General features: G+C 38.0%; 7 protein-coding genes and 2 long non-coding RNA genes across 12 annotated transcripts; 3 read left to right on the forward strand and 6 right to left on the reverse strand.

The window, feature by feature from the left end:
• The first annotated feature begins 306 nt into the window (after positions 1 to 306).
• Positions 307 to 27,970, forward strand: prlhr2a (prolactin releasing hormone receptor 2a). The gene is made up of 3 exons (XM_082187772.1): positions 307 to 435; positions 16,221 to 16,713; positions 26,437 to 27,970. The coding sequence occupies exons 2-3, from the start codon at positions 16,244 to 16,246 to the stop codon at positions 27,077 to 27,079; spliced, it is 1,113 nt and encodes a 370-aa protein (XP_082043898.1). The 5' UTR covers positions 307 to 435; positions 16,221 to 16,243; the 3' UTR covers positions 27,080 to 27,970.
• Positions 27,971 to 33,060: 5,090 nt separating this feature from the next.
• rab11fip1a (RAB11 family interacting protein 1 (class I) a) lies at positions 33,061 to 60,334 on the reverse strand. 2 transcript variants are annotated; one of them, XM_082187725.1, is made up of 6 exons: positions 59,871 to 60,334; positions 44,494 to 44,912; positions 42,918 to 43,791; positions 38,150 to 39,856; positions 36,751 to 36,862; positions 33,061 to 34,990 (listed from the first exon to the last, which is right to left on the reverse strand). In XM_082187725.1, the coding sequence occupies exons 1-6, from the start codon at positions 60,212 to 60,214 to the stop codon at positions 34,802 to 34,804; spliced, it is 3,645 nt and encodes a 1,214-aa protein (XP_082043851.1). In that variant the 5' UTR covers positions 60,215 to 60,334; the 3' UTR covers positions 33,061 to 34,801. The 2 variants fall into 2 exon arrangements, with proteins under 2 accessions (XP_082043851.1, XP_082043852.1); XM_082187726.1 differs by lacking the exon at positions 38,150 to 39,856 and having other exon boundaries at positions 59,871 to 60,333.
• Positions 60,335 to 61,435: 1,101 nt separating this feature from the next.
• On the reverse strand, positions 61,436 to 153,713 carry adgra2 (adhesion G protein-coupled receptor A2). Its single transcript, XM_082187722.1, has 19 exons — positions 152,865 to 153,713; positions 116,045 to 116,116; positions 84,931 to 85,002; positions 83,683 to 83,754; positions 83,409 to 83,480; positions 82,653 to 82,816; positions 80,227 to 80,440; positions 78,508 to 78,672; positions 78,227 to 78,425; positions 76,930 to 77,079; positions 76,685 to 76,846; positions 75,506 to 75,706; positions 74,466 to 74,655; positions 74,052 to 74,260; positions 72,041 to 72,168; positions 71,742 to 71,865; positions 70,417 to 70,565; positions 66,648 to 66,737; positions 61,436 to 65,977 (listed from the first exon to the last, which is right to left on the reverse strand). The coding sequence occupies exons 1-19, from the start codon at positions 153,092 to 153,094 to the stop codon at positions 64,540 to 64,542; spliced, it is 4,101 nt and encodes a 1,366-aa protein (XP_082043848.1). The 5' UTR covers positions 153,095 to 153,713; the 3' UTR covers positions 61,436 to 64,539.
• A 24,328-nt stretch (positions 153,714 to 178,041) lies between these two features.
• LOC309512921 (uncharacterized protein) lies at positions 178,042 to 180,462 on the forward strand. The gene is made up of 4 exons (XM_082188650.1): positions 178,042 to 178,336; positions 178,925 to 178,992; positions 179,133 to 179,176; positions 180,253 to 180,462. Exons 1-4 carry the CDS (start codon positions 178,210 to 178,212, stop codon positions 180,341 to 180,343), a joined length of 330 nt encoding a protein of 109 aa, XP_082044776.1. The 5' UTR covers positions 178,042 to 178,209; the 3' UTR covers positions 180,344 to 180,462.
• A 3,148-nt stretch (positions 180,463 to 183,610) lies between these two features.
• LOC309512182 (uncharacterized protein) lies at positions 183,611 to 184,238 on the reverse strand. Its single transcript, XM_082187645.1, has 2 exons — positions 184,075 to 184,238; positions 183,611 to 183,926 (listed from the first exon to the last, which is right to left on the reverse strand). The coding sequence occupies exons 1-2, from the start codon at positions 184,205 to 184,207 to the stop codon at positions 183,721 to 183,723; spliced, it is 339 nt and encodes a 112-aa protein (XP_082043771.1). The 5' UTR covers positions 184,208 to 184,238; the 3' UTR covers positions 183,611 to 183,720.
• A 202-nt stretch (positions 184,239 to 184,440) lies between these two features.
• On the reverse strand, positions 184,441 to 185,449 carry LOC309512281 (uncharacterized protein). Of its 2 annotated transcripts, XM_082187802.1 has the most exons (5): positions 185,370 to 185,449; positions 185,067 to 185,266; positions 184,857 to 184,974; positions 184,679 to 184,770; positions 184,441 to 184,566 (listed from the first exon to the last, which is right to left on the reverse strand). In XM_082187802.1, exons 2-5 carry the CDS (start codon positions 185,118 to 185,120, stop codon positions 184,480 to 184,482), a joined length of 351 nt encoding a protein of 116 aa, XP_082043928.1. In that variant the 5' UTR covers positions 185,121 to 185,266; positions 185,370 to 185,449; the 3' UTR covers positions 184,441 to 184,479. The 2 variants fall into 2 exon arrangements, with proteins under 2 accessions (XP_082043928.1, XP_082043927.1); XM_082187801.1 differs by having other exon boundaries at positions 185,067 to 185,442.
• Positions 185,450 to 185,968: 519 nt separating this feature from the next.
• Positions 185,969 to 189,726, reverse strand: LOC309512299. The gene is made up of 4 exons (XR_014210948.1): positions 189,098 to 189,726; positions 187,277 to 187,646; positions 186,254 to 186,355; positions 185,969 to 186,056 (listed from the first exon to the last, which is right to left on the reverse strand). It is a non-coding gene; the product is annotated as an uncharacterized lncRNA (long non-coding RNA).
• Positions 189,727 to 193,069: 3,343 nt separating this feature from the next.
• pdlim2 (PDZ and LIM domain 2 (mystique)) lies at positions 193,070 to 267,424 on the reverse strand. 2 transcript variants are annotated; one of them, XM_082187774.1, is made up of 10 exons: positions 267,122 to 267,424; positions 246,464 to 246,597; positions 239,382 to 239,533; positions 228,207 to 228,270; positions 226,670 to 226,818; positions 223,282 to 223,354; positions 198,934 to 199,052; positions 195,557 to 195,696; positions 195,093 to 195,204; positions 193,070 to 194,258 (listed from the first exon to the last, which is right to left on the reverse strand). In XM_082187774.1, the coding sequence occupies exons 2-10, from the start codon at positions 246,557 to 246,559 to the stop codon at positions 194,066 to 194,068; spliced, it is 1,098 nt and encodes a 365-aa protein (XP_082043900.1). In that variant the 5' UTR covers positions 246,560 to 246,597; positions 267,122 to 267,424; the 3' UTR covers positions 193,070 to 194,065. The 2 variants fall into 2 exon arrangements, with proteins under 2 accessions (XP_082043900.1, XP_082043901.1); XM_082187775.1 differs by lacking the exon at positions 267,122 to 267,424 and adding an exon at positions 263,015 to 263,343.
• LOC309512073 lies at positions 255,749 to 256,672 on the forward strand. The gene is made up of 2 exons (XR_014210881.1): positions 255,749 to 255,876; positions 256,014 to 256,672. It is a non-coding gene; the product is annotated as an uncharacterized lncRNA (long non-coding RNA).
• Positions 267,425 to 272,843: the final 5,419 nt, after the last annotated feature.

A 272,843-nucleotide genomic window follows, 5' to 3' on the forward strand; every position in this document is an offset into this window, starting at 1 on the left:
TGGAGTACTGCAAACCATGCAGAGTTTTAAATATTTTTTCTCTTCACTTATCCTTTTCTGTGTTGAAAAACATTTTCATCTGTTGTTCAGGTTTCTGTCATTTAGAAAGTCTGACTGGCCAGAGCGAGTTAAAGCTGGAGAATAAATGTTAGCCAGCCCCTAACTGACTGATATAAATGAGAAGTGAGACACGTGCAGAATTGAAAAGTGGAAGAATAAAATCTCTCTAGAATGAACCATATTCTAATTGGACTCAAAGGGCGCTTGAAACACACACACACACACACGACCCCGCCTCTCCAGCGGAAACATAACTCTCACGCTCTCACTCGGGTCTAGGTAGCGTATCTGAGGATAAACGAGCGCGCGCGAGTCCGCACTTTGAGAATCTGCGTCCACGAGGAAAACAACTAAACCGCATCTCTGTTGCAAAAGGTGAGGCGTCTTTTTATTTATCGTCTTTCAGTTTCTTCATGCATTTGTCAAGAGCCTGTACCCTGGATATACTGAGTTAAATTAAGGCTAAGTGGTAAAAAGGTTAAAATAGTCAACATTTGAGGACGCACAAAACCAAAGCATAAAAAAGTAATAGTTTAACTAGACGTAGCCTACAGTTTAAAATATAAAACATTAATTTATAAATATAATAGGCTATCAGTAGGCTATAGCCTATTAATAATAATTAGCCTATGTCATGTATTTCAGAAGTCAAGTAGCCTATTGCAGTCTCATCACATGACATCGTATTAAGTAATGACAAGATTTTAATAGAATGAATTAACGGATAGTTCAAGTTAGAAATTAAATTGATTCATTGCTTTTTCTGACGAGTAAGTAGCTATGGCTCACGCACATTTTTGGTCATTTAGTCTGCAATCTACAGTTATTCTGCTATTAATGGAATAGAACATGCATTTATTGTTGGTCTGTTAACTCCTCCGTTCATGAATCTCTCCTCGTTGTTTTGATTAACCTTTTGTGAATGTGAACCAGCAAGATGAGGGGAAGTCCGACTCATTTCTGCAAATCGGTTCTTTTGAAGAGCTAATTTCAAAGAACCGGTTAAAATAATCGATTCGGTGGTTATTTTTTTTCACGTGGCACTGGCATATGATTAAATATCCTAAACGTTCCAATAAAGCAATATGTCACATTATTACTGTTTATTACTTTTAACATATTACCAGCTTTACTAACGTTTTGGGATGTATTTTGAGTATAAATCTATAAGTAGGCTACTAATAGAAAAATATGTACTGAAACAAATATGAGAAAGATGGCTCTCTGTTCAGTCGAATGATTCAGTACGCATAACACATTTAGTTTAGACTGCATTTGCGAACTGGTTCAACAACAACAATAAAAAAAATAAAAAAATGAAGAAAAAAAAATCAATGAAAAAGAACAATTCATTCAGTAGTTTACATCACTGTAACTCAAGTGTGTGTGGGTGTGTGGAGAGAGGGCAGGGATGCTTGAGTGAGATAATAAACTGCTAAATGAAATTCCTTCACAACCAAAGTTGTGAGCTTCACACCTGGCGAGGCAGATATTGCGGATTTACGACTTGGATGAAAGCTTTTTGAGGGCAGCTGGATCGAAGGGAAGTTGAAGTGATCAAGCAAAATGCTAGAAAATCGACAGCTGAATTAAGGTACTTGTAGAGAGATCAATCTTTTCTGTTTTATTCCTTCTTCTCTAGGATATAAGCAATCTGTTTTAAGGCATGCCTGCTTGTAGATATCACCATGTTGATGAGCTTGATTAGTCTAAATCATTACTCGTTACTTTTTTTCAAAAGTAATAACTTATTACGCCCTGCCAACAGTAACTTGTTATAATACTTTTCTGTTACACCCCACAAAATCAGTAATTGCGTCCTTTCTGTTTTCTCCTCTTTGTGAATGTCAGGGTATAATTACATGTTTACTTCGTAGTTCGTATATTTCTTTAGACAGTAATTATCATTTCTATTCTTTTTCCACTAAATTATGTGATTCTGATGAACATTAGTGGCTCCTCAGTGTTCTGACTCAGTGAACAATGATTTGCTGCAGATACATTACTCAGATGCATACTTACTCAAATGCACTTGATTATTGACATTGTCTTCCCTGGATGACAAAAAAATCCCATGTAAGAATAAGTTGGGTATAATATATCTGTTACGAACCGCTCTGAGACACGAGGGTAGAGGATCCAAATGCAGCTTTATTTGAGGGCAATCCAGAGGCGTAATCCAATGTACAGGCAAGGGTCATACACAGATTGGCAGTCCAAACAAAGAAACAAACAAACAAAACAGGCAGGGACCAGAGGCAAGAGAGTAATCCAGGGAACAGGGAAATATCCAAAAACCAAGAGACAAGGAAACCAAGAGAATGCTCAGAAATGCACTGTAAGGCCTGGTTCACACCGGACGCATAAGCGACGCGGACGCGGACGCGGAAGCGGCGCGGAACGGAGGCCGCTTCCTTTCGGCGCCCATGTTAACCTATGGTGTCGTTCACACCCATAGAGTTCACACCAGACGCGGAGCGCCGCGGCCGGCCCGCGCCGTGAAGCGCCAGTTTCGGCGTCTGGTCTATTTTTTTGCGCGAGCCGCGAGTGATCCGCGTCAATTCCGGCAGGAAGTCACACCAAGAAACACGAGACAATCCGGTCAATTGTCAAAATATAAGCAATTTTCAAATTAAAATACCGCGAGTGACAAATGCGAACACACAAACAAACAGGGAAACAGCGAGAGAGAGAGGCAGGCAGGAGTTGATAAGTGAAAATGGATGATGATCTGTGGAAATAAAGAAAACGTAACTAAATTTTAAATGATATCTGTGGGATAAAAGCAGGAAAAAAATGTGAGCCTGACGCCAGGAGGAAAAGTGTGTAATTTAGCCTATGTAAAAGTATATGATTCAAGAACAACAGTAAACAGTAGGCCTACTTAGTATTTAAAAAGAAATATCATAATAGAAATATAAATAAGGTTACTTACCCATGATGTAAAAAATAGCTCTGAATAAACACAACTGAGCAGAAGCGCTTGTCGACCTCGCGTGACAGGCGTGGCGCGTGATTTTCCGTTCCGCGCCGCTTCCGCGTCCGGTGTGAACCAGGCGTAACCCCTCATTTACACAGCACACGTCTGCGGCGCATTACGGCTGCGACACGGCTACCGGAGCTGATCGCGCCCATTCTAGTCAATGCTTGTGTTTACACCGGCCGCGACGCGGCGCGTTTCAGAAGCGGCTCTCCGCGCCGCTTCGATAAATATAGGCGCCTAGTCTATTTTTGACGGACGCGCGTCCAAGTCGCACCGGGAATACAAAATAAAAGTAAAAAAAAAACATTGTCAAATTCAAAATAAACACCCTGTGCAAACTCCCAAACGTATTACACACCAATATCCTTGGTAGAAACCATAGACTGTATGGTAGAAACTCAAAAATCAAGAAAAACCACGTCGGACAGGCAAATCACGTGGTCTCGCGCATCCAGTCGCTCCGCTTCTGAAATGCTCCTGGTGTGAGTTGGCACCGCGTGGAGGACGGCATAAAACCTTGCCGCAGATGTGTGCAGTGTAAATGAGGGGTAACACTAAAACAAGACGTCGCAGTGAGTGAATGAATGAACATGGTATAAATAGACTGAGACTAACAGGGTGATATGGGACACAGGTGAATGCAATCAGTGATAATGAGGTACAGGTGACTGTGATGAGTGATCAGAGATGATGAGTCCGGGCAGTGAGTATGGGAAATGTAGTCTGAGAGTGAACGTGAGTGTCTGATGTGGAGTGCCCTCTGGTGGCTCTCAAGGGCACTCCAGCTGGTGACCGTTACAATATCAGGATCAAACGGATGTATACAGGCAAGCCATGTAATGTCAGAATAAAGAATATGCTACAATTTACATTTGACAATAATGTTCATGTGCATGAGTCATAAAGATTACACAAATTAATCTAGGGATGATTGGATTGGTGGTCTTCAAATCAGTAGGGGTTAAGACGACAAAAATAAGGTTGTAACGAGCCATGGATGGCAACTGTAATATTTGTTGATTTGTTATATTACACGTTACTGGGGAATGTAAATTATTACTGTAATGCGTTACTAGTAATGCAAATACTGTCCAGCACTGGACATCACAGACTGCATAATCTTAAGCACATGATTTACACTTTTTTGTGTCAGTAAATAATGGCATTAAATTGTATTTTGATTTTGTAAATCTGATAAATATCTGTCTACCAAACATGTATTCTTGTTCAGAAAAGTGAACATATTGTAAAATCTATGATTTACTTCACTGCTTTGGTTAACAAAATAACTGATTGATTTTAATCTCCCTCCTTCTCAGGCAATTCTGTGAGACTGATTCACAACGAATAGGTATACTGTTGAAATGGAACTGAATGTGTTAAGCTAGACAAAAGATGTCAGAGGCTTTGAGAAGGTCTTTTCTGACACTAGATCAATTGATCAATTTAATTTGCATTTAAAAAGAACAGAATGTTGTTTTGAGGAGGGGAATTGTTGCATGAACAATGCATGCTGTCATATATTTGATCATTGCTCACTCATGCCTTTCATTTGCTATGTCGGTAGGACAAGGTGTCACTTATGAAAGACTTCATCAGGGCTGTGTCTATGGAGCTTAAAGGGTTAGTTCACCCAAAAATGAAAATTCTGTCTGTAATTACTCACCCTCATGTTGTTCCAACCCCATAAGACTTTTGTTCATCTTCGGAACACAAATTAAGATATTTTTGAGGATGAATGAAAGTCTTACGGGGTTGGAACAACATGAGGGTGAGTAATTACTGACATCATTTTCATTTTGGGGTGAACAACCCTTTAAAGGGATGGTTCACATAAAAATGGAAAATCTGTCAAAATCCTTTACTCTCACATAATTTCAAAACATATCAGCTTCTATTTATTTATTTTTTACTGTATAGCTTATTTTACATACACTGAACAAAATTATAAACGCAACACTTTTGTTTTTGCCCCCATTTTTCATGAGCTGAACTCAAAGATCGAAGACTTTTTCTATGTACACAATAGGCCTATTTCTCTCAAATATTGTTCACAAATCTGTCTAAATCTGTGTTAGTGAGCACTTCTCCTTTGCCGAGATAATCCATCCACCTCACAGGTGTGGGATATCAAGATGCTGATTAGGCTGCATGGTTATTGCACAGGTGTGAGCCGCCATCGTGATGCCACGCCCCCACCCTGTCAGACCAGGCAGTTTGTGAAATGGTCACGTAATTTAATCTATTGATTCGGACACGTTTATCTGTTGTTGTTTTTTTTCGTGATGGTCAGCACGGTCATTAACTATGCAACCGTCTACTACAGAATTGCATCAGGCAGCGCATTGTAGTCTCCTTGAGGAAAGATTTAATTCATTCATTGCTATAGACCTTATGCGCCAGAGAAACGAGGGCGGCGCCATCATTAGAATATTGTCTTTTAACTTCCGTTTTGCGGTCGCTCTGTATATTTCTATGGCATTGCTGTCCAGGAGTAATTCGCTTTTGAAGTGGATTTACTTAAAGGTCCAATATGTCATATTTTTTTTACCACAAGAGGGCGCAGTTTCCAACAATAACAAAGGCGAAGCTTGATGACGCTATGAAGGAGGTGACGATGGGAGATGTCGTTTTAATGCATTTTCACCATCTAGCGATGTATCTAAATGGAATTAATGAATCATGAACACGGATGAGGTAATTTATTCGTTTTTGTATTACCTGTAGGCTATGTCTGATCGTATTATTTTATGTCATCATAAATAATGAACTGCATGGAACGTGAAATGTTATGCTATATTATCCCGTTACAACTTACAGCTATTTGTCAAATTATTTGTTGGGTTGTACAGGCATGTGGTGTAATTCATATCTATTAAAATCATCTTTACTGTAACTATTATGTTACTTGTACAATAAAAAAAATTATTGATTTGCTTACCTGTCTATCAATACACTCGCGAGAGCAGAGTCTCTGTCAAGTCCAAGATTGTCGTGCAGCTCTCTCCATCTCGAAAACGCCTGGCCGATATTTATCCTGGTTTTATTCCGCCGTTTGTCACACAGTCTGCATGTATCCGAATATGGACGCTTTCTTTTTGTTGGCACTTCAATACTCGCCAAAGAGTAATCGTGATCCATAACAACGATAACCATACAGTCTATGGCTATAACGCTATAACCACCACTTCCGCATTTGATCATGTGATATTCCGGTGTGGTGGAATATCACATGGTCCACACCGGAAAAAAAGGATAGTGCGGAAATTGCGTCACTGAGAGGCGACATTTCTTTTCCGGGACGGACAGTTATTTAAAATCGGAATTTCTCTGAAATAAAAAAAACTTTGGAGACTTTTGAGATATTGTAAGTACACAACTGGAGGAAATATATCACACTATGCAAGTTATTTTCGGAAATTTTATTACAAAATTGTTACATATTGGACCTTTAATGTAAAGTTAACGAAAGTTATCATGAGGACTGTAATGTTTAAAGCAGATGACTAAACAAATGTCAGTCGACCGGGAAGATTTTAAAACACGCTCATTAATAAACACGCCAAATCGCTGTGAAAATACAGACCGGAAGTCAAAAGACAACGAGCGCAGCGCTGAAAAGGGGCGGGGCTACATAAGGTCTATAGGAGAGGAAGAATTTACTAAACTCGTTAAATCATCTAAATCGACAACATGTTAGACCCTGTACCGACTAAGCTATTGAAAGAGATGCTTTGAGATCATAGATCCTCTTCTTATTATCAAAAACTTTTAAGCTGGCTATGATTAAACCGCTTGCAAAAAAAATTAGAATTAGAGTTACAAATGATTTGCTCTTATCATCCGATAGTGGTTCTATCTCTCTATTAGTGTTACTCGATCTTAGTGCTGCATTTGATACTATTGACCACAATATTCTTTTAAATAGACTTGGAAATGATGTTGGCATTAGTGGAATTGCATTAGCATGGTTTAAATCATACTTATCGGACCGTTGTCAGTTTGTAGCAGTAAATAAAGAGATGTCTTATCGATCACAAGTTCAGTATGGTGTACCACAAGGATCAGTACTAGGACTGTTGTTGTTCACTCTGTACATGCTACCCTTAGGAGTAGTGTTGCTTTCGTCAACGAAAATTATGACGAAATATTGTCGTCAACGAACCTTTATCACCTGACGAAAACGAGACGAGACGCAACGTAAATGCTGGTCATGTGACGATGACTAAAATAAATGTATAATGCAATATCGTTGACGAATAAAAACGAGACTAAATGTGGTTTAACAAAATAAAAACTATGCTAAAATGTCTCTTCATTTTCGTTGACCAAAACGAGACTAGACGAAATGTTATAACGTCACGACGAATGAGAGAGTTGTGCGTGAACCCGTTTATATAGCTACTGTCTATGGCGTGAACCCATAGCTTTGTCGGCTTTAAATTCTGGTTTGCGATCTGGTCACCCGATTATCAGCAAATTTAACAATATTATTCCATTAGTTATTCCATTAAAATGTCTCATTGATATATTTGACACATTCATAATCGTCACCCTCTGGTTACATGAACGCGTCACCACCGCATCAGCACAGAAAACATGGAGTTTATTTTAAAGAATAATCGCACAACCTATTCGATATTCTATAATTAAATAAACTAATCGAATATTCAAAAAACGTGACTCATCCCTGCATGGAATCTCTTTCTTTTCCCAAATCTTCACTCACGTCTCACCCATTTTCTAAGGGGATTATAAATGTTTCTTCATTGGTTCGCTTTTAATAAGGCCTATTATATTCGTATTCTTTACTGTGGTAAAGTAGAAAATGCTGTAGGACAGATAGCCTACATTTGTACTTGCATGTCAAATTCTACAGTTTGTGCTTGTTATAGACATGGTGGCGCGTCAAGTTTAGTTGTAAAGCGCGTTTCACACGCGCGGGTGATTTTTTGTTTCACTTTCTCTGGCAGCGCAATCTCAAACATAGCTTAAATATCTCGCCCTTGTGGAGGATAAAATTCGCTCTTCAGACCATTTTACATCAAGTTGAAAACATGAAGATATCAGAAAAGAGATCGATGGACTCTTTCCTGCTCGTGTCCCACATCCCTCTCAAAGCGCATTGTGGTAGGCTATATCACGCGTCTTTGTGTGGAAATATAAAACGAGTTTTTATTTTTTATTTTTTTAAACAACCCCCCCAACCACCGCTGGTAGTTGGTCCATTACCAACAAACTGCCACCGACACAGCCCTAAATATAATAAGATAACCTTGTTTGAAATACTATATTGACTGGGTTAAATAGAATTGCATTACTAAATAAAATACAATTTTCATTGACTAAAACTAGACTAAAATGTCATCAGTTTTCGTCGACTAAAACTAGACTAAAATGTCATCAGTTTTCGTCGACTAAAACTAGACTAAAATGTCATCAGTTTTCGTCAACTAAAACTAGACTAGACTAAAAAGAGTATGAACGTGACTAAAACTAATAAAAACTAAAACGACAGCTTGACACAAAGACTAGACTAAAACTAAAAGTAAAACAGGCCGCCAAAAACAACACTACTTAGGAGATATCATTAGGAAGCATGGGATTAGTTTTCACTGTTATGCAGATGATACTAAGCTCTATATTTCTTCACGCCCTGACGAAACTTACCAATTCATAAAATTTACGGAATGTATAGCTGATATAAAAAAAACTGGATGACTAGTAATTTACTACTACTTAATTCTGAAAAAACAGAGATTCTAATTATTGGACAAAAAACGTCCTCACGTAATAACCTAGAATACTGTCTAACACTTGATGGCTGCTCTGTCAAGTCTTCACCTGGGTGTGCTCTTTGATACCAATCTTTCATTTGAAAGTCACGTGTCTAGTATCTGTAAAACCGCATTTTTCCATCTTAAAAATATATCTAAATTACGTCATATGCTCTCAATGACAAATGCGGAACAATTAGTTAATGCGCTCATGACATCAAGGCTAGATTATTGTAATGCTATTATGGGTGGTTGCCCTGCACGGTTAATAATTAAACTACAGCTGGTCCAAAATGCAGCAGTTCTTAAAAGAACCAGGAAGTATGACCATATTAGCCCGGTTCTGTCAACACTGCATTGGCTCCTTATTAAACATCGTATACATTTTAAAACATTGCTGATTACTTACAAAGCACTAAATGTTTAGCTCCTCAGTACTTGAGCGAGCTCTTAAAGGAGAAGTTCACTTTTGAAAAAACTTTTGCTGATAATTTACTCACCCCCATGTCATCCAAGATGTCCATGTCTTTCTTTCTTCAGTCGAAAAGAAATTAAGGTTTTTGATGAAAACATTCCAGGATTTTTCCACATATTATGGATTCCATTGGGACCCAAACGGTTCAAGGTCCAAATGACAGTTTCATTGCCGCTTCAAAGGGCTTTAAACGATACCAGACGATGAATAAGGGTCTTATCTAGCGAAACGATCGGTCATTTCAAAAATAAAATAAAAAGTTGACGTTTTATAAGCACAAATGTTCGCCTTGCTCTGTTCTGTGATGCGCGTTCGTGACGTCACGTAATACGCAATTACGTTGAAAAGGTCAAGTTTGATGTGTTTACAAATGTGCGGAAGGAGGACCATATAAACATTTTCAAATGTATTTGTGTCAGTTTATCGTTTAAAATGCCCATTTCGTGTGCGCATCCTGAGTGTTTTAATATTAAAAAGCCAAAAAGAACATTTTCTTCAATTTTTCAAGCGTGACCTTTTCAACGTAATTGCGTATTACGTGACGTCACGAACGCGCATCACAGAACAGAGCAAGCCGAACATTTGTGCTTATAAAACGTCAACTTTTTATTTTATTTTTGAAATGACCGATCGTTTCGCTAGATAAGACCCTTGTTCATCGTCTGGTATCGTTTAAAGCCCTTTGAAGCGGCAATGAAACTGTCATTTGGACCTTGAACCGTTTGGGTCCCAATGGAATCCATAATATGTGAAAAAATCCTGGAATGTTTTCATCAAAAACCTTAATTTCTTTTCGACTGAAGAAAGAAAGACATGGACATCTTGGATGACATGGGGGTGAGTAAATTATCAGCAAAAGTTTTTTTAAAAGTGAACTTCTCCTTTAACGCATTATAGTCCTTCACGTCTATTGCAATCTCAAAATTCCAGCCAGTTGATAATCAAAATCGACTTTAGCACCAAAACTTTGGAACAGTCTTCCTAACATTGTCCAGGAAGCAGACACACTCTGTCAGTTCAAATCTAGACTCAAAACACATATCTTTGGCCTAGTATACACATAACACAGCCGGAACTGGGAACACTTCCCATAAATCCTGATGTACTTGTTACATCATAAGACGGGTCGCGTCTATGTTAATATTAGTCTCTCTGTTTATCCTGAGGTTTACCGCAGTCCGCCGGATTCATGACGACAACGCGTCCTGAAGTGTCAACTAGGCTCTCCCCTGTGAAGGCCTCCTTCCCTTCCCTTCCCTTTTCCTCTGTACAGATTAAACGTTGTCGTTTTATCTGTAAAGAGTCACCACGTGGCTACGCGGATGCAATAAATAATTCTGTATAATACATTTTTAAGGCCAGACAAGTAGTTTGTTGAGAGTTGATTTGTAAAAAAGGACTACACGCCTGCGCACATATATATTTAAACGCGCATACCTATGGACTGAACACATGATGCGCATGTGCGCAACATCTGTGTTTGCGCAGAGGTTGGTAGGTTTGCGCAAAGATAATTGAATTTAAATTTAAATTCTTAAATTTAAAGTTGGTAGAGGCTATTCTAGATGTGCTAGATGCTATTTAGTGCAAATAGATGATCATATTGTAGGTCTATTAAGTACCTGTTATACACTTTATTTACATTTTTAAACATTTTCTTCATTTTTATTTAAAATTAAATGCCTCTCCGAACTGATAAGAGATGGGTATAGGGAGGAAAAAAGGGATTGGGAAAGTGCTCCCTTTCACTTTCCTGCTCTTATTTGTGTTTTATGTGTTGTTATGCAGGTCTTACTATATTTGAATCTGGTTGGTCTGTAAAGCACTTTGGTCAGCCTAGTGGCTGTTGTAAATGTGCTATACAAATATAGTGAACTTGAACATGAAAAGGGAGACTCGAACTCAGGTCGTTTGCGTCAAAAGCTAAATCTGCTGTTCTTACTCTGCATGCCACTCTCTCCCTTTACCAGACCATTTTTTTTATTTTGTCTGCCCAAACCAGATAGCCTATGGTAGGAAGATTTTGATATATACTGTATATATATATATATATATATATATATATATATATATATATATATATATATATATATAAAATCTCCATAATAATCACACTAAGCCGGTTAAATAGACAGCTCTAATAGTTACACATGCACACGCAAATCGACTTTCTCCTGCCGCAGTCTGCTGTACTTTCTACAAGTCCTGATTTACCGATATCTCGTCCAATCAGCGTTCAGTATTCCATTCGCCTCATATACCTACCTTTTCCGTTTTGTCTGACTTGTCGTTGTGTTTTCTGACTTGCTATTTTGTTTTTAGTCTTTCCATTGCATTTATAATTTGTTGTTTTGTTTTTTGGATTTGTTATTTTGTTTTCGGAATTGTGATTTGAAATAAAAAAGGCACTCACATGAGGTGTAATATTTAAATGGGTCCTTTTATGATTTTCCACTTTTTTAACTTTAGTTGGTCTGTAATGTTGCTGGCTGAGCATAAAAAAAGATCTGCAAGGTTACAAAGCTCAAAGTACATTCTAAAGGGAGATATTTTATTTAACAGAATCTACAATGCAAACCCTTTTCAAGAACTACATTGAACGACTCATTTTGGACTACAATGCGTCTTTTCCGGGCTTTATGAAGTCATAATGTTACTCATTTAAATAATCCCCGCCCCCGGAATACACAAAAAAAGAGGACGAGGCCTGGTTGAGGTGCATTAGAGAAGACCGTGGTGTCGCTAAGTCAAAGAGATGCTGTTTTTTCCACAATGTTTTCAAAACGTATTTGTTTGACCTTCCTAAGGCTGACGAATTTAGAGACAATTTATTACCATTGTCAGGGTCTGAATCGGGCTTGAATTGGTTTGAAATTGACAACATTCTTAATATTTACACTAGAGAAGAACTTGCATTATGGAGGGGCAGGACATTTCCCGAACACGTGCTGCTAATCACAACACACTGGACCAGCTAACCAATCACAGCACATTTCATATATACTGAAGGAGGGGCTTCAGAGAAATCATATAATAGGATCTATATTCTATAATAGGATGGGGCTATAACAATAAAAGTCACAATGACCCACTGCCACTAAAACATGAAGGCATCACACCCTGATGGGAAGCTCTCAGTAGTGAGATTTTATAACATTTTAATGTTATATCCCTATTTTAATAAAGATTTTAATAGGACCTTGGATTTCTAGTTTCATAGCCTCCCTCAAACGAGCACCTAACAACCTTGAAGAGAACAGCTTCTTGGACAGAATTTTTTATTGGAGTTTTGATATTTTCTGTCTGCATAATTAGGAACATAATAATGATAGTAATGTTTTAGAGGAAATGTTTTGTGCTGCATTGCTCGCCACAGTTATGTTGTAATGTTTTTTGTTGTTGTTGTTGTTGTTGTTTTTTGGGGTATGCTGGAGGCTGAGAATAACACACACCTCACATGCCTGCCTATTTAATCATAATATAGATATCAAGAGCTGTTTTAGGTTGGGTGCAATTCAAGCAAACATTATTGCAAGTTTCAATGTATTATAATTAGACCTGGGATATATAGCTTAAAAAATGGGGGGGGGGGAATTCACAAATATTTTAACAAGAATCAATACGTCTTGATAGGTCTAAAATAGCTTTCTTGGAGGGCCACAGCTCTGCACAGTTTAGCTCCAACCAGCTCCAACTCACACCTGTTTGGAAGTTTCTAGTAATCCTGAAGACCTGAAGAAGCTTGATCAGGTGTGCTTGATTATGGTTGGAGGGGTGGTGGTGGCGCAATGGATAAGACACATGCCTTTGGTGTGAGAGACCTGGGTTCGAATCCACTGTGAGACACCAATGTGTCCCTGAGCAAGACACTTAACCCCTAGTTGCTCCAGAGGCGTGCGACCTCTGACATATAGCAATTGTAAGTCGCTTTGGATAAAAGCGTCAGCTAAATGAATAAATGTAAATGTAAATGTAAATGTAAATGGAGCAAAACTGTGTCCCTCCAGGATTTGAGTTTGAGACCACTACTTTAGAGTGTGTGTGTGTGTGTGTGTGTGTGTGTGTGTGTGTGTGTGTGTGTGTGTGTGTGTGTGTGTGTGTGTGTGTGTGTGTGTGTGTGTGTGTTGTGTGTTTGTGTGTTTGTGTTTTTCATTCAGAGAAACAATTTGGACAAAATAGTATATGGAAGCTTGTTTTCACTTATAAAAAAAATGTCAAGTCAAATGTATTTGGTGTTTTTCACAATACAAGTTTAAAGCAGCTTTACAGAGAATCATGATGTTAATGTTTATAATCATAATATCTTTATGCCATAGAGTCACATTTAGCAGATTAGAGCAATAATATAGTTTATAGCAGGGGTTCTCAACTCTAGCCCTTGAGCTCCACTTTTCTTCTGAGTCCAACCCTAATCAAACACACCTGAACAAATTAATCAAGGTCTTCAGGATTAGAAAGGGCTAAGGGCCTTTTTACACCTGGGACCTGATAAAAATGTTCGTACGCAAATTTCCATGCACATATTGGGGTTTATTAAAAAGAAACTAGGCGTAAGTATGTGCGCACCATACGGACACTCCATGCGAATGCACTCTTTTATTTTATTCAAATAATTTAAGTAAACAGAATGATTTTAAACTCTGTTTTCATTTTTGATATACACATTTAGATTAAATATGGCACTCTTATTAATTGAGTTATGTCATAACAAATCTCTGTAGATTGGTATGGTAATGAATATGCAGCTACGCTGCTGCTGCAGAGCAAGTACAGAGACTTGCTACTGCCAATACAATCACAGACATTGGCTACGTTTACATGCACATCTTTTGTTTCAATTGGACTGAATTCATTCTGATTGATGAATCCGAACGTTGTGTTTACATGTGATGTGCTTCACAAGCCTCATCGGAATAGATTTTTTTACATGCGCACACTGCACGAATATACAGAGTTTCCTGCTGTTTGAGAATAATAACTATTCTCCTACATTGGTTCTTTATTTGTTTTAATCAGGAGACTTAAAGGCACACTATGCAAGATTTGTACCTTAATATAACAGCTTTGAAGTCATTTAGATGGTAAACGAACTAGTAGTAGGGCGAATCATCCCAATAGCAAAGCAGAGGGGGACGCCGCTGGCAAAACCAGCAATGCAGGTTTGAGAGGTGGCGCCCCGCCAAATCTCGCGAGAATCACGACTTGCTTTACGGCACGACGTCACATACATCAACATATGAAGCAGCCTCTATGGAAGAAACTAGCTCACATTTCAGACGTGAATCATGGCAGAGTCGACGAAGAAAACGCGGTCAGAAGAGTCAAGGAAAAGAAAATGAGAAACTGAAAAAAAATAAAACTTATTATTATACTATTACCATCATCAGTAGTTCATCTTCGATAGCACAACATATACAATTATGCAGTAGCCTAATATTTGTATGAAATCGTGAAACGTTACCTGGTCAGTAGACATCTTCGGAGTCTATCTGTGCCTGTTCAATGGCCGACGCTTCCATCCTACTGAACATACAGGGGGGAGGGGATCAGGCCGTGAGTGCAGAGACGGCTCTGCGTGAGTGGTATTTACGACAGTACCGTTAAATACATGTACTCCACAGCGACTCTACAGCGAAATGCAAAAGGAAAAAAGAAAAGAATCATGAGGAAAAGAATGCAGTGACTGAAAAGAGCTCTTGCCATTGTTATAACGTCACGTTAAAATACCAAGTGTTACGTTAGTCTCATGTCATTCTTAAATAAAACATGAAAGAAAACTGATAGCTCATTGAGTCAAACTAATGGATAAGCTTTATTTGTCGGGCAACCTTATGATGTGAAATGATTCGTTTCAGTCTTTTTGAATGGAAGTTCCCCAAACTGGAAGTGCCACCCATAATTCAAAACGCAGTAAGCTCGTCAGGAATAAGGTGGATAAAAGCTATATCCTAAATATTCAATATATCATCCAGTGAGGGCTTGTTAATTTATTCCTCATCTAACTCTACCAGTCGACACCCTTATCATTGAATGTGAAGTTTAAATAAGTTGTCTCAGACATTTAGCTCCTCATTCTGTTTAAAATTACTTGCTGAAATTGATCACATGGGTATTTCTGAATACGTGTCAAATTAAAAAATTCCTTCTGCAAAAAGCCCTGATTGAAGACAACAATGACAAGATACGCATTTAAGCCAGTAATGAATTAGGCAGTATCTACTGCTCTTGTAACAATTTAATGATTGGTAAAGAGAGTGAGAAAAAAAGAAAAGAAAAGAAAACACAGTCATTGCTTTGCAGTAGCTTGTTACAGGAAATACCAATGAGCATTTATGCTTAATCAGTGAACCATTTACTCACTTAATTAGAGGGTGTTAGTGAATGAGGTTTATTTGCATTTCAATGGCAAGCACCCACTGAAATGGCAAGGCTCACGTGTGTTTGCAGCCGAGACACATTTGAGTCAAATCATGCTGGCTTTCATTAGTGCCTTTAGGAGTTTCTATTTACTGCTGTATGAGTAACCTGTATGAGTTTATTTAATTTGTATGAGTAACCTGACTTCCGAAGAAAGTCAAGGTTGTGTTGAAGGGACACATTCTATTTCACATTCGATCTTTCTATTCGGAAAATGGTTCTGTATTGAGAACAGGAACTTTCAGTGCTCATTAAAGTTTGAAAAACTTTATAACACTTCGTTATTTGAGCCAACTAAACTTTCATGACAAACTAGCACCTATATGTTTGGCACCACACGCCCCCACAGGACATAGGCCTACTCAAGTGGCTCACTTCCTCTTCACGGCCATTTCAGCCCATCTGTTACTGGTTTGAATTTTAGCTCAAGAGTTGATTTATGAAGAAAGCTAACCAAAATGTACAGTATCTCTTTCCTTATTAATATTCCAAAACCCCCACCTTTCAGGTCTCTGAAAGCAGTATTCCAGGATGGATGGCAGTGGTGGTGAATGGCTCAGCACTCCCGTGCCCTCGTCTTGCTTGGAAAACGTCACAATGGAAAATTCCAGCACGGGGCAAATCTACGAAGTCGTGCTGCAGTCGACGAACACGACCAAGCGCAATCCGCAGTTTGTTGGCGTGGAGCTCCTTCAGTCTTTTAAACCTCTCATCATCCCATGCTATGCTCTTGTGGTCCTGGTGGGAGTTTTCGGGAACTATCTGCTGCTTTACGTCATCTGCCACACCAAAAAAATGCACAACGTGACCAACTTCTTCATCGGTAACCTGGCATTTTCCGACATGCTGATGTGTGCCACCTGTGTGCCCTTTACCCTGGCATATGCTTTTAATCCTCGCGGGTGGGTTTTTGGAAGATTCATGTGCTACCTGGTGTTTCTCATTCAGCCTGTGACGGTGTATGTGTCAGTATTCACATTGACAGCCATTGGAGTGGATAGGTGAGCATTGCATCTGAGTGTTGTGTCTCTTGACAGTGTGACTAATGCATTATTGCATCAATGTCAACTAGCATTCTGGGGATTTTTTTAGTGCATGTTTATGTAACTGACTGATTTGACTGATTAATTGCATAAGCTATACTGTTCAAAGCTCAAAACATTTTTAATGTTTTAAAAAAATTATCTTATAATACCGCATTTACTTAAGCAAAATACAGTGCACGAATGTTGTGAAATATTACAATTTAAAAAATAACTTTTCTATTTTATAATATTTTAAAATGCAATTTTTCCTGTGATGGAAGCTGAATTTCTAACAGCCATTACTATTCTGTGATAATAAGCCTCATCAAGTGTTTATTTAATTTTTTTTACAGTATATAAAATCCAAAAGTGTTTGTAGTACATAAACTAATCATAAAATTGTCATTAGGAAAATATAGGAAATATTATAATTAATTATTAATTATAATTATAGAACACAAATTATTGGTTATTATTCAGCAGTGTATTTGATTTCTCAGCCAGTTAAAAGCAAGAGACAAGAAAAAAATAAACCTGTCAATTAATCAAAAGTCAGAAAAAAATCATTACACTCACTTCTGAAATAATGGCTATGCCCTTGTTATCATTATCATGATATGCCATGTTGTCATTATCATGTAACCTATCATCATCAGTTGCGTTGCTTTCACTAGCATTCACAAATCCTCTCCCGTGACTTTATGGGATCGTAGTGTCCATCGTATGCACACTTCAGAATCTCACCAGAAATAGTAGGTCATCTGAGTACTTTTTGAATACTCTTTAATGGGTACTGTGAATTCAAACATACTTCTTTTGTCACATATTGTTTTTCGCCTACTATATAGTAGGGAAGTTTGCTTGGCTATTTGAGACCCTGGACCACAAAACCAGTCACATGGGTACATTTTCTGAAATTGAGATGTGTACATCATCTGGAAGCTGAATAAATAAGCTTTCCATTGATGTATGGTTTGTTAGGATTGGACAATATTTGGTCGAGATTCAACTATTTGAAAATCTGGAAGGTGCAAAAAAATCTAAACATTGAGAAAATCACCTTTAAAGTTGTCCATTTATGTTCGCGATTGAGCTTTACTTAATATCCTAATGATTTGTGGCATAAAAGAAAAATCGATAATTTTGACCCGTACAATGTATTGTTGGCTATTGCCACAAATATACCCGTGCTACTTGTGACTGGTTTTGTGATCCAGGGTCACATTTATACTAACTCCACTAACTATTGTCTGATTGAGTTAGACAAAGTTACAAAGGAAATTGTAACTATTGTCTGATTGAGTTCAAACTATTGTCTGATTGAGTTAGACAAAGTTACAAAAGAAATCTCACTCATAACAGAATCAGTGTTGTGGAGAGTAAGGCAGGTGCCACAAACGGATGCCAGTTTTGAAAAGAAAATTAAACTAATTTAGTTGAACTTAACAATAAACGTCAAATCTTTTTATTTGGACACGATACCCTTCTATGTATGTCATCTTTTATTTTAATGTGTAACATTGTCTGAGAGACGCGATTGTCAGCTGTTGCCAGTCATGATTAAAGAGTAGCACGCAGCTTAAGTTACTGCCTGTTGATCACGCTAAGGCAGCGTTTGTGGATGAGTCATGTTCTCACTGTGGGAACATGACCATCGCAACATTGCGGTCAAGACTCAGTGATCTCTCTCGATGGAGAGTCCCCTCATCCACACCCCGATCTACTGTCTCCTCTGGAGGTCGTACTTCGGCTGGTGGCCAGGGTGACCTGAGGGTGACGGTGTGGACTGATATGCCAACGCATTCTCATCCTAGGGCGTCATATACTGACGCTTTTGACATTTCGTCTACATCCAACGCACATGGCACCCTTTAGCGTCAATATGACACGCACAGAGCTATGTTCGGTTATGGTTAGGTTTAGGTCTGGGGTAGGGTTAGGGTTAGACCGCTAGGAGGCGCCTTCTGGCCCATATCTATCTGCGTCTCATATTGACGCTAAAGGGTGCCATGTGCGTTGGATGTAGACGAAATGTCAAAAGCGTCAGTATATGACGCCTTGGGATGAGATCGGGCTGGATATGCCGACGATACGTCCTCGGCCCACATGCCCCTCTCAAGAGTTGCAACCCGTGAGCGCTCAGACTGAGTGCGGTGGTCCCTCGTCTCTTTCGAACGCGTTCCAGATGATGATGCCATGTCCATCGCAGCATCACAAGGTGGGCAGGAGTCCTCGGGAAGTGATGATTCAGCTGTGCTGCCGCCTTCGGGCACGCCAGCATTGCCAGAGTCAGACCCCGAGCTGACGGCCATGCTTTCCCGGGCCGCCGTGAGCATTGGGTTAGAGTGGAACCCTCCACCCTGTCCTCAGCGCTCTCCAGCCCCGGGCCCCGCTAAACGCCAGGCTAAGTGGGGCTCCTGAGATGGGCCGCTCAGGGATTACTGTCAGTTCTTTACAGGAGGTGGTAGCAGGACCACTCCTTCCCCCATTGGAGGGCCGGGGGAGAATCTTTTGTTCTCCACTCCCCGCTGCTCACACCCAAGTGAGCAGCACCCTAATGTGGTTAAAGAAAGAACTGACACCCCCATCCCTGAGCACACAGAGTTCTCGGACGATAGTGTGCGCCACCCACGGGCCTCGCCACTCTCGTCCCCCTCTGTCACCAGACCCCTGGCAGAGCAGACCCCCGCGGAATGCTGGTCCTTCCCTGGTCTCCTCTGTCAGTAAGATGCTAATGACTGTGCCCCCACACCGTGACGATATGCCACCCACATCCGGGCCGGTCATTCCGCTTCGCTGCACCACCGAGGGGACGTCTGTGGTTCGCATGACCCCGCTGGCACAGTTCTTGGGAGCCTGGCTAGAGCTTCCCAACCTGTCCCGCTGGGTCGCCCGAACCATCAGGCTCAGCTATGCGATTCAGTTTGCACGGTCTCCTCCCTGCTTCAGGGGAGTCTGCTTCACTATGGTCGGTGGCAATGCCCCTATCATGAGAGTGGAGGTTGCCACCCTACTGGCGAAGGGTGCAATTGAGACTGTCCCTCCAGCCGAAATGAGGTCCGGGTTCTACAGCCCCTACTTCATTGTCCCGAAGAAATCCGGTGGGTTACAGCCAATCCTGAACCTGCGCGTCTTGATCCGCTCCCTTCACAGGCTGCCGTTCAAGATGCTCACGGCCAAACGCATTTTTGAATGTGTGCGGCCAAAGGATTGGTTTGCAGCGATCGACCTGAAGGACGCCTATTTCCATGTCTCCATTCTACCTCGACACAGACTGTTCCTACGGTTTGCTTTCGAGGGGTGGGCATACCAGTATGCGCTTCTCCCATTCGGTCTAGCCCTGTCTCCTCGCGTCTTCACGAAGGTCGTCGAGGCAGCCCTTGTTCCTCTACAGGAACACGGGGTTCGCATCCTGAACTATCTTGACGACTGCCTGATTCTAGCTCACTCTCGAGACCAGGTTTGCGAACACAGGGACCTAGTGGTCCAGCACCTAGCTCGTCTGGGCCTTCGGGTCAACTGGGAGAAGAGCAAACTTTTCCCCGTGCAGAGGATCCCTTTTCTCGGTATGGAAATCGACTCGGTCGCCATGTGCGCACAGCTTATGAGCGAGAGCGCGCAGTCACTGCTGACTTGCCTCCGTCAATTCGAGGGCAAGAGTGCGGTTCCACTGAAACTATTTTAGAGGCTCCTGAGGCATATGGCATCCGCAGCCACAGCAACGCCGCTCGGATTGCTTCATATAAGACCACTTTAGCACTGGCTTCGCGATCGAGTCCAGAGGTGGGCATGGCAACACGGCACGCTCCGAGTACCAGTGACTCCGGCCTGCCATCAGACCTTCACCCCATGGACGAACCTCAGCTTTCTACGGGCCGGAATGCCCTTAGATCGAGTTTCCAGGCATGTTGTTGTATCGACAGATGCCTCCACCACGGGCTGGGGCGCCATGTGCAATGGACATGCTGCCGCGGGCTCCTGGACAGGAACCCAGCGCCTTTGGCATGTCAATTGCCTCGAGTTGTTGGCTGTACGTCTTGCCCTGCACCGCTTCCATGCATTGCTCAAGGGTCAGCACATACTAGTCCGATCAGACAATACCGTGACAGTAGCGTACATCAACCGACAAGGTGGTCTACGCTCCCGCCGTATGTCACAACTCGCCCGTCACCTCCTCCTATGGAGTCAGAAGCATCTGAGGTCTCTTCGAGCCATTTATATTCCGGGAGACCTGAACTGTGCAGCCTACGAGCTCTCACGGGTTCGGCCTCTTCCCGGAGAATGGAGACTCCATCCCCGCTCGGTTCAGCTGATTTGGGATCAGTTCGGGGACGCGCAGGTAGACCTGTTTGCCTCCCACGACTCGTCCCACTGCAACCTGTTCTATTCCCTGACCGAGGGCACGCAGATGCACTGGCGCACAGCTGGCTGCGGGGCACACGCAAGTATGCGTTTCCCCCAGTGAGCCTTCTAGCACAGACCCTGTGCAAGATCAGGGAGGATGAGGAGCAGGGCATTTTGGTTGCGCCACACTGGCCCACCCCAACCTGGTTCTCCGAACTTGTACTCCTTGTGACAGCACCTCCCTGGCCAAGGGAAAGACCTTCTTTATCAGGGATGGGGCAACCTATGGCACCCTCGTCCCGATCTCTGGAACCTCCACATGTGGCTCCTGGACGGGGCGAGGAAGGTTTGAGTACCCTACCACCAGCGGTGGTGGCTACCATCACTTCCGCTAGAGCATCGTCCACGAGACATGCCTATGCATTGAAGTGGAACCTCTTCATCAACTGATGTTCTTCTCACCGAGAAGACCCCTGGAGATGCCCAATCAGTGTCGTGCTTTCCTTCCTGCAAGATGGGTTGGAGCGAAGGCTGTCTCCCTCTACCCTGAAAGTGTATGTTGCTGCTATCTCCGCACATCATGACGCAGTCGATGGTAAGTCCGTTGGAAAGCACGACCTGATCATCAGGTTCCTGAGAGGAGCGAGGAGACTAAATCCTCCTCGCCCTCCTCTCGTTCCCTCTTGGGACCTCTCAGTGGTGCTAACTGCCCTGCAGAGTGCTCCGTTTGAGCCTCTGCAATCAGTGGAGCTTAAGTTCCTGTCAATTTGCGAGATTCTACAATCTCCGAGTGGAGCCAGTTTCTACTCATGTACTCGCTTCAACCATCCGGTACTAGATTCTACTCAGGTGTCCTTGCTTGCTCGCCATTCCTCTCCATGGAGGGGATACGTGCGATATTCTCCTCAGGTGACCCTGATAAGCCCTGAGTTCCTCCAGCACTGTTGACGTCAGCGCCAAAGTTATGTCACTGGCAGCTTTCGCGCTTGGCTAGGTGCCTCCATGTGCATGGTTCTCCCTCTGGGCGACCCCCACATGTGTATTTCCACTGTAAGCCTCTCTGAGCATGTGTCTTTCCCTCGGCAAGCCACCTTGCCACCCCTGGGGTTGAATTATTCCACCTGCGGCTGGACACCCCAGTGATTTTCCATATGCAGCCCCCTCTGGGTCATTTGTGTATTCCCTAAGTCCCCCCCCCCCCTTCGAGCAGGCAATAATTGCATATTTCCACTGAGAAATGCTTCCCAGTGTACCTTGGTATTCCTGTGATAAGTAGGAGTCCTTCGTCCGTGCCAGTCTCACGACAGGGAGCTCAGACTTACGCATGGCACTGGAAGACAGCCGAGAGGTGGCGTGATTAGACTGGGAACCCCATTTCGTCGTCGCTGACGTAACTCGTAGTGACCACGAAAGGGAACGTCTCCCTGCCACTTCCGCTGTACTGCTGGAAACGACTGAGTTCAGTCTCGGCTCCTCAGCGAGAAAACATACTGCGCTATGCCAGCATACTTCCTTATATACCCACGAGGTGGGGCGGAGTTACGCATGCAAAATCCGCAGACCCAAGGCATTTCCATTGCCATTGGCTCATTTTCTAAATCTCGTAGGTGATAGGCTTTCTATGCGAAACCCCATTTCGTCGTCACTGACGTAACTTTTCCGTTCCCTACTCACGGCACGAGGGTTACATACGTAACAGAGACGTTTTGTTTCACCCAAACCTTTAATTTAATCCCCCCAAAAATAGACTTTAGTTGTAATTAAGATTTTAAGGTTTTTCTAATTCTAATGCTCTTTAATGTGATTTGTTTGGATTGTATTCTTGCAGATCTGCAATAAAATAAGGTGATCAGACTCTGAAGTACTGCGCATACACATACAGTATGGCTTGCACGCTCCCCTTTAAATCATGAAATATTATGACACCATTTTTCTTTGTTTCACAATACCCAATTAACCCAATTTTAAACTGAGTTTGGTGTCTTTAGAAGTAACTATGCTGAATTTCACAAAAATAAATCGCAACAATCCTGTGCTATGGGCACATACATTGATACAGGGTGCAGCAGAAGTTTTTATGCTATTTGAAGTGTGATAAAGGCCTATAGTGACATATTATGCAAATACATAGAAAGCTAGAAGGCTAAAGTAATATCAAAGTATTGCCAAATGTGAAATACCAAGGACACCTAAGATAAACCAGGACTTATTTTCCCCATTTCTGAAAATATATAGAGGATCTTCTCTTTTTAACTGTGTGACTTCGTAAAGCCCTTAACCTTCCTGCTTAGTCAGTGATGGGTGATGGTACTGCACATTAACCACAGAACATGAAAAATTGGTGGATTGTAGTATAATAGGTGCATTAAGAATCCATTTACCTTACAGTGAAGGCTTTTTGCGCAGACAAGGCTGTCACCTCCTGTACGTGGTCTGGTGGTTCATCTTCTGTGCATTTACACGTAGTGAAACCCACATGAATACTGTCTTTGAAAGCCCTTGATTGCAGACCCATTAAACCAGGTTGGATTGGCCGGGGGAAAGGAAATGTCTGTCCATTGAAGAGCTAACACATTGCAACATGTCTTCTTAAGCAAGACATGGAACAGGTCCATGCTCACCTTGAAGCAAATAAAGAGTTCATTTTAGAGGTCTTGTTTTTATCCAGTTTCTAACAGCCCACTGAATTTAGAGGTCTTGTTTTGATCAAGTTCCTTACAGCCCACTGAATGTCTCTACAAAATCAACATGCTAAATCTCACATTTGGTTCAGCTTGTTACGTTGTCTTTATATCTTAACACAAACCTCTAAAACGCAAATATCATTAAAAATTATTCTAAGAATTTATATTTCTGATACTTACAGCAAAAACTGTGTTTTTACCAGTGTTGCGGAGTAGTGTCACAACTAATAGGCTACTAAAGCTTGAATTGACATTAAATAGTTGAATTGTGGAAAATACAAAAGTAAAGTATAATTCATTTTCATTTTCAGCAAGGCAATATATGATATAATCCTAACTAATCAAATACTCAATACTAAACTGACTTGCCATGTAAAGGGCTGGTTCACACACAGTAGGCTAGCGTCTTTCTATGGCACTTGTGTTTGATGTAAACATGCACCAGTAGACAGACGTCTTGTTTGAATGTCTTTTCAGCGCTCGCGCATGATCGTCACATTTTTAAAATGCCATGTCAAGTTAAACAAAATGTAACTTTTAAAAGATCCATACAATGCTGCGTTTTTAGTCATTCCGCTGCGTTGGGTGATAGATATCATCATTGGCATTTTTGGAGATCGACTCTTAATTTTCGCACCACTGTTGAATTGAATAAGAGTCCGACCCTTTTTAGGACTCGATTCCCAATGCGCCCGGTTAAAGGAATAGATTATTTATGGAATTGAATCTCAGCTCTAATGTGCTCTATGAGTCATACCATATTGCCTGAAATAAACATGCCTTTTCATAAAAAGTTAAAATGATCTGATATTGTAAAAGGTATTGCAATATCAGATAACCTTGAATTTTGACACACAGTCAAGGTCTGCAATGAAACAGTTCTGATAGCAGACAGGCCTATAAAAAATTCAAATTTATTCCTTTACGGTGAATGTCCAAGCAAAGAAAGAGGCAAGCTTTGTTTCTGAAAGCCCTTATTAAAATGCTGTCAATTTTATAATCTTATGTAAATCCAGCAGCTATAATCACAATGAAAGCATCCAAACTGCATATTTAACAAATATAAAGCAACTGCAAGGCTTCAAATGGGTAAACTATGGCCCTGTCCCAAATGGCGCACTTCATGCGGACTTTCGGTCTCGTGGACTTGAATTGCGCGTGCTCGCTGAGTCTACGAGTCCGTAGGGCGTCCCATTCAGCATTTTACCGCTCTGAAGTGTGCTCAGCAGCGCCCCCTTTGTACCCTTGAAGCGGTCTTCCACGAAGCCCGCATAGAAGCAGGCTCCACGCACTTTAACTACCCAGGAATCCTTGCGAAAGGCCAATCAGACAACAGATGGGAGGAGATTTCACTCACGGATAATTGTTGACATGGCTGAGAAGAAAATATTATGTTTTTTATGACCTAAATGTAAATTTTATCAGTTGCTACCTACAGTTTATACAAACATTATGGTCATCGAGCAGTGGTTGATGTCTCTAACATAATAATAGCGCGTTTAATAATACGATCGCATTATGATTCATTAAATAAATAGAACGAATGGCAGGGCTTTACTGAGTCATATGTAAACATAGTATGAATATTGAAACCTGTAAATTGAAAAAAATTATGTTTAAATTATGTTTTAAAATTGTAATCTTAGTTCAAATGGAACATTATGTATTATTATGTACAACTGTATACATCATTTAAATAAGCATGATATATCTATTGTCTAATGCCCAGGTGATATGCACAATATCAAAATATAGAACTGTAAAATTAGGCTGTGTAGTTGACATGGACATAAGACGTCGGAGCGCAAAAATGTGATTTCTCCTTTCCAACAACAACCAGGCCGTTATTTCCGGCGTGCCGATCGAGTCTGTCCCAAAAATACCTCTCAATGCGCCCTCGTGGACTCGCGCCAAGGGCCCTATAGGTCTGCACTACATGACGTCACCAAAGTGTGGACTCTGAGGAAGTCCACAAGTCCGGAGTGTGCCATTTGGGACAGGGCCTATATGATTTACAAACTAAATCTAGCATAAGCTCTTGTGTTACGAGATTTTCGGTTTCCGTGAATTTTGGTTTGGGATTAATACGATTATTTATGTTTATGTACAATAAGGCTGCATTTATTGGGCCTAGTTCATGCAGGTTTAATTTAGTTGTTACAGGCAGTGACACATTCAGTAAATAATAACTAATAAAAGATCCAGTTTAAAAGCATCGCAAGCTAAGAAGAAGAATGAACTGTATTCAACGTAGATGGATCATGGATGACTACACACTGCACATGCATACTAATGAAAACATTAAAAACTGCTATGAAAAGTTAAACAGTCTGTGTTTAGGCATAATTCAGTAACCTGTGCTTGCTTTTCTGTTAAAATTAACAGTGGTTTGTGAATGTAGATGCTTTAATAACAAATACTTTATCCAAAGCATTTATGCTGGGATGACATTATGCTAGGTGACACGCAACTGAAAGATCTGTCAGATCTGCGCAGGTCTGTAGTTTATCCACATCTCGGACGGCATGAGGGTGAGTGATGAGAGAATTCGGGTGGAATCCCAAATTAAAAAATGTGCTCATGATAGAAGAGGTGTTGAACTATTGCATGAGATACAGATACGAGAACACTGCCATAACTCATTGCCTTAAACTGTCAATTTAACTTCCAGATACTACGCTACAGTTCATCCACTGAAGAAGCGCATATCAGTTCTGGCCTGCACATACCTTCTCTCTGGGATCTGGATTCTGTCATGTGGTCTGGTAGCTCCTGCTGTGGCCCACACATACCACGTGGAGTTCAAGGATGAAGGTTTCACCATCTGCGAGGAGTTCTGGATGGGTCAGGAGAGAGAGCGACTAGCCTACGCTTACAGCACGCTCTTCATCACCTACGTTCTTCCACTGTCCGCTCTTTGCATCTCCTACTTGTGCATTTCGGTGAAGCTTCGCAATTGTGTGGTGCCGGGTCATCGTACCCAGAGCCAGGCGGAGGCCCAGCAGGCTCGGAAGCGCAAGACGTTTCGTCTGGTGTCCTTGGTCGTCGCTGCTTTTGGGATCTGCTGGCTGCCAATAAGCGTCTTCAATGTTCTTCGGGATATTGATATAGATTTGATCGACAAGCGATACTTCCTGTTGATCCAGCTGTTGTGTCACTTGTGTGGAATGAGTTCATCTTGCTGTAACCCGTTTTTATACGCATGGCTGCATGACCGTTTCAGGGCGGAATTGCGGAAGATGTTTACCTGTCATAGACGGATAGGCATCGGGATTCCTGCTAACAACTGTGCCATCGCCAGCGTGGTTCTCTGACAGAAAATTAGCAGGTTGAGTTAGTTCAAAGACCAGCAAGGCTAGCAAAACATTGGGTTGCAAGCTTCTGGAATGGAGAAAGTGTTCACATCGTCCCCTGCCAAGTTCCTCCATGTGCATCATGTTCAAGATGGACACAGATGGTCATTCTTGGAAGTGCATACCATGTCTGCTGGTAAGAAAGCTGTTGGATTAAGCCACAAGATTTCACCATACTGTCTGTGATTTGGATATGGATAACCTAAAAGGAAACAGGCTTTGGATGTTGGTCTCATCACAGAGAATGGTTTCTAAAAATCTGCAACAGAAACATTGAACTTCTGACACCCAATTTAAAAAAAAAGTGAATGAAGTACAGATTATGAAGTAACGCCTTTCAGATGGTTGGAATAATGTCACTGCATATGTTTATAGGAGTTGTTATTGAAAGTATATTTACATCAAAACGGTTTTTTTTGGTTTGTTTTTTTCAGCCACAGATAAAATATTTAAAAAGGACACATGGACTAGAGAGCTATTCAATATTTAAACTCTTTACTAATTAATTGTTTTCCTAACTTTTGAGCCTTTTATGTTTTGTTTTTTTGTGCTTATAAAGTATGCAAAAATACACTTGTTGTCTTTGTATGCAAAGCAAACTTGGTCTGGGCAAAGAAAAAGTTATTTTAATTTTGCAGGAAAATAATATGACTCTATTGATGTTGTAATGTAATTAAAATAATCCAATATCTTCACTGTCCAGAAGCAAACAAGGAACAAAACTAACAGTTCAGAGAGGAATGTGCCAAAATGTATCAGGCCAGTCTCACTTGTGATTTTAACTGTACAATTTTGAATAAATTCATGTTATGTGCAATGTTGCATCAATAAACAATGTCTGGACTGGAGGTTTGTTTTATACTGAGACTTCTCAGCATGATCACTCAAATTGATGGAGATAGGAAAATTTATATTTTCAAGAAAAAACAAATCATCACCAAGTATTACTATAGCTCACACTTATACATTTAATGATTTGAATAAACCTCCAAACATTACAGTTTGTGCTAAAGACATGAGCGATGCCTCAAAGCATGCAGTTGGTCGATGAGAGGTTTTCAAATGGTAAATGAGTAACATGATAAAAAAAAATCCCATAGAATTACATTGTAGGAGCCTAGCCAAATCTATAGGTCATTGAGACAATTTTTTTTTATAGATCCAACACAATACAACATAGCAAAACCCTTACAACAACCCAGAACACCCTTGTGAAAAAGGGTTTTAAAAAGTACTACTTATTACATAAATAATACACTTTAAAACAATAAGTGCAAGCTGAATGTAAATTACAATGAAATAAAAAATATAGTTAAAATTTATATTAAATGCAATTAGTAGTGATTTTGATTCACTTTTATATGTACAGTTAAAATGATAATAAAGTGCTTTACATGTGCTTTAATCAACACATTTTTTTTTTTTTACTTCTTTAAAGAATGACAAAAGATTATTAATGGTTTAAAATGGTATAGCATTTAATTTGACATTATTACAGTTCACTTATTAAAAGTGTGTTAAGAAACACAGTCATTTAAGTATACTCTCTCTTCAAGTAACCCTAAGTGGCTTTTTCCAGTAATATTATATTAACTGCAAGTAGAGTATGTACATTCAATAGAATTAAGTGCACTTTTTTTCACAAGGGCACCTTATAGTCACCGTTAAGCATTTTCCTAAAATCACTCAAGACACCTTAGCATACCCCTAGCAAACACATTAGCAGTGAATTTTAGTAATACTAATAAAACATTATGTTAATCGTTAGTTCTAACTTTAATTCAAAGAGCTAAAGGATCCTTCAGTACAAAAACTGTTGCGTACAGTGCAGAGATAAACTGATGAAAAGAAAGAGACTGCAGCCAGTAAGCTTTGAAACAATCTGGGCATGATAATATCCTCACCAAAACAGCCGAAAATGAAAATGATGTGTAGCAATAAAAGACAAACCAATAAAAAAGGAAAGCAGTTTGAGTTTTTCTATTGTTCCCCCCTTTTCAATGGTCTGCCATCCCAGTACATCAAAGACTAAGCAAGACTTTGATAATAAGACCAGTGATTCACAAGGAGGATGCCAGAAAATGTGAAAGACAAATAAGCTGCACACTGCAAATGAGTAACTAAGACACTTTCAGCCCTTCATCTCTCAGGCTGCTGGTTTCCAGACCAAATTAAGCTCCCAGGTTTCAGATCTATTGTACAAACACAAAAGAATATGCTGCTCATTGCTCAGACACACTGCAGTGGCGGCCTTACATCTATTGGAAATGAATCGCACAGGTCTTTTGTTTCTAATGCTAAGGTACCCCAGGCCACCTCCCAACAAGGTTTAGAAAATGGAGAAATGGAGAAACAATATTGGGTCATCTTACTATTTGTATCACTTCACTTGTCTTTGCATTAGTGCTGGGGATTTTTCTACAGGTTACATCATTATGTCAATAGGAAGCAAAAAGTGAGTCGCTGAATCATTCATTCAACTGATTCCTTCAAACACACTGTTTTATTCAACCCAATCTCACTCGAAAAGCAAACTATTTTACAACACCACCCTTAAATCTAGCTGTCAAAATGTGAATGCATGAATGCGATGAATTAGCCACCAATTCACCAAAATGTAAAATAGTTGTGAATTGCCATGAGAGTGTATGTTGGTTTTATTCAGGAATAAAACAAAAGACTCTCTTTATGAGTCATTAATTGAATCATTCACTCAACCGTTTTATTCAGGAATTAAATTATGTGTTATTAATATCTGCGCCAATGCTGGTTCTGCTTTGTTTGAAAAAGAAAAAAGAAAAAAAGAGCAAAAATAGACGTGCATAAAATGTAAGTTACTCAATATTATTTTTATTTTTTTTATTAAACTATAAAACAAAAACATCAAAATGATGCAGCACTCTTGCTGAACTTTCAATGTCTAGAATAATTTCACATTCACTTTTAATGAGGGAGGGACTACAAAGTACAAACTTTTAACTAAAACATTTCACTTCTTAAACTTGAGCGTTGTCTGGTGTTTTTTCAACACATTTGTATCTGCATTTGATAAACAATAATTATTTGACTCCCTGCAGTTCCACTGTGGACCTCCTGTTGAAGACTTTTTCATCTTATGCAAAATAAAATAAAATAAAATAATAATAAAAAAATATCAATAGATCTATGAAGGAATTCAGCTGAAGGGAAAATAGTTTTAAGCAATTGTTGACTGAAAACCTGTGAATGGCGGTAGACAATACAGGATTTTGCAGACAGAATATTCCTGATTTTTGAAAAAACAGCACAGACAGAAAGCAGTTATTTTCTCTTTGTTGCCGCTCTCATATTCCTTCATAATATCGTCACCTTCCTAAAATAATTGCCTAAGTCATTTTTTCAGGTTTCTCAGAAAACACAAAAACGGAACCAATAATTGAATATCGTCACCTTCCTAAAATAATTGTCTAAGTCATTTTTCAGGTTTCTCAGAAAACACACAAAAAAATGAAAAATAACTTCAGAGGTTCGTTCTTCTTGATGCAGCTCCCATCTTGAAAAGCTTGTAAAATTGCCTTTAAAATTTTTTAAATTGCTTGTAAAATCTTTTGACTTAGGCCAAATAAAACGGCCTAAGTCACACTCTTGACATAGGCCATTACACTACAGGGGTAGAACTGCATGATCTGTTCAACTGAGGATGTGGGGATTTTACCAGAGGTGGCCAGCATCATGAGGAGATGACTTATGCAAAAAAATCATTTTTGTCAAAAAATTACTTAGGCAATTATTTGAGGAAGGTGACGATATGTTATTATCCTCGGAGCCGTTTCCTACTGTGCTTGAAAGCTGAAAGCTACAGCACAGGAAGTTATTTCATGAAGAAATGTTTGCATATTAAAGCCAAATCACAGCAATGGATCATAAATAAGGACAAATGTAAAATATTCAGCTTCTTAAACATTCCATGTTTTGGTCTAAATGATTCTACAAGAATGATTTTGTGAACAATATACACAGACATTTATTTTGAATGAAGCCCTGTTACGAAAAAAAAAAAGTAAGATTCCTTACAATTAAGATACCCAAGAGATAATATAGATGTTTTTTTATACAAAGTATTTTTTTATTTAACAAGTCTGCAAAGACCTGTTTCTGAGAGATTTTATTTTTGTCCACTTTTTTACCTAAAATTTGCTAAATTGTTTGCCAATCTTGAAAGCCTTTTATAAACCCTCTTCATAATGGAAAACAAAACTTCCCGCATCATATGTATTTTGACCTCATTAATGCTGACAATCAGCATTTTCTGAAGTCAGATAAAACTATTTTGAGCAAAAAGAACTAATCACATATTTCAGCCTAAAGGTTCTGTTTTTTGTTTTTCTATCCCTTGATATTACACACTCTCACCGTATTACACCCAGAACGTAATGGCACTGCACACATAAATTGCACATCAATATATCTGCACATAATAAATGTGCACATTAATGCAAGCTATATGCATGCATGCATTTTACACTCCACTTTGACTGAATTTTGTTAATACAAATCAGACAATATCAGCCTTTCTGACAATTATCTCGTTTCTAGCTAATTAGCCAACTGTAGATACTGTCAACTGTATAACCTTTAAGCATTGAGTAAGGCAATGCAATTAGTTTCAGATATTTGGATAGTTGTGTGGTGAGTGGCACCAGGCCCCCACTCTTTGCATGTAAAAGTCAATTATAATAGCTGCCAAGAATCATTTTAAGACACTGCACATAATGATGAAGGCGTGCCATCCTCTTGAGGAGCCCGGCAAGTAATAGACAATACAGTGTGCTGCATTCTACTGCCATCTGGTGAACAAAACTGTACTCAACAGTCTGCTGCTCTAAGCTTAATTGTTTAATACTAGCATGTTATTTATGAGTATTCAATCGTATAGCTATTAAAGCTTCTGACGTCTAATTAATAGTTTATACTTTTAGTATGAATGTCCTCCTTCAAGTCGTGGTACACGTCTTTTTGCGGTGAATCTCTAAAAAATGTTATGAAGCAAACACAAATTACTTTTATATTGTTAGTAATATTTCAAGACTTACTGTATTAAAGCAACTTATGTTTACTTGATTATCCATGCATTACAGATTACATCATTATGATACATCAGGGATTTTTTTGTACATCTCTTAATCATGATTGTATTGCATTGCATTGTACAATAAAAACTACAGAGCTTTGATCATAAAACATTGATTTTTTTTCTTATTTTATTGGGATATATACAGTAGAGTAACATCTGATATTTATATGCATTTTATGCAAGTAGTTTTTTAAACTGTTACACAGATCTCTTTGATTTACATTAATGCTATCAGAATTTCATCTTACTTTTTGGTCTTTTTTTATTTTTATTTTAAAATAACGGTTTAACTAAATTGTTCCATATTCTGACTATTGTACGTCATATTCCAGGCAAAATTTTCATTACTAACATTAACAAAAACAGTCATTGCACACTGGCTGCAGGGATGGTTCAGCAAAAATAAAAATAAAATAAAAAAATCATAATTTACTCACCCACGTCATTCCTAACCGGAACTTTATCCGGAAGGGGTTTTCATAAAGATTTAAAAAAGGATAAAGATAAAAATGTCTTTCTTTGTCCAAACAATGATGGCCCGATGTTGTTTTTTACTTTCATTAAATGGACAAAGACTGTCAAAAATTTTTTCTAAATATCTTGTATATTTAATATCATGTTTCACAGATGAAAGAAACTCATACGTTTGGAACGACATGAGGGCGAGTAAATGACAGATTTTTTGTTGGGCAAATCCTCACTTCAACAGTTCATTAATGCACATTAAAATATATAGACTCATATACCTTTGCATTTGAATGCTTACAAACTACTGTTAATCATATCAATGAACAAAATCCATAAATTATATATAAAAACACAGGCTATGTGAGTTCAGCTAAGTTTTATTCAATGAATTGAAGCATAATCAAAATGACAGTTCCGCAGTTATTGAAGATAAGAAACAAACCAATATATGAATGTCTTAATGACATGGAATCTTGAATAAAAAGAGAAGGCACAGGTCTACAAAATATATGCATAGCATCTGGAATAATTAATAAGGCTTCTCATTCAAATTCAGATATAAAATCATTTTTTGGAGTGTGCAGAACCAGTGGAAATGCTGTGAATACTTTAGTGAACTCACTCAAAGTGATTGACAACACTTGAATGAACTCAGCAGAAGCTCTTGATTATGAATATTCTCATAACTGAATTTATATAACTGCAACACAGAAAACATCTAATTCTGCCCTAACGGCAAACAAATAAATAACATATGGTTATTTCCTCCATCCTCGTTAAGAGAGATAATTGTCTCCTTACACAAGTGGACAAGGTAGGTTAAAAACAAGTAAATGTTTACTCACTGGTTAAAAACATTAATATTAATAATAAGAATATAACGTAATGGGGAGCAGATTTGCGACCGGTACCGTATGGTAAGACTTCAGTTTCAAAACAAAGATCTTTGGTTTCACAACAGACAATCTTTCAACACTTTTGTGATGTCAACAGGCTACATGACAACGCAAAAGATCCCGGTTTGAGGAAAGTATCACATTACCTGAAATTCAGGAAACAAAATTCTCCAAACAGTTATTGCTTGTTCATTATTATCAATCGCAGGATGTCACAAGTATGTACATGTGCTCAAAAGGTTGACATCAAGCTTTTTTTAAAGAATGCCTGGTCAACATCTGGTCGACTATAATATAAAAACAAACATGTAGCATAAAACAATCCGATTTTGATTCATTTAACAGCCAATTCAGATAAAATGAAATACAAAAAAATCAAATAAAATCAAACAAAAAGAACAAATATGTAGTCAATATTGACCAGGGCACTGAAAATGAACTATATATCCAGTGTTAGAACAAAGGCCTTTCATAAGCAGAAGTATACATACAGAAAAATATATGTCTTCATTAAGGCATTTCTACAGAGGTAATTATATAGGGTATTTCAGATAACTACTTAATATAAAAACACTATCCTTCATAAATGAAACACCCCGTTCAGGTAAAAAGTGCGTATAGTGTAAATGTCCGCCCTTGATTTGAGCCCCAACAGACATAAGGCCGCATCAACAGCAATGAAGCGTTGAAGTAAGGAAGTGATTAACGCAGTAGTCAAGATCGAAACAAAGCACTTCAGAGAGAAGGAAAATCTTCAAATACTAAATTAAGACTTCAATAAATAATGCATTAAGAAGCCCTTTCTTTGCCTAAATGGAAAGGTGCACAGAAAGACAATGAGATGCTCAATAAATAGGATGCGTTTGTTGTTGGGTAGCTTTTTTGGAAGGAGATCGTACCATGATCCAAACAGGAAAAAAACCACCAAATAACAACAATACCCCAGCATTCAAACTGCAGAATTCTGGAATAGTTGGACCTGATATACTATCAAACATCCACATAGTAAAAAGAAGTTATTTGTAAGATATTGGTGGTGAAATCAGAATGTGAAGTCGTGCATCAAATATTAAAGCAAATAAACTGATTATGAGATGTGATATTACATTCTGCCTGAAATCCAAAATCCTTCTGTGCATACCAGGCAAATCCCACAATATTAAAGTGTCTGAGTGTTATGATCAGGGCAAACGTTCTGATCAAACCCTAACACTTGGAATTAAGTGAAAGCAGGATGGCCGGTTGTTCCTCCATGACGCGAACTAGCAGGTTATCGATGTATTCCTCTAACTCCACGATCCTGGCATCTTTTTTGGATAGTTCAGTCTGTTGCTTTACCACCAGTGTGATCAGTTCCTCCTGTGTGAGCTGGGTGAACGGACCGCTCTCTCCAATCTGGATGCGCAGTGAAATGAAGGAACACAGGGAAAAAAGAAAGTATAAGTTATAAGGTACCAATCAAAAGTTTGGATACATGTGATTGATGTTTTTCATTATCCTAAAAACTATGGATGGACTGATATTGAAATTGTGTTTGATACCGTATCATTTTGTCTAAATTAAATAAATAAAAAATGTTTTTTTTAAATGCTAAAATCAATTGTTATAAATGCTACAAGTAAAAGTAGGATCAAAACATTAGTGTACAGTATATTAAATTTAATCTAAACTAATTTCCACTTTTCAGTGTTAATAATAGATTGACATTTTTATAAATAAACTGTAGGCGAGTGAACAAAAAATACCAGAAATGACCATGCACACTTAAATACCCCAAATCAGCCGATACTTGTGTTTAAAAACTAGAATCAAATTCAAAATGAAAGTAGACTTAAACAAATTGTGCCTGCATAGGTTTCCTTTACACATTTCTTTATTCCCATATGTGACCCTGGACCACAAAACCAGTCACATGGGTAATTTTTTTTAAAACTGAGATTTATACATCATATCAAAGCTGAATAAATAAGATGCCCATTGATGTATGGTTTGTTAGGAAAGGACAATATTTGGCCGAGATACAACTATTTGAAAATCTGGAATCTGAGGGTGCAACAAAACAAAAAAAAACGTGATGCATGGAACGTGATCTTTACTTATTATCCTAATGATTTTTGGCATAAAAGAAAAATCTATATTTTTGACCCATACAATGTATTGTTGGCTATTGCCACAACTATACCCATGCTACTTGTGACTGGTTTTGTGATCCAGGGTCACATGTGTTAATTTGTGTTATTTAACAACTTATTCTTCAATGTGCTAAATCAGAGGTCGGCAACCTGGCACGTGAACAAAAGCGAGAGAGGTGTACTATATGTAGGTGAACGTGATTTCACCAAGTACAACGTGCTCCTGGTTCAACATCTTTGTTGATCCTGGAACAACATTCCAATCAACTAATCAGATATGAGGGACAAGTTTACAGTTTGTGTCAAGTTTAGGCTTACAGCCAGGGTTAGGTGCTTCTGATCATTTACCTCTGATTTTAGGGATAAGTTATTGATAGGGTTAGTTCTAAATTTTCAGAGAGGAATGGTTAATTATGTTGATCCAGGAACATGTCAGACTTTGCAAAATCACAGTGACAGGTGTATGGATTTCACTTCAATAAAGTACCTCACACCTGCATACAGATCTACATTTTGAGGTAATCATTCCTCACAGTAAGACAACTTGTTTTATTAAGTTAGGAGCTATAAATACTATTAAACGAGCCGCTGAAAGCACAACACAGATTAAGACAGCAGATGTATCACTCAAGTTAAGTCTGTTTAACTGACAGCTTACAGTTTGTTCTGCTGCATTTGTTGTGCTTAGCTTTGAGAAAGAAAAAAGTAAATGCTATAAATATCGGAGATAGGAGATAAGTACACAGAGTGCTTTTAAATATTTCACACACATCACAATGATGGCGATGTGCAAACTCTGTATACGCAGTGGGGTTCAGTAGGGTCACTTTGGAAATCAAGTTATTCAAAGTCTAATTTAAACATGAAAACAGTAACTTGACAAATAATAAAAATAAAAAACTGGAAAATTGCTTCAGAAATGGCACAGTGATTAACTAGGAAACTTAATGGCACTTCATGACAAAAGGTTGCCGACCCCTGTGCTAAAGAGCAAGGAGGCAGAAACTAGGTCAATTACCGTACCTTTGACTTCTCAGCCATTTCCTTGATGGTGAAAGTCTTTGGGTCTTTCCCCACAGCGAGAACACTGGAAGACTGGCTCTCTGTGGTGTTCATGGGTTTCACTGGGTGAGGTCTAAGAAAGGAGAGATATAGACATTATCGAAATGAACATGAAAACTTTACTGCAAACAATGGCAAATAACTAGAGAATTTTCATTCATCCAAGAGGAGGATGTACACTTTTAAGAATAAAACAAACCCTTAGAAAAATGTAAATAAAAGAAAACAAGGGCCCTTGAAGATGTACCCACTTCATTTTAGCATTCGATTAAGGAGCCATGGATATGTTTGGAAGGGCGTCCCTTATCGCTTATCTCATGCTAATAATTTAGTACTTTGGTGTTGCAAATTTTCTTTATGCACAGATTCCCTTAGATTTGTGAAAATGTGCATACCAAAGCACACTACATAGGATACTGCATACCGCAATTCGTCTTTGACCATTTCAGGAGAAATGAATGACTGGCAAAAATTCAAATAAAAAATCTCAAATAACCTTTCTCAGATGATAACTAGACACCTCTTGCTGACATAAACATGCAATGTAGTGAATACATGTGTCATGTTGCAATGTTGCATATTACATTTGTAAATTTTTGTTGCACACTATGTTTTTCACACACTAACTGCGGTATAAAGTACATACTGTCTCATAAGCAGAAAGCAGTTCTTGGCATGTGTTAGTAAACCATTCCAAACTCACCCAATGTATAATTCCCAACAAAATCAAAAGATCAATAAAAGTACAGCAGAGAAATGTAAAACTCAAGTGTAAGCACCTTTGTGGTAATTAAGTAATTAAGAATCATGCAAAACATCACAATCTTCAGAACAAATTGTGCCCCAACACTCATGCTCACCAGTTAATTTCAGTATATGAACATGCGACCTCAGTCTTGTATGCATTACTTTTTTCAATGTGGCTTCAATGTGTATATTATGTAAAGCTCACATCTACAGCCTTTCATACGGATCCAGTTTCATAAAACGTACACATTGTCAAGATAATCAATCTAATATGGCCTTCAATAACAAAACAGAACGGAGAAACCCCTGTATTATTTGACACTGCCTCAGTTCTATTTACACAAGTCTAAAAAGACCATGACATTTTGAACCACAAATAGCAACAATCAATAGCAAAGTCCCAAGCCCACAATCCCAACCCCTCAAGATCCCAGGAAGTAGTAACCAACCACTAAGCCACCAATTGAACAAATGCCGAAGGCCAGAGATTGATTGAGGTCAAATAAAAGCTGCTGATTTGAAAGCTGATGGGTTTAGCACAAAGGGGGGTGACAGACTGTTAGAGGAGTTCAGTGAGTTGTTAGTAGGGGTCGGTCGGGAGAACTTTTCTCACCTTCTTGAATTAGAAACAGCACTTCCACTACTAACTGGCTGAGCCTCTGATGGCGAGACCCAAGCACGAAGTGTAGTCCTGCCCCCAATAGGCGATTCAGATGTTACTAGGGTGGGTTCAGTTCTGCTTGCTGGAGCAACACTAGTTACAGTCAGCTCAACGTCTTCAGCATCTTGTGAAGACTGAGAAACGGATCTATCCAGACTACTATTCTCTGTATCAGCTTTCCCAGTAGCTGTTATCGGGCGAGATGAATGTTTCTTTCTAAGTGAAAAATTTCTATGAAATGACGCTCTGGCTTGTTCAGTAAAGCTGGGTGATTGTTTTCCGCGTTCTAATTTTGGTGCTGTGCCGTTTTCAGAAAAATCTGTGAATAGATCACTTGTTCTTTTGTTTGCAAATTTGTTCTCTTTTTTATCAATAGTTGATGCCTGATCTTCAGGATTTCCCCTTTTCTTTGCGCCCCTTGTGAACAGGCCGTCTTCATTTGTGGTCTGCTGTGGTAAAGCCCAGGGATCTTTAGATATTAAGTTATCACTTGGGAATGGGTCAAAATCAATCATTCCCTTCCCATCAGGTTCATCAGTCAGTTTCCCCAAATTAAGTTCTTCTGGAATTTCAGCAGTTTTAAGGTGATTTGCTTCAACAAACACATCTGTAGAAATGTTTTCCTTCTGGCCCTTGTGTGGATTCTCAACTTTGTTGTTTTCTAACATCATGGGTTGAGCTGTTACTCGCCTGTCTGGTTGGACTTGTCTGACTGGGTTCTTAACTAATGACTGTTGTCTGGGTTTGACTGAAGGCACCTCTTTAGCCACATCATCAGTCTTTGAATTAACATTTTGAATGGCTCTGGCAGCTGGCGTAGGCTTCTCTTTTGGCTGGGAGAGTTGATGGTTAATGGCATCAGGAGTTGGAGTCTTCTTTTCCATCTCCTGAGGTATATGTCGACTTTGGACAGCGGGAGGTGACTTATTGTCCATGTTATTGGAGTTTTTAGGCTTATTGACCGTAGCATATAAAGGCTCTCTGATAGGACCATGTTGGACATTAGGCTCAACTGATGGTTCTGGTGTTGCAGGAGCTTTGGGTGGAATGAGTGCTTCTTTGTGCCTAGCAGGGGCAGGGGGAGGTACATCATTATTCCTTTGGTGCTGGTTAAGGTTTGCTGAGGTTCTGTCCTTTAAGACCGCATTCTTATTTGTCATCGGCTTCGCTGGTCCATCTACATTCATCTCTTCAGAGAAATCCCAGTTCCTCTGGTTTACCTCTGCGATAATATGGTCCCAACGTGTCTGACTCATCACCCCATGCCTCTTCTTGGGAAAGAGGGTTTCATAGTCTGGAAGAGGGAGAGACGGTCTATCTTTGGCATTCTGGGTATGCACTTTTTCCACATTATCAGGATGGCTTTCAGTCTTGGACGAGCCCCCATGATTACCAGGGGGTAGAGGAGCCTTTCGCTTCTTGTCAGATTTGGGAGCTGAGAGGTTTTCCATGGATTCACTTGATTCAATGAAACTCCTCTGAGGTTTAGGAGGTGCCAAAGATGAATGTAGATCGGAAAACATGCCAAAAGACTCAAATGAATCAGTAGAGAGGGATGGGGAATATGGAGAAGCGTGGATAGTGCTCTGGGTGTCTACAGAGTCTGAAGGGGATTGGGAATGGCTATTATCGGTTTCAGGCAGTACACTCAGAGCCAATCTGCCAAAGAGTAAAAACATAAAATGGTCAACTTACAGCTATACCAGTGCTTACAATCCAATATGTTTCTGCTGAGCATTACTACTGCAACTGAAAACACTAAGTTCAATCCATTTACTATGTACAGCACAGGACCCTCCTGTCTAAAATCTATTATCACAACTCAATACCTGACATCTACACTTTACATGAACAATTGAACATTCCAAACAATAGAAACAAATGTCTTCTAACTATTAAATGACTTAAACGCACATCTTTTTTAATAAAAAATAAAAAACGAATTTTACTACGTAAAAATACATTTACTATTATTAAATGTAAATATTAATATTTTACTTCTATTCTAGTTTTTAAACATAAACCCCAGATAGACACGAGGAAATGTACCCTGCACTTCCAAATCTAAAAGGTCCACAGAAACAAAGACAACAAAACATATTCCTGTCTCTTTCTATTCTCAGCTTTTGGAAAATGAGTTACTCACCATAACAGTTAATCACCACAAAACAGAAGTTCATACAATCCCTAAAACTCCCAGTACAAATGCAGTTTTCCCTAAGACAATGTCTCTTAGTCACTGTCTGTAAGAGTACAAGATCATCATCTTTCACAACTTGTTTCACTCCATACCAGAAGATTACCACATGACGATCCAGTACACATTCCTTCCTCCACTAACCAATCAAATGCCTTCGGCAAAACAGGTTAAGTTAGTTACAAAGGGCCAAAATGCAAATCATTTAATACAATATAACCTATTCTGAGTACACTTTGTGTTTGTGGTCATAATTAACAAACACTAAATGCCATAAATAATTTATTAGGCTATATTTAGTATGGCCTAAAGTATTACAGGTACAGCACTCAACAGAAGATTGAATGAAGAGCTTTTTATTTGACTAAATCACTGTGATACAACATATTCCACTTTCACCCAAGGGTATGAAACTCAGTCATACCTGAACCCCCCACACCTAGTTGAGAAACAATGATTTCATCCCATCCTTACAGAAAACCCACACCCATACACAAACACTTCCACAATGGGATACAGCTGTGCTGAGAGACAAAAACAAAAAAGCTAAAAGCTAATGGAGGTCTTTGAACGAGAAACACTTTCAGTAACAACCTCAGTGTGTAGCAATTTGAGCCGTTTCACTAAAACTACTTGTGCACTTACTCTCTTGACCTGTTAGGGTGCGCAACTTCAGATCTTCTGTTATTAATAATGTGTTAAAGCAATTTTCGAATGTCTAAATGAAGGAGTTCTTCTTTAAGAGCAGTAGAGTAGACAGAGGTGAGAGGAGTCGAGTTTCAGCCTGGGTTTCCCTCAGCTCTCAGATGGAAAGATACTAACTGCATTACAAGACAGCCTGACGCATCATTCAGCATGCAGACTCAGCATGAGGTCGGCTGAATATAATACAGACCTTATATATTATGTATATAATACATTTTAGTTTCTTTTTAGATCTTATAAGAATGCTAAAAAATGTGGGTGTTTAAAAGAAAAGCAACTAACTGGAGTTCAAGGGTAGAACAATGCTGAGATAGTTCCCTGGGGTTGCTTTAGAGCTGGCTGATATTAATGATAGTTAATTTACATGCACATGGAAAGTCTCATCTATATAATAATAATAATAATAATAATAATAATAATAAGTTTCCACCACAAACCCTTTGTTTTAAAAGATAGAGTCCAAATGTAAGTGTTTTGCTTAAAACAATTTCTTTATTATATGTGCTATAAAAAAATATTAATAATAATAATAATAATAAATATATGTTCTTTATATATATAAGATTCGTAATGTACATGACAGTTACAAATTTTGGCGTCAGTAATATTTTTAATGTTTTATTTGATCAAATAGGCAGTAAAAACAGTAATATTATGAAAAATTACAATTTAAAACAACTGTTTTGTATTTTAATATATCTTAAAATGTAATGCATTTCATTGATGGCAAAGCAGAATTTTCAGCATCATTACGCCAGTCTTCAGTGTCAAATGATCCTTCAGAAATCATTCTAATATGCTGAAACATTTCTTATTCTTATTAATGTTGGTAACAGTTGTTCAATATTTTTTTTGTGGAAACAAAATATTTCTTCTTTGAGGAATAGAAAGTTCAAAAGAACAGCAATTATTTAAAATGGAGATCTTTTGTAACATTATACATTTCTTTACTGTCACTTTTAATCAAATTAAATGGATTGCTAAATAAAAGTATTATTTTTTTATTTTTTATTTTATCTCAATAACCCAAGACTTTTGAATAGTAGCATATAATGTAAGAACTAAAGCAGTAAAAATGTAGTTAAATATAATTAAGGCGTTGTTTTTCAATAATTTAATACAAGGAAGCATTAATAATACAATATTAAGCAACAATACAACAATGTACATAAATTAACAAATATGTATCTAGTTATATTTTTGCTAAAACATTTTAATGAGATTAAACTTACTAAAGCCTTTTTTTTTTTTGCTTTTGAACTTACTATTAAAACACCTGTCTGAATCAACAGACACGGATATACTGCGGGTTAAATAACAAAAGCATTTTTAAAATGTCAAATATGTTAACAATGTTAATTGTTCAAATTATTATATGTAGGCCTACACCTCTTATGAATTTCACATTAATTAAGTCACCTCTGTCTGTAATTATGATGCACATAATATCCACGCTGCACAGAAACCCTCCAAAACTCCCTCCCTGATATGATATGAATGTTTATGCAGAAATGGTTTGGATCACAGTCTTTGTGTTAAACCGGTTGGGTACGGAGTTAAATGAATGTTGCGGTTGTTGATTAACGTGTCGGGTGTTCTGGTACGTAAAGCAGGTGCTGGGCGGTCACCAAACAGGACCCATGCAAGACTCTGGCTAACTAGTGTAACACGCACTACAGGAAACTTAATGGTCAATCAATTGTGCATTAAAATTATCACAACATTGCTTAATATTACATCACTATTAAATGCATTGCTAATTAGTGAATATTCACCCAGCCATAAATCAAGAGGAGGTTCATCAATATGCGCACTCACCTCGGCTTGACGGCAGACACTTTCGCTGTGCGACTGGGTAAAGCAATAGCTGTTGGGGTGAGGGTGGTCCTAGCGCCCCTCCGTGGGTCCGTGGATCTCTCTTCTGGGAAAGAGGCTGGGTTATCCAGGGTGAGGGGAATTTCTTCAAATGGGTTTATGGAAGAGGGCGCATCCAGACGTTTGGGTTCATTTATTGCTTCCTCTCTCTTCTCCTCCTTCTTCCTTCCGATGCCAAAGAGAGAGGAAAGGCGTTCGGTTACTCTGGACTCCTCATGGTGCCGCTGCTCCTCGGCCCGCTGCGTCTCCTCCTCGCTGCCCTTCTTCTGCAACTCTTCCTCTTCCTTGCGCTTCTTCTCCTGCTCTTCAAGTCTGCTTTTCCTCTCTTCCTCTTGTTTTTTCTCTAGTTCTTGCTGCTTCCTCGACTCTTTTTCTTCCTGTCGGTCCAGCATCTCTTGAAGGCTTCTTCCTCCAGGTTTCTTACCCTTCTCCTTCTCCACCGCCTCTACTTGACTGAGGCTCCTGTCCTCTAGAGGGCTCTGTGAGGCAAGAGGAGTTTTGTCTAGCACTTCAGGCTTGTATGAGGGGATGCTCAGGCCTTTCAATGAGTCGATGGACATGTCGGAAGTATTTCTTTGATGGTGCTTACGAACATCCTCTACTGAACCCTTTCCTGAGCTGTTCAGACTGAGCGTGGAGCCAAAAGCAGCTTTCGGTTCTTGCTCCTCAGCATAAACATGGTTGCCGTTGATACACAGGTTATTCTGCTCCGGGATGTTTTGTTTAGAGCGGCTCAGAAGAGAAAAGGGGCCAAGAGACGCTTTGCTATCTGAGCTGTCAGTGCGCTTGTGGCCCAGAATTTTAAACCTCTTTTTCACTGCAAGAGAAAATAGAAGAAAATATGTATTAAAACAGCAATGTCCATGAGGTACAAAATGTGTTTGGATAATGTCAGAAACTTAAGCCAAACCTAAAAATGTCAAACTTTTTGATTTGTAACTTGTGTCAAGGTGAATTTTAGTAGATGTATGCGCTACATATCAGATTATATTTATATAAAAAGACTGAACAAGAACAAGAAGTGATTTTAATGCACTTAAGATGAAGCGTTTTATCTCACTGTTTTTCTATTTTAATACAAGGAAAAATATATTTAATCATTTTCATTTTTGTAACGATACACAGTAATAAACAGAAATATTTACCTACTTACACTAGGAATAAATTACATTTAAAAATATATGATAAAATAAAAGTTATTTTAAATTGTGATAAGATTTGACATTGTTACTGTTTTACAGTGTTTTTCATTCAATAAATGTAGGCTTGAGCACAAGAGACTTCTTTCCAAAACATAAAAATAAAAAATAAATCTCAATTACTCAAATTTTGGACTGTGTACAAATTAGTGCACATTTAAAAAAAAAAAAAAACCTTTTAATGATTAAATTGTGATCCATGTCTGAATACTTTTAATATGATAATTATAATTATGCTTTTAAAAGCTTATTCTAAAGGAGGGAAAAAGAAAAAGGGTGCATACATATATTTGGACTAGATGCATAACCTTTGACCTTACCATCAGGAGAGTCCACATTAAGTCCGGACGATCTGCTGCTGCTGAGTGAACTGTTCTTCTCAGGCAGGGTGCCCAGGGTTGACATGGACTGGGACACATTCCTTTGGAGGTTTGTCTTTGGTCCAAAAAAGGATTTCAGTTTTGATTTCTTCTTAGGAGCGTCTGAACCAGCCTCTCCTTCTCCTTCACTGTCGGTTCCCACTGAGGAGGGCACGATCGCAGAGGCAGAATCCGACAGGCCGTCTTTCTTCTTCCCACGAATTTTATCCTTGAGCTTGGAGATGCCAGAGCGAGGCTTGTCTGTCATGGAGAGGTCAAACATGCTGGCTGACATGTTATTCCTCATGAACTGAATGTCCAAATGAACTTCCCCTCGGTCCTTCTCTTGTTTCCCATTCTTATCCACCAGCTTGTACCAACTGCAAAGAGAATCAAACAAGGTCTTCATTAGATTGCATGGCAGTTGTGCTCTTTATTTAAATTTTTTCTTGTTAAAGGGGTCCTATTATGCTTTTTGACATTTTCAACTTTCTTAAGTGTATAATGTTGCTGTTTGAGCATGAAAAAAGGTCTGCAAAGTTACAAAGTCAATCCAAAGGGAGTGAAATGCCTAGTGTTGAGTTTTCTTCCGGTAATGTACACATCACAATATTCCTCATTTAAATAATTCCCGCCTAAGGCATATGCGGAAAAAAATAATAAAACAAATAAATAAAAAGAGTGAGGCTTGGTTGAGTTGCATTAGTGCCTCGCGGTACAGTCGACCAATCACAGCACATTGCAGTTTTCAGAAGGAGGGGCTTCATAGAGACAGGAACTAAACAGAGCGTTACTGACAGACTGGGAAAATAGGTGTTGCAATCATGTAAAATATGTGAAAAATAATAATATTTTGAACATTCAAATATGAAACCCTATCCTAGTAGACTCCAAAAACAAAATCAAGACTTTAAAAAAGGGCATAATAGATCCCTTTTAAGGATTGTCATTTATTTGAATTATTTCAGCTTATTTAAAGTCTTATTTTTAAAATCACATTAAAGTAAATAAAACTATTAGAAATAATGTGCTAATTAAAATAAAGCTAAAATAAAAAATCAAATATAAATATTAGAAAAAGAAAACTTTAAAAAACAAAATGGTCTTGGTAAATAATTAAAATAAAAGTTGAAATTGAAGCACTAAAATATCCAAAAATTAAATACGTTAAAAAAGTAAAATAGTAATAAAAAGGCACATACAATTACTAAATATGAACAAATACTAAATAATGCTAAAATAACACAGCATGTTACGCAAGTAATTTATGATTTAAGTGTCATTCTGGAAACATTTTATGTATGTATTGTTGCAAATTTTCTTGACTTTTGTAAAATATATTTTTTAAAGATAATTTTTTTTTATTTGTTTGTGTGGGGAAAGAACTGTAGAAGAACCCTGTAATCTCCGGCTGGTTGTTCATTATTATTATTTTTATTATGTTATTATGTGAGAATAACAAGGCCACAGAGTGATCATTAGCATTCATTATACAAAAAAAGAATAAAATAAAAATGCTGCACTTGACCAATCAGAATAATTTAGAATAATGAATAAATTATCTCTAAAATTATTTAGAGAGTCAAACATGATTTTATCATAACCCTATGAGCACACATGATTAAGTGGTTAAGATCCGGGCAATGATACCCTTTTTTTATTATACAAGCTAAATTCATTGATTTAAATGGTGGTGGGATCAAAACTAAATTACTGTATACAAATAGAGGCGCCAGATTTTCACATGGGAGTTGAGCCCTGTGCCAGTAAATGATGCAGGTCAGAGAAGCCCTCCTACTGATCAAATAAAGGGAAAAATGTCTTTGTTTAGCCCACGCTTGTCCACTCATTTCTGCTCGGCAATTTTTTCAGCAGAGCTGCAGGTAGGAGAGTTCTGGAGTTCAGTATCTGTAATCATGAACAAGCCATTCTCCGCCCACGCTGTTGTCATAATAGACTCCTGAACACTGGGATCATGGGTAGTCTACAGTCACACTGACACCAAACAGCGGCTCCCACGGATGAATCGGATTAAACGTGGCATGTGTTCAGAGGAAGCAGCTGCAGCAGAATTCCAAGCATTTAGGTTTGGACCCCCACAGGACAAGAGTTTTGGACAGACTGCTGAACAAAAAGCATGAACATTTTTCCCTTTTAGAATAACACGTAAAAGCGATTTCAGGGCTCAACAATAAGAATGACCCACTGTGAGAGAGATTCAGCAAGACATCAGTTATGTCGTGAATCACATGCAATCATTGTTTTGTTGTTGAAATTTTATATTTGTAAAAAGGAAAAGAAAAGGACATTAATGAAATAATAATATACATTTATATAATTTGGGTTTGAAAACGGTTTCACTCAACTCTATAGTAAGTACATATAGTTCATTATTATTCAGTACTTTAACGTATAATTAATTACCAGTGTTTGGTAAGTTACTCTAGTAATTAATCTCTAGCTACTAATTACATATGCAATAGCGTGATTAAATTACTGTACTAATTAAAAAGTATTGCATTACTTATTACTTTTCTAAAAAGTATTGCATTACTTGTTACTTTCCACATCCCATATCAACATCAATCAGTTGAACAATACAATACAATACATGAAACTGCAGTTTTAATTCCTTAAAATAAACAAAAATTTTATAAATTATGCTTGATGTTAAATCCACTATTGTGTTAGATAGAATTGTTCTATAGTCTATACTAATTAATGCAATTACATCAGACGTAACTAATTAAATTACCCAAAAATTAAGAGTAATCCCTTACTTTACTTTTTCAATGGAAAAGTAATTAAATTACAGTAATTACATACTTAGTAATGCATTAATTACACTGTAACACTGTCACCTTAAAATAATGTGTAACCATTCATTCTTATTAAAAATGATTCAGAATCACTTCTGTTTCATAACAATCAATCACTGTTTGCGGATACCATACAAATAAAATATAACAGAAATAAAAATTTAATTATCTTTGCTTTCTCTTATATAAAAGCATTTATTTTGTTTAATTTCCTAATACTCACTCAAAAAATTATGTTTAATTGTAAAAGCATTGAAGATTGCAGACAGGCTTTCAAATCATAAAATATGAAAAATAATAACCTTATCAGTTTATGCAACCGGCCCATGAACTCAGCATATTAAAGCCTATTTTCTATTGACATACACCAAAAAACCCAAACCGTTCTCACTTCAAAGGTGTCCAATAATGATAATGAAAAATCATGCATTATAAATTCAAACCCTTTATATAACAAATATATTTCCTTTTCATTAAGCCCTGAATGTGTGTACATGTTTCAGTGTTTTGTTGTGCAGAACACTTCACCTTTATGTTTTTTTCAAAGATTAATTCTGTAGTTCAAAATACTCTAATTTACATCCATAATACTATAATCACATCCATAATACTATAATCACACCCAATGGGAAAAACTAAAGTAGCCCAAGACCAGGAAACACAGACTATCAGTCCATTAGTGGACCGTATACACTCGGACCACAGCAGGAAACTCAAATCTGGAGTTTCGGGGTGGGGAAAGACTTAAGGGAAATCATGCCTATCAGCAATCGAAGCTCAAGGAATGTTCTTCATGAGGTCACTGTTTAGAATTTGATAAGGAAAGTTCTTTCAAGATAATCCAGGCCTATTTACATTATCTTCTTCTCTAAAGTTTGTTTGGACCAAAGGGGAGGCGAACAACAGATGCTTGACAAACACAGCACAGAACATCACATCAGACCTTTTCCCTTTTAATAGATCACCTTGCAGTCAAACCCATTTTTAGTCTCTTTCATAAGCATTAATCTTCAACACATTCTCTCGCAGCTCTCAGGAATCGATCCAGATGGTCATGCCTGAAAGATCTTTGTTATCTGAGACAACATTCGAAAAATTTGACGAATGGACTTCATGTGAACATCAACACATCCCTTGCAGCTAATCTAACACACGCACACAGGTTTATCTCTTTATACAGGGAAAAAGTAACTCAAACAAACATTTGCAGTTCCTAATCAAACTTCAGCTGCAATCATTAACTCTGTCTGAGAAGGGCACAGTGAACTACGCTGTGCTCTTACCAGGAAAAGCCTTCTATCATTTTCAGAGATAAACAAGTCACATTTACAAAAATCAAGGAAGTAGATCTACTGCACGATTTCATCCAGATTCACATTATGACAATGAAACAAGTCTGGTTTAAGTGATCAGTTCATGCACGTAAAGGACGAGCTTTCATCTATTAGTTACACTCTTTTTGAGGGACTAAAAGATGCTGTCAGCAAGGTTTCGTAAGATACTCCGGTGTTGGATGTAAAAGTGAATATTACAGTCTTCACATACTCCCGACATCAGAGCCACTGAAGACTAAGTGTATTAGTTGTATATTTATTTTCGAAGGGACTGTGCCCCCTACCTAAATTAGTTTATGTCTGCGCGAATCATTTTACACCAGACTGCTTTGTGAACGAGGGTCAATACAAAACACAGGTTTTGCTAAAAAGTTCTCCTCAAGAATGGGTCAGTACCAACTGTTCGTGATCCAGCTAATAGTCTCCGGAGCGATACTGGTCACGGCAGTAATAAAAAGGGAGAGCAGACAATTTATTACAGTTGTATAAGATTGATATAAAGATTGCAGTTTATTAAGCACCCCCCGAAAAGGCATAAGGTTTGCATATATTTTTTTTACTGTTAATTGTTGTGACAAATGTGTTTGTGTAATTTGCTGTGTATGTTGATGATAATGCAAGAGAGAGAGAGAGAGAGTTTATGGATAAGACTTTAATGCACACTTCTTATAGGGTGTTTATTCATCTCTTACGGTGATTTTCTGTCCAGAGTAAAACTGACATTTCATCTTTTGTGTGATGTACAATAAACTTCATAAAACTCATCAGTTAAGTTTTAGCCATCATTTAGACAACGTCCGCTACAGCAGGCTTGTACTAATAGTGGATAAAATCAAGATGACAACATAACTTATAACCGTAATTAAACTAAACTATACCTGTTCTATCTCCATACAGCATTTATTCTCTGGCTCTGTGGGCATTATTGTCTGACTCCGCTTCAAACTGAACACCGCTACTGACAGTTTCTGACATTTTCAGTGCGTGGGATTGTCCCGTTTTGTTTCTGATATGAGCTCTTGAAGCTCCGCCCTCTTCTTGAAATGTGGCCGGGAGCAGCAGCTCATTTGCATTTAAAGGGACACGCATAAAAACTGCCCGTTTTTGCTCACCCCCAAAAAGTCGCAATTTTAACATGTTATAAAAATGATCTGTGGGGTATTTTGAGCTAAACCTTCAAATACACACTCTGGGGACATCAGAGACTTAATTTACATCTTGTAAAAAGGGGCATCCGATGTCACCTTTAAAATGAAGATCGATTAAAATCGATTACTCAACATTGTCACGCCAGCCCAAAAATCCCCACACAGTTGAGCAAGACGGCAGTCTAGTATGAAGCATTCAGAAGTCAAAAATAGCAAATGTCAAAAATAAAACTATTAAATGCTCTAAGAGGACTTCCTCTTAATAAAAATAGCACTGCTGTTAAAAAACACTGGACTATGCAGAGTATTTAATCCTCACTGAAATAAATTAAAACTAAAACAAACTATTCCTCTAAAAAAAGAAACCAAATGAAATTGATAAACAATACTAATTTAAAGTAATAATTTAATTTAAATTTGAATTAAACTCATCTAACCTTGCTGTGAATGGGGCACATAAGGGTTAACAGGAACCATGAGTTCACACCGATTCCCTTTATTTGTTTCAGGTACACAAAACCATGTTTGCAGAGAAACTTTAAACCAAGGGCACAGCCACTGCGAGACTGCAAAACAAACGGGTGCAGCAAGTTTCATCTGCTCTTTTATTTATGGGATAACAAATGATTTCATAAAGAGTTTGAGAGGTCATATGACATGGGAATAGTTGGCCTGGATAAAGGTATAGCAAAATCATTTGAAAAATGATCCACTGAGTTTAAGAATGAACCACACCTTAGTCTAAATAAGCCTGGACTGAAGACTACGTACAGATACTTACACTGGACTCGAGAATCAAAAGATGGAAAGGTGCTAAAACGTGACAGGCCTGGGACATTAAAATGCCTTGGAAGGGGGAAAATTGGCATATTAAATTTAGATAAGAACTGTCTAACTACTAATATTATTACTATATCATTAATACAGCAATAATATAGCATTTTTGTCTCGTATTGGATATTCTTATAAGAGACAATGATCAGCTGACCCGCACCTCAATGTCAAAGCTGCCATATCAACATTACCCTGAAGTAGGACAGTAATACGACACCAGCAAGCTCTAAGAAAAAGAGAAGGCAAAATTCAATCCCTTGTGTGTTCGTAATGAGAGGGAGAAAGAACGAGAAAGAAAGAGAGATTGCTTCTTGTGTTTTATGAGCAAAAAAAAAGACAAAGGGCTTGCAGTGCACAATACTATAATGAAGTGCCAGTGCCAACGTTTACGGCTTTCTCAGACTGTCAATATTATCTGATAATAAATTAATATGGAGGACTTTTTGATTACAAAATAAATTAGACTAGAAACCTTGATGGTTCTGGACTTGATGATGATGCTGAGAGGAAGATCACATAAGAAGCTGGATCCAGCTTTGTTTCTATATCTGGAAAACCGGTCACTATGAAATTATTGAACCCTCCAGTTGATCGGTCATATATACTCCGATCTCTATCGGTTGGTTAGATCTGATGCTTCTATATGTGAGCTCTCAACCAATGATGATCCTCCCTAATTTACATGTTGCACACTGAAAAGTAAAATAAATAAATAAATAAATGCATGAAGTAATAAATAAATAAATAAATGAAAGAATAAATAAGTTTAATTTAATAAAAAAAGTTATACAAAAAACATATATTTGTTATTTATTTTTATAACTTTATTATTTTTATAAAAACAATTATATTTGTTTTATCAAATCAGTTATTCCTTTACTTATTTTCTTATTACACCCATCCATCCATCCATCCATCCATCAATACTGAACAAAACTATAAACGCAGCACTTTTGTTTTTGCCCCCATTTTTCATGAGCTGAACTCAAAGATCAAAGACTTTTTCTATGTACACAATAGGCCTATTTCTCTCAAATATTGTTCACAAATCGGTCTAAATCTGTGTTAGTGAGCCCTTCTCCTTTGCCGAGATAATCCACCCACCTCACAGGTGTGGCATATCAAGATGCTGATTAGACAGCATGATTATTGCACAGGTGTGCCTTAGGCTAGCCAAAATAAAAGGCCACTCTAAAGTGTGCCGTTTAAATAAAAAAAATAAAAAATATTTGCAAAAACAAACATGTTGCGTTTATAATTTTGTTCAGTGCATCCATCCATCCATCCATAATTTCTGCAGGTTTGGTCCTCTATACTAAGGCATTTTATTAAGCCTCTACAACAACAAAATTTCCCCTCATAAAACAGAATTAGAACATGGTTGTTTATAACGGTTTCCACATACTGCCATGGAAGTTATGGACTTTAATGAAAATAAGAGAGCAAACAGTTACTATGTTTCATTCTTAGTACTCATATTCAATAAATAAATCTATTTTGGATCAAAGTCAAAGACAGACAACATGAAGAGAATAAACAAAGCCTCTGACCTTCAGTGCTAATAGATTACAGAAAGTATGACATGCACAATACTTATCAGAGCTGAGTTTATTATGGGAGACACAATAAAGTGATTCAGTGACACTTAAGCCAAGACCTCCTTCAAAACACACCTGCTTGAAATAAATCACACATTTTAAGTGTTTCTCTCATTACGTCATAAGGAGTTTTGCATTCCTATTTTACATCGGAAGCCTACATGGATACACCCAAACATTCACGTCACAACTATTAGCATACTTCACCATTACATATAGTCTCAGGTACAGTACACACCTGCTTTAAATGGCAACCATGTGAACTGGGGCAAACCCAAGGCAAATAGACAGATCTCACACGTCCCTTTAATTCTCTGTTTTAGAAAGTCAAACCAATAGGCAAATAAAAGGTCCTCTGTATTTGAATAAAGAGCAGCCCTCATTAAAAAAGAACTATCTATCTATCTATCTATCTATCTATCTGTATTGGTAAGTTGTTATATTTAGTTTTTTCTATTCTATCAATTGTTCTGAGAAAGTGAATAATAATAATAATAATAGTATAAAAAAACAATACAAAAACATGTATTATTATTATTAAAAAACTACTACTACTGTTATCATTATTATTATTATTATTATTATTCTTAAAAACAACTATAATATAAAAGTTACACATTGTTCTATTGAACATTGGATTTTTCATGCAATCATAATATATTTCTAGTATATTTCTAGTAGTCACTTACGGATTGCAAGCAGACCTTTTAAAACCTAATTTTCTAAACAGAAGGCCATAATATACCTAAAGTAAAGTCATACTAAACTGCATGAACCAGATCTATGAAAGGAAAAGGACACCGTGTTCACACGCACACCTGCACGCACGCACGCACGCACACACACACTATTCTAAAAGGCGGTGGAAAGTACACACCAATGTATGTTAATATACACCATTATCCCAACCTAGGGTGTCACTCATGTCTGTCAGTTAATGACTAGTGAAGTTATGTTGCAATGGGCTGGGAAGGGTGGAGAGGAATGTAAAAACGACATTATTTGTAAGACAGTTAGACTGGTTGTGTAAGATTATGATGGACTGTTTTACTCTATTAGTCATATTTACTTGCTTGGAATAATAAACTATGACTTTTCAAAAGCATAGCCTACATCAGAAAAAAAAAAAAAAAAAAAAAAAAAAACCTGACCCAAGAAAATTAACAGATCCGCTAATGAAGTTGCCACCAGTTACTCCTGATATTAATAATTGTTCTACAGCTGTTATAAGTAACATTACAAAGACTTAAAAAGGGTTTATGGAACACATATTTTTATCTTAGCCTAATTAGTAGGAATCATCTTGACAAAAAAAAAAAAAAGACAAAAAAAAGTCAGAGTGAAAAAGCTTTCCTGTTAAAATTGAACCAAGTAATTCTACATGGAGCTGAGCTCACCCTCATAAATGCTGATATTTTGAGATTGCATGACAATGGATTCAATGGGCCAAGTGTCACTAGTAGTAACAACAACATCAATAATAATAATAATGTTCATTTTATATTGCACTTTTTCTGTGCTCAAAAGGTATACTAAACTTTTATCTAAACACAGTATCCAATACTTTTCCATCAGTATCCAAGATGGCCGCACATGTGTAGCTGTGTTTGTTTGTCTAATGTTTGTCTAATGTTTGCTGAGCCCAACGTTTTTAGACGAAATATATTATAACTTGAATCTACCAAGAAGTGGAATTTTTTATATTTTTTATATTTTAATGCCTCAACTTCCTGGCTAATTGCTGCCCGTTGCCTGCACCATCTCAGCTGCTAAGTTTTGCTGGATTTGTCTGCTGCTGCTGCCTGCCTGCACTGATCTGGCTAATCAATTAACCCTCACTGCATGCTGCTCTTGCTGTTTGGCTTGCATCTCCTTGCTGTTGCTGCTGCCCATGTCTCCTCGCCGCATGGTCCTCTACAGGCTTCCTGCTTGGCCTTACTGCTGCTAAGTTTTGCTGGATTTGTCTGCTGCTGCTGCCTGCCTGCGCTGACCTGGCTAATCAATTAACCCTTACTATATGCTACTCTTGCTGTTTGGCTTGCATCTCCTTGCTGTTGCTGCTGCCCATGTCTCCTCGCCGCATGGTCCTCTACCTTCCTGCTTGGCCTTACTGGTAATCTATGGTACGCTTATTGCTGCTTCAACTGGCTTCGACTGGTAAGACTTCGCTTTTGTCTGCACCTGTGCCTGTTTGTTGAGCCATCAAACTTTCCAGCCTTCTCTCTGCCTGTACACGCAGTCATCTGCCAAGCAAATTGCACTCCAATTTAAGCAGCAACTCTACAGTGCCGAAAATGACTCTTTTTTTGTTGAGTTTTGTCTTGCTCTGGGGACACGGGCATATGAATGTCTTTGATGAAACCTCTTTAGTGAAGGCTTGGTTTCCCTCATTTGTTCCCAGTATGACTTGCTCCAGGCCAGAGCTACCTGTGCAAAAACTACAGCCCCTCTATAGTGTTCCTTCTGAATCCCTTCTCCGCTCTTTGTGCCTTGCTGTTCTGAAAAGCTTCACTGTTTTATCTGACAATGATCTCATGTTGTTTTTTAACTCATTACACACTAAAAATTCTGTGAGCCGTGGTGCAACTATGAAACAGAGATGTTTGATTATTATGTTGTTAATTATTTGTGGTGATGTGCATCCAAATCCTGGCCCAGTTGATATTGACTCTAAGATCTGCAATACTCCGGCTAATTTCAAAAACAGGTCTGGGTTGGGTATTATTCATTTGAATATGCGAAGTATGCTCCCTAAGATTGATTCTTTACGTATTTGGGCAAAATCCACCGATGCAGATATTATAATTCTTTCAGAAACATGGCTCTCTAAATTAGTCACAGACAAAGACATTGCTGTCAGTGGATACAATGTCTTTAGAACTGACCGGCCTCGTAAGGCTGGGGGCGTGGCTATATATGTAAAGAGCAAGTTCATTGCCAATGTAGTTTTGTCCATATCTGTGAGTAAACAACTTGAATTTCTGGCCCTAAATGTTGAGGTGAACAAAGGCATGACTGTCACTGTTGTTGGAAGCTACAGACCACCCTCTGCTGTAGCTGACACCCTTCAGACGCTGTCACAGCTTTTATCACAGCTGCAGTACAGTGAGATTGTCCTGGCAGGCGATATGAACTGGGACTGGTTTAAACCTGCTTCAGACGGATTGAAGGTTCTTTGCAGTGAATTAAATCTTACACAATTAATTGAGTCTCCTACTCGCCCAAATCCAAAACACCCAGAGAAATCTACTCTAATTGATTTGCTATTGACAAATGCTCCCCATAAATTTTCTGAAATTGGTGTGTTTGCTAATGACATCAGTGATCATTGTACGATTGCTGCAATTAGAAATGCCAAAATTCCAAAATCCAGGCCTCGATGCATTGAAAAACGTGATATGAAACATTTCTCCTTACAAGGTTTTACACATGATTTATTTTATTTTAATTGGGACAGCATTAGGCTTATTGATGATGTTGAAATAGCCTGGAAATACTTTCATGATGGATTTTTGCAACTTATAAATAAACATGCTCCTTTGTGTAAGTTTAGAGTCAAGGGACGAGACAACCCTTGGTTTTCGACGGAGCTTAGCAAACTTCTTCATGAGAGGGATGTGGCTTGGGCAAAGGCTAGGAAATCAGAGGTGGAGGCCGATAGGATTAATTTCAGACGACTACGAAACCAGTTCACAGCAGCTGTTCGACATGCCAAATCTGAATACTATCTAGCTGCTACTACAGACAATCTAAATAATCCTAGGACTTTTTGGAAGTCTATCAAGTCAATTTCTTTAACTAAATCTCGTAATGAACTGCCTCCCCATATCATCAGGGACAATATTACTATCTCGGAAAGATCGGCGATGCTAGAATGTTTTAATGAGCACTTTGTTGCATCTGGTTTTTTGTTTGACCAATCTCCACCTCCAAAAACCTCCCCTTCTGATGGTAATGCTGCTGGAAGATTTTGTGTTGGCCAGCCTTTTTCTTTTACCTTTACTCCGTTTTCACTCAATGATGTACATAAAGCCCTAATGTCACTGGACATCAAAAAGCCTGCTGGCCCAGATTGCTTAGAGCCATATTTTTTAAAAATCGCTGCAGATTTTGTTGCTAAACCGCTCATGTATATTTTTAATTTGTCCTTGGCTCAGAATGTTATGCCATCAATCTGGAAATCTGCCCATGTCCTCCCCTTGTTAAAGGGAGGAGATCCTACCTTGCTAAACAACTATAGGCCTATCTCCAACTTGTCTGTGCTGTCAAAGGTCTTAGAACGACTAGTAAGTGAACAACTGAAAGAATTCCTGAGTGTTAATAATATTCTCTCAGAGTTTCAGTCGGGTTTCCGAAAGGAACATAGTACCATCTCTGCTTCACTGAAGGTTGTGAATGACATCATTGAGGCACTGGACAGCAAAAAGATGTGTGCAGCTCTTTTCATCGATCTTTCCAAAGCTTTTGATACGGTGAACCATTGTATTTTAAAACAGAGACTGCTCAACATTGGTCTTTCTGAGAAGGCAGTTGGTTGGTTTGAAAATTATCTCTCAGATAGGACTCAGTGCGTCACCTTTGACGGTATCTCTTCAGGTTTCTTACAAGTTGTATCAGGGGTTCCACAGGGATCGGTGCTGGGCCCACTTTTATTTACCATTTATGTAAATGACCTTGGTTCAAATGTCCACAATGCTCTGTTTCATTTTTATGCTGACGACACAATCATTTACACCTGTGGAGAAACCCTTCACCAGACCTTTCAGTACCTGCAGGATGCCTTTGACACTGTACAATCTCGGCTATCTGATTTGAAGCTTGTGTTGAATGCAAGTAAAACCAAGACGGTTCTGTTCTCAAATAATAGGAACTCCACAGTTATCCCTCCAAACATTGTTACTTTGCAGGGAAATCTAATAGAGCGTGTGGCTGAGTACAAGTACTTAGGGCTTTTACTTGACGACCATTTGACTTTTAAGGCTCATATCGTAAATTTAGCCCGGAAACTTAGGTTAAAGCTAGGGTTCTATTTTAGGAATAGGGCCTGTTTTTCTCTTGCAACAAGAAAGAAATTGGTCGAGGCTACTTTCCTTTCTCTTATGGACTATGGTGATTTTTTATATATGCACGCCCCTAATAAATATTTGCACCAACTGGATTCAGCTTATCATGGTGCACTGAGATTTATTACAGGGTGCAAACCCTTTACACATTGTTGCACTCTGTATAATCTAGTCCAGTGGCCCTCCCTTGCTCAGCGCAGGCTAACCCGGTGGCGATTGTTTATATATAAATCCATCATTGGGACATTGCCCCCTTATTTATGTAGGCTTATGTCCTTTAAGGCCAGCACTCGCTCTCTGCGGTCTAATGATAATCTCCACCTGGTTGTGCCTAGGGCTCGCACAGAGTTAGGGAAGCAAGCATTTAGAATTTCTGCCCCATCAGCATGGAACCTGTTACAGAATGACTTAAAACTTGCTAACTTGGTCTCCTTTGGTCAATTTAAGAGGCTAGTAAAGTACCGGGAAGCAGGCACAATGGGCACCTGTCCCTGCTTCCCAAATTAGGATAAGTCTATGGTGACAATGGGGGATGTCATGTTTTTTTATTATATATATATATATATTTTTTTTTTTTTTTTATTTTTTTTTTAACGTTGGTTGATTCATTGTACTGTTAACGTATTATGTTTTGTATGTTCATTGTATTTATTATATTTTGTATTCTATGTGTAACTTTTATGGCGGCCTTCTTGGCCAGGGCTCCTTCGTAAAAGAGACTTGTTCTCAAAGGATTTCCCTGGTTAAATAAGGGTTAAATAAAAAAAAAAAATAATAAAATAAACAAGCAAAACAAAAACAAACATGGTCATGGTCAAGATCATGGAACAGATCATGCGTGAGATCCACTGGTTCAAACAAGCAGACCCTGATGGAGCAATGAATCAAACAGGTCCAACAATCTGAAGCGCAAACGGCACACAACAAGAACAAACGGCACAGGACCTCAAACGGCGAAGGCCACCGGGCAAAAAAGACAGGTCACTTCCCGTTCTCTCTCTCAAAGGCCAGAATAGGAAGTCGACTGGACAAATCAGCAAGCCAACCTAATATGCAAATAAAGGGAAACTCGCATGCCTTCTGTTTTTGAATACGAGCAGCCCTCATTTCCAAAGGTGAAAATGAAAAGCTGGAGAAAAGTTAAGCTCAAGCGACGACTACATTGAAACTAAACAAACAAACAAAAAAAAGAACAAAGTTTGTGTTCTGCTTCTGTGGTGCCTAGGCTATTTATATATTTTCTGTTGAACTAGTTCTTGTTATTTATTGTCAAGAAATTGACAATTCAGTTCCTAGCATTGAGGCAAGCATGACTTTTACTCATATTCAGGGTTAGGGCCTATATATACACACATACACATACACATACACATACATACACACATACACATACATACACATACATACACACATATGGAAAGTAAGTTGTCCCTTATTTTCACTATATGAATGACAGCTCAGATTATGTGGCTTTTTGAGATGCTCTGGGAGTTTTTTATTTTATTTATAATAGTTAAAATTTTCACATAATGGACAAAATGTAGGGGGGGAAATGAAAAATTGGAAATATTTGGCTCTATTTCTAGCTCTTTTTAAACAAACACCTAGCAACCACACAGCAACATTCAGAACACCTTGGCAACCTTATAACAACATCCTGGTGGCAGGTCGATACCTAAAAACATTTAAAAACTACAAACCTTGTTTGATTTGTTTGGCCGCCTCGAACATTTCGACATTGACGAGCGCTGTTATACAGGCAAACCAGCATAAAAACGTACAACTTTGTGTCATGCTACGAACAAACAGAGCGGGTGCGTAATGAAGTGCAGCATCAAAAAATGGGGGCAAAAATTTGGCCTTTCCAATTATCTATCATTTCCATCAAAATATATGGTGCCCTGTGTTGCAGTGTTAACAATTCAATATGTTTGGAACTATCTTGTAGGTAATTCATTCAGAATTCATTCTTTGAAGTGAATGGTAGATTTGTCATTATTTGCAACCCACAGCCTATTTGACCAATTATTTTTGAATATAGCCTATTATGTTGACTCATACTGAGTGGAGAGGGGGAACACATTTCGTGAATGTACCCAAACATAACTCTGAATATGAGGAACAGGTTGATTAAAAATAATTCCTATAGTCAGTACGTTTTTTTATTTATTTTTTTTGTTTTGACTAAATACACAAAAATCAGTGATGTGACGTAGCTTAATCGTTTCTGCCTCATCACAGCATTTCGATGTATCCATCACACGTCACCACACGTATACAGTAAGAGATTAAATATTACTGTATAATGGTCATGAAAACACAAACACCCAGGAGACGAAATGTACTTTTACTTCGAACATTTGTTTTAAAAGGGTGGAGTACTGAATCCTGCCCATACAAAAGAGGAGACCAAAACATACTTTGATGAACTGTTTGAAAGCTAAATATCGCTTTGAACTTTAAAAATCTTTGAGTCATAATGGGATGTTTTTATGACGCAAAGATACAATGTTATTCCCCCATAGGACAGAATGACACTCACTCGGTCTTTTTGCGTGATCTGTTGGCGTGGAGGTCCACTAAGTTGATGACAGCCTGTCCCAAAAACTTGTCCAGTCCCACCAGGGCTCGGTGCATCGCGATGATGTAAAGCGTGCATCGCTCCGCGTTCCCCTGATGGAAGAGCGGCAGATCGAACGTCGCTTCTTCCTTCCATTCGGGTGATACGCATTTCTCCGCTACGGACGTGGAAAACTTGTCCTTTCCCACCTGCATGATGGCATATGCGTCGTTCGTTCCATTTTTGCCCTTGATCCGCAGGTTTCGCGCTTTGAGCACTGTTACCTGCACGCTGGTGGGATACCACTGCTGGTCACCCAAAGACATTCTCAGTTAAAGTGCAGGTTCAAACGGGACGAAAAGTTGCGCTTTGTTCGTTCGATCCCGCTTGGTGTTTGTCTAGTATCCGGCGTCGCTCTGGCTCCTATCCTGCGTGTAACTGTTTGGGAGATCTTATATAAGTCCCGCCCCTCGCGCATGACGTCACTGCGAACCCAGCGTTCAGGTGATGCAGGTATCACATAATTCTTCACATTATTCAACTATTAATGAAGAGCTTTTGATCGAACACTCAGCCCTGTGAAAACATTTTTTATTTATTTATTTTTAATCCCGGCCTTTTAACAACGTTGCACCACTTTTAATCTTTGGTCATGACTTTTTCAACAATTTTAACCTCAACCTTTGTGCGACGCCAAAGGTGTACAGTAAACGATGCTGGTTTGCCTACCTACAGTATCAGCGAGTTGTTTAGCAACAGACAACCAATCAGAAACTGCCTTGCCGATTACCTCAATAAATATTATTGCACGTGTAGCCTACTGTACAGTCACAAATCCCTTCACTTCTGAGTTCAGTTGACCTTAATAGAGATATTAGAAACTGTTGAAGAATTTCCTTATTAGCGTTTCCTCACTTTACTTCCTCAGACTTTATCTGACTGGAGATGAATCACTGTAGGCCTAAACCTCAGATAAAAGCTTAAAGGGATAGTTCACCCAAAAATAAAAAATAAATATGTCGTTTTTTACTCCCCCTATAGTGTTGTTTCAAACCTGCATGAGTTTATTTCTTCTGTTGAACACAAAATAAGATATTTTAAGAAATGTTGATAACTAGACAATTGACGGCACTCATTGACTTCCATAGTAGGCCATTCTTTTCCTACTATGGAAGTCAATGGCTACCATCAACTGTTTGACAACCAACATTTTTTTAAATAATTATCTTCTTTTGTGTTCAACAGAAGAAACAAAATCATGCAGGTTTGGAATAACTTGAGGGTGAGTAAGTGATTAATAATTGTTCACAAATAGAAAACAACAGTGAGTAAAAATTTTAAAGCCAATTAGTCATCTTTCAGATTAGCACACTTTGCTCCAGACCGACTTTAAACCTTCTGCCGAGGCCAGTCTTGTCAATAGGCTACTCAGTATTATTGCCATTCTATTCTTTCTCTGTTCTCATTGAGCATCTCAGTGTTTGTCCCGCCCAATCTCTAAAGTACCACACTCTGATAGGATAATCCTTGTGTCAATAAAAAAAGGCTCACTTTTGATTGCCTTTATTTCTTGTGGAGGATGCCGATTTACATATTACATAGAAACAGAAGTTATGTAATTGAGAAATGGTACTTCAACTACGGGTAACTTGGGACTTTTCTCACTTAGATCACATATGATACAGAAACATAAAAAAAACAAGTAAAATAATTTTGATCTTATGGCATTTTTTCCCCAAACCTTTATTTTGCATCAGGTCATTGAAAAGGCACAATCTTAACATCTATAGGAAATATATTACTGAAATCGATACAAAAATGTTATCATTTTCATATTGAAGTGAGTTAGAAAAATATAAATACTCGTGTTATTTTTAAAATCTCCCTTTTATACTTCGAGTTGATAGTCAAAACAATCATGCTTCCATTGTAATCTCGAACATTGAAAGGGAGATTTTAATAATAACAATAATAATTAGGATAACACTGAATTTATACTGACCATCAGAAGCTAGGCCTACCCAGAGGCAAAGAAAATTGTTCATGCAAATATCACAATGTCACATGAAACCATTATGCACAAACAAGCCACATTTTCTTTGTTTTAAAGAGAAAACAGATATTAGGCTACATACACATGGCCAACTTGAGTAGGCCACAAATTTCATTTATTATTTGACTAGGTTTTTTGTTGTTGTTTGACACCCAAATGACACCCAAAACTTCTGAAATCATAGCACATAAAATCTGTATTAATGACACAATGGTGATCACTTTATATCAGGCTTCATAATCAACATTTAACCTACATTACTCACAAAAGGGTCATCATGACGTTAAATGCTTTGTGATTTTGGGAAAAGGGAGGACTTGTTCTTTAGCAATATGTGGTATTTTAATATTTAATTGAGATTTCTGGCTTGAAAAGACAAACGGGAGGCTACACAATATCAAACAAGATCATATTTAAAGGTTAAACTGTGAGCTTCTTTGGCATACAAACATCCCTGAATACAATTTTAAAGTTATCCATTTTAAATGTAAGCTAAAGACGGGTAATATTATGTTTTGCTTGTGACTCTGTCATCATGTGAGGGAAATCTAAAAATAGTAGCACTACAGTCAGATTCTGGTAGCTTATGGGCCTTGGGGGAAAAAACAGTCAGTGCAAAGATTTGAATTTGCCTTTGGCTTTTGGTTGGGAGTGTCCATTATTTGCTCTCATGAGAAAAAGTCATTTGAACACTTCTGAAAAACAAAATACCTATTTAAATAATTATTTTTTATTGCAAACTCCTTGCTATCCGACAACAAAACGTTGCATATGATTTAGGAGGAGTACTAACAATTCCCGGGAGATGAGTGATTCTTGTTGCTAAACATTTGTGGGATGAACAATGATTGGAAGCAAAAGTGTTTTTTTAAAAAAAAAGTGTGTTGGACGTGATGTGCTTTTAGACTAAAAACAGAGTTTATAAAACCGATTAGGCCATCAATCCTCTGTAAAATACTGATACCGCAAAATTACATAATGACAACAACAATTACATCAAAAAATTAATACTGATATGTATAATATAAATATGTTATTATTTATAAAAAAAAATATGTCAAATGCTATTTCCATAACCTGAACCAAGTGCTAAAAAGCCCATGTTACACATGGTACTACAACAGAACATGTATGAACAAACACTTGCCCTTCCTTATCAAATCCCTTAGTAACTCTGGAGTGGCATCTAAAGAAGCTGTCACTTTTTTATATAATTTGTCCATCAACATTCATTATCAGTGCATTTGATCAATGGCAGGAATGACCCAATAGAGGGCACTATGAAGCAACGGTTTCCAAATTGTTCCTATTCTCTAAAAAAAACTGAATACAATAGCTCATGTTCTGCTGAACAACATCAGAAGAACAAGAACGACATTCCCAGCTCCAATTAACATGGAAGGAATAGTTAGGGATGGATGCTCATCTGTGGCAAGTGTTTGTTTTCTATATTTGTGTCGGACTGATGCCAAGAGCTGCTTATTAGTGCCAGAGAGTTGAATTAACACTGAAATAGTCAAACAATACAAACATAACACTTAATGTACATTCTTACAGACATGTAAATGAAATAGCATGAAAAAAATAAAACGTATATAAAAAAAACAACAGACAAAGACACAAAGGGAACAAATTAAGGGAACAAGCACACGGTCCTCCATCCTTATCGATATGCATAGTCAGAAACATAAAGCTCAAAACAGCTGAACTTTAGGTTCATATCCCTTGGCATTTTCGATATTAAAATATTCATTGCATTCAAACAGTTTGTTAGATTAAGTGGTATTACAAGCAAACAAAAGCACACCAAATGATTTTGCATATTTTGGTACACCAACTCCTCCACCAATCTCTTTTTAGAGGAGTCAGGTTTTGCATACACACCCCTTCTCTTTCTTCATATATAACTCTTCATATAACCTCTCCTTATTAGCATGCTAAGCATTAGCTTTTTGCATGATGGACGATTCTAAGACCACAGAACACTTTTGAAACGTACAAATATAGGTGATTTATCAATAAAGGAGCCTAATGGTTCTCTACCCTGCTAATAAAAAACCCTAATTTGAACCAGCTTAAGCTGCAGTGTTGTAGTACTCGTGACTGGACAAGACCGGATCAAGTCAAGACAGAGACCTGGAGAGGGTCTGAACAATTGAAACAGTGTATGCTTTTCTTCAGGGTGAATGAAGCCTGGATTTGCATCAGTGTCACAAGGACCGGAGTCCAGAGACACAGCAGATATGTCAGATTTGTCGAAGTGTTGTAGTACTCGAGACCAGCTTTGGTGTCCGAGTCAAGAACATATGAATATATGGAGGCAGACTCATCCGGTCTTAAGTTCTACAACACTACTAAGCTGGTTTACTGGTGTTAGTTAGTTTAGCTGGCCTGGCGAAGCTGGTGTTTAGTTGAGAGGAAAAAGTGTCCAAAATTCCATTAAAACCAGCCAACAGACCAACTAAGACCAGCAAACCATTTTAAGCTAGTTTATTCAGCAGGGTTATGGAGAAAGAAATCCATGCTTTGGCTCTTAGCATACAGGTCACACCTTCAAGAAACCTTCAAAAGTCTTTCAACTCTAACCGCAGCTCATTATTATACAGTTGTCTCGCTCTTCCATACCCTGCTCTTCATACCAACCGAACCCTGTGATTGGTCAGTTCCGCTAGTGTCCAGTTCCAGCACGGATCCCTTTAGTGTTCCATTTGGTGCTGAAACTGTCGACAATGAGGGCGTCGCAGTGACATTTGATGTCACGTTTATTGGGAACGAGCTCCGCTTCGATTCTTTCTCAGCTGCGGCAGCCATTTTAAGATTGTCTTTGCTAGCGCTACGGCGTTGAGCGTTCTGCTGCATGGCGGCCCTACTTGCTACAGAAGGCAACAGTGGAAAAGGTTTTCTACTTCCGCTACTACCTCCATCACTTCCTTCCGAAGGGCTTGTCACTAGTCCCTCCCCTCTGTGCCGTCCATTGGTCAGAAGGCCGTTCTGGCTCTCTGAATGGCTATTCCGTAGACTTCCATTCTCGCTGGAAGCATGTTTGTGTAGGAGGTGGATGTTTGATTGCTCTGTCCCAGAGGGTCCCAAAGCACCCATGCTACCTCCTCCACCCGCTCTGAGAGCTTTGAGGCGGTAGTGCCCTCTAGCGTCCCCTCTGTGATGGTACTGGGTATTGCCACCCTTGGTTCTACTACAAGCCTTCCTCCTTTGAGGTTGCTGGACAGGCAGTAGAGTGGGCAGCAGGTTGTTGGCCGGTTTGTTGTTCTCCGTGTTTGTGCTTGTGTTGGTATTAGTTCCCGTCGGGGCCCGGACGGCGTTGTTCACGTTGTCTTGCGTCACTTGGAGGAGGTTGGTGAGTTTGCAAGGCCCAGTGGCAATGCTCGTCGTTCCACTTTGAGTAGATGACGACCTGGCAGAAGAAGAGTAATTGTTCGGGTCCGTCGGTGGGTGGCATCCTACAAAAATTTGGGAGCCCCTTTCTGAAGCACTCTGGACACCTACAGTGGCAGTGCAGGGATGGGAATAGGCTGGCATGGGTTGGGAGCGACGGTACCCGGGGCAACACCCTAGCCACGCTGCCTGGACATCCAAACGCTTGAAACAGTGATGGAGCACCAAGAAGATCCCTAATCCGGTAGCAGTTCCTCCATACAAGCAGCTGAAGAGTTTCCGCTCTCTATCCACGTGCCAAACGGCCATAGCGCCACAGCACCACAGCCCCAAAAACACAAACTGTGTCGCCACCAGCGCCAAACATTGGACCTTCAATGAGTACTGGTCCTCCACTATCGTCCCAGCATGCACTGGGCCGACAGAGTCCGTTGAGAGAAGACTGGTGCTGCCACTGAGTGCTGGTTGACTCTCTGGTAAGGTTGAGGGGTCGGAGGCGGAACATGGAGGATCTTTGGACTCCGGGGAGTTTCGGTGCCTCAGGCAGAAAACAGTGCACAGGAAGTAGATCCAGGTCACCAGAATGATCAATCCAGCTGGAATGTAGAAAGCCCCGAAACTGGGTTGCCATACCAACCAGCAGCTGCAGAAAGGTCAAGAGCAGAGAAAAAGGTCAGAGAGGGCAAAGGCGGTAATCAGTCAAATAACAAAAACACAAAGCAAGCTCTGTACAAAAACAGACACTTTTTAAAGAGCCTGTAAAGGAGCGACCCAGCATGAGTAATAAATCTGCAACAAGTATCAGACAGTTAGAGAAAGAACAGAAGCTAATAAAAAACTAAGAGAATGACCTCAGTCGATTTCATTTTATTATTATATTAAGTGTCACCAGTCTATCTGTAAGACTGCGTGTGACAAAAACACCATAAAACCTGTAATAAAAATATCACACTGTGAAAACAAAATGAAATCATTTTAATTTCAGTGCAGCTAGATACAGTACTGGACACAATGCTTGAGTTGTGCTGCTGTAAAGATTCTTGATTATTGGTACTCAACACTGACAGAATGCATGGCAAAACACTGTATTTTCTCAAATAGCAAATATTTAGTGTAAGCATTCCACTTTTATTTTATTATTTTTAAACATGACCATTTCATTTATATTTAAAATTATATATAGATGTGTTTTGTCCTATATCTCAAGAATCAGTGTATTAATCTTAGCACTAGGTAGGCTGTATATGATATAAACATCTAAAACTAGACGTGAGCAAACACATTTTCCTAATGTTTATAAACACAGTACTCACTAAGGAATGTTGTCTCCATAGTTATTGATGTTTACAGCTGCAGTAATACCACATATGATGAGTGGGACACCACCAGCTATCAAATAAAACCTGCCAAGAGAAACAGAGATAAAGAAAAGAAGACTGTTAGAGGCCATTTTGCAAATGTTAACCATGGTAAAATAACTAATCATAAAAAAATATATTTTTTAAATGAGGGACAACCTATCTTTCATTTACTGTTCTGTTTTCAAAGTGTCATGCACATGTAATATACCAGCTTAGCACTGGTTAGCATGGAGGTCTGGGGTAAAAACAGAGAACAGACTAGAGAGAATTAATCTTTAAGTGTAAGACTGTCAGTGAGCACATAGACCTAGGTTCAAATCCCAGGTGATTTTGTTCCTTAACTTAACTTAAAGGGATAGGTCACCCAAAAATACAATTCTGTAATCATTTACTCACCCTCATGTTGTTCCAAACCTGTATGAATTTCTTTCTTCTGCTGAACACAAAAGAATATATTTTAAAGAATGTCTGTTACCAATTGATGGTCCTTATATACTTATGCATATATATATATTGTATATTATTTTTTTCCATACTATGGAAGTCACTGGAGCCCATCAACTGTCTGGTTACCCACATTCTTCAAAATTTCTTCTTTTGTGTTCAGCAGAAGAAAGAAATTTGGTTACACTTTATTTTAAGGTGACGTAGTTAAATTGTATTTACTCAAATAAGTACTGATTAATACTGTATTAATTAACTACGTGGGTTTACAAACTAACAAACTAGGGTTTGGTTTAGGGTTAGTTACTTGTAATTATGCATAATTTACTGTTATTACTAAAGTAAGTACATGTAGTAACGTGTAACGTGTAACTACATACAGGTTTGGAAGAACTTGAGGGTGAGTAAATGATGACAATTTAAATTTTGGGGTGAACTATCCCTTTAATAATCAGATACAAAAAGTTGCAAAAAAAAATTACATAATGGACATACAGTAACACTGCTGTCTGTTATATTTGCTACAGATGTTCCCTTTGCTTGCCGTAAAAGACATTTGTGTGGTCTATACATTAGGTTAGTTCTGTGACACTGTCTGTCAATGAAGAGCTGAGTCTGGGCTCCAGACAGTGAAGGAGGGAGAGGAAAAATAACAAGATTTGTCCCAGGAGGCAGGCGTGGGATCTGGCCAGACCTCCCTAGGGGATGTGGAGAGCATGGAGGTCTGGGGTAAAAAACAGAGAACACAGACTAGAGAGAATTAATATATTTGCATGCATGTCTTCGAGGACATGTGAACGTTAGCCTTAACTAGTCATTCCGCTCATTTGATTTACAACTCTGTCCACTTTAATCTTTTCCCATTCCCCCCATTTGTGCTCTCTTTCCTCTGTCTGACTCTCCAGAACAGCAGATGGGAATCAGCTTTTATCTGGACAATGATGGTCTTTGATTAGGCAGTTTTTTTTACATCATGGTGGTCCATTCAGTTGCTCTCAAATGCCCATTTTCCTCCTGTACATGCTTATCAATAGTTTCTTCTCAGGAAGTGCTCATTCATTTTGACGTTTGCACATAAAACTGCCATTGTTTTATGACCAATTTGAGATATGACAATTATTCTGAATACTGCAAGAGCTCCGATGGAACCCATACATTTCCTTTGATGATGATGACAGGAAGGAACTTTTAAAATTATCATCTTATGTTATGTCCATACTAGTACAACAGCAGTTATTCAAGAGGCTTTCGAACAGTAATTGTTTCTTAGGATGAACGTTGAATGTAAAAGAGATATTTGCAGGGCTTGTCTGTTATAAAACACAAGCATTTAGACAGCAGGCACAAGGGATTATGTTGTGTGTCCAGATCCCATCTACCCACTTTCCTCAATACCTGATCAAAACGTGGGGCCAGATTTACTAACAGCTTGCTTCAGCGCAAACCCTCTTTTAGCGTTAAAAAAATACTGTCATGATTTACTAATTGCATATGCACTGGTAGGAGTTTCCCTTTCAGACACAACATTTATGGGAGGAGAGTATTTAAATGAATCATGCAAGTTGATTTACTAAGGTTTGCGCTAGTCCATTTACTGGTATTTGCGCCATTATTTACCGCCCAAAAAAGTGTCTTAAATCAGACGCTAACTGTGTTCTGTGTTCTTTAATTTGTGTGTCGTCAGTAGATCAGCCACAAAACTTTCCACTCCCATCTGTGCTTTTTTTATGGGATTGCTCTCGCCTACTTCGCCCTGTTTAGTAAATCTGGCCTGTAGTGTGTTATGAGGATATATATCTAATGAAAAGAGCTTTTTTAACCACTTAGAACTATGCCAAACTAGTATTCTAAGTTGTTACCTTGCTAATCGAGGATTAACTGAAAACAAAAAGAAAGGGAAATGTTTCATTTGACTATTTTTTAGCTTTAGTAATATATTGTGATATGCAATGGAAAAACATTAATAAACATACACTACCATGACCGCAAAGGCATTTCTAATGTTAAATTTGTATTTGTATTTCAAATGAATGCTTTTCTTTTGAACTTTCTATCATACAAATCCTGAGTATTAAAATGTATCACGGTTTCTAGAAAAATAGTGAGCAGCACAACTGTTTTTCACATTGATAATAATAAGAAATGTTTCTTGAACACTAAATCATCATATTAGGATGATTTCTAAAGGATCATGTGACACTGAAGACTTTGAAAATTCAGCGTTGGCATTACAGTAATAAATTAAACTTTAAAATGTATTTAATAGTTATTTTAAATTGTAAATATATTTCACAATATTACTGTTTTTGATCAAAACAATGCAGCCATGTTGAGTACCTGTTCCAAAGACATTATAAAATCTTAACCGAGCCATTTGAACAGTAATGTTTTCATAATTAAAGGGATAGTTCACCCAAAAATTTAAATAGCCCATGATTTACTCACCCTGAAGCCATCCTAGGTGTATATGACATTCTTCTTTTAGACGAATACAATCGGAGTCCACAACGTAATGACGGCAAACAGGACTGGTCAACCGTGTTCGTCATTACGTTGTGCGTCAAGTTCAAGTGTTACTCTTTTGCAGTAAATCGATCCGTACGGCCATCTGCCGGAAGCTAGGTATTTTAGTCGATAACGTTTGAAATATTTTTCTTACACGAACGCATCGATTCACTTCGAAGGGCCTTTATTAACCCCCGGAGACGTGTGGAGCACTTTAATCATGAATAGATGTGCTTTGATGGACTTCCAAAGACACACAGCCATTCACTCCCATTATGAAGCTTGGAAGAGCCAGGACATTTTTTTATATAACTCCGATTGTATTCGTCTGAAAGAAGAATGTCATACACATAGGATGGTTTCAGGGTGAGTAAATCATGGGGTAATTTTCATTTTTGGGTGAACTATCCCTGTTGAATGTTGATTCTGAAACCAGTTGTGTTTGTTAAAAGGAGCTAATTCAGCCTAGAATGATCTCATGGGTGGTTGGACAAAAACACTGACATTTCCGATTTGAATAGCAATAAAAAGTCCAATTTGCACCTTTAAATGCTAAAATTCCCCTCATGTAAAACAATTACAGTCCATGTGGGCCTATTGATTGGTTTACAAAGAATGTATGGGCACTGAGGCCAGATTATAGAGAGAGAGAGAAAAAAAAAACAGATATCTGTTTTGTGAGTTTGAGTGTGCTTGTAAAAGATAATTTATGGAAAACAAGCCGGTTATTATTCATCGAATGCTCCCAACCCTCCATGCTGACTTCACTGACCTGAGCATGGGCCGCTGGGTTGGTTGTACAGCAGTCTCGCCTTCTACTTGTTGTGGAGTCCTCAATAAAGCTTCTTTATATATTACCCTGGCGCTAACACCGATCCATAACAAAGTGGACAGAGAAGAGTAGTGAAGAACAATCCCCACCTGACACAAACATACACATACATGAGTAACACAAGTAAAGTAACAAGATGTTAGCGCATAGAAAAAATACACATTTTTGAGATGATATATTGCAAAGGCCATGACACACTTAAGCCTGTGCTTGAACACACCAAAACGACTACAATCAACTGTCAACTAGCATGTGCGTTCTGCGCCTGGTGTAAGGAAATAACCGTCTATATCTAGTTCATATTTGTCATTCAAAAAGGGGAACTGAAACTAGGACTGCAGATATACCATTACCATTTTGAATATCAATCATGCTGATCAGTTTCTTCATTCTATCTAGGCGACTCATGCTGTTATGAAAATATTCGTGCATTGGAATGGTAGGGTAAGATGTCTGTGCCGTCTTGACTTCTTTGTTCGCTTTCATCACTTTCACTTTTATTCTGATTCGCTAAGCTAAACAGCCAATCAGAGTTCTCTCTCTCACCGATTCAATATGCCCAATCGGCCAAAATACCCCCGAGGATGTCCAACTAGGGCAGACGGTGTGGAACACGACACAAAACCTGGGCCGACCAACGCTCAATGACAGCCTGGCGGCTTGGTGTGTCAGGGCCTTTAGAAGAAAAGGTTCTATATAGAACCTTAAAGGGTTCTGCCAGGCGCTTCATATATAGAACATTTTAGGGGTTCCCATCATGGGATAATTTTATTGATTTAGCTTTAATAAATTCTGTTTAAATTCATTTTTAACGTTAAGCTCATAAACTTACTTAATAATAATAAATAAAAATGTAAATAGCCTGTTAACATTAAAGCAATATGCAATCTTTTAAGGCATTTCTTCTCATATAGGGTCAAGAACCCTAAAGTTTTATATAGAAACTCCTTTTTTTTCTCAGAGTGTACAATGCCACATAAAAGCAAATCATTTTGTTTTTGTTTATGTTCCTTTTTTACTGTATATAATGCGTACTATTTTAAAAGTCATTTTTCTTTACTGTTTTGTGCATTTTTGCACTGTAAAACTGGAAATCACTTGCACTGAATCTCCACAATATCACCTCAATCTCTTGTTTGTCAGTTGGATTTGTGACTCAAAAGCTTGTTCACTTATATGTGTTTGTGAAGTGACCTTGAAAAAAGCAGTAGGAAAAGTCGCCTAATAAAATAAAACGTTATTATGTAAGAGAAATGGAAACTTACTGCCTGGCATACAATTGGGTAGCCGGTCAGAGTGATGCCTCCAGCAAATACTGCAGACGTCATTGCGATGTGGAAACTAGTGTTCAGGAGGGTGTGCCAACTCTTCCTCGTGATTCTGATAGAGCTGATGGCAAAGAAAGCATCTGTTATGTCCACTTTTAATGAACAGGTTTGGCTATTCCAGTAATAACAAATCAGATAGCAACATTATAGAGAATTGTGTGCTTATGGCAAAAGTTTGCAAGACTTTTTCTTTTAGTTTTTGGGTGTGTTCATTTTTAACATGGTGAGAGAAATACCTGTGATGCAGTATATAGGTGATGATGATGGTGAAGAGACACAGGAGTAGCACTGCAGTGCAGGTGTAGATCACTGGATGGAGCACTTCCACTGGAACTGAAGGTGAACCTGGGAAATCTGGCATCTCCTGAAATATTGACCAATATTGATATTGATAAATATTGAGGAAATGGTGAGAGTATTTTGAAACATTCAACCCTTTAACTTTATTGCCTATCTACACCTCAAGGACTCTCAAAAAAGTGTGAGAAATTCCACATTATCTGTCTGTCTATCCATCCTTCCATCCATCCATCCATCTAGTGATTCATAGGTATACAATTGGTAATAGCCATTTAAATACAAAATTTTTTCTGTAACAATTTATTTTACAGTGTCAACATTTTTATACATATAGATGTAGTTACTAATAACAATAAAGTATGCATAATTGCATGCAACTAACTCTTAACCAAACCCTAATACTAAACCTAACCCTAAAGTAATATAAGTAATTAATATAACTCATACTTAAATGTATAATTACATTATAACAAGAACACCTTACAATCCTCATAAAAAAGTTTCAGAGAAATTGCTCTGACGTCAGTCCTGTGAATCATGGGTTCTTCAGTGCCAAGCAAATCTATCAAATATTATTCATACAGTTTTCTCAATAACACCCAATAGGACTTAGCTGAACATTAAAATCCTTTGATGCAGGATGAAGAAATGTAGGTTGCACATGTTTACAGTACGTGCACTTATGGGTACTTACAGTGTACTTACCTAAGAAAGTACTCAGTTATGTAAGGTAACTACAGGGTTTAAGGTTACAGTAGGTTTAGGGGTAGGTTCAGGGTTAGTACCTAGTCATTACTATAATAAGTACATAGAATGTATATAGGGAACAGGACTGTAAAATAGTGCGAACGAAATGTAGTGTAAAGTATCAGTTTGGAATGGGAGATCTGTCCTTCCTAAGTAAAAAATTTACTATATCTCTCTACTAAGAGGAGCAAGTTAGAAGAGCTAATTAGCTTTATAAGACTTTCTACAACATGGCTATATTAATCAATAAGCTGACATACTTTGCACTTGGTTACTATTTAAACAACAGGGTAATAATAAAATTGACATATTTCAGATTTTTCATTTCATTGTATTGGTGTCTCTGTTTCAAAAACCTAGCTGCCTCGCTGTCTACTTCCTACATTTCTAGGCAACATCATAACTGTCATTAAACCTCATAGTTGAGCCAAAAAGCAAGCAACCCAATGTATCACTCATTCAGTGCAGTTGATTTTGGTGTTAGCATATTAAGTTAGTGACGCACATAAAAATATATGGAAAACACAAATATTGGGTAATATAATCCGTTTTTAATTTGATTTAACAATTTGATTGATCTTTTTCAGTACTGAATGAAATATTAAAATATCAAGTGTAAAATGGGCCCTTTTCATATTTCCAGAGTTCTCAGAAGCAAAAGCCATCATAGTTGGGTAAACTTCTATAGTGATGAATGGGAGACAACAGGAAATATAATTTTTGTATTCCCATTTGCTCCAATGGCAAAAGAAAATAATATATAGAGAGATTGATTACAGCAGGAAGAAGATAATTATCCCTCGAGGCAGTTAATTCATCATTTTTCTTTCTCTGTAATTTACCACCAAGATAAGATAACGCAAAGCTTTATAAATGTATATAAAATGTCAAAAAATTGAAATATGACAAACTTTACTAGATTTGCATCATCACATTCTGTGAAAAGGGTCCATTGTCATTTCTTTTGCTTTGTTGGACATCTTGGAATTATTTTTTACAGAACTGCATTCTGAAATGTATTCTGGGATCCTCCATGAAGGATATGAGATCCTAGCCCAAAATAAGGTATCTTAAGAGGCAGAAAAATTACAATGCCTACTCTTTGGTGCAGCCTATACTACTACTACATATATGCACTATATATTTTATTTGGAACAGCCCTAGGAATATCAGTATTTTATAAAGGTGTCACAATGTTACCTGTAGTACAGCATAATTGCTCAGCACTGAGCAGCGCAGTGTAGAGGTGGACGCATCGCTATGGGCCAGCTGACAGCCATCTAGACTCCAACTCCCATGATGCTCCAGTGCCTGCAATCTCCAATGGGCAGCAACAGGGTAATTTCCAGGTGAAGTGTGTCGTAGAGACACAATAATGGGATCGGACTGATTCCACATGCTGCATCCATCTGAAAGGAAGGGAAAGTTGTTTCTGAAAATGAGATGCATGGATTTACTAAACTGAATTGTATATTTTTAAGTCCAAGGATGAATTATTTTAGTCTTCTCCCAAAATGCCTGTACTACATCAGTATACAAACAAATACTCAGAACATTGTAAAAATTGTATGAATGTTTCGAATCCCTTGAATGTTTGAGGTGAAGGCAACCCACCAAGGCCAACATAGATAACTGGCGTGTTGACTCCACGTCTGCGGGCAAGGTCCGAAGGTCCGGTAAAATTGCTGGTATATGGGAAGAATCTTCCATTGCGGAATGCCACAAACTGCAACTTACAGTCAGGAGGAGCATTCGGCGGAAAAAGAGAGGCAGGGAGTGACACTGAAGCAAGAGCCACTGCATTCTAGAAAGAGAGAGAGAAAAAATACAATGTGAGGGCAAGGCAGAGGTGTTTATTAAAGCAAAAAGGCACTTGAGGCATTGCGTTTCAGTCATTTTACCATGGTTAAGTGACTTACTTTTAGATTTTTAAAACAGCAGCAAGTAGCAATATGATAGACAACTATGATTATGACAATAGACAATTCTTTCCCTTGTAAAAAAACAAACAAACAAACAAAAAAAAACACGTGTTTTTTCGGAAGCTAAATTGCATGTTATTTGCCATTACATGAAATTGAATTTCTATTTATATATGCAATTGAACTTAAGAGGGCTTTTTTGAACCACTTAAGTAGGTTGATATGTAATTTCATAATTACCCCTAAATGTTTGTAATTGCACATTTGTAATGATGAAGTTGCAATTTAGTACATTTAAAATATATAAATTTACATGTAATAGTTACATGTATAATGCAGGTAAATGTATAATCAAGTGCTTTACATAGGTTTAGTATGTTAGTCAACACATAAATATAAGTGTACTACTGTAAAGCATGACTAAAGATTATTTTAAAAAAAACAATGATTAAAATATGTCCTTTCAAGAACATCTTTTAAGTGTCTTAAGTAACGTGCTCATGAAAGTGTACTCTCTTTAAGTACACTTAAGTGGCCTTTTATTTCAATAATATATTATCTGAAAGTACAGATTTGAAGAACACTACAATACATTTAAGCACACTTCTTTTTCACAAGGGTATAATAAGTCTGTCAGCTCAAATAGTGCATAAAGTATGTATATTCCACAGACATACTGGATAAATATACTAGGTCTACACACAAAACTCAAAACGTGCAAAAGTGACAAACCTTGAGATGGAAAGCGTTCAGCGAGGTGTTATGTGTTCCTGTGGTGCAGCGAAATCGCAGTTGCTGCTCAAGGGAAAATTCAATCCCATCATGCACCTGGCTCCCTCCTGCCCCCTCTCGTCTCTGATAGACCGTGCAGCTCATGCCAGTAAAATGAGCAGGGCGAATCATGTGAGCCTCCATCACAATGTTACGAGAATTCTAAGAAAGTAGAAATATGCTTTGGTGCTCAAGAATCCTTTCTTAAAGGGATAGTTCACCCAAAAATGAAAATAACCCCATGATTTACTCACCCTCAAGCCACCCTAGGTGTATATGACATTCTTCTTTAAGACGAATACAATCGGAGTTATATTAAAAAATGTTTTAAAAACTTTTCCAAGCTTTATAATGGGGGTGAATGGCCTGTGTCTGTTTCGAAGTCCATCAAAGCGCATCCATCCATGATAAAAGTGCTCCACACGGCTCCAGGGGTTAATAAAGGCCTTCTGAAGTTAAGCGATGCGTTTGTGTAAGAAAAATATCCATATTTAAAACTTTATAGACTAAAATAACTAGCTTCCGGAAGACGGCCTACGCAAGTCGACTTACGCCAAAAGAGTAACACTTGACGATGTATGACGTAGTAGCGTAAGCTTTGACGCCTCTCGCAGTTCAAACAAACAGGGCTGGGCAACAAACTCACGCTCCTCTGACATTGCTCTTTGAAAATTCTCATTTTAGACTTCTAATTCGTGACTGGTGTTTTGTTTTGCTCTATCCTCTGTGCTTCCGCATTCATCAACGCATCATGCGTCAGGTCAGAGGTCACTCTTTCGCTGTAAATCGATGCGTACGGCCGTCTGCCGGAAGCTACCTATTTTAGTCTATAAAGTTTTAAATATGGATATTTTTCTTACAGAAACCGGCCATTCACTGCCATTATAAAGCTTGGAAGAACCAGGACATTTATTTATACAACTCCGATTGTATTCGTCTGAAGAATGTCATATACACCTAGGGCTTGAGGGTGAGTAAATAAAGTGGTAATTTTCATTTTTGGGTGAACTATCCCTTTAATATTATCAATGTTGAAAACAGTTGTATTGCTTAATATATATTTTTGCTGGATTCTTTGATGAATAGAAAGTTCAAAAGAACAATCTTAGTTGAAATAGTAATAATATGAAGCTGACATACTTTGGAAAGGTCCTGTGCGTGCGAGTGCAGCTGAGGCCAGGCGAGGGTCTCCAGTGTGTGGACGACTGAACTACAGGCTCTTTCCTCTCTCTGGGCCCGAGCCAGGATCTGGTCATCTACCTGCATCAGGTTACTGCCCATTTCAACCAGCACATCAGACAGCTGGGACGAAGGAGCGCATGTGTATGTAAGGACACAAGCACACGGTGCAATATATACACTGCTGAATACCATCTTCTACTAACCTCACGCAGTTCTGTTACATAGTCCGTGAATTTGTGCATCATCTGAGCCACATAAAGAACATCCACCGTGTCAGTAAAACCGGCGGCCTCCAGAGTGTATGATCGCACCTGGTGCGCCAGAGTCACAGCGTTGGAGGAGTTGATGGGCATCTGAGTGACAAGGACAGAATTAACAAGAAAAGTATTTCATTATTTGACAGCAGATAATCATTGTATGGTTATGTCTATTACTGGGGACACATTCATTCTTAAATCATGCTCATGATCACTAGGTTTTACACAAACTTATGGAGTTCATGAGCTTGAGTGCTGCTTTCATTAAAGCAAACGGGAGATAAATCAAATACTGAGCCAGTCTCAAAACTATATTTCAACTTTTCACTCAACTTGTTCTGCTGACAACAGAATAAAAAAATTGATTGATTTAGAATTGCTAAACTGAAACTTGTTTCACAGTACGACTGGGATATAACTGGCACTTGTAAAAAGAAAAGAAGTCTGCTTAATTGTAATTTTATGTGCACTTGTAGTGTACTTCAAATTTTATAAGTATACATTTTAAAACACTGTAGTTGCAGATAATATAATATAAATGAAATAAAAGGCCACTTATGTCTGCTACAGTACATTTTCTTAACACTTAACTACATTTAAAAAGTACACTTAATGTCAAATTAAAAGTTTTACATTAAAGTGCATTTTAAATCATCATGTTTTTTTGTAATGCTTTAAAGTGCACTTATTCTGAAGTGTTGACTAACATACAAAAGCACATGTACAGTCCTTGATTATAACTGTAACTGTAGTGCGTCATTCGATATTACATTTAAAACTAATATATTATAAATGTAATAAATTGCAATTTCATCATTACAAATGTGTAATTACAAATACATTTAAATTCATGACATACACGTTTCAATAGTAATGACATAAAAGTATATTTTAGTTTACCATAAATGCTTGTCAGTACATTCGGCAGTACACTTTAACCATATTTCAAAAACAACAGAAATAATTATGAAATGAATTATGAAAACGCACTCTAAAGCACTCTAAAGTTAACTGACTGCATTTAATATAAATGTAAACAATAATGCATTCTTAAAACATTTTTGAAACAGTTTGCTTTTATGGACATTCCTGTAAATTATATTGTTTCTGTGATAAATACTCTTTTTTTTAAAGTATGCTAGTGTACTTTTTCACAAGGGGAAGTTTTAATGGATTTTCAAATTAGTAATTTGTCCAACATTTGAATAAATATTTATTTTAAAATACAACACTCTGCACTAACCAGTATGAAGGTATGTAGGACCCGTGTGATGTCATTAGTATAGAGGCACTGAGAGTAGTCTCCCTCCTCCCAGCGTCCAGAGCGGTCACAGTTTCGTGAAGCCTTCTTCTGCTCCACACCGCCCCCTATAGTTAAGGAGGGGTAGCGCAGATGCAGACAGTACTGGTAGGAGGTGATGCCAGCTAGAGTTCTAGGCCACCTGAAGCCAAAAAGGGGACAGTTGACATTTTGCCACTGAGCGTTATTAAGCCACAGGTGAAGCTGTAGGACACCTCCCTCACCTGAACTCCCCTCGGTTGTTGGTCACTCTCTGCTCCGGACAGAAGGAGGCGCTGTTCTCCAGCACCACTATCTCCACACTGCGTGAGGTGTTCCCACGGCCAGTAGACACCACACACTCCCACTCACCACTCGCTTCAACGTGGACATTGGACAGGATCAGCTCACTAAAAGATCAACATAATGATCTGCTGTTAAGTGTACTGTATATGAGATTTGTTTTTTGACTCATGAACTTAATGTAATCCTCTATCCTCTTCAGTTCAATGGCATTCAGTACTATTGTTGTAATTATTCTTTTTTTTCCATTTCATTCCAATTTTCTTTTGTTAACTTTATAATGTATTCCTTTTAGATATCGTGGTCCATCCCGTTTCTTTTAGTCAGACTCTTCTTTTCACCTGCCCATTCACCCTTACTGTATTTTTGCTCATTCCCTTTACATTTCAACCTCTTTTCATCCCGTTTCGCACAAACATATTAGGCAGCACAACAATGTTTTCAATATTGATAATAATAAGAAATGTTTATTAAGCATCAAATCACCATATTCAAATGATTTCTGAAGGATCATGTGACACTGAAGACTGAAATAATGATGCTGAAAATTCAGCTTTGCAATCACAGGAATAATGATATTTTAAAATACTGTGTGTTAAAGAGGAAATTAGTTATTTTAAATTGTAAAACTATTTTACAATATTACTATTTTTCCTGTATTTTGATCATATAAATGCAGCCTTGGTCAGCATAAGAGACTTCTTTCAAAAACATTTGTGTTTTTTTTTTAATCGTATGTAAAAAATCATATATATGGGTGTGTTGTGTTCACACTTGTAGTTTGGTTCGCTTGGTTCGTTTGGTCCAGACCAAAAAAACAAAACAAAACAAAAACATTTAGTCCTGGTCCATTTAGCGTTCACATTGGCATTTTAACACTGAACCAAAAGATACCGAACCTAAAGGCATAGGGATATCTTCACAACCTGATTTGTCGGCTTTAATTATATTTCGCAATGGAACTTACCAAACATTCAAAACAAAGCAGTGTTCTGGGCTAAATGCACTTGTTGTATGTGCGTAGCCTACATATTGTCACCTTCCTAAAATAATTGGCCAAGTAATTTTTTCAGGTTTCTCAGAAAACACAAAAAACTGAGCCTAACTTCAGAGGTTGAATAGATTTTCGTTCTTCTTGATGCAGCTGCCATCTTGAAAAGCTTGTAAAATTGCCTAAGTCTCATTGTCTTTCGACTTAGGCAAAATAAAACGGCCTAAGTCAAACTCTTGACATGGGCCATTATACTATAGTGGTAGAATTGCATGATCTGTTCAACTGAGGATGTGGCCAGCATCATGAGGAGATGACTTATGCAAAAAAAAACGTGATGAGAAAAAACTGCAATGCTTGAGCATTCTGTCCTTTTAAGGGTCGTGTCTGGTGACATCACGTCCCGATTTTGGTTTGTTTACATGTCTTTGGTCCGTGTTGCGTTCATATTTAATTCAAACCACAGTTTGTTTGGAAGCGGACTGAGACCCATCTTTTCAGCAGTCTCAGTCCGCTTGTTTGGTGTGCACCACGGTTCAGATGGCAGCGTTCACACTTATTCAAATGAACCGCACTAACAGAGCAATCACACTAGGGTTCATTTTAATCGAACCAAACATGCCAAGTCTGAACACATCCAACCAAACCGGTTCATCTCTGTATGTTTTACCTGGTGATGAATGTGCAGTCATGTTGTACACTCTCTTCTAAATGAACCCCATGCGTAGGGTCACTGGATACAGGCTGACTGTTGTGTCGCCAGTGAAGGGTAGTGACTTTGTCAACCAGGGAAGCAGTGCAATGAAAAGGCAGCCTGTCCCCCTTAAACACGACCTGCCGCAGCGAGGGTAACAGAGACAGCGTGTGCAGCTCCAACGGACCCTCTGAAGAGCAAAATTAATTCAAAGATAAACATTAAGATTGACAGAGAAAAATAATATTCAGTAATAAAATAAAGATTTATTGTAGATTTCTGTCCTTAAACCGATCAGTCTTAGTCCTTTAATACACTGCCTTTCAAAAGTTTATTCAACAAGGACGCATTAAATTGATCAAAAGTGATCTATAACGTTACAATAGATTTGTATTTCAAAGAAATGCTGTTCTTTTAAACTTTCAAATTCTTCAAAGGACCCTAAAAAAAGATCAACAAACATATTAAGGAGCAGAACTGTTTTCAACATTAATAATGATAAGAAATGTTTCTTGAGCATCAAATCATTAGAGTGATTTCTGAAGGATCATGTGAGACTGAAGACTGGAGTAAAGGAATGGCTGCTGAAAATTCAGCTTCACAGGAATAAAATACATTTCAAAATTACAACTCTCAGAATGTTTGGCATGATAATGGATATGACAATGTTAATATGTTTGGTCTTGGCGGAATGGATCTGCTACTCTGCTGCTGCTGTTGGTTGTTGCTTGTTGGTTATTATACAGTAAGTACGGGACTTGCTACTGCCAATACACAATACACTGCTGTGAGCAAGTAAGACATGCTGCGGCTATACAAAGCAGTACTGTATGCAGCTGCGCTACCCCTCCGTAACTATAGGTGGCGGTGTAAAGCAGTTTATACAACAGTTTGACGACACAAGTACTACTGCTGTACAAATCATACATGAATTACCCATAGCAGATCTATACAGGTGGAGATGGGGTAGGTGGAGGGTTTCTGAAAGCACGCTGCAATCTGCTACAGCAGACGCTGACCAAGTAGTTAAATTTGAGCAGCGAGCTCATTGGATAATGAAACAGCAGGAACCAATCAGCTGTGCCCTGGCCTATAGAGAACAATGTGATTTCAAGCAGATTGAGTTAAGGACCTCTCAGTCTGCGCCATCTAGAGTTTTACGAGATAACCTTGTATTCAAATAGAAAAGATCTTTTAAATTGTAATACTATTTCACAATATTGCTGTTTTACTGCATTTTTTATCAAATAAATGCAGTCATGGTGAGTATAAGAGAGTTCTTTTTCCAACCCCAAACTTGTTAAAGGCATTCATTATTATTATTCATTCAGCATTATTTGAAATATGTGTGTTAAAATCTGACACTATATGTCCATGTAGTCAAATGTGAAGTGGCCATTCTCACACGGCCTCCTGTTATTCTGATTCTGCCCCTTTTTGTTGTGGACATTATGTGTAGGGAGATTAGGCCTTCGGTTCTCTATGGATCAGAAATTATTTCTGTGTTTTCATCCGTTTTCATCTTTAATCCTAATAGACTGCACTGTTGGACATCTGTTAATACCTGAAGCAAGTTCAAACGTATTATTTCTCATTCACAAATAGCAGGAGGTGTAAGAAAGTTATTTGTGTGTTTTGTTGCCATGTAATCATTTGAAATCAGCTTTACTTGTGAAACAGCCTGGGTGAATCAGACTCTTGTCGAGGGATGAGGATATGTATTCACAACAGCAAACCCACAGAGGGATCTTTCCTAGTCGGTCACAGCTATGTGCTTCTGGCCAACATAAATATGTTTAAGGGCAGCAGAGGAAGAGATGGCGAAATGAGCTGATATTAAAACAGTAACAGGAGCCCCGGTTTGAGGCCCAAGACTCGGAAAAATGCAGCATACGTCTAACAAAAAAGATCAGATGAGGTTTAACAGAAAGTCACTGAGAAATATAATAAGACCCCAGTGGCAAAAGTCAGAGAAATAGGGAATTTGGAAACAAATATGCTTGATCTTAGCTGGCTAAGACACACGGATTGAGCAACATTGCAATTTAGACAAAATACCAAGGCTGGTCAAAACTGAATTACTTTGAAAATTGGAAATTTTTATAATATAAAAAATAAATAAAATAAAATAATAATAATAATAATAATAATAATAATTATATATATATTCCAAAACCATGGAATTGACATATTGACAAAACTGTGTATATATATATATATATATATATATATATATATATATATATATATATATATATATATATATATATATATATATATATACATATATATATATATATAATTTATTACGTAAATATATTTGTAAATTCCATGCAGACATGCATACTGTATTAACATTATTGAATATGATATTGTATAAGATTGATATTCATTTTGCTCACCACAACTGAAGTCACTCTCCCTAAGGAGACGTAAGGGTTTGTTCTGAAGCCTTCTGGGATACGCACAGAGTGTTTCATCCCCAAGCCGAGCGGAACTGCTGCGGAGAAAGCCTGGGACCCAGCGCAGACCGCAGTCACATGACAGGAACTCGGAATGAAAGTTTCTAATAAGCACACAATTGGAGGTAAGATTTAGATAAAGCTTGTTGTTCAGTCTTAGACACTTCTCTATCTCCTAGATCTTAAAAGGAATTAACCGAGTAAAGGAGAGTTTCAGTTTTATGATAACACCACTGTTAATAGTCCACAGAAGTCACATTTTATTTATATAAATTCTGCTGTAATGCAGCTCTTAAAAATGGTTTATAATAGCGGCATTCATTCTTCAGCTGAAGTCAATTTAGAGTTGATTTAGCTCAGTTCAATAATAAAGTTATCAACTATGAAATGAGTTCAATTCAGCTATACAGCAGCTCTGCAGAAGGCAAGAGATATTCACTTTAATTCAGTTCAATGTTGATTCTTAGTTCGGTTGTAGTTGCCTTTGGTCTCTAAAACTTTCCAGCCCTTTTAGATTCACAAACAGCAATTACACTCTGCATGAAAGGTAATATTTGAAAAAGCATAATAGGGGCACTTTAAAAAAAGATCAACATCACTGACAGTGGATATGCGTGATCTCTCAGGAATACCTCAATCTAAAAACATAGCTGATTTATGAGCATATGCACCACAGAAGCATTCACTTGAACTCACACCAGCTTTAGAGAGTGCAACTCCATGAACACGTTTGGGTCCAGAGAGGAAAAGATGTTCCCAGAGATGTTTCTATAATAAAAGAACACAAATGAAACATTTCATTCATTGTCTAAATATGACATCATAACATTATAAAATGCATTATTTGCAGTAGATGTAGTGCATAATATCATCTTAAAAACTAAAAATGTCAGACATTGGTTATCCTGTAAAGAGCACTTTGTGTGTTTTAGCCTTCCAATAAATATTTGTTTCAGAAATAATGACTTACAATTTAGTGAGGTTGGTAAGTCCCTGGAACATTTCTGAAGTCAGGCAGCCAATTCGGTTACTGGATATGTCACTGTACAGATTACAGTAAATGAGATGCACTGTTATTTTGTGTTCCAGTTCTAGCAGGCATAGATCTGTGCTTCAGAAAATTAAAAACACATCATTATACAGCGGTCATTATACAATGAGCAATGGTGCAACTTTGAAACTATAGCTTTTTAAACTATAAGCTCATTTGTTCAACTGCAGTCAAGCAATTTCTCAAAGTGATTTTGATGTATGATATTGGATGTACGAAGCAAGTTCCTAACAGAGTAGGAACAGGTACTATAATGTGCTCCATTACCAATACTTGTCTTTATTTAAACTATTATGTGAAACCTAATACACTTCTTTTTTCTTGATAAGTGTGTTTGTACTAGTGTTGTAGCACTCGAGACCGTTCTTGGTCTCAAAACCATTTTTTTTGTCTTAGTCTCGCCCACATTTGTACTCAGTCTTGTCTTGGTCCCAGACTAAGAGAAATCTTAGTTTTTTATCTCAATCGGATTTGATCTCAAGACCGGTCTAGATCACAACTGTGGGGATATCACTAAATTGCCAGTGCATTGTCTGACTTATTTGCTATAATCTTTAATTTGATTGGATGTAAAACTTCCTGCTTCAATGCAATCAATAACATTTCTATTAAAAAACCGAGGGATTGTGTCAAAAATGTCATAAAAATGAGTACAAATGCCCACAAAATTAAAGATATGATTGCAAAAAAGCACTTGTATGAGATCTTGTTTTTAATATTATAACATATGATATAATTAAGCAATATCACAAGAGCAAGAGAGCTGTTTTTACAAGTGAGCATGATTGCAAACACATTATTGATATTATACAACATTCAATAAACATGAAGTTAACATTAGAGACAATTGTTTTATAGACAATCTATTTCGGAAGCGAAAATAGTTCCAGACAAATCCATAGAAGAACTGTTGTGAATTTCCGGGCAACACACAACAGTGTTTCTTTATTCGAAACAAATCGGTTAAATAAATGATTCAGTGACTCGCTCATAAAGTGATTTGCCGCCACCTACAGTACTGGCGATTTAGTTTAATATTTAAAAGTATCAAGCAAGTTAATTTTCTTGCGTAACAAGGTTTAAGTAGTTTTGTTAGTGAAAATTATTGCAATAATTATTGGTAAAAGTGTGTAACTGATCTTGTTATAAAAACGGATCATGACTTACAGTTTTCGAAGAGCTGTGAGACCCAGAAAGGCTCCAGGTATGATGGTGCTGATTAAGTTATTCCTGAGATCCCTGAGGAAAAGACAAATATAGAAACTTCTGAGCGGATCAACTTACATGTTATGTTTAAATAGATTTCCCATGGATTATACTGATATCAAACCCTTTTCCTTTTTAAGCAATAAATGCTATGTTTGCCTTTGATGTGCTTTGAAAGAAAAGGAAGTTACATGTTTGTATATGTCGAACATTACTGAAGTACAAAAAAACAAGCAGGTCATAGCAGCATAAAATAACATGAAATAAAATATCAAACACTTTTATATGCCATTGACCACATGACCCTTTCCCTGCCTTTAACGTTTACTTTGTCCAGCCTCTGTTTGAGATAGGAAGAAAATCCCTGCATTTTTTAAACCATGCCTCAAACCACACCTGGTCCTGAGGCTCAAAATCAAGGCAGATCCCCAAGCAGAGAAAACAGACAAACATCAGAGGGATTCAGAAGCAGGAGAAACTGGAGATGCCCTATTTAAACCTTGGATACCAAGTGAATCTTCCCACACTTTCATGTGTAAAATATTCATTTCCAATACAAGCTCTGAAGGTAGTGTTTCAGGCCACCTCTGTCCTGGCCCAGATGTTTGCTTATGTCCATGTGTTGAACCACTTATCAGCATATTCGCCCATCAAAATATGGATTCACACACTTAATATAACTTTTAAAGATTTTAAAAATTCTAAAAAAAGAATTATGTACACTTCTATTGAACTTGCTGAAACATGGTTGAGCCATTATGAGAGATGAGTTGAGAATTATCATCCCCATAATTCCCTGCTGACCAGTTAATAAAAATAAATAAAAACATGCAAGAGTTCCAGAGGTTAATTTGTACATCATTAAGCTTGCTGCATTAAGAAAGCAAAACTTAATTTGTTACTTTGAAAACTCTGAATGGCTTCGGCGTGATATATGAATTATGAATATATAAATTTCACATAAAATAATAGCGCATATATATACTGTTACGTCCAGAGCCGTAAGGTTCTGTTTGTGTGTGCTCAGCTGTGCTGCTTTCTTTTTTTCTCTATCCCTGTCTCTGTTAATAGGAGAAATGGTTCCACCTGGTACAGATAATCAGTGGCCTGCTGTGATTGGATGCTGGGAGTATTTAAACTGCAAACACCATCAGAGCTGTGTTGGTGGTGGCTTGACTGTGCAGCAGCAGCAATAATGAGGTCCCATCTTCAACCCCAGACCTGAGACTTTGTTGAAGCCAGTAGTGAACAGTGTATCTCTACCTCATATTGTGTGTACTACTTAGTGAAGTAGTTTTCTCTTTTTAGTCTTTTTCTGTTGCACTTCCTGATTGAGACTTTAAAGGCAGAAGTGAGTGTTACCTTTAATGGTTAATCATTGATTGACTTAATGTATCATTTTCTTTTGGTTTATTTGAAGCTCGTTACTTAATCATTTATTTCTTTATTTTCTGGGGCTAGTAGGGAGGTGGGTGCCATTTATTTTGAATCATTCTTTTTTCTCCTGTTTATGCTAGCAAGGGAGTTAGCTTATTTTGCTGTACTTTTGTTTTTTCTTTTAGTTTAGGTAGTTTGATTAATGAGGAGTAAGATTGATTATGTTTGTTGTTTTGGCTATACCCCCTTCTGAATTTGATACCTCTCTTTTTCTTTTGCCTAATTTGTAAATAAAACTACCTTCTTGAATGAGATCACTATGTGGTTATTGTGAAACAACTCTGGGTCTGGAGACGGGGTGGCTTCATGCTGTTGCACATTCATTTCACCACCATCCATTTTTACTGTTTCATTCCTCCCCTAGACCAATCAGGAAAACGTAACAGTAAATGGGGGCTCGTCCCTTTGTTGACTTGTAGTATCGCAAACTTGTCTACTTTGTGTGTGACAACTCTTTGAGGTAAGTGTTCATTCTTTTTGCATTGTTCACATTTGTTTGCCTGGCTGATTCACTTTTGATGAGGGAGGAGTCGTCTGTGTAGGATATGGAATTTGATCTAGTTTCATTCACATTATATCCTTCTTGGGAAGTATATGATCGTTGCCGAAAGAAGGATTTAATTGAAATAGCAGATTTCTTTCATATTAATATTCCAAAAGAAGCGAGTAAACAGGTAATCAAGGAGGAGTTATTTGGAGAGCTAGTTAAAACTGGCGTTCTAGTACCACCAGATGAGGAGGGTATCGTTGGGGTAGAGTCCGATGCTGTGGTGGGGTCTGCAGTTTCTGATTCTAATCCTAATATGGAGCCCAAAGATGCTTGTTCTGAGCCATTACTAGCCATTAAATTAAAGGAGATTGAATTGAAGCTAAAACAGGAAGAATGTGAGGCAGAGCGTATTAAGTTGCGTATGGTAGAAGTGAAAGGAGATCGTGATATCGAACTGCGTAGGTTAGAGATAGAAGCTTTAAAGCTGCGTAGGCCCATTCCATTGCCTCAATCCAGATTACCTTCTGTGTCATTAGTGAAAATGCCAGAAGTGGATTCTGTTCAAAACTCAAGGTGTAACTCCTCTGATTCTCCGTTTGACTCCCCTCCTGATTTTGATGTAGGTAAATTCATTCGTTTGGTACCATCGTTCAGAGAAACTGAAGTAGACTCGTATTTTACAGCATTTGAGCGTATAGCTGCCAAGCTGAGATGGCCTAAAGACATGTGGGTGCTACTTTTGCAAAGTAATTTTGTAGGTAAGGCACAAGAGGTCTTGGCTGCATTGCCAATCGAGCAAGCTCTCGATTACGATGTAGTTAAGACGGCGGTTTTGAGAGCATATGAATTAGTGCCTGAGGCGTATCGTCAGAAATTCCGATCGCATGTGAAATCAGCCAGACAGACATATGTTGAATTTGCCAGAGAGAAGAAAACACTATTTGATAAGTGGTGTCTTTCCAGTGGGATCACAACCTTTGAGCAGCTTCAGGAGTTGATCCTGCTGGAAGACTTTAAAACGTGTGCACCAGAAAACGTTGTTGTATATCTTAACGAACAAAAAGTGCAGGTTCTAGCTGACGCTGCTATTGCAGCCGATGAATTTGTGTTAACGCATCGAAATGTGTTTTCAGGAACCCGATCGTACAAAAGCCAGCCTTCCATGGGGGGAAGCTCTGAAGTTTTCCGATCACCTCGTCGTAATACTAACACCGGTCAAGACTATAGTTCACAACGTAAATTGAGTCCTAAACGTGCAGGTGATGGGCGAGCATGTTTTTTTTGCCTTGACCCCAATCACTTAATTTCGGAATGTAAGGCGTGGAAGCAAAAAAATTCTGCTTCCAAGTCCAAAAGTGTGGCGCTTGTGCAATCGTTTCCAAACACATATGATGTGAATGCTACCACTTATCAGCCATTTATTTGTACTGGTACTGTCTCTCTTTCATCTGAGTCAGAGGAAAGACAGTTAAGGATTCTAAGGGATACTGGGGCTGCACAGTCTTTTATTTTAGAAGATAGGCTTCCTTTTTCTGCTGAGTCTTATACGGGTACTGATGTGCTAGTTCGTGGTTTTGGAATGGTTTGTGTCAATGTTCCTCTTCATCAAGTGTATTTGAAATCGGAACTTGTTACTGGTTTAGTGACGCTGGGGGTATGTTCACAGTTACCTGTAGATGGGGTTGATTTCATTCTAGGAAATGATCTTGCCGGTGGCAAAGTCCTTCCTCGTCCTATTGTTACTCATGAACCTATTACTACTGAAGTATCTGAACTTGCGACTCAGTATCGATCTGTATTCCCTGCCTGTGCTGTAACACGAGCTCAGTCACTGAAATTTGGTGATGTTTCAGATCTTTCAGATACTGTGTTGTTTTCTCAACCTGAGGATATAGAGAGGGTGACAAAAGTTACATCTAAGGTTGAGTTAGAAAACATTGAATCCCCTGAGTTACCAAAAATCACATTGAAAATAGGTAAGGTGGAGTTAGCTGCTGCACAGATTACTGATCCTTCCCTGGCTACTTGTAGAGATGCTGTAGTAGATTGCAGTCAAATACCTAAAGCTAGAATTGCGTACTTTTGGGAAGATGGAATTCTGATGCGTAAGTGGAAACCTCTGCATTGTGATGCAAAGTGGCAAGAGGTTCGCCAGATTGTGTTACCAACTGATTATCGACACCATGTACTAGAGCTAGCTCATGAGAATGTTCTAGCAGGACATTTAGGAGTAACGAAAACATTCCATCGAATCACTAAATACTTTTTTTGGCCTGGGTTGAAGTCTGCAGTTTCTACATTTGTCCGTTCATGTCATGTATGCCAGTTAGTGGGGAAACCAAATCAGACCATTCCAGTAGCTCCTCTAAAACCGATTCCTGTTCTTCATGAACCATTTGAAAGGCTGCTTGTAGATTGTGTAGGTCCCTTACCTAAGTCTAAATCTGGGCATCAGTATATTTTAACCATCATGTGCACCGCGACTCGCTATCCAGAAGCAATTCCTCTCCGCACGATAAAAGCTAAATCTGTGGTTAAAGAGATAATTCGCTTCTGTTCTCTCTTTGGTTTGCCTAAGATTATTCAATCTGATCAGGGTTCGAATTTCACATCAAAAGTGTTTTCACAGATGCTGAGTGAATTGGGAGTTAAACATCAATTAGCGAGTGCATACCATCCAGAGTCTCAGGGTGCATTGGAGAGATTTCACCAGACTCTTAAAGCTATGCTCCGAAGATTTTGCACAGAGACTGGTAGAGATTGGGTGGAAGGTCTACCTTTAATGATGTTTGCAATAAGAGAAAGTGTTCAGGAATCACTCGGATTCAGTCCTGCAGAATTGGTGTTTGGCCATACCGTGAGAGGCCCACTAAGGTTACTGAGTGAACAGTTGCTTGCACAGACTTCTGCACCTGTCTCTGTACTGGAGTATGTGACTTCTTTCAAGGAACGTCTTCACCAAGCTTGTCAGTTAGCTCGGACTCATCTGGTGGAGTCTCAAGAGAAGATGAAAACTCGTTTTGACCACAAAAGTGTGAGGCGTGAGTTTCAGCCAGGTGAATCCGTTCTGGCCCTACTTCCTGTGTCTGGAACAGCCTTGCAAGCTAAGTTCTCTGGTCCTTACATCATTGAGAGAAAACTTAGTGATACCAACTATGTTGTTTGCACTCCTGAGCGGCGACGTAAGAGCAGAGTGTGTCATGTAAACATGTTGAAAACATACACCATAAGAAATGCAAATCCAGATGTTCCTGTTAAACCTGTGTCTGCAGCAGTTCTGTTACCTATTGATTGTTTGGAGGAGGATGGATTGATAGCCAAAGATGCTCAAACTTTGTGTGCCCGCTTGCAGAATTCAGTTATTCTGAGTGATCTGCAATCCTATCTCTCCTACTTAGCAGAAAAACAGAGTAAAGCAGTTAGTAACTTAATTGTTACCTATTCTGACCTTTTCTCTGATGTTCCTTCCCAGACTACCTTACTGTGTCACGACATTGATGTAGGAGATAGCCAGCCCATTAAACAACATCCATATAGAATAAATCCAAAGAAACGAGTCGTCATGAAATCTGAGGTAACATATTTGTTAGAGAATGGTTTGGCAACTCGCAGTCAAAGTCCATGGAGTTCACCATGCATTCTAGTGCCGAAGCCTGACTCTACATTCAGATTCTGCACTGACTATCGTAAAGTTAATGCTGTGACCAGACCAGACTCTTTTCCTCTTCCAAGAATGGAAGATTGTGTTGACAAAGTTGGTGCTGCTCATTATGTTACTAAATTAGATCTACTAAAAGGGTACTGGCAGGTCCCGCTGACTTCTCGTGCCTCTGAAATATCTGCATTTGTCACACCTGATTCTTTTCTACAATACTCGGTCATGGCTTTCGGGATGCGAAATGCACCGGCTACGTTCCAGCGGCTCATGAACAGAGTTTTGTCAGAAGTGACCAATGTTGAGGTATATTTGGATGATGTTGTGATATACTCTGACACTTGGGAGGAACACCTTGAAAAGTTAAATGTGGTTTTTGGACGGTTGAGGAGAGCATCTCTGACTCTGAATTTGGCTAAATGCGAATTTGCCAAAGCAACCGTTACTTATCTTGGTAAATGTGTTGGCCAAGGACAAGTAAGACCTATAGAAGCCAAGATAGCTGCCATTGTTTCCCAAGCCCACTAATAAACGTGAGTTGCGCCGTTTTTTAGGAATGAGTGGCTACTATCGAAGCTTTTGCAAGAATTTTGCTGCTATTGTTTCTCCTCTCACTGATCTTTTGAGTGCATCCAGGAAGTTTGTGTGGACTTCAGAGTGCATGGATGCATTCAATGCTGCCAAAGATCTCCTCTGTACTGCACCTGTTCTCTCTGCTCCTAATTTCTCACGGCCTTTCAAACTACAGGTGGATGCCAGCGCTGCAGGAGCCGGAGCAGTCCTGATTCAGGAGGATGGAGCAGGAATTGACCATCCTGTATCTTTTTTCTCAAAGAAATTCACTAACTGTCAGCGAAATTACAGTGTAATTGAGAAGGAAGCGCTAGCTTTGTTACTAGCCCTTCAAAATTTTGAAGTTTATCTGGGTGGAAGTGATGGCCCTATTTTGGTTTATACAGACCATAATCCATTGGTGTTCTTAACTCGCATGTCTAACACTAATCAACGTTTAATGCGGTGGTCTTTAATTGTGCAGGAATACCATCTTGACATCCGGCACAAGAAAGGAAGTGACAACATCATTGCCGATGCCCTGTCCAGAGTTCATTCTTTAGACAGTTAATGTTTTGATGATTGGTGAATTAGTATGTTGACTTATAACCAGTGGGCGGTTATAGTCTTTGGTGGCGGGGGTGTTACGTCCAGAGCCGTAAGGTTCTGTTTGTGTGTGCTCAGCTGTGCTGCTTTCTTTTTTTCTCTATCCCTGTCTCTGTTAATAGGAGAAATGGTTCCACCTGGTACAGATAATCAGTGGCCTGCTGTGATTGGATGCTGGGAGTATTTAAACTGCAAACACCATCAGAGCTGTGTTGGTGGTGGCTTGACTGTGCAGCAGCAGCAATAATGAGGTCCCATCTTCAACCCCAGACCTGAGACTTTGTTGAAGCCAGTAGTGAACAGTGTATCTCTACCTCATATTGTGTGTACTACTTAGTGAAGTAGTTTTCTCTTTTTAGTCTTTTTCTGTTGCACTTCCTGATTGAGACTTTAAAGGCAGAAGTGAGTGTTACCTTTAATGGTTAATCATTGATTGACTTAATGTATCATTTTCTTTTGGTTTATTTGAAGCTCGTTACTTAATCATTTATTTCTTTATTTTCTGGGGCTAGTAGGGAGGTGGGTGCCATTTATTTTGAATCATTCTTTTTTCTCCTGTTTATGCTAGCAAGGGAGTTAGCTTATTTTGCTGTACTTTTGTTTTCTTTTCTTTTAGTTTAGGTAGTTTGATTAATGAGGAGTAAGATTGATTATGTTTGTTGTTTTGGCTATACCCCCTTCTGAATTTGATACCTCTCTTTTTCTTTTGCCTAATTTGTAAATAAAACTACCTTCTTGAATGAGATCACTATGTGGTTATTGTGAAACAACTCTGGGTCTGGAGACGGGGTGGCTTCATGCTGTTGCACATTCATTTCACCACCATCCATTTTTACTGTTTCATTCCTCCCCTAGACCAATCAGGAAAACGTAACAATACACACATATACATACATATATATGTACATACATACATATATACACATACAGTGTATATATATATATATATATATATATATATATATATATATATATTATTATACATATACATATACATAATATACATACATAGGTTTAAAATGTATTTTCATATGTATTATAAAGTATGTTGTATGCTAATGTTGTATGCTTTATATAATATGCTACATTTTAAATTAATAAATAATTACGTAAATATTATTATAAATTAATATAATTTTTAATATTAACATTACCACAAATTATATAATATTTCTATATGTATTATATAATATGTTGTAGCACTGAATTATGTGGCTAATATTTCCTAACATTGAACAAACAAGCAATAAACCTCAATAATAAAGCAAGCTTCCTCTGTCCTAATGTAAAGTATTTCAAGCATAAATCTCTGTCAGTGCTGGTATAGCAAACAACACTGCAGCATGATATCATGTGCTGAATATAAACATGAACATTACAACAGCTTGATAACAGATATGCTGTATATTATTGCAGGGAACCAAGACATTTACACCAGCATGACAGAATGCAGTAAAGCGCTAGTCTGTCATATCTGTATGGCCTAGTGAGAGCTACATGATTGACACATTAATAGTTATCAGAGTGAATATGCGAGACAAGCGGAGGGGTACAAGGTGAGAAAGTGACCACAGAAGAAAGTTATGCACTATTAGGTACACGTGTTTGAATTCCTATGACTACGAAGAGTGCTATGTCGGGATGAATTGGATATATTGTAGAGTATTCCGGTCTATGAATGTGAACTGCTGAATGAACCTGCTCACAAATGCGTGTGTGTGCCAGTAGCAGTGCTCTTGGACAGGGAACAATAGCTGTTTCCTGGCTAGCGTGTCCTAACCCTCATTAGCACTGTGATGAAAAGGGAGACTCTACCCACTGTTTCCTCACACACACACCGCTAGAGTAAAGGTCAGAGCAAAGTGTGCTCTCTGTGTGTGAAGATCAACACAACGGCTCACAGACACTCTCTTATCGCTGAGATGGGGAATGTGGAACAGGGAGAGTTCTCTTCCTAAAGTCTGGAGCGCGCACACACACACACACACACACACACACACACACACACACACACACACACACACACACACACACAATGCAGAACCACAATGTCAGCATGGCTGGATTGATTAAAAGCCTCATGAAATCATGAGTTTTATGGCTTTGAATACGTGTGCGTTGACAAAACAATATTTTAGTGCATTTACATATTTTAAATATACAGACTTTCTTTTCTAGATCACAATATTGATGACTCAGAAGTACTATTTATTTTGATGTGTTGACTTACATAATAAAGCACATGCAAAGAACTTGAAAATAGTGCGTTTAGAGTACATTTAAAATTCATATATTTTAAATGTTGTAAATTGCAATTCCAGCATTACAAAAGTGTAAATACAAATATATTTAAAATGCATGACATACAAGTTTCAATAGAAGTGACATTAAAATATTTACCATAAAAGCTTAGGCTCTCAGTACATTAAGCAGTATACTTTAAGCATATTTCACAGACAATGGGAGCAATTATGAAATTACATTTTAAGTTCAAGTTCAAGAGTGCCACAGTTGGGTTCTGGAAGTAAAAAAATGGATTTTAAACGATAACTTATAAACCTTTAAAGACAGACCTACTTTGAGCTACGAGGTTGTTCCATAATCCATCATATTTGCTTCTATTGAAGCTGTTGGCCACAGTATTTCAACTTAGTTTTAATATAATCATGTTTATCAGCGGATGCATGGTAAAAAAAAAAGAGTCAAAACAAGCAAAACGCACCAAAATTGTAATTTGGCTCCGCCCACTCCCATGAAACACCGTAAAGGACGTAATAGAGTCGGTCTCCATACGCTCTCAAAATAGTTAAATATTTGAAAATACAGTGTGCATATTTTGCAACTTCAAATATATTGTTTTTAAATATATAATCAACATTTTTAAATTAGTAGTTTTATATTTCTCTATCGTTTTTAATTTGAATATGCTGTTCGCAATGCTTCATGGGATTGTAGTTATTTCCATCACTGAAGCAGGCAAGTACACAGTCTTGTACCTTTGTGTTTTTGTCTGATTTTCAAATACTTTTTTGCTTCAAATCAAAGTTTGTAATGTTATGATTCACCTCGTAGTTGGTTGGCTTGGTTCATGGTGCGTTCAAGTCATGTCGGAAAGATCGCATTTACGAGTTGAACGCACATGAAAGCCATCACAATGACGCAAATACAAGTGGGAAGCTCAGGATTTTCTCCGATCCTTACGAGTTGGGGGCATGTCAGTCAGAAACATGGTGGAATATCACAATACTTAAAGGTATTTAGCAGTGACATTGACATTTACAACAAAGTAAGACAACACAAACTGTAATATAACAATATAATATGTAACAATACAATTTACAGTGGCTTCATAAACTAATTAAAAGCATAAAAAGGCAAAACACACCTGAAGCACATTCTTTGTTCTTCATTTTCTAGAAGCAGAGTTAAAAACCTTGCTGTTTTTAGTTAATTAAAACCGCTATCTTCAATCTTGCTCCCACGAAAGTGACTTGAAAGCACCCAACGTCATAAACACGACTTCCCACCTCATAAATACGAACTTCCATGGAGGACATAACCACACCATTATAACACTTTAACAAACATATTTTTGAAATCCCTATGGGACAAATGAATGGGAAAAATACTTCTGGAACCAGCGTCGTAAAAAAACTGGGAAAGCACTACTGCGCTCTATTGCATTTAAATATACATTTAAACTATATGTGAATTTTCATTTCAAGTGTCTGAAAACATTACATTCAATTCATACTTAAGTATATTCTTTTAAAGTATATCATTTCCATGATGAGTACTCTTTTTAAAAGTGTGCTAAAGTGTTCTTTTTTCACAGCAAATAGCAAAACATGTTGATGTAAACTAAAGGTTTGTACAAAAAAAAGGCCACATTTTGATTGCTGCGTCCCAGCCCAACTTCCTGTTTCAATCGGAAATGAGTCAACACAAGAGAGAAAACAGCACCCCATCAAGCGATTTCACATGGGTCTTTAAATCACTTTCAATCCAAGCCAAAGTCTGCTGAATAATTTCTCCTCACACATGGTTTAGTAAGACCTTACGTAAGAACATGATGATAGGTCTTCAAACACGCAGATGTTTAGACGAGAAAGCTATGACACATTGCTACGATTGACAAAGTTAAATTCTGAACAAAGCGACAACATCACAGCCCATAAACTAAACCAGTCAGCTAGGTAATTAATCACAGTGGAAAAAAACTTTGATTTAAAGCAAAAAAGTACATGAAAATCAGAAAAACAAAAAAAGAACTAGTCATACTGTTCCATTAAGCATTGCAAATGATATGATCAAATTAAAAACAATGATACAATAGTCTATAATATGATTTATTGATTATTGACTTACGTATAAAAACAGTTGGTTTCAAAAATATTAGACACATTATCCTAAATATAAGTTAGTTTCATTTTCATGGTAACATTGAATTGTCAGATTACTGGATCTCTATTCAGGAGTGAGTCATTTAATTAAAAGTTGATTTATTTAATGATTTATTTCAAGTTGAAATCACTCTAATTTGTGGCTTCCCCACAACAATATCTCATCCCTTAACAAGCTCAGGGCTCAAGTTCAATCTGTCTTGAAATGTTTTTAAATTGTTGTTAAAAAATCTGTTTCACATAAAATGATAGTTCACCCATAGAAGAAAATTCTGTCATCATTGTTTCACCCTCAAGTTCTTTCAATTCTGTATGTGTTTCTTTCTTCTGCTGAACACAAAAGAAAATATTTTGAAGTTGTCAATAGTAATCAGTTGTAGTAATCAATAGTAATCAATAATAATCAAACAGTTGATGGTTCCCTTTGACTTCTCTTTTTCTCAAGTAAAAAAAGGAAAAACAACTGTTTTCCATCAACCAACATTCTTCAAAATATCTTCTTTTGTGTTCAGCAGAAGAGAGAAATTCATAAAGGTTTGAAACAACTTGAGGGTGAATAAATTATGACATAATTTACATTTTTGGGTGAACTATCCCTTCAAGGAAAATAAATGGGATATTTAATTTTGGAACCAGACTGTTTTGCTCTATGTGCACTATCTAGATTTTTTGAACAAATTAGATTTAATGTCATTGGCGAGTAAAAGTAAAACAGTAAATTTAAAAAGAAACTGCAACATAACACATGGCTTTAATCAAATTGCTAGAATGATAGTCTGACCTCACTGATACAAAAATACAATAATAAATTAAATGTATTTGTCAAATATTCCTCATATTAAGCCACCAAATTAATAATATTGAAAACAAAAGAATGAAACAATAATGATTGGGACAGGTACATGTTCAGAGCAGAGTTTTAATATGAGTCTTCATGGTCTTAATCAGAATCAACATTTATTCTGACAAGTTATATAGTTCCTTAGTTTATGTAGGCTGGTTTCTAGAAAACGTAGTGCATTTGACACATTAATATAGTGAGATAGATATGGTGAGGTGTGTTGCTTTGTAGATGTAGGTGCAAATAGCGGAAGCCATTTTGGTGCCGCATGTCTTTTCCTGTCCCTGCACAGAGGTTGTGTCTCGTTTATTTTTACGGTTTCCTTTCTCTCAATTTTTTTTAAACACTGTTTTTCTCGTATCGCCGGAGTCCTGAGTGTGGGGGGGGGGGGGGGGGGGGGGGGGGCTGAACTGACCCCATGTAATGGCCACACAATGGGGTCCTTATAACGCTGCCTTGAAATTTACATCGACCCACTCCTACCTAAACAGGAAATCTGGATCTGCCTGCTTCTTATTTTTCCAACTCATTTCCTGCTTTTCCTCTCCTTCCTCAGATTATTGGAATAGTTTTCCTCTATCCAGTCCATCCTGAGTCAAAGGCAACAGCATTTGAACTTTCTGTTGCATTTGTATTGAAATGATTGCAGCTTATCACCCAAACCCACACAAAAGCATCTATCATCGTAATCTGAGAATATATCAAATGTCTGTAATAACCAGATAAATTAAACCAATATATATCCATACCTAGTTCAGGACTGGCCCTTTAGACTGAAATATTCAGCATATTTCAAGAGCTTGAAATAAATGCACATGTAATGTGAAGTCCAGACCGTTTCCTGACCAGGATTTTCACTAAACTTATAAAGACAAAGTGCACTTTTGAAGAGTTGCATTTCTGTGGTTTAGGTTGATTATATATTTGTTCAATGGCAGAAGGAAGGTACTTCGCCAAGATAAACGTTGGGACCGGAATTGTGGAAAATTGCTCGGCCCTGTGCTTGGAGCATGTACGCTACCAGAAATAAATTAGGCACATGGATTAAAAAAAAAGACCATTTATGCTTTTAGTATATTGCTTCAGTTGGACTCTGTATCATCTGGAGGGAGGTTTACTGTCAAATCATTTGAAGAGACTCAAAAGTAAAAGAGAACTAATGCCAAAACCCAGTTTTACTTCATATCATTTTCAAACAATCTGAGCATGTGTATTCTCTATTAGCCAAAGACTAACAAGAACAGTGTATATTTACATCTACTCATTTAGCAGATGCTTTTATCCAAAGCATCTTACAAATGAGGAATACAAAAAGCAAAATATATAAGAAAATAAAAATAAGTGAAAGTAGAAAGATAAAACAAACAAAATTAGGCAAATAATTGCCAGATACAGATACAAAAGGAACATGAGAAGAGGAAAAGTCATCAATCTATGGTCCAGTCAATGCCAGTCAACGGTTGCCTATAAATGACAACAATCTGGCAAACTAATTGCAAAATAAACAACTCACCCACTGAGACATCATCACTTCCAGTCACATACAAAATGTAATAAAATAAACTTTTTAAAGCAATTAAAAAAAAATTGTTAAAACACATGCAATGACACTTTACTTTGAGTTTAAATAAAAAGTAGTGTCCTTAAGAAATACATGCAATACTCTCTGCCCTTGAGTGGCATTTTATTTCAGAAATATATCTGCAAGTAGTTTTTTTATTTTAAAGGTGCAGAAAGTGATTTCTGAGAAACTTGAAATCAACTCAAACAAACACACACCCCTCCCTTCACTGCTCTGCCCCAAAAATGCACGAACATCTCTATTATAGCTGAAGCGAAGCAAAATAATGCTTTGTGAAAAATAAAGTAAAGATGACTAAAGAATGATATACGGAAAAACAATAAATTAACATTCAGAACACACAAGTTTCAGTTTGCGCAAGAGTTGGTTGTTGGTCTCCAGACAAACAATGACACTCAAAACTGTCCCGTTACTATAGCTAACATTACAACAACAGCATATCTTAGTTCTGTGAAACAGCAACTCATAGAGCAGAAACAATGCAACCCCTGCGTCCATTTTCAGGCCTTCTTTAGTATCTCCAGTGCTGGAAAACTTCCAATATTAACACAGGTTCTAAAACCTGATCATAACCCTTCCTTTTACAGTGATATTCCTCTGACCTTTTCTCTTTTGCTATGTCTCTCAGCCATCTCTAACAGTCTTTGGTCCAAAATTCCAACATTGTCATGCCCTTCACTCGCTAACTTCCCTCCATCTCGTTCACTCGGATGTACGTCATTGCTCACGTTGCATGAGTGCCCACTACTGGCGGAACCTTTGCAATAGGCTGAATTGGAACGTGCTAAGCCCTTGACCACTTAGAATCCACTATGGGGATTTATTTATTTTGTATTTTTTTCCCTTACGAAATTGTTTAATGCAGAATTCTATATGTATATAGGTGTGTTTGAGTTGTTTAATAAAATAAAAAAAAAGAGTTGTTTGTGGTGGGGTAATTAAACGCAATATGCGTAGACGTCACAATTGTGTTGCATTGTGGTATATGGAGCTACCTGAAGTGTACATATGAAGTAGACTCGCTCCCTCAGTCAAGATCGAGGGAGCGAGGGTCTGTCCATATAAACTTCCCTCGTCCACTTCACGAAGTGGAACACACTTCAAAATGGCGGCAGGGATTCCCCCGGGGGGAAGTGCTTAGGGAAGTTTGCAAGTGCGTGTCTAAAAGTGGACTGGAACGTAGCCTTTCTTCAACAATCTCCCTCTTGCTCACTTTATCTTTCTCCTCCCCCATCATGTGTGGACACGCCCCCTACTGCTGATTGGTGCTGATGTAGTTATCTGTCCGACCCACTTTCAACAGCGTTTCCCAGAAATTGCTTACTGCACCTTTAATATACATAAGATTTGAATTATAGGCCTACTACAAGGGCACATTCAATACAATTATGGATACTTTTTTCCCACAAGGGTATAGAAACAACATATTATAAGATAATTTCAAACCATGCGTATATATGCAAAACCAACCCGATCTCACAGCAATTCGTATGTATTTTACGAGGTGGCTAATTCGTACGAAACTCATATGACCTCACTCGTACGAATTCGTAAGATTTTTGCTAATTCATACATATTTTACGAGTTGCCCAATTCGCATGAATTCGTACGAATGACCTACCCTTGACCCCGCCCCTAAACCTACCCATCAATGGGGTTTAGACAAATCATAGCCACCTCGTACTCACTCGTACGAATAGGTCGTGAGATAGCGTTGGCAAAAACATAAGTATTTTGAGAGAGTGGGGAGACTGACTCTTACATAATTTGCAGTGCTTCATGGGAGTAAGCGGACACTGAATGAGTTATCATTCAGCACAATTTGCTCACCTCTGATTGGTGATTTTATTTGCAGAATCATTGGTAATTCAGATTTTTACCCGGAATTTTGCTGATAAGCACAATAATTGTTTATTTTTTTTAAGTTAAAGTAATGCACAATGATGGCTTCACCATAACCATGTGCCATTATTAACAATCTCCTAGCTCACAGTAGGTCTATCTTTGAAGGTTTACAAGTTATCATTAAAAATCCCCTATGGGGAACATGAATTGGTTTTTACTTCCAGATCCTGACTGTTGAACTCTATTATAGATTTTTTGCTGCATTTTCTATAAGTCCATTTATCAATATATTGGAAAAGATGCAATTATCAATTGAAAGTTCTGCATGTTGGGCCGGCACACAGTATTTTAAGATTATAGCACTGAAGCGCTGTCTAGGCCAGTGTGAGTACAAAGAAACAGCTGTCTGACAGCAACAGAGCACAATATGAGTGAATGGATGAAGGACAATGACCAGCTATGTGTGAACACTGCTGCATGTGGGTGGACTTCGAGATCGAGTCAGTCTGGGTTTTAGGAGGGCAAAATGAAAAGGATTTCTTGTAGATGTGAAAGAAGGAAACAGAGAGCAAAAAAAAAAAAAAAAAAAAAAAAAAACCCTCAAGTTGTTAATTCAGCTCAGCTGTGCATTTCACAGACACGGTGAAAATGCCCTCCCCAAAACGACTCTCGTCTGCTCTTTCACCGACTTCTCTGTGCAAACGTAGGTTCTGTCACTCCATCCTGCTTTTGCATTTCGTGTAAAGCCCAGACGCTATCAGGTCCCGCTAGCAACATAAACACACCCACACTAGCACACATATACACACTCACAAACACACCCCTTGCCTTGAGTTTATCTAATAGTCACATCTGGAGTCTATCAACCCCAGCGGTCTGCCCCCCTTCTTCTTCCTCACACACTCCTCTGTTCCTGCTCTGTCCCGCACTTTTAACACTTTCTTCACCGTGTCGCTACTGGACATGAAGCCTGAGATAACTGAATATTCAGTCCCTGCTGTTAGGCGTGTTCATTGGCTCAACATCTCAACAAGAACTTGAAATGAACTCTGGAAGAAGAACTTGGACTGTTGTTGTGCTGTGGAGGAGTTTTGAGTAAACAGTGAGGCCTAGTAAATCAAGTCCAGTCAAATCAAGGCTAGTGAAACTTCTGTCAAATTTCAGTTATGATATTTCTTACAACTGATATGTGTATTTTTTTCACTTTTAAGAAACATTCTTCTTTTAATTTTTCAGTTATGATATTACAACTGAAATGTGTATTTTTTTTATTTTTTTTAAGAAACATTCTTCTTTTTACTATTCATCAATTACTGATGGATAAAATCAAGTCTCCCCAACTGTCCTTTTTTCTCACTGAGTATCTTTTTAACTCAAAAATACCTTTAGCATACTTTTAAACGTACTTAAAACAAATATATACTTTAAAGAATATAATTAAGTGTGAACTGAATGTAAAGTCACTTAACTGCATTTTAATTGGGTTACACTTTATTTTAAGGTGACATTGTTACAGTGTAATTATAACAACATGTACTTACTATAGGGTTAAGGTAGGACTAGTTTGGTTGAGGGTTTGTTGATTGTAATTATGCACTGTAAAATAAAGTGTTACCGTTAATTGCAATTAAATTAAAATGTAAATGGTTTAAATTTATATTTAATACAATTAGTTGAAGTTAAGATTGTTTTTTGCCCCACTTATTTAGGATTAAGCATCGGTAACACTTTAGATTACAGCCCGGAAAGTGCTGTGTAATTAAAACGATTTTAAAGTGTAACTTTCGTTAATTATAGTGTATGTAAAGGGAGCAATATGTAATAGTTTGGAGAATAAAGGTGTAACAACCAGGAGAATTAAATTATTTATACTGTAAGCTGTTTATAACTGTAAGTTATTTGAAAAACAACTTAATTCAAAACAGATTTACAACACATCTTTTTCATTTAAAAGTGCTCTTTTTAATCAACAATTATTTTCAAATGCTTAAGTCTTGACAGTTAGTAGCATGTTTTTTTTTCTCTTGCTTGGCTTCTTCCTTTTGTTCCTCTTCTTCTTTTTATTTCTTTCCACTGATGAATCTGAAGAAGAAATCATGTATCTTGCTCTTTCTGTTCTGTATTAAAAGAAAATGCAATACACCTAGAAATACGTCCTCACCATTTACTCATCTTTTACCCTCATGCCATCCAAGATGTATACTTTCCTTCTTCAGATTAACACAAATGAAGGTTTTTAGAAAAATAAACACTACATCTCTGGGAATACATAATACGTGTGTTCCTAAAAGTTGGAGCATCAAACAGCATATACTGCAATAACTGCAGTAATCCACGCTACCCCAATGGATGGATCAATGTCTTCTGAAGTGAAACAATAGGTGTTTGTAAGAAAAATTACAATATTTTAAACTTTTTAAACTGTAGTCTATCGCTTCAGACCAACTGTAATAAGTTGTTTTTCAAATAAAGTTTTCTGAGTCAGTAATATTAGATTGTGTATGTATTTTGATTGTACTTACCCTGTAATTACATGGAACAAGAGTGTAACAAGCACCACTTTAATTTACGGCCCGCAATGTCACATTTACCCTGTAACTACATGAAACAAGAGGGTAACAAGCACCACTTACCCTGTAACTACATGGAATAAGAGTATATTTCCCAGTATAAAAAAAATATAAAAAAATTGCAATAGTTTTAGCTTTACTTGCCTTGAAACATATAAGCCCAAACTTAAACATCTGCACTTTTGCTATCAAAAATAAATAATAATAATATGTATAATAAAATTTAAAAAGCCTATACAGTATGCATTGGTACACCATTATTTCAAACAGGTACCTAAATTGCTCCCAGATGTAAGATTGTTGTATCATAATAGTATAATAAGTACCTCTTAATACTTACAGTATAAATCATTTTTAATGATCCTGGTTGTTTCCCCTTTATTCCCCAAACTTTACATATTGTTCCCTCATACTTAGATGCAAATACTTTATAGGTACACTATAATTACTGAAAGTTACGCTGTAAATTCGTTTTAATTACGCAATACTTTCCAGGCTGTAATCTAAAGCGTAACCATCTTTACATGTAATAATATAATTGCTTCTATTGTCTTTGAAATAAATTAGTGTACTGCCGATTGTGCTGGCAAACATTTATGGTAATGTAATTTCTATTAAAAATTGTATTTCATTTAGTATTACATTATATATAATATCAAATAACACACTACAGTTAAAATTACATATTACTACATATATTAAATGTATAGTACATTTTTGTAAAATATATTAATTTTACGTGTAATATCAAATAAACTAATAAGTCTACTTTAAAGTATAATAAAAATATTATAAAAACAATGATATAAAGTATATAGCTAAAGTAAAACTCTTAATTTTATCAATATGTCAAAGTGATTTTTTTTTAAGTTAAGAAACAGTAATAAAAGTTTACTTTTAGAAACAGTCAAAACATACTTTTAAGATTTGAAGCACACCACAAGTGCACATACAGTACAATTAAGCACACTTCTCTTTCACAAGGGTATGTCAGATTATAGGAGTAAAATGGGTTGTGAAAAGTGTTTGACTTTAATATCTCCAACATAGAGATGAACATATTTTTTGGCCTTGGATTTATTTTTGTCTCACTGAGGTCTATTATTTTTTGTTTAAAGTATTATACTCTGGTCAATCAATGCATGATTGTTGGACTTGGAATCCAAAGAAGCTGATTGAATCCACATCTGTCTTTCTCTAGCTTTGTTTATTAGGGGAAAGATGGTTAAATTCACTGCCACTGCCCTTCAGATTTAATGAGAAGTTTAGCAGTGACCAGCACACATACATGCACTGCAGTCCCACTCTGGATAATGCCATATCCTTACCTACATTGGAAACAATGTTAACCCTCTACCGCATGGTGTTGCCAAATGGCAACATACTCTTTGTGTTCATTTCCTTGCCACTGTCTATTTAAGAAAATATATATTTTAATATATTTAAAATATATTATATCCACAAATATATTTTGTGTTCCACAGAAAATACATAGGATTGGATCCCTCCATCCATCTATCCATCCATCCATCCATCCATCCATCTAATTTCTTCATGTCAAGTCAAGCGGCTTTTATTGTCATTTCAGTAATATACAGTGCAGTTCACAGTAAAATAAAACAGCGTTCCTCTGGGACCAAGGTGCTACATGAAACGACATAAACACGATATGACGCGAAATACAAAACTAACTTTGGACACCACATAAAGTGCGTGTGTGCAAACTAAATTTAGTGCAAACAACACAAGACATTACGAACAGTGACAGTGCAGTGCCGACAAGTACAGTAATTTTAGACAGTAGAAAAGTATTTTTGTGCTAATTAATTGTCCATTTAATAATAAATACACTACATGTAAACATTGTTGTTTTTCAGCAAAGTGGTTTGTGTAAAAGTTTCACTGTGGGTGGTCATTAAGTTTGTGTCAGTCCAGACCTTTTCTATTGAGGTGTTGAATGGCTTGTGGGAATAAACTGTTACGGATGTGAGGGCCCGAATGCTTCGGTACCTTTTTCCAGATGGCAGGAGGGTGAAGAGTGGATGTTGTCAGCCATGATGCTGGTGGCTTTTTGGATGCAGCATGTGGTGTAAATGTCTATGACGGACAGAAGAGAGACCCCAATGATCTTCTCTGCTGTTTTCATTATTCGTTGTAGGGTCTTGCGATCCAAGACGGTGCAATTTCCAAACCAGATAGTGATGCAGCTGCTCAGGATGCTCTAGATATGGTGGTGTGAGCTGGGCCTTTGTCAGCTTTCTCAGAAAGTAGAGACACTAATTTATTTGTTAAGGAGCTGGTGTTGAGGGACCAGGTGAGGTTCTTCACAAGGTGGACACAGAGGAATTTGTTGTTCTTGACTATCGTTGTTGTAGAGTGGTCAACAACCATCTCTTTTGCTTTGTCTACATTCAGAAACAGGTTGTCTGCTTTACACCAGTCCTTTAGCCTCTGCACTTCCTATGCTGACTCATCATTCTTGCTGATGAGACCCACCACGGTCGTGTCATCGGTGAACTTAATGATGTGGCTGGTGCTGCACATTGCTGCACAGTTGTGAGTCAGCAGGGTAAACCGCAGGGGACTAAGCACACAACCCTGGGGGGCCCCAGTGCTCAGTGGGGTGGTGCTGTTCCCGATCCAGACTGACTGAGGTCTCCCAATCAAAAAGTCCAAGATCCAGTGGATGATGCTGAGTTGAAGTCTTTGAACGCCATTTAAATGTAGGTGTTCTTATAGTCTAGGTGAATGAGGGTCAGATGGAGTGTGGTGGAGATGGCATCATCAGTGGAGTGTTTTGGACGATATGCAAACTGCAGCGGGTCCAGTGAGGGGGGCAGCAGGGTCTTGATATGCCTCATGATGAGCTGCTCGAAGCACTGAATTACGATGGGTGTGAGTGCCACAGGACGGTAGTCATTGAGGAAGGACACGGAGGACTTCTTTGGCACAGGGATAATAGTGGTAGTCTTGAAGCACGTTGGAACAACGGCCCTGCTCAGAGAGATGTTGAAGATGTTGTTAGAACATCCTCCAACTGGATGGACGGGAGTGCTGGCCAGCTAGGGCTTGTTTTTAGCCTAGCACAGGCTCCTGCCCGCTTGCCACGCTTACGCTTTCTCGCGCATTGCTTTTGATGTCCCCTTCCCCGGCCAACAACATCAGACGACAGGAGGCCTGGTCCCCTTAGCAAGTCATCCTATTTGTTGATTTCCGGATGATTTCTATATCTCAGTAGTGTCTGGCAATGGTACACACGATCATCTGTTGCTTCTATGTCCATATTCCATGTAAATTGGGCTACAAAACAAAGATAAGCAGTGTTTTGGATCCGGAGCGGCCACTGTGAATTAGTGCCGCAAAGCCATCTTCCACCCATTTATTATATCCATCCATCGTTCCATCCATCATAGATATCCATCCATTTATCATACTGTATACATCGATCCATCTCTCTAGCCTTTCACATTGTGACAGGGTCAAAGTCTATCTCTATGTATTTATCTCATTCTCTATATGAAACCACACTTTGCTTCTACTTTTTGTCATCCTGTTCACTCCATCAGCCTGTAAATCTTCATTCTCTCTCTCTCATTATTCTCATTAGCTCTGCTCAAATCAGTGCTGGACAGGCCGCTGTGATCTTTTCACACACTCGTTAGGGTCGCCGCTCGTTAGCAGGGGCCGGCCTCATTACAGGATGTGTGTGTGTACGTGGCTGTGTGCTGTTTTAAGGGACGGCGCTGGGTGGAAAATGTAATTTAGTAGATCAAGGGGAAAAACGTGGGTTTGGCTGGGTTCAGGTGAAAATTGCTCTTTTCATATAACGTGCTTGTGAGTATGTGAATGAAAGCCAAGGCAACACAAAGACACACTTACACACATGCACGCTAACATGTGGCCTTCACGACATCCTACAGCAGCCCGCTGTGTTCTATAAGGGTATAAAACAAACATGGCTAAACATCGCTCTCATTGGGTGGTTTGGCGAGCTATGAAGGACTTCTTTTCTTTGAGGAGGTCTGCTTTAATGAAAGAGAGGACTGTGTGAGGAGCTACCAGAGAACCAACACCGGCCTCTCCTTCTGCCCTCTGGCATTACTGTAATACTACCACACTGCGGTCCTTATAGAGGCATATACTGAAGAAAATTCATTTCACAATATCTAAGAATGAGATAACTTCAAAGAGAACATGTCAATCCTATCACACCTGAGAAATGTGTGATTGAATGTCAAGTAGGTATATTTTGATAAAGGAGATTCAACAACAATAAATCTGTCATTATATTTATTATTTTCCCTCAAGTTCACTTATAAGGTGTGGCACTGATATATAAGCATGGTCGGTCTTGTGCTAGAATGTCATAACTGTGATATGTGCCACATGACCTGTTTTTGCAGTTTGCTTTATGGTCATGGTTAGACTTGGGAGGAGCTTTGCATTGTGATTATTAGTGTATATAACACTGTATGTATTATTTTATATCTTATATTAAATTTCTGCATTTCAGAAGAGCTGATATATATTCTCTTAGTAAAAGTATAAATCAGAAAATCCAGCTTTTAATGTTGTTTATATGTGGTGTTTTTAATATGCTTTAAGACAAACCATGTGGAAAAAAAAAATCAGAAGTCAGCACCATTACTGAGTATTTCCTCCTTAAAACTGCAGTGAACCAAAGACTTGATTGAAATCGCTGGTGTTTCTGACATCACAAACTTCCTTGTAACCAATCAGGTCCACGTGTGATTGTCAACGAGTGGAAATCTGAGCTTGTGTGAGTGGAGGTGGGGCTAATTTGCATATTCATAGAACCACGAATACTAAATGAGGCAAGAGTGTAGAGTTACATTTAAGCCATTTTAAGGCATGAAGGAATTTTTTTAAAGGAAAAAACTTTTAAATATGTAATGTTGGTGATCAAGGATGAGTTTTAAGAAATAAGATTATTGACAACAGGGGTCTAAGTTAAAGTGACAGACATAATATAATAAATAATTCACTCAAGGCAACAGTGACAACAACATAAAAATATAGACAAAAACATTTACAAAAGCTGTCCATTTCATATAAATGCTATTCTTTTAAACTTTCTGTTTAAACAATCCTGAAGAAAAAAATATCATGGTTGCAGTTAAAAGTATGCATTTTCACTGTATAGAAAATTATAATAATGCTTGTGTTGCACATTTTTACCAATAACAAAGTGCAACTTAATTATTAAAGATAAAAATGATTAAAGTTGCCTTCAAAATCCAATCTGCCGGACGCATAATGAATATTATTTAATGGAAACCCTTCTGATAGTTAGCAATTTCCCATGTATATGTAATCTAAAACCATTTCAATCATGACAACTAGCATGTTATTGAATATGGCAGTGTTAATGTATTTGGTTTTGGCAGACTAGATCTGCTACGCTGCTGCTAAATCCCATAACAGATCTAGGCAGGTGGAGCTGGGGGAGGTGGAGGGTTTTAGAGGAACTCTGATAGCACGCAGCAGGACTAGCCTACAGCAAACACTGAACTAGACTATCTCATTGGCTGCAGGATCAACAAAGGCCAATAAACTTGTGCCATGCGATAATGATGTGATTGATGGTTGCATGCAAAGGACCTATCAGCCTGTGCCTCCTAGAGTTTCATGACTGAACTATTTGAACGAAATGAACAAAATACATTGTGCTTCCCTGTTGTTTTACCCCAATATAAGTTATTAAAACAGCTGATTCAGGACTTCATAAGCTTGAGAGGACCATGTATTGTGCAAATTCTGTCCATGAGTACACCAATGTTTTAACAAATAAAATCTGGCCTGTGACCTAAAATGAGTTTGACACTGAATTAAATTAAACAATCTGGATTATTTTCCCATATTTCTCTCTGTTATGTATGATTTTACAGAAACACACATTTTAAGAGTATATATATATATATTTATTTATTATTTATATTTATACATTATATAGTATACAAAGAGAAATAAAAAGACAGAGAGGTAGAGATGGCTGTTTAGAGAATATTTAGAGCCCTGAAGCAATGCCAGAACAGTTTGAGAGAAATTTCCATAATAGGATGCATAGCACACAACACATGGGTTGAGGAAAACACAGCCAGACAAAAAGACAAAGTGCTGCAGTTTTTTTCACGTCATATTGATAACATATGTGTCATGATAAAGAATGCTTTGACATCACTTCAGTGAAATACAGCTTTGCTGATAAACACACCCTTTGAATTGAGAGAGAGGAAAAAGTGAAAAGTTGCAGTCAATGTGTCAGTAGTCAGATCTGTCATTGATATTTAATAAAACAACACTCCTAAACATGAATATTATATCAGCAGTTTTTTGGGTAGTGGAGAGAGCAGTAAGATCATCCTGTCCTGTGATGACTGGTCTACAGACCGCACAGATAAGAGAAGCTCCCGGCAGCATGTTACACTACACATATACAGTACAAGCTGGAAACAATGAACAGAGATATATACGTGCACACACACTCACACACACCAAGCCGTTGTATTAAAACAAGAATAAACGGCGTAACAATGGGATGAGAACAGATCCAGCAGGCCAGTCACTACTCAGGAAGTTGAGGCCCAGGGCAGGAAAACTTTTTTTTTTTGTTACGAAGTATACAATCAACTGTAATCATGTTCTCATGAGAAAACTACATTTATCTGATTTATTAAAACTAATTTATCAGTGTTTTAACATTTACACCTGTGAAAAAGAAGTATACTTTAGCATAATTAAAAAAAAGACTTCTTACAAAAAGATTATACATTTAGGAAATATATGTGTGGGTCAGGGTTGGGGACGGCGTTGTCATTTTCGTTGGTGTTACGTAATCAGGATACAAAAATCCGTTACAGCTACATAAAAAATGTAAGTAATCAGATTACAGTTACATTTTGTAAAAAAAATGGGAATACTATCAGGATTAGAATCGTTTCACTTAAAACTAAATCAATTATTTTGACATAACGCTATTGACAGTATGTGCGGATCGTGGTTATATCCATGGAGACTGTGGATAATTTGCGGGTTGGGTGGGCCAAGTAATAAAAAAAATTACATTCCAATTAAATTCGGGTGGGTCGCGGGTCGATCAGAGATAAGTCATAAATCTGTTGATTTTAATAGTCATGGAACTCTCATTTCACGGTAAAACGCAACGAACGTGTCACTTTTTTACTTTTATTTACAATGTACACTCACCTAAAGGATTATTAGGAACACCTGTTCAATTTCTCATTAATGCAATTATCTTATCAACATGGCAGTTGCTTCAGTGCATTTAGGGGTGTGGTCCTTGTCAAGACAATCTCCTGAACTCCAAACTGAATGTCAGAATGGGAAAGAAAGGTGATTTAAGCAATTTTGAGCACGGTATGGTTGTTGGTGCCAGATGGGCCGGTCTGAGTATTTCACAATCTGCTCAGTTACTGGGATTTTCAAGAAAAAACATTTCTAGGGTTTACAAAGAATGGTGTGAAAAGGGAAAAACATCCAGTATGCGGCAGTCCTGTGGGCGAAAATGCCTTGTTGATGCTAGAGGTCAGAGCAGAATGGACCTACTGATTCAAGCTGATAGAAGAGCAACTTTGACTGAAATAACCACTCGTTACAACCGAGGTATGCAGCAAAGCATTTGTGAAGCCACAACACGCACAACCTTGAGGCGGATGGGCTACAACAGCAGAAGACCCCACCGGGTACCACTCATCTCCACTACAAATAGGAAAAAGAGGCTACAATTTGCACGAGCTCACCAAAATTGGACAGTTGAAGACTGGAAAAATGTTGCCTGGTCTGATGAGTCTCGATTTCTGTTGAGACATTCAGATGGTAGAGTCAGAATTTGGCGTAAACAGAATGAGAACATGGATCCATCATGCCTTGTTACCACTGTGCAGGCTGGTGGTAGTGGTGTAATGGTGTGGGGGATGTTTTCTTGGCACACTTTAGGCCCCTTAGTGCCAATTGGGCATTGTTTAAATGCCACGGCCTACCTGAGCATTGTTTCTGACCATGTCCATCCCTTTATGACCACCATGTACCCATCCTCTGATGGCTACTTCCAGCAGGATAATGCACCATGTCACAAAGCTCGAATCATTTCAAATTGGTTTCTTGAACATGACGAGTTCACTGTACTAAAATGGCCCCCAGAGTCACCAGATCTCAATCCAATAGAACATCTTTGGGATGTGGTGGAACGGGAGCTCCGTGCCCTGGATGTGCATCCCACAAATCTCCATCAACTGCAAGATGCTATCCTATCAATATGGGCCAACATTTCTAAAGAATGCTTTCAGCACCTTGTTGAATCAATGCCACGTAGAATTAAGGCAGTTCTGAAGGCGAAAGGGGGTCAAACACAGTATTAGTATGGTGTTCCTAATAAGCCTTTAGGTGAGTGTATCTCTTCCGGGAAAACCAATCATGGCCACCAAATGGTCATTATATAAAACACCAAGGAAAAAAACTTACATTATTGCTTAATATCTTAATATCTTTCTAAAAATATACACAAGCTTAACAGAAATTATCCTGATAATAAGGTTTACCAACAAGAAGGAAATATTAACATGTTTGACATTCAATCACATCTCAAATTCTGTTGCCAGTCATGACGTGAGACACCTCTGGTGCACGCGCGATCATTCTCCTACATTACTTTCACACTGTGGTGCTTGTATTATGTTACTGAATACTTTTTTTATCAAGTAATTTGTAACTGTAATGGAGTACATTTTTAAAGTAACCTTCCCAACTCTACTAGAATGTAATGATTTCAGACACTTAATTGCCAGATAATTGCAATTAAATTAATTAATTTGATTGCATTTTAATTAAATGCAATTAGCTGCACTTTAAAGTGCTTTTTTGGCCAACGTAAGTGGGACTTAAGTACATCTTTAAATGTGATTTCAAAATTACTTATTTTGTCCTTGAAATGTGGTAAAAGTCTACTGATGAATGTACTGACAAACATTTATGGTAAACATAAATAATATAATTTCTATTGAAACTTGTTTATGTATTTGTAATTACACATTTGTAATAATAAAGATGTAATTCACTACATTCAAAATATATTAAATGTAATATACAATACATTCTACACTTAAAAGTATAATTGAGTACTTTACATGTGCTTTATTATGTTAGCCAACACATCAAAATAAGTGTACTTTTTTGTAACATAATAATTTTAAATGCACTTAAGTAAAACTTTTAATTTGACATTATTACAAAGTGTCTTAAGTGTTTTAAGAAACAGTCATGAAAGTGTACTCTTTAAGTATACTTAAGTGGCCTTTTATTGCATTAGTATTATCTTATCTGCACATTCTTTTTTTAAATATATTTTTAAGATTTTAAGAGCACTATTCTATTAAATGCTCTTCTTTTTCACAAGTGATTGTATGACATGATATAGTATATTTATTTGAGTTATCTTTTGTTACTTGGTTCTCATGTTGCAACTCTAAAAGTCAGAACTTTCTGCCTGGAAATCAGATTTGAAACCAGTTCAGTTTTCTCATTCAGAAATGAGGATGTAGATGTATGATGTCACACAAACATGGGATAACGTATAGATCAGTCAAAGCTCTTGCGTTACATGATGATAATGTCTGTTTGCTGAGACAAGTCCCCGGTGTGTAAAACCCAGTTAATGAACTATTCTGTTCATAATCATACATCTGCAGAACAAATGCTAGTACTGCATACCATCATTTGTACTCTGCAATTTGGTTGCTAGGAGACATCTTTGTTGACGATCAAGCACCTGCAAAGCAAATGCTCGCATTGCAATTTGTTTCTTTATACAACATCCTAAGAATGTCTGGCAATGGGATGTCTTTATAAAAGGAAGCCTGTGAAATCTACTAGGAAAGCATCTCACATATGACTCTGAATGGACTGCAGCATTAGAACTGTAGTAGCCAAGGATATATAATTGGGCTTCCTAAAAAAGAAGCCCCAAAGAGCTGTAAAGCAACATCGTTTTCTTAACGTACCATGCCATACTATTTTTGTGATGTTTTTATTACAGACCAACGGCGTAAGAAATGTGTTTCCAGTTTTGCAGATACAAATAGTATAAGTACATGGTATGCATATGCCTATTCCTTTCTCACTTTTACTCTATAGTATACCAAGTAGTTTTGGTCACACTTTATTGTACAGTGTCCTTGTTACATATGTTACATGTACTTAATGTAACAGTTAATTATTTATAATTACATGCAACTAAATCAAACCCTATTCTAACCCTATTGTAAGTACATGTTGTTAATAAATATCACTCAGTGCTTAAATGTATAATTATACTGTAACTAGGACACCTTAAAATAAAGTGTAACTGTTTTATTCTTAAAAGCATCCTTAAATTCCTACTTAAAAACTCGAAAATAAGTGAATCATCATAATTTATCATTTAAAATTGTTCATAAAATCCTATTTCATCCTGACTTTGAGCCTTTTCAAACTCTTTTTCTTGCCTTTTCCAAAGAACAGAGTGGTGTGCATTTGCACATATAGTATATTACACAGTATATTAGCATACTATATTGTATTGTTGTATACTAGTATCAATATTTCCAAATAAAATAATTAATATAACTAAAATTGCCAGTGAGGAAACTGCATTACACTGATTACACTTAAAAATTATATGATCAATAAGTTATGATTACATATGTTTTTACATTGCTTTAATTCATGTTTTAAGTCAGTTTAATGTGATTTAACTTGAAATTACTTAAATATCCAAGTTGATTGCACTTGAAAATTTAAGGCAGCAATTTACTGTGTACTGTAATGGCACAGAATTGGCATATAATCTTAATAATTTTAATCCTCAGAAAAACTGTTAAACCAAGTCTCTGGGATTCGTAAATGACAGTTGGCTTCGTGAGAGAAAATCAATCGTTTTATCTTGTGTAGTGTCATAATGAACGACAACTGACAGAAAGACTAGCATGTTTCAGTTTTTTTGGTCCTCCGTTTTGGGTTCCGTCACATTTGTGGAGTTGACCAAAAGGAGCACAGAAGCTCTTCTATACATAATCTTTCAAACATGACATTGAGACAATAGTACGCCGCTTTGGTAGCTATTATTTGTTAACGCTCTTTTTTCCGGAAGTCTTCTTCGATGACATCACACACGTCGTTAAAGACGGCAAGCGATGATCAGGAAGCAATGTGTAGTCTGACATATTTCTTGTCTACGACATGATGAGCATATCTGACAGTCACTATCGTAAAAGACAAAAATATTGTGTAGACTGAACAAAGCATTGGGTTTAATAATCCACATCTAATGATAACATCTAATTATCTAACCTACAATGCAGCAAAAATCCTGATGTGTTAGAGCTTTAATAAAACTGCATTATATTATGCATATCAGCATGGGAAACAAGGAAATACTCCAAAAATGTGGCTCCAAAAATGCAGAATACAATTGGTTTCTTTGAAGATTTCCTATTTAAAGCGAAAGGAAATTATGTTTTACTAATAGAGGTATAACATCCGTAGTTTTACTAAAACAACCCTACCCCCTATCCTGACCCAGTTTAACTACAATCCCAGGTACGAGTGCCTGTTTGCGGGCACGGCTCCAGTTTCTCTGACCTTTGACCTCCGCAGCTCCCCGGGGGTCTTGTCTGCACTTGCAAAAACAAGCAAATCAGATCCTTTTACCCCAAACAAAACACCTACATACAGAGAGCAGCCCTGTCTTACACACACATGGCTAATCACTGCACACGTGCACACATGAACACGAGCACACGCACGTGCACACACAAATGACCTCATACACACACACAAACAATTTTTAGAATTATAAAACATGTTTTAGTCCACTAAAAAAAATATTATAGTATTATGTAGTTTATTGTCACTATTTTTATATATGCAGGCTTCACACAAAATGCATTTTTTCATTCCACTGCGCTACTTTTCCATTGTTTTTCAATGTCATGAGCTACACAGACCTCTTTACATGTTTGCGTTCACGTCTTTTTCAGCGTCTCGCGCTTGACACGGCATTCTAAAAACAAAGTTAAACTTCTAAAAAAATGTGTCTCTAGACCGTGTGCTTTTTTTTTTATCATTCCACTGACAGCAAAAATGTGTTCTGTGTGAACCGGCCCATAAAGAGCTACAAGACCATTTTATTCGAAAATAATATAGCCTAGCTGTCAGTATCATGCAACAATACTTCAGGTCAGTCAGCAACAGAACATATTTCTTCCTCCTTCAATCCCTGGCAGCCTCCTCTCCTCCTCCTCTATTATCTCTCCAGACTGAACAGTTTTTCACAGAGTGATACATGGAGGTGTAATGAGACTCTTTCCTCTAGAGTTCTGTGATAATCACGCGTACTGACCGTTCCTCCCTACTGTATCATCACACTCACAGATAGCAGCAAACAGATCTCTGGCAGCGTTGACTTCAATATTCAGTATGAAAATTAAAGGAACATTCTGGTTCAAATTAAAGGAAAATGCTGTTATCATAATAATTTGGACTTGTTGTTCATTGAATTTAACTCTTTCCCCGCCATTGATGAAAATGTCCGTTATTTGTGAGACTACGCTTCCCCGCCATTGACATCGTTTTCAATGTTATACGTTAGGGGGCGCTATTACGCATCTTCTGAAAGAGTACTAAATCTCCTGATCAAAACACAGATGAAAATAATCAGAAACAAGCGATAGCATATATAAGCAGATGAACATGTAAAATAACACGATCATCAACATTAAACAGCATATAAATCAAAATTGCCTTTAAAAGCAGAGTGTCTGTTCTTTCTTTTGATATATTGCATATTCAAATACTATCCCTAAAACAAAAAATTCTGGGGGCCATGAAACTTTTGTGAAAATGACCAAAAAATGCTGCCGGTGAATGCTTGTTGAGTAACTGGCTACTCATTTGAATGTTTTGGCACTTGGCTCTAAAATGACTCAAAATGCCCTTCCCTAGAAAGACGGCACATATTAAAAACACCACTAAGCCTTGCAATGGTGATGAAGATGATGGCGAGAAAGAGATTTACTTACAGCTTCTCGAGGGAGTTCAAGCCGGCGAAGGAGCCATTTTTCAGGACACGGATACGATTGTTGCTCAGATTTCTGTGAAGAAATGTAAAAGCAGAGAAGAAATGAGTCATTGTGATGACAGTCACTAATCACACATTCACAGACAGCGATGTAAAATAGAATCCATCCATGCATCCAATGAAAACAGGCCTCACTCACACACTGTCATACACACCCCTTGCCAACACGCATGCAGAACCAAAACACACAAGCGCATGTCCAACACAAACACGCATAACAGTAAACACCCTGACACAAACGTTCTTATATGGCTAGGCACCTCAGACAAATACACTCACCAACTCTCACAAATATTCTTCATTTGCAGCCTTCAAACCCGACGACTGCAGCTTTAGATTCTGATATTTATACACCTAAGAAAGAATGTAGAAGTGCAGACTTGCTACTGCCAGCACATACACAGACACACTGCTGTGAGCATGTACTGTAAGACCTACTGCTGCTGCACAAATAGCATATACTGTATGAAATTTACCATAGCAGATCTGTACAGGTGGAGCTGGGGAAGATGGAGGGCTTCAAAGGAACGCTGAAAGTGTGCCGCAAACTGCTGAAGCAAACACTGACCAACTATTTGAATGTTGAGGAGCAGCTCATTGGCTGCAGATGCAACAGGAACCAATCAGCTTGTGCCATGTAGTTAACTCTGTAATTCTCACCAGTTTGTGTTTCATGACAGAACTTATATATATTATTGTAATGTGGATCTGTTTATGTTTTACACTTCAGACAAATACTCTCGACAACTCTGACACATATTCTTTGTTTGCTTCAAACCCCATGACATCAGCATTAGATTCTGGTATATACACAAAAAAAATAGTAGGGCTGTAAAAGTAAGCTGTGTTTCATTTTAACACAATTCCATCAAACAGAAACAAACATGTAAGAAATAAGGGGAGATATCCTGAAAAACTATTTTTCTTGCTCTTCTTCTTTTCGTTTTTTATTATTGTTGATTTATAGGGGTCATGAATTGAGAAATAAACATGTCCTTGATCTTTTGACATAAAAAAGGTCATTGTACTATAAAAATAAGTTTCAGAGCTCAAAACTTGATAGTTCGTCCAAAAGCAGCTTTTATCGAAGCCAAGCTCAGAAATCGACTCGTTTCGTATTTTGTCACATTATTGCGTCATAGTGAGACGAAACACCGCCTATGCAGAAGATCAATGCCTACTTCTACATCGTCTCTTTAGCCCCGCCCACTCACACATGTCATGTAGAGGTAAATACGAAAGAGATGCAAGTGCACAGGATTAATAAAGCAACAAAATTATAGAGATGCCACAGTGGATTACAAGACGTTTTGCAGTGCCAAGTTGAGGAAAAACACAGCCTTTGCATTGCCATCTTTGTGATCCTAGCATTAAGAAAGTGTGGATGAACTTTATTTTTAATGAAGTTCTAGTCAAGATTGCATCTGTCCATTTGTTCGGTTCATTACTGCGTTTTTTAAACAAGACACAGTTAGACGCAGGCTTTTCAGAGAGACTGCAAATAAAAGATGATGCAGCGCAACACAAAAGTGTAACAGTGTTCTCACCATGTGCCACTATTGCTTTGTCTGATACAGATCATTTGATATGTACTAAGTATTTATACTGTAGCGCCGCAGTCAGACTGAATAGTTGTGATGGTTGCAATAGTTGCAATTCGCTTTCGTTTCGGCATTTATGGGGTTTTATCAGATACTGAAAGCACATTTTGTTGTTCTGATCCAAGTTATTCGCTGTTATCCTGAATTAAAGATTCAGTGAGCGACATCTGTTTTATCAGCAGTAAGACATTACAACACGTTTAATTTTATTTAAAACACACTGTAAACCAGAATAAGTTAGCAATTGCCTCAATTTTTTTAAGTTAAGAAATTCAAAGTTTAAGTAAGCAGAACTGGCAGATTTTTATTTTGTACTTATACATTTTAATTGTTCTTAACGTGAAATGTTTGAGTACACTAATTCATACATTTAACTTAAAACTTTCATAATCTCAATGTGAACACTTTTATTAGTATAAACTTAGCTAGCGTTAACAAGCTAGTTTGCTAACATACTAATTTGATAACATGTTAACTATAGTATGTTATACAGTAGCACTTGCTGTATGAGTACAGCAATATAAAGGTTTATTTGCTCTCAAATCAAGCTGCATGTGCCACTTGTAACCATGATGGTAACTATCCTAAAACCAACATTAACAGAAATTCTTCTAAATTAGCATAACAAAACATTGATCACTACTAAATCTCCCACTAACATTAATCTTGCATAATAATAAAAAAACAACAACATTATATTACACTTAATTTTAGTATTTACTCTCTCTTTCAAGTGCCATCGGCAAAGCATGCCGGGAAATAGACATCCCAGCCGTTTCAGTTAAACTTAAGTTCGTCTAAATTAAAAGAAATAATTTCATAAAACTCAGTTCAGTTTACTTAAAATATGTCAGTTCTGTGAACTTGAAAGAAAAAAGAAAGCGCTAAATACTCAAAAGTTAATTTGACTGAACTAATTAGTTTAATTTAAGTTTGTGCTACTCAAACCAATTAATTATTTTTGAGCGTTAGGGTTTACAGACACGACTATCAAAACTGAGTGTTTGAAAGAGAGGGTCAAAAACAAGATTTTTCCTGTTTCCTAAATTAGGATGTTTCTTGATAACATTATAAGTGGACCTCAGAGAACATTACACAATTTTTAAAAATGCAGTTCATGACCCCTTTAATGCTTAGATGTTACTGCATATATTTTTGTAATGTAGATCTATTTATATATTTTTTTATACTGTAGATTTGTATTAGTATTATTGTTCACTTAGGTGTAGAATTATGCTCCTGTTTATGTTTTTTTTTTATTTTTTTTTTATTCTAAATTGGCTGCGTACTTGGAAGTGTGGCCTTTGTCATTACTTTCAGCTGTAAATGCTCTTAATAAACTATTAAATTTGCTGATACTTTTGCGTGTTTTGCAAGCCAGAGGAAGGTTCGTTGACCGAATCGTTGCGAAATCCCCTCATTCTCGAAAACCATGAACAAAGTTAAAGAAAATACAAGCCAGACTACATTAGGTATGTAGATCCATACATATACCAAATCATAACCCATTTTGTCAGGACTCTTTTATTAATAGAAAATTCAAAAGAACAGCATTTATTTGAAATGGATACATTTTGTAACATAATAAATGTCTTTACTGTCACTTTTGATCAGACTGACCCCAAACCCTTAAATGGTAGTATAAGTCAGATTGTGTTTTTAAGAGAGTTTATTTCATACTGTAGGTGCACAAAGAAAAAGTGCCCATAGTTGAAGAAACACTAATATAATAATATGTAATATGTACTCTGTATATAAAGACAGTGTTTCACCAACAGAGAGGAAGAGGGTGAGCGTCTGGGAAAGGATGCTGCCCAAACACGATTTAAGCGACCCGACAGCTATGAAGACAACGGCATCAACTTCAGCCATCAGACCGGGCTGTTTCCAATTAATCTTCACGGCTTAATGGAGGGATGGAAAGGGCGAGGGAATGAGGAAGAGGAGGGGGAGGAAGCCATAATCTTGATAATCACAGTGGATACATTTTTACATCAAAAGGAAGTCGAGGTCCACATCAAACGCGCGCCCAGCTCTTTTCCATGACAATTATCCCTTTCGCCATTGGCTAATGGGCCTGAGACCAGAGAGAGTCTTATCAGAAGGAAGAGAGGAAAGAGAAGAGGAGGAGAGAGAGACGTTTGGATGCTGGTATGGATAAAGCTCACGAGTAAAACCGGTTTGGATTAGGTTTGTGGCTGACATGGACAAACAAAAACAAACAAATGCAAGTAAACTGATCCCGCCGTTGTGCGTGTTATATGTCAGATCTATTTCTGTCTGTCCTTAAATCATATATGGAAGCAATACATCAAAGAGGCCATACACATTACAGTTATTTTCCCACAGTTTACGGGTCGTTTTAGGCATGACAACGTTTTTATACAGCAGCCACTGCAACATGATAAAAACAGTAACCTTCAATAATTTATCAGTTGACAAATAACATGCAAATTCACTTTTTCGAGATCAAATTGGGTCCAAAAGTCTAAGAAGACTTTGTAAAACCGGGATTCAAATAACAGCGAGATTAATTTAAATAATACATTTATATTTAAACCGTTTTCAGAGTCAAGGCTTAAGCTAGTCCCAGACTTAAATGCGTGTTTAAGCTGTTTTAACTGAAAGCAACTTGCACTGACATACAGTATCATGTCAGTACCATGTTTTGTCTCAAGATGCACACCAGTAATGTTTTTTTCTAAGGCACGTTTATAAAAGCTACTTAAATGTCCTAATTTAACTAAGGCCTAATGCTGGCCTAATGCTGCATGGCTTAATCTAAGCCCTGTCTGTTAAACCGGACAATAATTTATTTTCAAGTCTACATGAAAAAAAATAGGCCAAAGAGACGTCAGCGGAAACGGGAAAGCAGACTTTTATGTTTTGATCAAAGATTGCAAAGACTAACATTTATTTTCTTTGGAGCAGCATGGACTAGACCAGGAATGACAACTTCATAAGTTGCAATGAAATGTAAGTAGAGACAGATTAGCAGGAGTGAGGTTTAAGTGAACTTTAAGTCCTTCAAATGTCACTAGAGAGAAGGTCCAGTGTTTTGATTAAACATTACGAGGTCAAAACATCTTTAAAAAATTAAACATGAATAGATTAATTGTTCACAATAAGATCTAGAACAAAAAATAGATGGGGTGAATCATTTAATGCTGACTTTAAAAATGTAAATAGGGTCATTTAATTTCACGTTAGATCAATATAGGTAAACTTTTCTGAAGTAAATTTTGTTGGCCCTGCAGTGTTCATTAGCCCACCTTTTTATTAATGCAAAATAATACAGAAATTTGTTCTAATTTTAAAATAGTCAACACACCAACAGTCTCATTGGAAAAACTTTCCTCCACATACATTTTTGCTAAATAAAAAAATAGCATCAATTTACAAATCACCGCAGATTATTCACACAACATTATAAACACATATTATTGATTATTAAAAAGGCTTATTTTATGTGGCGGTTCCTTGCACAGTTATGGCCTCAAAACATTTTTACGATAGTGCATCATTTGTAACTAATACATTATGACGTTTGCATCTCATGCAGCTGGTATTGTGTATGTTTAGGGTTTAGTGTAGCTGGTACGTTATTTTCAAGCGTGATAGAGCTTTAATCTTTTAGCATCACTCACCTCACATTTCAGTTCAGAACTGCTGCGTAATGTACAACAACCAACGTAAACACACATTAAAAATTAACGCGCTTTTAACTCCACTCATTGGACATTTCACTTTGAAAGTGTCACGAAATGTGCAGGAAGCAATGTAATTTCATTTTGCAGAAATGTTGCCACTGGCATGCTTTTCCAATGAGCCTGGGTTGTGCAACATACACACTTGTATGTCTGTCTACATGATATGTTGCATAAAGCATAAAGAAAATTCCCTCTTTTACTCACCCACATCAGACTTTAAAACACTTCAGGCTTGTGCTTGTCAAAGAGTGACAACAATAAACACAGTAAAAGACACAGTAAACATGACCAAAATCACAGATGCATATCTTACAGTCTAAAAGACAGTTGATGTTGCACAGTCTGCTTTGACTTTTACCCAAGATGTCACTGAGGTATTATCATATAATCTGACAATCGTAAAGGACTTGAAACATGCATAGTGTACACCTGGCTTTATCCAATCAGATTTTAGAGTTGTAATTATCCATTGTATAATTGCATATAAATCCTGGAACTTTCTAAAGTGTGCGTTAGTGACTCATGTTCCTCTTTCGTCGGTCCTCAATGTGTAACAGCCTAATAGACCATAACTGGCTCTATATTCTCTTATCGTCAGGAAGTGTGTTACCAATCAGGACTTAAGAGTGTGTGTATACGTTGAGAAAGAGTGTGTGTCTGCTTCCATTTGCACCCAGCAGCTGGTTCATCTTATTTCCTGCCTTGTCACAAAAGTTAATGAGCAGATTTAACCAAAAAAGCATTCGAGGCAGCCACTTTTTTTGTGCAAACACACCTTTTATGTAAAATCTAGTATATAATGGCATTAGTGTAACCCCTCTGGTTCTACTTGCACCGATCCAAGCGGGATTCGAACCGAAGATTCCTGCATGGGAGGCTGGCACGTTAACAAGGAACCTATAGACCACAGCCTCTAACATTAGTCACTAGAGCACCTCTTGAGGCCAGGAGAGTAAGATTTACTCACACAGCCCTTACTAGCTGGCCTCCGTTACACTCAACCCCTAAACCTCACTCCAATCCGGGTAACGGCACCAATGTAACCCCTCTGGTTCTACTTGCACCGCTCTAAGCGGGATTCGAACTGGAAAGTGGGTGCAAAACTAGGGCGCTAAAGCATTAGTCGCTAGTGCACCTCTTGAGGCCAATAGTATGAGGTTTACTCGCACAGCTCTGCTATTACCTAAAACCTATCAACAGATTTTCACAGCTGTTTTTTGTATGACTAATGCTAACGCTAGCAACCGCGCTAATGACTTCCCGCATACGTGCACATGTGTGGACAAACACACAGCTAAACTACATCCTGCCATCTAATTAAAGTAAATTAAAGGGGACATTTCAGAACCAACACAAGTGCCCCGAAAGCGAGTCTCTGTGTTTTGGCTCAAAGTGAATGAAAATGACATCTTGCCTTTGTCAGGTCATTACTAAGGGTGACTACTCAAAACCACTAACCGACTGCAGTCATCCTACTGTTGCAGGATGTAGGGAGGATCAGGACACACAGTACTGGGACACGGCCAGCCGAACAGATCTTCAAATAGCTCTTTGACCCTGATCTACCCCGCCTGATGCTCTGGTCGGGCACACCAACCGTCAACTAACTGAAGCCAGACACAAGATAAAAGCTGAAAACCAGACTGATCTACTGCATAATTTAATACAGATAGAGACTGAGAGATATCACTGGCAAAAACACAAACGGTTAATTGGACCCAGAGACTATAGAGCTATAGATAGTAATGAGTCAGAAACCGTTTAGAAAGCGAGCGTGTGGAGGTTGTGTGTCACGTAAGGTCTTGGGTTGCTGTAAGTGGCTTGCGTGAGTATGTCTGTTTACATTCATTAAGTCAAGTCAAGTCATATTCATTTATATAGCGCTTTAAACAATATAGATTGTTTCAAAGCAGCTTTACAGTGATATAGGAAATTACAATAACAGAGATTGTTTTGGCTTTACAGCAGCTCTAGAATTAAGTTATTGTCCAGCTAAAGTTAGTTTTTGATTGATTCACTTCCATTGCAAAGATCATTAGTTATTAACTTAGGGGCCGCTTATACGGCACCGTTTTAACTGAAAACAGAAAACTTTTAATCCGTTCTGGCCATTCATTTGCACGACAATAGTGTTTTTGATAATATTTGTTATATTATATGATACATACAGTACATGACTACATTTCTACATGTAGTAATATAAAACTTTCATTATGTGAATCCCTTTTCCAAAATCTGGATTTTGAAAAAGCTGTTTCTGTCTCAAAGTAATAAAAAAGGTAATTGTGAGGTAAAGTTTAAAACAAGAAATAAAGTAAAATTGAGAGATATATCAAAATCAAGTCAAAATGCTAAATATAGTGCGATATAAAGTCCCACTTGTGAGACATATCACATTGTGAGATAAAAAAGCAAGTTGGAATATGAATTCAAACTGAGTTATAGTCGCAATTGTGAGTTCTGAAATTGAATTATATGGCCATAATTTATATATAGTCACAACTGTGAGATATGAAGTCACAATTGTGAGTTATGAAATTGAACTATATAGCCAAAATGTATATATAGTCACAACTGTGAGTATGAAGTCACAGTTGTGAGACATGAAGTCATATTGTGATCCAGATTTAATTTATGCCTGCTCTGACCTAGCATCAAAGCATACAGTTGTAATTGCTGTATAAATGCATTTATGCCACCTCTGAGCAGCATTAAACAGTCTGTGTAAAGACACTTAAATGCCACTTCAGAAGAACTTCTGTGCCACCTTCGCAGTGTAAATTTGGCCATTTTTTTAGTTTTAAAGCCGCAATTGTCAGCTATAAATGTGTAATTGTGAAATATGAAGTCATACTTCGACTACGTCACAATTGTGAGATAAAGTCACGAGAAAGCAGCGAATTAATGCATGAACATAAAAAATGTGTAGGCCTACCTTGAATGCAAATAAGCAACTTTAGAAAAAAAGCAGATATGCAATATATAAACTCACTATACTGTGCAAAGACGAAATGCAGTTACTACACATTTAAATCATAATGTGAGTTATAATGGTGCAATTGAGAGACATAACCTCACAATTGTGAGATATAAATTCATGAGAAAAAAAAGCCTTAATTGTGAGAAATATTAGATATGTGAGAAATGGTTTTTGTTTGTTTGTTTTTTTACTTTGAGGCGGAAACAGACTTGCATAGGATCTTATATAAGGAAACAAACTGCATTGTTCTCAATAGAACAGCAGGCAGGGATCCGCACACACTGACACCCGCATACGAAAATACACACACCGAAAAACATGCTGCGTACACACACGCACACAAGAACTTGAAGCGGTCCGCTCTGTAAACAAACTGAAACAGGCGGTGCTCCTGTTCAGCTAAACAGGAAGTGGAGAAAATGAGCTGTTTATACAGAGCTTGGCTGACTGAGGTCAGAGGTCAACCCCAGAGCGCTTCCTGCTCTGCTGTGTGATGGACAGGGCAGAGAGCGAGAGCAGGTGGACAACAGAATGAGGGGAAGAGATAAGAATGATATGACAAGAGACAGATAAAAGTTAGGAAGAGAGGAAAACAGGGCAGGAATCCAGTTAGAGGATGATAATTATATATATAAAGAGAACAAAAAAAGAGAGAAATGAAGGTGGGACATTAGTCTTGCTACTTGAAATCAATATGGACATGATTTAGTTTAATGCTGCATTCATGTCATGTTGAAATATTGTAATTACAAGCTGAAAATGCAGAATTGAACGGCATATTTTTAGGCAGGAGCAAGTAAAAAGAGTGCGTTTCTACTTTTGAAAATAAAAAACAGTATCAGTCAAAAGTATTGGATCGGTAAGATTTTTAATGTCTTTAAAAGAAATCTCTTCAGCTCACCAAGGCTGCATTTATTTGATAAAAAAATAAATAATAATAATATTGTGAAATATTATTACAATTTAAAACAGCTTTACTATGTGAATATATAGTAAAGTGTAAGTATCATTACTCCAGTCTTCAGTGTCACATGATCCTTCAGAAATCATTCTAATATGGTGATTTGATGCTCAAGAAACATTTCTCATTATTATCAATGTTAAAAACAGTTATTTACATTTTTATTTCAGGATTCTTTGATGAATAGAAAGTTCAAAAGAACAGCATTTATCTGAAATAGAAAGCTTTTGTAACATTAAACATGTTAATCAAAAACATATTTTTGGGGGGAAATAAAAGAAATCAATACTTTTATTCATCAAGGATGAATTAAATTGATCAAAAGTTACAGTAAAGACATTTATAATGTTACAAAATATTATATTTCAGATAAATGCTGTTCTTTTGAACTTTCTATTCATCAAAGAACACTGAAAAAAATTACACAACTACTTTCAACATTGATAATAATAATGAATGTTTTTTTTAGGATCAAATCATATTAAAACGATTTCTGAAGGATCATGTGACACTGAAAATTCAGCTTCGATCACAGGAATAAATTACACTTTACTATATTCACATAGAAAAAAAAAAGCTGTTTTAAATTGTAATAATATTTCTTATTGTATTTTTAATCAAATAAATGCAGCCTTGGTGAGCAGAAGAGACATCTTTTAAAAACATAAAAAATCTTACCGATCCAAACCTTTTGACTGGTAGTGTATAAAGTGTATAAAATATAATAATATAATATAGTGTATAGTGTACTGGTAGTGCATAAAGAAAGAAAAGAATCATAAAAGTAAGTGAACTGGGGGAAAGAATTGTGACAAAAAACAGACAAACATTAACTGGTCCTTCTTACTAGTAGTGGCTCTGTCCTTCGAACAGCAGACCTCAGTAAAGCAGCAAACCTACATAAACCAGACCAAAGTCTAAAGCTCCATAATTGAATTGTCAAGCTTAAAAACAAAATCAGCAGTGACATATAAGACATACACCATCAGTCATCTGAGCTCTGATACCACTCAGCGTGTATATAATCTATAATAATTACAAATACATCAGGGACAAATGCGTCTTCATGCGTCCCTTCATACATTAGTAGAGGCCATGTGAGCCATGTCAAATATCGTGCATTAGCCTGATGGGTTTTGAAAGACATGCTCAAATATATTGTATCACAAAACTGCTACAGTGTAATAACTCAAGATTACACCGTCCTGCTGAGGTGTGGAGCACAATGTGATGCAGTCTGTCAAGGACGAGTGTTTCGTCTGTGACTGCAGCGGTTTTCAGTTCCTCCCCGTTCTTTGCCACTCGCTGGAGTGGTTTGGCTCAATTTGTCTCCTCAAACCGCAAGGCCTCCGAGACCAAACAACGGTCCATGTCAGTTTGTCCCTCGGACAGCTAAATGGCCTTGTGCTTAGGAGACCTGAAACTTTAGAACAACTTATTCTAGGACATCCTGAACAATGTCAGACATTATAAGACAGTTTTGTCCTACAAGACAAACACACACAAGCACATGTGCAACACACACACACACAACAGGTCAATTGGCACAATGTTACCTCTTGAGAAAAGAAGTACACTTTAACATACTTTTAAAAGAAGTATTATTACAGAAATAATTTACTTTAAAAGAATACACTTAAGTGCTCTCATGTTTTAGACACTTGTTGGACAAATGTATTAATTAATATTAAATGCAATTAGTTGAATTTCTGAGTGCTTTTTTGACCCATGTAAATTGGACGTAATCTATGATAATTACATATTTAAAAATGACTTCTATTGCTTTTGAAATATGGTTAAAGTGCACTGCTGGATGTACTGACAAGCATTTATGGTTAAATAGTTTATAGTTTATAAACTAAGTATAAAATAAGTACACTTTATTGCCATTTCATTATTTTGAAACTTGTATATCATCTACATATATTTGTACTTACACATTTGTAAAGATGAAGTTGCCATTTTAGTAGTACATTTTAAATATATAAACGTTCTATGTATAAATAATATATTACAGTTCAAATGATAATAAAGTACTTTACATTTTATTAAAACAATTTTTTTAAATACATTAAAACAAGAAATAAAGTAAAATTGTGAGATATTACTTTTATTTTTAAAATAAATGTTTTAATTTGATATGATTACAAATAGATTTTTTTTTTAAACTGCACGTAAGTGTGTTAAGAAACAGTCATGAAAGTTTACACTCTTTAAGTACACATTAGTGGCCCTTTATGTAACTAATATTATATTATCTGAAAGTATAGTTTTATAAAAAATATACTTTTCAATATTCGAAGTACACTACAAGTGCACATTCAATACATTTATTTTTTACAAGGGACCCAGAGTCTCCTCTCTTTCTTCCTTATGAAAAGATAACAACATATTAGATTTACCAAGATTCTTCCCCAATGGAAAACAATTAAGGAGATTAGCAGCAAACCCAACATTCGTCATGCCTTTATTAGTTTACGTGTGCATTACATGTGATTCTCAGTACAATAGCTGTCTAACGGTACTTCAGCGTCATTCAGAGACGTCTCATAATATGACTTCATTTTCTCTATACTTCTGGAGCCAAACAGAAGAACCGCAGACTGGATGGGAATCACACAGTGGGATTTAAATGTAATAATACTGCGCAGAGTTTAGCCAACAAGCTCCCATTAAAGACCTCCACTTTGCCCGAAACGCCTACGGCACATTATTAACTACTGCTTATTGACCTTAGAGGAGACGCCATGTTTAATTTGACACAAATGTTGGATTTTCTTTGGTTACACTTTATTTTAAGTTGTCTTTGTTACAGTGTTATTATACATTTAGGTACTGAGTATGATATTAATTAAGAGGACGCAGAGAAGGATGAGTAGAATAACTTTTTTTTTTTTAAATAATGATGAAACGACCCCTAAAGTTTTGCTTGTAGAGCTGTCATCGTAATACTTTTATGAGTACAAACATCTCACTGTACCTTCCACTGAAACCTTCACATCTGTCTTCCACATTCATGGAGTGTCCAAAGAACTACCAGTGTGTAAAATCTTTGGAGTGACTGCCGTCAGCACGGAATTGTGGCGAATGTCGATCTAGAGTGACGTGATGAACTCTGATATGATATGACTGCAAAATATCAGACCTGTATCTGATTCAGGACCACATATGGAAGTGGCCCAATCTCATGAAAGTGCATATCTATAGCACGAATGATATTTCTCGTATCATTTATACGCCAAAACGAGTTTTTGCGTACATATGATACGCAGTTTTCGCGTGCATATGATACGCACTTTATGGCGTGTAATATGCACGCCCTCCTCACCCCTAATCCTACCCAAGGGATTTACAGTGCGTATCATTTGAACGCAAAAACTCGTTTTGGCGTATAAATGATACGAGAAATATCATTCGTGCTATAGATACGCACTTTCATGAGATCATGTTGGATCAGAATAAAAAAGATCAGATTCCACATGGCTTGTGCTGTTCACACTGTAAAAAAATACAAATAATTGATCACAGAGCAAAAAAAATTTAAAATCAGATTTGTCCCACTTTTGCCTGCAGTGTGAACGTAGCCTTTAAAGCATAAAATAGCTGCCCGTAAATGTTGCAAATAAGGCCACAGAGTAAACTGACTTTCCTTGAAATGGACTAAATAAAAAGGTTTAAAAAATCTTTAAATTCAGGTTTCAGTTTTGATTGATGGTCTTCAAGTTAAAGGCATGTTGAACTGACTTTTATTCCATTAGTGGCAGTCTCTGCCGTTTACATCTATTAGATGCATATTAGTCGATCGGATCACAAGTAGACGAGGGAGACACATTCCCGTTTACACCTGGTGTTTTAATCCTTCTCTTTTGTCCACTTTTGACCACTTCTGTCCTGATTTCTTCGAGGAGAGGGTCTATGGCTGGGTAAATCTATGTGATTTTTCAGATCTTTCAATCTAATGGACAAAATAAGCTTACGCAATTTACAAACTTTATGAATGCCACCAGAGACGATGGAAAAACATACGGAGAGCAGCAGCTATCGTTATCGTGCTCTGATAGCCACAAGACAATGCAGAACACTGTGAGTGTGTGTTAGAAATCAGGAATGGTGAGAGAACATCGTGCTTGATACGTTTTTGTCTTCAAACCAAACTTTCGTCTTCAGCCGACAAAGTTGAAATCCGCTAGCGCGCTTCCCTTAATGTTTACGCGTTAGTTCAGTAGGTGGAGAGAAGGCGGCATTTTGTGGCTGTTCAAACACATTAGCATCTACACTACGACACTACATCTACACAATCCGGTCGAATACGTTTTCAACTACCTCTGGGAGTGGCTCAAAAGTTACAAAGTGCAAAAGTTTAAGACCCCACTTACACCTGTAATTAGCGTCTTCCACTCGTGATCGGATTGACGAAAATGCATTTTAACAGGTGTAAAACAGGTTCTCAATGAGAACAAAATGAGCTCAAAGGACACAGTGCATCCATCTGAAACGTTATCAGCTGGACTACACACTATTTTGTCATATTCGTCTTGTGTTCTTGTTGTACCGTTGATTGTTTCTAATTTACTTATTAGATTGTTTCTTATCCACTTGTGCCTACTTTTCTTTCTTTTTTAAAAAATGCTTCTGATGACAATAATGACAGCTAACAGTGATCTCCAAAACCATGCTGTACACGTGTTTGAATTTTAAGACATTATTCCATATCAGAAGGAAGGGAAGAGGAGGGATGAGGAGGTAAGGAGTGATAAAGCGGTGCATGATGAATACATATAGAGAGAGTTGAGGGAGATCATAGGGAACCCGTATCTCTGTTGTCTGACTGTGGGTTTCTAAACTCAAGTGGGGCCACTAGTCTAGCACTACACAATGTGTGTGTGTGTGTGTGTGTGTGTGTGTGTGTGTGTGTGTGTGTGTGTGTGTGTGTGTGTGTGTGTGTGTGTGTGTGTGTGTGTGTGTGTGTGTGTGTGTGTGTGTGTCCTATCACAGGCCTCACACTGAAGTGGAGGTTATCAGAAAAAGAAAGTACTCTGTCTAGCAAATGTGGCATGTTGAAATACCCTTAACCTCAAAGGACCTTCTGTCTCCCCCTCGTCCTCCTGCTGTAATGCTCTCAGATCAAAACCGGCTTATTTAGAAACTGTCAGGGACCGGGGACATCATATACGAACCTTGTAATCAACAGCTCAGTGTTACTATTAGAACTCAGAACTATCAAAAGCATAACAGATTATGTTTACATTAATTATTAAATCAGTAAGAGTGTCTAAAGAATGGTAATTGTGGTTATAAACAGCAAATCAGACCAATGATCAATAAAAAGCTATATTTATTGTTAACCACAGTTAAACTATTCTGATGTGTTGTCTGATGTGATGTGCTCTTTTACAATGACTTCAAATGTGCCTCATCCAATCCAATTTTTCATCCAATCCGAAAGTTACGAAAAGTGAAGAATGCGGCCCCTTTAAAACCAAAAAGGATTTTTCAAACACATAAAAGATGCTGGCTGCGTCTGAAAACTTAGGCAGCTGACTTGTTGCCTCGCTGTCTTATCAGGCAACGATATTGTAGGCAGTGTTTGCGATAGATAGAAATTACATCAGAAGTGGGAAGCGTTGGTCAAAAATGTACATTTACAGACAAACTGAGCACCAACCTCAAATTTCAGATGGCATATAAAACATGAGGTGAGAAAAGAGAAAGAGGGGATACCAGCCAAGACAAGCAAAATCCATATATGAGAGACACACAGAGAAAGAGAGAAAAAGAGAGAGAGAGTTCCCTTCAGCTTTGCCACTAATGAAGCCTAAGAGCCCAATTACACAGCCTTAACAGCAGGAGCAGCCAAGAGAGAGAGCGTTTGTGTGTGTGTGTGTGTGTGTGTGTGTGTGTGTGTGTGTGTGTGTGTGTGTGTGTGTGTGTGTGTGTGTGTGTGTGTGTGTGTGTGTGTGTGTGTATAGACGCTTTTGTCAGTGTGTATGTATACATACCTTTTTGTGTGTATGAATTTGTTTAGATGAATGTGTTTTTGGTGTGATTTGTGTCTGCTTATTCACGGACATGTCTTTTACTTATTCTTGCGTGTTTGTAAAGTCCAGTTGCATGTGTGTGTGTGTGTGTGTGTGTGTGTGTGTGTGTGTGTGTGTGTGTGTGTGTGTGTGTGTGTGTGTGTGTGTGTGTGTGTGTGTGTGTGCGTGCGTGTGTGTGAACAGAAGCTGGGCCGCTCTGCTCTTTGTTAAAGGGAAGCTATTCTCTCCAGAGTTCTTCAAGTACCACGGCTGCTGTCTGACAGTTCACTGCTTCCGAAGCTCCAGCCTATACCCCCATCCCGCTCCAGCGTCCAGCCAGGATCCCCTCACCCGTGTTGGGGCTTGAGTGCCGCTGGAGGGTGGCTGTCTGGAGAAGCACTTTGAAGCAAGAAGCCATTCAAGAAAAGTAGCGATGCGTGTCTGAGAGCTCTGTATATATGTCCTCAACAAGCAATGTCAAACGTATGTGTCTGTGTACGTACGAGTGAGTAAATGCTCAAGTCAGTGTACAATTTACAATAATAATGTCATTGTGAAAAAAAGTATCCAACAACATCCACTAAAAGCACAACTCTAATACACAACCTACATCAGGCAAAGCTTCACATTTATAATCATGCACCAAAGTTACTGAAGACTGTACATTTTGATTGATTTTGATTGAAGCTTGACGCTGCATATTTGCAGACCGCAGTCACAAAAGCTACAACATGGCATGGACACAAGGAATAAGAACACGGCAGACCCTGTCGAATAAAATGTCCAAGCATGAAGGCGCAGAGTGCCATGTAGCAGCTTGCAGTGTTTATGATCAGTGGCGTCTGCATGGCACTATCGATGAGGTGTCAGAACTGCAAATCCTTCAACAAGTTCATTTTGGGAGGAAGGTTCTTGACCGAATCATTAATGTCACTTTAACTCTGGCATCAAACAACCTAGCATTTCGGGGACACTTCGATAACAGTGAAAGTGTCAGCAAAGGTCTTTTTCTCTCCATCATCGACCTACTGGCCAAGTATGATTCATATTTGAAGGAGCTGCTCAGTCGCCCTGCTAGTTCTGTTAAGTGTCTCTCAGCCCAGAAATCCAAAATGAACTGACAGTTATACTCTCTGAGTCTGTCCAGAAAGAAATGAGTATTTTCTGGGATTTCTGCAAATACCTTACTCGTCCGCTGGCACAATAGCTAATAAAATTATACGTTCAGTTCAGGAAAAAGGTCTCGATATTTCAAAATGCCGTAGCCAAGGATTTCACGGAGCTGCGAACATGAGTGGTATATACACGGGAGTTCAGGCAAGGATACAGGAGAGACATCCAAATTTCACATATGTACAATGCACTTTAAATCTGGTCCTCAGTGATTCACTTAAGTCAATAACAGAGCTGAAAACCATGGAAAAAAATGTACGTGTTTTTTGCGCACAGTATAAAGAGGTGGAATGTATTGGTTGAGATGACTGAAAAACAAACTCTGGGTGTCACGCTGAAAAAAACTGTGCGCTACTAGGTGGGCATCGCGCAATGATCCCGTGACTGCAATCTATATGTTGACGTGTTGAAGGCCCTGGCCAAAATTTCACTTACCAGTAAAAAGGCAGATGAGCGCACCGAGGCCATGGCTTTGATAAGGCTAATGGAAAGATTTGACTTCGATTTTATTATAGTCCTTCAAAGTGAAGTCTTGGAACAGATCGATGTCATTTCAAAAATGCTACGGGCAAAGGATGCTGACCTTCATAAAGCAACAGAATTACTTGCGAGGTTACATCTTGGAGTTGACAAGGTTCAGGGGAAATTTAGAGGAGGCAAAAGCAACCTCACAATTCATGGCTGAGAAGTGGGAAGTGAAAAAAAACGTTGAAAATGAAACAATTAGAAGGGCAAAGCGCCAGCTTAGATGAATTCTGTCAGGATGAGCGTTTGGCTGATGCTGAAAGTTACTTCAGGGTAGATTTTTTTAACGCTTGCCTAGACATCATTTTCCTGCAATTTTCAGCTTTGCGATCAGTTGTCGGTTTGTTCAGAGTGGTCCAGCCACTCACACTTCCAACTGAGGAGAAGAACGCTATATTCGAAAGGGTACAGAGGTTAGTGGAGAGATACAACAGATACTTGTCTCCAGCCCTTCCACAACAATTAATCACATTCCGTGCAGCCTTCAAAAGACAAATATCTGGGATGACAAAAGTTCAGGATCTGGCCAGTTTTTTGATTGTTGAGAACAACTCTATTACATCTAGCTTCAGCAACATCTGCACCGTTTTAGTTCTCTTTCTTACCATCCCTGTTACTGTTGCTTCAGCGGAGTGCTCATTTTCAAAACTGAAGCTAATAAAAAATTATTTGCGGAGCATCATATCGCAGAACAGACAATCGGGACTGGCAATTCTTTCCATTGAGAATGCCCAAAGCTGTGAATTAAACACCAAGGACATTGTGGAAGAATTTGCTGAAAGAAAGGCCCAGAGAATGCAACTAAAATGAGTGAGTAGTTTTGTGTTTTTTACATTTACACAATCGGAGTTATATAAAAAAATGTCCTGATGGTCCTCAAAAGCTGAGTTATTTTAGTTGATAAAGTTTTAAATATGGATATTTTTCTTACACAAACGCATCGCTTCTCTTCAGAAGGCCATTATTAACACCCCGGAGCCGTGTGGATTACTTTTATCATGGATGGATGCACTTTTTGGGGCTTCAAATTTTGGGCTCCCATTCACTCCCATTATAAAGCTCGGATTAGCCAGGACATTTATTAATATAACTCCGGTTGTATTCATCTGGAAGAAGAATGTCATTTACACCTAGGATGGCTTTGAGGGTGAGTAAATCATGGGGTAATTTTCATTTTTGGGTGAACTATCCCTTTAAACAAATGCCCCCCTTTCAAAAATATTGCTTCCCGTTGCCGTTGAGAAACACTAACTTAGAGTTAACCAATTTTTACTTTAGCATTTTTACAGTATTTTCTGTTAAAAAAAAATAAAACAATTTTTTTTACAGTTGGGTTAGAATGTAGTTCTACATTTTTTAATTCATTTTTTATTTTAATACTATTTTCAGTGTAGCCTACTTTTAATTGCGGTTAAGTTTTAGTCTTACTTTTATTATAGTTAAAGCTATAAAGCTGACCTTGCGATTTTTGTTGTTCATTGCAAGCTATTACTATTGTAATTCATATTTAATCTTGACAAACTATCCATATGTATCATTAATTATGCGGCAGGGAATTTACTGCAAAAGCATCTCAATTTGTGTCAGCAATACACAACAAACAACCAAAATCAAAGTGGGAGATAACGTCATTGCAATCGACTGAGGAATCAACATGGGCAGAGTTATAAATATCACACAAAAAAATTAAGCTTCAGGCTTCAATAGAGACAATTAAAACCACTTATAATCTCATCGGCTACTAGATGATTCTCAAAACCATGAAGGTTCAGCAAAGTTTTTAGCAGAAAAATTTACTATATGAACATTATACCAGAATCTGCATCTTCGACAATCTTGCTTATGCATTTTCTGTTTTAGAGTGAGAGGCGAGTAAAGATTACAAATCTACCTCTGTCTTATACGTATTCTCGCTATGAGTGTCATCCACACAAATTGCTGAACCCAATAATTACACACAAATAAATACACAAAAAAAGGTTTTCATCTTAGTTTTTAGTATGATAATAACCCTGTCACACACTCACACGGTTTGTCCGAAAGCCTTGAGCACAATGAGCACTTAGTGCTTAAATGCATCTTGAGTTGTGAATGCATGTCTTTGTGCAGTAAGCCTGCAGGAAGAGAGAGAGAAATAGACAAAGACAGAGAAAGACACAGATTTGGCCAAGTCCACCCCATCCATCTCTAAGTCTGTCAGCGGTGAAGTGGATGCATGTAATTGTACAGCAACTGTTTGTTGATCGAGTTATCCAGAATCATAAGACGATTACAATATCTTCTCAGATATGGACAGAGAAAGCATGTTACTGTCCTGATCTCTATACAGACACCACATCAGATGCTGTAGATCCAGCCATGAATATAAATCATTCAACATAAAATAGTTTCAAATATAATAGCTTTTCCTTCAGTACAACTTTACAACACTAGAAATGAACTGTAAATACCAATTAATCATAAAATCTATGTACATTTGTATCCTGTAGTGTGAAAGCGATTTGTGCTTTGTTACAAGTTATGTGTTTATATATTTATTGTTTATATATATATATATATATACACACACACACATATACACATACACACACATGTATTATACAGTATATATTAGGGAGGAGCATTGACAAATTTCATGATTCGATTAGATTTTGATTCACAAGCTTGTGATTCAATTCAGTATTGATTAACTGGGGCTTATCAGGTAAAACAGTCATTCATTAATCATTTTAGTCGTATTAGGCGATTGGTGAATATATGGGTCATCTCTTGCCATACACAAGAGACTGTCCATGAATTTGGCGATGATTTTTCGGGGGTAGGTCACCAGGTGTTTCCCCAACCCTCCCCATTACATGGCTTAGGATTCACACATACACATATGGACAATTTAGCATCCCCAATTCACCTATACTGCATGTTTTTTTGGGAATTGTGGGGGAAACCGGAACACCTGGAGGAAACCCATGACAGAGGCAGAACATGCAAACTCCACACAGAACGGCCTCTTGACTCAGTTGGGACTCGAACCGAGGACCTTCTTGCTGTGCCATCTATCAGGTACAGTACATGGAACATTTCCTCAAGGAAATTTTTTTTTTCTCAACTAATGCTGTAAACTATACAGGGAACCCCAGTTGAAACTGTACATTACTATAATATTAAAGGTCAAAAGTAACCGATTTGTTGGCTACTTACATTCAAATTACACAAAGTTTTTATATAATAATAATAATAATAATGTTATAATACATTTTTAATGACATAATTATGTTCCTACTCTTTTTTTTTTAATACATAAATATTTAAATGGTGGCTGTCATTTAAAAATGACAGATTTATTTAAAAAAAATATTCATTAAATACTGAAGAACAGGTTAAGTAAAAATACAATGAATAAGCAAAGTTGATATACTGTATTAGCTAAATGCTTCTCTCTAGACGTATCTAGCTGATTAACAAGATTTGAATTGCATTTCTGGGATAAATGTAACATGGCATTGTTTACAAGCTGTTTTATTGCCATCTTTCAGCAGCTGAAACTTTGATAGTGATTACATGTGAAGTGATTCGTATTTCGGTGACTTGTACTGTATCTTACATACCTGCTGATGTTCACTTGTGTTTATTTCATGCTATAACTAGTTAAAATGCGCTTCACACTTTGCTTGAACTGAGATGCTACGCTACAGTGATCTGTCACACCATATGAAAGAGCGATATAATGATATTTATAGTTTGAATTTCATAATAAAACTGACTGTTTATATACACATATACATACACACACACACACACACACATACATACACACGCATACACACGTGTGTGTGTGTGTGTAGGTGGGTGGGTGTGTGGTTCCCCACAGACAAAGATTTCGCCAAGCTTCTATTTTACTGTATCAAGCATAATAAGCTATTTTTAAATTAATATCCATAAAATATTTTGTTAAAAGAATAATAAGCATACTGTAAAACAAGGAGAACGATCTTCACTTTCAATGCTGCTGGGAATCGTAGACAGAACTAAGACATTAAATATCTGTTTGTGTGATAAAAAGTGACCTTGAAGGCCAGAAAACCAGGCAGTCCTCAAGCTGCAGCTTATTTCAAAATTACAGACTGTGTTTTGGACACGTGTGTGTGTGTGTGTGTGTGAGTGTGTGTGTGTGTGTGTTAGAGAGAGAGAGAGAGAGAGAGAGAGAGAGAGAGAGAGAGAGAGAGAGAGAGAGAGCAAGCGGGTGCATGTGTGTGTGCCTGTTTGTGTGCATATGTTGGGCTTTTCCATAGCCTAAAATTAAAATCTGGGTTTTATAAACGCTCTCTAATTATGGAGAAGGAGATGATGCACTATTTTGGGGAACTGTGGCCATGAACGCCCTTCTCATACACACAGACACACACTCACTATAACAAAAAATACATATGTGCATAAATACAGTCTATACAAGCCACCACAGCATAGAAAATATAACAACAAGTCACCATAAAAAGACAGCGTGCTTTTGTAAATAGAGCAACGTGCGTGGATCTGTTGAATGACAGACTTTCTGAAATGCTACTACGGTAGTTTAGTGAATGTTAATTGCTGTCTTTGGAATGCGCAAACGTTTCTAAACAATGTTAACCACGCAAGGCCACCATCACAGTCATATTGCAGAAGAAAAAGAGCTGTTCTCCTGGGAACTGGTCTGTGTGTTAGTGTGTGTTCATGGTTTGACCCAGATAACAAGACGAGGTTGGTTTGGATGCTGGAAGAGCTCATTGTAAACATGAAGGACCAGGACTTTTGCTTATGATTATGTACAGGCCACTGGTCAAGTGGAGGACAACAAACAATTGTTGCTCTGTTGTGTGTCATTTTTATTTAGAGTGAACAAGCAATGTGGAAAAAGTCTGTACTGAAGAAATATGTTTGGTTAAATACAATGTAAACTCTATGCAAACAGCCAAAAGAGCGTCAGGACATTCTGATGACACTTGTTTTCTGTTTCCGGCCCGATCACAATGAAGTGTCATTAGTCCAAAGTGAAAGTCCTCATAACTGCACATCAAAAAAATTATATTTTCTGATTGTTTGACGCCAAACAGTAGTTTCACATTTACTGAGGACAGACATATGGATTGCCTAGTTAACATTGTGTTAATAATCCAGAATGTTCTTTTAATAACGAGAGTACAAAGGATTAGTCACCAAGTCAAAATTGACTGAAAATGGAATATTGCAGAATTTATGATATAATTTACCTGTGCACATCATTTTAAAAATTCATGTGCCCTCATATTCTTTGATTAAAATAACTTCTCTGTTGACATGTTCACTGGTGAAAGGACGGGACAATATAATTTTTTTCTTGTTCGATAAGCCGTTTCACTCTGATATAGTACGTCACAATAGGGAAGAAAAGACCATCATAACAGCTGTTTAATGCCAACTTTTATAATATAATATTAATGAAATAAACTTAATTGTACTTAAAGAGTACATTTTCATTATGTTTCTTAACACTTTTAAAAAGTGCACTTTGTTACCACAACAAATAAAAAATGTGTACTAAGTTATTTTAATAATCTTTGGTCATGATGCAAAGAAGTATACACTTATTTTAATGTGTTGACAAATATTAAAAGTACACATAAATTATAAATGTATTATTAGAATACAGTTCTGTCATTGATAAATAACTACAGAGAAACAAATGAGTAACATAACAGTGTCACATTCGGTAGTTCACTATTAGCTAATCAATAACTACTGGGTTTTTTTTTTTCATACCTCCAGAGGACTATTAAGAACAACTATGGGTTGATAATTATGGTAACATGAATAATGCATAATGTGTAATTAATTCTAGTGTGAAGATCACTGTAACCCACTAGTAGCCTAATTACTTCTTTTTTTTTTTTTTTTTGAAGGAATTACGAATTTTTTGGATCAATATTCTGAAGTGAAAAGCATAATAAGTCCTTAATATTGACTCATTGTAAGTTTTGTGTAAGTTCTTCAGGTTTTTGTAAGGTTTTGGAACAGTATTCTAAACTGTTAAATATATGACACGCAAGAGGTGCATCCATTTTTTGGTCAAGATCTTGTATTGACAATGCAAAAGTCCAGCACTCTGTAAAGTCTCCTCCAGTACATCCCAAAGACTTTCAATGAATTCAAGGTCTGGACTCAGAGGTGAAAATGATTCTTCATGCTCCATCCGAACCATTCTTTCACAGTTTGAGCCTGATGAATCTTGACATTGTCAACATTGAAAAAGGTCCATGATGTTTCTTCCTACATGGTTGTTTAAGAAATGAAAAGCTACACACTTCATCAATTACAGTTAGAAGAACTGTTGCCAAACATATAACATTCTAGAAACATAATAATACTTTCTACTGGAATAACAATGTAACCTGCAAAAAAAAGGACATTGCACAAATCAGTGAATGAATCTGAACCAATCTTTTTGATGAATGGACTCAAAAGATTTGAGTCACTGAGATGACCAGCACAATAAGACATATCCGTGAGATACAAGCCACCAGAGGCACTATGGTGAACGAGAGGGGGACAGCTGAAGAAAGAGATATACTGTACACAGAGGACTAAAGAAAGAAATGAGATCAGAATGAGAGTCTGTCGACAGGGAAGGAGGAAGAGAGAGATACAGAAAGAGAGTTAGTTCAACAATACTTGGAGTCAGTTAAGACAAGCAGAGTGAAAGGAAAAACTATCCAAACAGAGATTCCCGCTGTGTGCCGCGAGGAGCATCTCTCTCTCTCTCTCTCTCTCTCTCTCTCTCTCTCGAACAAGACACTGCTGGGGGATTTTTCGTCCACAAATTCCCATCCGAAGCGGTCACACAAATAAACACAGCACATATAACTGCTTAATGATTCCACAGAGAAAGTTTTTCCTCAGAAAGAGCGCTGAATGTTACATAGATGTTGGGGATGGAGGTCAGAGGTCAAAGCGTGTGTGGCAGGGGCAGGTGTGATGGGTTAGGCTCACGGTATCCAGTGTCTGGGTCTTTGTTTGCTTTTTTGATTTATTGCGGACCGCCGCCCCTTCTCAGAAACACGTGCACTTTTCCCCTCCCTTCCCCTCCTCTACTCTTGTCGCCTTTTTCCCACAAAAATAAACCCTCCTGGAATGCCGGCGTTCCGAGGACGCCCCTCCACACAATTCCCCGGATGTCTGTCAGGAAGGTTTCTCAAAACACACTCCCCTCTCGTCACACTCTGACCTCAAGGAGAACCACGCGCATATATCCATACAGATGCTGAGTTATGATCGCACAGCACAATAAAGCTCCAGTTTTCCAAAGTTCATCATGTCAGTTCTGGAAAAATAGACATAGTCGGATCGGACACAGACGGACAGATGCACACAAACTCGCTGCAGCTGTCTGAGGGGGGCTTCGGTTCAAGGTCACCAATGAAGTTGGAATCGTTGGTATCTCAAAACAGCTTTATAAACACTCACACACATGTACAACAGCCAGTTCAGCTCACACCCACATTCTTACAGCCATTGAAAACACGCAAACACGCTAGCGCTCGAATCTGGAGCAGGATAATGCTGATACAACGTTGAACAAACATTGATTTTACGACTGTTGAGTCAGTGGATCAACACTGAGTCAAGAAATCTCTATATGGTGCGTAACTGTCAAAACATTATCACAGTTTTATGCTTAAAGATGGAGATCAACACAATGTGTACTCTTTGGCTGTGTGGGGGAGATTAGCGTCAGCTAAATTTAAAGAAATGGGCACACAGAACCGCCAGCAAAATACCACTGTGTCAATAACACTTACGCCCATTGTTGCTGAAAAAAGATGTCCTTTATCGTTGAACCAACAATGATCTTTGGAATAAACACTTATTATATTACTATAAATTTTAAAAGAAACCAAAAGCATTAGCATTGAGGTCTCCTATAAGCTAGTGTACTACAATGATCCTTAAGTAGATAAACTTTTCAAATTTACAGACCTTTCCTTCTGGGAAAACAGACCAAACATATCCATGACTAATCTTGCTCGCAGGGCGTGTGCTTAATTTTGTCCAATTAAATGCTCTTTAGAATTAGGATGCCCTGCCTCTTAATACCATGATTAGCAATAGCAAAGTCTATCGTGGTTTTATAAGGCTGTTATTTGATCAGAAAAAGTCATTTTAACACATCCGCATGCAACTATGTCATTCATTCAATATCGACATGAAATTTAAAGTAAATAATGACACAATCTGCATTAAAACACAAGATTTACCTGTCAACTAGCATCAGCCCTTGGGTGGGCCGTGGGGGCGTCTATATCTTTTTTTAACCTTTGTTTTATAACAAATATTCAACTGACTATCATAAACTATGCATCATTTGAAAGCTAAAACACTCAAGAATCATGTTCTGAACTTGGATGGCTGTAAAAAAAAAAAAAAAATTTAAATAAAAATCCAGAATTTTAATTCTTCTAAAACTGGTGTGTACTTCATCAACAATCATGTCTGTTTGGAGCATGTCTCCACATTTTAGTGCCCATGAGTAATTACGGTGATTCAAATACAATAATTAATGGCTGCGATGTCAGCTTCTGTACTTTCATACTGCATATATTACCTTTTCAGCGAGGTATTGAAAAAAATCGCTTGATCTATCACCTGCAGGGAGTGCGGAAGTTCGGAAGTTATTTCTTAAATGGGAAAGTAAAGTCCACACTAGAGGCTTAATATCTACAAGCTAGTTTGTAACAAACTCTGTACTTTATGCCGTTGCACCATTTGTTCGTAAGGCAGAACATAGCAAGTAGGTCGTCAGCTCTGTTAAGAAATGTGTAATTGCATAATATGATGTTTACCCTCAATGATCCAATATAGCAGCCTTCAAATATGTGAGCAGAAGTTGTGTTGAAATGCGTGAAATTCAGTTTATCCTTCATTCTAACTTTTTTTGCCTCGTGTACGGTAAAAATAAGTTTCCATTAAATACGATACTTAATTATAATTAACATAATCAGTTTTTTTTTATGTTTATATGTAATTTTTATAAATAAATACCATTCAGAAACTGTATATGAAATTAAATGAATAGGGATGAATAAATAAGTACTAATCAAAAAAAAAAAAAAAAAAAAATATATATATATATATATATATATATATATATATATATATATATGAAATGACATTTATTGATTATGACTGATTTTATTTGCACAACACTGTTGTGATGTTGACTGTTGGGACAGATTCACACAGCGGCGAGCTGTTAGGACGGGTTCGTGTTGATGAGCCGCTGACAAAGAAATTATTCACATAATGTTCTCTCTCTTAAAATGTAGGCAAGTATAAATGTCATCATTATCATACATGTCTAAAGAATTGAAGTGTGTCAAGTGAAAGAAGTGCTAATTGATGCAGTTCAGTCTGTCTGCTATTCTATTCCAACTGTTACTCCTGATCAGAGACTTCCGTAAATATTTAGTTTGTACATAGAGTCATGCTTCAACTAAGTTTAATGGTGCAACGAAAAAAATATTTAGTAGTGCGTGAGTTGTAACTTAGTGTCCATTTACGTCAAAACTAGGCTAAGTTGTAACTTGTGCACAGCTGGTGCAACCAGACCCTGATCTTCCATTACAGAAGTGAGAGGACATGCATATAATAAAATGAGATCACTCTGGTATCCTTTCATATGTTGAAAAGGGTTGGCAAAGCTTGAAAATGTATATTTTTTCCATATCATGCAAACATGCAATAATATCACTTTTACATTCAACTAAGTGTTTTTTAACGTTTCCAACCTGTTTAACATGAGCAACTAAATGGTGGATTTCAAAATGTTTGAGAAGGAAACAATGAGCGCTTCACATGAGCAACTAAATGCTCAAGCAAACACAATGTGATGCGTTCATTGTTTCCTGGTGGACCGTTAAAGACAGCGACACCCTAGAGTCCCGGACATCCGGCAGAAGTCAGCCAATCAGACAATCACTAACTTGCCAAAAGTGATGTCTGGGGACGTTACATCAAGAACACATACACAAACACACACAATTCACCAATCCAGAACGCTGTTTGCTAACCGCCACAACAGGGGGAAAAAGAGCAGAAGAAGACGAGACGATCTACACACCAACCCAAATTAAGAGTTCAGATGGCACGCAAAAACTTGTTAGTAGCCTATATGCTGAATTTCGATTCATTTTTGTGATGTGCTCCACTAACTTCACGGAAAGGAATCTGAGATGGCAGAAAGAGGCATCCTGTCAGTTTTGTTTTTATTGTTAGTGTACACAAATAAAAATAGACTCTTTACAGTTTCAAATAATGTCTCTGTATGACCATAATTATGCCATAAATGACTGAGTATTTTAAATTGTTTTCGCTGTTATAATGAGATGAAATCATTTGACATTGTGCTGATTTGTGTCATGGAAGTCTCACTACAGTCCAGTGATGAAATATGCGTGCCCTGGAAAAGGGAATCGCTTCACTCACTGTCTCTCTGTGGAAAGGTGAAGTGGGCTCAGATCTAGATGGCACTTTTTCTCCTCCTCACTCATCTTTCCGTGATTTCTTGAAAAAGCGTAATATTGAACTTTGTGCATTCGCCATTGTCACCGCATGTTAATGAACTCTCACGCGCAAAGAAAAATCTCTGCACAAGTTTTATTTTTCATTATTCTATTTACTGTGTACTTTTATAGCACAAGAGATGCTTTTCATTTTTGTAGCTGATTGTGACCAAATACCATTCGTTTCTTTATCAGCCCTACAAAAATTGCCACTACTGTCTGTTCAAAATAAATGAAAAGAAACCTAGCTGAACCGTGACTTCTGTGAACTAATACTAATATACATATAGTCTACATACATATATATATATATATATATATATATATATATGTATGTTTATGTATGTATGTATGTATGTGTATATGTATATGTATGTGTATATGTGTATATATACGTGTATGTATGTGTGTATGCGTGTATGCGTGTATGCATGTATGCATGTATGTATGTATATATATATATATATATATATATATATATATACACTGTATATATGATGTATACAGTATATATACATACATACTGTGTATACATACACTCACAAACACTCTCATGAAGCAAAACCCAGACTCGACTCTCATTACACTCTCTCACTGTTTTCCCATTTCATTCTCGCTCAAGAGATAAACAAACATTCAACTAAAATTACTCTCCTTCACCCCCTCCACATCATCTCATTCTCTCATCTTCTGTCCTCTCCTTGATCTCTACCTCTATTTCACACTTTCCACTTCTTTACCTCCTCTCTCTCCCTTCTTTCTCTCTCTCTTGGTCTCCCTCCCCCTCTATCAACTCAGTCACTGTGCAGCCGCACATAATTAGCTCTAAACAGCGCACTGCTCTCCCCCACATCTGGAAAGAGTTTAGGCATGGCAGTTTCCTACCAGGACAGCTAAATATTTAGGTTCAGACTCACTGTGTATGGATGAACTCATGATAGAGGGGTGGAGCAAGAGGAAAGAGAGGGCGCGTTTGCGCGGAGAGGGGGAGAAAGTGGAAAAATGGCCGTTTATGGTAAATATATTGGGCTTTATACCACAAAGTAGCACCAAATGACTTGTATATGCCAACGGCATACACTAATGTAGAGAGGATTTATGAGTAATTTAGGATGTAATGGAAACCTGGAGAGGGCTGACGTGTGGAACGGCATCAAACAGCACGCACACGCACGCACAAAAAGTGATCAGTTACCCACAGAGGTCAAAGCAGTTAAACTCTAATATGGAGGTGTAGCCACAAATCCTCTGCCGAGCTGCTTGACAAACAACGAGAAGCAGCCAATGAAAGGCTCTCACTGAACAAACCGCATCTCTCCTACTCCTAACCGAGTGCTTTGGGTGATTTACAGTTTTAAATATATTTGAAAGAAGGGCAGAGGCGAAATGTGGGGAGTACGGAAACAGAAGAAGCAGTCGGAGCAGTGGCTGAGAGGTTAGCGCACGTTCTCCGACACATTGAGATGTGGGGCTCGGGCGGGAGTAATATAAAAAAAAAGAAATCAGAAGTTGAGCAGAGACAAAGAAAAATGAATTAAAAAAAACAGATTTTTGCTTTAATGTGCAATCTCTACTACCACTATTCCCTTATTCATTCAGGTTATGGTCTATGGATGAACAATAAGGATGGAGAATACGATTTTGGGTAATTACTGAGGTCACTCCTCCACAGTTTCCCTCTCCACCAATCAGATTAAGGGATGCCATCTGCTTATCTAACCTAATCAGCTGAGGAATGCCAGATGTTGTGTTGCAGGCCTGCAGCTGGTCCAACAGATAACCTTTACCAAAATGACTGACCCCAGAAATCACATTCTGACCTCTTGAGGCCTATCTGTTTAGAGTTGGTCAGATACAACAATCACTTATTACGGTTAGAGCTAAAACCGATTGTTAAACTGATTTTCTCAGTCCCATTACTCTGAAACTGAAATGAAAATGAACTAACATACAGTACTCAGATACGGTATCAGTGGATATTCTGCTGTGAGACTTCTAAAACCACAAAAAAAAAATGTACCGCACTACCCATAATTCCCTTTTCTCTGCCTGACACACCGACAGAGACTGTATAAGGGGGAAGATACTGACTACTCATAGGAAAATGAATGAGATAGATTTGGATTTGGCAGAGTCATGAACAATTCAGTCCACCCGTTTAATCAAGCCTGTCTTCACTCTCAAATATGAAGGTTCTTTATTGGCATTGATGAACCTAACATCCACGGAAATTTTCCATTGCACAGAAGGTTCTTTATAGTGGAAAAAAGGTTCTTCAGATTTTTTAAATGTTCTTCACACAAAGAACATAATTGTTCTGTTAAGAACTGTTCACTGAAAGCTTATTTGGGGAACCCAAGATGGTTATTTTATATGGCTTCAAAACCCCTTTTGGACGCTTTATTTTTTTAAAGTGTTGGACCAAAGGATGTGCTGTTTGTAATGCCTGATGAAACAGTGTAAGGACTAATGTGATTACATTATTAAGTGACAGACTAAACTAGTATGCTATGCAAGTGGCATTTTAAAGTGACAAAATTACTGAAGAACAATTTTAAAGGACGTGGCAGAAACTTAAAGGGATGGTTTGGAGTAAAAAGTCCTGGCAGAAAGCGATGCATAAGATGTAGTGTAACGACGCCCAGTTCCAGGAATGCACTAATATTTTGTTGGTAGTACCAGTTTGCAACAATTATGAGTTAACATTAAGTTATACCTAACCCTAAATAATAATTAGTCGTTACACTACATCCTTATCCATCGCTTTCTGTCAGGACTTTTACGTGCTTTTCCCAAACCCCTGAAGTGACGTCGACGTCCGGGTTAGCAGTAGCATGAGCCGTCAAGCAAGTGCTATTTAAATAAACTCCTGATGTACTTACAAACTTTCTAATGCCTCATTTTATGAGTACAGAACCTATTTGTACTACTGTATAAGTTTGGTACCATTCTGGGCATTATTAGTGGGGTAATTTATGAGATACATCATAGGATCCATTAGCGCCTGCACTAAGCCATCCGGCTGATTTCTCTAAATAAGCTCTAACTTTAAAGGTCCCATGACATGCTACTTTTTGTAGGCTTTAATATAGGCCTTAGTGGTCCCTAGTACTGTATCTGAAATCTCTTTCCAAAAATTCAGCCTCGGCGCAGAATTATAGCCACTACAAGCCAGTCCCAGAATGAGCTTCCTTCAGACAGGCCGTTTCGGTGTCTGTAGCTTTAAATACTAATGAGGAGGAGAAAGGCGGAGAAAGGTGGAGGGTGGGTGTGGCCTTGACCATCTTGCGCAACGGTACCGTGGCGTGCATGTTTACGTTGGATATAGCAATGGCACGAAGACACGCAGTCTTTCAAGCATTTCAGTTTGACCCAGAATCTGATCCAGATGGAGAAGCAACGGATGAAGAAGTTGCAACTCAGCGGCTCCAGCAGGACGTTTCCGAATGGTTAGTTTAAAATATTATGTCTGGATACAGTACTTTATTCGGATGGTTTACAGTTATTATCATGTAGCTAACGCTAACCTACTGTTGCCTTTTCATGAGAGATCTGTAACATCTGTATTTATCTTATTACAATTACATCAAGCTCTGCGATCTTGAAATGCGGATATCGCGCGCGCCATATAACCAACAGGAAAACGGTTATCCAAATAACAAAGACGTGTACAACACTCGCGTTACAGTGTATGTATTCACACACATAAACTGCATAGCTAATGTTACAGCCACATTATACGTGTAAAATCTAGGTAACCATAAACAGTAAAGCAACACACTTATATATCATTAGTTGACTTACTTGTCCGAGGTGTGTAGCTGAGCCAAAGAGAGTGATCCAGACTTTAGTTTCAGACGTTCAGCAAGCCCAGCTCTGCATTGACCCTCGGTGTTCATTTGTACATCCAATTATTGAGCAATTGTTATGCTTCGCTCGCTCAAAAGCCATGATATCTCTCGTGGACAAACTAAAATCGCGCGCGCGCGTTCCTACTTCCTAGCGCATTTTCTCATGGGCGGAAAATATTCTCTGGGCGGGCAAAGCAGAGACAGGGGAGGTAACATTTCCTCCTTATGACGTCATAAGGAGGAGATTCAAGATCAGCGCATATGAGCCTCCATTTTCTCAAAGGCAGAGAAAGATAGCTAAAGCTCGATTTACACCGATTGAAATTTTTAAAAACTTGGGGACCATATACAGGCTAGGGGAACTCAAATTAATGTTAAAAAACCTCAGAAAGTGAAAATTTCATGTCATGGGACATTTAATAATGTTCAACCAAGGGAAAAAAGTTTGGCTCGAAGTCATGGTGCAAAGGACCCTAAGGTTGATTTTACTCCAAACCATCCCTTTAAGGAGGCTGCATGCATGGCTTTATTCCGTACTGTCGTCTCCATCGGTTTCAAAACATGTCTCTGAAATATGTTGAAAGATACAGTACAACTAACCGAAATCCGTATCATGTGTCATGTAATAACTCAATCAGTGTTGCAAACAATGTCACGTAACATTATACCTCAGAAAAGCCATTCGTTGACCATAAACTTGATAGTCAGCAAGAAAAATAACAAACTAACTAACTAATAAGAGGAGCATTTTGGTAAATATATTTTTAGCTTAGCGCTTTATTAATCCCTGTGGGGCAATTAGTTTGAGCTTACATGGTGCCTCACATAAAACACTGATCACATACATTCAAATACATAAATACAAAAGTATATTTGTGGCAATAGCCAACAATACATTGTATGGGTCAAAATGATTGATTTTTCTTTTATGCCAAAAATGATTAGGAGATTAAGTAAAGATCATGTTCCATGAAGATATTTTGTAAATTTCCTACCGTAAATATATAAAACATTTATTACACGAACATAAAAGGACAACTTTAAAGGCGATTTTCTCAATGTTTAGATTTTTTTTTGCACCCTCAGATTCCAGATTTGCAAATAGTTGTATATCGGCCAAATATTGTCCTAACAAACCATAGATCAATGGACAGCTTATTTATTCAAATTTCAGATGATGTATAAATCTCAATTTCAAAAAATGTACCCATGTGACTGGTTTTGGTTTTGTGGTCCAGGGTCACATATTACATAATCTTTTTTTGTTGTTTACTGTTCTTTAATATTTAATGTATGTTTGAATGAATCTGTCAAGTTTTTATGACACCATTTAAAACAAAACAAACTGGATTAGACACTTAATTATGTAAGTATATGTATTATAACATTATTATTATGAAATGGACTTAAACCGGGTGCTCGCCTGTGTGTGTAATCAAACACATCATTTTCATTTTATTCCTCAGAGACTGAACTCGCGCTCTGCTGCCACACTGGAGCGCACTCGCCACCAACTGTCTGGGAATTACAGTTACAAGTAACAAAAGATCCCCCTCAGTGTAATCTGATTTTTTCGTTACTGCTAAAAACAATTCTGGAACATTTCGATTAACGAGACATCCCGTCTGAACGGCCATGTTCAGACTGAGCAAAAATAAGATTTTTTTGCATATCCAGATTTTATCTAGATGGATTTTTGAAAGTCTGCACAGCAAAAAACACCACATGAAATTGGATTTTTTCAAACCACACATATGGAGGTGGTTTGAAATGCAATTCCAATCAGATTTTTAGAGATGCGTTTCAGTCTGGATGCTCTGGCTGCTCAAAACAGATTTCTTAATTGTCCTTTGCATCACTCTTAATGCGATACGTAATGATAACGTCAAAACTGGTGGCGGAAATGCTGGAAGTATTCATACAGTTTTCCTGCGCAACAGAGGAGTTCCGCACCGCATCTTGACAGAGTGGTTTATATTGGAGAGCGAGAAACAAACATGGCGGACGATGGGCAAGAAGAAATGGTGATAAGAGTGTTTGGACTGCTTTTTATAGAAAATTTGCGGAAATAAAAGAAAAAGGTTTAGATAAAGTCGTGTTATTCTTCCTTCTACTGTCAGCTGGCTTTCTAATTTGGTATTGTTTCATTCCACGTGACAAACTACAGAGTGTGTGTGGGTTTGTCATCGGGGTTCCTCCTGCACAACAGGATTTTTTATAGTAAATATTCAACATGTTGGATATTTACAATTTGAGATCGGTGTGCAGCCATGACATTATTCTGAGCAGATTCAATCACTCTTAACACACATCACACCACAGGTAGATCTGATGGAATAATCTGTAGAACCATCAAGATAATCAGGACTTTACCTAGGATTGTCGGAATGAGAGAATTGGGCCAGATTATCTTGTAGTGTGTCAGTGCCTTAAGAGATCCAAAATGTGCAGTGTTGGGAGATATTTTACTTGTTTGTGTAATTTTACATATTTTCTCCAACACTCCATATATATATATATATATAGGTCAATCAAACAAATTCAACAAAAGGAAAGAAAACTAAAATAATACATCAACTTCATAGCAGATTCCAAGTGATTAAGGATTTAGGACTCATTGAATGGGTTCCGCCAGTAGTGGGCACCCCAGCTACTACTGTAAGCAATGACGTACATCTGAGTCAATGCACCGGAGGGAAGTTATCGAGAGAAGGGCATTAAAAAATCAAAGTGGAACACAGCTCATGTCAGTACACCGTAGGAATAGAAGTCCCACGTTTCAAATAAAGGAGCCAATCAACCTTTTTTTGGTGATTGGCATTATTGACAAGCAGCTTTGAAGATTTTGATCCTATTCAAGCAGGTGTGAGCCAAAATGGCCACTGAGTGGACTGACTTGCCCTAAAGGGGTTTTGGTATCATTCACCTCAACAAGAACTATATTTATACAGACATTCCACATTTTCTCCTGGCGAATTAGAGAGCGGCTGAAAGAGATGAGCAAGAAAGAGACAGGTGATGATTCCCAGAGTGCATCTGCTGTCTGAACAATCACAAAGCATGTCCACGAAAACAACAGCAGAGACACAATTTCAAACATTGCATCTAACCAGACAAAAGCCAATCCTGGGAAACCGTTGGATCTACCTTGAAAAACAACCAACTAAACTAGTGCTGAGTGCAGCATTTTGATTAACCGTTGCTCATTTTCCCTTCAGGGGGCAGGAGACTGTGAATACTTCTAACACACAAAGCCTCATAAAACTGCCTCACGGTGCGCTTTCCACATGCTCGGAAAACAAATAAACGATGTTAAGAGGTGCAAAAGGCTCATGAGAGCTTGTCTCCGACCGCCTCCGTCGTCTGCCACCCAGCCTACTTTTACCCCCTTCCTATCTTTTTTTTTTTTTTTTTTTTTTTGTCCATTTCCTCCGGTTTCGCAGAGGCAATGTGTTGAGCAGATGTGAGCAGTTATTAAGCAGAACCACTAGCCTCTTTAAATGGAGTCCTGGCTACCCCGGGCCTCCTCCTCCGAGGGGACCAATCCTCGGGCTGCACACTCCTCTCCTGGGCTTGTTCGCAGCGTTTCGAGTGCTTTTAATGTTTATGTTTTTACGACAGCCATGTGCAGGCGAATTCTGCTCCTGCTGGGAAGGGGAGCAGAAGGGCATCATGGGAAGGCAGGGTTCTGAAACGACGAGTGTTTTATTCCTGCTTTTCCACACCAATTTTAAGGGCGGATACTACCAAAGACGTTGGACGGCTGCACGGGTGTCCATGTCAAGAAACAGACGAAAAATAGCACTCTCCTCACCAAAGCAAATACACATAGCTTTAAAATGATCTCCCTTGTCTCACACAGGGATTAAGTGCATACTTTGTCCGACAAGTATTTTGTACAGGCGCCGAAAGTATCTGAAGTACTAGAATAGTCACCAAGATTAACAGGTAAGATCACAATAGGTCATAACTAGCTACAGCCACACTTTGGAGGTTTAACTTCCTTCCTGTGCAGACAATATGAATATGGTCCATTATGAACAGACTGGGATATTACAGCACAGGGAAAGGAAGGAGACGGATGGCCATTAAAATGCACTTTTTATTCTCCTTTAGCATGGCCAAGTCAGCTGAAGACTAGAGGACCAGTGTGCATGTGTGTTTTTTGAGGACAGAGGACCGGTTTCCTTTGCTGTCAGATGGAAGGCATGTGTTGTGAGTTCTGCAACAAACTCCTCTTCAGTGCTTCACTCTGCTCATAATTCTCACCACATCTCACATCTGAATGAAAATATGAGCCAAAACAATGAGCTGGTAGCGTCACACTCAGTAGAGTTTGATGGTTTCACTTTGTGAAACATTCAAGCCAAAACAAAAATGATTGTTGGTCAAAGAATGTTAGTCAAAAGTTGTAACAGCGCATAATGACAGAATCTCTGTACTCGGTACAGTATTTACCATTTAATAATGTTTTATGGCTGTGAAGTTGGACAACTGTTAACAAAACTAGTTTGAAAAATGTAACCTTTAAAATTATGTCATCAAAGATTGAATACTGAATACTAAAAACTATCTAGTTAATATCTATTTTAAATGTTAATTTACTTGAACAAAGGCTATAATTCTCCAATAAACGATAACCACAATCTAAACAACTGAATAAACTCCGATATTATGAGTCTTTCTCATTGCAAGTCTATTAATGCTACTGTACATTTTCCTTATACCAAAAAATGGCACATATATTTGTATTAAGTGAGCTGTGAAAAAAAAAATGTAGTGTAAAATGTAGAAATTGTTACAGTTGCCCCTGGACTCCCCCTATAGAGTTCAATTTTGACAGCTGCTGCTCAAAGCTGCTGTCTATTAAGATCTTGTACAGTAGTCACCAAGAAGTGTCCGACCTTTGTCTTTAGCACTCTTGTAATACACGTTTACATCTTCCAGACTGTTGCTGTCACAATTACGGATTTTATGAGATGCTATAGACATAGCCTACATTGTCTAATAAAAGCCATGTTCAATGATACATGTTTCTGTATCTTAAGACAACCTCTGTGCCATCAATCATTGAATGCATTCTCATTTGCTGAAGTTCTGCATCTTCAAATGTTTGTTTGAAATTTGCGCTTTAGAGAATTAAGATTAATGGTATTCTCAAACAACACCCCACATCCTCCAACAAACTCAGGTATAATTTACTGCACAAACCATCAGCTTAATATATACTTATATTGAGAAGTTGATTTTGAGGATTGTAGCTATACTTTACACTTTGTACTGGAGTCAATGAATTGTGTTTTCATGAAATATGCAGACTATATAACATTGATAAAGCGTTGCTAAATAGTGAAAATGAACAAAATACTCACAGAGAGACGGTCCTGTTGGGGAGCAGACTGACTTCTGGCGTTTCGGTCAGCTCCTTCCCACCGCAGCTCACTTTCCTCCGCGCTCCGGGCGCAGGGTGAGCTTTACCGCGGTCCTCCGCGCAGCTGCAGCCGCTGGAGAGGAGCTCCGGACAGCCGGCAGAGACTCTGTGAAGCAGCAGCAGGAGAAACACACGAACCCAAAACGGGATGCGGACGCAGGGTCCCGACATTGTCCCCCACTCTATCAACTGTGCGGTCCCAGGTCAGCCCATGACATCAGGGCACAATCTTTTCTGGTTGATAATAACTTAAAGTATCAATGCTGAGACAGAGACAAGTTACTCCTTTCTAAGTATGAATGGATAGATCACCACGGTATACTGCAAAACTCACTTCTGTTAAAAAATGACAGCACTCCTGTCACTGAAGCAATAAATTATATCCATCATGTCATAATTCCATCATGCACTTTCTTTCCTCCATGTCCCAAATGAAACGGAATAATTTTGTAGCACTTTACGAATGTGACGCGCAAACGAGCGGCGCGCAGAAATGTCACTCTGTCGCCTTTTCTAAAGGAAAGTGAAGCTGTTACTCTTGTGCTTTTGAGCGCAGCGCAATTACGAGTCCTCAAAGCAGCTGTTGTCCATACTTTTTCCAAGCAGTATTTCACAGAAAAATGCGATTTGATTTGTCATAAAGTTCCGGACGCGTATCAGCAAACATGACGGACTGCTCCGCTGCGCTCCGGGGTCCGTGTGGTGTAAATCGCAATCTGACTTTGAATAACGGTGTAGATCCTAATTCCAGGACTCTGGCTCTTTTCCTCTGCCATCCTGTCACACTCACATTCAGCTCCAGCCACAGTGCGCACATTCCTCTCCCTGAGCCGCGCGGTCCTAGCGCAGCTAATTTCATGTCTCCCATAAATCTAGTTATTACATTACAGTCTCCAGATTATGTTACTCTAAATTATTATTATGGTAGTAAAATGTACTATGTATTTACATTTACGACTACGAGAGACTGGGGTATGGGCAAGTGAATGTTAAAAAACAAAATGTAATTAAATTACATAGAGTAATTGGATTGTAAATACAATATCACAACGTAGGCTAATCTTCTTAAAACAATCTCAATTCAATATTTAATGATTTAGATGTAGCCTATGTATCTGGTTGATCAAGTGAAAGAAGTCATTCCCTTTTAAAGGGATAGAACATTTTGTCATTAACTATTCACCCTGATGTCCTCCCAATTGACACGCAACTAGCACTTTGACGCTTCAAAAAAGTTCATAAAGAAATCATAAAACTAATGCATATGAATTGAGTGGTTTAGTCCAATTTTTCTGAAGAAACACGATCGCTTTATATGATGAACAGATTAAATTTAAAATTGTATTCACAAATAAACATTCATCAACTAACATCTGATTTGGTAAATGGAAACTCAAGCATGTTCGGTAAACTTGTGAGGTTCATTCTTGTGTGTTACGCAGAACGTTTGAGCTTCTGCAAGAACCAATGAGGTTCATTCATGTTACGCAGCACGTTCGAGCTTCTGAAAGAACCAATGAGGTTCATTCTCATATTACACAGCACGTTTGATCTTCCGCAAGAACCAATGAGGTTCATTCTCGTGTTACGCAGCACGTTTGAGCTTCAGCAAGAACCAATGAGGTTCATTCTCGTGTTACGCAGCACGTTTGAGCTTCAGCAAGAACCAATGAGGTTCATTCTCGTGTTACGCAGCACGTTTGATCTTCCGCAAGAACCAATGAGATTCATTCTCATATTACGCAGCACGTTTGAGCTTCAGCAAGAACCAATGAGGTTCATTCTAGTGTTACGCAGCACGTTTGATCTTCCGCAAGAACCAATGAGGTTCATTCTCGTGTTACGCAGCACGTTTGAGCTTCCTCAAGAACCAATGAGGTTCATTCTCGTGTTACGCAGCACGTTTGAGCTTCAGCAAGAACCAATGAGGTTCATTCTCGTGTTTAGCAGCACATTTGAGCTTCAGCAAAAACCAATAAGGTTGATTCTCGTGTTACACAGCACGTTTGAGCTTCAGCAAGAACCAATGAGGTTCATTCTCGCGTGTCAAGCAGGTTCGTTTGAGCTTCTGTTTATGTTTGCTGATAAATGTTTATATGTGAATAAAAGCCTAAATTCAATCTGTTCATAATATATAGTGGTCGAGACTCTTTAGAAAATTTGGACTAAACCGCTCAATTCATATGGGTAAGTTTTACGATCTCTTTATGAACTTTTTTGAAGCGTCAAACTCGTAGTTGCATAGTCTATGGTCTATGAGACCGAAAGCTCTCAGATTTCATCAAAAAAGATCTTCATTTGTGTTCTGAAGATGAATGAAAGTCTTGAGGGTGAGAATTTATGACACAAAGGTGTCATTGACAGATGAAAACAGCCACAGCAAAACTAAAGAATCTTTGAAAAGCTTTTAATTACATGACCAACACTTCAGGAATGACTATGAGAAACGGCAGCATTTGGTATTCTTCATCAATAACTACAAAAACGTTTTCCTTCTGTCTCTCTAGCTCTCTTAATATAACTAATAGATGTATGTTTGGGCTTGGCCTTTGACTTGTAATTAATGCTGACTACATATCAGGCACTATGACCCAGTTGGTCAGTCCATGGGGCTGTCGGGGCCTCCTTGGATCTTCGCGTGCGACTGGACCATAGGAGCCTGAATGAAGCTTTGGCTGCGATGTGCACAGAGCACATGGGGTCTGAGAACCAAAGAGGAGAAATTTAATACATCCAGGAAACAGATCATCAAGAATGATAGATATACAGTTGCCTCTTAGTTTGTTTCTCATGGTTCTGACAGAACAAATTCAACAGAACTTGTTGATTTAAGTAAGCAGTTGTAGGATGGTTTCACAATGTACACATAAGAATTTCTACAATGAAACCAGTATTCGACTTATCCTTACAGCTGTGTCAACACTTCATAAATGCACAGCTGAGGAAATGAAAACCACACTATAGCAGAACATTGCAAGTAACCTATTACTGTGTTATTACAGTATTGTAAACACGTAATAACAGTGAACCACACACATGCACGAACTAATGTTCCCCTTTTGGAATCATTGTTGTCAAAGTTATAAGCTTTTTCTTCAAAACTATATTTTCCCTAACTGACTAATTACGGTTTACACTAATGCTGGATTATGAATTGATAAAAATAGCTTTAAAACGCTCCAATGAAGTGTTGTTTAACAAACTGTGGACTCCAAAACCGAGCCAAAAAGTGAGCGCCAGGCAATTATATTTCAACGCTCGGATAGAAATGTGTGGATGATCACCATGTGTCATGCAGTATACACAGGCTGGTTGAGGTTAACCTTCAGACGAACCAAAAGAAAACCACAGAGACAGAATCAGAAGGATTATTTAAGGGCATAACGTTCTTCCAATTTCTGTTTGTCATCATTATAAAAACAATGTGTGTCTGTTCTGCTGCTACTAAAATCCTCTTATCAGGCATTTGCTATGGAGGGAAAAATGCTCCATCAGCATAAATTTGTCAATGTTTCAAAAAGAGCTGTTGTAACTAGGGAAAAGAGGAAAGGGGAACCAGATATGGACCGCTGAGATGTTTATGGGCCACGCTGTAAAATTCCCAACACGCACGAGACTTAATTTCCTCAGGTCTTTGATACTCATACTGTAAATCAACTTTTGTTTCCAGCAGAGCTGAAATCCAGAGTGTTGTCTTATTTTAAAACGGCAACTTTTCATTTTAAAACCGACCCCTTTTGATATACAAGAAGCGGGGAAATAGGAAACCGTAGCTCGGGCTTTAAAAAAACAGACCCAGGCCACGTTTTGAAAATACTGCGGAGAAAACGGATAGAGGTTTTCAATTGAGCTTGACGTTGGTGTCTCGGTGCCACAGGTTCAGGCGTGTGAGAGCTGCCCACTCGCACAAAGGGACACTGTACTCCAGCTAAAATCGTGCAAACCCGCGTTTGTTATTCCTGTACGGAATGAGGGCCTGCGGGAAAGACGATTCCGATTGCTTCCGGAAACGTGCAAACGCGCACCACAGTGCCTCTAACCGAGGTCTGTTTATCCTGCACTTTAAATTACGTTTCGAACACGTTCTCTCCGCACCTTCAAGACCCCCGAACCCTCCTCATCTGGTACGCAGTTTCCATTTAAAATGTCACGTCCCAAACTGCACATTACATCAAATTGTACTTAATGGCATCCAGACAAACTTTTATGTCCTTCCAACATTCTCGTGCTCACTTTCGCTTACTCCCTCCTATTCCCCCATTGCTTTTCTTTTCTAGCTCATATCGCCGAGCAAGCAGTATCTCCCTCTCTCTCAGCAACATCTGGAGTCCATTCCAGGTGGAATAAAGAAGAGGGAATATAAATGGAGAAGTGGGCCTCAGTCTGCTGCGAGAGTGAAAGTTATACAATGGACAAATACAAGGAGGAAATGACACAGAGTTATTAGGCTTTAGAAAGAGACAGACACTGTATCATTTTTATACAGGACATGCAGCCTCAAAAAGACAAGAAAGTCACACTTGAAATCGGTCTTATATGATTTGGTGCTCAAGTAACATTTCTTATTATTAGCAAGGTTGAAAACAGTTGTGCTGCTGAATATGCTTGTGGAAATGTCTTTTTTTTCAAGATTCTTTAATGAATAGAAAGTTCAAAAGAACAGCATTTATTTCAAATGGAAATCTTTTGTAACATGTAACAAAATGTCTTTACTGTCACTTTGATCAATTTAATGCATCCGTGCTAAATTAAAGTATGAATTTCTTTTTTTTTATTTGAATTTTATCTTTGGAACCACTGGGTATATATAATAAATTTTTTCACAAATCAGTTATGAAAAATAATAAATAATGTTATATTGTGTCATATATATGTCATATATATATGGGTAGTACCTGAGTAAATGTCATTGGGATTACGTAATCAGATTCCAAATATAATTAGATTATATTATGTTTTAAAATGCTCAAAATCACGTTTCAGTTGCTTTTTTATGGATTACATGATTACATATTATTCACACAATGGTAGTAAATTATTAATAATTTATTGATTCTAACTAATTATTCAATTTACTCTTTAAAATAATTTTTTTTTTTTCATTTTTTATGATTTAATGAATCATTAGCTCTTCATCAACTCAGAATCTGCAGTTCTTTAATTAACCCAGATTGGGAAGCCCTGTCATAATAATGCTTAATGCTTTTTATGTTGTTGATAACAAATAATGGAAAATATCAGGAAAAATCAAGAATGGTATACAATAATCCCATTCAAATCTAAGTGATAAATGAGTTAGGTGAAAAGTAATCTAAAAGCAATCAAAAAGTAGTTAGAACACATTACCTAAAATGAGTAATCCAGATTACATTACAAACAAAGATTTGTGTCATGTAATTTGTGATCAATAACAGACATATATATATATATATATATATATATATATATATATATATATATATTGATGCTAGAGGTCAGAGGAGAATGGGCCGACTGATTCAAGCTGATAGAAGAGCAACTTTGACTGAAATAACCACTCGTTACAACCGAGGTATGCAGCAAAGCATTTGTGAAGCCACAACACGCACAACCTTGAGGCGGATGGGCTACAACAGCAGAAGACCCCACCGGGTACCACTCATCTCCACTACAAATAGGAAAAAGAGGCTACAATTTGCACGAGCTCACCAAAATTGGACAGTTGAAGACTGGAAAAATGTTGCCTGGTCTGATGAGTCTCGATTTCTGTTGAGACATTCAGATGGTAGAGTCAGAATTTGGCGTAAACAGAATGAGAACATGGATCCATCATGCCTTGTTACCACTGTCCAGGCTGGTGGTGGTGGTGTAATGGTGTGGGGGATGTTTTCTTGGCACACTTTAGGCCCCTTAGTGCCAATTGGGCATCGTTTAAATGCCACGGCCTACCTGAGCATTGTTTCTGACCATGTCCATCCCTTTATGACCACCATGTACCCATCCTCTGATGGCTACTTCCAGCAGGATAATGCACCATGTCACAAAGCTCGAATCATTTCAAATTGGTTTCTTGAACATGACAATGAGTTCACTGTACTAAAATGGCCCCCAGAGTCACCAGATCTCAACCCAATAGAACATCTTTGGGATGTGGTGGAACGGGAGCTTCGTGCCCTGGATCTGCATCCCACAAATCTCCATCAACTGCAAGATGCTATCCTATCAATATGGGCCAACATTTCTAAAGAATGCTTTCAGCACCTTGTTGAATCAATGCCACGTAGAATTAAGGCAGTTCTGAAGGCGAAAGGGGGTCAAACACAGTATTAGTATGGTGTTCCTAATAATCCTTTAGGTGAGTATATATATATATATATATATATATATTTATATATATATATATATATATATACACACACACATATATATATACATATACATATACATATATATACACAGACACACACACTAACTTTTTAAATAAAAACTTGTAAGTGCTATATATAATTTAATTATGTTCTATTGTATTTTTTTTTTATATAAATGTTCAGTGTTTTTGGTTTTCGGTCATGTGATATCAAAGACAGCTACTGCAATACTACTGACTTTCCTTTTAGACACTACACATATTAGACAGTTCCTCCCAGGGATGAAGGTAATGACCCCTGGTGAGTGATGTTATTTCCCGTTGCTCTATCGCTCTGATGAGGTCACTATCTGCATCCAATCCACAGGGAGATTTAATACTGGTTGAAAAACACAACCAAATGTATGAAAGTTTCAAAAACAAAAAGGCAGCCAACAAATATATAAAGAACACTTTGTGAGTTCATTTCAAAGCAGTGTTGGCCTGTGATAAAAGGATATCTACTTGATCTGAAGTCAAGTGACTAAGATATGAAAGTTTTCAGCAGGCCGGTGTTTATGTATAGTGCCACCTTGTGGTGTCTGTCTGTTCTTGCTATTCCCGTGATCTGTGCATAGCAATATGGTATACGTTTCAGGGGTGAGCATCTCTATCACTTTTCTTCAACTATAGGCACTATCAATATGCAATGGGGTATATAGATACAACACAGGAGAAATGTTTTTTCGTTCATCATCTTTTTTCTTTTACCATTTCCACCAAATGTCACTTCCACTAGATAAGATTTACATTTACATTTTACATTTATTCATTTAGCTGACGCTTTTATCCAAAGCGACTTACAATTGCTATATATGTCAGAGGTTGCACGCCTCTGGAGCAACTAGGGGTTAAGTGTCTTGCTCAGGGACACATTGGTGTCTCTCAGTGGATTCGAACCCGGGTCTCTCACACCAAAGGCATGTGTCTTATCCATTTTTTTTAAAGTTGCTAAAACATTTCTGTAAACTTCATATAACAAAAATGTAAAAGGCTGAAATCTGTTAGTTTTAATAAAATAAACCCCTGGTTCAGAAGTGAAAAAAGTTGCAGAACACCTATAGATAATAGAATGACTTCAATCTAAACTTGAATCATAAATTATTTTGTGTTTGGATAAAGGATATATGTCTACAACGACTTAAAACAGTGTCAAGACCAAGTATGTGCAAGTGAGCCAATATTTGACACACCCCATAAAAATTTGGGCCTCGACAATGAGGTTAGAGAGCGGGAGTTAAGTGCGGACCATTTGAATGTACATCAGCCATTCCGTCAGTGTGTCCCATTAGGAAATCAGTCTAACAAATGTCTGATTGCTCCCATTTCCCTGTTCACCAGGGCACAGTTCCTGTCTTTAGTGTTAAGCGCTGATTCTGTTTAATGGGCTTTTGGGGAAAGATTGATTACAGCGATGTCTGGAAACAAGCATGACCTCACACACGTGAACAAAACACCAGAGATAACAACCCATGACCTTCACTGATTGCTGGGAGAAACTCATGTCCAAAAATATCAAACAGCGCAGGCAGGTCATTCATCTCCGCCAAACAATGAAAATTGCTCCGGCACAGGTTATTTTTATGAGAGAGTAAGTCTTAAATGAACTGAAAATCCCCATTACTGTAACTGGAATGATTCACAAGGCTGGGTTAAGAGAGGCTGCCCTCAGTGCATGTGTGACCTGCACTGCACCACATGGATGTCATACAAATATCTTAAACAGTGTCAGAGTAACAGACTAAACTGGCATCAACACTTTAAACATGTCATCGCGTGATTTAGATGTCTTTATAATGGCCTCCTAATTGTTTGGAGATAGCTGGTGCTGACTGACAGGGAACCAGCCAACCACTGTGATGCAAAGAAAACATCACTGCTGTCCCCTAGTGGTCAAACAGAAAACCAACAAAAATATATATTTTTCCTTTTCTTCACAATGCCTTTGTGAGATGGCTTTAGTTGCTGTTAAGCTGCTGCAAAATCTAAAAAAACTAAAACAAAACTAAAAAAACAACATTTGTGACCCTTACTCCTGAACTTACAAAATTGTATGCAAATGTCTTTCCTAAATTACTGTATATAATACTTTTTTTTCAGCTTTATATTTCAGGTTTTTTTTTTTTCTGATTAACTTCTGATAAAAAATAAAATAAAAAAAAGGAATTGCGACTTTTTCTCTAACAATTCAGATTATTATTATTATTGTTATTATTTAAAAAGGTAGAATTGTGAGATAAAAGTTATCTTTTAAATTGTTTTATTCCAGGGAGGGAAAAAAAGCTTCAAATTGCGAGTTTATATCTCACAGTTCTGAGAAAAGAAGACAGAATTGCGAAATATAAACTCGCAATTGTGGGGGAAAAAGAAGTCGTCATAATTGGCAGTTTATATCATGCATACTGAGAAAAAAAAAGTCAGAATTACGAGATGTAAACTCGCAATTGTGAGGAAAAAGTCAGAATTGTGAGATAAAATTATTAATTATTATTATTTTTATTTATTAAATAATATACATTTACATTACATTCATTCATTTAGCAGACGCTTTTATCCAAAGCGACTTACAAATGAGAACAATAGAAGCAGTTAAACTAACAATATGACAACAATATGCAAGTGCTATGACCTTTCCCAGTTTAATCTAAAGCAGTACATGTACTTTAAAAAAAAAAAAAAAAAAAAAAATAATATTAATAATAGATATAGATTAAAAGATAAAGTGTTAGTATTATAGGAAATCAACTGTCTGGGTTTAAAAGTCATTAATCATCAGCATGCAAATCCGTCATTTTAAACAGTATTGTCGTTTTGTTTTCCACTAAAAATATCTTAAGGCTTGTTTAACAAGAATATTAATATTATTTTCCCCATATTAATATAATGTTAGGTTACGGCAAGGGGTTAAGGTTAGGTTTAGGTGTAGTTTCAGGTTTATTACCCAGTTATTGTAATTACTGTAATAAGTATGTACATGGAAACAGGACTAAAATAAAGTGCTACCGGTAACACTTCATTTAAAGGTGACGTAGTTACACTTTACTACATCTACTTACTATGGTAATAACAGTAAATTATGTATAATTAAAAGTAACTAAACCTAAACCAAACCCTAACCCTAAGAGTAAGGCTATAGGCTAGTAAGTACATGTTAATTAACATTAAGTATTTGAGGAAGTACAATGCAAGTATACAATGCAACCTTAAAATAAAGTATAACCTTATATTATTAATTCAAAGGATCTAGCAAGCTCATATACTTATCATTATTTCTGTTTGTTTTTCAGAGTCCTTTGAGTCTCTCTTCAACATATAGGAGAGATGATTGTATCTGGAGAATTTGGCAGAGTGTACGAGGGAACACGAAAATGTGATGGCAAAAAGGTAAATATTACCGAACTGAACAAACATTTTGCTCTTGCATGCATCAAAACATATTTAAAACAATTTGGTTTAATACCTAATGCAAGGTCAGGTGCCTGAATATTATTAGCTGTTAAAGTGCTGATTACTGTAGTTAATACACCTCTAGGAAGCATTAGCTGTAAATAAGCCTAGAAGCAACAAATAACTTTTAGCTGAAAAGGCTCTGTATCTATAGAGATAAAAGAAAAGTACATTTAACAATGACATGTTTTCTTCAGATTTGTTCCCAGCTTATCTTCTGTCTGCTACTTTTCTCTAGCCTGGGCATCCCGAACCTCTGGTTACAGAAGTGGCGCTGCTGCTAATGATGAGGCAAGAACCCAGAACCCCCTAAGTCATACAGTTATACGAGTGGTTTGAACACCCTCGAAATTTCACTCTCGTCATGGAGTGCCCCGAACCTTGCGAGAGCTTGCTAGACTTCACCATTCGTAACCCTAAACTGGATGAAACAACAGTCATCATGCGACAGGCTGTGCTGGCAGTACAACACTGCATCGAGCGTGGCGTTTTTCATAATGACGTTCATGCGGAGAGCTTCCTGTTGTAGAAAAACACTTTAGCGCTCAAGCTGATAGACTTTGCGGTCAGCTACTTAGTAGTGATGGCTACGAGAGCAGAATATACCGTGGTGAGCATTTTGGGAGTGTGGAAACCTGAATGTAGTGACATACTGATTATGTGACACGAAAAGCTCAACAATGCGTGAATGTCTTGCTTACAGGATTACTGGATTACTGTCCACCTGAAGTCTTAGCAGGACTGAGATTCCACGCCGTCCCAGCAAATGTCTGGACTCAAGGAGTCTTGTTATTTGTGATGGTGAACGCATGTTCTCCTTTTGGCAATAGAATGGAAATCACACAAGCCAAAGTTACATTTGAGAACTCCAACTTATCCAAAGGTGAGAGAATAATATTGATATCTTTGATAAACGCACACATAAAGCAAAGGCTCTGTACAAAAACAGTTAAAGGTGAAGTACTGTATGTAAGATTTTTTTAACCAGTAAGAGTTGCGTGAAAATATGCTCTCTTTTTGCCGCAGAAACTGCATACTTCACCTTTAAAGTAAAGATAAAGAATATTTTACCTTACATTAATCATGTTTAGATGCCAAGTCACATGGTCATGACTAACCATTAAAATTTGTACAGAATGCAGTGATCTGATTAGTCAGTGCAAAGGATCCAACTAAATGGCTGACGTTAGAGCAGATGTTACAACATAAATTGATTAGAGATGATCTTGTAGATTGGAGAAGTTCAGGAGATTCACTCGATCAGTGATTTCAGGTGTGAGGAAGTGTAACAGACAGTTCAATTCGGGATTTTTTGTAATGAGATTCAAATTTGTTTTTCAAAGAGTTGATTTTAATGTTCTTGTCATTGTCTAGTCAGCTTCATTTATATAGCGCTTTATACAATACAGATTGTTTCAAAGCAGCTTCATGATAACAAACAGGAAAATAACAGAATCATTGATGTAAACAGAATTCAATTCTGCTGTAAAGCAGCTCTAAAAAAACATTGATGAGTTGACATGTTCATATCATTTTTTATTGGATAGGATACTTACGCATACTTGCGGTCCTTGGTGGAAGGCTTGAGCTCGTGACGTGACCCGAAGCCCGAAATCCAACCCCAACCTGACAGGGAACTCAAGCCGCCACACTAGAGAGCTCATAGACAGTGAGCATGAGAGACTGCAAGACTGGGAAGAAGTCATCAAGTCATCACAGCCATATTCCCATCCTTCTCCTCCTTATCCATGTTCACCAAGTATAGAGGTAGCCGTAGCCACAACGCAGAAGTCTAGTCAATCTGATCGTCAGAGACATCATTATTCACACACCCACCAGAGATGAGACCGATTCAAGGCCATTTCCACAAATATACCATTGACTTCAAATAGAAGGTGGCATGGTCGAACAAACCGTAACAGAGAGAGAGAAAAGAAAATCACATTATGGAGGAATTTCAGTCGGGCTTTAGAGCTTGTCACAGTACTAAAACTGCCCTTACAAAAATAATTAGTGACCCCAAAATAAACTCTGATAAAAATAAGGTCCCAATTCTAGTTCTTTTAGACTTAAGTGTAGCGTTTGATACGATCGATCATGACATTTTAATCAATCGTTTAGAAAAACTAGTAGGTTTTTTTTTTATTCTGTGTTAAATTGGTTTAAAATGTATAATAAAAGGGAGACATTTTTATGTTAAAATCAGACAGCATGTATCTGAGAAACATGAAACCCACTTTGGAGTCCCACAAGGAAGCTGCCTTGGTCCTTTGTTTTCATTGTACATGCTGCCACTTGGTGACATTACCAGAGAACATAATGTTTCCATAGTTACGCCGATGACACACAACTGTACATTTTTGTGAAGCCAATTGACACTGAGGCTATTAATTCGATCGCTAAATAAATGGATGAGTACCAGTTTAAAAAAATTAAATGAGGAGACTGACATTTTATTACTTGGCCCAAAAACTAAAAGAGAACTGTTGTTTAAGAATCTAGTTAAAATCACTCCTCGGGTACGACCAGAGGTTACTAGTCTTAGGGCATTATTTTAGACTCAGATTTGTTTTAACTCGCACATTAATAAGGTAACAAAATCTTCTTTATTTCTCTTAGGAAACATAGCGAAAATTGGTCCTTTTTTAAACCAGAAAATGCAGAAAAATTTATTCAAGCTCTTATCTCAAGTAGGCTTTATTATTGTAATGCACTTTTTCCTGGCCTCCCACAAAAATCAATTAACAGACTCCAGCTTATCCAAAACTCTGCAGCTCGGTTATTAACTAGAACCAAAAAAAGAGAGAACATATAACACCAGTTTTGGCTGCACTGCATTGGCTTCCTATACAATTTTGGATAGATTTTAAAGTTCTACTCATCACGTACAAAGTTCGAAATGGACAAGGACCTAACTATATTTACTAGCTCTCTCATTAATTATATTCCATCAAGAACTTTAAGATTGTCCAATGCAGGTTTACCTCCCCAACTTAGAACAAGAAATGAAAGCTGTGCAATTTTGATCATGTAAAGCACTTTGAACATTTTATGTCTGAAAGGTGCTATATAAATAATTTATTATTATTGATTATATTTGCTTTGTTTTAAAACCAATTTTTGTATAGTAGTGTTATTTTACACTACTATGTCATTACATCTATATATTTTGCTGTTTTTTTCCTCCCCTTTATTTATATTTTATATATTTAACATTATAAATATATTAACATTATATTTTATGTTTCATTGGTCTCTTACTTTGTATAAGCATGCTATGTCTTAATAAAAAAGTTAAATAAAGCAATTTTTATTTTTAAAAGTTAAGACAATCATCTTTATTTATATGGTGCATACAGATTGTTGCAAAGCAGCTTTACGGTGACAAACTGGAAGATAATGATCAATGATGAAAACAATTCAATTCTCTAAGATTCAGCTCTAAGACAGTAGTGTCATTATTCAGCTGTTCATAGTTCATTCAGTTCAGTAATTGTGTAAAGTTCATAAATTATGTTATGAGTTCAAATCAGTTGTAAAGCAGCTCTGCAGACAGTGATGCCATTATTCTGGTAAATTTTTGACAAACATTAGAAGTGGATCTTAGCAGGATTATAAAAAAGTATGACATGATCCCTTTAAATAAATGCTTTCAAATAATAGAAAACGTCTCAGGTTACGATTGTAACCTATGTTCCCTGAGAACAGGGAATAAGACACTGCGTCGATGACGCTATGGGGAATGCCCTCCACGTCTGAAAGCTTATCCAATCACGGCAATCGTTTTTGACTATGACGTCACTACTAGTGCGACCCGGAAGTATAAAAGTCGTGCCTAGAGAACATGTCTTACACTTATCGTCTGAAGGGACAGTTCAGCAGGAATCCCCGAAGCATGGCGAAAAGACACAGTGTCTTGTTCCATGTTCTCAGGGAACATAGGTTACAGTCGTAACCTGAGACGTTCCCTTTCGAAAGGGAACTTGCACTGCGTCGTTGACGCTATGGGGAACAATATACAAAAAATACAAAAAGGGTGTGCACATCCCAAACACCCAGATTGGGCGCAGGTGCAGGACAACTAAATAATATAGACAAAATAAAGAAGTGTGAAGTCCGCACACTGAAAATTACTGCTCCAAAAGAGTTTATTTTAGCAACGTTTCAGCCTAGAAACGTTGCTAAAATAAACTCTTTTGGAGCAGTAATTTTCAGTGTGCGGACTTGAACAATATACAAACCCACCACGCTGAGGGGAGTGCATGCCGATTATGGCTGTGACAGAAACGTCAGAAATGGCAGTTTCACTGAAATGCCAAAAAGCACTCCCCCTTCCGGTCACATTCCCTATGGTCACTGCCCAAGCTATAAGCCTCAAAGAGGCCTCAGAAACAACTAAGACCAAGGCCGCTCAAAGGCTTGAAACCAACAGCTTCCATGGAAGGGGTTCCTTTAGGGAACATGGCCAGGGGGTCCGAAAGGAGTCCCGTCCAGTCACTTTCTGAGTGAAAGATTGTCCTTCGATCTTCTGACCAGACTTAGGGTTCGTTTGGTATATATTTTTTGACCAAGTTCTTGGCTAGAATCAGGGAGACTCTAAGGGAGCCTGCAACGTGATGATCAGTTATTGCTAAACATCCAACTCGTTGGTGGAGCCTCCTTCAAGGAGACCTGTGAGGGCCTGCTGACTACTTGATAGTGATACTTGTTAGCAGAACTAGCCTCAGACATTTTAGGTGTTCTCAGAGAAATTCTGTGGGCCTGGTTTTCCTAGTTTACATTGCCAATGGGCAGTGTACTCAGCAGAAGTACTATCGAGGAGGCCTGTAGAAAGGCCTACAGCTTCAATTGTCAAGAGCATCAGCCCATGGCAGTGCTTAGGCTCTAAGGGAGTGTACTCAAACCAACCCAAATGGGAGGGAGTACCAGTGTGTCTCTACCTGAGCCCTAGTGGTGCAGGGTGAATAAACTAAAGCTGTGGGTAGCAAAAGCACTCTAATCATGACCCTAACAAGGGGAATACTACCAGCATAACCGTGAGAATTTTTTTTCTCTGGGTCAAGGCCTATTTATCTTGTGATTACAAGACAGTTTCATTGTTTCTCTGCTAAGCCGAAAGGAAATGTAGGTCTCAGCTATGAGGCCCTGTGTTAGAGTGAAACCAGCTTAAGGCCAAGCTGGAAAGTTATAGCTACTAATTCAGCTCTGAAGAGTGGAGGCCTCAGCACACTGCTTCCTACTCTCTCCTTTCAGAGAGAGAAAGGCCTGACACTGCCCAGAAGATACATGCATGGGAGGCTTAGAAGATAGCCTGCTAGCTATGCTGCTATTTATTCTTACCCTTGACATCTACTAGCATTTATCGCCTAATAGTAAAGGCTGGCCTAGGCTAGACGATTCTAGTAGTAAGAGGAGGCCAGTACCAGGGAAACTAGACCTAACAGAAGATAAACTGAAGGGCTGTAGCTCTAAAGAGCCTACGCTCAGATACTGAGGGGCTCGGGGGCGTGGCATGCTTCTAGCAGATCGTCATCTGCTATCTATCTAGGATCTATCAAGGTGGCCTGACAAGGGTCAACGCTTGGTGTTTTGGTCTATCTGGAGCTTTACACAAAGCGGTGGCCTCAGAATAATAACCCCCAAATGGGAGGAAGCCATCTCACACTACACAGAATTGATCTATTTGAAGCTCATCTGCACGGTGGCCTCACTAGAGAATTCTCTATGAGATGAAGCCAACCTGTACTTTACTGGGTGACCAAAGATTGGCACTACCTACTACAGGGGACGTCACTAGGATTGGAAGACGGGGGGCTTAGCCCCCAGGGTATTTGTAACTTGCGTCTATAGAAAATCTTACAGTGAATTTGAGTAAAAAACAACTATGTATATATTTAGCTGTATTTGTCTCTTCAACCCCGTTACCATCTTCAACCCTGTTACCCTAGTCTCAACCCCGTCACACCTACATTTTTATTAATTATTTTTTTAAGTTTATGAATAAGTTATTTAATGTTTGTTGAACTTAGTCAGAAAGGTTCAGAGCAAACATAAGAATACTGATTTTAGTTCAAATTCTGATGTTAAGCCACATCTTTGATCAAAAATGATAGGGTTGCTGTCACAAAAAGTGCCCATTTCAGGCTTTAGTATAGCATAAGTGTAAAATTATATGTAAATTTTATGGTGCATGGTACAATTTCTGGTAAGCTACGCTTTTTTATTATTTCAATTCAATTATTGTGATTTGATTTAATATTGACTCATTTGGATAAATATTAGGTACACTAGATAGGCGTTAATTTTTCTCAAGAAAAAACAACTCACCTAATGCTGTAAACATACAGACATATGCTGGTAGTATTATTTAAGGTTAAAAATAACTCAAATTAAATATAATGCGTTTTTTATTATAATAACAACTTTATTTAATGATATAAGTAAAAATATAATAAATATGTAATATAGAACACATATTTAGCAAAATACTCGCTATAGCTCTTTTTTTCTTGCCAACTATACAGTATACGTGCTATAGCCTATATTATGTTCATTAAATGGCTTTGAGGTAAATGTGACCTAATTGTTCTCCAGCTATGTTATTGACCTCTTCACGCTGATAAAAAACACTGATTGATCGATATTATGTATGAGCCATGAGGAATATACATTTCGGTAAGTTGTAGCCTACTGTATCTTTCAACAGTGTTCGTGTTTATTTACTATGAGCTAGTAGAGATGATCTGTTCACGTGCGCTAGGGATCTGTCACGTCACATTAACAAACGCCAAAACGGTATTTATTGTTTGAATTTCGTAATAAAATTGACAGAATCTGAGAGTTGAGATTCTTTTATATCATAAAGTAACCTGCTCTGTCTAGTCTGTCGGTATCCGTGTCCTCTTTGCTAAGGGTTTTTTCTGTGCTTGAGAAAATGGATGTGTGGCGTGAGAGCGTGTGAAAAGTGTCAATTGCGTGTCTCACGGTGAATGCGTGAGAGTTGGCAGCTCTGATACTTCTGTCCAACTTCCGACTTTTCGGCTATTTTTTGTAGCTGGATATACTGTATATCATTGGTTGCGTCTAAATATGAATGAGGATACCATTACTGATAAATCGAATTGTTATTGTTGTTCTTATTATCATTTAGGGGGGCTTAGGAACATTTTGGGGTAGCTTCAGCCCCCCTAAAATAGGCCTAATGACGTCCCTGACCTACTACATAAACCTGACGACTCTAACACAAGAGGCCTATAAAAAGGTATGCAAGCCTACGTATAATGTGGGAACTCCAGGGCCCTATTGTAATCCTATAATAAACTTCCTATCAAACAAACCCCTTAATACTTTCTAAAGAGGGAACCGAGGTCTATTGTTTTAACAACCTTTTTAATTGGACCTACCCAGGATCATCCTGCTGCTAGTAGAGCGGCGGCCTAAACATTCTCAGAATAAAAGGACTACCACCCAAAAGCTAGAAAGGGCACGCTCACTACCAAGCCCGACGCCAGACCTTCAGAAGCAGGGATGTAGTGGAGGCTAAACGCACGTAAACGCCGTTTACGCACCTCCCAAAATTTGGAAATAGCGTTTGCCCACCTCCAAAGTGCGTTTATCCACCTCTAAATTTCACGTTATTTGAGCGGACTTTGCTTTTCCAGTGCGTGATCGCCGAGCGGCACATGATTCGAGCATTTGGGCCGTTAACTACAGAGCAGAACGCGCAGCTCGCAAACACGGAGCAGAGAGCGCAGCGCGCCGAGTTGAGTAAAGTTGGCAATAAATTCACAGATTCGAACTTCCTGGGTCAATAACTCGTGAGCTAAACGTTGTTACTACACAAATAACATCTCTTTTTAATCGTAGTAATGTAGACAAGCAGCTACAACCTATTTTTTCTCAAAACGAGCTTTCCCTCACAGTGGACAAAATACATTGATCTCTATGCGCATGCGGCAGAGAGGCAGATCCGAAGGGACCGTCTGCAAAGAGCAAAACCCGAAAACAGTCAATAACTTCACTGTCACATAGTGTCATCAAAATAAGTTCACACATCACTGCTGTCCTGATGGTTATACTACAACACTTATTTTGTATAAATATCTTTTTGCATCATTTTTATGATTATTATTTATGAAAAATATTTAATAACTGCACTGTAATTCACTGTATTGTTGCCAAATTCAGTTCGCACATCACCGCTGTCCTGATGGTTATACTACAACACTTATTTTGGGAAAAAAATATTTTACATTGTATATACAATTGTAAATGTATAATTTTTTTTTGAAAAATATTAAATAACTGCACTGTAATTCACTGTATTGTTGCCAAATTCAGTTTACACATCACCGACGTCCTGGTGGTTATACTACAACACCTTGGTAGTACCATCAAATGATAGCCTATAGCGATGTCATCAGGATACACATATACCGGTAGGCAGTGGCCCACCTTACCGGGTGACCACGTCGTGGTCCACCAGAATTTATAGTTTACCCACCTCTTTTTTTACCACTACACCACTGTTCAGAAGGGTTCCGTATTGAAGGAAAAAATCATCATAGGTCCACCCTCAGGCCTGATGTAAGAAGTGGGGGAGAGGAAAGAAGAGGGGGGGAGAGGAAAGAAGAGGGGAGAGGGTTCACCCTCAGAGGAAGGAGATCCTTCACTGATGCTGAGAGAGCCTGTGCTGTATCACCTCCCTCAGATCCTTCCTTGAATCACGCCTTCTCTGCGACCTACTCCTCGGAGTAGGAGGGGTGCGAGAGGCGACGCTGAACCTCTGGCCCTGTCTCCGGTCCTTGAACCGGGATGGGCCAGAAGTCCCTGGCTGTCTGGGCATGGATTCGTACCGCAGCGGAATGCATGATTTAAATGCAGCCGAGCTTGCCTTCGCCTCTCTGAACTTTTCCACCACTATCTCAATGGAGGCGCCGAAAAGTTCAGATGGAGAAACCGGCACATCGAGGAGAAAGAAAAGCTTAAAACCCTTTTCTTTCATGCCTTCTTGATCTCAGTGTGTAGTTCACGGGAGCTGGGGAATTATGGCCAGAAAGGAACAGTTCCATCAAGCCTGCTGCGAACAGCTCCATCCCTCACGCGCTCCCACGGGCAGCTGAAGCCTCGCTGAAGCGCGCTACATAACACCCAATAGCGCTACAGGGACAGACGAGAGTGGAGATTTCTTAGAGGAAAACTCTCATAATCTGCACAATCAGGTCTCTCAAGAGCTGATTGTGCGTGCTCTTCACCCAGACAGTAAACGCACAAGTTGTGTGTGTGTCATCTGGTGTCAGATACCTGAGACACGGATCCACACACTTCTTGAAACGCTTATCACTTGCCATAATTGTTTTCTTTACCAGGTGATTGCAAATCAGTCAAAACAGTCCCTTCAGACGAAAAGATGACGTGTTCTCTAGGCATGTTCTCTCTCCCTTTCAAAAGGGAACTAGGTGCGTGATAGCCCTCGCCATGGTTGTTAAAAAAAAAAATACAAAAAATTATAATAATTGTGCATGTGGAACAAGTCAGCCTCTGTTTTCATTTCCTTAATTGTATTATCAGAAAGATTCAGGTCTCAAATATTTAACATTGAAGGAATAGTAACCCAAAAACAAATTATATCACTTAAATTTATATCATCATTACTTACTCAACCTCATGTTGTTTCAAACTCGTATATGGTTATTTTTTGTCAAAGGCTATTTTTCATCTGTAGACCCTTGATCGAATGTTAAAGTCAACCTAAAAACAAAACATCTTATATTAATACACACACAAAAGAGAAAGAAAAAAGAAGGGGCTAAAATACACTAACAGAACATTTTGTCTAAACATATATTGTGCTACAGGAGGTAAGAAAAATAGCGACAGAAGAAAGCAAATAACTAAGAGCAATTATTACAAAGAAGCTAAAATCAGAATATTAAGATACTAATGTTGACAGTGCTGAGTAGTAAGTAACCATTTTTTGAGATGAAACTTAAAAGAACCATATGTATCCAGTCTTCTAATTATTGGTGGGATGGAGTTCCATTCCTTTGTGGCTTTGAAAGAAAATACAGATGACTAAATTTACTTTTTCTGAAAGGAATAATACAGTTCCCTCAAGCTGTGACATTAACCAGGGATTTTGTAGGTTCATTTCTGACTTGTGACACACTGTTCACGTGCATAACGGTGTCATTCGCATACATTTGGATGTTAGTGTTCGGGACAAACGGATAGAAGATCATTGATATACAACGTAAATAGCAATGGACCCAGAATAGATCCTTGGGGAACACCTGTGGATATACTAAGGAAGCTTATTTATAATTCTGAACTCAGACATTCTGTGTGCGACTGGAAAAATATAATTTATCCACCTCAAAGTCTCTTAAGTAATTTAGACATAAGAATTGTGTGGTTTACAGTGTCAAAAGCTTTCGTGAGGTCAAGAAACGCCGCCCGACAACCCCACCTTTGTCTAAGAGAGATAAAAACAAAATAACTATTTGTCATCTCAGTTGAATAATTTGCTCTGAAGCCAAATGGCATTGGATGCATAGAAAATAACTAGTATTTAGATAATCAGTGATTTGCACAGCCATCAATTTCTCTGCAATCTTTGAGACTATTATGTAAAATACTAGTAGGTCTGTAATTACTAACAACATGAGAATCTCCACCTTTCAATATAGGCACTACAGCAAATTACTTCCAAGCACATGGGAACGTCCCCAGTGCATTCAAACAGGGCTTCGGCATTAACGGCATTACAAAGTAATCACGTTGAAAGGTCACGCGTGTTCCAGTTCAAAAAGGTAGTGTAGGGCGAAAAACTCCATCTCATTTTCTCTTCAAACTTCAAAATCGTCGGTTTACCTTTCATTTATTCATTTTTTTTTTTGTAAATGCTGTTTGATTTAAGGCCATTGCACACTGAAGGCCCTTGCACACTGAGTCCGAAATTCGCATCCGAAATTTTCGCACGTAAAAAAAAAAATTCGACCTCACTTTATGTCAATCACACTTGCACACTGTCTACGAAACTTTCGTCCGTAATAAAAAAATTCGGATCGGGTTCGATTTTCTGCGTTTTTCCCATCCACAGCCAGTATTTTGAGAGGTTTTTTGACAATTCAAAGCCAACGTACAAGCGAACGACAAAATCCAGAATGGCGTCTGACAAGTTGATACACTTCGTCTCACAGCACAAAGTACTGTATGAAAAACAAAAACGTGTGTGTGTGTGTCCATACCTTAGACAAACTGACAGTCTCTGTTCAGGATCGATTGGTTCACGGAAATAGGTGATGGTCTTTTTAATATGTGGCTCCAGTATCGCTAGCAAAGCATCAAACTGTTCCACTGACATTCTGAGGTAAATTTTGAATCGCTCGCGATAATTTCGCAACTCCTTGATAAGGAGGTGAAACTCTCCTTCCTCTCGGCGCAATCTCAGGATTGGATGGACCCAATATTTCCTCTTTCTTTTTCTCTTTTTAAGAAAGAGGGCAACAAAATCATCCTCACTGCTTGACGAATCCATTTAGTATTTTTTGCGTTTTTTTCCGCAAAGGTTTAATAAATACTCATCGGACTCAGTGTGCAAGGTTTCTGTGCGTGACGAATTTTACGGCTGACGAACACGAAAAAACGCATACGAAAATTTCGGACTCAGTGTGCAATGGCCTTTAGTCTTTGCACGTTCGCTTTGTAAACACTAGATCGGTACTTCCACCTGTCACGCGTGACCTTTCAACATGATTACATAATGCGTGACGCATCGAAGAGCTAGAGCAGGACCAGTATTTTTAATATATATACAGGTATATATACATATTATGGTATATATATATATATATACATACACAGACTCACCTAAAGGATTATTAGGAACACCATACTAATACTGTGTTTGACCCCCTTTCGCCTTCAGAACTGCCTTAATTCTACGTGGCATTGATTCAACAAGGTGCTGAAAGCATTCTTTAGAAATGTTGGCCCATATTGATAGGATAGCATCTTGCAGTTGATGGAGATTTGTGGGATGCACATCCAGGGCACGAAGCTCCCGTTCCACCACATCCCAAAGATGCTCTATTGGGTTGAGATCTGGTGACTGTGGGGGCCATTTTAGTACAGTGAACTCATTGTCATGTTCAAGAAACCAATTTGAAATGATTCGAGCTTTGTGACATGGTGCATTATCCTGCTGGAAATAGCCATCAGAGGATGGGTACATGGTGGTCATAAAGGGATGGACATGGTCAGAAACAATGCTCAGGTAGGCCGTGGCATTTAAACGATGCCCAATTGGCACTAAGGGGCCTAAAGTGTGCCAAGAAAACATCCCCCACACCATTACACCACCACCACCAGCCTGGACAGTGGTAACAAGGCATGATGGATCCATGTTCTCATTCTGTTTACGCCAAATTCTGACTCTACCATCTGAATGTCCAACCCGTTCTCATCGCAGGGCGTCATATAAGGCCGTTTTGTCACGTCCTTCGGCGTTTTCTGCCCACGCATATAGCACCCTTTTGCGTATAGATGACACGCACATGGCTTTCAACCAACTTCAATGTAAAACCATCCGCGATGTAATTACACGCTCAGGGCTTCGCCAGTCGTCAATTCACCTCAACATTGACCGACTGCACAGACTAAAGACGTTTTCAGCAACGACTTATGTTTGCTCTATGATTAGGATTGCCTACACCTAATATAGGAGGTCATTGTTTTCCATTATTTATCTTTTGAGAGGAGATATTCGCCATTTTCAACACCCTTATCGTCTGTGAGAGACGCTCGCGGCTTAACCACCTCCAATGGAACCCATCCGCGTTTTACAGGACGCAGTTGGACTTTGCTAGCCAATCCAAGTGCGTGATATCAGACGCTTTCAGCAACAGTAGCATGCGTAGGCTACAATTTCGTTTAGTTTTAAATAAGCCTGTGGTAGCCTTCTCAATTTAAACGTGAATGTGTGCTAGGTATCCTAACTAAAAACACGACAATATAGGTTCCATCATCCCTTAATTGCCCGCAGGAGTATATTGGCCGAATTCAACACACACCCTTTATCGTGTGTGAGAGACGCTCATGGCTTTCAACCATCAATGCAACCCACGGGCGTTTTACAGGACGCAGTTGGACTCGTTGAATATGGACGCTTGGCCAGGACCCCTTGGCGTCACACTTTAACGCACTGGGTATACCTTTGGCGTCATTTTTCAACGTGTAGGGTAGTCTGTTTGACTTCTATAGAACTCTGAACCGGAGCCTGCAGCGTTGAAATTTGACGTCTTGGGTAACACCGCAACCCGTCTGCTGTGTATGGCTCGAGGCTACAATAAATAAAAATAAAAAGGAATAGACTACAATGAATGATCTATGCCAGGGCTAGTAAAATGGCGGCCCCCAGATGATATTTATCTGGCCCTCCAACTGGTTTTTGATGTTTAAAAACCCTCGCAATCTGATATCAAAGTGCCCTCTCTGCGCAAAGGTTTAGCGCGTTCGGCAACCGCATTCAGCGATGAGTTTAACAACGCACATGGTGTGCAACCGCATTCAACGGTGAGTTTAACAACGCTCAACTGCAGGTAAAACGGCATTCAGAGGTGAGTTTAACCAAAACAACGCTCAACTGCAGGTAACTGCATTCAAAGGTGAGTTTAACAACGCTCCACGGCGTGCAAGTAAGCAGTTTAAGCGTTTTCTTGTCATAGGAACTGGTACATAGGTACACTGCTTTAACTAGAGCATGCTGGGTAACGTATTTTTATCGGAGGTTTGTTGATGTTAATAAATATATAATATGCTACGATTGTGTTCAATTAATATTTTTTTTTTTTTTTTTTTTTTTATTGATTAAATCCTCTAAATTAATAACGCTGACGTCACTGTATGGGGCGATCCCAAGGTCCATTGCGATTTCCCACTTGGTAAGTAGAAGAGTTAATTAATAGAGATGGATACTATTCTTAAATTTACATCTAAAAACTGTTGAATCAGGACAAGAAGTTGTGTTTAGAACCTTTAGATGTGTAAGGTGGCAATTTCGTATGACGGTAAATAATAGAAGGCATTATAAAAATATAGCTTGCTGCACCAAATGTGCAGGCTAGCAAAGTTAGCTAATTGAATTCAAGTTCATTTTTGTCGCATATAATCATGTATCATACTGGGGAATGTAATATTTTCAGTATTACATTAGCCCACAACTATTATCCAATGTTCAGATGAAGAACAGTTGCCAGATTGGTTTGTTTTACAGCCTAATTGTTTAAAATCCACGCAAAATTATATAATTAACACCCAAATAAATCTATAATTAACAATACAAATTAATTTATAACTACAACATTATTGTGGCTCATCACAATATGAAATGATAAATAATTTGTGTTCTTTCAGAGGCTATTTAAGGCTACTACAGTGAACAGTGCAACTGTAAAATTATTTTCCATTTCTGTCCTTTGCCTTAAAATAAAAAAAAATTCCACTTGCCCAAGCCTTTTTTTATCACACATAGATCAACCCAAAACCAACCAAATGGCTGGGAAACTATCCAATCTGGCAACATGAAGAATACTGGTGTAAAATATAAGGTGTTTGATTCTGAATTGCTGAATTGCAGGTCCTTCAATTTTGCCTGCTCTTTATTCTAATCCCCCACCACACATACACACACAGAAACACACACAATAAAGGCACTTTTAAGAGCCACGTCTGTCTTGTGTTTTTCTGTCAAGTATTACTGTAAGTCATGATGGCAATGGCAGAAACTGCAGAGTACCTCTGGCCTTATCTGAAACTGGCCATTGATTGCATACAGTTGAAGAGGAATGTTTCTTGCATTGTACTCCAACTCCATTAAATGTCCTTAAAATAAAATTGATATATTACTGATGTTTCTAATAATTCAGTGGATTTAACTAATGTCTGATAACTGCTTTTGTTCATTTCAGGTGAGTAAACTTGAAGCCAATTTTATTTATTGGTAAGCCAGATAAAAGGGCTTCGAATAAATGGGTTGCAGATATAATAACCCATCTGCACCCCACTCCTGTCACTAAAATTATTTTGGAGAAGATGCGGAGGGCCTATGAATTTATCTTGACAAAATGTAAGTAATGTTTTGATTTAGAAATTATGAATGTTTAAAATGTATATTTCTTTGTTAATATGTAAAGATTTTAAATGAAAGTAAACTTGTATTATAGCAACCTCCACAGCACAGCAACCGGAGAGTCAAATGGTGCAGCAGGCGGAGAGTTAAGCGGCGGCGGAGAGTCAAACCAAGGAGTCTGAGACTGTATTTGTTCTTAACCTTGTTCCTCTGTCTTCCCCACTCTCTCCAACCTCTCTCTCTTCTACTTCTTCTACTTGTACAACTATTCTTCCTTCACTTTCTTCCAAACTTCCACTGCCATGCTCTAAGTCTTTGCAACAAATGAAAAGGACAAACACCTCTGCCTCTTCACACTATTCTCCCTCTGTCTCTCTTCCATCTCCGTCTGCCTCTTACATTTCCACGTCTTTGTGTCAGGAAGGGCCACGTGTGAAGAACAGAAGAAAAGGTAACCTTTTGCATGGTACATCTTACCCCACACTGGTAATAAATTTGCTCCCAGTCAGAGTTGACTTCATGTAAATTTGATTCATTGGGCTAACCGGGTCATTGGTAGCCAGTTCACAGTATTTAGTTATTTAGCTGTGGCCAATGTCCAAGGCCTGTGGTTAATGTCAGTCCCTGACTTAAGGTCCTTCCACACTGAGTCTGAAATTTTCGTATGCGTTTTTCCGTATTCGTCATTCGGTGGCTCTGAATTGTCAAAACACCATTCCAAATTCTTGCTACTGATCCGAAAAACGCAGAAAATCGAACCCGATCCTATTTTTTTATGACGGCAGTGTGTAAACGTGATTGACAAAACATATTTATTCGTCGTATTTCAGAGTCAGTGTGCAAGGACCATTAAGCTAAGAGGACTTTGGGAAAGCCAATCCTGTACATTTTGCTTTCAAAAACAGGGACAAATTTACTTTGACATGAATGAAAAGTACTGCATATTACCTCACATGTGAAATTATAAATTTGAACTGATTTAGCTACAAAGCATGGCATCATGGCTTAATAAACTTTCCGTGTCTTTTCATCATTTCAGGTTGCCGAAAATGTAGTAGGCAGAAGGTTTTCCTCTTTGATCGAATAACTGGGGAACGGATAAATGAGGTAAAATGTGTTCTGTTAGGCTGCTTTCTTGTCTAAATGACTGATTCTGACCTTTCAAAGATAATAAAACAATATGTTATGCCCTAATCAGTGATTGCTAAAACAGTTAAAATAATTATTATTCGTGTTTTTGTGTGTAGGGGAAAGCCGAGTTGAAAGTCCACTGGTTGCCATGCACTGTGTGGTAAGTCATATTTTATTTATTATTTAATTCTCAGTACTCAAGCAAATAGCGATGAGGTGGAGGCATTTGGAAGAGCTAGATCCGGCAGGTAGGCCCTTGTAACCTTTAGGACATGCATTCCGATGATGAAAAATTATGGAATAGTCTTCCGAGCATTCCAAAATCAGACACACTCTCTCAGTCCAGACTAAAGACAAATATCTGGACTGTCTTTAGTCTGGACTGAGAGAGTGTGTCTGAATTTGGAATGCTCGGAAGACTATTCCATAATTTTAAAGACAAATCGGCGAATGATCTACCTCCTTGTCTTTATTTCGAATATTCTATTTGTAAGATCCTGGAATTTTGTGATTAACACAATGGATTGTAGGTAATGAGGAGCTGAACCATTCAGTACTTGCTGAGTAATTAATAGAACTCTAAAATTAGCTGACAGACAGCCAATGTATGGACAATAAAATGGTCCTGATGTGATCTGGTTTTACTGTTTCTAGTAAGTTCTCTAGTGGCTAGCTCTAGCTCTGAACTAGCTTATTTATTGAGCCTGCAGCAGGACATCCACTTGGTAATGCATTACAAAAGTAGCAGTGTTTCATGCACACATAAATTAATCTTTCAGCATCTGAAACACTTATGTGTCATAATTTAGTTGTTTCCTGTTGTACATGTGTTGGAAATGTGATTTTCCTCATCCCACTAATGACAACTTCATCCCTCAGTTTATCAGAAACATTTTGAAATCCGTAAATTGAGATGCATGGCTTTCAATGTACAGGAACTGTGTGGAACATTGTGTAACTAGAGCTGCCAGACAATTGTAGTTTAGTAAAAAGTACAATAGTTTCCTGTGAGATGCAATGTTGTATAAAAATGTGTAAAATGAAAAAACACCGTAAATTGAGTGAATGTACTCAGTTGCATTCCACCACTGGGCTTAACCAGGGTTAATGCTACTTTAACAAACATAAATACATTTCAATTAACTCTCTAAATTTAACCCAACAGGTTTTTTTTTTTTTTTTTTTTTTTTTTCTCTGTGTTCTAATGAATTTTTTTGCACTTATGATATTTTACAGTGGCAAAACCTGGGATGACACATGGGAGCCTGCCAGTGAATTCCTGCATGTTATGCCTAATTCCCCACATCCCAACCAGCTTTCAGCATGACAGCCTAGTCACCTGGACTCAAGCACCCTTAATTTCTTTTCTTTTTTTTTGTGAGTTTTTTCTTTTCTTTTCTTTTTCTTTTTCTCTTGCTTTTGTTCATTAAAGTTTTTTGCACAATACCCAGTCTCTTTTTGTGTTTATTTTCTTAATGGTGTGTAAAAAAAAAAAAAAACTTTTGCATTTTCAATAACTGCACAACAGCCAGGAAGTGTGCCATGGAGATCATAAGGGAGAAAATGAGTGCTGTTTGGCATAATGGCATTCCCAAAGGCATTATTTGTACTTTTTTTTAATTTTTTTATATAGTTTAGGTAAGTCTACTTGAACTATTTGTTTGGTATGCCAGCCATGAATACATACCACAGAATACTCCTAAAGATATTAAAATGTTGTAATCCTACAATTTCCGATATTAATTCCTTTAACATTTATAATTGTAATTACCTATTTATATTTGCCTTTTTACAAAATAATGTAAAATTAATCATGTAAATATATTGTTTTTATTTTAGGGGGCAAAGTGTTCTTCAAAGGGAAGAAAATAATGTATTTTCTGGTGGCAGCCTTGCATCTCCTGGGTTTTTTTTTTTTTTTTTAAGAAAAGAAAAATTAAAGTCTTTAAATAGTTTGGCATATCAATACATTTTGGGAAATTAGTACAAAGTGTGAGCGCAATCATCTTTAAATGTTACAGACGCATTTTATTTGATTAAGAGATTAACTTACATCTGTTTAAAACAAATACTGCATGCTAGAATAACTATCAAGAGTAATTTTCTTTCTGTAAGATCCCTGTAGGGTTACATAACATAGGTTACATAGCCTATCTTCAGTCAGAACTGGGAAGAGTCTGTTTTTTTATTTATTTATTTTTATTGCAGAACTTATACATAAATGATCATGGAAATAAAGCGTTGTTGTATATCTTTCAATGAAAAATAACAACAAAATAAATAAATATCCTGGATTTGCGTACATCAAAAGTCGGAAGAGCCTGTAAATACCATATATGGACAAGTGTGACGAGGCTTTGACGTTTCCATGGCCCCAGAAGGACAAGCTGTGGTTGGACTAACGTTTAGGTCAGAATAAAAAGCGCTCCATATCGCAAACTATGTTTTGCTTGCGTTATGTTGTCAGTAATACTGTCAGTTAACAATAAGGTATTGCTATATTGAAAGAAATTACACGTTTACCGAGATCCTAACCCTAACCCTATAGTGTAACTACACACTTCAATGAACTACAATTTACAGCGCCCGTCCCATGGACACAATGATAGAGGCTTATGGGTAATGTAGTTTAAAAACGTTTAGTAATGGAATTAAATATTTTAATACTTTGACATATTTGAGAGCCAGACTGAAATTTGGTATTTTACTGTGAGCACTTTTTAAAATGCTTTTTTAACACCTTTCCATGTATGCCAGACATCTCTGTCCAACATTATGTATTAAACATAGCATAAATAATTGTCCTACCAATTTTCACTTTTATACACTTATCAGACTTTGCATTTGCAGACTTTGTAGAATGTGCATTTTTTTTGCTCTTCCAGGGGTGCTACGGGACCCCTGGGGGAGGAAGGGCAGTAAAACCTACACATATGTACTCTCTTCATCATGGACAACAAACTGTATTGAGTCACATTTATATCTGAACATTCTTTTGCTTTCCCGCCTTTTCTATATTTACATCATGCTTGTGTTAGGTTTTGATTATATTGCAAGACTCTGAACTCGGAATACAAAAATACAGTAATATTTTACAAATGTTGTAAAATAGACCTTTTCTGAATTGCTAAAACACTAAACCTCCCAAATTCTCAATAGCCTAATCGAATTTGTCGAGTAAATCACTCTTTCTGTAAAACATTAAACAAGTTCAGGTAGTTAAAACACTGTTTGCAAATCTCATGCACTCTTTTGGCAAAACTCTAAACACATTCTCACTCACTAAAACACATTTCGCACTGACACATTTATGTTTCAAAACACTAAACACGGGCAGGCAAAAGTTAAACAACTACAACACAGTTGTCATCGTTAACACACAACTACTCAAAATTGTTCACTTATTTCTAATGATGAGACCAAACCAACTGTACATCATACAAGTCAGTTCAGAGTGCCAAACCTGACTCAAAATGTTGCACTGAATGTTACCAACAATGGATGGAAACAATATAAGAGGGAGAGGAGGAAGAAGAGTATGTGAAATAGGTGGTGAACAAAGAGGAAGAGGAGGAGGATGAGAAAGAGCAAGGTGTGAAGAATGTTGTCAAGGCTGGATCTGCTTTAGGGATTTTCCCTTTTCCTGAGATGACATTGTTATGTGGAAGAAGTCATCAGGCCGGACCAACATGAAGACATGATGCTGAAGCAGAATAAAATCTCTCTCACTGACCTTGATTCCTCTAGTTGCACAACTCTCCTGAGTGACTGTAACGCTTTTCATTTAGAGTTTTTTACTGTAACCTTTTTGTCTTTTGCAGTTGGGTCACTGTATTTTCACAGTATAAAAAGTGCTGAATATACAGACCTTCAATACTATACAATATTCAGTACAATACTATACTTGCAGTGCAGTGCAGTATACAATTTATTCACCTTACTACTGTAAGTTGTCATTACTATACTTTTTTTACGCAATTGCAAAATTTGTTTACTTAGTTACGATATACTTTTATTTCGGTAACTGCGTGTTTCGGATTCTGCTCTTCGTTTTTCTCTGTAGTGTCTAACGGTTGATCTGTAGTGTTTATAATATTGACTGATGTGTGTATGATCTGAAAGCATTGTTTGATTTGAGCACAGATAAAATGGTTTTGAGGCAATTGTTTGATTTTGCCATAAGAGTCAGATGTTCTCTGAATGTGGTTTGAAAATTTGGTTTTGTGTTTAAGGTTTTGAGAATGTGAGTTTCAAGAAATGTGTTTTAGCAATCCAGAAAACTGTAACATTATACTGTTAATCAGGTCACAGCTGATAAATCTACACAATTGAGTGGTGAAATGTTTTGAGTACCACAGAATCACATCAGTTGACTATGAAACCTGTACTAGATTACACAGAAAGCACATTGAATATTATGTTGGGGAGAAAATTATTCCTCATCATTATGGTGTTCTTCCTTATAATCTGCTTCTTCCATGTCTCTTAACAGGTTTCAATTGTTATACAGCACCCTACAGTTCAACTAATGAAAGTTACTGTACCACACAGTGCATGCATGCATGCACACATTTCTATGTATGTGAAAGAAGAGGTAACACTTTGGTTATATTTATGGTGATAAAAAGCAGATTTTATTACATGCTTTATATTCATAGTTAAGGTCATTGTCCAGAAGTATGAAAGGTGTTACTGTCTTGTAGATTACAGTCCATCATCAGATATTTCGTAGTCACTGTCGTACTCATCAGCTGAAGCACTGTACAAGAAGTTGATGTCCTCTGCTCCAGACAAAACTTGCAGGTAACAGTCTCTTGCTTGCACCTTCATTTCTCTGATTTGATGCCACTTTCTGAGGATGATGCTCTGCAGACCTTTCAAACCTTCTTCACTTAGGCCACATTGCGAATCTTAAAAGAGGAACACAAGAATATAAGACCAGCATTAGAAACTTTATAAACAGTCATCATTGTTGTGTATATTTATTAGGGCTGCCCCCTAATAGTAATCTTTGGTCGGGGCAACCCTATGTTTATGTAATTTATTACAAATACATACTTTTCATTGTCTCACTGGAAAACAAGCAGGACAGCTCTCTGAGGGTATCGGAACGAGTTGAAAGAGATTTCCAATGGTGGTCCATCTCTGCAACAAGAATCTTCTGCTCCTCCTCAAGTCTCCTTACTGACATGATGATGTCAAACGCCTTTCTCTTTGTCCTTAGATCGATAGAGTCTGGAATGCATTTATGATAAATAAATAAATAATTTGTATTAAACATCAACCTTCAAAGAATCTCTGAAATAGTATGGGGTTACAGAATGACATTTGAAGCATTGTGGGTTATGTGTCATTATGTATCAGATTTGTCAGAAGCAGTCAACAAACAGTAACAATTACAATTATTTGTGACTAAATGTATTACAAGTAATAATTTCCTCACCGTCAGCCCAATCCTTTACATCATTCTTCCAATTGGCTCGCTGTCACTGTCAATTGCGCTTTCATGGACTCTAGGTTTTGTAACTGGCTTTGCAGAGCTTTTGTGGTCTACAATAACAAACAGTGGTAAGAAACAAAAAACAAATGCTCAATGCACAGCTTCATACACTGCTAACATGCAGTACTGAACATCTAAAATTAGTTCTACTGATGTCATTACCTTTTGATATCGGCAGGTCAGTGAGATAGCCAAATTGTTGAACTTTTGCTGATTCCAGCGCATGGCCATGAGAGTCAGCAAGTCTGTGCATCCTGAAAAACAAAGAAAATATGATGTTACCATATTCCTCCTACGTATTATGTAAGGATGTAACTAGTGCAGTATGTGGTAATCTTACCTGCTTTTGACATATGCTTACTGGTTACTGCAATCCTAGATAGGAAGGCATTGCACTGTTCCACCTCCTCCCCTAGTGTTAAACCAGCACCGTCCTGATATGCCCCACTCCATTTTACCTGGTTAAGAATAAAAAAACAAAAAAAAAACAGATGTTTGCAGATGTTCAGTTTAGATAATACGATTCTATCACATAGCAACACTTCCTTACCTCGCATTTAAAATCATGGGCTTTGGCATGAAAAACCGAAAGGAATGGCTTCATGTTAAGAAGGTGCTGGAGCTCTGGAGCAGGACTCCGTGCCGACACACCACAAGCTCCAATCCCTCCTCGTCTACCTTGCTGGCAGATCTTTATGAGGTATCTCTGGCTGCTGACCACTCCCCTCCACAAACACTTCTTCCACTGAACTACAATATGGAAAATTGTTGATGAAAATAAGACTCTCCTAAACAAACTCTTCAGAAAGAGGTTATTATAGTGCTGTAGTCTAATTATCATCTAGAATTTTACATGTTTGGTTGTGTTGTGAATGTGGTCTACAAATCTTTTTACGTCTTCATCCTTGGCTATGAAGACGCCTTCAAAGATGGTCTGTTCCTCAGATCTAAAAAAACAAAAAAACAACAATTGATGATTGACAACAATTTATAACTTAAAATCTGAGATTTCTTAGTTCACATTAAAGAGCTATGTTTTCTTATTAATACAAACACTGTGATACACAGTTTGGAGTAGCTAGCAGCATTCTTGAAACGGTAATGCTTGCGGTTTCCATCAACTGAAACTGCAAGCATATCTAGGGTGCATGCAGGACAGTTGAAGGGCTCTTCCTTGCATATGTTGTCCACCTCAAATCGCACAGCCTCCCACTCAAAAAAACTTTTCAGAAAACTGTCTGCTGAGATCTTGCTTATCAACCAACAACTCAAAGATATCAACAACACTGCAGGATAGATCAATTCAATACTCACACGACCAAAGCGGACCGTTGGCTGATTCAGTATTCTTAAAAATGCTTGGCAGGACAGTCCTGGTGCCGCCATCTTCATTTCTTCAAATGAAAAAAAGACATCTGTGGCATAAACTGTGGCAAATTGAAGGGCCAGTAGTCACTTCTGTTTAGGTCATCGACTCCAGCAGTCCAAGTGGATTGGCATGCCTCACAAATTAACTCGGGCATGGTTCGATCATGTCATCCTGGAAATATCAAAAACACATCCACTGTAATGTAAACCAGGGTTTGGGTTCTTTGTACTATTTATATATTACTTTGTATACTTCATATATTTTTAGTTTTATATCTATGTCAAACTTGTAGGGAGTCGCGTATGGATATATATTTATTTTAAAGATGCTTCTCAAACAGGACAAAATAAAGTTCTTCACATTCTTACCATTCATTGTGACCACAGCAACAATCTTTCCTGGACTAACCCTCAATAACTCTGGTGAACAACCACAGATTTTGTCAGGCATCTCCACAGGTACAAGCCGGACTGAAAAAGAGCATACAGTACACTTGAATTATGTTAAGGGGGTAAGGCTGAAAATAATTTTTGAAGCTGCCGAAGAGGGACCTAAAAAAACAAAACAAAAAAAAACAGAATTGAACATTTTACACCAGTATTCTCTTCATCGGTGTTGCCAGAATGGGCTAAATTGTATGTGATATTCCTTTTCAATAAACAAGAAGTGAATATTGTTAATTACATTTTAGATAGAAATTAGACAAAAATTGTCAATAAATGTAAGTTTTGCTCTATTTCAAAAAATAAAATAAAAATAAAAAATGTTCCAAACAAAGCCACATCAGAACTTCTAATATATATATATATATATATATATATATATATATATATATATATATATATATATATATATATATATATAAATCAGTCAATAAGTTATGACAGCATTACTTGTTACATTAATTATACACATTAATTGTTTTATTTCATATTGAAAAATTGTGATGAGCCACAATAATGTTGTAGTTATAAATTAATTTGTATTGTTAATTATAGATTTATTTGGGTGTTAATTATATAATTTTGCGTGGATTTTAAACAATTAGGCTGTAAAACAAACCAATCTGGCAACTGTTCTTCATCTGAACATTTCTAATATTGGATAATAGTTGTGGGCTAATGTAATACTCAAAATATTACATTCCCCTACGATACATGATGATTATATGCGACAAAAATGAACTTGAATTCAATTAGCTAACTTTGCTAGCCTGCACATTTGGTGCAGCAAGCTATATTTTTATAATGCCTTCTATTATTTACCGTCATACGAAATTGCCACCTTACACATCTAAAGGTTCTAAACACAACTTCTTGTCCTGATTCAACAGTTTTTAGATGTAAATTTAAGAATAGTATCCATCTCTATTAATTAACTCTTCTACTTACCAAGTGGGAAATCGCAATGGACCCTGGGATCGCCCCATACAGTGACGTCAGCGTTATTCATTTAGAGGATTTAATCAATAAAAAATAAAATAAAAAATAAAATATTAATTGAACACAATCGTAGCATATTATATATATTTATTAACATCAACAAACCTCCGATAAAAATACGTTACCCAGCATGCTCTAGTTAAAGCAGTGTATATGTACCAGTTCCTATGACAAGAAAACGCTTAAACTGCTTACTTGCACGCCGTGGAGCGTTGTTAAACTCACCTTTGAATGCAGTTTTACCTGCAGTTGAGCGTTGTTTTGGTTAAACTCACCTCTGAATGCCGTTTTACCTGCAGTTGAGCGTTGTTAAACTCACCTATTCTTAACCATAGGGCCGCGGCCCACGCTTGGGCCGCGAGCGCCACCTGGAGGGCCGCAAAAAACTTTACGTTTTTCACCTGTGGGCCGCGAGGGCCGCGGGACCAAACAAGTTATCAATTGAAGACACCAGAATGACCACTGTTATCCATGAGACAGTTACAATACACCATCCCACCACTAGTGGCAGTAATGCCTCAGTTAGGGGCCGATCACACTGCCGCGTTTTTCAGGTTCGAAAACGCGAGGTGCACAGCACTTACCATCACACAGAACGAGCCGTGCGCTGCATTTTTTATGTTGCTAGGCAACCACTGAAAAAGCTGTCCTGTCCTGTCAGTCAAGTAAACGTCAAATCTGCCGTGCCTTTTATTAACTTTATTAACTTTCTGTTAACATTGTGGTAGTTACGGTTCGTGAAGTCGTTTAGCTCCTGGTAACCCGCGAGAGCACCACAAGTTTATCCTCCATCGCACTCTCCGCGCGTTCAAGCAACTGTAGCTTTCATCACTAAAACGGAAGGCCCGCCTCTCCATTCATTCGATTGGACAGTGGGAAAAAACGCGATGACGACGAGTTGCTTTTTTTCCCCAACTTCAAAAACGCGAGGCGCAGCAGGCACATAAACAGCGCGCAGAACGCTCGCTGTCATAGGAAACCAATTGAAAATAGGCGCCTCTCACTGCAAAAAAAAAAAAAAAAAAAAAAAAAACCGCGTCAGGTGTGATCGGCCCCTTAGAAAGCATTCACGATAGCGGAGGAGTTGGTTTTACCTGCTGCTGCGGATATGTGCGGTCCGGAGGGGAATATTGGGAGTTGTAGCTTGTTCAAATTGGACTGTTGTGACTGTTACTGTTCATTTATAACAGATATGAAGAGCAACTTCAGGTCCTGCCATGCAAAAATGTAGACTGCTGAAACAATTATCAAATTATTTTGCAGATTATAAAGCTATATTTTTTCATTTGTACTTTATTTCAATTTTCATTTACAACTTATTTAATTAGAAAAATATTATTTTGAATTTATTTATTTTAGCAACACATTTTATTGTTTTTATTTTATTTATTTTTATTTATATACATTTTATATTTTTTAAATAAAATTTGTCAAATCTAACTGATTTTTGTGTTAAATATGCCTGACTTGAGCCTTTAACTTTGTTCTTGATGCAGATTGATTTGTTCCATGAATTGTTGTGTGTTTGGCATCTTGTTGTATGTGCAGGTTTACATACACATGAATAATAAACTGTTAAACTGCAAGTGGATTTCATTTAGTTATTGAATACAAATCAAACCAAGGGTGAGATCAATAGTGCTAATATTTGAATGGGCCCTGGGCCACTTTGTACTGTAAAATTTGGGCCCCGACATCAAAAAGGTTAAGAACCCCTGGTTAAACTCACCGCTGAATGCGGTTGCACACCATGTGCGTTGTTAAACTCACCGCTGAATGCGGTTGCCGAACGCGCTAAACCTTTGCGCAGAGAGGGCACTTTGATATCAGATTGCGAGGGTTTTTAAACATCAAAAACCAGTTGGAGGGCCAGATAAATATCATCTGGGGGCCGCCATTTGACTAGCCCTGGCATAGATAATTTATTGTAGTCTATTCCTTTTTATTTGTATTTATTGTAGCCTCGAGCCATACACAGCAGACGGGTTGCGGTGTTACCCAAGACGTCAAATTTCAACGCCGCAGGCTCCGGTTCAGAGTTCTATAGAAGTCAAACAGACTACCCTACACGTTGAAAAATGACGCCAAAGGTATACCCAGTGCGTTAAAAAGTGACGCCAAGGGGTCCTGGCCAAGCGTCCATATTCAACGAGTCCAACTGCGTCCTGTAAAACGCCCGTGGGTTGCATTGATGGTTGAAAGCCATGAGCGTCTCTCACACACGATAAAGGGTGCGTGTTGAATTCGGCCAATATACTCCTGCGGGCAATTAAGGGATGATGGAACCTATATTGTCGTGTTTTTAGTTAGGATACCTAGCACACATTCACGTTTAAATTGAGTAGGCTACCACAGGCTTATTTAAAACTAAACGAAATTGTAGCCTACGCATGCTACTGTTGCTGAAAACGTCTGATATCACGCACTTGGATTGGCTAGCAAAGTCCAACTGCGTCCTGTAAAACGCGGATGGGTTCCATTGGAGGTGGTTAAGCCGCGAGCGTCTCTCACAGACGATAAGGGTGTTGAAAATGGCGAATATCTCCTCTCGAAAGATAAATAATGGAAAACGATGACCTCCTATATTAGGTGTAGGCAATCCTAATCATAGAGCAAACAAGTCGTTGCTGAAAACGTCTTTAGTCTGTGCAGTCGGTCAATGTTGAGGTGAATTGACGACTGGCGAAGCCCTGAGCGTGTAATTACATCGCGGATGGTTTTACATTGAAGTTGGTTGAAAGCCATGTGCGTGTCATCTATACGCAAAAGGGTGCTATATGCGTGGGCAGAAAACGCCGAAGGACGTGACAAAACGGCCTTATATGACGCCCTGAGATGAGAACGGGTTGGAATGTCTCAACAGAAATCGAGACTCATCAGACCTGGCAACATTTTTCTAGTCTTCAACTGTCCAATTTTGGTGAGCTTGTGCAAATTGTAGCCTCTTTTTCCTATTTGTAGTGGAGATGAGTGGTACCCGGTGGGGTCTTCTGCTGTTGTAGCCCATCCGCCTCAAGGTTGTGCGTGTTGTGGCTTCACAAATGCTTTGCTGCATACCTCGGTTGTAACGAGTGGTTATTTCAGTCAAAGTTGCTCTTCTATCAGCTTGAATCAGTCGGCCCATTCTCGCCCACAGGACTGCTGCATACTGGATGTTTTTCCCTTTTCACACCATTCTTTGTAAACCGTAGAAATGGTTGAGCGTGAAAATCCCAGTAACTGAGCAGATTGTGAAATACTCAGACCGGCCCGCTCAAAATTGCTTAAATCATCATTCTTTCCCATTCTGACATTCAGTTTGGAGTTCAGGAGATTGTCTTAACCAGGACTACACCCCTAAATGCATTGAAGCAACTGCCATGTGTTTGGTTGATTAGATTATATATATATATATATATATATATATATATATATATATATATATATATATATATATATATATATATATATATATATAGAGAGAGAGAGAGAGAGAGAGAGAGAGATAGGGATAGATAGAGATAGTTAGAGATAGTATATAAATGTTTGTTTATTTTTTTGAAAATAACCGATCGTTTCACTAGATAAGACCCTTATTCCTCGGCTGGTATCGCAAGCCCTTTGAAGCTGCATTGAAACTGCAATTTGGTCCTTGAAAACCATTGTACCCCATTGAAGTCTACCATCTTCATCTTGGATGACTAAATCTGTATGACTTGTCTTAAAGGAACACTTCACCCATTTGCATTAAGCTTTGTATTGTTAGAAACAAAGTCATATTTTTGAATGGTCGTGCATTATTCCCTCATTTTCCCTTGAGACGGGAGAAATATGGATTTCAGTGTTGCAGTTCCTGCTTATAATGATGTAAAAATCGTCATTTTGCGTCATTCTAAGCAGGAAGTCCCATATCTTTGTAGAGGGGTTGAGACTAAAGGCCATTGCACACTGAGTCCGAAATTTTCGTATGCGTTTTTTCGTGTTCGTCAGCCTTAAAATTCGTCACGCACAGAAACCTTGCACACTGAGTCCGATGCGTATTTATTAAACCTTTGCGGAATAAAATGCAAAAAATACTAAATGGATTCGTCAAGTAGTGAGGATGATTTTGTTGCCCTCTTTCTTCTTAAAAAGAGAAAAAGAAAGAGGAAATATTGGGTCCATCCAATCCTGAGATTGCACCGAGAGGAAGGAGAGTTTCACCTCCTTATCAAGGAGTTGCGAAATTATCCCGAGCGATTCAAAATTTACCTCAGAATGTCAGTGGAACAGTTTGATGCTTTGCTAGCGATACTGGAGCCACATATTAAAAAGACCACCACCAATTTCCGTGAACCAATCGATCCTGAACAGAGACTGGCAGTTTGTCTAAGGTATGGACACACACACACACATTTTAGTTTTTCATACAGTACTTTGTGCTGCGAGACGAAGTGTATCAACTTGTCAGACGCCATTCTGGATTTTGTCGGTCGCGTGTACGGTGGCTCTGAATTGTCAAAAAACCTGGCTGTGGATGCGAAAAACGTAGAAAATCGAACCCGATCCGAATTTTTTTATTTCGGACGAAAGTTTCGTAGACAGTGTGCAAGCGTGATTAACAAAGTGAGGTCGAATTTTTTTTTTTTGGCGTGCGAAAATTTCGGATGCGAATTTCGGACTCAGTGTGCAATGGCCTTAACACTCGTTCCTCATTTTTCCAGGGGGTGGGACCCACTCACACTACAGACCTATTACAGATCAGTGGGCGGGATTTCACTGCGGCTTCTGCAGCCGAGGCAGAAGACCTGCCTGTCGCGGACGAGGAGCCCGCACTGGCTCGAGCTGGGGCGGACTGGTGTTGCCTGTGCTCTCACTGTGCGCCTATGGTAACAGAGATAGAGTCCGCCTGCTGCAAAGAATTTTAACGATGCCAATTTCACCTGGACGAAATCTCTGAATCAGACGAGGACACGGATGTTTGTGTTGTGAACCATCCTATTTTCTGGATTAGTGGGAGTGGCTTACGGAGCTGTGCAATGTGGTGTTGTCTTCCATACAAATGCGCCCTAAAGTTACTTTGTCTTTCCTCGGTCAAGAAGGCACCAAATTCGAAATTTGTTACATTTCGACTACATACATGACCCACTTTCAATAAAGATTAATGTCCCCACGGGTGAAATGCTCCTTTAATGACTTGATCTTTGGTGAGTAAATTATCAGGAAGTTTGGTTCCACTTTATTTTGATAGTCCACTTTAGACATTCTACAAACTGTAACTTTACAACTACATGTCAACTAACTCACATTAGAGTATTAGTAAACTGTAGTAAACTTTCAGTAGACTGTTAGGTTATGGTTAACTGTTAGGGTTCGGGTTAGTAGAATAAATTGACTTCTAGTTGCCAAGTTACTTATAGTCGGTAGAATGTCTATTGGGGGACCAACAAAATAAAGTGTTAGCAAATATTAAGCAGACAGTCTACTAATACTCCAATGACAGTTAGTTGACGTGATGCTGCAAAGTTACTTATAGTTAGTAGAATGTCTAAAGTGGAATATCGAAATAAAGTGTTACCGGAAATTTTAATTCTGAAGTGAACTAATCCTTTAAGTTCTGTTTAGTTCTTTTATTACTACTTCTGTGAGTCAAACTTTTTAATGGAAAAATATCAGTTCACTTTGATTCTTACTGAAGCATCTTATAGTTAAACAAAATGGGCAAATGAATATGTAATTTAACCAAAATACCCTAATGAAGCAAAATAGACAAAACACAATTCATCCACTGATAATCAAAGTTTTTATTTGAAACGGAAAAGGTAAAGAGAGGCAACCCTACAAACACAATGTGAGGATTCACGATTCATCTGACCTTGGCTTGATGTTTTCACTCTGATACTCTTTTCTCCTGCATTCAAAGGACACAGCTGCGTATCTGAGCATGATCAAACCTCTCTCACCCAAAAATACACAATACAGTCAAAATGAAACATGCAACCCTGAACACAAACAAGTGCGTGCAAAACCCTCCGCTCAGTCCAAATACAGTTTAAAGTGAAAAATAAACATATTTACACATTTATCATAATTTCTTAGATTTCCCTTATTTAATACAAAGCAAATGGCAAATAAACTAAATGCGTGTGGATGGAGGATTTGTTGTGGATGATGGTTTCTTTTTATGAAGGGAGAAATATACATCAAACTAAGAATCACTTCCAAGTAATCATCAAACCCTTCAAACAGGTGCAAACTGAAATATATGAAACTGTTTGCAACTATTCACACACACAAACACATTAAGGAAACCAGTCCTGTATGCATTAGCGCTGCTGATGCCCACTTGTAGCATCTAACCATTTGAGTCAAGGTTTATGGAAAAGCTCTACAAATTTCAGCCAAAAATACAAACTATTTAAGATAAACCCAAGTTAAATGTCTATCGAAACAAGCCGTTTTCTAAGCATAATACAACATGTGGAAGTGGCAGGCAATGTAGAAATTCAACTGTAATATGCTGACTGTTATAGAAATAACACACACTCTAATGCAGACGCCCCCTTCCAAATCCAATAGTCTCTAGTTGGGGGGTGTAACAATACCTGGAGGAGAAGACTCAACTGTGCCAGGTCCCAAAGCTTCAAGTGACATTTTGCCAAACCACTCTTATTTGGCTAACATTGGACAACGTAACAATGAAATCATCTTCTCCTCCCTATGCTCCTAGCCAACTAGAGGAGTTGGAGGTGGTGTCAGGAGGGCGGCTGATTGGGCGTCTCAGTGGTGTGGGGACACAACAGAGCGAGGGCTACCGCCGGGAGCCAGGTATCTTTCCCTGGCGTGTTTCTCACAGAACATGTTGTCCTCCACCCAGAAGTGACCGCGCATCTTTAGGTTGAGTCCACATTCTGTACAGGTGTAGCACTCTGGATGACGGAAACAGTCATCTGTGATCCTCACAGCCTGAGTGCTGAAAGGGGAAGGAGAAATTTAACTTTTAACGTCACTGAACACAAGGTCTGTTCTATAACTTAGCGGCCTACTTAGTAGTCAGAGAAGAGCTCATCTCATTGAGGCTGAAATACACTACACGACTGTTGCCTCGATTTTTGCCTGATTTATAGTCTGGTTGATGCTAGTTGCTGAAAATCAGAGCCAGTCTACAGATTTTGAGCAGTCAGAGTTGACAGATTTAGTGTATGGTGGGCACAGACACCCATTTATTTAGCTTCAAACTCTGATTCCATCCATTTGGAGGATATCAAACATGTTTGATATTTTGAATTGATTTTTAGAACACATTGTTTTCATTTTACAGGCATCTCCTAGCAATAAAGCACATGTTTCTGTATTAATTTATTGTGTTCTGAATAACTTGAAAGTCCGGTAGTGTGTGAACCAAGGTCATATGGTGCTTTATGGGATGCCTTTTAAACATCACTGAAGTAAATTAGATTGTTGTCAAAAGGTGGTATCTTTTGGAACAATGTTCTTGGTGAGGACGTACCTAAGGTGCCTTAAAATGCTGTCTAGGTTTTGAAAAGTGTTTATCTCTCTTTATGAAGGTTTTGAAATATATGGACGAATAACCACTGAGATGGTTTTGTCTCAGTCGTACTCAATCATCAACTTTAATAAGCATGAAAAGATGATGAGAACGATTCTTCCCTAAAGGCTAAACATCACACAACCCTCAAGTTACCGGCTCATTAACCTCTCAAGCAATCCCAGCATGCCTGTGCAAAGGACATGCAGTACAATGGAGTGTGTGCAGAAACTGAGGGATTCAGGCGTTTTATCTTACACAATACTGGTGCCACATTTTTCACAGGTGTGGTGTTTCTGCACTCCAGAAACAGAGGACGTGACCTTGGAAGGGCTTGGCGACAACTTGCTTGGAAAAAGGATGGCGCCCTCTGTGAATACAAAAATAAAATTACAATTCCTGGAGGAACATCATTCTCCTTTTACCTTCACCCACATTGACTTTGTCCAAAGCTCACTTTCACTTTGCAGTTTTCAATTTATGCGCAAAAAGCTTTTACGCCATGGTGTCTTCTGACAACCGAAATAAAACATAACACTTTCTGATGATTTTCTTTTTTGATTGTTTTTTATAACAAACACCCAAGTTGGTCTATTATTATTGTTTCAATAATTTCTGAACAATTGTGAAAAATGCGAACTAGACTTTGTTCGACGTTCATTGAATGTCTAAGCCTGTGACATTAATTCCCCAAAGCACTCTTTTTATGCTGTCTTACAAACCTTTCTCATCAGCTTCCAGCACCTCCTGCAGCATCTTGAAGGTGTTGGATTGGCGAGGAGCCGCACGCGATTCTTTGTTCTCCTGAATCATCTTGTACACCTCTGATTCTCTGTCAAACCTCTGCATGGCAAAGTCTGAGCTGAAAGAGAGAAAGAGTTTATTCATCTACAAGTTAAACTTGACACCACCTTAAAAACACAACCAACCAGCAAGACACAATCCAACAGTGATGTGTATATCTTTAGTAAGAATGAAGGGCCTCAGTAATCTTCTTCCATCTCCATCTCTGGATTAAGTAGAAAATATATCCATATTAGTGTAACATTATGGAGCGATCAGTCCTGGTTTTGTACTACAGAAGATATATGATTGCAGATGCCTTTAAGGCAAAAGTGCTTATGCTTTCATGGCAACTTCATAAGTGATTCTGAGTCTATGGATAGTGTATAATGTCTGCTGTGCTATTTTGAGCATATTATAACTCTCAGTCTTTACAAGAAACCAATCTTTTCAAAGACTACAAAATCATTATTCCTTATGACAGATTTCATATTAAAAAGCTATGGTGTGTTAGATAATTAGGTATTTTACATTATGGAAAAACAGATACAAATTTGCCTTTCCACATTACTAGGTAGCAGAGACCTCTGTATTAACTAAACTTGTGTGGATTTGAGTCATTCCTGCCTGGTAAATCTCAACACATGATGTTTCCATCAAAGTATAAGACTTTTTTTCGCTCCATTGTTCTTCCCTCACTCCTGTGGTCGACCCTAATCTCTCTGAATGCAGCAATCAGCAGACTGTACTTGGGGAGTAAAAAGATTGGGATAGAATATGAGTGGGGCTTTGAGAAATGGTGTGTGTTTTATGATGACAGGGTTAATGGGCTGATTAGAGTGCAGTTACAGTAGCCGTCCAGCGGGAGGTTTATGGCTGCATTTTTTTTTGCAGTCATAAACAGAGCTTTCTTGTACACATGGGCATCATATAACTGCTCTACACATATACAGACAAACTATACAGTCAAGTGGAAAACATACACGCATGAAAATAAACACTTTACCCACAAACATACACAATAGTCTGATCAGCTGACAGTCTGTAATGAGTTCAAACATGTGTAGTTAATACAGGTAATGAGTGGAGAACAGGAGGGCTTCTTAAAGAAAAACTAACAGGTCTGTGAGAGCCGGAATTATTACTGGTTGGTAGGTGATCAAATACTTATGTCATGCAATAAAATGCAAATTAATTATTTAAAAATCATACAATGTGATTTTCTGGATTTTTGTTTTAGATTCCGTCTCTCACAGTTGAAGTGTACCTATGATAAAAAAAAATTACAGACCTCTACATGCTTTGTAAGTGGGAAAACGTGAAAAATCGGCAGTGTATCAAATACTTGTTCTCCCCACTGTAGCTGTGACGTAGTTACTCATGTTCATTTCTTTTTCTTTTTTCTTTGGCTAGTAGGAGTTCTGAATGGCCGGTAACTTAGAAGCCAAATTGACCGGTGGGTAAAAAGTTAATTTCAAACCCTGCATGTCTGTATTTATCAGTTTTGCTATTTAATATTGTTTGAATAAATGTTTGCTGTATCTGGTTCCTCATTTCATTCCTTTTTTTTTGAGCAAGCACACAACAGGATTGACAGGATTGGCCTTGTGATAGTTTGCTAATGAGTTAGTTGTCAAAACAAATGTTATCAGGATTTCTGTTTTGTGCAAAGGCCATGATATGGGGTGAGAAATGATTAACCAGTAGCCAAAACAATCCAACAGGACTCTTGCCCTGACAAAGAGTGAATTCTTATTATCGTAACGTCAAACAGAGGCCGAAAAGTACAAAATCAGAGTCAAATTAGATTTAAAGTGTCCGTCATGAGGGTTTTATTGAGTTTCTGGGTGTGGTTGTCACAAGAAACCTGCATGACAGCATCTCATAACTGACATGACTGTTTGCGTGTTGGAATATGAGCTACCATATGGTACTGGACAAAAAGTAGCATGTCCAAGAAATGACCGAAAATTAAAAGAAAGGAGCATTTGGAATAGTCATTACTGAGGAAAAAGCATCTGAAGACACTATAAATCTCCAAATAAATGGCATGTTCACTATCTTCAAGCAGACATGCTTCAAATTGAAACCAGACAGTGAGTTTGAGTTTCCGCTGAAAACTCTCCCAGCACCTCTCAGTTCCCCACAGGGTCAATGGCTAAATTCAATGGGGGACAGGACAACATTTTTATGGGTGCTCCACTTCAACTGTCTGGGACCAAAGAGTAGGTTATAGAATACGAGATCATAGGGGGTCAAAGGAACCGGTTGTCCCCCTTGTGTTGCATTCACAATCCCCTGATATAAATGAGTGCTGCAGTGGGGAAGTATTCAAGTTTCTCCTTCTAAATACTTAAACGGCACCATTTACTGAAGTAAAGACGACATATGCATAGAAAGAACATTCCATCCATCTGCAACCCCCCACAGCTGAAATATGATTACAATCTTGCTAAACAGGCTTCAGATTGAAAAGTGAAAACAGTCGACGCAGCATCATTACATTACAGTGCAGTGCAGAGAACAGAGCGCAGCGCTAGTCTCACATTACAATATTTCATCTTCCCCTGCAGACTAGCCTGTCATTTGCCATGTAAGTTCGAGGAAGATGTCTGAATAGTTTGGACTTACCTCAAAAGCAAACAAAGACAAATTCCTATCCAACTAGTTCAACTCTTGTTGGAACAACAACAGAGCCTACGGTGACAACTGCACACACATACACACATCTAAAACTCCGGCAAACACGCACACACCCCTCTCTGTCGAGTCTTGACGAGATGTAAGAAAGTTGAGAGTTTCAGTCTGAAAGGTGTGACTTTAGGCTGCCTAGTATTGGTTGACAGCAGAAAAGGGGTGTAGTTAATAGTTTGCACCATTTTTTTATTGGTTGAGCAAAAGGGGGTGGGGTCATTGTATGTAGAAAAGGGAGAAGGGTGGGGGGGGAATTAGGGGCAGAAATAATATAATCCATTTCTAGAAAGCAAGACAAAGTGAGAAAGTAAAGGCATTTTTGGGACATTAGCCATGTAGTGCGAGTCATTTAGCCATCTGACAGAAGGAGCCAAAATAAATCTGTTCTGAGAACTGTTAAATTGATGCAATAAAAACTATGCAATTGAACCAGACCTAACCTTCTCCTCATTTTAAAGAAATTATCTTAAATAAATAATTAAATACTGTATGCAATTTATTTCCGTATTACATATTAATTTGTAAAATTATAATTTTAATAATAATTTTATTAGTAATGTAGATTAAAATGTTCTTCTGGGTGACCTGAGAGGAGAAACAAGGCAAATATGCATATATGTACCTGCGTCGAGGGGAAACAGGAGGCTCTCGTTCAATGGGGCTGTGTGGAGAGTATCGTCCAGGGGGAGTTGGAGTCCGACTTGATACGGAGTTACTGCGGAAATCCATGGAAGAGATCTCCTACAGAATACACAGAACATAGGACAGGTCAGAATAACGCACTTTGCAGTGTTAGCTGTACATCCCTAAGATATTTTGTGTGTGTGTGTGTGTGTGTGTGTGTGTGTGTGTGTGTGTGTGTGTGTGTGTGTGTGTGTGTGTGTGTGTGTGTGTGTGTGTGTGTTAGCTGTACATCCCTAAGATATTGTGTGTGTACATCCCTAAGATATTGTGTGTGTGTGTGTGTGTGCTCAGCAGATGTCGGAAAAATCCCAGGATCTTCCCTCGGTCTCATACCCCATGCTGAGGCACCTGCAGTTGCTTAGAGACGTCTGGGGTTGAGCAACCTTATGTGTGTGTAAGCTCAGTCCAAAGGCCAGAAATACTGCCACCCTTTGTTTTTTCCTTAATAATGATCAAATCCAGGGAGTACCAAGATATTTAAGTGCAAATGTAACCAGCATCATAAAGTACTTTTCAAAATGGTAAAAAATAAAGAAATAAATGACTACAGACTTTCAAAGACAGGATTCTGCGGATTCAGGATCCTTTTTTTAATGGCTATTTTTTTTTAATGTTTATCATAATATTGTAAACAGATACAGTGCTATTTATAAAGTTTTGCAATCTGATTTTGTAAATTTGAAGGGTTTTCTGTACAATGACACCAGTTTTTTTTTTTTTTTTACTGTATGTGTAGGGTGAAATACTGCTCTTCCTTCAAGTAGCCAGCAATCAACCCATATCTATATTGCATTGAAAATCACATTCCAGCTCACACCAGAACAGTTAGAACAGAGTGACAGTTTGACCATTAGAAATGTATTTCAAAATCCAGATGAAATATAAGTAGCGTGGACTTAGTTGTGGATTGGATGAAGACACATCTGCAGTGACTGTAAGAAAGGGAAGGGCATTAAACGGACAATGTGATTTGAGAAGTCCTGCATCCGTCACCAGAGAGAAGTCTGTGGTTTCAACAAAAGGTCGAGTTACGAAATTACCTTTACGTTAACTTCATACACACACAATACAAAAATTCCACACCATAAATCACACTATACCAAAATCCACATAATGGATGTTTTAAGATGATGATGAGATCCCTATTCCAGATCAATAAGTGTTCCAGATTGGATCCCACACATGTGAAAATGAAGAATGTTTCAATTGTTCAAGAATATACTGAGGGGGAAATGCTCCATTAGCTGATAAGGAAAAAAAAAAGAAAAAAAGAAATGCAAAGGTCAAAAAGGACAGAAATGCATTCAGATCTGAGAGTCAGATTTTGTACAGGCAAAATCCGAAGAGTTTCCTCATGGAACATGATTTGATAAACTCTGGAGACCATTAAAAAAAACAAAAACATGTGGAGACAGAACACAAACAGGGGGACAACTATAATAAAACAGAGCAGGTGGGAGAAACTGATACCTTCAACCAGGGGTGCAAAACTCCGTTCCTGGAGAGCCACAGCCCTGCAGAGTTTAGTTCCAACCCTGCTTCAACACTCATAACCTGTAGTTTTCAAATAAGCGTGAAGGACTTGATTAACTGGATCAGGTGCTTTTAATTAGGGTTGAAGCTAAACCCTGCAGAACTGTGGCCCCTCCAGGAACTGAGTTTTGCACACTGACCTGAGTATGTTTACATGACAACAATGTAAAAGTTTGACAGCCGACAATGTTGTCAAAACCATTCCCATTCCCATTCACGCGGAACCAGGAAAACGACTACAAAGCTCTATTCATGTCAGGTCCGTTTTTGGAGATGTCACTTAGTAAAGAAACACTACGTGCCTATAGACTGAACACGCATGCGCATGATGTCACCGTTTTCACAAATTCGCTTTTTTGTAGTTTACACAGAAACGATAAAGGTATTGTTTTGAAAAACTTGCACTTTGAATCCCGTTTGCAGGCCCCCAAAACACTGTAGTCGTGTATATGAATGGGCAAACAAATAAAAAGTTTTCTGTTTTTAGTTGAAAATGCTGTGTTTGCCCCTTCCTTAGACCACGAGACACACTTCCAACACTTCATGACTTTCCTCACACATCAGGACAAAGGATGAAAAATTGGTTCCTAATTCCTAAAGCTGGAAGTATGCAGATCTGTCAACATTTCAGCTGGTCTTAGTGTCCAGATAATCTTTGACTGTGATCTTAGCAGGATTCTTGGCCACAGAGACTGAGTACAATCGATTTCACATTCACAAGAGGAGCAGCTGTGTGGAAAGTTTTTCGTGCCGGTCTTGTGAGTTCCTGATGGCCGTGCATATCTACCGGAACTGTTGGGAAAGAGATGAGAGTGATGGAGAAGGCATGCTAACAGATGTTTGGCCCTAATGCTGATTGATGTTGTCCTGGGCAGCTCTTTTGACACCAGCTGTACTAAATGGAGGAGTCTGTTCCCAGGCCAGCTCCAAAATGACAACTTCCACCTGGGGCTTATTGGCTCCATCCATCAAGTTTCACAAAAGCGCAGCCAAGAGCATTTCCGCCCACTTGAAGCAATTATCAGCTGCTGTGACGATCAGTTACACTGCTGGAAAGTTTTGGCGCTAAACGCTAAAGCAAACTCAACTGAGAACAGATTTGCATTCAAAAATTCTTTAAACACATTTAGCAAGTAAGAATACAGAAAAATTTGGTAAACAGTGTTACTTTCTGTCCAATCCAAAGTCTTATTGGCGGCATATTTTCATATGCAGCAAGAAAAAATATATTTCATATTTCAATAAGGTGAAACAAATATTTAAATGTAAACTGTTTTTATATCTATATAGAATTGCTTCTTTTACTAACTCTTAATAAATGTATTATATTAATAAAAAAGGTTTATACATTAGATTCCTATATAGTTTTATACATAAGATTGTTAATAGATTAATTGGGAGACTAGATGTATACATTTTGGGGGTAAACCTACTGACACATCTTGCCCCACTAACGGTTTGACATTGAGGAGGAAAAAAAAGGCAGGAGGAGAGGGTTGGAAATTACTGCAGAGAGGTGTAAGTTAAGAATCCGACCACTAGGGGGAGTCATATACAAGTTAAATATCAATCTTATGACGGAGGACACAGTCAGCTTCCAATAATTTTTCCTTAAGCATTGTTATGGTTTTTATGAGTAACCCATTGCTAACAACATGTCTCTGAGTCAAAAAATTGATTAGGTTTATTTGGATAAGTTGTAAGAAGGAAAGTACCCATTTTCCCTTGATCCAAACAAAAGTTTCCTGTAGTCTAAACTTCTTCTGGATGGCAGCAATGGCATCCAGGCATTCAAACAAACTTCATGGAAAAGTATTTGCTTTTGTATGTCCATAGTTTGGGAACTCCTTTCTCACTGTTTCTCTTTCCTCTTTTCTCCCCCCACCCCCACCCCCACCCCCACCCCCTCTCATCATTCTCACATTTTTATTCACAATACGTATGTGACTGTTAATTTCAGTGCATGTTCATAGGTCTTAACTGGTCCAATAATCAATGCGAATCACACAAAGCACACTTGTGGTATTTTCTATGTTTTCAAACTCGCATCAAGTGCAACCACTAAAAATACTCTGGCACCAGTCACATTTTTTCTAGTTTTCAATATTTTCATCCATCAACCCTATCCCTTTATTCCTTCCCCGTTATGTAATATAAAGCTGTCACCTGTCATCGGTTGGCAATCGGTTAGTTCTACCGTAAAACAAACGAGTCAACCTAAATTAAAAATCAAGCAGATCAATGTTGCCGTTTCTTAACACAATCTGACAAGATTGGCAGAGAGCGAGTTTCCCCTCACACACACCCAGGCACAAATCTCTGGAAATAGACCGTGCCAAGGACTTCTGTCACAAACCGACACAGACCGGGAGTAAACTAGTCCAGAGCGTTGATGCAGGGTTGCCATGAGGTAATGGAGAAACAATGCAACAGAATAAAGTTTGAAAATGAAGAAAATTAAAGCGGGTGATGCTCAGGGCAGTGCCCTTACCAAATTGCAAAATGTTGCGATTTAACAATAAAGGAGTCTAAACTAAAGTCTGTGCACAGCATGTTTCAGAGTAAAGCGAGTTGGGAACATAACGTACGCCACTGCGCCAGTTACACTATGTATTGTTGCACTTTGTTATTGTATTACAGCATATCATAGATTTGTAATTAGACGTGTTTGTAAACCTGTTTTCCGCCAAAATAAAAGCTCAAGTTTAATGATGAAAGCGAAGAAATTAAGACACGTATTGTAATTTTACTACTGTACAGTAAAATAAGTAATATACTGATTATGAAATATACATTTTTCATTTACATTTCACAGTGCAGATGTATTACAACAGTAATATATTGTCTTAGGGAGAATATTATTATTATAAATTATTCAAAAACCCCAGTGTAAATATAATGTGGACAGACACTATCACAACTAAAAAGAGGTTTGAGTCCACTTTAAAGTCCAGGTAGAGGTCAATGCAAAGATTTTTTTCTCTGGTCAATTTGGTCACTCAATTTCGAACTTTCAAAGCACAACTTAAACAACAATGTATAAGATGGACTGAGGTTCACTTGCCCATCTCACAAAATCCTGTGGGAAACACTGGGGGGAGAGGGAGCAATTAGTTTGGACCAAGAAATCGAACCAAGTGTGAAAGCACCCTAAAACAGCTATATTGCAAAATGGTTCAAAGTCCGTGAGGAACAAACTTAAAATTCACTGAGGGGAGACTTGACAGCTGGACATAACATGGATCTGGTGAAAAGAGGAGGAATTTTCCAGGCCTTAGGTATGACAAGATTACACCCCCCAAAACAGTATTAGACACAAATGGCCTGCAGAGGGCTTGCAGTTGTAACTCACTGAGCTGGCACTGCTCTCGCCTGCTTATAGATGCGGTACGGTACCCATCAACAGCACACAGTTAAGATCTAGACAAGCTTGCCAGGAATGCAGTCAAACCCAAACATGATCAGAATGGGAGAAACAAACAGACTCCGACATCGAGGCAGAAGGAAGAGAAGGTAAACTGCCTTTACCATTCCATTAATTTACTTGAAATTGACCTTGGCTGTTCAGTGACCAATGAAACACAAAGTAAATCCAAACAGGTCAATCGGATTTGTGCTTGACCATTTATAGTGTTGGTGAAGTGTTGTTTTACTGGGGAAGGGGTGCATTCCCTTCGTGCCCTGTGTCTGTGAGGATGTAAGCTGTGTTTGTGTTGGACTGAGGTTATGAGAAGGAAAGGAAAGGAAGTCCATGTGCAATCACAGGCTTTTCCTCAAAAGACCAAACACACACACACACATACTCAAGTCTATCTTCTGGCTGGCACAGGTCAGTGTGCTTGATTAGCTTTCATCCGTACCGCAATCAGGACCTCTAAACATCCCCAGGAAAGCACTTGCACATACACAAACATTAACACGCACCAGACTATCTACAAGACCATCGGTGGCACTTCGGTTTAAAAAGTGCTTCTGCTTCTGATTACTCAAAATGGTGAAGGATGAGCTCATGAATATTAATTAGATTATGCACTAATATTAAAATTAGAACATTTCCAAAAGACAAATGCAGACAATTGGGGTGTGTATGGTAAGGACACTTACAATAATTTACCATGGTAACCAGTCTCCACAAAAATACAATAGTTACAAAGGATGTTAATATATATCAGATCTCTTTCAAACAGTGTTAAGAACATGTCAGTTTGTTTCATTTATTTTTTTTTAAATACCGTTACCACAGTAACCAATGTCTTTAATGTAGAAAAATAGCCATATAACCAAAAATATATCTAGTAACTATGGTATTTTGATAAACTACGGTTACCATAACAGTTTTTTTTTTTTTTGTTATCTAAATAACGTGTAGGTGAAGGCAACTAATATGTCATATATCCTCTTCTGATAAAACTGTGCTTTTGCACAAGATTACACTTGCAGCACAGTGATGTTTATCTAGTCCTCTTCTTGCATTAGGGTACTTATTTTCTGAGTTTCAACGAACACTTTAGATTTCAGATTTGTCCTGCGGTCAGCAGTGCATGATGGGAGCTGCAGGGCTTCAATATACACAGTTTTACACAATGAAAAACGGGGAAAGAATCAAAAAAGTAATTGGCTCTTTTTAACTAAAAGGTAAGACTGCCTTGCATTATATTGAGCTTTACAATTTCTCTCATTCATTTCTACGAGTAGTTATTCTGCCCCTCCTTACTCAGTCTCTGCTTTTTCCATACAAAAATGTGCACACAATTGTATGGGACTAGATTTAGGCTGCTTTTTATAATGGTTTCAATTTCCAAAGCTATCACTGACTATTTTTATAGTGACGTGCCACGGGTTTGTTTAAGATAATAATGTAAAAACCACACGTATGATTTTGATTTAGCACCCTTGCGGCACACTTGTGCACGGCAACTCCCTTCGACACACGAGCCATAACATCTCTGTTTGGGGCTTCCTGCCGCATGATTAATTTTGTGTGGTACATATGGCATGAATATGTATCAGAGGACACAGTGCAGCACATGCAGGGGGAAAAATAAACACTGTTCACTTTAAGATTAGGCACTGGGGTTTAGCACACTCGCTGTATGTAGCCATGTCTTCAGCAGAGCTTCATGGAGATGTAGAGTTTATTCAAAGAAGTTAAGATCTCCCGCTGCAGATCAGGATTTAAAGATGTTTCATTTTGAAACACTGAATGGTTTGGTCTGATTGGAGCAATGAATTGTGGGTGCTTCTCAAAAGAACCTTAAGTACAGCTTTAGGGTTACCCACCTAGATCTTAAAACCCTTAGATGCATCACAGTGATATGAAAAACACGGAAATGAGGAAAACTAGTTCTGGTGTTTCAGATCGTCCATATGCCGCCAGAGCATGACATCATCACCGGCTAACATTCATCTACCTCAAGGGAAGATCATCACAAGACCAACGGAGAAACAGATGGGAAAAGAGAAGTAATGAGGATTTCCTGGTTATTTTCTTGTTCCAACTTTTTTTCAGAAAATTTGTACTTGAAGTTTGTAAAATGTGTTAATTTATATTTAGGCACGTTTAATTTTTGTTCGTTTCAGGTAACTTCCATCTTTTTGTCTGGACTTTGTTTGAAAATGACTTTCATTATATGTATATTATTTTTTGGTCCTTTTGGTTGGAAGAAATAAATCTTATCCGTTCACTACCCGTCCTGCCTGTTCTTGGCCCTGACCACCACAGTCTATAGAAGTTTTAGAAATGTATTAGAAAAATGTTTAGTAGAAAAAACAAGAGAGTCTCTAGATCAGTGGTCTCAAGATGACTTAAAAATTAAGATAACTTTATTTGAACTTTATATGAATATGAGGAAACCTATTTTTTAAAATGTAATTCTTAGACTTCTTATTCAAATTCTAAGTGTTAAGCGCGGTGATATGGTAACATTACGCTGAAGGCTGATTTTAAATGAATATTCACTCAAAGCAAAACTTAAAGCTTGTTTGCGTTCGTTGTGGTTTACCGTGAAATGACAGGTCCGTGTCTTTATTAAAATCAACACATTAAATTATTTATTTCTCATCCATCCGTGACCCACCCACAATTTTTGAAATTTTATTTTATTTATTTTTTACCAGTCAAAAAGTTTGAGAACCACTGCTCTAAATGATACATGCCAAATGCTGTAATAATTGGACCAATGGCCTTGTACGAAAAAATGAAATGAAAAAAAAGCCAAAATAAAAGCCACGTGACCATCTGATTCATGTATGCTGTAGGAATCTGAGTAACAAGCGAAAACATCTGTCGAGATTCAAAAGGGATTGTGTCACCGTTTTGGTCCGTTACAAATGTTAGAAAAGCATTTTTTTAAAGAAAACAGTGGAAATTGATCAAGACAGAAATAGGATATCATTTGACCATATGATCCAGGAATGTTAAAGGATCCGTAATTTACAATAAAAAAACGTAAATTAAACCTAGATTCACGTAGATGTTTGTGTACATAACACATGCCCTTCTTATCTCCTTAAACTAATTCAGACAATCTCATTGGGCAGATACATGTGACTTTGAACTCATTCAGATGCTTTTGATTTGCGTGTGAGTGTGGTGTAAGGACACGCATGTTTACTAAAAGTACATCAAACGCAGACATTCAGCATGTGTAGAGAAACACAGAGACAATGAAAGAGAAATTCTAAGCATGTGTTTGCATGTTGCTACTCCAGACAGCGTGACACAGTCCTGACCCAATAGTGTCACAACAATGTTATTATGTTTATGTGAGGAATACTATGCAGCAACTATGCATGACAGCTATAGCAAGTCAAAATTAAAATACAATTTCAACAAATAACCAAAGGATATGCATCATACAGCTGCAACGAACACATGCGGACATGGTTAAGATGTTTAGTTGAATCTGTGATGGTAGTTGATGCCAGCTGTGCCGGTTTCTGTGGGGCACAAACGGCTGACCTCCAGAGACTTTTATGCACTATGGTCTCTACAGTTTAAAAACAACGATGCAGTAACCTCAAAAACATCCGAAGAGTAACCGTTTTACAGGCAGATGGGAAATTCACAAGATTCATTCAAGACATAAAGGTGACAAAGGTGTATAGACTTACAGAGTGAGACTTCCTCTGGGCAAGAATGACTCGCATAGACTAGGGATTCTCAACCAGCGGGCCAAGACCAAGGGAAGCACACTTCCAAGGGATGGCTTACCAAGCTTTAAAATAAGATAAACGGATACAAATTACATTGTATTTCTTATTTTTTTATGTGTGCCCTTTATAACAAGAACCAGAGGCCAGATTCACAAAAATCTTCAAGAAAGAAGTTTTTTTTCTTAAAAGGAGTCATGTCACGGTGGGGGAATTTTCACATCGGCAAATAGACTTGTGACACCGGGGGCGGGGGGTGGATTTACTACTTATGCCTGTTTCCCTTGCCAGGGTATGGGCCGCCAACCACAGATCTCTAGATTCCTGTCTTTGGCCATTCTTTCCAGCTGGTTCCAGGTGAAGCTCATCTTGGTGATGTCAGCCTCAAGGTCACGTCGCAAGGTGTTTATTGGACGGCCTCTTCTCCGCTTTCCTTGGAGGTTCCACTTCAATGCCGGTTGATGTTGGTTGATGTTTTACGAAGAGTGTGCCCTATCCATCCCCATCTTTTCCTGATTTCTTCCTCAGCAAGAAGTTGGTGAGTCCTTTCCCGACGGCTAAGTTAAATAGGCAGATCTTTGTTGCCAAGGACAGGTCTCTGGAGTTCCAGATGTTGTTGAGCTGTATGTAGACCACTCTTGCTTTGCCAATCCTTGCATTGACATCTGCGTCTGTACCCCACTGTTGGTCAATGATTCTGCCTAGGTAGGTGAAGGACTGGACATCTTCCAGGGTACTTCCATTCAGCGTGACTGGATCTTTGTCTTATTCACCGTTAATGTTGAGGCCAATCTGAGATTATATAGTTGACACTACCATCCATTTTCTCTTGCATTTGCTGTTTGTTGTGGGAGAGAAGTGCAAGGTCGCGTGCATCAAATCCTCAACAGTCTTTGTCAGTCATCTCACCTTACTCATCCCGCGATAAGTCACGTGCAAAATTATCATTTATTTAACTGAGCTCCAATTATGGCTCATTTTGTGGGATTGATTTGACAGTAAAAATTCTTTAAATAATAATAAAAAAATAATCACAAACTACTAGAAAAAGTCATGTAAATTCATTGGTAATAAAAAGGTTAAACATTCAGTTATTGAAACTTCTGAAATTATGGAATTTAATTATTAGGAAATATTCCATTTAATTAAAAAAATATTGCATATTATAATATAACACTCCTGGAACACACACAGAAGTACAAGAAATATATTTGAGGGCCTTCAAATACTGTCTTAGACTATGGGATTTTGGTACAAGCAAAGTGACCCAGTGCAGATCTGTGTAAGAACCCATTTTACCCAGTGTAAAATGTGGCAGATCTTCTCTTGTTGATACCATGTTCAAAATTAAATGCTGAAGGGTTCAAAATACTCAAAAGTAGACCTCTTTAAAGAAAAAAAAAAAGGAAAGAATGTCAAATGGCGTTCAGAGCCGCTGGTGGTACACCTACAATGGTTTGGTGGTTGATGCATAATGACTAATGGTGTCCAACTGGATTGGAGTTTTTCCATTTATGTGAATCATGTTTTACAGTCTCACATTCAGAAATAAATACTGCCAGAAAGACTAAAACATCATGTTGTAAACAAGGTAAACTGGGACATTTGCATTTGAGTGGCCAGAAACTGTGATACACAAAAACTTAACAGAAGAACAATGCCAAGGGCATATTTTCAAAGTACGCCACAAGGAATTCAGTGTGCACACGGTGGTCGAAAACAGTGCTACCATAACAGCCTCAGAGTGCATAGCATGCTGGACAATACCAGCACACACTTCTTTTCTAATGAAGAAATGTTAAAGTGGTCCAACTGTAGCCGAGAATCAAACTCATTAGGCATCTGGTAATCATTAGGACCTTGTTAAAGCTGTGGACTTCATGAAGATTATTATGGCCCCCAACCTCCTTTCCACACTGAATTTAATCTAACCCCAGAAAGAGGAAAACTGAGTGACAAAAACAGAGACAGAGACAGACTCTGTCACCACTAGTTACCATGTCTGACTGTCCTTAAATGGATGGTAGTTAATCTTTTTTTTCCATCCATTTTTCTGTTTTTAGGACTCTTTCATGAATGAAATGCTTCACATGTAAGTCATAGCTAAATCATAGTAAGTCGAGCTTGAACCACGTTATATGTCAGATCAAGTCGTGACATCAAAGTGTGTACATTCAGAATCTATGTACAATTAAACGGTCCTAAAGGTTGAAATAATACACATTTTAAGCGATACAAAATAGTAATTCACCGTAACCATGCTTTTATTCCAATGAAAAGAGGGTATGCGTCCAAAAACACAGGCATGATCTGTTGTACGGTCTACAGTATGAAGAATGAACAGGAAAGAGACGACAAAAGAAAAACAACAAGTTATTGAATTAAAGCTTAAAGTCTGGCCCGCCGGCTCTGCATCACTCATGCTAATAGAGATAATGATCTCCATCTAAACCATGCCTGACAGTTGATGGAGTTTATGGAGTAATTAGTGAGCTTTATTACACACTGCTTGATAGGAGCCACCTGGATGAACCGTGTCTCCTGTTCTCTGCTACTGGTCTCAGTATCACTTTGTCTGTCTGCCTTCTGTTTAATTTGCTGTTTGTGTCTCTCCACCACTTTACTACAGAAAGTTAGTCATAGTAACTGTTTCTAAGGATGTTGTCATGCAGGCTTTAGGGGTTAACGTCACAAATACTTTTCTTTAGGCCTTGAACCTGGTCCCTTGTTTTCAAAAAGTAAGCTGCATACGCACAGTGCGCACCAAAATTTTGTACTGTTCTTATGATGAAAATTACATTATGCGGACTGTCTGCGGGCAGAAGCAGAATGCAGACAAGAGAAATATATGTATATCTTGAACAGTATAAGAAATACTAACATATACTAATATACGGCTTTAGAAATGACTAAATTAATATAAATAAATAAAAATAATAAACATTTACATTTACATTTATTCATTTAGCTGACGCTTTTTTATCCAAAGCGACTTACAATTGCTATATATGTCAGAGGTCGCACGCCTCTGGAGCAACTAGGGGTTAAGTGTCTTGCTCAGGGACACATTGGTGTCTCACAGTGGATTTGAACCCGGGTCTCTCACACCAAAGGCATGTGTCTTATCCATTGCGCCACTACCACCCCTATAAACCTCTGGAATACAAAAGTGTTTTAACTTCCTGTTATTGGAAAAACAAGAGTCTTACAGGTTTGAAACAACATGAGAGAGAGGGTATGACAATTATAAATTAAAAATATACTCATGTTTCAAATCTTTTTTCTTTTTTTTAGTTTAAAAAAAAAGTTTATTTTTTTTCCTATGATTTCTCTTTAAAGTGTAATTTTTTGAACAATATTTAAAGCCTGATGTGACAGAGCAAGAGAAAGATTCTTGGTTACCTCGACAATGTATGGAATGTTGCCAGTCCATCCAGGTCTATTCAGTAAGACTGCACTAAAAACCAGGCCCCATCTCTGCACGAGCAAAAACTGCCCCATAAACCCCAGCAGGTTTAAGTCTTTCAGATCAGTTGCCATGGGACGGTATGGTGACACCGATATGGTAAGAAACCTCTAGATTTATCAACAGCAGACTATTAGTGTCTAACACACTTGCAAAGTTTAACACAGAGCCCCCATGTTTTCAAGTCCAACCTGAAATAGTACTTTGTCCCATCTAAGGAAGCGAGAAAAAGGAAGAGAGGTGGGAGGAGGAAGACAGACCAAGCCAAAAATGATTTTAGTCTGTGCTCTGGAAGCACAAATCTTATTAAATCTTCCCCGAGAAACAGTCTAAGGAAGAAAGGAAGCTGACGGGTAAGAGACTTGTTTTGAGGCTGGGACAGCAACTGATCGACCGTCTGCTTGCCAAGCCTTTATTTGTGTTCTGAGGCAGAGACCGCAAGCGAGCGCTCCAGTGAGCCACACCCCCCGAGTGAGTGTGCTCCAGCATGCACAAACACGCATACACACACACACACAATGGATGATCTGCCATCAAACACAAAATAGAGGGTGAGACCATCTTTATAAGAGTTGGGACACTTCACCCAGCTGAACTGATTGAGAGAGGAGATACAGCATGCCAGTATTCTGCCACACTGAGTGGACACAAATGAGAGAAAAATATTTAAGAGGATTTTCTGTAAAATAATTGGCACTCGAAATCGCATCAGTTTATCGCTGCATCCGAAATCACGTGCTGTCTGAGTAGGTCCTACATTTGTGACCGCTAAAAACGTACGTTATAGTCTGAATATCGGTAGTATGCATATAATCTGGACATACTATATCCGCTATGCTGTTACGGTCATGTGACCTACCAGCATCAGTTCACTTCCATTCATAAATCCTCTCCCATGGCCTCATGGGATAGTAAAGTGTCCATTGAATGTGCACTTCAGAATCTCGGCAGAAGTAGTAAGGTCATCCAGGGACTTTTCGCCTACTGTTTTTCGAATACTTTGTATTTGGACATACTACTCTTCTGGCGTACTGTTTTTCGCATACTATATAGTAGGGAAGTATTTGATTTCAGACGCAGCGTACATATAATATATATGCAGGCAATATGGTCGCCAAGTGAGCTTTAACAATGTATTTTTGTGCAAAATATTTAGTTAATATTAAACAGCAGTCGAAAGCAGGTGACGACAGCGTTTAAGAATGAATGTTAGTTGTATCAGTTGTATTTAGTATGATGTTCTCAGTTTGTGTTGTGCTGTCACCTTAAATGTTTTCTTTCCAGATAAATGCTGCTCTGTAGAAACTGCTTAGATTGTAAGTACATATATATTTAAAAAGATATTATGGTTAGATGACTTCAATGATGTAAAATGCTTTTCTTTAAACAGTAGCTTATATTGCAGCTATTTTTGAACATGACTAATGTATCCATTTTTAACTACATTAATTTAGCTTGCAATTTTTGAAAGCAGTTTCAGAACTGTCAACACTGTCCATGCACAGTTTTTACTTTGGGTAAAAGCAGGCATAAACTCTGCGATTTCAGCAAGGGCACCATCTCACACTGTACAAGTAGATCACATACCTCACGATTTGTGCGCTCACACTATACAGTCCAATCGTCGAGCTGCTCACACTATAATGTGTGAAATAACCACTGTGACGGGTTGCGCTGATATACCATGATATTGAGTATCCAGAGATATCGTTAAAAGCATCAGCTATCGATATCAAGAGGATTTAGTATTTCCAATTTATGCATTCAATTATTATTATTATTATTATTATTATTATTATTATTAAGATTAGGCCTACTTTTATTATTAAATTGCTATTACATTTAATTTGCCCCGCAATAATTCATAGCACATAACCGAAGCTCTGCAAGGATGATAAAAGTTTAGATGGATTAGGTTACTCCTCTTTGAAAATGATTTAAAACATTTAGATATATAGAATAATAGGCCTATAATCAATCATTATCAGTCTATAATGTCCGAACACTGCAATTATCAGTCATCAATGACAGTTAAGAGCAGCTTTATTTCAAAAACAACTTGTTAAACAAAATAATCTTCTAATTTTTTTCACTGCCTATATGGGCCACAAGAGAAATATTAAGAAAATAAATTAAGACAGTTATATACCGTTATCAGCATATGGTGAAGTATCTCTCTCGTTGTCTATGAGAGAATATGCGCCGAAAGCTCATCAGTTTTTATTTTCACTTTCTGTAGTGAATAATTGACTGGGGTTAGAGACGACTTCAGCAGGATAACTCTCGTACAAAGTTTGCACATTGCTTGTGTGATATCCACTGACTCGCCTTCATGGCTTAAATGGAACAATTTCCATTATTTCCACATAGCATTTTTCTTTATCACCAATTGCAAAATGATAAACTACAGTTCACATTTCCAGTTATAATAAAATTAAATAAAGTAAATAAAATTGAAAGTTAAACAAGTAAATTACTGATCAAGTAAATGAATAAAAGAGGCGCCGGTGTACACGCAGTTGGCTTGGAAGACGTGGGTAATGGTTTGTCTATTTTGAAACACGAACCGGAGGTAAATTGCAGCTAGTTTGATAGCTAGTTTATAGATCTCCCTCTTTTAAATTTTATTTCTTGCTGCATTAAAGATGAAATGGCTTCTGTTTTCTCGCAGGTGCAGTGAGGGAAAAAACACTGAGTTTCGCAGCTCTGCTTCAACTGTGCGATACCCTCATGAAGGGATACCAACATTTCTGGACATGCCAGAAATTCATCTGACCATCCCATTGCTGGTTGGGAGAGGTTAATTGCCTCTCGCTTCCCTCTGTACACTACACGACAAACGTAAAAATCGGCCTGACTCAAAACACAAACAAACACAAAAACAAAAACGAGTCGCACAAGTTATAATTTGGCTCAAAATCGGACGAAAATCGCAGTGCATGCCCAGCCTAAACCAGCTTGGTGCATTGCTTATTTTTATCTGAACCCTTAAGCCCTTTCACAGGATGAGGCCTGCCACTATGGCAACCCACAGCAACCACAAAACAGTCACCACAGGCAACCCAGCTGGGTGATCGGGCACTAATAGCAATGGAACAGGGAGTGATCCGTTGCCAAAGCCACTCTAGGTTTGGCTGCACATCTCCCTCCCAAGAGTACCATAATCAGCATGGGCATATCATGATGGACTGAACACTTCTCTCCACCCACTGTTTTCCTCCTCAAGGTGAGTGTGCTGTAAACAGGAATATTCCCAAATGACAGCCCTCGAAAGGATGAGTGGAAGTCTGAGGAGAGATGGTAGATAGAAAGTACTCGGCATATCAGCAAACAGTTTATTGACCGTATGATTCATAAATATGGCAAGAGCTGGTTGAAATCATCAGTTTGGTAATTTCCAACAACAACAACAAAAAAGTGTTCCTAGATTTGACAAAGTTTACAAGGTTCATTGACTCTAGGTTCATTTCTACAGTAGAAATTAAACCAGACATCCTTCAGCGCAACTATATGCTTTGCTTGTTCTCAGTAAGTGCATGTCTAATTTTTCCACAAGATGTTACATAAAAAGACGATCTCAGCCAAAATAAGCTGCAAAGTTGAGCAAACTTTAGCTATGTTCCAAAACCGAGTGAACGGTCATGCTACCTTGCAAATGGTGAAAGCTTTTTTCTCACAGTTACAAAGTAAAAGCATTTCTACAACAGCAGGCTCGACATAGGCTTTCACAGTAGGTATGTTTCAATTATAGGGGTCATGAATTGAGAATCTTTGATCTTTTGACACATTGTACTATAAAATATCCCGTTAGCTTCAGAACTCAAAACTTTCTTGTTAGTCCAAAACAGCTTTTTACTTAAACGTGCAATGAAAAACTGCCTCTGCAGAAGATCAATGCCTACTTCATCATTGCCTCTTTAGCCCCGCACACTGATTCACACAGTAAATACTAAAGAGATGCAAGTACACAGGATTACTCCAGCAACAAAACCATAGAGATGCCTGAGAGGATTACAATACATTTTGAAGTGCTAAGTGTGGAAAAAAAAAGTTATTTACAAAACAGAACTTTATTTTTAATGAAGTTCCAGTCAGATTACATGAAGGCATTGTCTGTTTATTTACTACATTTTAGTGTGGATTCGTTTTTTAAACAAGACAGTTCGATACAGGCTTTACAGAGAGACTGAAAATAAAAGATTCCGTGACGACTACATTGGATCAGACAGTAATGTCGTAATACTCAAGTGTAACACTGTTTTTACCATGTGTAGTTTACCACTATTGCTTTGTCTGATACAGATAATTTGATGTACTGAGTATTTATACTGTAGCGCCACAGTCAAACTTAATAGTTGTGATTCGCTGTTCTTTCCTTTGTTTCGCCATTTATGGGGTTAATGTACTGGATTATCAGATACTGAATAAAAAGCATGTAGAGAATTCTGCTTTTGTTGTTCTGATCTAAGCCATTTGCTGTTATCCTGAAAGATTCAGTGAGCAACATCTGTTTTGTCAGCAGTAAGACATTACAACACTTAATTTTAATTTAAAACATGACAGCAAATGATAATGTATACTTTTTTCACTTAATCAAAAAGGACGAACAATAAACAGCCTAAAAGAACAACAATGTTCATAAATCTGTTTACACGAAACACCGTAAGACATCTTGGTCAATTATAACTGTGGTATTTTTATTTTTTTTAAAGTACTTTTTTTTATTTTTTACTATTACACAATCATATGGGTGTTTACTAACCACGTCTTGAATGCGTCACACCCATTAAAATGGAGTGTTCCAAAAAACAAAACAAAAAAAAAAAAGAGTCAAAACCAAGATAGAAAATTACTTCTTATTTAGCTTATTACTTTAAATTAGGATATTTTTTGATGCATTGTGAACCGAAACTCTCGGACTCTTCCATTCAGACAGGGGCACCAGGAATTTAGAGATTCAGGATTCTCTGCTTTTGTTATTTTCATTTCTTATGCATCTGTTGTGATTATTATATGACTATTTTAATTAACGTTTTGTATGAAATGTGCATGTGTTTTTGCAGTGCTATATGCACTGTGCATGTGTGCATCTGATTTAAAGCTCCAGTCCGTAACTTTTTTGGGTTAAAAATTATCCAAAAATAATTTGAGCAAGTACATAAACAGCCAGTGTTCAAAACTATCTGCTTGCCGTAGCTCGATTCAAAACGGTAACCTCATAATAATGTTTTTAATTCCAGGGGTACTGGTGGATTTCCGCTGGAAATTCGAGCATGTCTTTGCGTCATTACGTCACATCTGTCCACATAAAGAAGGTGTCTCGGCTAGTAGGATATATTGCGTGTGAGGATGTTCTCACAGCACTTGATATAATTAAACTTATTAATTTGATGGCGGATCCAGAAAGGTTCAAACAACAAATCACTAGTGACGAGATTCACCCGTTGTAAAACGCAAAAGACTTCATTCGGACTTCGAGTGGCTACAGAAAAAAAAGAGACTGCAACCGGCCCATGCGAAAACAAGGATAAACATCGGAAGGGCATTAAATGTGGTCACGCAATGCTGATGTTGTTAACATTACAATTTGAGAACAAAGTATAATTTAGAGGTTTTACGTGATATGAAGCGATCATTAGATTTATACAGCGCAATTTACTGCAATGGTTTTTTTCCCTTAGTTGGTCAGAACAAAGTGGATGTTACTTACTTGATCAGACGACATTTTCCGGTGAAAACTCTTGTTGATCATACTTCCAAAAAGTAGAATGTGTGATTCTGAATGACAGTATCCACACCGGCGCGGTGATTGACAGCAGCACATTCCCCTCAAAACATTGTGTTCATCCACGCTGTGCCGTGTCGAGGCACAACTCACGTAAAGTTGATAATTCCGCGAATGACTGCAATTGCAGATTTCAAACAGAGATTGCGACAAAGAGGAAAAGCTACGGACTGCAGCTTTAAAAAATAGTTGGATTCCAGTGTTTACATGTTTTTTTGTTTTTTTCTATTGATCACATTTGCTTCAGGTCTGTCTACACCACCCCTTCCAATGCTATCAAAATTTGATCTGGATTGAGCTCAGACAGATCACGTTTACATGAAGGATATTAAGTCAGATTGAGTCATCAGTCCAGTTGCTATTTGGTTTTATGTAAACATAGCTATACTTTTATGAGGCATGAGCTCTGGATAAAAATTAAAAGATGAATAAGTGATTTCTATAGGTTACTACTATAATTATTATACAGCCATAAAAGATAAAATTCTTCGTTTGCCACTAAGAATTGTTACAAAGTTGATCATTGTAAAACCAAATTTTCATGAAGAAAGTTACATTTAATTTACACTGAATCCAGATAATTAAAGCAGTTTATATCGTTCCGTCAGATTTATTGAACAGAAACTTATGTTTGTGTGGCTGTCACTTGTATCGCTCCCGACAGATAACTTTTTGAAACAATGAGTAGTTCACTCCAGTATTTTTAGATGCTTTATTAAAGCTTCAGTTGCAAAAGATTGTTAATAAAAGGTTAATAATTTTCAACAGTCAGCTGAAACATGCTCCAGCTACGCAGCACCGCTCTGCTCATACGGGTAGCATGAATACTGTAACCTGGTAATATGGTTGCCAGAATAAATACACAAAACAGGCCTAAGAGTGATGTAGCCATTATGTTCAAGCTTCTGGAAAACTTTTTTTTCTGCTAGAACAGGAAGTAGATTCAAAGGCACTTTGTGCAGTCTTTCAACAGAAACATGATCAGTCTTCCTCCTTCCTTACAACCCTTCTAGTCTCACTCATGTCTCATCGTCTATCACTCTCACAGAATGATGGAGGACAAAAAGTGAGCAACAGAGAGAGAAGTGGAAAAGAGGAGAGTGGTACAATGGCCGCCTCTGTGACTGTACGGCCGCCTGAACGTGAGGAGAGGAGGGAGGAGCGGAGGGTCTGACCAAAACGAGCAGTGTCGAAAGGCGGGAGAGAGGGAGAGAGAAAGTGAAAATGAGAGACAGCAAGCAGACGGGATGAATAAGGCCTCCTCAGCCCATCTCCACCAGGCTCAGCCGGACAAGGACAAGCCTGTGCCTCAGAAGGGCGAGAAAACCAACACCACACACCTCGAACGATCTGCATCAGAGCCCTTATTGTACACGCCACTTTTCCCAGGATACCCTACACCCCCCGAAGCAGGACTAATGGATATTCCTGCTATCTTTTCCTCCCTTAGCACACTCTCTGGAGATTATACCTCTACCTGAACCACACTTAAAGATCACAAAGGACCATTAGAGGAAAAAGACCCCTGCACCAGGCACAACTGGTGTACAGATGTGTGTATACATGAGTATGAATGTAACAGACAGTGTTGTGGAGTAACTAAAAGTGGAGACGCTACCAAGTATTTCAGTAGCGTGACAGTATTTAAGTTGTTTAAAACCTAAAATCAATGTTTTTCAAAGTGACAAAAAAAGTACAGAAAACATTTGTTTTTTAAAGATTAACTAAGTGACCAATAGATGGTGGCAAGGTCAGAAATGAACTTTTCCATCAAGGGGCAATATTTGATTTACAGGGGCAATTTTTTGAATTTCCTTATTTAATATATCCACCTTGTCTTATAATTAAATTATGGTATTTAATGAATTAACTCAATCAATCAGAACACTATAGATTGTTGCCAATAAAATGATGTCCAAAAGTCATCTTTACACTGCAAAGGACGTACAGAAGCTGCATCTGATATGGCATGTTCAATCACACAGACTGCTCAAAGGTAGCATACAACAATTTCATAATTTCAATTTAATGTGCTTAAAGGAGCCGTATGTAAGATTGTAGCCAAAACTGGTACTGCAATCACTTTCAAATTACTGTAGAGCGGTGTATCCCCTCCCCCTCCCCCCTGACTCGAGGTTGCCAGTTAGGATGCAGGATCCAGCAGGAACGTAGGCTGCTACATAGCTGTGGTAACTAGAGCAGAGCTGGCAACCCAGATGCCGAAACACTACTGACTTCGTGATTGGTAGATAGGTGGAGGGTGGAGCATCAGGCCAAAACACAAGATGACAACATCAACATCAGTTGAGGGCTGCAACTTCACTTTTAAAATGACAATATCCTGGCCGGACTACTGTTGTCAGTGATATAAGTATTTGAAATGAACATGATTTATTAATGTCTAGTGACATATCAGGGCCATTTTATGATTAATTGAAATACATTTATTACATACAGCTCCTTTAAATACAGTAGCTTCAGTGTATTTGTTGTTATTAGCTCATAGTATAGCTAACTTTTTTCACAGAAAGGTAGCTGGACTGTAACACATCTGGACTGTGTATAAATCACAAATAAATGTGATTTATACACTTTTTAATATCACATTTTGTAATATTTGTGTTTTCATTTTGCAATTTGGATTTTCTCATCCAAATTTTTTTGCCTCCTTGAAGGAAACGCCTCCTATGCTGCTAAAAACATGTACTTGTAAGTACAGAGAAAGAAAACTCATTTGGTGCACAATGTGCTTTCCATTCATTTCTACAGCCAAACCACACAAAACGAAGGAACTCTTTGCACCAATCATGCCACACAATTTCAAAATAATGTGTGTAAGATGTCGAAAAGATCACCACACACACCCACACACTCAAAGCACATCCTTACACAGACATTATGCCAAGACTCTCAGTGTTAAATGCTGGAGCAACCCAAGACTAGAAGAATGCAAGTTTTCCCTGAAGAAGAAGAGAGGAAGGAGTAGGACTGAAGGGATTCCAGTCTGAGGATGAAAAACGAGGAGAGAGCTTGAACAGATCTTAAAATTCCAGTAGAAATATGTAAGGCAAAGATCCTAACCCTCTCTGGCATCAAAGTGCCTTTTGGGATCTAACAAATACCACAATTATACTAGAGTCCCCCACAACAGACCTTCACGACAGAAGAAACTTAAAAGACTCTGAGCCCACTGATAGTAAAGAGCAAACCGACTGTTTATGTGCATGTTTGTGTGTCCAGTGTATCTGACCACAGACGTGGCAGCAAATCAACCCTGCTGCTACACCTCATTGGCTGCTTCCTTGTTCCTGCCTTTCAGCATCATTTAATACAGAATTTCCCTTAAACATCTTATCCATTGTTTGGCATGGCTAACTCTGGCCTTTCATCCCTCCACTAAAACGGCCCACTCTATAGCAAAACAATCTAAACAACAGATGCTGCTGTACCCTGTATCATACATGTTATGAGAGAGCATGAGAAAGAAGAATGAGAAAGATGTTTTGATTGTGCAGAGAGAGATTGAGGGCTTCTGCTCATGCAGAAGGTGACGACCCTAATTTGGACTGGATTTGTTTCGGCAGTAAATTAGTAGGGTTAACTGGATGGCTGGCTTAGATTTATTGGGAGGCCCAAAGTTTGGATGTCTGTGGGTCAAAATAATAGCTGAGATATTTCATACTTCAACAGTGGCATGCAAGTAGGGTGTCTTGAACATGATGGTTAAGGCTCCGTCTACACCACACTCTCCCAGTAAGCACATGTCCACTGGTGGGATGTCTGTGAGAGAATGTATGATTAGGGCTGCGCTATTGTGCCAACAAAAATCCTATTGCAATTATTTTGTCATATAATGTGGTTTGAATTGTAATATGATAAACCTCTCATATTGCTGATGTCTAAAAATCCAGGAAAAATAGAATAAAAAAAACGAAATTGAAATAAGATGTGCAAAAGCTAAATAAAAAAGAAATGCCTTTTTTCAAAATCAACAAAAAAAAAAAGTTACTCTTTACAGGTGTTCACGCCTACCAAATCAAAACATACCAGTTCTCCTTGCATTCAGTGTTGTAGTACACAAGTTCAGACAAGACAACTCTGCATCCAAAATCTAATACTTGCCAAACAGTACAGTATGCGCAAAACAGTACGCCAACAGAGTAAATGTCCAAATACAGTTAGAAAACAGAAGTACCTGGATGGCTTACTACTTCTGTCGAGATTCTGAAGTGTGCTTTCAATGGACACTTAAATATCCCATTAGGTCACAGGAGTGGATTTGTGAATGGCGGTAAAGCGACACAACTGACGCAGTAGGTTACAATGACAACATGGCGGATATGCCATTTGGGAAGCATCGTCAGACTTAAGTCCATCTCAAATCTGAGTCCAAGACCATATTTTCAGGAGTTTCGTCCTGGACTCAGACTCGAATTAGCTGTATTGACTTGTCATAAAAAAATTGGATCTTGGACTCACTGTTCACATGTACCTGGACCTTAAAATGAACAAATCTCTTTTTTGGTCCACTTCAATTGCAATGGTGTCTCCATGTTATGTCTACACTGCTAAATCTGTTGAGTGTCTTGAGTCCAGATGAAAACTCATAGATTAGACATCTTGGCAACACACGCATGCAGGACTGTATAAGTCCAAATGAGATAGCAATCCCCTCTGAACTACATGAGAACAGGTAAATTACAACTTTAGCATTTTTGGACATACTATTCCTTTAATTCTCATTCTTTCTCCCTGCCTAGTTTTGCATGGATATTTTCACAGCATAACGCATCTATATTGAGAAGTTTTGTTGACAAAGGCCAGTGCTCAGTGTCACTATCATCATGCTGGCTTCTCCCAGACCTCCCATGAGTTTCGTTTAGAAGCATTCAAACGGTCATCTTTAGAAGGACCAAACATTTCTGACAGGGGAATTGGGATGTTTTTGAGTTTAATAAGCTGTGTCATGAATGTGTGTTTATTTAACATCTACAGCAATGATAAAATGACTGGAATGTCTTCAACCATCAAAGGTCCTGGCTGTTTTTTCCTGCTCTGACATCTGCCTTGTAGAAACATCTGTGGGACTGAGCCTTTTACTAAATAGCTAACATATCTCGCAATAACTTTCCCACAAACTTTATTTACTCAATTTCAGTTTTTGGGACAGGCTCTGGAACGCTTTCAGATTATTGCCCGTTCTACCATCCCATTTTTTATATATCCCGCAAGATGCTACAGAATCAGTGTAACAGAGAATAGTGGAGCAGCACTAATAAGTACAATAAAGATCTCATGAGCACTGCACTACGTATGATGCTAATAAACCTGAGGTTAAAAGAAGCTACAAGAAAGGTCAACCACATTGTTTCAATGATGTTCTAGATTAAACATTTCCAGGTTGCGCTCCCATGAACATCAGCATAGTGAGGTGACCTTTTTGAGTTTATGTACTCACCGCCCCCTATGAAAATATTGGAAATGCTAACCCTTTTATTGCAAACGTTTTTTACGGATGGAAATCGTAATCTCATTTCCTGAGTGTGCGATCCTGGAGCTTGTTGTGAAGAGGCATCCCAGTTAAATTGTACCACTGAAACCCTGCTTTTCCCATGAAGTCATATATAGGCAGCGACTAAAGGGATTTATGGGCCACATTTCAGGAGCAGAGCAAAGCAATCCTATTCCGTGAGAAGACTCAATGTACCATGTACTACGAACACACATGGAAGCCCCTCAGAAGCATTAGGCAGAACTAACATCAATTTTCCGCCGCAGATCCCATCAACATTGAGACTAATCAGACCTCATCTCACCAACTTCACTTGCTCGTTTCTGACAACGTATATGTACTGATTCACGAGTAGTAGTATAATTGAATACGAACTGCAAAATATATGCGTTTATATTAAACATGTATAATCCTAGAAAATATATTGATGACTCATCTTGTTCATAAGTGTATATGCACATTTTGTCCAATAAAATAGTCTTCTAAATGAGAATGTCACATCCTCCTAAATGTATATGTGTTATGTTTGTGTAGGTCACTGTGTTGTTGTCTTTTTTACGTCTGATTGAAACTGGTACAAGCAGAACCCTCAGTTTTTCACAATCTAAGACATCCTGCAATCAGTGCTCCAGATCTCTCCTCACTTGTGTGAAGGCTACCGGCTATTTAAAAAAAGAACAAGCCCTTCAGAATGTCCTGCCCTGACTTTCTGTTTCAATAGAACATACATCAACACAAAAGAATACTTGTCAAACCATTTCATGGAAACATTATTGGTTAATTTGTCAGTTAATTTGTTCTTGGGGTTTATATAAAAGAGTTCAGAGAGTGATTGTACCTGAGAGAGGGGTCGGGACAGTCTGTGACTCTGTACGTTCTTCTCTTCTGAGGACCAGGAATAGAGCTGCAGGCTGAAAAACAAACAGAATTTAGCAAAAGTATACCCTACAAAGAACATGGGGCATTTCTGAACTGGTGTTGAATTCAAGAACACTTTGAAGCAAACTACAGTTGACATGAAATTGGTTGCAGTTACATGAACTTGAGCCATATAGTTTAAGTTTTTTAAACAATTCAGAAGGCAGAAACTGGACCAAGAAACTCAAGAGAAGCAAACAAGAATGTGAAACTACACAGACGTGTTAGAGAAAAATCATGAGTCACAGGCACTTACCTCTACCATAATTATTGTATAATATACACAACCATTCAAAAGTTTGGGGTCAAAGATATATATATAATTTTTTTTTTTTCTTAATTCTAATATTTTTTTATTCAGAAACATTATATTCTATTTAGCAATGTATTAAATTGACCAAAAGACACTAATAATGTTACAAAATATTTCTATTTCAAATGCGTGAATTTATTTTATTTCTATTCATTTAAGAATAAAAAAAATAAAAAAAATGCAGGCACAGCCATTTTCAACATTGCTAATAATAAGAGTATGAAATCATCAAGCTCATTTGTCATAAATATTACTTTAGTCATACTTTTTTCTAATTTTGGAGCCTGCTCTAGTATCAGTGCATTTGTAAATTAAGTACATTAAGTAAAATGTACCTTTTGTGTTACACAGAAGAAAATAAGTAATACACACTTAAAAGAGCATCACGAGGGTGAGCAAATGACAGAATGAGTGACTATCCCTTTAGCCTTGAAATGATAGAATAAAAAAATAAAAAAATAAAAACATACAGCGTTATTTGTAATGTACAACAATGATCTTATTGGCTGGACGATATCAAAAGCAACAAGTTATTGTCTCAACACCATGCTGTGCTGTAATGCATTTGCCTGCTTAATCCAAAATTCATTAATCTAGTTCATAATCCATCGCTAAATCTAATTAAATGAGCTTCATCAGCAGTGACATGTGGAATGTGCTGCAGTCTGTCAGGGGTCAGACATTTACAGTGTTAAGTCTGAGAAGAACAGGTAAAAGAAGTGTGTGTGTGTGTGTGTGTGTGTGTGTGTGTGCGCGCGCGCGCGCGTGTGTGTGTGTGTGGTGGGGGCTTCAGGAAACAGACAAGCGAACATTTCACCTGCAGTCAAGCACTGAGCTATGACCCATTCATCAACCATGTTCTGACTCTACTGGAAACCTGGTAAAAACAACTAAAAAAAATCTCCACAATCAACTTCTTGAGGAAGCAGAGGAGTCTTAACATGTCTCATGTAGAATAACTTTATGCTCCAATCATAAAGTTCCCTTTGTCAGTTGTATTTAAAACTGCATCTATTTTGTTCACCCAAAAATGAAAATAGCAAATTGCATGCCCTCATACCAGTCCAAACCCGTATGACGGAGAATGTCCAAGCTGCTCTTTTCCATACAATGGAAGAGAATGATGACAGAGGTTGTCAGAGGCAATATTATTAAATCTCACTATACTCACTGCAAAGTTATTTTTCTCTCTTCTCTTTAGGATAAAAATAACCGAGCAGCGGTACACTGTTAGCAAATATCCTGATGCTGCGGACCAACATTTAGATAATATGTGCGGCGCACTTTCCTCTCAGTAACAAAACAAACAACAACAAAAATAAAACAAAATAAAAAATAATCACAGCAGTGAGAAAACAACTGTTAAGAAAGCATCTGATCGTGGCGATATGTTTGCACCAGCTCTGCAATTCGGCACTATCCAGTCAAGTCATGTTATTGTTACCACGATAGCAGCTTTATAGTATTAAACATTAAAAAAAAAAAGAATTACAGAATTAGAATTAAAACTATAGAGCAGCTCTCCAGTGTGTTCATGTTTTTAATCACATCTGACCTTGATGGACTGAACAGGAGAATTAAACCAGAGAAGATTTCCACGTCAAATTCGGAGCCCCAGAGCACACCAACTGTACCCGTTACGTAATCACAGACCAATGGTAGTTTGAAGGTGTTTACCAGCGATAGGGAACTTTTCTGGAAACTGTGCTTTGGCAGGCAGTTTCGAACTCTAGAAAAACTACAAACGAACTGTTTTGGACTGATTTTGTTCGAAATGACATCAGACCAGTTTGTTCTTTGATTCCTAAGTATACCGGGGCCTTTAATCAATAATGACTTCAATTTCAGTATTTTGCCCATTTTCAGTTTAATGTTTCATAAATAGCTTCGGGTCTGTAACTAAAGAGAAAATATTGTAAGGGTTGATGGAAAAACAACTGCTGTTTTACCGTTGCTGTCAACAAAATGTATTTTGAAGTGAGTTCGAGAGGAATTTGTGTCACTTTTACACCTGTTTATCCATCAAAGTTTCATAATTGGCAAGTATGTGCTTTCTCTTCTGCAGTGTGCTGACTGTGTCTTGATGAAACTTGATGTGTTTGTTTACTGATCGGTGCAAGCAATCCTAAAATACAGCTTAATGCAAAAATATATTTTCTGTGAGAAAACGCGGGTTTGTGTCGGGCTTTAAATGTAACTGTATTGGTCAAGTCAGATTAACCAATCTCGGTTACGGGCTGAGTCCAGGCTTCATTTTAAAGCATGTGCAGACCTCTAGTCAATCCCTCACTCAAATTTAACATATACCTTCAGAAGACTTGGAATACAGCACACAAGTCATTTGGCACACTTTTTTAGTGTTCCTGGAGCTTGAAAGCCGTAGTTACAATCCACTTTCAATGCATGTAATAAAGCACCTTATACATTCTTCTAAATATCTCTGTTTTCAACAGAAGAAGAAAAAACATTTGCTGAAAGTCTCAATATCAACTAATTTCAGTCATCCAATCTACTCTTAATTAATGGATTGTATTTTCTTAGCAAACATTTCTGTTACAGAAATACTCTCTCTGTTTGTACAGCTGAACATTTGAAGTAATTAAGTCATTAAAAGCACGGTATAAAGCATCAGTCATGACAACATCAGCCGAGTTCTAGAACATGATTCCCTAGAATCTTCATGGAACATTAATCCTAATGGAGTCTGCATTATGCATGTTTCATTACGCATTTCATTACTGCATTATGCATGCTTCTACAGTGCTGTCCTTTACATTATCAATACTACTGAAGGACCACAAAGAGAAAAAAGCATGCTTATTTAAATGTCCATTAGTGGGTCAAGGTACAATACTAAAACTCTATGCAAGTATATAAACACAATGTTTGGTAAAAGCACTGCCAGCAAGCAATCCTGTATAAATGTAAATCCATCTTATTGTGTTACTACTATAGTAGCAAACCTCAGTACTCTACTAAAGTTGTTCAGTTGTACCTCCTATTGGTGGGTGTGATCCTGCCCCCTTTGCGGTCGGGGCTGGATGGAGGCTCAGGTGAATATGGGCCAGGAGACAGAGACGCTGGGCTGGAGATGGTGTACTCTCTGTAGTTCTGGTTCTCATCTCGACTCACCTGCACAGCCTCCTGCACATCCAAAGGGAAAAAAACACATCAGTAAGAGTAACAGATCCTCCTCCTAGAATCACATAGTTTTGACTGGTAAACACGGGATATGTTGATCAAATGTGAACATGATGTGGTGACAACTATTATGACCATTCCATCTCTAGCCCTGGGCCTTCAGGTCTTGCTTATTGTTAAACCCTCATGTGTGCCTTTCACAATGTTCTTTCTTCACAAGTTCTCATGGTCGTATGGAAGGACTACGAGACGTATGGGTCTCCCAATCCTTCCGATCATAGTATCCGTTACAACAGAGACCCCCGTCAGCAGCCCCTTTAGCATTTAAAAGACAGGAACTCTGTCTGATTTATAACATTCCCAAGTTCCTTTCTCACGTCACAGATGCAGACATGCAGAATTATTGCCGTACAAAAAGGAAAAATTATTCTTGAAAAAAAAAGAAAGAAAGTGTCTTATTTGAGCTCAACCTGACAAACTATAAATCTTTGATGAGCAGATAGTGATCCACCTTCTCTTAATAGATGCCAGGCATGCTTCAAATCTGAGAGATCCAAACACTAAGCCTTGAGTCAGTGGTTTAGTAGAGTAGCACACTCACGACAGGCCTGTAGCAGCGATGGACTGCTGTTTGGTTGCTTCTTGCACTCAAAGCAACATTTTGAAAAAAGAAAAGGATATGCTACTTCAATATAGTATACACTACCGTTCTCACCAAAGCTACAATTTTTTATTTAATTTTTTTATTTGTATTTTTTTACATAATTTATTCCTGTGATGGCAAAGCTGAATTTTTTAGCAGACATTAATCCAATCTTTAGTGATCCTTCAAAAATCACTCTAACATACTATTTTATTTTTATCAATGTTGAAAACATTTGTGCTACTTAATATTCCTGTGGAAACCGTAATACTTTTTTTCAGGATCCTTTGATTAATAGAAAGTTCAAAAGAACAGCATTTGTTTAAAATAGAATTTTTGTGCAATATTATAAATGGTTTTTACTGTAACTTTTGATACATTTACTGTAACTTTTGATCAATTTAATTCAAAAATTTCTTTAAAAAAAATAAAACTTTTGAACCGTAAAATAATATTGTATAAATCAGTGGTTCCAAACTATGCGGTGCATGCAGAGTTATAAAAAGGGGGGCGTGACAAGGCTAAGGGATGGTGTACAGTCACCAGATTGCTAAAGAAAAGAAACTGATAAGAGCCCACTGCGAAATTTTGCCGCTTATGTGGCACAAAATTTGACATTTTACATGCTGACTTTTTAACCATTTGAATTTGTTTGGTCCCCTTAGACTTCCATTGTATGGACACACACACCTCTTAAAATTCAAATTTTTGGGTAAACAAACCCTTTGATATTTGCTTTTTTACTGACCTGGAAGCGGCCAACCAGTTGTTCTGTGATTCCATTTGTCTGACCAGGAGTAGGAGGAGCAGGTCTGTGTGGAAAGATTCAAACATTAATACAAGGCATTTTATTTTAGTATTAAAAGGATCAGTGTGTTTAAAACCAAAATCTGTAACTTTAGTGCACGGTTAATCTGGGTCACTTTCTAAGCATAGTTTTATGATTACATTTCTGGACAAATTTGACAACCAGGAGATGCAATCATATTTTATAAGTTAGATACAGTACGATCCTGTGATAAAGTAGCTGGATAAACTTAAAACTTCCTTCAAAAGGAAAGAAAATCTCATGTTATCCTGAGACTTATTCGGCTACCAAGTAAATCTGACACAGACTGACAGAAAGAACCACATTGGAATCCCCACTGCCTTTCTTCAGGAACTAAATGTAGTGACATTTCCTTTCTCATCTGGAAGTGCAGATACTGGTATATTTAACAAAATGCAGAATGATAATGAGCGTGAACACAAGTTGATGAAATTCAACAGAGAAAAGACAGACTTTCTCTGAGTTTAAATACATTAGCAGAACTCGTGACGAGGAAGCAGCACATGTCTGAAAACGTTTATTTATCTTAAAATTAATCCCTGGCATATGTTCGCTACAGAAAGCGCTTTATAGCTTCATGAGCAAGGAATGCCACACAAGGGCCTGATTCAGAGCTGGTGCTCTGCATCTTCAGAAACCAGTCAAACCCAGGAAGGCTTTATTTCTCATGAAGCCAAGATCTGTTTTGGGAAAGTATCATTTTATTTCTTGAAAATTCTGCTACATAAACACTTGGTGAACACTTGTATTCCTTTACTCCGCCAGTTACTTAAAAGTAAAAGTTCATCAATTAAGAAAATGGATTCCCTCAGGCCACAAATCTGGTTTATTTGTTAACTTTTTCCGCTTCAAACTAAACTAAAAGCTTTGGTCCAATGAAGATGCTTGACACTCCTGAAAACCACACATCATTAAGAGTGCTTTAAACAGTCAGATTTAATCCTGAACTAAAGAAATGGAATGTTTCCATTCCTGTTAATGAGATGTTTTACTGCGAGGCTAAGGGAGAACATCCTCCTAGTGATGCCAGCAAAAACAAGACGTGAACAGCCCTGGCGGACACATACATTTCCCTCTACCTTTTGCTGCTTCTACTTCCAATTGCTTTATCTCTCTTACTTTGTTTCACTCCATTTCATCCTAATGTCATCATACTCCCTTTGATTTATTCTTTCCTCCTATTGGATATTCTGTTTTCCCCTTCACAGTTTCTTCTGTCTCTGGCTCAAAGCTGAGGTGGTCTGTAGCTGAACTTTGGAAGCATCTAAATGCAGAAATATTGTTGATGCGTGTGGTGGTATTTTTAAACAAGAGATTCAAAACGGTACGGTTATACAGTATAAACATGACTGAAGCTCTTGTAAAATACTGAACTGTGCTGATGCACACAAATCTGTCTCCGCATGACTGCACATCAAACTGCAAAACTAAATGGTTTCCATTATAACAGCACAGTCTATCTAATCTACACTAGTGTCCAGGGACGGACTGACAATCTGTGCGTTCTGGAAAAGTCCAGAACGGCCGTCGGCACAAAAAAAAAGTCTAATAAAGCAATATGAACAGCCAACAGCAGGGGCACTAATACGATCACTTATGCTACGTGTAAAAAACAACAACTGAGGAAGAAGAGTCGGCCTATAGCCACTGACAGAAAGTTAGTTTTATAAGGCTGCACTTTTAAATTTGCTTACATTATATTTGAATAGCAGTGGCTCTCCAACGTGGTGCCTGTGAGTTGCCCGCTAAACACATTCTATAAATAGCCCCAACTTGCCGTCGGGGTTCCAGACTTCGAATAAATTGTATAATTTTGCGACCTTTTCAACTAAACGTTTCAATTTGAACTTTTGCCTCTACAAAATTACCCAACTCTCTTTGATTATACGCTGTCATTTGCGTTGCGTATGAGAAACATCAAATGGCAAACGCTCAAAAAGCGGAACAAACCTTGTTTGATCTGAGCAGCGCATTATCAGCTCGGCCCAAAAAACAGCGATCGCGGCCAAAGCAGCTTGCGGGCTGATCTCGATCACGCGAACATTATTACACAGAGCTGCGCGATCCACTGAGAAGCATTTCAATTCAGCGCAGAATTCTCTATCTCTATTATAAACCCACAAATGACTATGTGATTTAAGCTTGTAAAAAGCCAGATGAAACAGCGCTGATATTCTCAACATATTGACGCAAAAAAAAAACAAAAAAACAGGCGAAACATTGTTCCGAGAACAAACCAGTTAGAAGACATTTCACACCAAAACTTATGAATTAACTTTAGTAAAACAAACTTTTTTGGCAGAAATGTGCCTGTATTCATATTAAAAATGCTGGTGTGTGAATGTATTAAATGTAGCCTAATGCAGTAATGTTTTGTTTAGAAGTAATGGCAGTTTATTTTTTTGTTGATTTAATGTTTGGGCTACTGTTTTTGATAACACATACAATAGGTTTATAGAAAATCCCCCCAAAAAAATCAATAAATATTTTCATAATTTTTCAGGAATTTTTTTTTTTTTTTTTTTTAACGCTTGTAAGTCTGAACCAGAATATCAAGATATTTGATTATTTCCCATATGATGGTGAAAAGTAAAAAAGCTTCACCATGTTATGTATAATAAATATTGGAGTATAACAAAAAAAAAAATTCTTCTAGATTATTTTATCCCTTGAGGTAGCCCTCGCACACAAAAAGGTTGGACTCTGGTATATAGTAACTATATGTTTTATAATTACAAGTTTGTAATTTGGGGTTACTGTATACACTCTCAGAAAAAAAAAGGTAGGAAAGCTGTCACTGGGGCTGTACCTTTTTAAAAGGTACATTTTTGTACCATATTGGTACCTTAATGGTAGCCTACATTTTAATACCTAAAAAGGACAAATTAGTACAGTGACATTTCATTATTTGTATTTTATGGCATTGTAGATTTTTTGTTTTTATTTGAAGGCTGAGGCTTCATTAATAAACAACCCCAATACGCTGATTTCACGCAGCCGTTATTTTGAAATCGAAAGCGAGGCTCCGGTGGGAAGAAAACCGGAAGTGTCGCCTTTAATCACAGGAGAGTCGTGAATGCGATGGCGTATTGTTGTGTTTAATGATGGTGTGTCAATTCTAAAAATGTACATACATTTCTTTCATACTTTAGACTATATACAGTGAAATTCATTTATAAATAAAATAATTTTTTTATATATAATTCAGAATGTAAAAAAAGAAGCAGGAATGAACTATATACATATCCTATATTGAATATTAACATCCAATAAATCGCGGCAGCAGCTTTAGGTTGGTAATCCAAGGCATTGTTGTTTATCTTTACTTCCGGGGTTCTTCCCACCGGAGCCTCACTTCAAAATGGCGGCTGCGTGAAATCAGCGTATTATACTAAAAAAAAAAAAAAAAAAAAAAAAAAAAAAAAATCACACTGCCGACACACATTTGTGTTCAAACACCATGTAAAAGTGATTTTGCATAATATGTCCTAAAGACATTTTCAGAGACAGGAGAAGAGATATTCGGAGAAGAGACAGTTGCACTTGAACACTGAAAAGCACTGTTTATTTTATTTGTATCTTTTTTTTTTATTGTATTTATTTGTGCTGTTTGTACTTGTAGTTTGATTACTTGTTTTTATTTTCATTATTTTTATTTGACATGGCACAAACCTAACAGTACTGAAACTGTGACCCTAAAACCGTGATAAAAACCGAACCATGAGTCATTTGAAACATTACACCCCTAATCTACACTGTACAGATACATACAGCGATACCAGCCCTATAATTCTGTGAAAGCTCAATACTGTTGAGTTGACATAAGAACAACTCAGAAAATAACAATCCTGTTCCAACTGCTTTCACTCTGGTCGATTCTCAACACCTCACTCAAAGAACTTGAGAAAATGCTGTTGGAACAGCAAGGCATTTTCACACTGACGACATTCACTTGTGTGCCCTGTTCAGTCCTCAGCAAGGATTGAGTGTCAACATATGAGCCTCAGACTAAAGTTTAGCATGATATTGCTAGGACTAAAACAGTTTGTCTTCTGATGCTCCTGTGCAAAGATCTACACTTTGAAAGACAAATACAGCAGCATGGCTGATACAGTATCATGCATAAATTCCCAGCAAAATTCTTAGCAAATTCTTCCATATTGCAACATGGTTTCTGAAGCAACTTCTTGCTAGACATTTATTCTTTGGAAGGCGTTGCATCAGAGCATCTTAATGCACTACATGTACTGCAGCATTCTGGTCATATTTTCAACTCACTAGAAATAAATCATTACATAGAATCTAATCAGTAATCATAAGAATGCCACAGAAAAAAGTAAGATAAAATAAGAAAAGGAAAGAAAAAAAACCCTGTAAAACCACATGAGACAGACATCAAAGGGTCTTCACCAGCAGGAGAGTTAGCACAGGAGCCATTAATACTAGACTCTGTAACCCAAAGCAAAGCCAGTTATTCGTGACAATAAAGAGATGAAGACCTCCTGACTAGTGTTGGGAGTAACAAACCAACTCTAACAGCAATACCAACTACATTTTTTCAGTAGTGTGAAAGTAGCTCAGATACTTTCAAAACAGTGTAGCTTTTGCAGTAAAAGGTTTAATGGTGTTCAGGCCTATGTTTTGTGTGAGTTTCAGTAGGTGTGCTGATAAACTGATTTGATGCAGTCTGATATGCAAGAGGAAACACTTTAAAAACAGCTTAAGGAAACTCATTCATGCCAACAATTCTTCAAATTCTTCAAACTGAATTCAAGACATGAGTCAATGTCCCTCCACTGTTACATAATGTAGGCAAGTTTTTTGGTAGGATGTTTTTTTCAGAAAACTAAAGGAACAAGTAGAGCAGGAAACTTCCATAACTCTGTATCCAAGTATACTAATTTGAACTTAGAGGGCAGACACACACCCTCTTCCTCCAATACTGTGGGCTACAGGAGATACACACACACACAGCTAGAGTGCCATTGTCGGCCCAGTGTTGTTTCTGGCCTGGTCAGAGACATGAGGTCAGAAGGGAAAAATGTACTCACATGGACAAAGTGCATGTGTGTGAGAGAGCAAAGGTACAATTGAGGCCAGAACTTTGTTTACTGGTGCTGGCATCTAAAGAGGAGCAAAATTGCAGACTTCAACTAAGTCAGTAAGATTACTGAAAAACTAGTCGACTAATTGATCTTAAGAAAGTCCTGCATAATTAGACTGGCTTTGGGTTCATCTGACCCCAATGTGTTTTAGGGGGTGTTTATGGAACTGGTGTTTAGGAGCAGTTTAATCATATGGAACAAATTTCTAGCTCCTTCAAACATTCAGTTGTTACTGAACTATTTTGACAAAGACAGTGTATATACCAAGACGGATCACTATAAATGGGAGAAAGTGCAATACAGCAGAATAAGTCCTGCCTCCTAAATAAAAGAGCCAATTGGTAAAGTCTTAACAGCACTGCAGCTGCTATTAGAAGCTCTGGTTGCCAATCGAAAAGTCAGTATCCTGAGATGTGCGCTTGGGACTGGACATGCGAACTGCACCAACCTGATTTAACTCTATTTGAGCAAAAGAAACAACAATTATAGATTAATCCTTATTAAAGTTACAAAAGTTATTTAGTCAAGAACAGTAAGTGAGTGATATTCTCTTTGCCTTGTTCTTTGTATAACAATGACACCGAAGACAATTTTTTCTAAGAAATAACATTTATTGGAAAATTCATGTCAGATATTATTGTTGATTAAAATTAGGGATGTCAAAATTAACGTCAATTTGGTATGGGGTGGGGGGGGGGGGGTAAGGGGGATTGGTTCAGTTTAACGTGTAATTAAAAAAAAAAATTTTCGCAATAATTTTTTCTGCCATCATATGGCTGCACTACAGTATATGATCAAGCAGACTAAGATGCAAAAATCTGTACTGGTGCGCTGTCTGTGAAGAGACTTTCTGTGAACAAACACCCGAAACTCACACACAGAATACCGCTTCAGATAGCGTGCCACTGCCGCATTGAGTTCTCCTTCGCACTTGAATGGACAAAAACACAAAACTGTGTCAAAATTCCCATTTTCTCCATTATCCTCGTAAGCACAGTCTTAAATGAGATAAAGTTAAATGAACGTTGAGAAATGAAGAGTTGAGAAAATAGGATGTCAGTTCCCTGGCGTGAGGTGTTAAAGTGACAGCAGCCAAATAAACCTGCTGCTGTCTGTCAATTAATATTGATCAAAGAACAAAAGACAGAAAATAGCTCACTGCTCTTGACTGAATAACTTTTCTAGCTTTAATAAGGATTAATCTATACTCAATTTATAATTTGTGCAGTAAAGATGTTTCATTATTCAATTTCTGTATATCTACCTGTTAGAGTATCTTAAAGCACTGTTTACAAGGGTCAAATAAAGTGTGCTTTGAACTGCTGTGCGATTAATCACATGAAAAATGTGCGATTAGTTAATAAAAACATTGTTTAAATGTGAGTTTGGAAAGCCATTTTTGAGACTTCAGTATTCCACAATACAAGTATAGAGGAGTTTTGCATGCCCAAAAGAGCTGCCTGGAGGCATTGACAATATGGCCGCTGAACGAACTGAAGTCACTTTTGAATGAAAAGATTTAGATTTTTCAAAATACAACCATCGCTGTCATTTAAGTCCAGTACTAATGCACTTGTACCCATTACTGACCACCTGAGAAAGTATTGAAAGAAAAGTAATGTAAATAAAGCAATGTAAATTGCTTTGTTTTTGTTGTTTTTAGTCAAGGTAAGCCTATCTTCGATTCTATTGTTACTTTGTATTTTTAACTTCACATAATCCTGTATTTTAGAGAGACGCGTTGGCACAATTAACAACAGCCGCGAGTGAAAATTAAAATTATTGTTACATTTGCACTTAAGCCTTTGCTCCTAGCAGGTTGGAATTGCCACATTTTCGCGTTATTTACACTTAATTGCCCGACCGAAACAGCATCTGCAAGAATAGCTTTAAATAGAGACATTTCAGATCATTCCAGCAGGACCAGCGACAAGCATACTAGAGGCACAGCTAGAACGCGCAAGTGTTTTTGCCAGAATACTCTGTTCACCCTGTTATTTCATTGTTGTTTTTAGTCAAGGTAAGCCTATCTTCGATTCTATTGTTACTTTGTATTTTTAACTTCACATAATCCTGTATTTTAGAGAGACGCGTTGGCACAATTAACAACAGCCGCGAGTGAAAATTAAAATTATTGTTACATTTGCACTTAAGCCTTTGCTCCTAGCAGGTTGGAATTGCCACATTTTCGCGTTATTTACACTTAATTGCCCGACCGAAACAGCATCTGCAAGAATAGCTTTAAATAGAGACATTTCAGATCATTCCAGCAGGACCAGCGACAAGCATACTAGAGGCACAGCTAGAACGCGCAAGTGTTTTTGCCAGAATACTCTGTTCACCCTGTTATTTCATTGTTGTTTTTAGTCAAGGTAAGCCTATCTTCGATTCTATTGTTACTTTGTATTTTTAACTTCACATAATCCTGTATTTTAGAGAGACGCGTTGGCACAATTAACAACAGCCGCGAGTGAAAATTAAAATTATTGTTACATTTGCACTTAAGCCTTTGCTCCTAGCAGGTTGGAATTGCCACATTTTCGCGTTATTTACACTTAATTGCCCGACCGAAACAGCTGTACTCACTCAAGCGGTGAAAGCATTATCCGTATATCTGTGTAATTTGCGCGCTGTCGCGGAAGCGTCAGCGGAAGCGTTCAGCTCTCGTGTTCAGGCTCCTCGTGTGAAGACCGACTCGGGAAAAGACCAGCGACTCTACCTGCGCGACTCCACCGAGCAAGGACACCAGAAAGGCACTTACGTATCTCCTCTTCCCTTTCTCTTCCCTCTACTTACCTTATTGTTCACCTTAATCAACATGTGCTTTCAATACATTCCTGTTATCTCTCGGCACCGTCCTTTCATCACGCGCAATAGGCAGCGCAATACTGCCAATCTGCGTCCCATCCCCACATCCTCACATACTCCTCTCTCTCTTTCCGTGGGTCTATGGAATTGTCAGTCAGCAGTCAATAAAGCTGACTTCATTCCAGCCTTTGCATCTCATTCTACTCTTAGTATCTTGGGGCTGACTGAGACCTGGATTCGTCCAGAAGACTCAGCAACCCCTGCTGCTCTCTCTAGCAATTTCTCCTTCTCCCACTCCCCTCGCCAGTCTGGGAGAGGTGGGGGTACAGGGCTTCTCGTTTCTAACAATTGCAAATACTCCACGCTCTCTTCTCTATGCAACAACAACTCATTTGAATATCATGCTATTACACTTACAACCCCCATTAAAATCCATATTGTAGTCATTTATCGCCCCCCAGGTCAGCTGGGTAACTTTGTAGATGAGCTGGATGTGCTGCTGTCCACTTTCCCTGAGGACGGCACCCCACTTCTAGTCTTCGGTGACTTCAACATTCATCTCGAAAAGCCACATGCAACAGACTTCACCTCTCTCCTAGCCTCTTTCGATCTCAAACGACTCATCACCACAGCTACTCACAAATCAGGCAACCAACTGGACCTGGTTTACACACGCAACTGCACCACAGAAAACATCCTGGTGACACCTCTCCACGTTTCAGATCATTTCCTCATTACTTTCAGTCTACAACTCTCTACCCCTGCACCCCCACCCCCACCACCAGTCACTTTCAGACGAAACCTGCGCTCACTTTCCCCCTCCCATCTCTCCTCTGCCGTGTCATCCTCTCTTCCCCCACCCTCACAATTCTCATCTCTGGATGTGAATACCGCAACGGACACCTTATGCTCCACTCTAATCTCTTCTCTAGACATTATCTGCCCTCTCTCCTCCAGGCCAGCACGCACTACTCCCTCTAACCCCTGGTTATCTGAGGTTCTTCGGGAACACCGGACCAAACTCAGGGCAGCGGAGAGGAAATGGCACAAATCAAAAGACGCATCTGACCTGAGTATGTATCAATCTCTCCTCTCCTCCTTTTCTGTTGATGTTCATGCTGCAAAATCTTCATACTTCCACAACAAGATCAACAGCTCCTCCAACACACGATTACTCTTCAAGACATTCAACTCTCTCCTCTGTCCACCTCCACCACCTCCCGCCTCCTCCTTAACTGCTGACGATTTTGCGACCTTCTTCACCAACAAAACAACAGCTATCAGCAGTCAGTTCTCAGCTCCACACACACAGGAACCCAGACCGACCCCTTCCACAGCCAATACCCCTCTGTCCTCCTTTTCTTCGCTAACCGAGGAAGAAGTATCTACACTTCTCCTCTCCAGTCACCCTACCACCTGCACGCTTGACCCCATCCCCTCACACCTTCTACAAGCCATCTCTCCCACACTTCTACCATCACTCACACACATCATCAACTCATCCCTCCACACTGGCACCTTCCCTACAGCATTCAAGCAGGCTCGGGTTACTCCACTGCTCAAAAAACCAACGCTAAACACATCATTGGTAGAGAATTACAGACCTATCTCTCTCCTACCATTCATTGCGAAGACACTTGAAAGAGCTGTCTTCAACCAACTAACATCCTTCTTGTCTCTAAACAACCAGCTGGATGTCAACCAATCTGGCTTCAAGAAAGGACATTCAACTGAGACTGCATTACTGTCAGTCACAGAAGCCCTACGGATCGCAAAAGCTGCTTCCAAATCTTCAGTCCTCATTCTCCTGGATCTGTCTGCTGCCTTCGACACGGTGAATCATCAGATCCTTCTGTCCACCCTCTCATCACTGGGCATCACAGGAACTTCACTCCACTGGTTTGAGTCCTATCTCACAGGTAGGTCCTTCAAGGTCGCATGGAGAGGCGAGGTATCCAGAGCACATCAGCTGACCACAGGGGTTCCCCAGGGTTCAGTTCTTGGTCCCCTCCTCTTCTCCATCTACACCACATCACTGGGACACATCATACAGGCACACGGTTTTTCCTACCACTGCTATGCTGATGACACACAGCTCTTCCTCTCCTTTCAACCAGATGATCCCACAGTAGCTGCACGGGTCTCAAGCTGTCTGGCGGACATCTCCACATGGATGAAGGAACACCACCTGCAGCTCAACCTGGCAAAGACTGAGCTTCTCGTCCTCCCTGCCAATCCGTCTCTACAGCACGACTTCACCATCCAGCTAGAGTCATCATTAATCACCCCATCAAGATCGGTCAGAAATCTTGGAGTAACGTTTGATGACCAGCTGACCTTCACAGATCACATTTCAAAGACAGCTCGATCATGCAGGTTTGCACTGCACAACATCAGGAAGATCAGGCCTTTCCTAACTGAGCATGCAACACAACTTATCGTCCAGGCCCTGGTCATCTCTAGGCTTGACTACTGCAATGCCCTTCTGGCTGGACTCCCAGCATGTGCGACCAAACCCCTACAGATGATCCAGAATGCTGCAGCTCGTCTTGTCTTCAACGAGCCCAAGAGGGCCCACGTCACTCCTCTGTTCATCTCTCTGCACTGGCTACCTCTAGCTGCTCGCATCAAGTTCAAGGCACTGACGCTTGCTTACAGAACTATCACAGGCTCAGCTCCCTCCTACTTTCACTCACTCCTACGAGTCTACATCCCTACCAGACACCTACGATCGGTCAACGAGCGACGTCTCGTGGTTCCATCACAGAAAGCCACAAAATCACTTTCCAGAACATTCTCATTTACAGTTCCATGCTGGTGGAACGCTCTCCCCACCCTCATCCGGAATGCAGAATCCCTGACAACATTCAAAAAACAGCTGAAAACCAATCTCTTCCGTGAGCACTTAACCTTATAAAAAATAAAAAATTAAAAAAAAAAAAAATAAAAAAAATAAAAAAAAAATCCTTTCCCTTTGAAACATCACTTATCAGGCTTATGCTACTCTGAATAATACCAGAACTTCGTATTTTGAGCACTTCCTGCGTTGTTGTTGCTTTTGCCTCTTTATGATGACTCGCTGAACTTAGTCCTAATTTGTAAGTCGCTTTGGATAAGGGCGTCTGCTAAATGACTAAATGTAAATGTAAATGTAAATGTAAATAAATAAATAAATAAATACCTTTCTACGAGCAGTTGCAATTGTGTCGTGCAGCTCTTGATTTTGTTTTGTGCCTCTACATTCAGCATCTCGCCAGTATTGAGTCCATTAATCTCCATGATGATGTCACTGGGCTGAAGACAGGCCATCTCTGCCTTACTGCCAGCGTTCACCTTGGGACAAAAAAAAAAATCAACCAATTAGAACTGGGACTCTTTAGTCTGAACAGCTAATAGACCTTCAAAGTATGTGGCCCAATAAGAAGAAAGCTATTGAATTAGTGTCAAAAAGGGAATCCATAATATATGCAATTATTTTTGCCAATTCTGCTTATACTAATGTAACAATATGTAACTTACCAACACGTGGGTTGAATTATTAGTAATGTTTTTTATTGTGTATATTTACAAAATAAGGTTGTATTTTGTTTTACAGTGTGCAAATTTAGTTTTAGCGCCACAGACTTTTTACTTTTACAAAATCAACCTACCAATGGGCTTACTTATAGTGGAGTTATAGTTGACAGAATCTTAAAAACAACTCTACAAGGACTGCTGTCAGTTGAGCAAAGCTTAGAATTCCCTCAAGACTCAGTCAATAAGGCCACAACCTCATTAGTAGCAGAAGAGGAAAGCAGCCTGACTCAAAACACTCAAACAGCATGGCACAGAGAGGCCTTGAGGACTGCCAGTCAGCTGCTGATGTTAGCTGAAAGCAGTAGGGCAGAGGTGCCATGTCTGAGGACCTGCTCGAGTGCCAATTAACTGTTGCTACAGAGACGCACGGAGCGCGCCTTATGTAATCAGAGTACGCCTCGCTTCACGCGGAGCATCAATATACCAGTGGTGTAAAGTATTTGAACAAATGTAATTAGTTACTGTACTTGAGAATCTTTTTGGCTACTTTGTTGTTTTACTGCGATTCAAAGATATTATCAACTTACTCTACTGGACTACATTTTTGAATAAGTATATATACACACTCTTTACTTCAATACATTTGTGATGAGTAGTGCAATTACTCGTTACATTTTGCATGGCACCTTTTTGCGCAAAACAGTACTCTTTGATACTCTATCTTGTGCAGTTTGCCCTTGCTCATCCAAACTTTCAAAAAAGCTACTTTACACGAATGTACAATGCTGCATTGAAACATTCCTGAGGTAATTAAAGTTAAATAAAAAATGACAGTGCCTCAGCTGCCTTAACACTTAGTTTACATAATTATTCATTAAATAGAATACGCACATGTACCATTCATCGTCATAACTAAAATATTTATGAATGGTTTGTATAATAAAATATTTATGAATGCTCAAATGCATACATAAACTCCATTGCAGAGCAGTTTAAAAAAATCTGTTTCAACAGCTCAGCACATGATCTGATCACCAGTCTGAACAAACCCTAACAATGGAGCAAAAACAGTTGGTTGATTTTCACTCTCCACTTCCTGTGAAGTGATGTATCGATGTTCCCTAATTCCCTATGCCTTTCGAACTGAACATGTTCGCTCCCTTCAGATCGGAATATCACTTAAGTATTTAATCTCACTTTAGTATTTCGGAATACTCTATGAAGTTTACTTCTCAGTCCACCTACGGTCAAAAACAAAACAACAAAAAAAACTTGTGTGTTTGTGTGCATCTCACTCACTTTCCTTAGAAGCGTGACTGATGCACTACAAACAGAGAGAATGTATATCTCATTTATGCTCGCCCTTAGCAGAAATAGACACCCACATTCGTAAGACTATTTGCAGTACATTCACGCCAGATAGAGACTGCTTTGAAAACAAAACCAAAGATAAAAAAAACGAAATATAAAAGTGATGCGAGCAACCCTATGCATTTTGCCGCCTTCTGCCTCGTCGTTACCAAGCAACAGGGGTAAAAAGCTGCTACTTTAATGACGCAAATGAACTGCGGTTCGGACCCAAATAATATAATGTGAACACAATCCAACAGGGGAATTTAAAGCAAGTGTGAAAGCACCCTTATATACGAGATGAGGACAAATGAGGCTAAACCTTCCATTACAAGTAGGCTTTAACTATTTAATTTGACTAAACATTATTTTATTTTTAATCTGCTAAATTGAAGAGACCTTTTTGAAGAATATTGGAGAATATACAGAGCAAGTGGCAGCAAATCAAGCATCAATCATCACATCCATATATATATATATATATATATATATTAAATAGATCCAAGACAAAACAGTAAAAAGAAAAATTGTTATACTAAGATTGGCATCTGAGCCATTTATTCAGTGCCTGCTTAAAACCTCCTAAACTGCTGATCGTCTTTAGATTTCTTGGTAACCTGTTCCACAAGCTTGTTGCTACATACAAAAAGGACTCTTTACCTAAATGACTCTTAACTCTAGGAGGTAGAGAACTAGGGAGAACTCTTAACTCCCTGGTGGAGTAGCTGTGAACATCTCTCACTCTATTAAAATAATTGATCAAATATTTGGGGACAGCCCCATGCACAGTCCTATGTACCATGCACAGGTGAATCTATTTTTAACCACCCAATAATCTCAGAATGAGAAGTATCAAGATGAGATCTCATGGGGAGGTTCAAAATAAGCCTTGTAGCCTTATTTTGAGCAGTCTGAAGCCTATGTTTCAGCTGCTTTAAGACACCATTGTACCAAGAGCAACATGCGTAGTCAGAATAAGGCTGAATTAGAGCACTTGCCAGAGTTAACATCGCTTTCTTGTCCAGAAACCTTGAGATTCTGGCCAAGAAACGTACTCTTTGATTTACCTTTGGTTACCTTTTGCGCTTGGCCCACTCCAGACGAGTGGCAGTTCAGCACACAACCAAGGTAACTAACTGAGTCTTTTACATTAATCCCATTATCTCCAACTAAAACCAGGGGATCTTTTCAGTTTTATTTTTGACCCAAACAGTATGGCTTCCGTTTTCCCTAAGTGAAGCGATAGCCTATTGTCTGACATCCACCTGCTGCCATTCGATAGTTCTACAGTGAGAGTTCTTTCAACTATGTTCTTATCTTTATGTGAAACCAATAACGCAGAATCATCTGTATATAAATTTTAAAAAAAGTTCACATGAACATACAGACTTAAGGTCATTTATATATAGAAGGAAAAAAAGTGGACCCAAGACACTCCCTTGAGGGACCCCGCATTACATACATTGTGGCTGAGACATTGTTCCTCCAATATCCACCACCTGCTTCCTATCCTTCAGATAAGAACTCACCCATCTGACTGCTAAGTCATTAAAACCAATGGCTTTTAATTTGCGTACCAAAATGCCATGGTCAACGGTATCAAAGGCCTTCTGTAAGTCTAACATGACCATACCACAAAAATGACATTTATCTACCTCCCTCCAAATGTGGTCAGTTAGATACAATAAACAGGTGTCAGTGGAATGTGATTTACGAAAGCCAGACTGGAACTCAGAGTAGATTGTGTGATGCTAAATATTTGTCAATCTGTTCAAAATTAAGCTTTTCAATTTTCTTTGACAGATTACACAGAATAGAAACAGGTCTATAGTATCCATGGTCTAATTTACTCCCTTTCTTGTAAAGTGGAATTACTCTAGCAAGCTTGAAATCATTGGGGAAATGTCCTTGCTCAATAGACATGTTTATGATATGGGTGATACATTGGGTGATAACCTCAGCAGCATCTCTTAAGAATCTAGATGGAATATTGTCAAAGCCAGTGGCTTTGGAGCTATATAGGCTTCAAGTACAACTGCCTCTGACACCTTTTCAAAAGAGAAGCTATCTGCTTTGACCTCTTGCTGAGAATAAAAGTCAAAGATGTGACATTCACCGTACTGCCCTGACTGGTCAGGTAGTTTTTCCACCAGTTTAATAGCAACTGATGAGAAGTAGTTATTAAAATCAGCCACTGTCACCTTTTCTGCTGTGAATTTTATTCCTCAAATCAAGATTTATGTTACTAGTTTTTGTTTTCAACCTATTACTGTAGCCAAGCTGCTTGAGGGACTTCCATAACTTACTTGAATCATTTCTATATTCCACAATTTTCTCATTAAAATAGGCCTTTTTTTTTGCATTAACCACTAATCTGCTCACTTCATTTCTCACCTTTTTGTACTCTGCCCAATTCTGATCATCCTTGTTTCTCTTGAATGTGTCATACTTGTTATTTCTCATCCTAATTGCCTCGAGAATATCATCATTTATCCAGGGTTCTGTCCTCTGTTAACTCTTACTACTTAAAAATGGGGCTAATTTGTCTACAACTTCTAAAAACATACATTTAAAAGAGCACCATGCTTTTATCAACATCCTTACATTGCAACACAGCAGACCAGTTTATTAAATTCAAGCAGTCATCAAGTGCTTCTTTGCTATACCTTTTCAGCGACCTGATTCTTATAGAGCTATGACAATTAAGCACTGCTTTCTTTTTCGAGTGCAGAAAACAATAGAATGATCACTCAGTCCATAGTTAATTACCCCACTTTCTGCTATCCTAGACTTTTCTGACACTAGAACAAGGTCATAGGAATAGTATGAGTGGAAGAACAGACACACGTTGGTTCTTTGATCAGCTGATAAACTAAATGAGCGACAAAAATTTATTAATGCCTTATAGCCGGAAAGGTCAGTCTTTCGAGTATCAGTATTAAAATATCCTATCATGATAACTTCCGATTTGACAAAGTCCATACACTTTGAGCACACTTCTTCCAGAATTTCATAAAACATTGTCTGGTCAGGTGGCCTGAAGCATGCTCCAACTAAGATAGGCTTGCTCTTCGGCAACAGAATGTTTAACCAGACCGCTTCAATTTGGTCATTATTCAAGTCCGTTCTCTGATTAAAACCAAGGTCCGATCTCACAGAGACACACACCTCCACCTTTACGGTTTCGGTCTCTCCTGATTAAAAAAATAGTTCTCTATTTCAATTTCGGCGTCCTTAATGGAGTCGTCCAGCCATGTCTCGGTAAAACAAAAAAGTCCCACCTTATTGCTGTTACTGAGGAGACGCATCTCGGTATTTTTAGGGAGAAGGCTTCTGATGTTAAAATGAAGCAAGTGAAGTCCACTCATCGAAAGGAATGAATCCACATTTGGCTTAACCTTGCAGGCATCCTCCTAAACCACATAGGGTGACTGAACTGAACAGAGAAGTGGGTCTGAATTCCTGGGTTGTTTGCACTCATCAAGGGATACCGTTGTGTTTCCCAAGCCCAGCTCTGTTCTCTCAATGATTCCATGCACTCCTCCACCCAGTTCAGCTACACTCATGGACAAATGTTTGCTCCCATCACTGCGTCGACTGGAAGGCCTACACACCATCACACCTGTCGCACTTTCCATCGTATTCCTAAGTCCAAAGTCGGGCATCGGACCGGGACATTGGTGTATATCCCCAGAAAATAGCAGGCACATACAGATGATTAAAACCCCGCCGTTAATTTGCCGCTTAACTCCAGCCTTTGTTTTATGCCTGGCTGAATACCAGCCGGGATACAGGAACATTTCCAACAGAGTTTTCTTTAGTTCCTAAACAGGTCCAACTGTTTAGTAACTAAAAATTTGTTTGGGTGGACACAGTTGCTCTGTAAGCACTCATCCATGCCATTTCTAGGGCCACTGTCTAAGACATTTCTTATAATTATGTAAACTAAAAACATCACAAGCACACCAAACTTGCCAGCTGCCATCTTTCTCCTCCCGATAATTCCTAATGTCATACTGTCATACTTGAATTACTGGAATTAGTGACTTGTCATTTTCGCTGTATCTGTACTTTTACTCAAGTATGGTTTTCAGGTACTCTATACCTCTGGAATATACTTACCCTCAGTGTATGATGGCAAAAATGACCTGAGAAACAGATTACCCTCATACTTATCTGCAGAATTTGAATTATGCAATGACTGTCAGTGGTGTCAAGTATTTTTTTTATAGGAATACAAGTCAATTGGTAGTTTTCAGGAGGCAGTTTCTGAGGTTTGTCTCATGCAACCCAAATCACAACAGTGTTAAAACGTGAAAAACTTGAGGAATCATGGAGGGTCAGGAAGGGTTAGTTCAGACAAAAACAATGCAAGGAGGGGAGCACAGTATTTGTGCCCATGCCAAACTCCTGCCACTACACTCTGACTTGGGATAGTTCACCTAAAAGGGAAAATTGCATCAAGCAAGCATGTATTTCAAGCATCATGTGATTAGATAGAGATAGAGATGTGCATTGATCAATGTTTATGTGTGACTATAAGTCTAAATTAAATCTGTTCATCATATAAAGCAATCATGTCTCTCCAGAAGACCTTTTATGATGACTTGAAAAGGCACAACATTTTAAAGTCTCAATGTTTTAAGTGGTTTAAGTTTAAATCCAATCGTATTCTGGATTACAGTGCAGATGTGACCAGGATATGAAATGAAAGGTTCCATTAGATGCCTTAAATTAGAAACACTGTGGTGTATTTCTGGATCACAACATGGAATTAGTTTTTGTAAAAACTGAGAAAAAAAAAAAAATTGTTGAGAGGAACTGTTTTAATTTAATTGGAAAACTGTCCCAAAGCCCATGAAAAACAAAAATAAATGGGTTCCAGACAAGGTGGCAGAAGTACAGCAGATTCTAAAGTTCTCAAATGAAAAACAGTCTTTCAAAAATGCCTCAAGTCTTAAAAGCTTGAATGCAAAAAAGTGGATTGATAAATCAATTGTGAGAGACTCAGATTTACGTAAAAGTGTGAACCTAATGATTCATACTGTGGCTAAACCTAACTGTAGCTTAAGTTCAAAATATTTTATATTATTCTAAAAAGAGAATGGAGAATACCAGCAAGGAAAAAGAAGGGGAAAACAATAGCTTGACCATCCGCAATGCAATACAATAACCAGGAACTTCCTCCTTAATTATCCAGCTCTTGTTTGGTTGAAGCAGTCAAGGAGACAGAAAGCAAAACAGTAAGACACCAGTGAATAACTCAAAGTAAGAAGTTATATTAAGCATTTAGGTATGAAGGTTCATTGCCTTGATCACTAATGCAAAAAAAAAAAAAAACGGGAGATGAAACATGTTCTTGACTGGTTAACTTTGGTAAACAGGGATGAAAATTACCTTGGAAACGGTTATAGCCTTCTTGAAGTCTCGCCCTCCAGATATTCTGAATCCCCAGGGAGACGGGCCAATCAAATTCACTGTAAATGGCATCATGTGACGACAGGCTGCTACCCAATGTTCTCAGTGGAGTGCTGTGGGATGATAAAAAAAATGAGTGTGAGAAGAGAGGCTAAGAAAGGTGGAAAAAACCAACAGATGCAGAGACTCAGTCAAGTTTAATTTGACATCAAGCTGAAATGCCACAGATGTGTCTCATAGTTTCCACAACTCTGAGCAACTGGCTGCTGTTGAAAGGTAAACTGCTTTCACCTGTTCTTCAGAACACCTTTCATCCCATTCCACATGACTGCAGCTCAAATCCACCGACACTGTAGCAACCAAGAATCATAGAAAGGTGCCACATGACTGACATTCCTGGAGTGTGTTGTTAAAGATGTAGCACCCATAAGGAGAATGTGAAAGCACTCAAGAGTCGGTTTGAGTTTAACCCAAAAATTTAATATTGTCTTCATTATTAATGATAAAAAATTTAATAAAAACATTTTAACTAGTTATTCACTGACATTTCGGCCAACTGAAATGGTTTGATTGCCAAAATCAGTGACTGAAACGGATGTTTAATTAGCTCTTCTCTGATAGCACATTTTGACGAATGTTACAAATGTAACGAATGGACTTAATCAAAATGCAAAATAAAACCTTCCCCCTCTCCCGTTGTCATCGGCCCTCAAACCAGTTCTCTTCAAAGACCATTATCACCTCTGCTTCCCTGAATGATCTCAGCAAGAGACTGTGTCTGCAACCCTCAAAGACAGCACAGGAGACCAGACGGCACTAGCCATTTTAGATAACCTTCCAATACACAACATGGACATTTACTCCATTCTTACCCATAAACTTTCCCAATTGTTTATAGTATTTCTCCTGTGTTTTATGCATGTCCCTAGGTTTTATAGCCTAGTTATGATTCTTTAGTTATGTTAGATTAACTTCAAATGTTGGTATCCAAAGATGATGCATCACTGCTTTAATGTCTTTAACTCCCCTCTTTCCTGGTATAGAATCCCCTTTTGATTTTATAATAATAATAATAATAATAATAATACATTTTATTTATTTGGCGCCTTTCTGGACACTCAAGGTCGCCTTACAAAAAGGTGCATTTGAACAAACTAAAAACTAACTAGGGTAAAAACTAGCATAAAAACAGGTTAAAATACATCAGTTAAAAACAGTACAGGAGAATAATGCAGTAGTGGTCAGAGTGAGTAGGCTTGTCTAAACAGATGAGTTTTGAGTGTGGATTTGAAGTGTGGGAGTGAGTCAGAGTTGCGGAGGTCAGGGGGGAGAGTGTTCCAGAGCTGGGGAGCAGAGCGGCTGAAGGCCCTACTCCCCATGGTGACGAGACGGGCTGGCGGGACAATGAGATGGAGAGAGGAGGAGGAGCGGAGAGAGCGGACAGGTGTGGCAATATGAATGAGGTCAGTCAGGTATGGAGGGGCGATGTTATGGATGGCTTTGAAAGTGAGGAGCAGTATTTTGTAGTGGATGCGATGTGTGATGGGGAGCCAATCAATGGTGTACATTGTGTTATGATAAATTACATAATATAATGTATATTTTCCCCATACTATTGTGTAAAGACTGCACAGATTCTCCATGCCACCACGAACATGCAAATGGGGATAAGATGGAACAAAGACTTTCTCCCAGTCATCTTTGATTGATCACATCACCAAATGGGTGTGAACTGATTGGACCTTTAAGAGTGTCTGATTAGTTCAGATCTTTGCTCAATCTCTTTAAGACAACATTTTCCTGTCTCCTTCCGGCAACTTAAAGTTAATTTCTTTGGATTCAACGTGGACCACCCCAAAAACCCAAACGAATGCTTCAGCGCACTCCTAGCAAAATCATCAAGGATCTCAAGAACCTCCAGCATCTGGACTTGCTCAGCAACCGAAGTCAATGCAAGTAGCCGTTCGCAGCCTTTAGATGCGTTTCTAAGTTATTGTGCCCCTTTAAGGTGACCCTGATTCTTTGATGTTTCTTGTAGGTCGTGGTTAACTGATTATAATCATGCCATTCTCTTTTCTTCTCTCTCTCTTTCTTCACTTTTCTTTACTTCTTGATTCTGTATACAATCTTTGCTTAGTTTAGTTGTGTGTGTGTAGCCTACCGTAGGTTCGTTTATTAAACCATTATATCCACGCTTTGTCTCTGTTTGCCTCTCACAAAAAGATCAAAGTCAATATGACTATTCATTTCTTGATTTTCATCGGTAATGATATGGTTTCTTATATCGAAAATCTTTTAGTCTGTTCTGTTTTCTGTTGATGCGTGAACAAAACTTAACTAAACATTTGTAGCGAGCCTGCCATCCAATAAGTAGTCTCAACTTTAAAATGTACAATTTTATTATGAAATTCAAACAAATGTCTTTTTGGCGATCTTTAATATGACAGATCAGTGCCTCAGTTTAAGTGGAATCACGGATCGAAAGCAAATGAACCGATCATCTCATCTCTTCTTTACTAGTTACAGCACGAAATAAACATGGCTGAACACCAATATGTATGTTGAAAGATACATTACAACTTACCAAAATGAATCCCGTCTCATGTAATCGCTCAATGTTTAAACCGGGGAAAGACATCAATAAAACAGCTTGTAGGCTATACAATGTCACTTAACGTTCGTTTCCTCATGAAAGCTATTTAATGTCCATGAACTCTTTTTCTAAATAGGCTATATACATTATTTCATACTCATATTTTTACTTAATCTGTTAGTGATGTCTTCATCAGTTAATGTATGTTTGAATAAATCTGTCATGAAAACAAGTTATAACAGTTTATTGTTGTTTAAATGTTTATATTTCACAACAAACTGGAGTAGAAACAATTATGTTATAAAAAGTTGATATAAAAACTGCCTTGTGCAATTTAAATGTTTGTACAACTATTTTAGCTAATTGAGTGTTAAAATGTGTATTAATTAATATTATTTATTTGCCTTTTTTCCACTGATGAGCCATCATCACCATCATCAAGTAGTCTGACACAGCTCAAAGTAGATTTAAAATGTTAAAATAAATCCATTTTAGAGTTTGTTTTAAACAGATAAATAGATTAAATCCATTTTAAAATGTACTTATTCACAGACATGAATGTCTACAGAGCTACACAATCAAGAAAACTTCATGGCAAAAAAGTGCATTAAACCATAATCTTCGCAATATTGGCAATTTTATATCAACAAAATAATATTGCAGCTAAAGCAAACATTCATATAAAAAATTCAGTGTTGATCTTGAACATTCTTGAACATCTTGAATCTTAAACATTCAACGATGAGCTCTTTGGAGACATGATGGTTCATAGTTCCCACTTGAATGCCATTGGGACCAAAGCAGACTCTTTTCATTTACACAGCCTCATGTCGTTCCAAAACCACAAAACGTTCCTTCTTCCATAGAACATAAAAGGATAAATTAAATTCCATGTTCGGCCAAGACTGCGCCGGTCGATCTTCAATATGCAATGGACTACTTGCACTGAGCTTTGTGACGAGAACTTCATTTAAAAGTATCATTGCATTTTTTCCAATATTTCATATTTGTGTATTCTGAAAAAATAAATATAAAACATTAAATCTCAAAACATTATGGAGTCTCTTGAGCTTCATTAAACAGTATATCTAAATGCATCTAAACGCCACTTCAAATGCAGCTTCTGTTTCCTCTAAAGTAGAAAGATGCTGATTTCATTACCGATTTCATTTGATTGGAAACAGCCCAATAGTGTCGTCATATTCTAATTTAATTTAATAATAAAATGTAAGAATTTGACATGAAAGATGACATTTAGGGAAAAAGCTCTCCTTTAAAAGATTAAATATGCTTTAGAAATCAATTCAAGGGGGCAAGTAAGAGCTGATAGAGATTGCTGATAAGAATATTGGTTAAAAAAAAAACACCTTTACACCAAATAAAAAGCACATAAGGCTTAATGTCAAGCCCTGCAATGGGAGTGCATTGTAGCTATAATACAGGATTAAATGATGTCTAAGCAGTGGTTTTCAATCCTGGCACTAGGGACCCAGGGCCCACGTTAGAAAAACACTGTTTTAAGAAATATTCGAATAATTTTGTATGATCCCTTAAACTGAAGACTTAGTGAAGCACTGGCCTGCAGCAGCCTTGTACAATATCTCACCAAGGTGTTGAACTATTTACCTTACAGCTAAAACATGCCTGGACGCTTCAAAAACCAAGACAAGTGACGTACTGTATGAGAATCGGATTTGTTATTTGCATATTGGTTCTGAAATGTTATCTATAATCGTTTTATCAACCTTGTTTTTAATGCAATAGTGAGGCTTCCGGTTTAATGTCTTGTTATAATTATAAAACGTACTGGTTTGTATTGCAAATAACTTGTACTGCACTTTGTTATTCCTCTAGTTACTTACCTATAGCAGCTAATGACTCAGAAGTGCAGCACAGAAAATATCTTACTTCTGTGTTGCAAAATAAGGTAGTTAGCTATTGTAAATATCTCAGATTAGGAATACACTGTAAAACTACTGTTTTAAAGGGTGGGCAGATTGTTTCTTTGATACTTAACTAAGGTTTACAGCCTTTATCTCTCCATGTTTGTCCGCTTACTCGCCCTGATTTGACCTTTGATAGTTTTGATATTCTTATGCAACTCCGAAAAAGTCTCATCAAAAGTCTCCAGTCATTAAAGGGCCGGTCCATCATACTCTTGTATGCACTACAAAGTCATATTTTAAACCGGCCATTTATTCTGATCGGATATTGTTTTATCTGATATTGTACATTAGGAGAGCTATGACAAATATTTTAGCACTTTTATCTTATACATCATAATTATCTGGAAATTCCACAGCAAAATGTTTCACATTACATAAGCATGTGTTGTTGTTGTTGTTGTTGTTGTTGTTGTTGTTTCAGCCTATACACAAAGAAGCTGACACTTGTTTGCAAATTCAGAAAAAATTTAAGTAAAAAGTGAGCACGTATTTTAATACCACTCATACTGATAGCGGCTCCCTGATGCCCGCAAATTATAGGCCTATATACAGAGTACGTGATTGTGAATTTGAAATCAAAAGTGAAATAAAGATTAGAGATGCACCGATTACAATTTTCTGGGCCGATTCCGATTTCCGATTTTTCTTTAAGTTTGACCTGCCGATACCGATTTTAGCCGATTCCGATTTCATTTTTTCTAACCACTTAACAGCACACACAAATATTTATTTTATATCTTTTCTGTAATAGAACATTTTACAATTTGCATAGTACATATTTGTTTGAACAGATAAACGCTATAAAATGGAACTATATAAATTATACTCCAGGTGTGGGTAATTCACACACATCTAAAGTGCAGTGTTATGGAAGAACCATTTCAATATCCAATTTTTTATATATATATATATATATATATATATATATATATATATATATATATATATATATATATATATATATATATATATATATATATATATATATATATATATATATATATATATATATATATATGTATTTAGCAAACTAAACGTCTGTATGAAAACAGGGAATGGCAATAAAATAACAAATCAAAAATAAAATAAATATAGCCTTGCAGTATAAAGATATTTCTCAAAGCACACACACACAGGCCTATTGCAATCACTTGTACAAACTGAATAATAAAACAAGTTTAAATGGGTACATTTTCTATAAATATTCAACCCGATCTCACGGGAAAACGTACAAATTCTACGAGGTGGCTTATTCGTACGAATTCATACGACCTGACTCGTACGAATTAGTAAGATTTTTGCAAAATCGTACATATTTTACGAATTGGCCAATTCGTATGAATTCATACGAATGACCTACCCCTGACCCCGCCCCTAAACCTACCCATCACGTGGGTTTAGACAAATCGTACAAATTCGTACGAGTGAGGTCGTACGAATTAGCCAACTTTTTATCATTCGTACGAATTGGTCGTGAGATAGCGTTGAAATATTAGTCTTCGTTTTCTTTTCTGACATTGCCTACTCCAGTTCTTGTTAAAACACGCAAATTCTGTGCATTTTGGGCACTTTTTTTGTGAAAGGCTATTTAGGCTATTTTGTCCATCAAAAGTGTGCTTTCCCTTTAATTGAGCGTGATCAGTGCAGCAAATAGACTCGGCGCCGAAACACGCGCTTCACTGCTCGCGACGCTCCTGCTTGACGCTCACGCGCTGCTCCTGCTCCCGTTGTTAATGCACTCATTGATTAACATGCACGCCGGAAAAAAATACGCGCTTGCGGTCTGAACGGACGTAATTCACTAGGTTTCCTACATGTTTGTTCCGTGTGCACGTTTGATGCTGATGTTGCGCGATGTTAATCATGCGGCGCCCGAGTGCATTTGACCGGCATAAAATCGGCATTTGTCAGACTGACCGGCCGGTCGCCGGTCACGGCCGATCACGTGAAAATCGGCCAATTCCGGTCACCAGCCGATCAATCGGTGCATTTCTAATAAAGATATTTCATAAAGATATTTTCCACATGTATACGTTTCATACATTTTGTGCAAAAAAAGCAACAACATTATAAGTGAACCTCAAAGAACATGTCAAAATAATTAAAAGCGTTTAAAAAAAAAAATCCATATCATGACCCTTTAAATATCAGCGCATCCCTAAATGTAATACTTTAAAAAGAATGGTTACAAACTAAGAGACAATATAACTACTCTAAAACATTTGAAACACACCTTTGTATTGTTTTTACTAACTCATACGTGTAAAGTAGTTATGATGACTACTAATAGCATACAGCAAATCCAGTATATTCAGCTGTAATCTAATAAGCATAATCTCTACCAGCTGACACCTTTGTAAAGTTACACGGCATATGGTGTCAGACAACCAGACCTTATTGCATTTACAGTATCAACTGGGTTTTGAAAGGACCACATGGTTCATTCAACCCTGATAATGATGTAATTAAAGGAGGAATTTAAAGAATTTGGACATGTAAACACCGATAGGTCACCGTCTGTGTCACACTGTCCTGAATTTCATATCAACAGGAGAAAGTGTGTGAAAGCTTGAAATTGGCTCCATTCACGGGACAAACATAAACCCACACCAAGTGCAGTCTCCCCTACCACCATGACCCAGTTGAGGCTACGGATGTCGCTGCATTCTTGGAGAGTTTGGTCTGAGGGAATGCAAATCTACCCCATCATTAGCTCTCCAGGCAATTAGCAGCCTTAACGAGGCCTCTGTTCGGGAGGATCTCTCTTAATTACTGTAGGCTCCAGAGACTCGGGCTGCTCTGCGTAGCTATTGAGTTTTTATGTAATCACAGAGGAGGCAGCAGCCACATTTCCCTCCCTTCAGAACCTCAATTAATCCAACATGTTAGAGTGGATCCTCGGCTGCTCTCATTAGCACCAGCGGAACAGAACAGAACAGAACATTACTAAATTCACATAGAATCAGTGCACTTTTATTATGTTTTTTTGCACTGGATGGTAGAAGACAAATTCTTCTCGACTGAATAAAATACACAACCATGATTTTGTACCTGGTTTTGAACTTTTTTTCTATTACATTTTTCAAATCAGTCATTTTCAATCACAAAGGGAAGGAAAGGCAGGGAGGGAGGGAGAGTAACTATGCAAGATAAAAATAGACATTGTTCAGCTGACTGGGAAAATGAAAGTATTTGCATCTCAAAAATAAATGGCAAGTTTAGGGGAGTCCATGTTTCCATTTTCCCCTTTTGGCATTTGCCGAAAGTCCATTAGTTTAAGTTTCTTTGGCTTTTCAGCGGGAGGAAATTTAAGGAGATGTGAGCACGGAAAACTGGCAAACGAACCTGTAATGTGCAGTTGTGCCATTTAAATACATAGTAACGGCACATTGGATTTAAGCTGATCCTCTTGCTGTTCTTATTCATTAACTGTGAAAGGAAATTGTGTCGTCTTGGGGCAAATTTTTGAGTATTGAGCAGCTGTTTCCTAACACCACGTCTGATTTTGCTCATGTCAGCATGAGCCCATGTAAACTAGCAGACAATACGACACATTCCACCACAAACAAAAGATCACAGGTTAGGGCCATCAGAGACTGGTATTACTGGTTCAAACTGGCCAAATGACACTGCCAACTTTCCCACATCTTTCATGTTTTCACAGACTACTCACAGTGGCCAGTGTTATGACATTTTTATTAGTGAGGCATAATGCTACGGCAATACAGGAATAAATCAAAATACCTCAGAACTACATCAATTATGTTTATAAACTATTTAAAAGCTAGTGAGAGGATTGGAATGGAATGGTGATGTGGATGAAACACGGCTTCAGAACGTTGTTGTACAAGTGATTAGGGCTGCACGATATTGAAGAAAAGTGTGATCTCATTAAATAATGCGATATTCAATATGCGATATGATAATGCTTAAAGTGTGTAAAATAAACTTAAATTATCTTTCAAATATATTTAAAATGATATAACCTACATGTGTCACATTCTTTTTGCTGCAGTGTTTTACTGTAGCATAAGAAGTGTTATTTTAACATCAGTATAAATCACGGGGTTTAGGATTTCAGGTAGGCCTACATTAGGTTTATTTAACAACAGAAACTGAATAATCAAATGTAAAAAAAAATAACACTGCTATATATGTATATATGTATGTATATATATTATTATTATTATTATTATTATATAGATATATATAATTATTGTACATTAAACTTAAGTGTTCACTTGGTCAACTAAAATCAACTGAATTAATGCAGGACCAATTAATATAAACTTAATAGCTTATTATGAAAAGGATGCCTCAAATAAAAGTTAGTCAGTCAAGGTACATCAAGGTATTGTTGTTCGTTACCACCGTAAGCGCATCCAGGTTTGAAAGTGTATGAAAAATACCTGTACACGTGGCAGGCTGTTGTTGTAAAGTAAGTTTCATTCATAATGGTTACCCCTTTACATTGGTATAAAATTGTATATCAGCAGGATATTTTCCCTTACAACTGGTAGTATAACAAGCCTATAAGCAAGCTATGATTGTCATATGCCAGTTTGAAAACAGATATAGCCTACAATAATGTATTTTAAACTGTAACAACACGAATAATTTGAATATAGCCTTTGTAAAAATGTAAAGCAAAACGTAAATTTGTGCAAAAAAAGACAATGTAAATGACAATGTAATAATGTAAGTGTTGACTTGCAGAAGCTGTCTAGTCTTGATTTATAAACTGAGTAGTAAACTATTTTTTCCCTTATATCACAAATCTCTTACAAAAAACACTTATATTAGTAATTCACAAAACCTAAACAAATGCATGCAATTTAATAGAGTTTCTAACAGTCAATGCAACAAACAAGTCAATCAAAAAAAATACACACACATACATAATGTAAAAAATTAAATTAAAATTAAATTAAAAGTTCAAGTTTACAAAAAATATTTAGCTTACACCCTGTTAAGGTAGTATGCTATATAGTAAAGACCTAAGTAAAGAAATAGTGAAGAATAGACATCTAGAATAGAATAGACACCGTCTCCTCAAACTCAAAGTTTCTGTTATTGAGTATTTTTCTGCTCATATTTTCAACCTTTTTTGTAATCCAGTTTAAAAACTCAAAGTAGAGAGTTAAGGCAAAATTATATCTAAATTACAATGGCTGAAATTTCAGTGCATCCCGATCCCTAAATCAAAATCATCATCAAGCTCTAAGTTTCAACCAGTGCCTGGAGGTCTGTATTCTGAACTACATCATGAAGAAAGAAAACATTCTGAGCAGGAACTGGCCAAGGCTGAAAGTTTGAATCTTACAGGACATAAGTCAAAATCATTTGCGTAGTTACAACCCTTTCACATCCAAGTGAGGGGGTGTTGGAACCCATAAAGCTGCCTTTTTTGTATGGTACGTTGGCACTCAGTTTAAACTTGAGAAGGTCAGAGGATTTCTGAGGAAAGGCTAAAGAGCTAGTGAAACATTATATAGCAAACGTTAGTTTTTAGCACCTATCATAAGTTAGATTGAGGATGGAGAAAGGGTAGAATCTCACAAAACCTGTCAAGGTTCATAAGGAGTCATATTTCACCCCAAAAGCAAAAGAATAAAATAAACTTAAGCCTATTTTAGTACTAATGATGTTTTGCATTGTGAAATTCTCAGAACAAATAGACTAAAAATACATACTGAGTGACAAACAATCTGTCATAGAATAGACTTGTTTGTTCACACTAGGTTTACAGATTGAACGTTCTTCTTTCCTTCCATTTATTTTCAAGATATGAGGTGGAATTTCCGTTGTTGCTTCCACCATAAAGGTCACACAAAATGATATTTAAACTCACATTAGACGGTTTTAACATTAAATCAATCACATAAACAGTACCTAGGATTATCAATGTCATACTTTGCGTGTTGTTCCCACAACATTGCAGAAAAAGAAAAAGAAAGAAAAAAAAAGCATTTCTAAATAGGCCTATTGTTGCATATCGCAGTCACGGCTGTTTAGGACTAAAAATCTGATTGACATGGAAAAGATAACTTTTATCATGTGTTGCGTCTGGTTAGAACAATGGTTAGTCGCATTTAGCAGATTACAACAATTATATGGTTCACAATCAAGCAGCTGAGATATTATGTAACGTACAGTATATCGCTTTGTGATACAGTACAGTATGTATACTGGTAAAGTTATATGCTTATAGTTGAAGGTTGGAAGTATTAGTTTATTATGTGGTAATATTGAGGGTTATGAAACTTGGACGTTTTTTCTGGTGTGGTGACAAGCCTAATTGCTATTTGTTTATAATCACTACCACGGTTAAAATGCATATAAATTACAGGGTTAAAATTTCAATAATATCACAACCCTCTAAGTAACTGAGGAGATTATTAAAAGCCATGGCATAATTATAATATACACACACACACACATTTTATATATATAGAAGTTACTGAAATATACATATACATATATATATATATTAGTACTATAGAAGTTACTGAAATATACATTATATATATATATATATATATATATATATATATATATATGTATATTTCAGTAACTTCTATAGTCCACTAGCATGCAAGCCAAAGGCAACTATGAGAAGGAACGAAAAACTCAAATGCTATTTTGCATTAATTAAATGAGATTTGGATAGGAAATGTTGCCAATTTTGCATAACTGTCATGAAAGTAATGTTAATATGCATAATAATATTTTCTTTAAGCAAAATATAATTTCTTGAAAATACTAATTCTGTGAGATTAATCCAGATTATCTTGATTTCCCGATCTACTGTTTTTTGTCATTTAGTTCTAAATTAAAAGTACCTTGTCAAGATTTTTTAATTCGTTCCCACCCTGGTGCAAATCAGTCTTCTCAGATGCTGCTCAGAAATCCTACTCTGCTTCATTTACAGTAAAAACTAAGTGACCAGACAGTAAGGTCAGCCAGGAAGATCTCAAGACTCTTAAAAGAAATAAATAAGGCTGAAACTGAAATTAACTATATAGTCACTGTAAGCATCATATCTAGTGCTTTAAAAGTGCACCTATTGTGCAAAATTCACTTTTACATGGCGTTTGAACATAAATGTGTGTTGGCAGTGTGTGTACACAACCACCCTATAATGATAAAAATCCAGTCTCAGAACAACCCATTCTCCGATTCTGGGCAGTGTGACATACTTTTGCACAAGCCCCTCCCACGACTGTTGACTGACACTGCAGTTTTAGCATAGACCCACCCTGAGTGAGTACACACACAGGCCGCCATTGTTTCGATGCTGGAGCAGCTGTAGACAAGAATGTTTCCCAAGCGATTAAGGTGTTTTGTTATAAGATGTAAGAATGAACATAGCAACCTTCATTTACTCTCGTTGTTACTCTCGGACGGATCTGTACCAACTGTTCATGATCCAGCTTACAGTCTCCGGAGCGATAGGCCTAACGTTACTGGACACGGCAGTAATGGAATGGAAAGCGTGCAGTTTATTACAGTTCATCTGAGACGTTTTACGGATATAAAGTTTACCGGTTTATTAAGCACCCCCTGAAAAGCTGTGTATTTGTTTACTGTTAGTTGTAATGAGTGTTTTGTGTAATTTGCTGTGTATGTTGATGATAATGAATGGGAGAGAGAGAGAGTTTATGGATAAGACTTTAATGCTCACATTTTATACGGTGTTTATTCAGCCCTTACAGTGATTTTCTGGAGTAAAACTGACGCTTCATCTTTTGTGAGATGTACAATGCACTTCATTGAACTCATCAGTATATTTTTGGCCATCATTTGGACGGGGTCCGCTACAGCAGGCTTGTATTAATAGTGGATAAAAGCAGATGACAAATAACTTAACCGTAATTAAACTAAACTATACCTGTTCTATCTCCATACAGCATTTATTCTCTGGCTCTGTGGGCATTATTGTCCGATCCAGGTCGAAATGAACACCGCTACTCAGAATTTATGTTTTAATATTATCATTGCGTGAGATGAGATTGTCCTGACACTTAGCGGGTCTTGTGAAGCTCCGCCCCCTGTGCCGGCAGCAGAAGCTCATTTGCATTTAAAGGCATAAACAACTAAAACGGTGCGTTTTTCTGAGCCCCAAAAAGTGATAATTTAAACATGCTATAAAAAATTATCTGTTGGGTATTTTGAGCTAAAACTTCACATACACTCTCAGGGGACAGAGACTTAATTTACATATTGTGAAAAGGGGCATAATAGGTGCCCTTTAAGTCTGAACGCCTAGTTCTGCAGTAATTACTGCTCCTGCAACCGCTCCAACTGAAACTTCTTTATGGCCTACAGTCATCAGAAACTATCCAAGATACTTTTGCAAAAAGTGTTTTTCACCTCATGTTATCATCATAATGCTCTCCCAAATCAAAGCATAGCATCCTGTTTAAACAAGTTAAATTAGTGTTGAGTTCAGCCAAGGAAATTGTTGTGCATTGCAATTTGCACACATTTACCCTGAGGTACATCTGTCATTTAATCAAAAAAAAAAAGTTGTGACATGGTAAATAAAGCATAATTATTTTATTTTCACACAGTAAACACCTTGAGTGACTCATCATGGGCTAAAAAGCTGTTCTCCAAGAGAAACGGGAAAAGATGCCAATTTCAGTATTCGGATCTGTGGGAAAGTTATTAAATCGGAAGCAGTTATATAACAGTTTTGAATCAATGAAGTGAATGTCTTCAGTGGGTGCTTGAGTGCCTGTGCGAGGCTCTATTCCTAAACTTTGCCCTCATTTGACTGGAGTTGTTTTGGATTACAATTAAACAATTCTGGAGGAAGATGTGAAAGAAAATTCCAGTATAACAATACCACATGAGATGATCAAAATTAGATATGGCATGGTGTATTAGCATAGACTCACTCTCTCTCTCTCTCTCACACACACACACACAACTCAAAGTCCTCCAACAGCTCTAAAATAGCCAGGATTTTTCGTTTACACTTGACTCAAACTGATATCACTCTACTAATTTGGTTCATTTCACTGGGACTGAGAGCAGTTTGCATAAATTTTGGCTTTTAAATTAACTTTAGAACAAATCATATTCAGACCATCTCAGGAAGTGGATATTTTTTCTAATATTAAAAACATTGCTGTTAGCAGACAAACTTTAAAGACTTTAATAACCCCTACAACTGAACATGAACAAGTTTAGCATTAACAATTCAATTAAGAAAAAATACTTTACAAATTATTTTAATTACAGACCTGCTTCTCACTCCAACTTTCAGTAATTTCTTACATTTGACAGTCATGCAATGGGGACTGAAGACTATGTCAATAAGTAGTTTTATTTTGCATTTGATTAAATCTTTCAATTCCAAAATGTTGATTTGATATTGCTATGTTTTTGTGATAACAGGATTTGTTCTATAGCTTGAATTTTTCCTGTTCTATTTATTACTGACTGTTAAATGTGTATTAAATCTCCTTTCAACCAGATGATCCCACAGTAGCTGCACGGGTCTCAAGCTGTCTGGCGGACATCTCCACATGGATGAAGGAACATCACCTGCAGCTCAACCTGGCAAAGACTGAGCTTCTCGTCCTCCCTGCCAATCCGTCTCTACAGCACGACTTCACCATCCAGCTAGAGTCATCATTAATCACCCCATCAAGATCGGTCAGAAATCTTGGAGTAACGTTTGATGACCAGCTGACCTTCACAGATCACATTTCAAAGACAGCTCGATCATGCAGGTTTGCACTGCACAACATCAGGAAGATCAGGCCTTTCCTAACTGAGCATGCAACACAACTTATCGTCCAGGCCCTGGTCATCTCTAGGCTTGACTACTGCAATGCCCTTCTGGCTGGACTCCCAGCATGTGCGACCAAACCCCTACAGATGATCCAGAATGCTGCAGCTCGTCTTGTCTTCAACGAGCCCAAGAGGGCCCACGTCACTCCTCTGTTCATCTCTCTGCACTGGCTACCTCTCGCTGCTCGCATCAAGTTCAAGGCACTGACGCTTGCTTACAGAACTATCACAGGCTCAGCTCCCTCCTACTTTCACTCACTCCTACGAGTCTACATCCCTACCAGACACCTACGATCGGTCAACGAGCGACGTCTCGTGGTTCCATCACAGAAAGCCACAAAATCACTTTCCAGAACATTCTCATTCACAGTTCCATGCTGGTGGAACGCTCTCCCCACCCTCATCCGGAATGCAGAATCCCTGACAACATTCAAAAAACAGCTGAAAACCAATCTCTTCCGTGAGCACTTAACCTTATAGAGAAAAAAAAAAAAAAAACACCACACATCGAAACACCGCTTATCAGGCTTATGCTACTCTGAATAATACCTGAACTTCGTATTTTGAGCACTTCCTGCGTTGTTGTTGCTCTTGCCTCTTTATGATGACTCGCTGAATTTAGTCCTAATTTGTAAGTCGCCTTGGATAAAGGCGTCTGCTAAATGACTAAATGTAAATGTAAATGTAAATGATTTCTGGAAAAACATGAAGCAATGTTAATTTGAGAATTATTAGATGTTACAAGTACAAGCCATTATTTATTAATATTTAACTTAATACTATTAGCTCTTGCTATTAGTATTAAGTGGTAGTGGTAGTGGCGCAGTGGATAAGACACATGCCTTTGGTGTGAGAGACCCGGGTTCGAATCCACTGTGAGACACCAATGTGTCCCTGAGCAAGACACTTAACCCCTAGTTGCTCCAGAGGCGTGCGACCTCTGACATATATAGCAATTGTAAGTCGCTTTGGATAAAAAGCGTCAGCTAAATGTAAATGTAAATGCTATTGATGTGAAACTGGTATCAAGAATTGTGAAATAGTGTGAAACTACACACTCCCCTCCCATCACCACAGACTAATTTGTGACTTTTCAAAGTCTCACTTGCAAAGTGTGACAACTAAATGCATTTAAACATTTGGCAGATGCTTTTATCCAGAGCAACATACTGTGTGCATTGCATTCAAGTTCATGACCTTGCATTGCTAGCACCTTTAAACAATGTGACCAGGGTGTGTTCTGACTTTGAAATTACTCTACAGACGTAGGACATATATAGTATTACAATTAAAAAGATTTAAAGAATGAGCAGTACAGTAGCAGATCCATACAGTGATTCTAGTCTTGCAGCACACACCAAACCTACTGAACATACTGTACTTTTTCTCACATGATCCACTCCCATGAGTGAGCTTAACAGTCACACCTGCCCAACACACACCCAGTCAGTACAGCAGAGCACTAATGCCACAGCAACATCAACACCTCCCCATTCTGGTAAAAAAAAAGCCAAAATAAAACATTCCTCACATCCTTATCACATTCAATGTCAGTGAGTCAACTCTGCTACCTTCCATCTTAATGATGTAGAAACATCAAACAACACCGTAGACAAGAAAAGAACGCAAAGGGCGTTGGGTGGGGACGAACAATAGAAGCCATGACCTAAGTCTGAATAATGGACTGTGTGTTGGTATTTGAAAATTTCACCTAATGAATCATTACAATTCCACATTCCAGTTTCGGCTAATTACTGAGAATTTTCGATTTTTGGTTGCTTAAAGGATTCACTCCTCGGCTGTTATGTTTTGTTTGGCTGTCATAGAAACAGAACATGACTCAAGAGCAGGAGGTATTCACAAGCTCTACGTTCTGACAAGTATGATACATTCTTCCCCACAGGCCACAAAGTCACAAACAGCTTTAAAAAAAGAAAAGAAAATTAGTTAATAGGCTACAATGGTGGTCCTTTGCTTTACAAGACATAGCATAATGTAAGACTGTCACGACAGCAAAGTTTCAGTAACCTATATACCAACAAGTAGCCTAAATATTATACCAATACAATATCAAATTGAAATTAAACTACATTAAAAGTTAAATTTAATTCAAATTAAGTTACATTTAAAGTTGAATACCAAGGGTTAGAAATTAAAACTTAAAACAATAGTGACTACTGAGCTCACCACAATCAAATCTCAATCCAGATCAAATCTCAATCCAGATCCAGTGTGCAGGTTTCTCCTTTAAGCTTAAAGAAGGGATTGCAATGATTTATATATGCAGACACAGTCATGAGTTCAGATCATCTGAACGGTCTCAATAGCAATGATAGGCAGTGGTTAAACTGTCGTGACTCTTTTTGCAGAGGAAGTGGTAAGAGGAGAAGTTTTTGGTAAAGTATGGCTGGAATAGAGCACAAGTTCAATTACAGAAAACACAGGGTAGATTTTTCCCTGAAGAGAGAAACTGTGGTGGTGCAGACAGACACGCCATCATTACGACTACCATATTATCCTGTTCACAGACTTTAAATAAGAACATAGACAGCCTTTTAACTGCTACAAAACAGAGACACAGCACACAGGAAATGTGGTAAGAGACACAGACAACCAGCAACAAGATACCACAGTGAGCACAAACAACTGAAAGTACTAGAAATGAGAAACAACTACTCTCCATCATGCAGAGTGTGATCTTCAGTGAGAGTGCATCTTTTTTTTGCCCTTGTACGGAGATGTTTGGGCGTATATTATGCTAATAACTGTGCACCCTCATTAAAGATGCAGTCCCTCGTACTTAACTTCACAGTTAAGAGGAAATGCAAGCTCATGCAAAGAAGTGTCTCGTCTTCGAAAGTTCAAGTATGATGCAATTGCGACTTGCAAATTCACACAGCAAGATGATGTTTAGTCAATGAGAATCTAAATCTCAAACATGTACCCTGTTTGATTAAAGGGAAAGTAGATATTTTCACATTTGTAATTTATAATTTTTGATTTATTACAAAATATCCCTAGAGTGTGATGTGATATATCCTGTTATCAAATTCCTTGCGAGTTTCATTTGCTCAAAGCATATGTGTGAACGCACCTTTTGTATAATCTGGATTATTCACCTTTAGAACAAGGCTTAAAGACAAATTTGTGCCTGTGCACCTCCTTGCGTGAGAAACTTTTCTGAGTCTGCACATAAAAGAAAAGACGATTATGAATTGAAAAAGGTTTTTCATCATCAACAGCAGATAACAGATCATATCAGAGTGTGCAATTTCCTTTCTATTTGAACACATGGTGCAAATTCTTGCTAAACCAAAGAGAGACACGAAATTTTGCATACTGCATGCTGAAAACATCCAAGAACCGCCGTTTTCAAAGAAAAAACGCTCCGTTTGCTGCCCACTATGAAATAACAATCTGAATATGGAACTGTATGGGATTGTTGTTTTGCATGGGATGCTATTTTGTGGTCCAGTTGACTATCAAAACCATAAGCGGTACTGCACTACTTGCCTTAGTGGTCTCTGTACACGGCTGATTTATTGTACAGTTGACAGGGTTTTAGCGCAGAGGCTGAGTGCAATTATAAGACATGTTTGTGGATGTTATGTCTTCCACAGCCTGTTAGCACTGAGAATATCAGCATAGGGAGCAAGAGCAAGGAGGCATCATTCTCAAAGAAAAACAAGCTCACTGGGTGGGCATCGAGTCCCAAGTCTAGGTCTGACCCACCAGATGAAATGTATAATAAATATTATTTATTTTACCTCTAATGAAGTCTTATTGGTAGAAATATGCCAGTTGCTATTTTAAGTTTACTCTGTATGGTTACTTTTCATTTTATTTTAGCACTACTGACTGAGCTAGTTTAGCATTTATGCATCACCAGTTGTATTTATATTTTGAATTAGCTAGTATTTAATATTTTCCATTCTTATTTAGCTTATGTTTTTATTTCATCATTTTTATTTGTTTTAGTTTTTTGTTACTATTAAAGTGCCCAATTATGGTTTTTGATTATTACCTTTCATACAGCATATAGCGGTTTATGAAAATAAAAGGTCTGCAAAGTTTTAAAGAACAAAGTACACAACATAAAGTTATTGTCTCCTAAAAGAAAGAACCGATTCTAAACTGTCGAAAGTTCCAATCTTAGTTCCTGTTACATACCTACGTAACAATGTAACAAATTTGCATAATGCCAGCCAATGCTCTTCATTGGCTGCTGGTGAATGTCTACTTTGTCCCACCCTAATACACTAGTTGTAGCTGAGGCCTGGAAGAGTTTGGTTTCATGTTGTCGAAATGTCAAGAAATCACTGTTTTCAGCACTGCGAATCCACTTTCCACGCATTTAAAAGGATAAGGATTGACGCTGGAATTGATAAATTTTTTTTTGAAAATCATCATTGTTCGTGTTCGTATCACTGTATCATTCACTAAGAAAGCCTCCGGAGCAGAAATTCAGATTTGGTAATGGCCGTTTCACAACTGTGAAATGGTAGACCAATCACAACTAACTGGACCGTCTGACCAATCAGAGCAGAGTAGGTTCACGAAAGGGAGGGGTTTAGAGACATAGGCTGCATCCGAAATCACATACTTCCCTACTGTGTATAGTAGGCGAAAAACAGTATGTGACAAAAGTAGTATGTCCGAATTCACAGTACTCATAAAAGAGAAGGCAAAAAATACCCGGATTTTCACTTTAAGAAAAATGTAGTTAACAATAATCCTGAGACTGAAATTTACACTATTGTTTGCAGTGCCAATTAATTGCCACGCCAAAAAAAGTACAATGAATTGAAACGTAAACAAAACAAATGAATAAAAAGAATGTGTGTTTTGAGGTGATGGAAATTGGGTAAAGCAGAGTAACAGAGAGGGAGAAGGTAAAATCGAGGGATGACAGAGAAGAATTGCACAGGTGGAGACAATAGAGAGGTACAAAAGCACTTCCAATGGGTTTGGTCATGTGAATACAGAAACATGTCTGGCTTTTTCCCCCCATCCATTCAAAAGCACTGCTCAGTCATCATTCGCATTCAGTGCCCAGCCTCAAAACTGCTTTCTGCTCATTTTAAACCTACAGAGAGCTGTGTTATAGCAACAATACAACAGCAGCTGGTAGAAACTGGTGATTTTTTTTTTTTTATATACAACCTCCAATAAGCCAGACATCTATATTCATTTCTGAGGCTATACCATGCGCCTTTGGACAGTGTTGATGCCTGACGTGTTAAGCTGTAACCCTTCACATTATTCTGCATAACTGAATCCAAATTATTCCAGTCTGTCCTGGGGTAAAACCTCAACAGAATACAAGAAAATCCATAGCCTCAAAATACTCAAAAACAACTGTGTATAAACTCGTTTCCCATCGCTGTCAATTGAAGAAATTATGTCTCAAAACCAAATGAGTTGCCTGACAACATTTTTGGCCATCATAGGCACAACAGATTAAATGTTCTTAGCAAATGCAGTGCACACTGACATACAGAATCTCAATGTTTAACTAACATACATACATACAGTCTCTCTTGTTTCAAATCAAAGTCCATTATAACACAACACGTTTTAAAGCTTTAGATGGAATAACATCTGGTTATATTCTAAACTCAACTCCTTAATCATGTTCAAAGTGTAAGAGTGTCCCAAGGTTTTTCACAATCCATTAGGACCTCCACCTCCATCAACTTGTTTAAAACCCACATAGTCTCAATTGTTCTCTTTGGTCTTTGTGAGAGCATAGTGGGCAAGACAAAAGAAACCTTTGAACTTTTTACTATGTGTATCTATTTATGAAGTTTGTCGAGTTTAACCTCATTAAATGTACAGTAGTTTGGTCTAATTTTGAAGTTTTTAAAAACCTGCTTTAAATAATATATACAAACCGTAAAGTATCCCATTGAAAACTGCATGGCTTTTGAGTGATGGAGAACTACATGCTCATACTCCTCTGAATCAAGCTGCAGTGTTACAGCTGTTGTGTCGATTTACATGGCACATTAGACGCAATTCATCACTTAAACAAGCTGAAACACTCAGTTTTTCGGCAATTTCTGCGTAGGATAGTTAGACTTGTCAAGAAAAAAACTCCGGATGCAATAACAGTTGCGTTGCTGCAGCGGTAACAGTGAAAGACTAAAGATGCTGAACTGATGCCATGTTTCTCACCTGAAGTACGAAAATGCACAGTATGAACATAGGTAGCACTTCTAAATATTAAAAAAACAACATAATACCGGTATATGTCTGATAAACTTGTAGAACCTACGGGGAAAATGCGCTTACCTGGTAAAGAGTTGGCGCGCGGTGAGGAGTGTAATCACAACGCTGGGTTTGACACCTGTGCGGATGACGTCAAAAACACGCACGCGTTCTGTGTGAGCGCGGAGAATCGCCGCTCTTCTTGCACAGTCTCACTCTTGTCAGTTTCCTAATGCAGAACTGATTGAGACACTTTCAGCGCGTCAGTTTTTAGGTTGTGCGCTCCATGTGACCAAATTCCCACACCGCCCAGGTTTTTTTTTAAACTTTTCCCAAGAATGTTTCCGCTGTAGAGATGATGAAGCATCATGCGCGCGGTCCTTACTCACATGCCACGTGTTGCTGTCAAAATAAAGCCTGGGGGTGGGCACGCGAGGGTGGCACGCGGGGCGGGTCGAGTAGGTGGGATGAAACAGAAATATGATTTTAAAAGCAATTATTATGAGACTCAGTGCTAGTGCGCCACCTGCTGACGATGGTAACTAAAGAGAAATGTGCTTTATTCTCTGTTTAAAATACAATGATTTAATCTCTTATAAACATTTAGATTTAAGATTATATAGTCTCCTTATGGTTATACTATATGCAGAATATATATATATACACTACCGTTCAAAAGTTTGGGGTCAGTACGATTTTTTTATGTTTTTAAAAAAAGTATCTTCTGCTCACCAAGGCTGCATTTATTTGATAAAAAAAAACAGTAATATTGTGAATTATTATAACAATTTAAAATGACTGTTTTCTATTTTAATATATATTAAACTGTAATTTATTCCTGTGATCAAAGCTGAATTTTCAGCATTATTACTCCAGTCTTCAGTGTCACATGATCCTTCAGAAATCATTCTAATATGATGATTTGATGTTCAAGAAACATTTATGACACTCATCTCCACTACAAATAGGAAAAAGAGGCTACAATTTGCACAAGCTCACCAAAATTGGACAGTTGAAGACTGGAAAAATGTTGCCAGGTCTGATGAGTCTCGATTTCTGTTGAGACATTCAGATTGTAGAGTCAGAATTTGGCGTAAACAGAATGAGAACATGGATCCATCATGCCTTGTTACCACTGTGCAGGCTGGTGGTGGTGGTGTAATGGTGTGGGGGATGTTTTCTTGGCACACTTTAGGCCCCTTAGTGCCAATTGGGCATCGTTTAAATGCCACGGCCTACCTGAGCATTGTTTCTGACCATGTCCATCCCTTTATGACCACCATGTACCCATCCTCTGATGGCTACTTCCAGCAGGATAATGCACCATGTCACAAAGCTCGAATCATTTCAAATTGGTTTCTTGAACATGACGATGAGTTCACTGTACTAAAATGGCCCCCACAGTCACCAGATCTCAACCCAATAGAACATCTTTGGGATGTGGTGGAACGGGAGCTTCGTGCCCTGGATGTGCATCCCACAAATCTCCATCAACTGCAAGATGCTATCCTATCAATATGGGCCAACATTTCTAAAGAATGCTTTCAGCACCTTGTTGAATCAATGCCACGTAGAATTAAGGCAGTTCTGAAGGCGAAAGGGGGTCAAACACAGTATTAGTATGGTGTTCCTAATAATCCTTTTGGTGAGTGTATATATATATTATCAAATAAATGCAGCCTTGGTGAGCAGAAGATACTTCTTTTAAAAACATTTAAAAAATCGTACTAACCCCAAACTGTTGAACGGTAGTGTGTATACAGTGGGGAGAACAAGTATTTGATACACTGCCGATTTTGCTGGTTTTCCCACTTACAAAGCATGTAGAAGTCTTTATCATAGGTACTCTTCAACTGTGAGTGACGGAATCTAAAATCCAGAAAATCACATTGTATGATTTTTAAGTAATTAATTTGCATTTTATTGCATGACATAAGTATTGGATACATCAGAAAAGCAGAACTTAATGTTTGGTACAGAAACCTTTGTTTGCAATTACAGAGATCATACGTTTCCTGTAGTTCTTGACCAGGTTTGCACACACTGCAGGAGGGATTTTGGCCCACTCCTCCACACAGATCTTCTCTAGATCCTTCAGGTTTCGGGGCTGTCGCTGGGCAATACGGACTTTCAGCTCCCTCCAAAGATTTTCTATATTGGGTTCAGTCTGGAGACTGGCTAGGCCACTCCAGGACCTTGAGATGCTTCTTACGGAGCCACTCCTTAGTTGCCCTGGCTGTGTGTTTCGGGTCGTTGTCATGCTGGAAGACCCAGCCACGACCCATCTTCAGTGCTCTTACTGAGGGAAGGAGGTTGTTGGCCAAGATCTCGCGATACATGGCCCCATACATCCTCCCCTCAATACGGTGCAGTCGTCCTGTCCCCTTTGCAGAAAAGCATCTCCAAAGAATGATGTTTCCACCTCCATGCTTCACCGTTGGGATGGTGCTCTTGGGGTTGTACTCATCCTTCTTCTTCCTCCAAAAACGGCGAGTGGAGTTTAGACCAAAAAGCTCTATTTTTGTCTCATCAGACCACATGACCTTCTCCCATTCCACCTCTGGATCATCCAGATGGTCATTGGCAAACTTCAGACGGGCCTGGATATGCGCTGGCTTGAGCAGGGGGACCTTGCGTGCGCTGCAGGATTTTAATCCATGATGGCGTAGTGTGTTACTAATGGTTTTCTTTGAGACTGTGGTCCCAGCTCTCTTCAGGTCATTGACCAGGTCCTGCCGTGTAGTTCTGAGCTGATCCCTCACCTTCCTCATGATCATTGATGCCCCACGAGGTGAGATCTTGCATGGTGCCCCAGACCGAGGGAGACTGACCGTCATCTTGAACTTCTTCCATTTTCGAATAATTGTGCCAACAGTTGTTGCCTTCTCACCAAGCTGCTTGCCTATTGTCCAGTAGCCCATCCCAGCCTTGTGCAGGTCTACAATTTTATCCCTGATGTCCTTACACAGCTCTCTGGTCTTGGCCATTGTGGAGAGGTTGGAGTCTGTTTGATTGAGTGTGTGGACAGGTGTCTTTTATACAGGTAACTAGTTCAAACATGTGCAGTTACAGTTTTTCTCAGTCGCTTTGGTGCATTTCTCACATCACTATTTACATTTGCACAACAGTTAATGCAGTTCTCAAAACAATTAGTACAAACTGCAAAACCTAATTGATAACCAGCAAAAGCGTGTCACTTGCTCAAAATAGATAGCTCATTCCTCAAAAGCAAGTATTCATGTCAATGAAAGTGTCAGTGTCATCAAGATGAAAAGTCATGACACCATTGTTTATGAACAAGATAGTCAAATGGCTTTGTCATGTTTTCATTATGACAGTTTACTCTGTAAATGTTTTCATATGCAAAAAAGTCAGATCTTGGTGACACTACATGAAAATGCTCAAGACAGCACTATATACTATTTGCACAGCCATTTGAAAAATACAGTAAAGTTACACATTACTGTATTTAGTGAGGTAACTGAGTACAAGACACTGAATATGTATGTTTCACATTTTTACTGCATATGCTCTTTGCAATTCTAATTGTGCAAAAGAAAAAATACACCCTTATTTACAACAAACATAAACTCCCTTTGGGTAGAGCTGTGCACAACTGGAAACAATATTGCAGTACATATTGGAACTGAACATACAACATACATAGTACTGTAATCATTCATGCACAGCCAGACGTTCCTCTCTGTCTGGTATTGTTCAATCTAAGAGACATTTTCAGAAAGAAAAAAAAAGATTTTAAAAAATGTGTAAAATTAGCTTGACAGATTTTGACAACTAGTTCAAAATTTTTGTATGTAATGACTCAAGAAATGAAATGAGGACTATTAGTTTTATATGGAATGACTTTTCAGCATTCACAAGTATAGTTAATTTTGACTGACATGACATAAGCAAATGATAATGTTATAAAACAGCAGAGAGTTGTATGAAAGCATGTGATGCATGTCCAAAAGCATTTGCAATTTGTTAGAAGGAATGAGAAACTGCTACTATGATGTGCACAAATGACTAAATGTTGTGGAGGTTGAACTAACATGTTGTGCAAATGTAAATAGTGATGTGAGATATGCACCAAAGCGACTGAGAAAAACTGTAATACAGATAATGAGTGGAGAACAGGAGGGTTCTTAAAGAAAAACTAACAGGTCTGTGAGAGCCGGAATTATCACTGGTTGGTAGGTTATCAAATACTTATGTCATGCAATAAAATGCAAATTAATTATTTAAAAATCATACAATGTGATTTTCTGGATTTTTGTTTTAGATTCCGTCACTCACAGTTGAAGAGTACCTATGATAAAAATGACAGACCTCTACATGCTTTGTAAGTGGGAAAACCTGCAAAATCGGCAGTTTATCAAATACTTGTTCTCCCCACTGTGTGTGTATATGTATATGTATATGTATATGTATGTGTATGTTTTTTTTTTTTATAAATAAATGCTATTCTTTTTGTAACTTTTTATTCATCAAATAATTTTTTTTAAAGTATCACAGGTTATAAAAAATATTAAGCAGTACAACTGTTTAGAAACTGTTAGAACTAACATTGATAATTAATCATCACATTAGAATGATTTGTGAAAGATGTGACACTGAAGACTGGAGTAATGGCTAATGAAAATTCAGCTTTGCATCACAGAAATGAATTATATTTTAATGTATATTCAAATATAAAGGCATTATTTTAAATAAATTGTTTGTATTGTTGATAAAATAAATGCAAGCTTGATAAGCATATAAGAAACTTCTATCAAAAACATTAAAAATAGTATTGTCCCAAACTTTACTATTTTTACTATAACTTTACTATAATGTTTACGAAACATTACTATTTTTGAAAGAAATGTTATGCTTATCAAGCTTATCAAGGATTATATATATATCCTGAAAAAAGTATCACAGGTTAAAAAAATTTTTTTTTAAATTAAGCAGCACAAATGTTTCCAACATTGATAATAACTATCAAATCATAATATTAGAATGATTTCTGAAGGATCATGTGACACTGAAGACTGGAGTAAGGATGCATAAAATTCTGCTATGCATCACAGAAATAATATAGATAAAGTAGTTTAAAGCTTAAAGTTTGATAGATAGATTGATAGATAGACAGACAGACAGACAGATGGAGACAGACAGACAGACAGACAGACAGACAGACAGACAGACAGACAGACAGACAGACAGACAGACAGACAGACAGACAGACAGACAGACAGACAGACTGACTGACTGATTGATTGATTGATTGATTGATTGATTGATTGATTGATTGATTGATTGATTGATTGATTGATTGATTGATTGATTGATTGATTGATTGATTGATTGATTGATTGATTGATTGATTGATTGATTGATTGATTGATTGATTGATTGATTGATTGATTGATTGATTGATTGATTGATTGATTGATTGATTGATTGATTGATTGATTGATTGATTGATTGATAGATAGATAGATAGATAGATAGATAGATAGATAGATAGATAGATAGATAGATAGATAGATAGATAGATAGATAGACTAAAACCTATGTTTATACAGTTATACAATTTTTTCACAAGTCTAGAATTAGTTGATTATGGCATCATAAAAAGGGCTGAGTATAAAGCTTTTATCAGTGCAGCGTCACAAATCTACCAAGTTTTTAAAAGATCTATTATTATTTGTCTGTTTTGTAACATAAACAGGTTTTATGTGTCATTCGGCATTACAGATCTCATAAAATCAGTCTAAATCAATCAGTACAATCTCAAAACACACTTGTTCATCTGCGT

Source organism: Leuciscus leuciscus, assembly GCF_965113295.1.
Source record: "Leuciscus leuciscus genome assembly, chromosome: 13".
Classification (NCBI taxonomy): domain Eukaryota; kingdom Metazoa; phylum Chordata; class Actinopteri; order Cypriniformes; family Leuciscidae; genus Leuciscus; species Leuciscus leuciscus.

Coding starts and splice junctions, on each gene's coding strand:
- LOC309512921 (XM_082188650.1), top strand. CDS start 178,210: ATGAAAAGGACAAACACCTCTGCCTCTTCACACTATTCTCCCTCTGTC. Junction 178,993..179,132: donor CTGGGGAACGGATAAATGAG/GTAAAATGTGTT, acceptor TTTTGTGTGTAG/GGGAAAGCCGAGTTGAAAGT. Junction 179,177..180,252: donor TGGTTGCCATGCACTGTGTG/GTAAGTCATATT, acceptor GATATTTTACAG/TGGCAAAACCTGGGATGACA.
- rab11fip1a (XM_082187725.1), bottom strand. CDS start 60,214: ATGTCTTTGGGTGACCAGCAGTGGTATCCCACCAGCGTGCAGGTAACA. Junction 43,792..44,493: donor TAATGTGGACTCTCCTGATG/GTAAGGTCAAAG, acceptor TTTCTCTTGCAG/TGAAAAAGAGGTTTAAAATT. Junction 39,857..42,917: donor GTGTCTGCCGTCAAGCCGAG/GTGAGTGCGCAT, acceptor ACTCTTTGGCAG/ATTGGCTCTGAGTGTACTGC.
- adgra2 (XM_082187722.1), bottom strand. CDS start 153,094: ATGTCGGGACCCTGCGTCCGCATCCCGTTTTGGGTTCGTGTGTTTCTC. Junction 116,117..152,864: donor CCCAACAGGACCGTCTCTCT/GTGAGTATTTTG, acceptor ATTTCTTCACAG/AAATCTGAGCAACAATCGTA. Junction 76,847..76,929: donor ATGTAACAGAACTGCGTGAG/GTTAGTAGAAGA, acceptor CCTTCGTCCCAG/CTGTCTGATGTGCTGGTTGA.
- LOC309512182 (XM_082187645.1), bottom strand. CDS start 184,207: ATGTCAGTAAGGAGACTTGAGGAGGAGCAGAAGATTCTTGTTGCAGAG. Junction 183,927..184,074: donor TTCCAGTGAGACAATGAAAA/GTATGTATTTGT, acceptor TCCTCTTTTAAG/ATTCGCAATGTGGCCTAAGT.
- LOC309512281 (XM_082187801.1), bottom strand. CDS start 185,357: ATGATAATTAGACTACAGCACTATAATAACCTCTTTCTGAAGAGTTTG. Junction 184,975..185,066: donor CCCATGATTTTAAATGCGAG/GTAAGGAAGTGT, acceptor ATTCTTAACCAG/GTAAAATGGAGTGGGGCATA. Junction 184,771..184,856: donor TAAGCATATGTCAAAAGCAG/GTAAGATTACCA, acceptor TTTGTTTTTCAG/GATGCACAGACTTGCTGACT.
- prlhr2a (XM_082187772.1), top strand. CDS start 16,244: ATGGATGGCAGTGGTGGTGAATGGCTCAGCACTCCCGTGCCCTCGTCT. Junction 16,714..26,436: donor ACAGCCATTGGAGTGGATAG/GTGAGCATTGCA, acceptor TTTAACTTCCAG/ATACTACGCTACAGTTCATC.
- pdlim2 (XM_082187774.1), bottom strand. CDS start 246,559: ATGATGCCATTTACAGTGAATTTGATTGGCCCGTCTCCCTGGGGATTC. Junction 195,205..195,556: donor GCTGGAAGCTGATGAGAAAG/GTTTGTAAGACA, acceptor TTGTATTCACAG/AGGGCGCCATCCTTTTTCCA. Junction 194,259..195,092: donor AAATGTGGCACCAGTATTGT/GTAAGATAAAAC, acceptor TTCCCCTTTCAG/CACTCAGGCTGTGAGGATCA.